The sequence below is a fragment of the Carettochelys insculpta genome, chromosome 18 (genome assembly GCF_033958435.1).
Source record: "Carettochelys insculpta isolate YL-2023 chromosome 18, ASM3395843v1, whole genome shotgun sequence".
NCBI lineage: Eukaryota > Metazoa > Chordata > Testudines > Carettochelyidae > Carettochelys > Carettochelys insculpta.
Genome location: NC_134154.1, coordinates 3,662,597 through 3,881,457, shown reverse-complemented (window position 1 = coordinate 3,881,457; position 218,861 = coordinate 3,662,597). Strand labels below are relative to the sequence as shown.

At 43.7% G+C, this 218,861-nt stretch overlaps 4 protein-coding genes across 14 annotated transcripts; 3 read left to right on the top strand and 1 right to left on the bottom strand.

Moving 5' to 3' along the window:
• The first annotated feature begins 723 nt into the window (after nucleotides 1-723).
• SLC5A1 (solute carrier family 5 member 1) lies at nucleotides 724-38,414 on the top strand. 3 transcript variants are annotated; one of them, XM_075012274.1, is made up of 15 exons: nucleotides 728-1,021; nucleotides 3,077-3,148; nucleotides 12,261-12,365; nucleotides 13,845-13,904; nucleotides 14,442-14,546; nucleotides 24,074-24,179; nucleotides 24,392-24,472; nucleotides 26,235-26,455; nucleotides 27,906-28,041; nucleotides 28,821-28,928; nucleotides 29,733-29,883; nucleotides 30,825-30,993; nucleotides 34,032-34,247; nucleotides 35,562-35,664; nucleotides 36,394-38,414. In XM_075012274.1, exons 1-15 carry the CDS (start codon nucleotides 935-937, stop codon nucleotides 36,609-36,611), a joined length of 1,938 nt encoding a protein of 645 aa, XP_074868375.1. In that variant the 5' UTR covers nucleotides 728-934; the 3' UTR covers nucleotides 36,612-38,414. The 3 variants fall into 3 exon arrangements, with proteins under 3 accessions (XP_074868377.1, XP_074868375.1, XP_074868376.1); XM_075012275.1 differs by lacking the exon at nucleotides 728-1,021 and adding an exon at nucleotides 2,404-2,453; XM_075012276.1 differs by lacking the exons at nucleotides 34,032-34,247; nucleotides 35,562-35,664; nucleotides 36,394-38,414 and adding an exon at nucleotides 33,603-33,732 and having other exon boundaries at nucleotides 724-1,021.
• A 6,540-nt stretch (nucleotides 38,415-44,954) lies between these two features.
• On the top strand, nucleotides 44,955-80,867 carry LOC142022479 (sodium/glucose cotransporter 1-like). Of its 7 annotated transcripts, XM_075012344.1 has the most exons (16): nucleotides 44,973-45,041; nucleotides 47,198-47,269; nucleotides 53,204-53,308; nucleotides 56,279-56,338; nucleotides 56,676-56,780; nucleotides 61,883-61,988; nucleotides 62,495-62,575; nucleotides 64,676-64,896; nucleotides 67,973-68,108; nucleotides 68,857-68,964; nucleotides 71,278-71,428; nucleotides 72,043-72,211; nucleotides 76,628-76,843; nucleotides 78,189-78,286; nucleotides 80,595-80,617; nucleotides 80,659-80,867. In XM_075012344.1, the coding sequence occupies exons 2-16, from the start codon at nucleotides 47,201-47,203 to the stop codon at nucleotides 80,865-80,867; spliced, it is 1,857 nt and encodes a 618-aa protein (XP_074868445.1). In that variant the 5' UTR covers nucleotides 44,973-45,041; nucleotides 47,198-47,200. The 7 variants fall into 7 exon arrangements, with proteins under 7 accessions (XP_074868443.1, XP_074868442.1, XP_074868441.1 ...); XM_075012342.1 differs by lacking the exon at nucleotides 80,595-80,617 and having other exon boundaries at nucleotides 44,955-45,041; nucleotides 78,189-78,291; XM_075012341.1 differs by lacking the exon at nucleotides 80,595-80,617 and having other exon boundaries at nucleotides 44,955-45,041; nucleotides 78,189-78,291; nucleotides 80,656-80,867.
• An 8,943-nt stretch (nucleotides 80,868-89,810) lies between these two features.
• On the top strand, nucleotides 89,811-201,288 carry GNAZ (G protein subunit alpha z). Of its 3 annotated transcripts, none has more exons than XM_075012721.1 (3): nucleotides 89,811-89,851; nucleotides 134,188-135,475; nucleotides 199,303-201,288. In XM_075012721.1, the coding sequence occupies exons 2-3, from the start codon at nucleotides 134,753-134,755 to the stop codon at nucleotides 199,645-199,647; spliced, it is 1,068 nt and encodes a 355-aa protein (XP_074868822.1). In that variant the 5' UTR covers nucleotides 89,811-89,851; nucleotides 134,188-134,752; the 3' UTR covers nucleotides 199,648-201,288. The 3 variants fall into 3 exon arrangements, with proteins under 3 accessions (XP_074868822.1, XP_074868824.1, XP_074868821.1); XM_075012723.1 differs by lacking the exons at nucleotides 89,811-89,851; nucleotides 199,303-201,288 and adding exons at nucleotides 107,400-107,675; nucleotides 178,195-178,744; XM_075012720.1 differs by lacking the exon at nucleotides 89,811-89,851 and adding an exon at nucleotides 107,406-107,675.
• On the bottom strand, nucleotides 92,066-218,476 carry RSPH14 (radial spoke head 14 homolog). The gene is made up of 6 exons (XM_075012724.1): nucleotides 218,278-218,476; nucleotides 215,452-215,554; nucleotides 215,111-215,229; nucleotides 95,352-95,577; nucleotides 94,446-94,582; nucleotides 92,066-92,304 (listed from the first exon to the last, which is right to left on the bottom strand). The coding sequence occupies exons 1-6, from the start codon at nucleotides 218,474-218,476 to the stop codon at nucleotides 92,066-92,068; spliced, it is 1,023 nt and encodes a 340-aa protein (XP_074868825.1).
• Nucleotides 218,477-218,861: the final 385 nt, after the last annotated feature.

Sequence of the window (218,861 nt, the reverse complement as noted above, 5' to 3'; positions counted from 1 at the left end):
CTGCTGCTCAATGAGAGGGGTTTCCTGAGGAAACTTCCCATTTCAGGTGCTGCTTTGGACTTAGAAGCTGTGTGCGGAATCGCAGCCTGCCCTGTTTCTTTCACATCTCTTTTGCAGCAGGTCATTTTGTTTAGTTTAAATGTTAAGTCTAAGAAAGAGTAAATAACTGTGGGTGGGATCAGACTGGAAGTGTCATCAGCATTTGGGGTTATTCGAATCTGGAATTTGAATGTTGTAGCTGGCCGTAGTGGGCAGAACAAGACCCCTGGCTCTGAACACTGGGGCTGGGGGGTGGCTGCAGGAACGGGCCCTTTCTGAATCTCAAATGTATGGCTGAGACATGTTGCTATGAAAGTCCAGATGAAGGAGAGACTTAGTGGCTTCCTATTGTCTTGTTTCCAAAATGCTGGGCTGTACCTCCATTGAATATTCCTTCTGGGATGAGGGATTGCTCATGCAACTGTGGGGTTTCCCCAGGTGTCAGTCACTCCTTCTTTGGGTGTGGTAAGTATCAGTTTCCCAAGGAAACAATTAATCCCATGACCAGATTTACAGGAACAACCTCTACCTAGTGAGGTGAAAAACAGTAGTTATATTATGTCCAAGCCACTCCTTCCACAGCTCACTCTTTGCCAGACACCTGCTCTACCGCTACAACAACTCTGAACACCTTCAGCAGGGGATGTGAATTCGGGCTGGTCTTTGGCTCTGAAAACAGCTACAGCTGTAATAGGGGAGCTGTTCTTTGGAGAGAAAAATCACAGCTCAAGAAAAAGCATCCACTTCAATTTTGTACCCATAAGAAAAAAGTGAATCTAAAGTTATCTGTTATACAAGACAGAGTGGGACGATAGGGGTTTATCATTAACCTGAAGTCTGCGAGAGTGGATATAAGGAGAGAAGAAGGAGAAAAAGAGCTGGAGAAGCAGGCAGGATGGACTCCTCTGACAAAATCAAGAACCCTGCTGACATCTCAGTCATAGTCATCTATTTTGTGGTGGTTCTGGCAGTGGGAGTATGGGTACGTCTGGATATTTCTTTCTGAATGTGGTATATTGTATGGCAGGATGAGGATTAACTTGGGTTCAATGAGGCAGTGGTGTGAGACCTGGACTGGGGGTAAAGAGGATGAGATGGGAGTAGAAGGGAGGAGAAAGGGGGCTGGAGTAAAAGAGGGGTGCGGCTGGGAACATGGCTACAGAAGTGGGCCACTGGGTGGAGATCAGGGTAATGGTGAGATGGACATTTTTAGCAGGTTAGAGTGCAGACCTGGTAAGGAATAGAGTGAGGGTGGAAGTGGGAATGGGATGGTAGAAAGGGGTAGCTGAGGATGGACCCTGGGGTGCTGGAGCAAAGGAGCCTGCAATGGGAATTCATGGCGGCATAGGAATTGGGGAGATGCGTGAGAGGAGCAATAAATGGGGGTTGCAGTGGGGTGAATTAGGGTGGGAAATGGGGTGAGCACTGGACTGAGTTGCAAATGGTGGGGATTGGAGTAGGGCTGTAGCTGGAGGAGAGTGGGTGATGGAGTGGCAGACGGGCATTGCTGCAGGATGGCCATGGAATGGATGGAACACAGACAAGGTCTGGGCACAAGAGAATGCCAGCTGTCCATCCATAGGACTTCACTGCAGAGCGTAGGCACATTTAGACTCTGAGACCAAATGTCAGTGGGGACAAATGGTGTTGGTGTTAGGGTCTCTTCTGCTCTAAGTCCTGATAGGATCGTGCCTCCTCTCAATGCCTGCTAATGATGCAGAGGGAAGTAGAGAGGCTGCAGCCTTAGGGAATTCTTTCACAGCCAGTGTGGGAGAAGGAGATGTTTTCCTACTAGAATAAATCTTGATTCTGAAGTGTTGAAAGGAAAGGGACAGATAGTGTTTGTATCGATGCTGCCATAGGAGAAAGCACGTGTGTGTCATGAGGTGACAGAGCTGATTTCCCTTTCAGGAGCGGTCTGTATTCAATCTGAGGTGAGATCGGTGACTGCTCTTGGGGAGAATTCTGCTAGTCCCTTGAGGAGAGAGCCAGCAGTTAGTTAAGAGTGAGCCAGGGAACGCTGCCTTTCAGTGGCTGCACACTCCCTTGAAATCACCCAAACATCCGTGTCCCAGAACAGAGCAGGCAGCTGCAGACAAAATCTTCTACAAATAGAGTAGCAGAAATGCTTCTTTTGCACACAGGGGGAGCTCTGGGAGGGAGCCAGGCCTGTGCGGTAAGGGTACAATGTGACCTGAAGCTGTGTAACAAGAAGTCTGGGGCACAAGGCGGCTGCCAGGTGGCAAGTCAGGCACCGGAACACTGAAGTTTCTAGTTCTGAATAGTTTCTAAGCCGCTTAATGACTCGCTCCATTCAGCTATTGTATGGAGTGAATCGTGCTCCTCTTTGTTTATTTTCTGGCTTCTCTGTGAGGATCAGTGATCTGGCTCACTTGCAAGCTTCGTGGAAAAATGTGAGCGAAGTGTCCCAAAAAGTCTGTCCGGATAGATATAAAATGAGAGCAAGGAAGGAGTTTTAACCGGCTTCTCGGCGGAGGTGAAGACAGGCTAACAAGTGGTGTGTGGGTACACTGGTGATCTTATCAGAACAGGAAAGGCTAAACTGCCAGACAGTACATTCCTGCTGGGTAAACTCCGGAGCCTTCAAGTATTGAGTAGGAAAGATGGAAATGTCCCCTCTAGTGCAAAAAACATGCAACTCTTGCTACTACATCAGTTTTGAGGCCTGCCCACCTGCAGATTGCAGGCCAGGCTCTTGGTTAGTGAGGAATTGCCTGTGTTTTATTTTTAGGGTGTAATATGCTGTATTTTAACACGTGATATTTAGAGTTAGGTTCTGCAGGCCTCCTGCAAGGAAAGTTGAAACAATATAGCTTAAAATGGTTAATTTAGCCATTGAGATAAGAATCAACTCATCAGTCACTGTCAGGTCATATTATTCCCTTCAAAAACATTCTTGACCCTTTCAGGGCATATCATTGTCTCCTCTTTCTCATCACTGCCCTGGTTGTTGATGCTATCAGGCTACAGGTGGGTTATTAGAGCTGAAAGTTTTAACCAGTCATTCTTCTTCCAGGCTATGTTCTCAACAAACCGAGGCACTGTGGGAGGATTCTTCCTAGCTGGACGGAGCATGGTGTGGTGGCCGGTGAGTCTACATCGTACACTCTGTGTGTGTGTGTGCGTGTGCCACGTGTGCATGTGTGCGTGTGCATGTGTGTGTGTGTGTGTATACACAGAAAGGAATTGTACTTTCACCTCTTAGATAATGTTTGACTGCTCATCACTTTATCACTCCAGCATTTAACTGGATGCTTGGTAGTACTGTTTTCTCTGGACCCACTAAAATTTTCCTGAGGCCTGGCTCATGTGAGGTGATCACTGTTGGGTATAAGGTGCAGGGAGGAATTGATTTTTGCATGTGGTTTCTGTGATAGTGGTGTTTTACCTTCATTGGGGCTATGCAAGTCTAGACCTTGGCTGTAACTGTAAGGAATGAACCCTGGAATGGTCATAATAAATTACTGATAACAAATCAGAGTGCACATTTATAATAACAGTACTTATCGCTGAAATTGCACATTTCACCAGCAGATCTAAAAATGCTTTACAGAGGAGGTAAGTATCATTAGCCCTATTTTAAGATGGGAAACAGAGTCACAGAAAAATCAAGTGACTTACTTAAAGTTACCCAGTAGCCCAGTGGCAGGGCTGAGAATGAGACCCAGGCACCTGAATTATTCCAGTGCTCTCTCCATTAGGTCACACACTCTAGTGAATGAAGCTTGACAAAGCAGAAAACATTCAACAAATGTGGTGCATTGTCCAGCTGTTGCTGATAGGGTACTTGCACGAGCATCTTTGCAGTTCAGCTTGGAAGGAAAACTTCAATGATTTGTTATAATAACTAGCCCTGATCCTGCAATTGGACCCATGCAAGAGGCCTTCTGCACTGGAATGGAATCTGATGCAAGGTTCTGTCTGTGTGAAGCTCATGACAGGATCGAGGCCTTAGAGAATTAAACAAATATTTCCTGATTGTGAGACTTTTCAAAACAGCTTTTCGAAATCTCTGCCCCGGTTCCAGCATCTCCTTTTGGTGTTGCCTGAACTGGGGAGGGGCAGGGGCTGCCATGTCAATGATACGAGCATTGTGTTGCCCAGCAGGAGTAGAATCGCATGAGTAGATTAGGACTGGGAAAATTCAGGACCATTGGGGAATAAGAATCTCAAGTTATTTGAAGTAAATTTGTTTAATCAATGGAGTGACACTGCCATGAAACTCAGGCCTGGCTGCTTTGTACCTTGTGTCATTCTTTATGCCTGTGAGTAGTGAGTGTTAAATGTTATCACCTTCTACAGGTGCAAATGATGGTGCAAGGCAGTGGGGAATGCAGACCAGTGTCTACAACACAAAACCACTATGGGGCAGATGCTCAGGCCTGAGTAAGCTGCTTGCACTGCTCTACAGCCAGGAAGGGGGCATCTGGGAATTCCCTTAATGCAGGGGAGTCCCGCAGGAACATGGAGCAATGTAGCCAGCTTTACATCACCTGAGCTCCTTGTCGGCGTAGGAGGCATATCAGATTTGTCTCTAAGGATTGACCTTTGTCTCCCTGCAACACTGTGAGTAGGGCAGCTGAGGATCCACATTCCTGTACTAGCCTTGTACCATCACATTAATCTCTCACTTTGGAACACCTTCCGACCACTCTGTGACCTAGCAAGAAATCTCTTCCCCTCCCTGCTCAGCAGCATCAGGTAACATAAAAGGAAGAGACACAGCAAGCACTCAGATCCCTAGCTAAACAGGTGTACAGTAAACTCATAGCAGGCATTCTATCATGCTGAGCTCTCTTCTAACTGGCATCTCAACCATAAGTCAATTTGAGTTACATTTTCCATATGTACTGTATAGTGAAAGGAAATACAAATAAATACAGCAAATACCGTATAAGTTTACAGTATACTATACTGTTGTTGTTGGTAAATAAATTACTCTGCATACATATTTCTTTGTTTCTTAATACCTGATCGTGGTTTTCTTTAGTGCTATGCATTGCTAGATATACCTCTTTGTTACCCAGAATAAGTGAATATCTGGCAAACTCCCAGTCCTGGGGCTGTTAGATATGAAAGAGGTTTACTGTTTTAACAATACTATTCTGGAGGACCTCTTGCACAAGGGAATGTGAGATTCTGAAAATTCCTTCCCCTGTTTTAATGCTCAAGCCTCCCCGTGCAAACAAGTGTAAAAAGTTACAACAAAGCAGGAAATACCAGCCTGATGATGTGACAGCTAATGCAATGTACAATATTTTAGAGAACTGCCACTTCCTGGATTCACCCTTGGGCAGTGGCATGTGTGATCATAACCACGTAAGAGTATTCCAGGGGAACCTGTGTGAGTTTTCCCAGTCTGTAGCTGTGGCTGTTGCTTTATAAGTGGAGCCTTCCCACCCTATATATTTGACTGTGGAATATTGCAACTTGCTTGCATGATTCAGTGCTTCCTGCAACAGAGCATAAAAGAAAATATGTCTCCAATAACCGCTTTTAGAGATTAAATTTCCACTGGATTAGTGTCATTCGTCAGTTGCCGTGCTCTTTCCTGCTATGCCAACCAGCTTCAGGCATAGGTGAGTATTAAGAAGAGAGAGAAGGATGGCGTTTTGCCCTCTGTTCTTCATTGATTCCACAAGTGTGGAAATTTCTTGTTGTGACTTCTCTGCAACTACACCCTGATACGAACAGTAATATGATTCTGTTAATTACAATGGCTCAGCAGCCATCTAATAGATTAGCTGAGGGGCTATATGGAAAGGGGTTGTAGCTGTGTCAGTCCCAGGATACTAGAAAGACAAGCTAAGCGAGGTAATAAGTTCAAAGGTGTGATCAATAAAACATATTACCTCATCCCCTGTCTCCCTCCAGCTGAGTGGCTGGCAGCCAGTCTGCAATCTGATACTGACTTGTTTGTGCGAGTGGACAAGTTGCTTTCTGTGTCTAGGTTCTTTAACTGGAAAGGGAAATGAAGCAGCTGAATTGGGCAAAATGTGCCCATTTTTGGCTCAAATGTTTGGCTCAAAAATTGACTTTAATGAGACCTAGGGATGGGTTGGCATTTACCAGGATGAAGCCCAGTGTTCCGTGTAGGCCGAGTGCTTGGGTGGCCGCAGTGGAGAAATCCAGGGGCCGCCCAGCTGATCAGCAGAGCGCCTACAGATACCCACAGGCAGCAGCCTGTTTTTCTATTGGTCATGCACAGATGCACATGTCTCGGTGGAGGGACCAGTGATGAGGCCCATGCTGTGTACTGGTTAGCTGTTCCTTCCACTCTGTGGTCCCAACTCATGCTTTAGAGTTGCACCTCTTAAGTCAGCACTGTTCTACTGGATTTGATTGTTTGTTGGCGGTAGAGCAGAGACTTCACTCACCCTAGCATGTGGTCTCAGTGCCTCTGGGGATTACATTCGTAACCCTTGACCACAGTGAGAAGTTCAGCCAGATAACCGACTGAAGGCAGTGCATTGTCCTACCAGCGTAGGGAAGGATTTCTTTGTCCCTGGACAAACAGAAATCTCGATATCCTGAGTTTGTGTCCAATCTGTCAGTATGGACAGGACCCTGGTAATAAACATACACAATGATACACATGTCGAGGCCGGGCCTTAAATACCACAGAGTCCTGGTTCACAAAGAAACGGGAGCACCTAATCCATTACTTAAGTAAATGTTAAAGGAGAAGAGAAGTCAAAGAACATAAATTCTCTGGGGATCAGAAGTCGTTAAACATGAAGAGTTTAGTTAATAGTAACTGGGATATAGATACAGAGAGGAAGCCGTGCTAGTTTATACACTATCAAAACAAAAAGCAGTCAAGTAGCACTTTAAAGACTAGCAAAATAGTTTATTAGGTGAGCTTTCGTGGGACAGACCGGTCTGAAGAAGTGGGTCTGTCCCACGAAAGCTCACCTAATAAATTATTGTGCTAGTCTTTAAAGTGCTACTTGACTGCTTTTTGTTTTGGGAAATAGATGTAGAGTTATATGTGTGTTGTCCTTAAAATACAAATTAAATTTGCTCTCCTGTTTGGGGTCAGTGACACATTAATCTCTGGGATGGGCAGGTCAACGCTTAGGGCAACAGTAATCGAGGAGTCGCATTCAGTGGTCAAAAAAGGGAGTGAACTGGGTTACTCAGCTAATTATCACTTCAGTTCAACGCAAGTGCTGCTTCTCTGTTGCCCACAGAATAAGTTTCTCTGCTCATTGTCTCCAGTGGATTATTGTATACTCAAAGTTCTGCCTATTTGTTGAATGCAGTAGTGGTGTAAGCAGATCTTGGGGCTATATCATTTCCTGTCTCCAGGTGCAGCGGACACTTTTAGTCTTGACCGAGAACAATGATGGTTGTTCAAGTTAAAAAGACTAGTAATAAATTCATTGAAAGCAAAACTTCGATAGGAAAGAAAAATGCAGTAAATCAAAGACCTGTAGATTTCTCCAGAGCCCTCCCATGGGCTGCCTCTTCCCAAGATGGAAGGCATTGGGTCTGGAGTCTGCATATCCGAGAGTGGAAGATCTACTTTATCAGAGCAGGTTTGCTAGCAAGTAGCAGCAACTGCGATTGATTTCACCCCGTCACGCTCATATAAAGGCTCTGTGAGATGCCAAAACAACTGTAGGTTGGAAGAGGTATATAATTACACTTCTGCCTGGGGGACAGAGAGATGGTTCCACAGTGCAAAAAAGCCTGTGATTCTTGAGAGTGGGGTACTTGGGTACCTACTTGGGTTATAATGAAAAATATAGAACATATGAAATCCTTAGGAGAGCAGCAGAACAGCAAATCTGCTTTCCTTTAGGAGCTGGCTCTCGGTAGATGTACAATGAGATTTTTTACAAAGGCACTAAGCAATATGTGTGTTTTCCAAGAGGTTGAGGGTGGGAAGGACTGTGGGGTTGCACTCAGGTATGCTTTTGTGGCCCAAAAGAATGGAGCAGATGAACCAGCTTCATTCCACAGTGCGAAAGTCACCACCCAAAGAGGCGCAGGATGAGGCCAGGCAGAGTCCCAGGATGAGGTTAGGAGAGCAGTGGTCTGCAAGGACTAGGGAGTTTTTCAGTTAGGCTGCAAGGTAGAGGGTAGGATTTCCAGAATCCTTTGAGGCCTGTAGTTCAGCACAGCACATGGACTTCTGGGTGTCAAAAAGTTAATGAAAATAGTAAGGTGACTAGATTAATGAATAACATGTAAAATAGTCAGTTATTTTCATCCAGCCGCAGCCTGATGGTGTTTTTCTGAATAGTGAGCCCTTGTCAAGAGATTTCCCACTAGTTAATGTTCCACATATCCTCCTCTTCTGTTTCCCCAGCTCACTTTTAGACTCTGTTTCCGAGCTGCTAGGCCTTACACACATCTCAGAGAGCTGGAAGGGACTTTAGGAGGTCATGGAGTCTAGTCCCCTGCCCTTTGGGAAGGACCAAGAAACATCCCTGAGGGTGGCGTGTGTGGTTTTTAACCCGATTTCTTCACCCTAGACAGCTTTCCCAAGGATTGGGCTCACAACTCCAGGCTTCACAGGCTAATCCACAAACCACCAAGCTCTCTTCTCCCTTTCCAATTTACCTTTCATCTAATCTTTTTCTGGCTGAACGCTTGCGCCTCCCCCTCCCCCCTAGCAAACCCTCTGCCCTCTCCTAGCTCCAGTCCATCCTTCCTGAGATCTAGTTGCTGAGCTAACTGGTGGAGGGAATCTCTCTCCTTGCAATTGCTTCAGCAGGGAAACAGGTAGTGCACGTGTACCCCTGCGGCTTTGCAGCCTGGGCCAGCTCTGTATCTCTCAGGTCAGTCCAGAGGGGAAAAAAGAGCAAATCGCAGGGTTATATCACAGTACTCACCTATTCTGACTGGTGAGGTTCAGTATCTAACCCTGCTGGGGACAATCCAACATTTAAGTTCCAAGTGCTTTGTGCCACTCAGGATGTCCATAATGTTTCTAGAGCAAAGCTGGACTTGACCAAGCAGCCTCAGGAAATTAAGCTCACTCCTTTAATGATCCCAGCTCAAAATATTAAGTGGAATCTCCCAGACCAGTGACAGGCAACCTGTGTCCCAGGGCACCTAAGCTACTGCTGGGCCACCGGACATATGCCTGTGGCTCCCATTGGCCATGGATTCCCATTCCCAGCCAGTGGATATTGTGAGTGGCCGTACCTGCAGTCAAAAGGTAAACAACCTCTCTGGCGGCTCCTTGGTGGCTTACCCTAATGTGCTGGTCCGTGGGGTGCCCATCATTGCCCTAGCTACCTGCTTTAAGTAAATGTTCTAGTTTAGCTAATCTTAGTTAATGCTGTAGATGCTGCTAGCCATCTGTTAACCTTGTGGTCATGATGTTTTCTTGCTACAGATTACAAAAGTATTGGAGCAAGCAATGGAAATCTATTTCCACAGTTCTGAATTCAAAGATCTGTCTGTATGGCTGACCAACCACATTTGTAACTAGTATACACCGATCTTATGATCCTCCAGCAGAGGGTCGTTCCTTTATTGGACAAACAAACAGAAGTACAAAGCAGTAGATTGTAAATTTGCATTGCTTTGTCCTGAAACCAGAAATAATCACAGAATACTAGAACTGGAAGGAATCTCCAGAGGTCATCAAGTCCAGTCTCCTGCATAATGACTGTTGTGTTAACCGGAATCTTTTGCTAATTGCAATAGTTCTTGTTTGGTTTTGAATTTTTCTTTAAAAATAAGCAAAGAAGATGCAGAATTGCTGGATGGAGGTGGGAATATTCTTAAGGGCGGGTGTTCTAATGTGCCCCACATTTACAGGTACACCAGCCATGCTAGCTGGAGCTGTCATTTCTTTGGGCTCTTCATAGGCTGCTGTTGTCACCTGAAGCTGTTGAAAGTGCAGCGTGACTGTTAAAAAAGGGCTATTTTGAGTGTTTAAAGCAGGAGCGAGGGTTGAAAGAACAGATTTAATGAGCATTAGAGGGTAATGTGATTAATCATTTCTGATGACTACGTTTGTAATAACTCGGAATGAGGTTTAATAATTTATCTACTGGGAAGTGAGTGGAGAACAGCAGTGGATGAATTAAAGGTCAAGAGGCACAATTTTCCCCAAATGGATCAGAAATGTTCCAGTTCCTGGGGTGAGGCTCAAATCTGTTCGAGCAGGGAAAGCCAGTTCCCTCCTACATTGTTCCCTCCTATAGAGTTTGCTGTTTTTCCTTTAAAGGCAGTGGTCACTGACTTCAGTGGAATCATGATCAAGCCTATTGGCCAAATCCTGAGAGGTACTGGCCCCCCCCCCCCAATTTCTATTGATCTCAGGGAGAGGCGTAGATGAGCTGAGCATCTCAGGACTAGGCACCGAATGTCATTGCTGAGCCATGACTTGAGTCCCCTGTGTTCTCTGGATGATTTTTTGGTATTGGAGAATTCTCTGCAAATGATTAGAGTTTTGCGTCCCCTAACTTTCAGACCCCTCTGACCCCCACTCCCACCAGCCCTCAGAACCTTTCGTTCAGTGAGTAGCTCTCTGTTACAACAGTTATTTAAACTCATTCCGAGTGACTGTATCAGTGGCTGAGGAAAGCTTGTTAATCACCGGAACTCTATGTAGGTGTTGTAAAGGCCTTTGGGATTCTTTGTCATGATGGTATATAGTAGATATGAGTGGTGATTATTAAATTTAATTATCAAAGAGCAGGAGACACTGGTCAGTTCTCAACACCCCTTCCCCCGTTATAAATGGTATTTTCCTTTACTTCGCTCCTCTTTTTACAGTTTTCTTTTCTCTCTCTGGCTCTCCTAGGTCTTGAAGAACAAATGGGATGGCAAAAACATGCCCCTGACTTACGTTTTTAATATCTAATCAGTGCCGCACACACATACCCTATGCTCTCAATAACCCAACCAGTATTTCTTTCCCCCACTCAAACATCTGGCCCCTACTACTTTAGTTCCTGGCCTTGTAACTCAGGTTTGCTTTGTTCTGCTGCCTCCAAAATCCTCAGTGCCTTGAAGTGATGTTCACAGCTTCTGTCTCCATCTTCTCCCATTGTCTCTTGGGGTTGTTTGATGAAGAACGAGACTTTACAGGTTTGATCTCCCTCTTGGGGCTCGTCTATTTTTTAGTACAGCACTAACTTCTTTCTCTTTCTTTGGCATCTCTCTAATCACAGTTGCTATAGTCTACCCATTACTCTCTTTGTGGGATCAATACGGAATGTTATAGGTCTTAGTTATCAATATTCCTCATTTGCCAATCCTTGATCAGCTGTCACTCACAGGTACTGCAGATGCCGGTGGGTGGCGTCATGTACCTAGGCTAGCAGCTGCCAGAATCTATTTCAGTTAACCTATTGTCCCCTTGATGGAAGCCAACCAAGTGCAAAAAGGGTGTATCCTGCTGAAGATACAAGCCAGCCTTAATGGCTTTTGCAGTCCAAAGAGCTATATCTGGTTTTCCTGTTGCGGGCAGGAATCAGCCACTTGGCCTTGAAGCAGATTAGACATATCACATCAGCATTCTGCTCTACCATTGACTGCTTGTTCTGGAATACATCACCTGTATGTTAGTTGGACACGTTCTCCAAAAAGTTGTAATTCTTGGGAGAAGGCCATGTGGTTACCTCCAGTGAGGGAGGGAGGGTTATCATTCCTTAGTTTCTCCTCTGGTTAAGTTAAGATGCAGCATCCTTGCTAAATCTTCTTCGCCTATAGGGATGATGGCTGCAATGTGGGGTATTAAGAGGAGAAACTATTGAGGATTCTTCAAGGAAGTCAAGTGTTCATCTCTCAGGAAATCTCAAAACACCACATACAGACCCGTGGATGTCGGGGCAGACAGCGAAGGGGATGATTACCCCTAGGCCTGGCGATTCAAAAAGGCCAGGGACTCCTGGCTGCTGCTGACACTACCACAGGAGCAGTGGTGACTGGTGCCTAGGCTCTTTGAATTGCTGCCGGAGGGCAGAACTGAGGTTGGGGTTGGGTGGGGGAGGTCACCGTGGTCCAGGTGGTGCTGAGTTCTGGCTCCTCCAGCCATGCCCCCTCTGGGTGGTGAGGTGCAGAGCAGAGCAGAGCTGCCCCCAATGCCTTGCCCAGGAGCCTGGTCAGGCTGTTGGCCCCGCTGACCACAGAAACACAGGTTTTTAAGATATTTGTGGCAAATGCTGTTGTTTTATCCAGGGCTCGAGCTCAGGATTTATGGTCCACATCTGTTCTGCTCTCTTTTCCAGATCGGTGCATCTCTGTTTGCCAGTAACATTGGCAGTGGGCACTTTGTGGGCTTGGCAGGAACAGGAGCGGCTACAGGAATCGCCATTGGAGGATTCGAATGGAATGTAAGTCATGCATGAATCCACAAAAATCGTAACCTCAGGGGCATCCAGAGAGATCAGGTGAGATCACATTGTCTAAAACTCCAGCTCAGTTCCTTGGCGTCAGAGCCTCACCCAGCAGCACCTGCCACCCCTGGGGCTCCTGACTCGCGAAAGCACCACCTGGAAGAACACTGTGTTATTTCCATTCTCCCAGCCTCTCTCCTAACTCACACCTGCAGCCCAGTCAGTAGGGGAAGAAAAGTCCATTCCGTTCTTAGGCAACCATGATCCCATTTGCTTAATTTTTGGGAGCTTGGTGTACAGGAGCTGGGGAGGTGTCTTCTGTCTTTGGTTTCTTCCCACCAGAGAGGAATTCTTCACCCTTTCTTAATCTCTTTTCTCCTTCTTTGTCGTCTTGTCCGCCTCCCACAACTGCAGAGGAGTGCAGAAGGTACTTGAAATCTGCCATCAGTGCTGTTTGGTTCTCAGTCTACCTGTCTATAACCAAACCCCTCATGTGATTAAAATGACCACAGCTACTGCCTGAAGGGTTGAAGAAGACAGTTCTGCTCTGCAGTAGACTTCCAAAGGAGGCTGTAGAATCCCCACCATTTCAGAAAAAAATTAACAAACATTTATCAGGAATGCTTCAGTGGAAGGAGGCTCAGCTGGCCTTGAGCTCCCTTCCAGGCCACCATTTCTATGATCCTATAACTAAATTTCACCACAGGAGACAGCCAATGTCACATATATTGTATCTGAACAAGTGGGCTAGGCTGGTGGATGAGGAGGGTATGGAAATAAGCTCCATGCTCCAATACCTTGGGCTAGTACAGACGAGATTTCACCGTGGCACACTTGGATTTGGGATGGAATGTTTCTTGTACTGGTGGCAGTTTAGAAATTGGACCAAAGGACTAGTAAAGGGAGATAGGGCAGCTTCTGTAAAACTTGCTGGTGGTAACACCATCTGTCACCATAGAAAGTCTCCTGTGGTTGCTGGTATGCTAACCACTGTGTTGTTTAGACCTGCTCTGGGCAAGGCTAGAGGTAACAGTGGTGCAATGCCTGCATCCAGACATGCTAATGCTCTACTGGTTTCTACAGTGATTAGAGCTGCCGTGGGTGCAACAGAGGTAAGTTTTTGGACTAGTGTTAGCAGAGACACGCAACAACTGCCAAAGTGATCTTCTTGTTGAAACTCCAGTAAGTCTGCTGGTGTGGTGAACTCTTTCTCTGGTGAATCACTCGGACAGCTGAGGGAAGCTCTAGCCCCATTCAACTGAATGGTAAGACAGCCAATGACTTCAATGAGGTCAGGATTTCACCCCTGGCATTCCAGCTGCTAGAGAAGTAGAAAGAATGAGGCTGAGGTGACTTCACTGGCCACCATTTTACTCATTGCAATATTTATTGCTGGCATTCAGCCTGGTACGTGGCCATGGGAAGTACTGGCAACAGGAGAAGAGGCTAATTCAGCTCTTCTTTCCTTGGTTACAGGCTCTGATATTTGTGGTTGTCCTTGGCTGGCTGTTTGTTCCCATCTATGTCAAGGCTGGGGTAAGTATGAACACCATTTTCATCTTTCTGTGTACATGGGTCTGTCACCACCACAGAACCATTCTCAATGGGAAGAGAGACCTGGCCGTGTCAGAAATTCTGTACAAGTTGCTTCCCTATGTATTTAAACAACAAGGTCTTTGAGATCCCAACATGAATCAAGTGCTGCTCTGCCTCACTGTGCTTCTTGGAGGCTCCTGCTCCTTGGCCTTCCTCATTTCTAGTCAGCAGGGAGGTCTGGCTCTGCACCCCAGAAGGGGCGAGGCCAAAGGCAAAAGGGGCAGGGCTTAGTGCATTCAGCCCATGGCACCTGCCAAACTGTGGTGCTGGGTTCCCCCTGACATTCTGTGCTTGGTAATTCGGGCCCCTTTGAAATGCCGGGCCTTGGAGCAATTGCCTGCTTCATCCCCACCCTGCTGGGGGGCCTGTTTCTAGTGCACATATCAGTGTGGTCTCTGGGCAGAAGAGCTTGCTGATGGATGATGGTAGTTGTGCCTGTCGCTGATTGTGTGAATTATTCTCCGTCTCCTTCTGCAGGTGGTGACGATGCCAGAGTATCTCAAGAAGAGGTTTGGCGGCCTTCGGATTCAGATGTATCTGTCAGTCCTTTCTCTGCTCCTCTATATTTTCACCAAGATCTCGGTGAGTTAAGTGTTTCCAGTTCCTCTGTTCCTAGTGATGTTCCCGTTCGTATTATCATTTTACACATGTATGAAATCTCTATACCCGTGTGGTTCACTTGTCTCTCTTTTGGTGCCTGGATGCTCGGTAGATTAAAAATGATTTCTGTGTTGTCACTTGTCCATCTAGCCATGCTGGCCATCCAAATTGTCTCGGCAGCTGCGAGTGTGGTTGTGATGGTTGGATTATGTGTGCTCTCCTTCTCCCAGCGGGACTGATGATTTAGCTTGCTTTTCCCAGGGTTTTGTTTCTACATGTGCTGTCCTCGGAAATAGATCAGGCTGGCAGGAGCCTTATATTACATACATTGTGCTCCATCTCAGGCATCAATGACAGAAACTGAAGAGATGGTCCCACGCTATTAGAGTTCTCTGCCTTTGTCCCCCAAGGGCCACTATTACTACTTCTCCAGAAACATTTGGCCAAACCCATGTTGGGTATTTAATTTTAAAGCTTTCTGTCTTAAGCCTCCTGTTGTGACTCCTAAGCTAGATTCTCCTGCTGCAGTGTATGAGGCCTTGTCTACACTTACCTTTACTATCAGTCTACTTCACTTACATACAGCTGAAGAGGGCGTACCTACCATGGTGTCTTCCTCATGATAAGATCAATGGTGGCTTCCTCTCCTGTCAACGCCATCTACTCTTCTCGTTTGTTAGCATACCGGTGTTGACGGGAGCACATTCAGAGATAGATCTGTTGTTGTCAATGATGCAATAAATCATGCCCGGTGGATCAATCCCTCCTGGGTCAATCCCCAGAGTAGGGAAGACGCACCTTGGGTAATTCCCATTGGCTGAGGTTTTGTCCCCACTTTCACATTCGTTCTTCCATTGGTCTCCTTAGCCGAACATGCCACTCGTGAGTACTATTGGAGCAAATGTGGAAAACAAGAGAGGAAGGCAGATAGGGAGAAGTCAGGGAGAGAAGGGGTTAGAAAATACAGGAGTGAGAAAAAGCACTGTGAGGAAGGGAGGGGGACTCTGGGTGTGGATCAGCTCAAGCTCTGAAGTGTGGCTAAGGGAGTATTGCAGTAGCAAAGGGGGAGCTGTGATTTTCCTCCCTTTTGAAGCCAGCAAGTCCATAGGTCAGGCAGGCCCGGGTCTTTTGTTTTCCTGCAGTTGCCATGGAGGATTATTCTTTGCCCTCTGCATAGGAGCGAAGTGATAATAGTACAATTTAACCTAAAAGAGCTGGCCTTTTGCTCCCTTTCTCATGCTCTTATGATAACTGATTCTTATCGGGTTTACAAATTAAACAGGCTGGGACTATTAAGAATCTGCCAGTTGGATTTGGGTTTCTGTTTACATTAACTGTTTCTCTATGCAGCTGTAATTGGAAATGCTGGTATTCCTGCAACTCTAGTAGATGTGGAGTGAATCCAGACAGATAAATGGCACGTGATTCTAATCCAAAACCCGTATCTACATTTCTGTGGAAGGCATGAGCCCATCACTTGCTATTTACAAGCCAGATTTAAAAAAAAAAAATCTTTTTGTGCATGTTTCCTCCCTAAGTTCAGCTTACGTAGGTGCATCACCCATAGGAGATTTGCGTCAGCTTTGGCGGAGGGACTGTCCTGCTTAGCAAGTGGGGGTGACTGTGGACATGCTCACTCCAAGTTGTCGTGGTGGACCTGAAAAAATGAAGTAGCCCTCAATCTTCATGTCCCCCTGCCCAAGCTTCAGGGCAATAGCTGGCAGATCTGTAATGCAACAGATCCGTTGGTCCCCATCTGGTTCCACACACTCGCCCCCATCTGGTTCCACACACTCACCCCACTTTGCCCACAAACAGCTGCACAGATGTTCTCCGGGAGCCACTGTGGGATCAGTTTCTGACACTCAGGGGATTGCCTCCTGCATAAGTTCTCCAAATTATGTCCCTCCTCCTGATACAGCGGAATTTCTCTTCCTCTGTCTGTCTGTCTGTCTGTCTATGGGGTAATTGTACAGCCTCTTATTATTGTAGTAGCCAAGTGCCCCACAGTCTTTTGCTGTATTGGATGCAGCTAAGGCTTTAGCTGCACTGGGGTCTTAGGTAGCTGCAGAAAAGGGGAAAGGACTTGCCTTAAAGAATGACCTGAAGGTTTGATTCACATGTTGTGTTTCATGGGGTGTATGCACAGTACTATCTGAACCTCTCTAGTCCAGCACTCTCTGATTCAGCAACATCTGTGGTCTGGTGTGGTTTGAGTTAGCCGGATGGTCACTTACACTGGGTGTGGCCAAGTTTCCCATGGTCCCTTAAAGTTTGTTCACAGTCACCAGTCCTGGCTGTCAGTGTTCTGTGCTGTTATTTAAACTCTGAATTATCCCTAAATGCCTTGTGAGAGCCCATTGAGCAGTGAAAGTGGTGATAATGCTGTTAAACATAAGCATGCCCTTTATGCTTTACCTATTACCTTGTGCCAATACAGTAAATTTGAGTAACAACACTAACACTTTTTGTTATGAAAAGAACTGATAAGCCTTGGCTTGACACAGGCTTCTATACGGTATAATAGTACAGTCGTATTTTATTAAGCAGCATTGCAAGCGTTGTTCTGTTTATTTATCTCAGTGAAATAAAAATAAAAAGACACTTGTCTTGATTGACTTAAACCCGTGTCCTCCGGGTGGAGCATAGGTCATCTACAAGTCTCCTCCGCTTCACTCTGTCTCAGGACAAAAACTTCTAGCTGACTCCAGGATCACTCCACTTGTTGTCCTTCAGTCTCAGTAGATCTTTCTCTGTGTTGGCCGAGGTCTTCCTATTTTGCATTATCCGTGTGGGTTCCATGTGAGAGCTTGATGGACTATGCTGGATGATGGTTTTCTGAGAGTGTGGCCCAGCCATCCCCACTTTCTCCTCTTGATTTCAATGTCTTTGGTTCTTGTCCTGCTCTGTTTCAAAGCTCCTCAGTTGTGACCAAGTCTTGCCATTTGATGTGAAGGATGGACCTGAGGCATTTATTATGAATGTCTGTAGCTCGTGATTTGAAGACTTTTTAGTACGCCAGGTCTTGCAGCCTTACAAGAGCAAACTCCCCACTCATTACAATAATGACTTCCCTTGGTTCATCAAATTCTCTGCTTCGGCACTGGACAGGTCCCAAGGGTGCCATGCTAGAGAGATTCAACCTGTATTCTGTTTGTTAGGACTCTGTCCCCATTCTTATTAGTTATGAAGCACTCTTAGGACACAGCACTATGTGAGACACTACCCTCTGCTTGCTGATGAACTAAACATGTGGCAGATACAATAGAGAACAAAAGAAAACAAACAAAGATCTGTGATGTTTCATGGGCTGAAGGGATGTGGTGGTGAGTATCTTTAGCATCTGCTTGAGAGAAGGGGAAGGGGAAGGGTGCAAATTAATGCTGTGCCAAGCATAGGATGTAGCAAAGTCTAGGCTGAGTGAAGGAGACAGGAAGTGGAATATTGGAGTTGGAGGAAATGACAGAAGGCAGAGAGCTTTGAAGGTATGAGATAACCCAGCATCTTAACCACTGACGAGCCTGATTCTGAGTGCTGTGAGTGGCCACCTGAGCTCCACTAGCCACTAACAAAGTCATGAACCCGGCTAATCCAAAAGACTGGCTCATATTCCCAGAATAAGAGGAGCAGCACAATCCAGCTGCTGCTCCAATGATAGCTTGGTGACCAATGTATTTGGTGAACGGCAGGGGGTCAGCTGATATGCTGGTGCAGGGCAAAGAGCTACCTGGCCAGGGCCCGTGCACCATGCTGTCTGGCCAGGTGTCCATCAGTGCAGCATGTCACAAGGAGCAGGGTGAATACAGGAAGCACAGTTCTGCTGCAGCCAGCTCTGTGGGAATCTTTCATTCCAGGTGCTGGAGGCAGACACAGTGCTGCCCAACAACATAAGCCAAGGCCTTCCAAGAGAACTGCTTCCCTGGCTGCTGCCTTTTGCTGACACTCGCTGCCTTGCACCTCCTAGGGCTTTTGTACTGCTCTACTCACTCTTTCTAGCAAGTCACACCTAACAACCTGAATCATAATAGTGATGCAATTGATAGTTGCCTCTCTGAAGGATCTTGCATGTATGGGTCCTGTTTTACATGCTGCTTCCTCACCTATGCCACTTGGGGCAAAACCTCAAACACCAGAGGTAGTGTCGTAGTAGCAATAAGCATCTTCCACCCCTACATCTTGAAGCATAGGCCATTGGCGATCATTCATCAGCATCCCATGTTCTGGGGAATCTTTTCCAGTTCTGACCAGGTGCATCCCGTCTTTTTCAGTGTCTGCCTTCTGGTCTCTACACCAGGTGTTTCTTGGGCTCCCTCTTTTCCTTTTCCCTTTGGGGTTCCAACTGAAGGCCTGCCTTGTGATGGTGGCGGTTGGGTTTCTGAGGGGCTGTCCAACCCATCACCATCTTCTCTTCCTGATTTCTTCTTCGGAAGGAAGTTAGTGAGGTAATGTGCCATATTGTATTTTGATCCAGGGCTGCTTTACGGTGTGAGCTGTTGCCATGGTAGCTTTTAGGGTAGGAGCTGCTTAATTACTAGCACTTCTATACTATTGTCACCAGCCAAGCTGTACCAGTGGCAAAGGTGGGCAGTTTCAAGAAGATTGTTCTGTAGCAAGGAATTAGTGACCAGTAACTGATTAAAGTAAGACTAAGCAGCTGGGGATGCAAGTAACGAGATGTTCCCCCATAGTCTGAAAGAGTTTAAACCCTGAGTCTATCTCTACAATGGCTGGTTTTTTTAGAAATAACTTATTTCAATGTTCCAGTGCCAAATAAGTTATTTCTGAAATGAGTGTCCATGCTGTAAGGGCATTTCAAAATTGAGGGTTCGGACCAGAGAGCCCAATTTCAAAAAAATAGCAATGATGGGATGCCACTCTGGAGCCCCATGACATTGTAATTACCTCTGCTTAGTATGCACTGAGTCAATTTCAAAACTGAACGGGGGAGAAGGTGGTGAAAGTGGTTAGTTTTGCTGGAGTTACTGTTTCAAGTTAAATGCCCAGTTATTCCAGAATAACAAGCTTTGTGATGTGGATGCAAATTATATTTTTTCCCTTTGAAAAAAGAGTTTGTTTTCACCAAAAACCTCCAAAACAAACAAACAAAAAATGTACGGACAAGCTCCGAGTCTGCGCCTGCATTGCAAGCCTTCCTTGGAATTCTTTAGCTGTAAGCGTAGTTACAAAAGTACGTTCATGTTATTCATAGTTTTGCCTCACGGTTCCCAAACAATGTGTCCATAGCTCTGGAGTGATTTTTGTTTTGTTTTTGCTTGGTGACGGTTTAGTACATTCAGTGATAGGATAAGGTTTTAATGGTAACCATAAAAGAGAGTTAATGGAGTAACAAGGAAATATCAGTAGTAAATTGATGTGACTGGGAGGTAGAAGAGGTGAACTTGGAAGGCAATTCAGTAAATCCAAGAGTATTTATATATTGCTCAGGATGTTAAATAATTAACTATATTTCCTTGCAGCATCAGTGTGTGACCATAATATCTGTAATCATGCAAACTAAGCTAATGATAAAAATAAATGAAACTCCAGCTTTGGGGCACAAGCTGATCAGCAGTGAGGCTAAGAAGGAATCGTCTCTCCTAGTGAGGGGCTGGTCTGGTGGTTAGCCTGTTGGATGACACCCTACATATGTGTTTTGACCCCCAGCCCTCACCTCCACGACTGCAGGCGGCAAAGGCGGAGGCAGAATTTATTGGTGGGATCATGCATGTGTCTCACACCCTGTGGGATGCACAAGACAGGTGGTGACTTTCAGAAGCACCAGGGGGAGGAGGGGCTCAGCCCAGGGCTCTGCCCCAAGCCCCAGCCGCACTCTACCCCACTGCTACCCAACCACACCCCACACGCCCCCTGCTCCACCCTCACCCCACCTCTTCCCCCCAGTTCCATTGCTGTGTCCCCGCGCTTCCCCCCCCCCCAGAGCCCCCAAACATGGCCAAGTAGCTGATGGTGGTGCCAGAGGCATGGGGGGGGGGTGAAGCCACAGTGAGTAAAAGGGCCTGGGAGGAAGGAGGAGCTTATGGGAGCTGCCGGGGGTGCTTTTTCCCAGGGCTGGAGCACCTACGGGGTCAGCACTAGCCTGCTCAGTTTCACAATGGCTCTGCATGGGGGCATGCATGTAGCTGGGGGTGTAGTAGGGTTGCCAGATGTCCTGGAATGTGTGGGACAGCCCCGAACTCCCATGAGGAGTCCTGCATCCTGCATTTGTGCAAAAATGTCCCACTGCAGGACTTGCCAGGGAAGTTCCTGGTCCCAGCCTCGTTTCCCGTGGCTCTGGCTGCTGGTGGGTCTCTGCGCCCCAGACGGTTTCCAGTCACGTGAACCCTGCCACAGGGGGAGAAGGGAGACGCTGGCAGCCCTGCAGCTGAAGTGCAGAGCCCTGACAGCATCCTGAGCTGTGGGAACCCCAGCCGTGAGAGTGGGGGAATCCTGACAGCCCTGCAGCTAGGAGCTGGCTGAGGTATGGGGTGCCCTGGCCCAGTGGTAGCCTCCCAGCCATGGCAGCCTCCCAGCTGTGGGGATGCTGGTTCCTCCCCTCCCCAGCCAGGGATGCTGGGGCTGCCTGTCCTGCAAACCCTTCCCAAAACTCTGGCAACCCTAAGCTGTAGCAGGGCTGGAGGATCTACAGCTGCCCCGGTCTCCTTGCCTTGGAGGCAGGAGGGGTGAGGAGGCACTGCAGTGGTGACATTCTCAGGAGAAGTTTCCTCAGTGGCTGGGGGGAGAGGCCTCTCCCTCCAGCATCTGCCCAGCCCCGCAGGTTGCGTGTGTGGAGTGGATTTGCCCCTTTCTATTGTCACTTTAGTTTCCCTGTCTGTAAAGTGAGGATGAGGGTTCTCTGCTGCCTGGCTGCCTGGGGAGTCCTGTGGATAGGTTACTTACCCATTGGAAAGAGCTGTAAAGGTAAAACGCACCAAGTGTGCAGCCTGGCACCAGTACCCAGAGGTGTGCCTTTGATTTTACTCCTCGTGGCTGGCACTCCTTGGCTACGTCTACACGTGAAGCCTACATCGAAGTAGCCTATTTCGATGTGGCGACATCGAAATAGGCTATTTCGATGAATAACGTCTACACGTCCTCCAGGGCTGGCAACGTCGATGTTCAACATCGACGTTGCGCAGCACCACATCGAAATAGGCGCTGCGAGGGAACGTCTACACGCCAAAGTAGCACACATCGAAATAAGGGTGCCAGGCACAGCTGCAGACAGGGTCACAGGGTGGACTCAACAGCAAGCCGCTCCCTTAAAGGGCCCCTCCCAGACACAGTTGCACTAAACAACACAAGATACATAGAGCTGACAACTGGTTGCAGACCCTGTGCCTGCAGCATAGATCCCCAGCTGCCGCAGAAGCAGCCAGAAGCCCTGGGCTAAGGGCTGCTGCCCACGGTGACCATAGAGCCCCGCAGGGGCTGGAGAGAGAGCATCTCTCAACCCCCCAGCTGATGGCCGCCATGGAGGACCCAGCAATTTCGACGTTGCGGGACGCGGATCGTCTACACGGTCCCTACTTCGACGTTGAACGTCGAAGTAGGGCGCTATTCCGATCCCCTCATGAGGTTAGTGACTTCGACGTCTCGCCGCCTAACGTCGAAGTTAACTTCGAAATAGCGCCCGACTCGTGTAGCCGCGATGGGCGCTATTTCGAAGTTGGTGCCGCTACTTCGAAGTAGCGTGCACGTGTAGACACAGCTCTTATGTTCCTGGAATAAATATTTGCCCTAACCCAGGTAGAGATGAGGACTAAACCTCCTTGTCGAGGAGACACAATCTCCTTCACTGGGATTTTGGGGGAAGTTTGCAAAATCACCAAAATGATTTAAGAGCACAAGTTCAGTGACATGTCCTTTAATGGCACATGGGCCCCTAAGGCAGGGAGCCACTTTGGAAACCTTCCTGCTGGGTGTGGGTCACCATCCCATGCAGCAGCACTTAGACCATTTACACAGTAACAGACTGAGTCTCCTCTGCAGCCTTAGCTGGGAGCCTGCTAGCTTTTAGCTCAAACTGTAGCAGATCCTGCACTAAGCTCCAGTGATCCCAGGTTCAAGTCCACTTGTAAGTGATTATACAAACCCTTAACAGAGATATGAATGGGATGGGAACTGGTTATTTTAATTTCGCATTATACTTACTTTAGGGATGTGCTTTAGGGCAGCTGAGTTGGTACAAAGACTTACTGACAAAGCTGCAAAATTCTTGTTATTACACAAGCACAAGAGCTAATTGTCTCTCTGAGGCTACGTCTACACGTGCACCCAACTTCGAAATAGCTTATTTCGATGTTGCGACATCGAAATAGGCTATTTCGATGAATAACGTCTACACGTCCTCCAGGGCTGGCAACGTCGATGTTCAACTTCGACGTTGCTCAGCCCAACATCGAAATAGGCACAGCGAGGGAACGTCTACACGCCAAAGTAGCACACATCAAAATAAGGGAGCCAGGCACAGCTGCAGACAGGGTCACGGGGCGGACTCAACAGCAAGTCGCTCCCTTAAAGGGCCCCTCCCAGACACACTTTCATTAAACAGTGCAAGATACACAGAGCCAACAACTAGTTGCAGACCCTGTATATGCAGCACGGACCCCCAGCTGCAGCAGCAGCAGCCAGAAGCCCTGGGCTAAGGGCTGCTGCCCACGGTGACCACAGAGCCCCGCAAGGGCTGGAGAGAGAGTATCTCTCAACCCCCCAGCTGATGGCCGCCATGGAGGACCCCGCTATTTCGATGTTGCGGGACGCGGATCGTCTACACGTCCCTACTTCGATGTTGAACGTCGAAGTAGGGCGCTATTCCCATCCGCTCATGGGGTTAGCGACTTCGACGTCTCGCTGCCTAACGTCGATTTCAACTTCGAAATAGCGCCCAACACGTGTAGACGTGACGGGCGCTATTTCGAAGTTACTGCCGCTACTTCGAAGTAGCGTGCACGTGTAGACGCAGCTTGACTGGCCAGTTTAATGCTAATTACTTTAACAGATATTCATGGAACTTGTGCCACTTTATTCTACACCTTTGATTCCTGTTTACCCTCAACTGGGTCAGTAATACCAGGTGTCTGTGTTGCACTGGGAAAAGGAGGGGGGAATAATAGCATTGAGCAAAGATGTAAGTCAAGACAAAAGAACCATTAACAGAACTCTTGATGGATATAATGGTGCAAAGTGACGTGCGCGATAGCATGCTCTGGGGTTTAAGAACTTTACTTAACTGTTTTCCCAATCATAAGCTCACAGGCCTGGAAAGGTGGGTAGCCAGATTTGGCTAGGTGGGATCACTGACAAATGTCTGGAAACTATTCTAAGTGCACAACTAAAAAGGAACTGGCAGTTAGAATAAAGCAGGTCCAGGTGACCAAGGAGCCACAATCTCTATTTTACGTGCTTATTTTTGTGCAGTGTTTTGGGGTGGGAAGGGTACGAACAGAGATTAATAGAAAAGTTATTTTTATCTTCAGCATTCCCTAAATTGTCTTCTTTCTTTTTGTTAGGCAGATATATTCTCTGGAGCTATATTTATCCAAATAGCCATGGGGTTGAACCTTTATTTGGCCATAATCATATTGCTGGCAATTACTGGTCTTTACACCATCACAGGTGAGTTTTGGGAACAGATGGATAAATTTAAAACAAGTTAACAGGGGATGCAAAAAGCTGAAAATGGAAACGGGGATAAGTGGGAAGAAAGGAGAGCACGAAAGGGGAGAGGTGTATGTGCGTATGAGAGAGAGGCTGGGAGGCCAAGGGGAGATTGAGCCCAGGAGCGCTGCAGCAGAGAGACTCTTGTGATGGTTTTTCTTTGCCTTTAGGTGGCCTTGCTGCTGTGATTTACACAGACACCTTACAGACCATCATCATGCTGGTGGGCTCCTTTATCCTCACAGGATTTGGTGCGTAAATCTGATGAACGAGAGCTGTAACGATCAGCCACAGGCACCAGTGTCCTGTGGAAATGGCCCAGCATTGCAGGGTCCTGACAGGTTAACAGTAGGGATGTTAAATCCCATTTAATTGGTTAACTGGTTAAACGCTGAGTTTAACCGGTTAACAGATTAAACAGGTGTGTTGGTGGGGGGCAGCTGAGGAGGCTGCTCCAGCCCAGCTGACCTGGAGTGGCCCCTCTGCCATGGATAGGGGCTGGCTGTGCTGGAGTTCCCATGCTTACGGCATGCCTGGGACCCAGGCTGCTCCAGCCCAGCTGGAGAGTCCCTGCCCAGGGTAGTGCTGCAGGTGAGGGTGCCCCAGCATGGCCAGAGCAGCCCCCATCCACATGGCATGCCATAGGGCGGGCATGATCTAGTTGGGCCAGAGCAGTTATGGTCCACAGCAGAGGGCTGCTCCAGTCGAGTGGGGCTGGAGCAGCCTCCTCAGCCACCCCTCCTCTTTTCTCAGCCTCCCCTCTCATGGCTGCCACGGACCCACGGATGGTGCTACACTGGCCCAGCCAGAGCATCCCCACCTGTGGTGGCCTTGCGGGGCTAGAACAACCCTCTGCCCACGGCTGGTGGGCTGCTCCAGCCCATACCAGTTAACTGTAACCGGTTATATTGTAGCACCCTTAGTTAACTGCTGAGGAACTCCTGAGTCCCATTGATGCATGTCTTTGCCAGGGAAGAAGAGCCACATTGCTAAGACCTCATGTCATCCTGACCATTGACTCTTCCGCACACCCATGAATGTGCACTATTACAACAGGACAAAGTTTCCGAGTCTGCTGTCAACAGCCGCTGGTGCTAAGTCGAGAGCTGCTTGGTCACAGGATGCTCTTTGTTTCCAGCTGCAAAATTGCATTAAGGAACCTCAAACATTTTAACTCCTTATGCGAGTTTTATAGTTGCCCTAGGGATGGAATTCCAATGACAATCGGAGATGAGATTTGTAGATTCCGAGGCCAGAAGGGACCATTGTGATCATCTCTGCTGGCCTGCTGTATAACGCAGCCTATAAAACTTCCCAGGAGCTGGGCTGTGTTATTGTCCACAAGCTTCTGCATGTCCTAAATTACAGTCCATCATGCTTAGGGTCAGCCTACTTAATTAATCAAGAGGAGGTAGTAAAAGCAGGGAGCCTTGAGGGAGTGTAATTTCCTCTCCTTTACTTTGTAGTTCCTCATCTGTTCAAGCTTTTCACTGAATGAATCTGTCCCGCTGCTTCAGGATAAAGTTTTCAGATTGATTTAATCAGGTGGACTCTGCCTCTGCTCCTCACCTTGGTCAGGGAGTCTGGTGATATTACACCCACATTATACTTTCTGGGAAAGTGGAAGTTTGCATCTGGGAGCATGGGATTCATAGAATCCTAGGGCTGGAAGAGACCCAAGGAGGTCATCAAGTCCAGTTCTCTGTCCAAAGCAGGATCAACACTTAGTAAATCATCCCAGCCAGGGCTTCGTCAAGCCAGAGCTTAAAAACCTCTAGAGATGGAGATTCCACCGCCTCTCTCGGTAAAGACTGGACTCTCAATGAATATCTTAGAGCTCCATAGCAACCTGAGAAGGAAAGCCACGTGGCTTCTTGATACCGAGAGTTTTCACAGCACATACTCTAGGGTTCTGACAGTGTTGATCTCTGCTGGACAGGCGTATTCCATTGGTAGCATGGAGTTTTCTCGCTTCAGTAGGAATTTCAAGCATTTTTGCATTCTCTTTTTCAGCATTTGCCCAAGTAGGCGGATATGAGGCTTTTATGGAGAAATATATGAACGCTATTCCAAACAACATCTCATATGGAAACATCACCATTGACCCAAAATGCTACACTCCACGGGCAGACTCTTTCCACATCTTCCGAGACCCTGTCACTGGAGATCTTCCATGGCCGGGCCTTATCTTTGGCTTAAGTATCCTCGCTGTGTGGTACTGGTGCACAGATCAGGTAATGTAAAGGCAACAGCTGAACAGTCAGAGCATTCTAAAATCTTCAGACTAGTTGGATTGATCTTTCTCCTGCCCCAGCTCTGTGCTATAAACAAGAAGTTGATTTTTTTTCTCTATAGGTCATTGTGGCTCAGCCTCTTCTGTGTTAAGCGAATCAGAGCTATGTCTCCTTTATTATTTTTTCATGCTGTTCTGGACATATGGGCCATGTCTACATGGAGCTGCGCTGCTGGCATCGTGATGCAAAGGAGGACTCTCGAAAATGCAAATTGCCATTTGTTTGCATACTTGCATGGCTAATTTTCATACTCCCATTGGATCGCCCTGCCGGCAGAGGCTGCTGTTGTCAGAAAGTGTGCCGTATAGAAGTGGTTCTGTTGGTGAAAACCCTCTTTCAGCTTTTGCTGAAAGAACCACGTCTACATGTGCATTTTCTGATGTCAGCAACCTCTGCCGGCAAGGCAATCCTGAGGGAGTATGCAAATTAGCTGCACAACTATGCAAATGATCATCTATTTGCATTTTCGAGAGCCCTTCTTTGCATCACGATGCCAGTAGCACAGCTTCGTGTAGACGTAGCCATACTATGTGTGATGCTTTCATCCCTTTCTTGGACACGATGAATGAACAGGAGGGCCAATTTAAATAAAAATGGGCATCTGACTAAGACAGCTCCATGCATATGACTTTGGGAATATCTACTCTGTCTGTGTGGGCTGCTCTGAGGGCAATGCAGTACTCACGAAGTGCCAGAATGCTCCTGGGAGAACCTCAAGATGCCATTCTGGCTCCCCCATAAAGTGCCACAACAATATGCTGGAGTGTTGCAGCCCCAACCGAGCACTGTTACTGCTGTAATCTCTTTCATAAACATGACTGGTCCGATGCTCTGTGTCATGCGTGTTACCTCATCGGATGCCATGTCCATGTATTTTCCTTTCCTTCTCCCTAGGTCAGTGATCAATCCAGTCTCCAAAAGTGATCAAATAGGGACAGAAGGAGAATGCAGAACTCTAACCATGCAGTATTAGAAACCATGTGTGAGTTAGAGGGAATTCTTCAAGCCACCAGCTGGTGATCAGCCTATGCTGTGGAGCACAAGGATTGAGAGCTTTTCCAGCCTGTTTCCTAGCTAGTGTCATAGTGTCTGCTGCTCTTATTCATGTAAATGTCTAGTCTTTTTTGATTCTTAATAAGCTATTTGGTTTAATAACATCGTGTGTCAGGGAAATTCGCAGGTTAAACATACATTAAACAATAGACTATACATTTTTAGCCTTTTAAATATGTTCTCAGGCTTTCCAATGCGCTTGTATTTTTCTAATTATGAGGAAGAGCAAAGAGTTCTCACTGGAATATGTTTCGAACAGTCATTTTGCCTGGGTGTGCCCAGGCTGGCGAGTGAGTGATGATGCTGGAGTCAGTCACATCTATTGTTTCTTTGATAGGTTATTGTTCAGCGATGCCTCTCAGCCAAGAACATGTCGCATGTGAAGGCCGGCTGTGTCTTGTGTGGCTACCTGAAGCTGCTGCCCATGTTTCTGATGGTGATGCCTGGGATGATCAGTCGGATTTTGTACACAGGTAATACATAGTCTTGTAGCCTCATTCTCTTCTTGCGCCTCTTCCAGCCCCTCACAGTTGTCTCTGCTGTTCCCTTGAGCTCCCTCCTCAGCTGCTCTCCTGACTCAGCCCATCAAAACATATATTCAGCCTTTCCCACAAAATAAAACTGTGCTCTTTCTCCTTCCCCTATTAAGCTCCAAGTGGGTGTGTTGCTGTGCCTCATAAGGAGAGGAATCCTAGCATGAGTGTGCTCCTTGCTGGCCTTCATTAAAACATTCCTGCTCTGACTGAGTGGCTGGGGAATACTCCTGTCTGTGCCTGATGTTTTGCCCAGGCAGTGGGCGTGATGACTGGGTCCCAGAAAGCAGCGTTCTCAGCCCATGGAAAGACCTGTAATTTGCATGCTGCCTGAGCTCACTCATGTGTATGTGTACAACAGTGGCCAGGAGAGGAGAGTAGGTGATACTGGGCAGGGAAGGGCCGTTCAGAGCACATGCTAACTTTGCTGAGGCTGGTCCCTGAGCCCTGAGTTTGCCATCCTCCCATGATTCAGTCCTAGCCTCCTGTGAAACCCAGCAGACGCAATTTTAGTGGTTTGACCTTTGCATCAGCACCATTCCCTGGCCAGGACGCAGGTGATGCAGGAATGGAATTCTTTCCCACAGCCGCAGAGCCCGGGGGGATAGCAGGCAAAAAGTCCAGCGCTTTTGCATGGAGATGGGCTTGGGAAGTTTGGGGTTTTTGAATAATTTGCTGCCATGACTTCACATGACCCTGTCTTCTTGTCTTTCCCACAGACACGGTGGCTTGTGTTGTGCCTGCCCTGTGCAAGATGTACTGTGGCACTGAAGTTGGTTGTACAAATATTGCTTATCCAAAAATGGTGGTGGACCTTATGCCGAATGGTAAGACAGTGGCCATGATAAAGGTTTTGTGGCAAAGACGTGGATTTCAGTTTAACAGGCAGAAGCTGAGTGTTATGAGGGAGAGATTTGCCAGGGCTGGAATTCAGGTTCCAGTGCTGGGGCATCCGCATTTCTATTCAGATGATTTTGACATCACAAACATTTTCTTGAGTTATCAGGGCTCAGCTGCTGTAGGCCCCAGATCATTCCAATACATACAGTATAGTCCTATTCATGCCATGAGCTATGATCCACTTGACCACAGATGCCAGATGGTTACAGATTAGCCGTGACAGACTTGTCTATTTGCAAAGATGACCCAATGAGCTGCTGCTGGTGTTAGCCTTGTGAGAAGAATAAATGTGGCCTATAGTTGCCATCGTTGAGAGGTTGCCTCTGCCGGGATCTCTGTGTTGAGGGATATACTTGCAGTTCCTCTGCTAAACTCACTGGGCTGGGAAAAGAAAGTGCAGCCCTTCTGGGGTTATTCCTGGGAAATGTTTCTTCTGTCTCACAGACCCAGAGTACAAGGGATTCCTACCTGAATAAACCCACACAGGCGTTGTCCATCTCCTAAGAACCCAGCCTGGGCATGATGTGCTGTTGTAAACGTTGCACATCCAGAAGGCACCATCCCGCTCACGTCCCAGTGGGGTACAGTGAAATGTCATCACCTGGGCATACGTCACTCACTAGCAGACAGCTGGCTTGAGGAGGTCAGCGCATGCACTCAGAGATGTCACTCACATGGCTTCCCTAGTGACTGACCTTCCCCAGCTCAGCGGTTGTCTCTCTGTGTTTCAGGTTTGCGAGGGCTGATGCTGTCAGTCATGTTGGCCTCTCTCATGAGCTCCCTGACTTCCATTTTCAACAGCGCTAGCACGCTATTCACCATGGACATCTACACCAAAATACGAACCCAGGCATCTGAGAGAGAGCTCATGGTGGCTGGGAGGTGAGTGGGACTGTGCTCCTTCCCAGTGCTGGGAAACCAACCACATCTTGGCGCCATCACAAGCTGCATCCTCCAAATGTCGTGATTAATGCCCTTTCCCGGAATGCACATGGTGCAGTAGTGACCTCTTGTGGCTTGAAAGATTAATCCCATGTGTGTCCTTCCGGATATTCTGGGCCATGTTTCTTATTTAAAGATGAGTCTGAGGTGTCTGCTCCCAACAGATATCCAAGGAGATCTATTTAAATATCTTATCAAGATGCTAGTTAGAGAAAACTATGCTATCAGTAATACTCACTAGCTATGCTTCAGGTTTCTCTCTTATTCTTCTCTCTCAGCTGTTTTATTGATTGCTGTGTTTATAGGTGATTTATTATGATACAGGTTGAACCTGTCTAATCTGGAACTCTCTCGTCTGGCAACATCCATAATCCAGCATGGTTTTTGTGTGGTGGATGAGCTCTTATCATGGGAGTGGCCAAGTTTCCCGTGGTTCCATAGAGTTGTTTCCAGCCACCAGTCCTGACTCTCAGTGTTCTGTGCTGTTATTTAGTGCTAATTTACCCCTAAATGTCTCCTAAGAGCCCAGTAAGCAGTGGAAGTGTTGGCAATGCTGCCAGGTAATATTGACCTTATGTGGTCTGGTAAATTCTCTTGGCAGCACGGTCAGGTCCTGAAGGTGCCAGATTAGAGAGGTTCAACTTGTAGGTGATTTTAAGAGCAGAATTCTCATTGTGGGTTGACTGAGAGCTGATGGCTCTGGCGAGGTCTTGTTGCTCTTTTCCTCAGTGCTGTTGGCTGATTACATTATTTTTGCTGAAGTTTTAATGACTGTTGACTAGTATGATGAACAATTTCTTGATTGATTGTGGTGTCTGTATTTCTGGTTGATGTTTCTAAACACGTGGCCAACAGATTATTTTTATTGGTTGCATTTACAGGCTATTTATGCTGATTTTAATTGGTGTCAGCATTGCCTGGGTTCCTGTGGTGCAGTCATCTCAGAGTGGGCAGCTCTTTGATTATATACAGTCTATCACCAGCTACCTGGGGCCGCCCATTGCTGCCGTCTTCCTACTTGGCATCTTTGTTAAGAGGGTCAATGAGCAGGTGAGTAGAGAGTCAGAGTAGAGCTCTGTGTGCAGAAGCTCACAAAGAATGTTCACCTGTGCACTGAGACAACTGCCCTTTCTTACTTTCAGAGCCTTCTATTCTCAGTGTCTTTGAGACTATTCCCGCTAGTGGCCAGTGCTTGGGGTTCCAAAGCAGAGTGCTTGAACGGCTCTTGGCTTTGTTGAGGAATCCTCATACTTCCCTTTCATCACATATGTGTAAATGTGTATGGACTTTCTTGGACTTTATTGGCTCCTTGAGAGATGGGAAGTTGGGGCCCCTCCTTTTGCTGAAGGGATGATTTCTGGGAAACAGTGTTTTAATGCAACCTTCTAGGTTCTCCGTGAGTTCTGTAGGCTTCCACAGGGAAGGGGAATTCCTTTGATTAAGATGCTGGACTGGCACTCATGAGATCAGGGTTCTGCTTCCAGTCGTGTCACAGACTCCCCATGAGAACTTACACATGGCCCTGATGACTTGAATTTCAGAGGTGCTGAAGTAGCGGATGCTTCCCAAGCAGGGATGTTCCATTTCCAGTCACTGTTTGGTTGACTCTCATGTAATCGATCAAATCCTGAGTAAAAATAGTTGAAGAGCTAGTAAGATCTCTCTTCATGGGGCTGTGTCTGGATCCCTCAGGTTTAAAAGTTGTCTCTCTTGTCATGAGGCCAGCTCAGTGAGCAGTCTACTAATATGCATGTGAGATGCATATCACAGAAGCCCACACAATAATTCAAACTGAAAACTTGGTCCAGAAAGGACAATGAATTTAGGCTAACATTTTAATAAGGGAGAGCTCACTGCAACCAGGCTCTGATCCTGGACCCAGCACCTCTCTTTTGTGGCAGTCACCATCAGCATACTCATCAGTTGACCCCAATTTACTGTGCACCACAAAAAACAGAAGAGATGCAATCCCAGCTCACCCACCAAGGAACCAAGCAGCTCCCGTGAGGTTGGTAGCCTGGACAGCTCCTATGGCTGTCCTGACACCTCCAGTCTCAGCACTGTTGAGAGGTCCAAGGACCCTAGAAGGGCAGGACCACTTATAGACAAATTCATTTGGGACCAGCTGGATAGATCAAAAATCTCAAAATGGGCATCAACCCTCTCAATGATGTTGAATCTATTGCCACCTAACCATGAAAACCTTTTCTCTGAGTGATCGCATCCACCCAACAGGTCAGAGAAATAGATGCCCTCATGGCATATCCTCTATACACAATCACATGAAGTCACATTATGACCTCACTAGGAGTTCTTATCTAATGTACCCTCCTCATTCCATCCAAACTAACCGATCCCCCTTCCCTGAGCCCCATAGCAACCAGCAGGCCTGCGTTTATTCTCTGCTGTGGCCAAAAGATCAAAAACTTCATTGGTAGTCAAACAGCTTTTGAAATGGATCTTGGAGTGCATCCACCTTTGCTACCAACATCACAGACGTCGTCCCCCCCATCTGGCACTCATGCACATGCCACTCAACTGCTCTTCACGGGAACAGCTTTTCTGAATAACGTGTTGATCACTGACATTTGTAAGGCAGCCACCTGAGCATCCTCAGAGGCCTTCACTTGTCATGACATGATCATCTACATTGTGGCATCAGATGCCCTATTCAGGCACACCGTCCTCTGCTCCTCAGAAGTGATCATTCCCAGCTTTAGGAGGGGAGCTGCTCTGCAGTCTAGAGCGGAGCACCCATAAGGACACCATTCAAAGAAAAAAAAGTTACTCACCCTGTGCAGTAACTGAGGTTCGTGAGTTACATGTTCCTACGGAGGCACCTCTATTCATTCTCCTCCCCTCTGCTTCAGCATTCAATCGTTAACCCTGCAGTAGAGCCGGTGCTTAGAGCGGTCGGACCACATGGGGCTATATAGATGCCGTCCTCACCATGAGGTGGGGAGGCGCACATGTACAGTTCAACAGGCACTGCTCCTGAAGATCCCCCGTCCCAGGCACAGGGACACTCCCGCACCCACAGTGATGCATTTGAAGGGAACCATCGCGGAAACCTCGGTTACTGCACAGCATGAGTAACCTGCTCTTCAGAGGTTTGGTTCAGATAAGGGCCCATAGTGCTAGTTCTGACATTCTTCAGCCTTCAGAACCAGCTTGACTGTGACCTGGGCTGCAGATGACTGTAAGGACTTAATAGATTTTTAGGGCCAGAGAGGAACTTGGTGAACATCTAGTCTGACCTCCTGTTTATCACAGGCCACAGACTCTCATGCAGAGCTGGGACAGGTAGTGGGGCTGACAGACATGCTGGGCCCCTGGGTAAGGTGTGTGTAGGGGGGATTCAGCTCTCCTGGAAGGGCCGGGGCTTCGGCCAGAATGAGTGTGTTTGGTTGCTGCCCAGAGCCTGCCATGCTGGCCTTGACTCCCTGTACCCAGCCCTGAGAGCCTGTGGAGCAAGCCGTGCAGTGCCGTGGTGGCAATTTAAAGGGCCTCTGGCAATTGCTGCCTTTGTCTCCCCCACGCCCCATTGGTGTGCCTGGAGACAGGACATTCCTAGCAGTTTTCATTGGGACAGGTCAGGGTTGCGGAGCCTTGTCTTCTAACGGCTTCATGGAATTCTTAAGAGATTTGTTTCTTTTCAGAACAAATACTGCAGTCTGCTCTCCTTTTAACAAACCCTTGCTGAGAACCCAGCACTCACGACCAGCCCTTTAGTAACATGTCCAGGCTATTACTCCCAAGACACCCTACATTGGGACCGGAAAGAGGCAGGGATCAAAGTTCCAAGGTGCAGTCCTACAAAGGAAAAAATTCTTTTTTAAGCCAGGAAATGTGTTTTGAGCTGTTCAAAGGGGTTTGGAGAGTCTCTTGATTTCCTAGCCCAATACGTGATGTGGGTTAATAAAATGACTCCAGTTCTCTCTATTCTCAACATCTCGGTGCTGTAGGTTGCTCTCCTGCCTATTGGCAGTAGTGCACATTGCATCGATGGTGGGAGGGTAAAGGAGTTGATGCCAGTTAAATATCTGCAACCACTGTCTGATCAGTCTGCCTGCCGCTTTCTTTTGCAGGGTGCCTTCTGGGGCTTGGTCATTGGGCTGGTCATTGGGCTGGCTCGAATGTTTACTGAGTTTGCCTATGGAACTGGCAGCTGTGTAAACCCCAGCAACTGTCCAAAGATCATTTGTGGAATTCACTACCTTTACTTTGCTTTAATCCTCTTTGGGATCTGCTGCATCATCATCCTGGGCGTTTCATTAATAACTAAACCCATTCCTGATGTACATGTGAGTATCACGGCCTCTCCTGCTCCGTAAGACTCAGGACGTCTAGGAAACCAACCACTTTAGTTCACACTGAATTTAACAACTATATTCTATGTCGGAATTTTAGATTATGCAAATATTATATGGTGTTCTCACTTAACTGGGTTCAGAGCATCTTCAAATTGTTAGGGGTGGGAATAGCTCAGTGGTTAGAGCATTGGCCTTGTAAATATAGTGTGGTGAGCTCATTCCTTCAGGGGGCCTTTCAAGAGCAGGATAGATTTAAAGAAAAAAATCTGTCAGGGATGGTGGTAGGTTCTGCTGTGAGAGCAGGGGGCTGGAGTCAATGACAAGTCGGTGATAATTTGTAGTTCAGATAACTCTGGAAGTGGAGCTCCCTCTGCTAGGCAAACAAATGTTCTATAACTAGTCACACCTCAAAGACGTTATATGCAGGAGGACTTCAATGTTATGAACATCATTTATGAATTGACCAGCCAACTATATACCTTAGTTGGAACTGGAAATACAGAATAAGGCAGCAGCAAAAGAAAAAAATATGGGGAGGGCCAATACAATAGAGTACTGTATTCACTGTAAACCAGTGAAAAAAGTTAAAAGCATTTGACAAAGTAAGGAAACTGTGTCTTCGCTTGTTTCATTTAAATTAAGATGGCCAAAAGCAGCACTTTTCTTCTGTAAACTTTCAAAGCTGTATTACATCAATATTCACTTGTAAACACTTCAAAGAGCACCATAATGGTTCAGGAGTGTGAACATTTCAGAGTTATGGATAACCTCCATTCTTGAATAGTCTCAGAGAAGTAGCTGTGTTAGATTGTACCTTCACAAAATAAAGAAAGCAGTCCTGTAGCACCTTAAAGACTAATGATATTATTTATTAGGTGATGAGCTTTTGTGGGAAAGACCCACTTCTTCAGATCTGCAGACTAGGGTCTATGAAAACTCAACACCTAATCAGTAATATTGTTCGTCTTTAAGATGCTACAGGACTGCTTTCTCCATTCTTGCTTTCCTGCTTTCTCCATAACTGAGGTTCTACTGGAGAGCAAAAATATGCAAGAAGGGAATTTGATTTCTGAGAGACACATACACAATAGGTGGTGCATTTTATGCATTGTAACAAAGACTTAAGGAATGCAGATGTTAAGAAAGGGAAAGTTGAATAATTACCTAGAGTATCCATCCTGAATCTTACAAGGTCTGTAACAATCCCTGTAATTGATGAGACTGTCCATCCTATGCTGATCTCAGTGTGCTGACATCAGCATTCTAAGGCTTGCCCCGTTGTGAATTCATTTTGTTTAATGGCAGCTTTACCGCTTGTGCTGGACTCTGAGGAACAGCAAGGAGGAACGTATTGACCTGGATGCACATGAGAAGACAGAGGAACCTGAGGCCAATGATGATATATCAGGTGATTTCCAAATACCATCCTCCTCTTGTAGCCATTCTCAGCTGTTTATTGGGTCCAGCTGTCCTGCTTATCCTGGCTCCCTTGAGTCTACCAGCCTCCCAACTGGCCCCAAGTGTTTTAAGTGGCTTAACTGCCTTCTAGCAGGGTCCTGCTGGTTCAAGGTCAGCCCTTGCTAGTTGATTCTAGGAACAGGGTCTTATCCAAGCTAAGGCTAATATATCTCCCCTCCACCACTCTTCCGTACTCTGCTGGGTGTCCCCTTCCGGCTCCCTTGTTTTGGCCTTATGCCCTCCACGCCTGTCCCTGTTTTTCTTTTTAGTTGTCCCCTGAATTTATTTGGGGTCTCAGGTTTAGTGGCTACCTGGCTGTAGGTGGATCTTGTAGCTGTGCATGGGCTTGTGACCGCCCACGTTCCCAATGGGACCACTCTTCTGTAACCCTCTGGCCTGGCCCTCTCATAGGTTCAAAATTATTAGCTACAGAGCCATCTGGTGGTGATAAATCACTCACTTTGCACATACGCTGTGGAGCCATAATCTTCATGTGATCCCACAGCTCCCATCTCTTCTAAGGCTTATGTTTCATCACTAAGAAAACAAATTAAGATTTGTTATTTCAATTGCAAGAGGCTCTAATGCTCTGTATCACTGAAACCTTGTTTTAATGCCAGTCTTATGAAGCAACGTATACCCATGTTATATGACCAGTGTGCTGTTTTTTCTATCACAGAACAAGGTGATGAAGAGCAAGGATGCTGGAAAAAGGCGTACAACTGGTTCTGTGGCTTAAATCAGAAAAAAGGTCCCAAGCTGAGCAAAGAGGAGCAGGAAGCAATGCAGAAGAAACTGACTGACACCTCTGAGACACCAATCTGGAGAAATGTTGTGAACATCAACGGCATCATTCTGCTGACTGTGGCTGTGTTCTGTCATGCCTTTTTTGCATAAATCTCATCTCATACTCCAGAATTTCCATGAAGGTCTAACTCTACTCCCTTTCCCTTTCGAAATTGCACTGTATTCTTCAAAAGAAATTATACTTTTTAAATTATACAGTTCTATGTACTTACTAGACTTGTACAATGAGTCTGTATGGAAAAGTTGACTTATTCATTAGTTTTATGGTGGTAATTAAACATCTATTGGCTAAAAAGCAGAGCACTGAAGTCTCAAGGGATAAAATTTGAATCCACTACCTCAGGGAGAATTTAGTAAATCTCTCTTCCTGGGAAATACATTTCACAGCTCAGTGAGAACCAGGGCTGGATGGGCTGCATGGAGTTCATGGTTTGATGAACTGTTTTGGGGGACTGATGAAAATTTTTGTCCTTTTCCCAAGGTGATTTTTTTTAAAGTGGAAATTCGGATAAATGAGTCCCCTGAAAATAGCAGATGCCTTAAGATTTCTCTATTGACGACGTTTTACTGATGTATGCCTTTGATACGCTATCTATTTTTAATAGCCCTTTTCTCTCTCCACTCTGTTCCTCTCATTATACACTGTTTTTAGTGGATTTTTCCCTCTGTCCTCTTTTGCCACCCCTCCTCGGGGGAATACAAACTCCAACACCACCTGAATTTAACTTCTGTATATGTGCTCTTTGAGTGGATTCAAAATTAGGCCAACTATATCTGACTAGCCCAAATAAGAGTCGTCGTTTTGCTTAACTCTTCAAGACTAGCTTTAAATGTTCCAATGCAGCCCAAGCATTTAGTTGACTATGAACCTCTGCTTGAATGTTGAAGGCCTTATTTATAAAAATATATTCTTGGTGGCACAGATTCCTAGCATATGTCAAAGTTAGATTCCATTTACATTTACTGTGGACCTCCATTTTTTAAGGAAGGCGTGATTGTTCTCTTAATTCTCCTTCTAACTTAGTGGATTTCCTACATGGTAATCTTTCATTAGAGATGAATGTTCTCAGCACCAAAGCATTACCTGGTGTCTTGCTTCCAAGTACACAAAGACAATACAGTATTTTTCCTGCAAAATTACGACTCTTCCTTCTCTGACCGTTTCACTATGAAACGTCACTCATGCCCTGTGAGTAAGACTGTTACACAACAATCTCCCTGAAGAAAACAGTCACTGCTCTGACATCATCTTAAATCACTCCAATTGGCTTCATTTTTTTCTGGGCATATAAATCCAGACAGTGATGAGGCAAATGCCCTTGGTTTGAGTCTCAAGAACTGGTGAGAAGCTGAAGAGAGGATAAGGAGAGAGAACTTCAGTTCCAGGCCACAAAGTGAAAACTAGCTCGTTTTATCGTCTAATTCAGCTTCCCAGGGGGCACATATATAGAGATATATATGGCACTGCACTGTGCTGTAATATGTAAGAAGCAATCCAGTGTAGTCTTTCTGTAGCATGCTGCATTGCTGCAGAGCCCTATTACTTTCATGATGCTCTGTCTGTTAGCATATTGCTATTTCAGACGAGTCCGTAGCAATATGTGCTGTCCTCTTCCTGCATGTAGTTGCACTAGAATCTTCAGTAATAATGTCATATCTCCCTGCAGTATCCTGACTCATATTGCATTGTGCCAGATCAAATCAATACAATCTCACAATGAATAGACCAGCAGGGAGCATCGTAACAGTCATCACTGTGTCGTGGCATGGAATTCTTAATATTTCATTCACTTTGTATTTATTAAAATGTTTCTCATGAGTTTGGGGGGCCAGAAAGTCAAGAGTCCTTTACAAAAGAAAATGTAAAGTACATTAAAAAATCTTGATTAAATGCTAAAATCAAATGTCTTCAGTTTTCATCATTCACACATACGGAAATGGCTGTTCTTGACTCTGGCTCTACTGCTGCCGCTTTTTTTTTTTTTTTCTTTGGCAACAGCATCACATTGATGACTCATGTTGAGGTTGTTATAGATTTGGCTGCAGTGGTGAATCCTGATTTGGTATTTGACTGGGAGTCGGAGAAGGAGCTCCTGGCCCTCAGAGACCAAACATGGGCTTTGGAGACTAGAGTGGCTGAACTGGAAGAGCTAACGGAGACAGCGAGGTACATAGATGAAGCTTTCTGGGACATGGTTGAATGATCCTGGCTCCAGTCTAGCAGCCTTTGTGCTGATGAGGAGGAAGAACGTCTCAGGAAAGGAGAACATCCAACTGGAGTAGAGGGAAACGGTCCTGGGCCCCTCCTTCCAGATGAGGCCTATGCAGGAAGGATGGACTCCACTTAAATCAAAATGGAACCAGATTGCGGGCACCTAAAATTAGAAAGATTGTAGACACTGGCCATGTGTGAGCCAGGGTTGAGGAGCCACATGTTCCCACAAATGCTGTGGGCTGACGGGGCAAGAGCCTCTGAGTGGCCCAGGAGACTCAGGGCAGAAGGGTGGAGGGGCTGACACTTGCAGCAGGGGTTGGGGCGCCTCACACTCCCTGGTAGGAGGGGCAAAGGGACAGTGGAGCAACGCAACTCCCGGCTGTGTCACTCAGGGGCTGGGCAGGACGATGCTCCCCGCCTTGATCACCAGCGGGAAGTGGAATGATGTGGCCAGCAGCTAGGGGATCTGGCTGGTGCCATGTTGCTCCACTGCTCCTCAGCACTGTTGGTGAATGCTGCCAGCATCAGATTCTCCCCCCAACCTCCTCTGTCCTGCTGTTCCCTGGGGCTGCATCACTTGGCGGAGGGTAAATCTGGAGGGAAGAAGTGAGGTGTTGAGGAGGCACAGAGAGGGGCATTGTAGTGGTCCTCCTCCAGAGCTGTGGGAAGGAGACATGGGGATGTCCCCCAGTGGTCTGTACTGGGACCAGTTCTATTTAACATACTCATAAACAAACTGTAAAAAGGGGTAAACAATGACCTGGCAAACTTTGTAGACGATGCAAAACTTCTTAAGATTAAGGCCCAGGCAGACCATGAAGAGTTACAAAAGGCGTGCTGAAAACTGGATGCCTGTGCAACAAAATGGCAGGTGAAATTCAATGCTGGTGAATGCAATTGGAAAACATAATCCCAACTATCCATATAAAATGATGGGGTCTTCTTTCCCTGCCACCACTCAGGAAACAGAGCTTGGAATCATTGTGGATAGTTCTCTGAAAACATCCACTGGATGTGCAGCGGCAGTCCAGAAAGCAAACGGAATGTTGGGAATCATTGAGAAAGGCAAAGATAACGAGACAGAAAATATCCTATTGCCCAGTCACGCAAGAGATATAGTGGAACTGGAAAAGATTCAAAAAAGGACTAAAATAATTTGCACCATGGAATGGCTTCTGTAGGAGGTGCAATGAATAAGACTGAGACTTTTCAGCTTGGAAAAGTGATGACTAAAGGGGAATATGATACAAAGTAGATAAGGAAGTGTTATCTATGCCTCAAAACAGGACAATGAGGGAGTCACCAAGTGAAATTAATTGGCAGCAGTTTCATTCTGTGGAACTCTTTGGCAGAGGACGTTGTGAAGGCAATGACTATAACAGGGTTCAAAAAAGAACTAGATAAAATCATGGTGGATAGGTCCATCAATGGCTATTAGGTGGGATGGTGTCCCTAGTCTGTTTGCCAGCACCTGGGAATGTGCAATCACCTAATGCTTACCTGTTCTGTTCATTCTGTCTGGGGCACCTGGAACTTGCCACTGTCGGAAGACAGGATACTGAGCTAGGGCAACCTTTGGCCTGATTCAGTATGACCATGCCTATGTTTTTATAGGTGCACAAACTACATTGCCGTCTGTAGATGAGAAAGATGGATTGCTTCTTCTACTTGGCAATTTCAGATTGACGGATCTTTGATGATCTTTGAGATTCAGACACTCTCTCCTTTTTAGCTGCTAATTGCACGAGAAAAAAGCTGACTGTCAAAGAACAATTATACCTTGGGAAGGTTTCCAAGCACTACTGGAAATCTGGAGTAATTCCTCTGATGTCAGTGATGTATAACTAGTATAAGATCACAATCAACCCTATTGTACTTGGTATGTAGTGTTCAAGGTAAATGCAATAAGGCAATCATTTTTGGCAGGCAGCCTACTGAACTGTAAATGAATTGCAATTGTGTGGGGGTAAATTAGCGGTAGAGACAGCACTTTCACATATCCCTAGAGCCCTGAAACTCTGACGCCTGTGCCTGTTGCCTACATTTCCTGCACTCTGATCATGGCTGATACCCACCTCCTGCTCATCAGAGAGGAGCACAGGAATCTCCAGGGGACACTTCCCTTTTGCAGGGTCTGTTTCTGACTGATCCTAGAACAGGAATGGGTTTCCAAGGCTAGTCCGTGGGCCTTTGTTTGCCTCAGTGGGCTGCAATACTGAAGGTCAGTGGTGGGTCACATGCCAGCCCATTGGAGTTCCACATGCAGCCTGTACGCTCCCTCACTGTCCTCTTCTCCCTACACCTCTCAGGCACTGGGGCACTGGAGCCACAGACCTCCTCGTCCCCTGCCCTTTTGGAGTGCCGCGCATCAGCTCGTTCTCAGCATTCACGTGCTGGGATGAAGCGGGAGGACTGTGCAGATTGTGCAAATTGCCTGAGTCATGGTGCTCCGAAAGTGCTGGGAAGGAATGGAAGGAGTAGGTAAGTGCAGCGCTCCAGTGTGCAAGAGGCACAGGGGAATGGGGCAGGGGCAGGTGGGGCAGATCACAGGTGGAACCCCAGCGGAGTGGGGCTGTAGGTTGCCCACCACTGCTCTAGGAAACTCTGCTGAGTCATGGCCTGCGCCCCCCCCCACCCCCATTGGAGCTCTGTTTCACATCAGGTCGTTCTGTTTGGTTTACTTTTGAAGCCCAAGAAAGAATAAATAACCGAAGAGGAGACCAGGCCTAAGCACCACGGAATTTTGGGCCGTTGGGGTCTGATGAGTCGGGACCCCCTTGGGACTGTCACCTGATGTGTTGAGACGCCACTGAACATGCTTCCCCGGACAGCCTGGGGCCCCCGAAAGCCTGTCTGGTTGAGCTGAGCACTGGACCATGCTCCAGCTGAGACACGGGGATGGGGCCACACCCCCAAGCGGCAGCCAGAGACTGAAAGCACCGCAGTGTGAGCCCTTTCTCCAGCACTCAAGTACACAGCCCCTCTGGGACTTCTAGCGTTTGTGTAGATGCGCTTTAGAAAATTGCCACCATTGGTATGTCTGCTTCCCTGATGTATTAGAGTCTTTTATGTTTCCTGTCTGATCTGGAACATATTATATCATCTCCCCTCCTCTCTTCCTGACGAAAACCTAGAGAATCTCTGTCAATGGACTATCTTCTAAGAGAAGTGTCCATCTGATCCATGTGCTCCTCTGCACCTATCGGCTTTCCCCCACCTCTGAGTTTAAACACTGCTCTATGTCCTTTTTTGATGTTTAGTGCCAGCAGTCTGGAGCCACCTTGGTTTAGGTGGAGCCCATCCTTCCTGTACAGGCTCTCCCCCTCCCCAAAGGGTCCCCAGTTCCTAATCAAACTAAACCCCTCCTCCCGACACCATCGTCTCATTCATGCGCTGAGACTCTGAAGTTCTGCCTGCCTACCTGGCCCCACACGTGGAACAGGAGGCATTTCTGAGAATGCCACCATAGAGGTCCTGGCTTTCACACTCTTTCCTAGCAGCCTAAATTTGGCCTCCAGGACATCTCTCTTACCCCTCCCTACATCACTGGTACCAACATGTACCACAACCACCAGCTCCTTGCCAGCACTACGTATAAGTCTGTCTAGATGCCTTGAGAGATCCACACTCTTCACACCGGGTGGGCAAGTCACCATACGGTTCTCCCAGTCATCACATACCCAACTATTTATGTTTCTAATGATCAAATCACCCACTACTAACACCTGCCTCTTCCTCACAGCTGGCGTTCCCTCCCCCAGAAAGGTATCCTCAGTGCGAGAGGAAATCACAACATCCTTTGGAAGGAGGGTCCCAATTATGGGATGATTTCCCTCTGCTTCCATTGACTGCTCTCTTCCCCTGCACCTTTCATCCTACTTAACAGCGCTGAGGCTGTCAGACTGGAGATGGGACGGTACTACAGTGCCCCAGAAAGCCTCATCAACAAATCTCTCTGCCTCCCTTAGCTGCTCCAGTTCAGCCAGCCTGGCCTACAAAAGCCTGAACTTGGTCTCTGAGTGTCAGGAGCTCCATGCACCGGGTGCACACATACACCACCCGCCCACAGGGCAGGTAGTCATACATGTTATGCTCGATGCAATAAACAGGATAGACCCCACTCTGCTGCTGGGTTTCCGCCTGCATTTCTGCCTAAGAATACATTTGATAATATCCAGGTCTTTTATTTAAATGTTCGAGATATAGTTTTATAAAGTTTTACACCTAAAGGTGGTCAGAAGTAACTAGCACCCTCTAAACTCCCCTCTCAAAACTTCCTATAGTTAGCAAACACCCTGTTCACAAGCTCACTGGTTGCTTACTAGCAGGGTTCATAAAGCTCTGGCCTTCCTGCCAGTCCCTCCCTTTGGCTACGGCTTGACCAATGAACAGAGAGTTTTTTATTTCAAATCCTAATTAAGGCTCACGCTTCCAACTGTTCCCCATGTATAAAGGGTAATCAAGTCACCACTTCATCTGCCCTTTACAGATTGATTTCCTTGACTCTACCACTTGAAAGTCTATTTGGTCCTTTAATTGTTGTCCTGGGTCTTCTCTGAACCCTCTCCAAATTCTGAACATCATTCGTCAGTTGCAGACCCAGAACTGGACGCGGTATTGCAGTTAAGGTCAGGTCACATCAGTGATCAATACAGAGATAAAAAACACTTTTCCCTATTCCTATTTGAGGTCTCCCTATTTATGCGTACAAGGGACATTAGCTTTTTTGGCCACATTTTCACACTGGATGGTCACACTCAGTTCATTAGCTATGCCCAATTCTTTTTCAGAGTCCCTGCTTCCCAGAACAGAGTCCCCCACCCTTTTAAGTATTTCCTGCATTCTTTGTTACTAGAGAGAGGATAGATTTACATTTAGCCATATTTAAATGCATATTGTTTGCTTTGTGGTCAGTTCACCAAGTTTTCAATGATAGTTTTGTATTTTCTTCTAGGTCACTGATAAAAAATGTTAAGTTGAAAAGGGCCAAAAATGGATCCTGCTGGAAACAGCTGCTTGATGACAATTCCACATTATAAGAACATTCTAAGTCTGCCCAGTTAGCCAGTTTCTAATACATGTAGTACGCACCATGTTAACTTTATGTTCTAGTTTTTAATACCAAGCCAGATGCCTACAGAAGACTAAATTAACTATATTAGTGGTTCTCAACCAAGGTAAACTGAGGTCTTCCAGGAGCACATCAACACATCTAGTTGCCAAGTTGTACAACAGACTACATAAAAATACTAGCAAAGTCAATACTAACCACAGTTTCATACAGAGAATGGCTTGGCTATACTGCTCTATATAGAATCAAGTTAATTTTAAAGGACCTGTTTTCTGCAAACACAAATTGATTGTCATGAGTTTTATTATCCACCTGCAATTCTTTATTAATTGAATACCATATCCGTCACTCATTATCTTGCTATTGATGTCAGCCTGACAGGTTCATAATTACTTGGGCCATCCAGTGTTCCCCTTTTAAATACTGGCACAGCTTTAGCTATCTACCAGCCTTCTGGAACTTCCACAGGGTTCCAAGACTTTTCAAAATCAACATTAACAGTCCAGCAAGTTCCTTGGCCAGCTCTTAATGGCTCAGACGTGTGTGATTATCTAGATATAAGCGTTCAAAGTGACATCCTCGTGTCTTGTTCGCACAAATCCTGGGCTGTACCTCCATTGTGTAAGCCTGCTGGGATGAGGGATGACACAGCAGGCGTGTCAGCTCGGAGAACTGTGGTCATCCCCTAACTGACAGGTCACCTTTTCTTTGGTCTTGGTAAAGCAACCTGTTCCTAAGGAAACAGTTTATGCTGTGACCAGATTTACATGAACCACCACTGCAGACAAGCACTCTACAGACAGTGAGGTATGTACACTGAGTATGTTATGACCAAGCCACTCCTTCTACAGCTCACTGCTTCCCGGGCACATGCACTTGGGCTACAACTGTGCTGAGCACCTTCTGTGGTGGGTGTGAACTGGGGACTTTCTTGGCCTATGAGAACTGCAACCAGGGAGCGTTTTTTGGATGGGACTCGCTCAAGAAAAAGCACCAGCCTCAACTGTCACCCCATAGGAAACGAGTGACTCCGAAGCTGAATATTATTCAAGACGGCAGGGAGATAACAGGTGTTCATCCGGATCTCAGCATCTGGAAGAGGTGATATAGGGGGAGGAGAAGGAAGAGACCTGAAGAAGTAGGCACGATGGAGTCCGCCACAAAAATTAATAACCCTGCAGACATCGTGGTCATAGTCGTCTATTTCTTGGTCACCCTGGCAGTGGGAGTATGGGTATGTCTGGATTTTTCTTTCTTAATGAAAATGTGGTGTATTGGGTCCTAGGAAAATGATGTTGTAAATGGAAATTGCAATTACATACATTGCCTACGGCTTAATCTGGTGGGGGGGTGGATTAAACAGTGGCTGGATGGAGAGTTTGTTGGGATGCCGTGGAGAAGCAGAACCTGGTGTGAGGACTGGACTGGGGTGAAGAGGATGGAGACTGGGGAGGGTGGGGATGGATTCTGGGTTGCTAGAGCAGAGGAGCCTGCAGTGAAGTTTGTGGTGGTGTAGGAATTGGGGTGAAGAGTGAGAGATAGAGGTTGCAGTGGGGTGAATTAGGATGGGAAGTGGGGTGAGCTCTGGACTGACTTGTAAATGGTGGGGATTGGAGTAGAGCTAAAGGTGGAGGAGAGATTATTTCGGAGTGGCAGATGGGCATTGCTGCAGGATGGCTATGAAATGGATGGGACCTCATGTGGTCTGGACACAGGAAAAGGACAGCTTTATGCCCACAGGCTTTCATTGAAGCTGGTCCTCAGAAGGTGGGATAGCATCACATCCCAGCTGGTGGCAAAGGAATTATTAGTGTAGACAAGCCTGAGAGGGAAAAAAAAAACCTCACTGCTTCTCACCTAGTGAGTAATGTAAACCTAGAGACAAACTGTTCAAAGGAAAGGGACAGATAGTGTTTGTAGCGATGCTGCCTTAGGGGACAGCACATGTGTGTCATGAGGTGACAGAGCTGATGTCCCTTTCAGGAACAGGCTGTATTCAATCTGAGGCGAGCTCAGTGACTGCTCTTGGGGAAAATTCTACTAGTCCCTTGAGGAGCGAGCCAGCAGCTAACAGAGTGACCCAGGGACCACTGCCTTTCAGTGGCTGTGGCTCTCGTGAAATCACCCAGGTGGCCACGTCCTAAACCAGAGCAGGCAGCTGCAGGCAAAAGCTTCTGCACCAGCAGCTGGCTGGAGTTTTGAAAAGCAAATTAAATTCTGAGGCCTAGGAAGTAGTTAGTGTTTGTTCAGCACTTGGAAGATGTGCAGTGCCTTTGGCTGAGTGCATTGGGCGCCAAGGGTTGGACTGTACCTGGGAGCCTGGCCATTTATTTCCCCTGACACACACACTGAGGCTAAACACAAGTGAGGTCCCAGACCTTTCATAAAACTGCTCTGGGTAGCAAACAACCTCAAAAGGAGCAGGGGAGAATGGGAAAGAGGCAGAATCACGAATCTGCCAATCAGCTCACACAAGCTAGCCGGGCTGTCCATCCACGGAGGAGGGTGTACGTAGCATGTGCTCCTCTAAGTAAAGGGGTAGCAGAAATGCTCCATTGCACCTTGAGGAGCTCTGGGAGGCAGCCAGGCTTGTGCATGAAAGGTATAATCTGACCCGAAGGCTGACTGTAATTCATCATTGGCTGCAAGTCTGTGTAACAAGAACTCGTGTGGCAGAAGAGGGCTGGCAGGTGGCGTGTCAGGCACTGGTGCGTTGGAAGTTTTACTTGTTTAGAGTAGTTACTGAGAAGCCTAGCGTTAAATGTCTCTCTCCGGCCACGTTCTCCTTCTCCAGCAGGCAACTATTGATTCAATTGCTCTATGCAGTGAAACATCCCTGTTTAGTTTCTTGCTTCTGCATTAGGATCAGTGATCTGGCTCACTTCTGCATGCACCTTCTCTGGGCTTGACCTTATCAGCCCAGGAAAGGTTTAATGCCCATCTGCAGGGGAGTGCTGCGGTGTGCTAGATTGAGTAAGGGCGCAAGCTAGGTGAGGCAGCTCTCAGGCAGGACCATAAAGGTCACTGCAGCCATAGGTTTGAGGCCTGTGCAGCTGCAGGTGTGCTCCCAGGAGTGACAGCTTGCAGGTCAGGCCTCTGGTGAGTGAGGCATTGCCTGCATTTTGTTTTTAGCATTGAGTTCGCTGTATTCTAACACGTGCAGTGTTTAGAGTTGGGCTCCTGTGGTGAAAGTTAAAGCCCTAAGACTTGAATGGGTCATTTATAGATGGATGGAAGAGTCATTGCTCAGTCATGGTCACATCCAAGTATTCCCTTCAAAATCTTTCCTTCTCAGTGGTCCTTCTGTCTCATCCCTGCCCTGGCTGTTGAGGCCATCTGCTCTGGCTTGCCTGTTTGGCTGAAAATTTTAACCCATTGTTCTTTTCCCAGGCCATGTTCTTGTCTAACCGAGGGACTGTGGGAGGCTTCTTCCTGGCTGGACGTAACATGGTGTGGTGGCCGGTGAGTTCTCATGATATGCCATGCGTGCCCTATTGCCCTTTCGGTCCACACACAGGATTTCAGTGCACATCTCTTTCAGCATTTAGTGAATGCTTTGCACTTACTGCCCTCTCTGGACCCATTTGCTTGAGGGCCTGGTTCGTGTGAGGCGAGCTCTGTCAGGTGCAAGGTACAAGGCGGAATGGATTTGTGGGTGTGGTTTCTGTGGGGCTACTGCTTTGCCTTCTCTGTGGCTCTGTAATCTACTCCTTGGCTGTAATATTGCAGGGAGTGAACCCAGGAATGTTCCTAATCAATTACTGATAACAAATCAGAGTCTACATTTATAGTAGTACCTAACGCTTACACAGCATATCTCAGCTGTAGCTCCAAAATAACTGTGCAGAAGAGGGGGAAAACGTCATTATCCCTGCTTTCAGATAGGGAAATTGAGTCACAGAGTGGTGAAGTGACTTGCCTTAGGTCACCCGGCAACTCAGTATCAGGGCTGAGTCTAGAACTCAAATCTCTTGCATTACTCCAGGGCTCTCCCCATGAGTCACCCTCTCTCTAGTGCATGAGACCATCTGCAAAGCAAAAAGCCTTCACGATCAGCAGTGTCCAACCTTTCTATGCCCACTATCACGTTCTGAATTTAAGGGCAAGCCAGGGTCTACCCTCCCCTTTCCCGTAAGGCTCCGTTCCTTTCCTGACGCCTCGCCCTGCTCACTCCTTCCCCCCTCCTCTCTCTGTCACTCCCCCACCCACACTCAGTCACTGTCACTGTGCTGTGGCTGGGTGCTGGGACTCAGGAGGGGGGTGGAGATCTGGGCTGAGGCTGAGGGGTTTACTTTGGGAAGGGGCACCAGGGTGAGACTGGGGCAGGATGACGGGGTGAGGGGGTTGCAATCTCTGTGAGGGATGTCGGGTGCACAAGGGCGCTGCAAGCTGGGGCAGAGAGTTGAGGTGCAGGAGGAGGGGCGAGTTGCTGGCTTTGAGTGTGGGGGTCAGGGGAGAGGTTGAGGTGTAGGGGGAAGAAGGGGGGTGCTGGCATTGGAGGGGCTCAAGGGGGATGTGCGGCGCTGGCCCTGGGAGGGGGTCCAGGACTGGGGGTTGGGATGCAGGAGGGAGTGTGGGGTGCAGGAGAAGGGAAGGGTTGAGGTGCATCTTCCATGGACTTGCCATGGACAGCTCCTGGTTGGTGGGCAGAAGGCTGTGGCAGGCCACCTGCCTGGGCTGTCCCTACACTGCTCCCAGAAGGGGCCAGTGCACCCAGTCAGCTCCCAGGGTGGGGGTCTGCAAGCTGCCCCTCTCAGCCGGTACTGCTGCCTCAGTTCCCTTAGGCCACAGGTCCCCCTCACTGGCCAATGGGAGCTGTTGGGGTGGTGCTTGCAGGGTGGAGCTGTGTGCTGTGACCTCTGCCTCCCACTTGTGCTCCCAGGGCCACGTTGGCTACTTCTGGGAGCACCTTGGGGGCAGGGCAGGTGGGGGTGAGAAGTGTTAGAGAAATGCCACATCTCACGTCCCCCGTGAGCATTGCCACCTGCGATAATAGCCTGGGAATAGTCCAGGTAGTCCTGGGTGCACGCCACAAGGCTGTAGATAGAGGGGTTGTTTCATCAATGGTCCCTTCCTATCACAGTCCATATGCTTCTCTTGGCTTTGGCTTATTGAGACTTGATTGCACAATTCATGGTGCTCCGCAATAGAGAATAAAAGAAAATATGGTTGCAAAAACCTGTGTTAGCAACTGAGTTCCATTCTTGGTTGTCATGTGGTTCTCTGCTGTACCAAGCAGCTAGGGGCATAGGGTGGGGATTAAGTAAAGAGGCTGGTGTGTGTTCCCTGTGCTTTGTTGAATGAAACTGAATGTTACCTTTTTTGCTAGTTGGAAGGGTCAGGAGTTCAGCCAGATAATTGGAGGCTGTGTATTTTCTTGGGGATGTATTTATCTGTTCCTGGACAAACAGCAATTTGATCTGCTCATTATGTGGCCAGTCTCTCACTGTTGACAAGGCACTGGAAGTGAACACACACAATAATTACCACCTCTTCTTACATTGTGTGCAAGAGAGTTTGCTTCACAAAGAACACCAGTGCCTAATCTGGGTTTTTAAGAAGGGAGTTTTAAAGGAACAGAAAAGCCAAAGACCATAAACTCTCTGGGCATGAAAAGTTTAACAACAACTTGAAGAGTTTAGTGATTACTTAGTGGGAAATAACTGGAGATTTGTAGGTGTGTTTCCCTTCACAGAGAAATTAAACCCCACGCTGACGTGGACAGAGAGAGAAACACTTTAGCTGCCGCGCTCTCAGCAGTCACTCAATAATGAGTAGGACGTCTTCACGGCACCTTTGTATTTATGAGTCCGTTGATGGCTGACCAGCCCGATTCTGGAGCTGCAGGTCTTACCACAGAAGGGGCAGGTGTTGGTAGCTGCTGGAGCAGCTTGGGGCAGTTTTTGCTTCTCCACCGCTCCTCATGTGCACTGCGGCAGGACCTCTTAAATCGTGCCACCCACCTCACAAATTACTGTCCTCCACTGGGGGTGGTCCTGGACAAGGCTCTCCCAAGTGTCGACACTGATGCTGCACTTTTCATATGTGCTTCAGCACATCCTTATTGTTTCCACTGGCCCACCATGCTCCTCTGGCCTTCCTCCAATCTGGAAAACAGAATCTGTTCTGGGAGGTGCTGATCGGACATCTGGACCAGGTGACCAGTCCAGTGAAGTTGTCAGTGAATGACAATGGCTTCAGTGCTGGTCATGTTTGACTCTTCCAGGTTGCTCGTGTTTGTGTGCCTGTCCTCCCAAGAGATATTTAGGATTCTTCTGAGGCAGTGTTGATGATCATGTTCAAGTGCCTTCAAATGACGCTCGTATGTTGTCCAGGTTTCACGTGTATACAGTAGCAGTGCAACAACCACTACATGGTACACAAGGAGCTTTGGTTTGCCATAGATATCTTGGTTCTCAAACAGCAACGAAGGGTCCTGTGGCACCTTATAGACTAACAGAAAAGTTTTGAGCATGAGCTTTCGTGAGCACAGACTCACTTCATCAGATGCTGGTCCTTCATCAGATGAAGTGAGTCTTTGCTCATGAAAGCTCATGCTCAAAACTTTTCTGTTAGTCTATAAGGTGCCACAGGACCCTTCGTTGCTCTTACAGACCCAGACTAACATGGCTACCCCTCTGATACTTGGTTCTCAAAGATGCTTTGTCTCAGGCGGGTGGAAACGTGGTGTGAAACCAACACTGCTCAAGGTAAAAAGACAAACCCAACACTCACCCAAAGTGAAGCTTTCGGAGGAAAGAAAGAGTGTAATAAATAACTTGCTGACTCCTTCATAAGCTTCTAATGGGACCAGTAGTGGGGTGCCTGTTTCCAAGGCTATAAGCGTTGGGTCTGGTGCATGTATATCTGATGATGCAGAGGCTAAAGTATAAGGCTGGCTGGCAAAGAAACAAACAGTAGCTGTGCCACTCTCCAAGCCAACGTGTATGAAGGCAAGATGCCTGAAAAATTGTTGGAGATGCACAGTTCAAGGAGGTAAGTAATTACACAGCACCAAGGGGCTGGGAGGATACAGGTGATTCCTCGCTCCAACAAAACCGATGCTGCTGGAGAGTTACATGCCTGTCTCTCTTGGCTGAAGAATTGTGTGGCATTTTAAAATCACTTGATGATCATGCAAAATGCAGACATCACAGAAAACGCAGGGCAGCGGAAAAACAAAGCTGCTGTGTTTATTCGAGGCAGCAGAACCCTGATAGATGCATGATGAGGTTTTACTGAGGCGCTAAACAATGTGCAGGTCCGAGTGGTTCTGAGTGGGGAGAGCTGTGGATTTGCACAAATGCCCTGTTGCATTCCAGGAGAACTGAGTTGAAAGCATCCTGTCATTCCACCAGGGTAAGGTCCATACCCACAGAAGTGGCTCCGTGGCATGGATAGTGCATGATAAGGCTGGAGATTGTTTCAGTGGGTGGCTAGTCCAAGGGTGGGTTTTCCACGTTCCTTAAGAGGTCTGTGGGCCGCAAGCACCTGCATTTCTGGACATCAAAAAGTCGATGAAAAGAGGAAGGCAAATAGATTAATGAATAATGTGTCAAATACACAGGCACTTTCATACAGCTGCAGCCAGGTGGTGCTTTCATGAATAGTGAGCCCTTGTTATCAACTGGCCTGACAGAGGATTTAAAGTAACTGTTTTCCTCCCCTTCCCCTCACCTCTCCTCTCCTCTCTTACACTGAATCTCAGTCACTCACTGAACACCTGACTCCCTCTCCTGAAAAAGCTCATGCCTCCTCTTCTAGTTCTACTATACCCTTTTTGCCCTACCATCAGCGCTAACTGCTGCAGGGAGCTGCTTTGCCCTTGAAATTCCCTCCTCAGAGGAGGAGGCTAAGCAAGTATAACCCCCGGGAGCCCACACCCTCTACACACTCTGTTCAGAGAAGAAAACCCCGTGCCACCCACAAGCCCTCTGGCAGCATGACCCTAAGGGGAGATCGTTGCTGGCCAGAACCCTGAAAGCTGTAACGCTGGCCTGGTCTTGAAGGGGGCAACCTTCCGGTAACATGGGGTAACTTGGAAAATGGGTCAGAATCCCTGAGTTTAACCACACCATTAAACCTACTGCAACCTGCTATTAGAGATTAAAAGAAGAAGAAGAACCATTAAAGCATTTTGAAATACAAAGTGCTAGAAGATTGGCTCAGCTTGTCTCAGGTCCTTAACTCAATTAATTTGTGTTTTTCTTCATTTACATCCTTGCTCTTGGGAGGAGCCCTCTCACTGCAGCAGCTTGGGGCCAGGTGAGAACCACCTCTCCACGGCTACTGCAGCTCCGGTAGGCACAGCCACGGGAGGGGAGCATGACGCCAGCTGGGGCAGGTCCAGATTCACCACAGCCTGCGCTTCCCAGTCAGAGTGAAGAAGGCAGCAAACTCGGAATTGCCCATCGCTCCCTGACACAAGAGAGCAGCCAGCAAGAGCCCCATATGAATTGGGGGATGAGGGGAGCTTCAGCCCCGCCCCCAAGGATGCCTATGGGGTAGGCGCCTGGGGCTGGGGCAGTCCCAGATGATGGGGGGGTGGGGAGCCCACCCGCCAGTCCCTTTCACCTGCCTGATGGTTCTGTCTCTTTTCTGTATGGTTTATGGGATGTGCCAATCCAGGCACATCCCATCTGCCTGGCATGGGCAGCCCCTGGCCTTGCTTTAAGCTATGATAAGAAGGAGCTGCATACTGACTTTGGTGGGCCGAGCTCTACCCGTTTAGGAGGAATTCTTGAACAAACAGCCAGACAAACTCTCTAAAATGTACAATAAATTAAGAAAGGTGGTTGTAAAAAAATCCTTTCAGCTAGACAGAACTTTTATAAAGATATGCCCCTTGGCTAACTCTCTGACTGCATTAAATGGAGTACCCACCATTCAGCTACCCCATTGTCCCCTTGATGGAGCCAAACCAAGTGCAAAAAGCACGCGCCTCCCGTTGCAGAGACAAGCCAGCCTTGCTGCTTGTGAAGCTTTAGTCCACTAATATTACTTTCCTGACAGGGTCATGAATCAGCCACTTGTCCTTGGAGCAGGTTAGCTGTGAGACATCAGCCTAGTTGGAAATGTGCTCCAAAGGCTTGCAATTCTGTATGGGCAGGAGACGTACTCATCACAGGTGGCAGAGGAATAGTATCACTCACTCGTGTTCCTCTGCCTGCATTAATAGGTAATGTTCTCATCTGCTCTCCTTGCCTGTAGTGGGGATGGCTGCAATGCTGGGGTATGAGAAGCGAACCCAGGCATTCAGGTCTCATGACAGCAGACAGAAAACCCCAAATAATGACCTAAGTACTTTCAACGGCTAGTTGTAACAAATACAGCTCTTCTCTTAGCCGGGGTCTGAGCCCAGGATCTGTGACCCAAGCCTGTTCTCTCTGGTTGCAGATCGGTGCATCTCTGTTTGCCAGTAACATTGGCAGTGGGCACTTTGTGGGCTTGGCAGGAACAGGAGCGGCTGCGGGAATCGCCATTGCTGGATTTGAATGGAACGTAAGTAGCGCACATTTAAACAAACAGTGTAACGCCGCGGTACCCAAAGAGCTCGGGCAAACACACCCTGCCCCCACACCTGCTTGGGTGATGCTCCTGGCAGCACTGCCTGCTACAAGAACCCCATGTCAATGTGCATCCCTACTGGCCTCTCTCACTGCTCCCACCTGCTGCCCAGTCAACGGGCTACAAGAAGAGCATTACAACATGGGGAACCGGCTCTCCACGGAGGCGTTTCTCCCGCCAAATATACTGATATTCCCCCCACCCTCAAACCTTGTTCTTTGATTGCTTTTCAAATTCTTATCACTGTCTGCCGCTGTCAGGGTGGCATGGACGGTGGCTCTGATCTCAGCAGCGCTGGTTTTGCTGAGCGTTTACTTTGCAGAGGTGGGGTTGGGAGGAGAGGAGCATTTTGCTGTCCTCCCGGCAGTGAGGTGTATAGGGTTGCCTGTGCTCCCTACTTGTCTTCTCCTTCCCCTCTCAAAAGGAGACAGCAGTGAGAAAAGGCAGAGGCCATCTCCTAATCCACTGTCTGTGCTGGTCTATTCTTCTCAGCCTGTTGGGCACAGAGCTCTTTCCTGTAACTAAACAGCGCATTTGATTGAAAAGTCCTACAGCTATGCCCAGAGAGTAGCACAAGGACCATAAAGATTTGGGAAAGGGTCTCAGGGAGAGAGCTGAGATGGGAGGCAATATCCCCCCTCCTTCCAGTCAATTTACTGGAAGTCCTCCTTGGATTCAGCAACAAAACTCCTGTACATGAGGTCAGGAGGAGATGCAGGGGTTGGGGAACAGCCTATTTCTGCTGTATTTTCCCTCTCAGCTCAGCCAATCAGAAGGTGCAGTTTGTGCATCACATGTTACCGCTATCCTGAACAGCGCCAACTTCTCCACGATCAGTACTCCTTGGAGCTGCTAGGAGGTCAACCCTGGCAGCCTGGAGGACAGTCTGCTGTTTACCTGGTGCTTCAGGATGATGTGGTCATGTGAGAATGGGAATGAATCATGATCCTTGAAATCTAGTTCTTTCCCTTGGATCCTCAGCCTCTGTACAAATCATGGCCATGCCTCTGACTGTTGCCCTTCATAGAGGAATTTTTTTCTGCAGTGCCACAAGAACTTGGCGCTGCACAGTTGGGTGCTTCCCTGGAATCAGACTTAATGTAGCAGTGGGAGCATATGACCCTTAGGGGTGTTTTTAAAATAGAAGCGTGCTGGGTATAAAATGAACCCTGTGTAGACTACAGGTTTCTTGTGCCAGGGGAAGGGAGTAGAAGCTCATTGGAGAGAGATTCACACTTTGGAATCAACAAGAAGTCCTGTGGCATCTTATAGACTAACAGATACTTTGAAGCAAAGACCCACGAGAGCTCACACTCCAAACTATCTGTTAGTCTATAAGGTGCCACAGGACTTCTTGTTGTTCTCAGAGATACAGACTAACACAGCTCCCGCTGTGGTACATTGGAATCAGTTAGCTTAAATCACCACTTTTTATTATTTTCTGTTGCTGCTGAAACAAATCCAGACTCCATATTAATGTTACTTGGAACTTCATGACCTCTGAAGGGACAGAATCCCCTTCTGCCATGTGAGCTAACGGGCTGCCCATTACCTGACAGCAGTGTGCAGCCTAAGACACGCAGTTGAGAGGTTTTGGTTCTGTCCAGTAGACAATAGTGATGGATATTTATATGTACACTAGTTAGCTTGTTACAATACCAACAACAGATTGGAGCAATAAACATGCTCATATCTATGGGGAAAAATGCTGCTTTTGGATTCACGCTGATTCTCTTAACAAAAGAGCTAACTGGGCCTGATTCTGCTCTCCCTTACATTAGCTTTGTGTTGGTGTAATTACATTGACTTATGGAGTGGAGTTACTCTTGGTTTAATGAGTGTAAATAGGAGTGAATGGTGCCCAGTATCTCTGATGTAGCCTCTGCTTAACCTATGAGCAGAACTTCAGAGAGGCAATAAAAAAACGTGTGCACGGATAAGAGATCTAGAGTGCAGTCAGAGACCATTTCAATGTGCATAATTCTGCCTAAAAACATCACTAACATGTAAGTAAACCTCGTTGCATAGAATTTACAGTATGTCGCAGAGCAATGCTACCATACTTCACAGTATATAGTCCCAAATATGGGAGTAAGGGATGCCGTATGCTGAATAAGGACACTTCATAACGAATTCCACTGCAGAAGGTAGGGCAGTGGGCTAGTCTATGGGGTGACACAGGTGTGGAAGTAGGCTCTACTCTCCAGCAGCTTGGAGCTGGTCACAAGTGAGTGTTGCTCATAACACACTTGGATTTGCCCCTGGGCTGTCTCCTGTACGGGTGGCTGCCTGGAGACTGGATTGAGGAGCTAGTAATGGGGGCTGGCATAGCATCCCTGGACTTTCTTAACCTTTCCCAGTGATTACAATGGTGAATCCACCAACCTAGAGATGTTTCTGGGGGTTTCAGGTGTTTAAACCAACATGTTCTGTAGACCTTCTCTGGGCAAGACTAATGAAGTAGTGGTTTAAGCACCTGTGCCCAGGGTCATCTATAACTGGAGCTGCACTGAGGTAGTGCAACAGAAGGAAATTTTGAGACCATTCCTAGACACACTACAAATGTATTTCCCCCTGGCCAGGCATGGGGTAAATGCTGCTGTAATCTTCTTTTTTTAATACTCATCAGTCTGCTACAGGGGTGGCATCTCCTGCAGGTGCTTCTCTTGGACACCTGGGGTGACATTCTAGCCCCTTTCAAATCAAAGCTGAAACTTCCGTTGACTTCAGGAGGCTGGGATTTCATGCCCGAGTTCTAATTGTAAAATGCCAGACAAGCAGAAAGAATGCGGCCGGGGTGCCTGCAATGACTGTGGTTTTCCTCACTGCAGCCTCACACGAGGCCTTGGAAAGTGCTGGTGAAAGACCAAGAAGCTAATTCAGCTGTTCTTTCCTTGGCTACAGGCCCTGATAATTCTGTTAGCTCTTGGCTGGTTGTTCGTACCCATCTACATCAGGGCTGGGGTAAGTACAAACACGAAGCTATGACTCTCATTTTCCCAGTTGTAATCTTTCTGTTTCATCCTGCTCTGAGTGTGGAACTAACGCCATCACAAAACCATTTTCAGTGAGAGGGCAGACCTGAATGTGACAGGGACTTTGTGTGTTTTTCACTGTGTCTTTGAGATCTTAACATGAGCGTTTGACAGACTGTCTTTTTGTGATTCTTGGAGGCCCCTGTCCCTGGACATCTGCTTTTCTAGTGTACAAGTCATTGTAGTCTCTGGAAGAGAAACCCTATGCCCCCTATGGTCGTAATTGGTTGCTTATAGTATGAATTATTCTCCCTCTGCCTCTGCAGGTGGTGACGATGCCAGAGTATCTCAAGAAGAGGTTTGGTGGCCATCGGATTCAGATGTATCTGTCAGTCCTTTCTCTGCTCCTCTATATTTTTACCAAGATCTCTGTGAGTTAAGCTTTTCCAGTTCCTCTCTTCCAAGTGCAGTTCTTGTCCATACAGTATTATTATTTTACACATGTATGAAATCTCTCTACATGTGTGGTTCACTTGTCTCTCTTTTGGTGTCTGGGTGTTTGGTAGATTTAAAACTATTTCCATGTTGTTACTCATCCTTCTAGCAGTGCTGGCCATCCAAATTGGCTTGGCAGCTCTAAGTGTGCCTGTGCCTGTTGGATTATACCAGGGGAATCTTTCTGTCAGTGGTGAGTATGATTGAGCTTTCTTTTCCCAGGGTTTTGTTTCCACACATGCTCCCCTCAGAAACAGGTCAGGATGGCCTGAGCCTTGTACTACCGACACTGTTCTCCATCTCAGGCATCAGTGACAGAAACTCAGGAGAGGGTCCCAAACTACTAGAATTTTAGTCCCTAGTTCTTTGCCTTTGTCCTACAAGGGTAACTGTTACTGCTTCTTACCCAGGAACATTCATTTGACCTCATTTTGGGCACTTAGTTTTGGAGCTTTCTGTCTAAGATCTCTCTTGCTGCCTCCTGGGTGAAGTTCTCCTGATGCTGCAGGGTCTGAGTAACTCTCTTTGGCTCTCATGTGAGAAAAGAGGCCTTCAGCTTTCAAGGAATGGGTTTTTGTCCCCACTTTCTCCCATGACCTTCTGTCGGTATCCTCAGCTGAACATGCAACCTGTTACAAGTCATGAAGCAAAAGTGAGACAAGAGAGAGGAGGGCAGAAGGGGAGACGAGACAGGGATGGTGTGAACAAAAAATGGTGTGGGAAAAGCCAAGGGTGATGGGAGGAGGAGGAAAGAGCCTGTCTGTGGAGTTGTTTGAGCTCTGAAGTGTGGCTAATACTGACATTGCGGGAGCAAAGTGTTTTGATTTTCTGCCCCCTTTGGAAATCAGCACATTTTCATCCAGATCCACAGGTCAGGCAGACCTGGGTCTGTTGTTCTGCTGTACTTTCCATGGACGGTTACTCTTTGCTAACTGCATAGGAGCTGAGTGATAACAGCCCAGAGTAACTTAAAGGGCTGGCCTTTTGCTTCCATGCTCATGTTCTTATAATAAATGATTTTTACCAACATGACAAATTAAACCAGCTGGGTCTCTCTAGAAACCTCAAGATGGAGACTTTGTTTCTGTCTTCATTTCTGTAGCAGTTATTTCTGCAAGGCGCTGCCAACATCACTTTTTATATGCAGCTGTAATTGGAAATGTTGCATCCATTTCCCTGGCCATGGGATCGTTAGCACATAGGTCTACGACTCCCAGTATCTCATATATATGTAACAGGTAGCGTTACTTTGCAAAGCATCATGGGACTTGGGCTAAAAAAGAATAATAAAATTACTAGTATGTAGATTTTTATATTGCAAAAATATGTTTGTGTCCCAATTACATAACCTATTTTAAGGCTGTTTGTTATGACTGTGATTTGCTAGTGAAGTTGTAACTGAAATGCAAACAAGGGGCTTGTGCAATGGAAATCCATGAGGAGATATGAGTCACCTGGCAGCTGCCTCACCACAGTGTGATATTAACATATGCTTGGACAATGAATAAGACACTCCAAACCCACAATGGACAAAATAACATGATTGGCTATAAACATGCTAAGCACGTGAGAACTGACATGTGCAGTATACCGGAATAGGGCATTTATCTTCAACTGGAAACTCATAGATACAAAACTAAACACTAAGCAAAAAGAAACAAGAAGCAGTAATGGTAGAACTGTAAAATAAGTTGGACCAGAGGAGCTGACAAAACACTGGACTCTGTATTAGAGGGTTTCCTGTTTGTATGGCTCTGATTAATCCCAGCTGTCTAATTTTTGATTAATAAACCAAGTGAGCTGATTATTTGATGCTTTGTTTGTGTTACTATCAAACAGAAGCCATTATAACTTGGCAGTAGTGCTATGTCTGGACCAATTAAGGCTGGGTTGTGGCCTAATTATCAGTAAAGTAGTGGCAGTGCAGAAATTTTAACCTTTAACTGCTCACAGGCCTAAGTGTGTCTTGAAACAGAACTAGCCTGCCTGTCACCAGGGGCAGGAAATTAATTAATACGATGTAATACATGATTGCTAACAAAGCAATAACACATCAGAACACTGGACTGTTGTATCAGAGACAGTATGGAGTCATTAGTTCTTTATGAAGGACTCCATATTTCAGAACATAGGGCTGGTTCACCTGTATTTGATGTGATTTAAATAGCTGACCCCTGGATTTATGTGTGCGAGGTATTTTCAGACTGAAGTAGACTGGAAAGGTAAAGATTAAGACAGAAGAGCCATGGAATGTTGGCTGATGGGATAAAGTTTAGAAGATGGTGGAAGAGAAACATCAGATGAAAAAACAACCATAATAGATCCCTTGGAAAAGCCAAAAAGAGAAACGCAGACATGCCTGGGAGGAGATGAGGGAGAGAAAAAAAATACAAGCTGTGGTTACTGTTGCAGGCAGATGACCATAAAAGTGCCTGCAGAGTGATTGACGAATAGCTCACCACCGCATATCAAGGCACTCAGGTATAGCCTAACGTGTGTAGATAGGAGCAAGAGGGTCCACAAGAACAGCTTTGGGTGTTAAGAGGGCATCTGGCAGCAGCTGGTCATGGGGCTTGTCCATCTGCACCTCTGTTTCTGAGCCTGCTGGAGGAGAAGGACTGAGGCGGTTATTACCAGGAATGTGATTTGGAATATGTTGATCCGGGATTAGACAGGAGAAGCCCTAAGTGAGCAGTGTGTGTGGCAGCTGGTGGAGTTAAGAAAAAGAAGGCAGACAAAAGAGGTTCTCAGTGAGGAAGAATGAGAGCTGCTGCCTGATACCACCAGGAGCCCTGAACGTGCAGGGTCTTGTCAGTGGAATTTGGGTAACACTTCTTTATCCTCCTTAGAGGAAGATAAAGTTCAGGTGGAGAAAGAAATCCATCTAATGTGGCCTGACCCAGCACAGGAACATGAATCTTTGTAGGCCAGCCTATTAAAAAATGCACACAGGTGACTTCATCATTATGCTTGCTAGGAGGGTTAACATAGCAGGCTGGGCTGTATCCTCTTAATCAGAGAGATTGTGATTAGTGTGTAACAAATGATTGTTGAAAACGCTGCCTAAAATGCTCTCTCCCAAGGCTATTATTTAGCAAAGATGGTTAACAACACTGTTTTAGAAGAGTCTGTATCCAGGACAAACCAGAATAACAACTGTAACAAATATTAAATGGTCTCTGGTGGAAAATCCTGTGAACTACCATGAGTGTTTATTCTCTGCAGGGAAATTCAGTAGTTTGAGTCATACATGGCAGACCAACACCCCTGTATGCAAATTGCTAAATTAATCAGTCTGTCTGGGAAATTAAGAATATGGTGCAGTTGGTACCCTGACAGTCCCAGTTTAACGATCAAAGTACATCGGGGCCTTATGGCTGCCAAGGCTGAAGCTGAAATAAAGAGTAAAGTCACAACACCACCCAGTGCAGTGCATATTTGTGTCTCAGTAAGCTCTAACCTCTGGGGTGTGTGTTCTACATGCTGATTCTCCATTTGCACAGCTTGTCCATGGGATTGTTGGGGTTTTGCCAATGCGCAATAGTCTATGGTCCGTGCAGCATTCCCGCTAACTGCTTCTATCTATGGACGGAATAAATCTTGTTATGTGCACCAACGCATGTGCAGATGTGCACCACCAACGGAAACATGTTGCCAGCTGTGGTTGGCTGTGGGGTTTCTCCTAATCAGCTGGGGGGACACCTGAGTCTCTCTTGGGCAGCTGCCCAAGTGCTTAGCTTACAGGGAACACTGACTCCATTGTTCCTCTACTTCAGAGGTTCCCTTCCATCTGTGGGCAGAGTTTCTCCCACGTGTGTTTCGCTGGCGGTTTGCTCTGCTTTGGCCATGGTCCCTTGTAGAGCTGCTGCCAGATCTCCTTTCCCCAGCCCCTCTTCTGCCCGTTTTCTCTTTTGCTTCCTTTCAGTGTATATTTTTGTCCCCTCCCCACTCCCTGGCCCCAGTCTTGTCTCATAGCTTCCTAGGAAACTTCATGCTGTCTGGGTCGGGTCTAGCGCCTAGAATCAAGATGAGCTCTGCAGAAGCAGAGCAGTGCAGCTTCAGTCAGTGAGCCTGCAGCAGTGTGTGAGCTGTTGCCATGGTAGCGTTCGGGGCAAAACCACTAGTGCTGCTTCCATCACTGTCCTGAGTGGAGCGGCAGCGGGAGTAGAACAGGTGGGCAATTTTAAGAAAATCATCAAGCGCAGGCAAGGCATTGGTGGCCGGTAACCGATTAAATGAAGATTTGCCAGCTGGGAAACCAAGTGAATGGATGCTCCCATGCAATCTGCAGGAGCTGAAAACCCAGAATGTATGCAAGAGACCCTTGGGATTCTTTAGCTGTAAAGGTAGCTGTAAAAGGACACTTGTGTCATTTCTAGAGCTACCTGGTGCTTCTTGGCTGATGTGGGCACGGCTCGGGAGAGGTTTTGTTCTCAAGGTGATACCTTATTTTACACAAGTTCCACGAATATCTGTCAAAGTAACTACAGGTTGAACCTCTCGCTCTCCCTGGCCACGGTTAGTGAAGGCCTCAGATTCCTGCTTGTCCTCAACTACCAGTCACACCAAACATTGTGCTCCACTGCAAAGGTTTGAAGAATAGCAGTGAGCAAAGACAAATAAATACAAAAGAGTCATTAAACAAAACTCTTCCCGGCTATAATGCAAAGATAGTCAAAAGACTTGGGTGGTCTGGGATTTAAGATCTGTGTTGAGCTGTTTTCCAACACATGAATTTGCAGGCACGGAGTGCTGGGTCTCCAGGCTTGGCTAGCAGGGATCATGGACAGATTTCTGGAAACCATTGTAAAAAGTGCAGCGATACAGAAGTGAACTTCAAAAATCCACTGGCATTTAAAAAGAAAATAAAATAAAGCAGGTCATGGAACCAAGGAGACAGGGCTTTATTTTATTTTATTTTATTTTTGTATGTGCTTTTATTCTTTCGTGAAGTTCTGGAGGGGATGGGGAGATCATATCAATAGAGATGATATCTTAATCATTCCCTCAACTGTCATTTTTTTTTCCCATTTATTAGGCAGATATGTTCTCTGGGGCTATATTTATCCAAATGGCCATGGGCCTAAATCTTTATTTGGCCATAATCATACTGCTGGCTGTGACTGGTCTTTACACTATCACAGGTGAGTTTATGGAACAAACTGATACATTAAAAACATATCAAAAGGGGATCCAGAAAGACATAAAGAGAAGAGAGAAGAAATGAGAGTACGAGAGGGGAGAGCTGTATGTGCGGGAGAGAGAGAAATAAAAGGGGGCAAAGCAAGATGATTCCGCCTAAGGTAGTGGTTCCCAATCTGGGACCTGCAAAGGTATTGCAAGGGAATCATAAAACTAAAAGATCAATAAAAATGATCATGGAAAACAAGATTTCAAGAAATTGCAAAGTTACAATCAATTATTTTTACCTTCCAATAACGTTAGTAATAGCTGTCCAAAAATCTATGTTGCAGTTTCCTTTTTCATTTAAAGTGTATATAGCAGCTAGAATTGGCTTTGATGGGGGTCCGTGAAAGGTTTGGGGGAGGTGATCAGGGTGAAAAGGCTGGGAACTTGTGAAAAGGCTGGAAACCACTGCCCTAAGGCATTAGCAGAGCGGCTCACACATTTCTTCTTGGCCCTTCTTTAGGTGGCCTTGCAGCTGTGATTTACACTGATACCTTACAGACCTTCATCATGATGGTGGGATCTCTTATTCTCACAGGATTTGGTAAGTAAATCTGATAACTAAGAGTCTGAATGATCAGCTATATAGACCTTTGTGTCCTGTGGAAATGCATTGAGCATTGTGGAGTGCTAGCAGGTGAACAGCTGAGGCACTCCAATTATTTCATGTATTTGTGGGGGGGAGCTCTGCATTGTAAGGCTTCCTTTTGTCCTGACCACTGCATTTTTAACACATCCACAACTGCATAACATTAAAGTAGGACCAAGGTTCTGAGGGCATGGTCCATGCACCAGTCATGCTAAGTGGGGAGCTGGTTGTTCATGGGCTGTGCCTGGTTTCCAGCTGCGAAATCCCAGTAAGAAAGCTCAAATACTTTAAATATTTGCACAAGTTCTGTAGTTACCATAGAGATGACATTGACATTAACAGTGGCAGAGAAGGTGGGTCATGCGATTATGACTAGGCAACCAGGTGCCTACAAGATCACCTAGGTCCTAAGCTGCAGTCCATCTGTGAAACCAAACCCTAGTTTTTTTCAGAGGGTCTCAGAGGGGTAGCTGTGCTAGTCTGTATCTTCACAAATGATAAGCAGTCCTGCACTGGCTTGGAGACTAACAAGTTTATTAGATCATGGGTCTTTCATGGGGAAGACCCACTTCTTTGTATGATTGGGGTAGAAAAAACAAACAAACAAAGAACTCAGAATCCAGGGTTGATATAGCTGGGGTGGAAGGGGAAGGAAGTGGAAAAAAGTTACCTGTCACTAGTAGGACCCGTTGGTGAAGCAAATTATCATTCCTATGAATATCAAAAGGTGGAAAAATTGCCCTTGTAATGCTAAAGATAGTTGAGATCTCTAAGGCCAAGGTTAAATGTGTCAAATTTGCAAATGAGTCCCTGATGGTGTATTTTAATTACCCACCTTGGGAAGTAAAGAAACTGTTTGACAGAGTCAGACCAGTACCAAAAATCACCTACTTCAGGAGAGGCCTAACAAGGAAAACAACCACCCCATTTGTCATCACCTCTAGTCCCCAGCTTAAATCCCTCCAGCGCATCATTGACAATCTACAACCTGTAGTGGAACACGATCCCTCACTCTCACAGGCCTTGGGTGGCAGGCCAGTCCTCCCTATAAGCAAGCCACCCAACCTCAAGCATGTACTCCCCAGCAGCCACAGACCACTCCACAGAAACATGCCTGAACCCATTCCTGCCACAAACCCCACTGCCATCTCTGTCCACAAGCAGCACCATCACAGGACCTAACCACATCAGCCACACCACCAGGGGCTCAGCCACCCACATAACCACTAGTGTGCCGTGTGCCATCATGTGCCAGCAATCCCCACTTCTGCCATATGCGTTGGCCAAACCAGACAGTCTCTGCGCCAAAGGATGAATGGACATAAATCCGATGTCACTCATGGGAACACAGACCTGTAGGGAAACACTTGAATGGCCCTGGACATTCAGTAATGGCTTCAAAAGTCGCCATTCTTCTCCAAAGAATTTTGCCACAAGATTACAGAGGGAGACCTCCGAACTGGAGTGCATGTGAAAATGTGACTCATTGAACCTAGGCCTTAGCAGAGAGCTCAACTATTGATGCATTAAAAGGACAATTTCCCCACCTTTGTGATTGGTATTTAGGGGGTTAGCCTACATATTTAATCAAGAAGTGGTAAAGACAGGGAGCCTTGTGAGGCTGTATTTCCTACATTACCTTGTAGCTTCTTACCACTTGGCCTTCTTCTTTGTAAACTTTATACTGAAATGAAGCTGTCCCCATTATTCACAATAATCTATATTTCAGACTGACTTCATCTGGTGGACTCTGCCTCTGGTCCTCACCTGGGCTGGGCAGCCTGGAGATAATTACACCAACATGATAGTCTCTGGCAAAGTGTAAGCTCGTCTTTGTTGCATGAGAAAGACAGTGCAGCATGAAGGAATCGTTAGATGGAAAGCTGTGTGGCGCCTGGCTTATGAGCATGCTCACAGCGCATGCTTTGTTGTCTTCTGATAATGCTGACCTCTTTTGGGCATGGTCCAGATATGTCACGCTGGTAACATGAGATTTCTTGCTGGACTCTTCCATTCCATCAGGAATTTAAAATGTCTTCACATTCTGTTTTTCAGCATTTGCCAAAATAGGTGGCTATCAGGCCTTTGTGGAGAAATATATGAAAGCTATTCCAAGCAACACTTCGTATGGAAACATTAACATTGACCCAAAATGCTACACCCCACGGGAAGATTCTTTCCACATCTTCCGACACCCAGTCACTGGAGATCTGCCATGGCCTGGCCTTACCATTGGCTTGAGCATCCTTGCTTTGTGGTACTGGTGCACAGATCAGGTAGTGTAAAGGCAACAGCTGGAAATTCAGAGTATTCTAAAATCTGCAGTCTACTTGGACTGATCTCTTTCCTACCTGAACCCTCTCCATCCCTTTATCTCCTTAGGGGAAGGTGATTTTTCTCTATAGCTTTAAGTTGCTCCGCCTTCCCTATGTTAAGTAATGAGGTATGTTCCTTTACTACCCTTCTCATGATGTGCTGGGTATATCCTCTGTGCGTGATGCTGGTTTCCCCCTTTCTTTTGACCCGTTCAATGAACTTTAAGGATCTAGCCTTCAAATGTGGGCATTATGACAAAGCTCCCATTTTCACCCAGCAGATCCTGCACTTCTAGATAGCAGTAGGTTGAGTTTTATCTCTTCCCATCCGGAGGAAATGACAATTCCCTGTTCAGTTGCTCAATGGTTCGCTGACCCAGTGGTTCCCAAACTTTTGAGAAACCCTCATGCCCTCCCACCTCTTCTTTACCATCTTCCAACCCCTTTTAGCCCTTTCAACAAAAAATTCAATTTGTACCCAATATGTCAAAAGGAAAAAAAATTGCATTTTGTAGTATGGAATTTGAAATTTAAAACATTTTTATGGCAGTGGTCTGCAATCCTTTTACACCCAAGAGCACTTTTTAAATGTCAGGGCAAGCCCCAAGACCCCACCATTTTCTTGAGGTCCCACCCTCTCTGTTCCTCGTCTCTCCATCATTTGCTGTCCCCAGTCCTTACTCTCACCAGGTTGAGATAGGAGGTCTGGGCTCTGGCAATGGGAATGAGGGATTTGGGTGTGGGAAGGGGTGAAAGGTGGAATCACTGTGAGGGAATTTTGGGTGCAGGAAGAGGTGGAGAAGGGGCTGCTGGGTCAGGGAGGTGGATCCAGGAAGGAGAGTGTTGGGGTGCTGAGCAAACCAGAGGCTTGTGGATGTGAGGGTGCAGGGGTTCAAGTTGGGATGTGTAGGGGGCTTAGGTGTACGATGGGCTCAGGACACAGATTTGCAGGGTGTGGATTGTGCAGCAGTGTTGTGGCAGACGACTGGGGATGTGAGAGGACAGGGGGTTCCAGTGTACGATAGGCGCAGGGCTGAGGTGTGGGGGGGATGCAGGGGTGTTATGATGCTGTGGCCAAATGGGGGCTTGGCCCCAACTGGGGACTTGCTGGCCAGGCGTCATTTTTAAATACCATCCGTCCAGCACAAAAGTTTCAGTGTTGGCTCTACTTATGGGAGGGGTGGGGAACCTGTTTTGGTCAGGGGTCACTGACTCACAGAAAAATAAGTCAGGGCTCACACAAGTGAGATGCCAAAAAACCCCAAACAAACAAACCCTTCAAGCTCCCCCACACCCCACTGATGTGGTCCCAATTGAGCAGTTGGAGCTGGCGCGGCCCTGGGACCCCGACTCCCCCCCCCCGCCCAGGAAAGAAGCAGTAGAAGGAAGTTGCTGGCAAGCTACAGACCCGGCTTTTCAGGAACCGCACCGGCTGTGTGGGGAGGGGAAGCAGCGCGCACAGTTCCTGAGACACCGGCTCTGGCGTGCAGCTGCGGGACTCCCCCCCCACCCCACCCCTGCACTACAGAAAGCCGGAGCTACCTCCAGTGGTGCAGGAGGTAACACCAGGGCAGGCACTTTCTTGGGGTGGGGGGACTGATGGGTGGGGGGCTTGGGTTGCCTCGTGCACCCCCCCTGGAATCTCTTCACACCTCCCCGGGGCACATGCCCCCCCCAGGTTGGGAACCTATGGTCTAACCCCTTTGCTTCTGAGACAACCTATAGTCAGACATTACCACTCTCATAACTGGCATGCCAAGGGGAGAAGGGAGCAGAAAAATCTAGTCTTCAGTAGCCGCTCCAGACATGGAGGCGATAGGTGATGTCTTATCTCAGGCTCTCCCCCTCTAGTAGGGGTTTACCTCCCTCTGACTTCTGGGGCCCAAAGGGGCTGTTGCCCATGCAGAGCTCTCCCTGCCCTTCACCTCTGTATCTGTAGAGTTCCCCACTGGTACCTGACAGTGTCGCTACCATTCCTGTTTTCCAGCAGCACGTCCTGCTCCCACCGTTCCTGGCACATGCACCTGACCTGACTGAAAGGGAGACTTTTAACCCATTTCAGCCAGTCCTTGACTGGCGCCAGGTGTCCCAGTCAAACCTAACTGTCTCAATGGGTTCTAGCAGGTTCTAGACTGCCTGCAAGTGCCTTAAATAACCTCACTGCCTCAACTGAGTTTGAAGAGGTTCTTCCTTGACCCCAGGTGTCTGGATTAATCCAAAGTAGCTGCTGTTTGGCTGCCATAGCAACAGTTATTTGTTCAGCATAGGGCTAATATACCTCTTTTTTATTACTTTCTGGTACCCATCTGGCTTCTCCCCATCACAGCATCTTAATAGGACATGGACATAAATATAATGACCTTCATCAGTCTGGGTGTACACCTCACTACCCTTTCAGTGATATTAGGCATATCTTGTATGTGTGCTGCTTTAATCTCCCTGTATAAACAATTCTGGGCAGATGGTCTGTGTATGTCAGGCTGCCCCATGTCATGCTGGGAGACAGACCATCCATTTCCTTTCCTTCTTTCTTCTCCTTAAGTCAGTGATCCATCCTGTCTCCAAAAATGACCAAAGTTAGAAGTTTCAGAAGGAGAATGCACTACTATAATTGTGTGATATTATATGCAGGGTTTTGGTTTTTGGGGGGTGGGGGGGTGGGTGTCAGTTCTTTCAGTCCCCAACCTATAATCTGATTGAAAACATTTTTAATTTGTATCTTAGCTAGAATAACTATCTGTTGTTCTTATTCATTTAAACGTCTCATCCCTTTTGGATCTTCCTAATTACTAGGTACAATAATATCCTGTGGCAGGGAGTCTCACAGGCTAAACATACGCTGGACAAAAGTATTTCTTTTTATCCAGTTCAATTTGTTCTAAGGCCTTCAAGTGCCCTTTAGTTTTTCTAATTATGGGAAAGGGCAAATAGTTTTCATTGGAAGGCAGTTTAATGCATCTCATTTGTGCTTAGTGTGCCTGGCATCATGTGTGAGAAACAAAGCTGGAGCCACTCATATCTACTGTTTCTTTGACAGGTTATTGTTCAACGATGTCTCTCAGCCAAGAACATGTCCCATGTGAAGGCCGGCTGTGTCATGTGTGGCTACCTGAAGCTGTTGCCCATGTTTGTGATGGTGATGCCTGGGATGATCAGTCGCATTCTGTACCCAGGTAAGACCAGACACTCTAGCCCACTCAGTTTTTTCTCCTTTCTCTTTCATCACCCCACAGTTTTCTCTTCATTGTTCCCTTTAGCTCCTTCAGCTCTTCTCCTCATTCATACCCACCCCAGCTGTTCCCACAACATAAATAGCTACTGCTCTTACTACTTGTCTTGTTCAGGGCTCTGCTGTCTCTTGTGGGGATGGGATTCCTTCCTCTTTGTTGGCATTTGTTACAGCATTCCTGCTTTGGAGTGGGTGGGAAATATTCCTGTCTGGGACTGAGATTTTGCCCAGGCAGAGGGAGTGAGGCCTGGACCCCAGAAAGGAGTGTTCCCAACCTGTGGAAATGCCTGTAATTTGCATGCTGCCTGAGCAGAGTGTGAGTCCAAAGCCAGCTATTTTTTCCCCTGCACTGAAGTATGTGTACAACAACAGGCAAGAGAACAGGTGACTGGGCAGGAGATGGCTTTTCACATGCTAACTTTGCCTGGCCTTGTAGCCCTGATTTTGCAGTCCTTGCACACTTCAGTCCTGACCACCTGTGCAGCTCTGGAGATGGAATTTTAGTGGGTTGACCTTAGCATCATCACTGTTCCCCAGCTAGGTGATGCAGGAATTAAATCCATTTCTACACCTAATATCAGGCAAAAAATCCCAGTGGTTTAGCGTGGAGGAGGGTTTGGGAAGTTTACTGGATTTTGGAGTAAGTTGTTGCTATGACCTCATGTAACCCTGTCTTGTTATCTTTTTCTCAGATATGGTGGCTTGTGCTGTGCCTTCAATATGTGAGAACTACTGTGGCACCAAAGTTGGCTGTTCAAACACTGCTTATCCCAAACTGGTAGTGGACCTTATGCCAAATGGTAAGACTGCCTGTGGTGGGGAAGATGTGGATGGCATTGGCAGATAACTAGAAGCTGGTTGTTGTGGGAGAGAGAAGCTACCAGAAGTTAGGGAGCTGCATTCTCACTGAGCCATGATGGGACATCGCTAAAGTTCTACAGCACTTTCTTGAGTTACCAAGGCTCAGCTATTGTAGCTGCTAGATCACTCCAATATACACAATACAGTCCTATACACTCCATACATTATGATTATGATCATGCCAGAGGGTTATAGACTAGCCACGACAATCTTGTTTATTTGCAAACACAAGCCAATGAGATGCTGCTGGCATTAGCCTTGTGAAAAGAATAAATCTGGCCTGGAGTTGCCAGCTACTAAGAAGCTGCCTCTGCCAGGATCTCTGTGTTGAGGGATATATGTGCAGTTACTCTGTCAAACTCACTGGGCAGGGAGGAGAAAGTGCGGTCTCCATGGTGTGCAAGTGGATGTGTTGTACGGCCCAGTACGTTGTGCAGAACAGTGTACCTCTGGAGGGGGCTAGCCACATGTACAAGTTAAAATTAGAAACTTTTGCAGACAAGTACAGGCTTTCATGTTATGCCAGGAGGTTTCTGAGGAGGAATGAGTTTGTGGAGACTTAGTCCACAACCAGAAAGGCTGCTTCTGAGCCGTCTGCATGAAGATAAGCTACTTGAGGGAGATTGGCTATGCAGAACACAGCCAGAGATTGGTTTCCCTCTCTTCTCACTGGCAACAGTCGCTCACTGTGGAAAAGGAGCATCAGGGTGATCTGAGCCTCACCCATACACATGGGACCTCTGCTCGACTCTGGCCTAAGAGCTTGGCAGATTTTAGAAGGACACAGCAGGGAAGGTTTGAGAACTTGGTGCATGCTGAGAAGATGGTGGCCCTTCCTTGGGAAGAGACTGCTGGACAACGATGCTGGCAGATTTGGCCTGAGCCTTGAAGGAGGAAGGGCTGTGAGAGAAGTGAGCTGAAGAAGCAGCCAGCTAGGACCAGGGACACGAGCACAGAAGGGAAAGGGAAAGGAAAAGATGACCAGGGAAACTAATTTTATGTTGCCCTTGAGAGTATAAAGGTCAGTGCAAAGAAGGAACAGAGAGTTCCCCAGACACAACACAGCACCTAGAGTTAAATTCAATGAAAGGAAGCAGCGCTTTGTGGACTGTGCAGGATATGTAATGCCAAGGGGCAATTATTTTAAGCCAAGATAAAAAGCTCGGCTGTCATTAAGGTCCAAAACAGTCTACACTTACAATTTGAAGGAGCAGCTGCCACCTATCAGTGACACCGCAGGAGCCTGCTCTTTCTCTCAGGCCAGGTCTACACTAGACCTTAAAGTCAATCATAGATACCCAATTCCAGCTACAGCAATTGTGTAGCTGGAATTGATTTATCTACAACTGACTTGCCTGGCTGTCCTCCCTTAGTCCTCATGAGACTGAGGAGTACAGGGGCCAACTGTAGACCCCAGATGGTTCGATTTTGTACATCCCCACTGGGCACGCAAAATCAAACCCTGGAAGGTCGACTCTGACCAGGTCAATCTTCTAGGCAGTGAAGACACATACTTAGCGATGTGAAGTGATCTTCCATTGTATCCTAGCCTAATTTGTGAGTTAAGGGAGAAAAGATGTGGTGGCCATAAAGGATTTATTCAGGTCAGAGCCCCTTGTATATAACATCAGGGGTCAAAAGCACCTCCACAAACACATACTCTTACTGTTTATACCACCTGATTGGACTCTGGGTCTTTGGGAGAGAAAGGAATAACTCCCAGAGGGGCACATGATTAAATGGTGTTATGATACTCAAGGGAAGACACCAGAATTACACACATCTTGCAAGATATGACTCCACACTAAGCATAAGAAACCAAATATACACGCAAGGGATGTGATAGGAAAGCCAAACATTGATAATCAGAGGTCTACCCAATAAGAAACATTAGTTATCTCAATTCTCAGTCCCTGATCCAAATTCAGCTTGAACTTACACCATGACAAACTTTGAACATTTATACTGTCACTGACCCAGAGTCCAAGGGAGTAAACCCACACAGGCGTTGTCCATCTCCTAAGAACCCAGCCTGGGCATGATGTGCTGTTGTAAACATTGCACATCCAGAAGGCACCATCCTGCTCACATCCCAGTGGGGTACAGTGAAATGTCATCACCTGGGCATACTTCACTCACTAGCAGACAGCTAGCTTGGGGAGGTCAGCGCACGCACTCAAAGAGATGTCACTCACATGGCTTCCCTAGTGACTGACCTTCCCCAGCTCAGCGGGTGTCTCTCTGTGTTTCAGGTTTGCGAGGGCTGATGCTGTCAGTCATGTTGGCCTCTCTCATGAGCTCCCTGACTTCCATTTTCAACAGCGCTAGCACGCTATTCACCATGGACATCTACACCAAAATACGAACCCAGGCATCTGAGAGAGAGCTCATGCTGGCTGGGAGGTGAGTGGGACTGTGCCCCTTCCCAGTGCTGGGAAACCAACCACATCTTGGAGCCATCACAAGCTGCATCCTCCAAATGTCGTGATTAATGCCCTTTCCCGGAAAGCATGTGGTGCAGCAGTGACCTCTTGTGGCTGGAAAGATTAATCCCATGTGTGTCCTTCCGGATATTCTGGGCCATATTTCTTATTTAAAGATGAGTCTGAGGTGTCTGTTCCCGACTATCCCAAGAGAGCTATTTAAATGTCATTCCAAGAGGCCGGTTAGACAAAGCTACAGCATTAGCAATATTCCCTAACTATGCTGCTGCTTCCTCCTTTATTTGTCTCTCTTAGCTGTTCTAGTGGTTGCTGTGTGTATAGGTGGCATTATTTCTTGTTCTGAGAACATTGTGCTCATTTTGGGTTGACTGAGAGCTGATGGCTCTGGTGAGGTCCCTGGCTGCTCTTTTCCCCAGGGTTGGTGGCTGATAATGATATTTTTGCTGATGTATTAATGCTGGTTGACTAGCACGATGCATTGTGTTGTTGATTGATTCACTGTCATTTCTGAATTCCTGGTTGATGTTTCTAAACAGGTGGCCAACAGATTATTTTTATTGGTTGTATTTACAGGCTATTTATGTTGGTTTTAATTGGTGTCAGCATTGCCTGGATTCCTGTGGTGCAGTCAGCTCAGAGCGGGCAGCTCTTTGATTATATACAGTCTATCACCAGCTACCTGGGGCCACCCATTGCTGCTGTCTTCCTGCTTGGCATCTTCGTTAAGAGGGTCAATGAGCAGGTGAGTAGAGGGTCAGAGTAGGGCTCTGTGTGCAGAAGCTCACAAGGAACATTCGCCTGTGCACTGAGACAACTGCCCTTTCTTACTTTCAGAGCCTTCTATTCTCAGTGCCTTCAAGACTATTCCCGCTAGTGGCCAGTGGCTGGGGTTCCAAAGCAGAGTGCTTGAGAGGCTCTCGGCTACGCTGAGGAACCCTCACACGTCCCTTCCACCACCTACACCTAAACTGGCAGATGTGCCCAGCTTTGCTCGGGTTCTTAACCGAAGGGTTTTTTAATTTCTACTCCTGACCCCACCTCACCTGTCCTGGGGGGAGTGGGAGGTAGAGGGAGGTAAGGCTGCAGCAGCCCCAGCATGAGCTCAGGGGGCTGGACTCCATGGGCACGGGGGGCTGGGCCCAGGCACTGGGCCCTGAGGGGGTGGGCAGTAGGACTATGGTGGTGGGGGCCCTGAGCTGTGGGGCGATCTAGAGGGTGCCAAGCTGGGTTGTGGCCTGAGCTCCGGGGTGAGCCACCAGCTGGGGCTGAGCCGTAGGGGCCAGGCCAGCTCGGTGCGGGGAACTGGCCTTGGTGTGAGCCCCAGCTCTGAGAGGGTTTGGAGAGTTATTGGGGACCATGGCCCTGCGCCTGGGCCTGGCCTGAGCTCTGTCATGAGCCGGGGAGCTGGTCTGCAGCTCTTCAACATCAGGGGACAGGTGGGGCTGCACCTGCAGCTCCTGGTCTTGTGCCTGGTCTTGGCCGGAGGGACGGGATAGCTGGGGCCAGGGCTCTCTCCTCTGGACTTGGCCAGAGTGGCAGCAGGAGGCTGAGCTCAGGGTTGCTGCTGCAGCTCTTTCTCCCGGCCCCAGCCAGGGTGTCAGCGAGGGGGAGGCCAGAGTGGTAGGTGCTGGGTGAGCCAGGGGTTGTGCCACTTTCCCCAGCCCCAGTGTGAGCATAGGGGCCAGGATGGGGTTTCCTGGCCCTAGCATGTGGTGGGGGCTAACTATGGGGCTGTTGCAGGGGAGCAGCAGGGCTCCACTTGTGGAGTGCAGAGTGGGTCAGCTACCCATCCAAAGCAAGGAGGGTCAAGAGCCCCATCCCCACATGGCCACTGTGTTTCTGCTGCCGATGCCTCCAGTGGGCTCTCTGCAGTATGGCTGGTCCCTGCACTCACTGTCTGCAGTGGTGAGTCTGATGTACATTGTCCTTACTGTCAGTGCCCCTCCCTCCCACCTTCTGGGAATTCCTGGGATTTCAGGCATTTCCCACTGTCCAGGCATAACCTGACCTTGGTTTAAGTTAGGGTAAGAGGAAGTTGCACATCAAATTTCATGGGTTGTAGCTCTTTTGGTTTAAGAGGAATAACTGAACAAAAGTTGCACTCAGACAGACAGACTCTAAACTATACAGTAGACGTGCACTGACTGTATTGGCTCCTAGATGGATGGGAAGTTGGGGCTACCCCTTGTTTCACTGACTCGTGCTGGAGGGATGATTTCTGGGAAATAATGCTTTAATGCAACCTTCTAGGTTCAGTGGGTTTCTGTGGGCTTCAAAAAGGGGAAAGTTCTGTTGTTAAACAGCTGGGCTGGAACTCAGGAAATCTGGGTTCTGTTCCCAGCTGTTCCCCAGGCTTCCTATGAGAACTTAAGCAGGTCACTGACAGCTTGAATTTCAAAGGCACTGAAAACAACTCCCTCAGAAGTCACTGGGAACTGTGTGGCCAGCACCTGTGAAAATCACTCCAACAATATTTCGATGGCTCAATTTCTGCCCTTTTAATACTGAGGATACTTCCCTGTAGCCCCTATGAAGATAAATTCATTAATGTTTGTGAGGCGCACAGATGCTACAGTGAGAATAGCCAGCGATAACTAATTTACCACTGTTTCCAGGTTGGGTCAGAACTGTCTAGTTCCTTTGACTCCTTTCTGACCCTACACTTCTTCTGGAGATTGGTGAATGTACCACTAGTGCTCGGCTACTTTCTAAGCAGGGATGTTCCACTTCTTGTCACTGCTTGGCTGAACCTCATGGTTCATGGATCATATCCTGAGGTCCTTATTCAGGGAAGTTTTCCATTGACTTCAGTTGGAGTTTTGCACGAGTAAGAATGGATTAAGAGCTGTTAAGATTCTCAGCATTTGTTTAGAAGCCTAACCTTAATGAGAATAAATACTTGGAACAAATAAAAGTGACAGTGACTTGAAGCAGTGCCTGGATCAAAGACCAGTTTTTATGTAGTATCCAAGTGGAAACTTTTCAGAAAAGTTCTTATTATGATAAACTGAGGTTCTGATCTTGTCCATTCCAATATTTTTTTGTAATTTTTTTCCCCAACAGTTTAATAATTGTCTCAAATTTTTGCTCAAACTGGAAAATTTCCAGCAGAGTTTATAATTCTGTACTGCTGTCATTAACTGTCTCTTTTTTAGCCTATGGGCCAAATTGCAACTGCACTAAAGTCAATGGGGCTTCACCTGTTTACTTCAGAAAGGAATTTGGCTCTGTCTATATGAGATTTATGTGGTGTATGAAATTCAGAACAGAGCGTTCTGGACAGAGTAAACACACAGCTAAGGTGGGATAGTGCTCTAAAGGTTCAAAGATTTTGGTTCAGATAAAGCTAGATGCTAATCTGAGATTTTGCGAAGTTCAAAAACAACGTGAATGTGGGCTGTGCTGTAGAACCAGGGGATTTTACCCTTTCCCCAGTTAAAGTCAGAAAGGACCTTTATGATCGTCTGCTCTGCCTAACAAAGGCCAAAATCCATCACCCCAAACTGGGGCAGAGCACATGTACCAGTTTTCTTGGCATGTTTTAAGGTGGGAGATGTTTGTTTACCTGTATTGCAACTGTTGCTCTTCAAGATGTGGGGGTTTATATATCGCACTCACGTGTGAAAATGCCCTACAGCTGGAGAACTTTGTCTAGCAGTGCCCCTGGGGTGGAGCTGCCCCAATTCCCCCACAGTTTCTTCACACTGCGTATCAGGAGTAGAGTCTTTGAGGTAGATGGGACAGGAGATGGTTCATGCAATATATATTTCCCGCCCTCCAACTTGAGGGACAAGGTACAGTACATGTAAGCAACTATATATTCATCTTTGAGTGGTTGTAGACACGTATTTCACTTAGGTGACACCCACACAGTACTCAGAGGAGACTGAATTTGGAATATCCTTAAAGAATAATCCTGAAGTTTGCATCTGACATAGATGCAATGTTGATTGCATAATGCTCGGTAACAGTATGTATAGAAGACCTGGTAGCAGTGATGAAAATGCTCAAGGTTGAAAATATCCCTGATCAATGCTATTGACATCACCTGGGCCCTCATCAAATGAGCCCACGGTCATTGTGATGGGTTGGTCTCGGCTATTTCATATGCAGATGGAATGCAAGAAGTTATTCACGGAAACCATTTGCACAGAAATGGCCCGCCCCTTCATTCAGTCTGCACAGGAGGCAAACAGACAGAGCAATGACTGAAGAGGCTTAACAAAGTCTAGGTAGAATATCAGTCATGGCCTTGTATCCAACATCTGGGGTCACTCTTAATATGGGTTGGAGTGTTATTTAGAAAAACATCATTAAATAAGTTGTTTGGTTGATGTCAAACTATGAAAAAGTTTCTAGAAAAAGTTTGAATGTGTCCATAAAGCCACTTTGTCATTGAAAAAGTGTTTGTACAGGTCTCTGCTATTAAGTTCTGCAGCCTGCATACTCTTGCAGATCTCATAGCTGCTGGGAAGGCTGTCTCCTTGTATAGGAGGGAGAGAGAATATAGGTTTCAGTCAACACAACACCTATAAGGGCAAGCTGGGACACTATTAAGGTCCCACAAGGTAACTGGCTCTTTCACAGGCCAGATTTGCATGGCCATTTCAAAGACGTGGGCTAGTGTAGACACAGCCTAGTAATCCTACCTACTTTAGATAAACCTAAGGACACTACTTGACTACACTCAGAAAGGGCTATATACAACAAGTTCCCAGAGAACCTGAAATAAGTCGTGTGAAAGAAATCACCACACAAAATGGTCCAACTCCACCTGTGGGCAATCAGAAGACACTGAGAAGGGTAGGAGCAGGGCTGTCCTTAAATGGATGGAGAAGGAACTGAGCCCTGTGGCCTGAGTGCCCCTCTGGTACTGCCAGGCAAAGTTTCCAAGCTTCACCCTGGTGGTGCTCACACACCCCTGCAGCTCCCTTTTGAGTCAAGACTCCCAATTTGAGAACCATTGGTTCCCCCCCACACGTCCTCTGTGAAATCTGTATGGAATAGGGTAAAAGCATATAAAAGACCGGATTGCACAGTCTGTGACATGTTTTTCACAGCCATGAATTTGGTAGGGCCCTACACATTGCACTGATATCACGAGACTGAATGAGGCAACGTATTTCTTTATCCTCAACAGCCTGTCACTCTTTTGCAGGGCGCTTTCTGGGGCTTGTTCGTTGGGCTGGTCGTTGGGCTGACTCGAATGATTACTGAGTTTGCCTATGGTTCTGGCAGCTGTGTAAACCCCACCAGCTGTCCAAAGATCATTTGCGGAGTGCATTACCTGTACTTTGCTATAATCCTCTTTGGAATCTCGGCCATCGTCATCCTGGGCGTCTCACTGATAACCAGACCCATTCCTGATGTACACGTGAGTGTCATGGCCTCTCCTGCTCTTTTATTCCCACTCCTACTTCTTGAAACAGTGGAGAGCTGTGAAACCCATCACTTTAATTTACTCTTTAAAAGTATTAATAAGTATATTCAGTGCTAGAATTTAAAGTGTCTGTATTGGGCCCTCCCAGCTGACTGGGTTCAGAGAGACAGGGCTGCCCTTTCCATAGGATGATTTGGAGCAGGTGTCCCAGGCCCTGTGCTTTGTGGGCTCTGTGGGGCCCAGGGCAGCCTGAAGATTATGTGGGGGGGGCTGGAGCTGGCAGCAGGGGTTGGGTGCCAGAGGTGGAAAAAGTACTCCAAAAATTACTTGAGTAAAAGTGCAGATGCTTTTAGGGTGGAGGGACAAGTTACTGGTGGCTTACTGGAAAACAACTTGAGTAAAAGCACGCGCACGCGCACGCGCACGCGCACACGCACACGCACACGCACACGCACACGCACACACACACACACACACACACAGAGTTTGTTTTCAAGTATCCATTAGTGAAAGCAGCTGCACTTTTACTCATGTAACTTGTTGGGTACTTTCCCCACCTCTGTTGGGCCCACCCCTGCACTCACCAGTGGTGATAGGAGCCATGGGAAGTGGTGTGGGCTAGTCCCAGGCTGTGCCACTTCCCCAAGCAGTGCAGCCAGGATTTGGGCTCAGGACAGCCAAGCTGACTGGGGTGGGTCATTCTGCGTCTCACTGCTACGGTGAGTATGGAGGGGGGGATGACACCTGCTGCCAGCCCCAGGCCCTTCCACTCAGGAAGGGTCTTGGGAGAAGGAGTGCAATGGGGGCAGGAGGGATGGAGGGTGGGCATGGCTTAGCTGAAGGGGTGGATGGAGCAGGGCTGGGAAGAGGTGGGGGGAGCCTGAGGCAGATGTGGGAGTTGTCAGGGGCCCTGCATCCCTGCAGACAGAGGGACAGTCCTGCAGAGAGAAGTCTTATGTCTTCCCCAAACTATTCCTTGGTCCAAATAGCTCTGGAAATGCAGCACTCTGCTAAAGAAACGATGCAACTGAGACTATTTTGTAATCAGAAACACCAGGAAGGCATTTTATGGTGGGAGGATCTGGAAACGGGCTAGAATTTGACCCACACACAGCATGGAGTACATTTTCCGTGGCAGAGCAGATTTCAGGAATGACCTTGTTAGGAAAGAAACCAGGAATACTTGCCGACAGTAACCCCCTACTCTTGTCAGATCCTTAACAATCCCCACAGACTACTTAACAAATATTCCTGACGCTCCAAACCTGTACCACTCTCCAGGGGCTGGTCTCAGCATCCTAACGCGGCAGCTTGATAACCGTGTTTTGTTTAATGGCAGCTCTATGGCTTGTGCTGGACTCTGAGGAACAGCAAGGAGCAGCGGCTCGATCTGGATGCAGATAGGAGGATTGAGGAACTGGAGAGTAAAGATGACGAGTCAGGTGATTTCTGAATAAAGTCCTGTTGGGTTACGTAGCAGCCGTCAATCGATGGATTTGAAGTCCCTAACATCACTCCTGACGAACCAATGAAGTGCCTTGTGTTCCTTTGAAAACAGATGCTAATACGCAGAGTCAGTGCCCTGGTTTTTCACCACTGTCGGTCGCGGGGGCCCGGCGTCGACTGGGAGTGAAATGAACGATGCGATGGCACGCCAGTTCCCTGTTGATTTTTGAGCATAGCAAAGAAAGCCTTTGTGTCAGTAGGGGAGCGGGTCAGAACTAGAACAAAGGGAGCGGTGTTGGTCCCAGGTGATGTGTGGGGATCTTACCCTTAAAAGCGCAGCAAGAGGACACATTTGGACGTGGGTGGGCAGGGGGTCTGGACTGGAACCGTAAAGGTGGTGTGCAACCGGGGAAGACGTCTTTGGGGACACTTGCACAAACCTCTGCTGGCTCCAGGTTCTGACACCAGGCGTCACTGAGTTCAGCCGTTGGATAAAAAGAAAAAATACAAACCAGTTTGACTTAGTAGAGCCAAACCTGCACTGTGGCCCTGCTTCTCCCACCCTGGGCTGGAGTCTTGAGCCTATGAAGGTTTCTGTGCACCAGGCAAGCAGAGTAATGTTGCCTTAAATCAGCCAGAAAGACCCGTTAGAGACTCCCTCCTTGAAAGCCATCACTCTGCCAGCAGAGAACGGACGCTGCCCCTGCTGCAGGGCTTGCTCTACCCTTACTCTGTGTAAGAGGCAGTGGGAGCTAGCCATGTTGAGGAAGGAAAGTGGGTGCAGCTGCCCCTGCTGCCTGGCCAGCCGACAGGGAGGGGGCAAAGGGGACAGTTGCCCCTGCCACCGGCATTTCAAAGGGGCCCAGAGCTCCGGATCCCTTTGAAGTGCTGCTGCTGCATATAGCTGTCAGGGAGTGGTGGGGGCAGTGTTGCCATCTGGGCAGTGCTGAAGGCCGAATGTCCCTAGGCCCCACTCCTTCTGCCCCTGGCCCTGCCCCTTCTGGGTGCAGCGCCAGGCCCCTGCTCCCACCTAGCCCTGGGGTCTGCGGCAGCTCTATCCCTCTCAGTAAGTGTGAATTTGTTCTACAAGGGCACAAGCAATAGCCGTAGCGTTCCTCCATGTTATTTCCACGTTGGACGTATGTAGGGCTGCCAGGCAGTCCTAGGTCCTGATGTTCATGACCCCCCAATGCCATGACTGCATCTCCAAGGGTGGCTGCAAGCTCTGGTAAAGCGGTTCCACAGGCCTTGGTTCAGTAGACTCTGAGCCCTGTTTCTTGCAGGATTATTGCTTGTGAGTCACCTAAATGGTGCCTCCATCTGCATTGGAAATGGTTACTTACGTCTGTGAGATGTGATGCAGACGTGTGTTCCAGCCGCTGTCACTTCTACATTGGAATCTCCTTTTCAGGCACATGGCATGAGGGAAGTTGGGGAGGCTTTGGGTGGCACTGCCTCAGGTAGCTGAGGAGTGGCTATGGCCAGGGGAGCCAACAGCCACACCAGCCCCCCCTTAGCAAGGTGGGAGGGGCCAGTTCTCCTCCTGGAAGGGGCAGGACCAAAGGCAGATGGTGAAGGGCCAGATTGCAGCACCTTCCCTGGCCCAGCATGGAGCACCAGCCAGTCCTACGGCTGTGCAGCACTGGGTGATTTAAAGGGCTTGGGATCCCAGGCACCAGCATTGCTACAGCAATGACCGGAGACCCATGCCCCCTTAAATTACCAGGCCCTGGTGCAATAGACCTCTTTGGCTCCCTCCTTCTCCCAGTTGGCTGGCCTGGCCAGGGGTCAGAGCACGAGGAGGGGAATTTCTCCTACTCTGTGGGCTGGGCCCTGTGTACAGCGAGGTGGATGCATTTTTGCACCCTGAGCCAGATTTGTGCCCAAGATAAGTAAACTACAGCTGGGGGCCTCAGATTCTGAGGGGCCTCTAAACACAAGGACATCACTAACATTACACTTTCTTGGTAACACTCTTGGCCCTTTTAAACTTTAAGTAGCTTAGGGCCTCAGCAAGTCTTTATCCAGCCCTGTCTGCAGCACACCTTGAAGAACCCCAGGTGCAGTAAATAACCATTTCTTAGGGAACGGGAACGCACAGGGGGCTGCAGGGTACAGAAGAACCAACTGCAACGCTAATTTGGTGATTATGAATCACTTACTTCAAGGCTTGCTGTGGAATTACAACATTCATCCTCAAGAGCTTTTGACTCAGTGAGATCACAAATTCAGGGCTGTTATCAATTACAAGAGTCTCTAACAAATGGGTCATATTACTGATAATTTGTTTTAATGCCAGTCTTATTGAGCCACACATACCATGTTTTTTGCCCCTTGTGCTGTTCTCTCCATCACAGAAGGAGACAAAGAGCAAGGATGCTGGAAGAAGGCCTATAACTGGTTCTGTGGCTTTGAACAGAGAAAAGGTCCCAAGCTGAGCAAAGAGGAGCAGGAGGAAATGCAGAAGAAACTGACTGACACTTCTGAGTTGCCATTCTGGAGAAAGATTGTGAACATCAATGGTGTCATTCTGTTGGCTGTGGCAGTGTTTTGTCACGTCGTCTTTGCATAAATCTGACCGGCTGCTCCTGAGCTTTTATGAAGCTCCAGTTCTCACTCAGTTGTCTTTTGAATTTGTATTGTATTCTTCAACAGATAATGCTACAGCAGAGACACGTATCAGACTCGTAAGCTGAGACTGAATTAATTAAATCTATTTATTCATTGTTGTTTTAGAAGTTGGCAAAACTAGGTCCCTTAAGTGATTCCCCCCCACTTTTCTTTGTTCATCTATATGAAGGACTATGCTATAGGTTCAGGATAAATGAATCCTTTCAAAAGATAGGCTGCCTTCTATAAGTTCCCTATATGTAGCATTTTATCGATGCATTCCTTTAATACTGTATCTATTTTTAATAGACGTTTTCTGTCTCTAGTCTCAGTTGCATGTTACACTATTTTTTTATGTGGGCATGTTCCTCTCTACTCTTTATTCACTCTTTCTCCTGAGTGGAATATGAACCCCAATAGCATCAGACTTTAACTTTTGTATTTGTGCTACTTGAGTCAGTTTGAAATCAGGCAAAACAAGTCTGGCCAGCCCTAATGAGCTGTCTTTTTTTCCTGACTCTTCAAGCTTTAAAAGTGCCAACACACCCTGTGCATTTGGTTTTAATATGAATTTATTCGTGAATCTGAAACTCTATTTATAAAAAATATTATTCTAGTTGGTTTTCATTCCTCAGAATGATTTGACAAAGTTAGTGTCCATTTACATTTAATGTAAATTACCATTAGATAAGGAGGGATCTAAAGTGCTCTTAATTCCCCTTCTTCATTAGTGGAGTTACCACCTGGTAATTCTTTATCATGGGTGAATGTTCTAATCATCAGAACCCTGGCCTTGCGTCTTACTTCCAAGCACACAACGACTTTACAATGCTTTTCCTGCCAAATTATGAATCTTCCTTCTCTGACAGTTTTGCTAAGAAATTTTGTTCATGCCATGAGTAAGACTGTTTCCCCAAGGAAAGTAGTCGCTGTTCTGACACCACCTGCACCATTCCAGTTGTCTTTACCTTCTTTGGGAATATGAGACCGGAGTGAGACAGTGGTGAACCAATGGCCCCGGTTTCAGCCTCAGAGAGCAATTTGGCGAGATGATGTGTGATTATTTAAATCCAGGTTGAAATGTGGAAAGAGAAAAAACTTCTTACCTTCTAACTCATTTTCTGCAAAAGGCTTAGATACAGAGAAGGCAATTCCCAGTTGGCATAGCTAATCTGTATCACAAGCCTTTGTTGCCTTGTTCTGTATTATCGCTTCCTACACAGCTAAGCGAACAAGCATTTTGTCTACCTGCAGCATTCCACAGCATGGTGAACTCTGCTGCAGCACATAACTCACAAGCCAACATAGTCGTTTGTAAATTCCTTTGACTTTCATCACACTGTGCTGTTGTTTCACAGTCTGTTGCTACTTCAGAGGAGTGAATAACAGAATATCCTGTCCTCTTGCAACTGCAGTATGAATGTCAGTATAATTCTGTCTCCCTGCAGTATCCTGCCATGTTCTGCCTAGTGTCAAATCAAATCAGTATACTCTAAATCCTAATGGAAACTGTCTTCTTGTAACGACTCCTGGAGCAGGGAGCATCGTATGCCATCACTCTGTTGTGCTATGGAATTCATTATATTTCACTAAATATGAATGTTTGTATGTATTAATTTTTTTCTAATGTGCCTGTGGTCCATGATTCAGGCATTCTTTGTATAAAACGATGGAAAACATAAACAAAAATAAAAAGTTGGCTTTGATCAGAATGCTGAAATCAAATCTCTTCAGTTCCTGCTCACTTGCATGTCTGGGAATCAGATGCCCATGTCTAGGGTTCTAAGCTTTTCATAAGGCAGCTCTAGGTTGCTATAGCAAATGCCAAACTGTTGAATAAGCCCTTCTGTGGCTCATGCAGCTCCCACTTAGCTGCAGTTTGTAACTAACCTGAAAATACTTAGCTGAGACCACTTGAATGAAGGTAGCAATAATACAGTTGGATCTCCCAGGCAAGCCGAGCACCTTGTACATTGACATCCTTCTTGGACAATCCTGATAGTCAGGGTCTGGCCTGCTTGTATGTTTCAGTTCTCCACCCAGGCTGACTGATGACGCTTTATGAGAGGTGCAGGGACAAACATTTAAAACTCATGTGACATGACCTGCCTTGGCTCAGGTTTGACAACTAGAGTTGGCAAAATCCAGGGTTCCCAAACATAAACACAGCTGACTGCCCCTTAGGGCGATTTGTCTTGCCCTGTAGGATTTCCTCTAAAAGCTGCCTGTTAAATTGTGGTACTGTCGGCAACAGCGAATTGGTGATGGGACCAGGAGCCTTGCAACTCTAGGTCACCAGTTCAACTCTGTCTTCAGTGGATAAGTGCTGCTGTGTGATATCAGTTTCATGGGGTTTATGAATTGAGATGCTGGTTTCAGTTCAAGTTCTAGTACATTAGTGTCTGCATCACATAAGTGCTGTTAAAGTGGTGCATATCAGTAGACAATGCAAAAGACTAATGTGCACAAGCATTGAACACTGTACTGTAGAGGTGGGAGTGGCAGATTCTTGTCTCCACAGCATCATAAATCTGGAGTTACTGATGGGCTGGCAAAATTTTTAGACCCGGGTGCTGAGAGCTATCAAACTCAACTGGAAACCCTGTATCTCATGGAAGCCACTTCAAGACAGAACCCTCCGCATCCCTACTTCCAGCGCCTAGGATTACTGAGGACAGAGACATTACTTCAAAAAAAAACAACAATGGGGTACACAGGAGATGATATAATTAAATAGCAAGAGACTTTTGGGGACAGTTTAGCATAGCCTGTTATGTTTTCACAGCCAGATGTATACACTTCACATAAAATTCTGCAAATCTACCTTAATTTCTAGTACTATAAAGAAAGAACCAAGAAGAGACAAATTGGTACATATCTGGGCTAACAGCACTCTGAGCCATAAGCATTATTGATTTAGAAAGAACAAATGCTGTTAGGCACATCTGATCTTTCATTAGTAGAATGACTAGATTAGAGCCAAATCCTGAGAGGTGCTGATTACCCAACCCTCATTTTATTTTCTGTGTCCGTGTAATTGAAGCATCTGAGCATTTTTCAGACATGAATGAAGATGCTTGAGGATGTGCCCTGACCTAGGGAGTATTAGATGATTCCCATTTTACTGAGGCACGGAGAAGCAAAATCACGTAGGAGATCAGGGTCCTACCTCTAACTAAGCCTCATATTCCTCAAGTTCCAGTCCTGTACCTCAGCCCCCAGGCTCAGAGGGAGTACAGGGCACTCAGCACCGCACAGGATTAGGGTTTTAAGGCACAAAATGAATGCAGCAGCTGTAACATATTTGGATTTAATAAAGCATTTAATCGTTCTCAGGCTGACACAAAATTCATCCAAACATTAGGAAGTCATCCACATGTCAAACTGACTGGAGGTCCATGCACAAGGGCAATGAAATTGCAATGTGTTGTTTTGTGGGTGCTGTTTGTGCAAGGTGTGTCTCACTGCTAGTGGTTGAGAGAAGGGATAAATGGTTTTGCATTGGGGTACAACAAACATGCTCTTCTTCAGAGATATTATAATAATTAACAGTGAACCCAAACTGAAGGTCCTCTCTTTTTTTTCCTCTGTCTTAAGGGAACATGCCAGCTGATGGCTTCTCCTTTTGACACAAGTCAGATCCTACAACTCTGCACAGAGAAAGATAGGAAGAAACATTTCCTTTGGAGCATGAAAAAAATGGAATTAAAAGATGCCATTTCCCAAAGCTTCTAAAATTTACATCAGCACTAAATGGCTTTCAATTCCTGCTCCTAGATCAGTGTATTTTAACAGTGATTGGAAACACGACACCAGAATGTAAAAACATGGGATGAGGCATAGTTATGAGCAGACATGGCTGGAGTTGGGGGATTCTTAATTGTCCAGAAAAGAAGACTGAGAAAAACACTAGTAAACCTTGGTGCCTCGAGGATGAGATTCACCCACATGGAAAGGGTCAACACAAGACCTATCCATAGGGGTGAATTTTATTTCCAGAGAGACTCTTTACCCTCCCCCTCTTCATCTGTGATTGTCATAATCAGAAAACCTCCTTTATTAACTGACAATCAGGTCTGGCTAAGCTAACAATGTGATCTCTGCATGTGTATCTCATTATCGATCTGTGACCATATTAATTATAGCTCGGTCTTAATTACTGTTGGCGTCAAGCTAAAAAGACCAATTATTATTGATGTACAAGTTTGTCTATATGCTGATGGCGTCACAATGTAGAACAACACTGTTCAGAGAACATAGAAACATCGAGCTAAAAACAAGGACTTGCTGTATCCAACACATTTCCTCAGAAACACCAGGCTTAATTACAGGGTATGATGATGCCAGCTCTTGACATGTTAATTTAAGTATTTATAATATGCATGAGGCAATTCAAAGGGATTTTTTAGCATTTGTGAGTGACTAAGTCTTTTGCAGTTACATCACTTGGTATAGTCAGTTGAGAAACGGCAGCATCAAATGAAAAGAAAAAGGAGTCCAAGGCTTACAGTAACTAAATGTGGGGACTATTAAGTGGCTTTTAATTAGCCAGTGAAAATACAGATGGTCACGTAGCCACATGTTGCTGAGGCAGCTGGTTTACCACTAACCCCCAGACTTCTTTTATGTATGTCAAGCTTAGAAGTCAGGGGCTGTTAACTCAGATATAGATGTGCTTTAAAGACAGTTCAGAATACCTTATAAGATACTGTTCTGGGACTCAGTCTACCGCCCATTGAAATCAGTGCCTGCCTTTCTGTTCGCATCAATGAAATCTGCACATTCCAATATACATTACTTTGCATTTATCAGCTCTCAGTTTTACCTGCCATTTTGTTGCCCAGTCACCCAGCTCTGTAAAATCCCTTAGAAGCTCTTCACACTCCGCTGCTGTGTGTTATCTTGAGCAGTTCTGTACATCTGCAAATTTTTCCACCTCACTGATTTCCAGGTCATTTGTGAATATGTTAAATAGGAAAAGTCCCAACACAGACCCCACCTTTTAACCAGTTTCCAATCCAGTAAGGGGACTTTCCCACATATCCCATGACAGCTTACTTTACTTAAGCGTTTTGGTGAGGGATGGCATCAAAGAATTTCTGGAAATCTAAGTACACTACAGCCACTGGCTTTGCCTTGTACACATGCTTGTTGATACTGTCAAAGAATAGACTGGAGCGGGATGATTTCCCTATTCAAAAACCATGTTGCCTCTTCCCCAACAAGTCAAGTTATCTATAAGTCTGACAGTTTTGTTCTTTCCTATAGTTTCAATCAGTTTGTCCAGTGCTGAAGTTAGATTTACACCAGTAATTGCCAGGATCAACTCTGGAGTCCTTTTTAAAAATTGGCATCACATGAGCTAGCCTCCAGTCATTTTGTACAGAAGCTAATTTAAAGGATAGGTTACAAACCACAGTTAGTAGTTCTGCAGTTTCATATTTGAGTTCCTTCAAAACTCTTGTGTGAATGCCACCTGGTCCTGGTTGTGAAGGATTGGATCACAGAGGTCCCCTTGTAGCTATTATTCAGTGTGCTGATCATATCACTGTGCCTGTCTTCCTTCACTCTGTGCCACCCCATCACCCTGTCCTGCCAGATCAAAAGCTCTGGTCTCCACTAGCAAAGACACAGAGTAGGAGTACAGCCTCCCAAGCTGAGTAACACAGGTGTTGAACTGCAGTGGGGCAGAGTGGATGCCCACTAACCCAGAAGAGGAGGAATCCCTCTGGGAACCATTTTGTGATTGAGCGTGGCCCCTCCCAGTCACCTGACCAGAAGTCAGGAGGCAGGGCCAGGACTATAAAGGCTGGCCTGAGGGCTCAGTAAGGGACTGGTCTCCAGGGGAACCTGAGGTCTGTTCCAGGCTCCTGGATCAGGAAGCTCAGAACTGGTAAGCAGCCACAGACTGGTGTGGACCTCCCAGACTAGCCAACTCTGGAAACCTGGAGAGACCACCTGGGTATGTGCAGAGGGGGAGACTGGGTGTGGCCCAGGGGAAACAGAGGACCATTAAAGGTGCATGGGGCAGTGTGTTGCAGTCTGGATTCCCCACTGACCTGTGCAGCAGACTGAGCTGCTGTGACCAAGGGCCAGGACATGGTGGAGTGGGGTGGGCCTGTGCCTTCCCCACTGCCACCCACTTGCCAGGTGGCTGTCTCCCACCTCTCCACCAGCACAGGTGAAGTCTGTGCCCATCTTGAAACCCAGGGACTATTTGTGCTGTTGCCCTACCCTGGGCTAGGGCCCTTCGTTGAGATGGTGGGTTTGCTGCTCCACCTTAAGCTATGGCCTGTGCCACTGGTGAACTGTGGTGTTCACTGCCCCACCCTGCACCAGGGCTTGGTCTCTCCTAGAACTGTGTTGTTGGCCTGGCATGAGCTAGGGCCTGGGTTCTCTGAAACTGCATGAATTGTGTGTTGGCGACCGTGCCCTGAGCTAGGGCCTGGGTTCTCTGAGACTGCTTGTTTGTTGCCTGGCCCTGAGCTAGGGCCTGGGCACGTTGAGAGCATATGGACACTGTCCTGACCTAGGGCTAGGCCCTGACTTGGGTTGATTTCCCTAGGGCCCACCTGAGGTAAGGCCGGATCTTGAACTGTCACCCAACTGAGGCAAGATGGGACTCAAGAACTATTGATTTGGGGGTTGTCATGGTACCTGTGGCAGTGGGGAAGGGGGCCACCCACTGACCTGGAAGTGGGGTAACTCCTCCAGGAGCCCTGAACTGGCTACATGAACCAACTCTGTTCTGGGAAGGGTCAGCTATAGGAACTTGATAACACCCAAATACACAACCTTCAAAAGGGACCCAAACCCCCACATAAATCTGTCTTACTCTATATAGAAGTTTCACACAGAGAAAGCTCATAAAGATGTATTTCCCCTTTATCACTGAAAGACAGGCACAGCTGTCCCCGTCCCCGGTAATAGTTACGCTGCATTTGGTAATTAACAAAAGTTATTTTATTAAGTATAAAAGGTAGAATTTAAGTAATTGCAAGTGATAATGACAGATCAAAGCAAGTCACTAAACAAAATAAATACATTAATAAATGAAACAAAACACATCAGCTAACCCTAATACAATAGGGAAGTTATTCCATTAAAATTCTTACCCCCAACAGTAGTTCTGATCATCTTTCTCACAAGGCAGGCACCTTCTAGCTTGTTCCTGACCCTTCCCTCTGTTCAGTCTTGGATATTTCCACCATGCATCTTGGGTAGTAAGTGGGGGTACCTTTTGATATCTGGCCATTCTCCTATAGTTCAGTTTCCCACCTTTATATCTCCTTTGCCCATGGTGGGAATTCTTTGTGTTCAGTTCATACCTGTCTCACCTGGCAGGACCAATCACAATCCAGGCTTACAGGCAAAAACAAGACTGCATACATGTCATTGGTTTGAGCACTAAGCCATGTTTCTGGAATATCACAAATGGTGCTCATTAGCACATCTTGATTTATAAACAGATTTACACTTCATATTCCTAATTTCACATACAAGCATGTTATGCAAACAGAAGTAGAATATAAACATTCTGAAGATTGTAACTTTAAAAATGATATGTCACAAGGTGCATTTTGTTTTTGCATGTTCAAGTTATGCATATTCATACCCATAACCCAATTTTCCTAAAGCATGGGGTGACTTAACACAGTTTAATCAGTCAATTTGTTCCAAAACCTTCTCTATTGAAGCCTCAGTCTAGGATAGCTCCTCAGATTTGTCGCCTAAAAAGAATGGCTCACGTTTGGCAATCTCCCTCCCATCTTCAGCCATGAAGGCTAATGCAAGGAACGCTGCTTACAGAGCGGGGGTGCTAGGAAGTATGCTGTACTATAGAACGAGGGATCATTGGGCAAAAAGAGGTATCTGTGGCCAAAGCTTGGACCAGAACATCATTCCTGGTGTATGTGTAGGAAGCTCCAAGTGACTGCTCTGGATGTCTTTGAGAGGGGAATTCCCAGGAAGGAAGCTACTGTTACAGCTTAAGTTTTCCTCCAATGAGCCAGGGCCATTTGAGGGTAGAAAGTACAAGGCTGAGGTCTCCAGAAGAAACTAGTTTCAAAACTGGAGAAAGGGTCCCTACAATGCCCCTTAGGAACTCATCCCATAATGGAATGAGTAAAAACAAAGCAGCCTCTCACTGGGTTGGAAAGTGCCAATAGCTGCCAAATGTCCCTTAGGGAGCTAATCAACAAGCCAGACATTCTTAGCGAGAAATGAAATGGTATTACGGGAGTGATATCTGATGCCTCTGCACATAAGCAATCCTACAGACACCAACAAGGGAATCATTTCCATTTCCCGGAGTAGCATTTTTGTGAAATGGCTTGCCTGCTGTTCTGGAGAATGGTTTGAACTCCCTCTGAGCAGGCTTGTACGAGGCTCTATCCATTGAAAAGTCATACTGTCAAAAGGAGGGATGCTGAATTAGGTGGGCTCACCCTGCCCTCTCTCTGGGGCAGTGTCCCCTGGTATGGAGTCCAAAATGGGATGTCCTCTTGCTGGGCGAAGTTCCCACTTGTGGTTCATGTGGAAATGCCTGCTGAGGATCTATTCAAAGCCTAAGAAGACTGACGTGTAGTTTGGATTCCTGTGGGGACCAGGAGCCATGGACTGTCTGGCCATTGAGATGCCTCCCTACTAGCATGGGGTTATAAGAATCTTTGTTGGTGGTACAGGAACAAAAGGTGCCCTCAAACAGTGTCTCTTTTCCCACCATGTGAACAATGTCAGCATGTCCTGACGAAGAGCAAGCTTCTTGTCTTGAGTTGCTGCTTGAGGCACACACTGTCAAAGACCACATCTGAAGACCTCACAGGAGCAGGAGCGACACAGGAGAACATAATTATGTGGCCTATTAGAATTAAGCAGATCAGGCCATAAGAGAAACGCTGAGGTGAAGCTGGCTGAGATCCTTCATAGGCAGGAATCAATACAGAGGTAAGTAGGTCCATGCTGGGATTAGAGGTCAGATCTATTCTAACACACTGTCTGGTTTCAAGGATGTTAATATGGGTTTGTCTAAATTGACTTGAAATCCTAAGGAAAGAAAAAAATTTAAGTGTGGTGGTGGGAATTGCCTGTACCTCCTTGTAGGCCCAAGCCATGATCAGCCAAATGTCCAGGTAAGGAAATCTCAGTCTCCCCTTATCTGCAGCCACCACCACAAGAACTTCTATAAATACATCCATGACATGGTGAATCACAGAAATCCTCGTGGAGTTGTCCCCCCAGTGTGCTGATCATTCTATTGATGCTTGCTCTCTGGGGCGCCCCCCAACAATGTCCTGCTGGGTCAGACCTTCTGCTATCACCTAGACAAGGCACAGAGCTGGGGTTACTGCCCCTCTGCAGCGCATCACAGACACTGAACAGGCTCAGCTCTGGGAGGGCTCACACCCAAGAAACCAACCTCCAAAAGAGATCAAATCCCCAAGTCCATTTTACCCTGTGTAAAAGTTTTGCAAAGGGAAAGCTTATAAGCATGTGAGGTATTCACAGTAGTTGCTGCCACCACCAGGTAACAATATTTTACATTGGGTTTGGTAATAAAGAAAAATGTTTTTATTAACTATACAAAGTAGGATTTAGGTGATTACAAGTGAAAACAGTCAGATTAAAGGAAGCTGCTAAATTAAAATGAACAAAAATGCCTAGCTAGTTCTAATCCACTAAAACTTGTCACATACAAATTCTTACCCTACACAGTTGTTCTAAACATCACTTTCACAAGCTAAGCAGCCTCCTAGCTTGGGCTCAATCCTTTCCCCTGTTCAGTCTTGGCTATTTCCAGCACATGTCGTAGGTGGTAAGGGAGGGTGTCTCCTGGCAACTCTCCTGATTCTTTGCCCCACCCCCCATAGCCCCTTTGCTCAAGACAAGAATTCTTTGTACTTAATTCAACCTTTTTTCACCTTGAGTGGAAAACTACCAGATCCAAAATGGGTTTCAGCTTTAGGTAGCCTGGCCACATGTCTTTCTAGGACCCACCACAGTAAGGGTTTATAGGAAAACAAAGCTATTCACAGGTGGTTGACATCCAGATTCCGAGGCATCAGTGTTAGCCCTCATTCAGAATGATAAACACGCCAAAGGAATTTTGTGTTGCAGGGCTCAGAGGATTATTATAGGTGAGCTTAAGCCATGAAGTTCAATTTTAAATTTAAATACCGCTCCACCAAAAATCAAGATGATTTGAATCTGGGAGTTTTTTTTGGCCCTTAAAAGGAGGGGGCTAGCTGCAAAATTTGATTTGGGCCTGGATTCTGATGCTCTTCCCTCCCAAAGTTTGAGGCAAGTTTGGCTCTGCAGGGTTGGTTCTGGACCATTTGTAATGCTTATGCTGAAAAGTCAGTATACAGTGTCCCTGTGTGGGCCCCCTCCCTATCCCCTACCACTTCAGAAAATGAAATGAACCATCTAGAAATGGTTAGGTTCATCAAAGAACATCATGGAGATCCTGGAACACAGGTAGCCTTCAGAAAACACAGTGACCTCGGGGAGGTAGTCCCCATTCAAGACATGTCACAGCAAAAAACACTTGGAGACGGTGAGCTGCCTCTGCAGAAGTATATGTAATCAAAGAGCTCCAGGGTTGGGAAGTGCCTGCAGAAGATGTTAGAGGGCTCTGAAGGTATGTCATCTCTTTCAAGGAATGTTAAGCTGCTCCAAGATAGGTTGATTCCCTTTGGTTGATGCCAAGGAGCTCTTTTGGAGTTCATTACGGGTTGGTCTCTACAAAATGCTACTGTGCTGTCAGGGGAAAGGAACCCCTGAGAAGGTTTCAAAGTTCTAGAATGCTTGTGCCCAATTCGATGGATGGCAACATTGCATACTACTTGGTTTGATGGCTGGTAGAAGGATAGAGAAGATACATGGTGGGATCTGACCCTCTGCCCACAGGTAAAAGAGTTGCACAGAATGACCATACTGGAGTAATAAAGTGTTTCAGGGACACCCAGTTGTCTAGTCTGCCTCCAAGACCATACTGTTCCCTATAGATTTCTACATGCAGAAATAGTGAGGAGATGTAGGTGAAACAAAACTCTTCATATGCTAAAATGCGTGTGGATTTAATATACAAAGTTTGAGGAAAAAATCTGAGTCATGCTGTGCTGGGGTATTGCTGTTTTATTCCTTCATGATATCTTTGGTTTAAGGTTTCCATTCAATGACTTTCATGGCAATTTTTGCTGCTCTGCTTACAGCCTCGCTAGTGTCATTCAGCTGCCCTCGAAACAGGTCAACATGGTTCAGCAGTGTTTTGCGACCCTCAGGTGTCTCAGACAGCATGGTCAGGGCTTTGATTGCATTCAGACGTACTTTGCTCATTTCATCATTGACCAGCTTCAGTAAAGGCGGAACAGCATCTGCATTAAAGGCTGCATACTTCCCTGAGAAAGAAATTACTGGACTTTAACTTTGTTATTCAACATAAAAAATTTCAAGCAACCTCTTAACAGGGTCAGGCTAGTTTAATGAACAACCAGGATCACACAATAGAAAGGTCTAACTTTATCTCCAGCTCTGGTTTTAGACTTTGAATACTTCTGAGTTGGGTAGTGCTTGACAGCTGTGGGCTTTGGTTCAGCCTATCTCTATCAGACCATGATTAATCTCCATTTTTATTCTTAAGAGGGCACTCCCGTTACTTTAGTTAACTTCCTACATTTTCCACATTTAAACTCTGAAAAGAATCACTCAGATCTCAAGAGACACCAAATGATACAAAAAAACTGAGGGAAGATGTCCTCAGGAACGCCTTACATTCTTTTCCTTTCTAGGACATTCTAAGTAAATACTTTACAGCCACCCCTGTGTCATCTTCTGGAGCAAGCGGGGCATTTGCAGTGCTGTGCAGAGGAGGATTGGAATACAATTACTGTTATTAAGGATTCTTGTCTGGCCAATTACACATTCAGCACACCAAAGAGTTACCGGCTAGGGTTTTCAAAGTCACGTATTTGACTCTGAGAACTTCTGCATTTCCCCAGCTCCCACTCCCCCATGATCGTTAGGGGAAAACTGTCCTGTAGTCTTGTGTCTGTTTAAAAGGTAAAGTAATGGAAAACTTAGACTCTCCAGTGCTCAGCTAAGAAGCTCAGGTTCAAAGCATCCCTGATGCAATCTTTAGTTTGGGACTCTGACCTGAACTTAAAGCTTCTTTTCCCAGTAGCAACCTTGAGGAAGGATGGCACTATAACGAGGGTGGGCAAGATATGGGTCATGGACTGGATGCGACCCACTAAGCCTTTGAAACCAAGCCCACTGCCAGCCCATAAGGCTGCAAGGAGGTAGAACTGAGGATTGCCCTCATCCCCAGCAAAATCTCAGTTCCCATTGGCCAGTTTACCATGCTGCTCCCAGCAAAGTTTCTTAGCTCCTATTGGCTGGAAACCAGTCAATGGGAGCAAAGTGATATTGCAGGGAGTGGGGACAGTGAAGTACAATTTCTCAACGCCCATTGGCCAGTTTCAAGCAAATAGGAGCTGAGAGATTTTGGTGGGGGGGTGCTAGTCAGCACCCGAAGCCCTCCCCCCCCCCCCCCCCCCCCCCCCACTTCAGAGAACTACAGGGGACAGCCAGTGGGCTGGAGATGCTGGCAGGTAGGGAAGCTTGCTTCTGAGTGCTGACGGCCAGGAGCTGTGTAAATAAGCACATCCCGGCTAAAGCCTGCCTCTAACTCCGCAGCCCAGTGCCCTCCCAGGTCCTGCTCCTACACCCCTCCCCCAGACCAGAATCCTCTCCTGCACCCTTACCCACTCCTGGACCCTGCATCCCAATCCTCTGCCCCAGGTAGCCACCCAAACTTTCTGCATCCTCCTCCCCTGAGCTCAGGTCATGACTCCCTCTCAGACCCTGCACCAGCTCCTACATCCCTCCTCCCAGGTCAGAATCATCCCCTGCACTCATGCCCCCTCCTGGACCTTGCACCCCAATACCCCACCCCTCCTTCAACCAAACTCCCTCTCACACTTGCAGTATAACATTTTGTGTGTGAGACAATGTAAAGCCAAAGTCCTGATACTCTGTTTTGCTCGTGCATCCCAGTGCCTGTACCCCAAGCTCCCTTCTGGACCCAAACTCCATCCCAGACCCTGCACCTCCTCCAGGGACAAGTGTGGCCCTTGACCACTTACAAAATCTTGGAGTGGCCTCCCATCAAAAATTATTGCCTAACGCTGTGCAAAAGCCATTACTTCCTCTCTGCCAGGGTGAATGTCTCAAGCCCAGATACTTGCAGTATCGCAGGTAGATCTGAGGTACATTTCCCTAGCCAGTTGAGGTGATTTAAACCAACTGTACCACACAACTATGGGCGAACACAGTAGCTGAAGGACAGAGCTAATGGAATGTCCTGTTTTTGCTAGTTTCTGCAAGAACCTCAGCATTATCTCAGCCTCAATTTTTCTTAAATTTATCTTAGAACGTCATGAAATACAACTGTCAGCTGACCAAATGGCACTATTCTGATAGGGGAATTAGGTTTGCTCTGCTTTACAGGAAGTATCCTAGCAGGAGCTGCTTCTCTCACCTTGGGTCGTAATAGTGGCATACATCAGCGCTCCTGCTGCATTGGCTCGGACCTCTGCATCTGAATCTTCCAACAGGCTGACCAGGATTGGGATAACTTCTTCATCCCACACAATATTTTTTCCTTCCAGAGGGACACTGAGGAAGAGAGGAAGCTAATGTGCTTTCTTGAACCTATCTCAATCAGTGCAAGTGACTAAAGCCACCTACCATTGCCCCCCTTCATTTCATGACAAGAATGCCAATGCAGAATTCTTTTCTGTTTTGCTTGGAGGCACATTATTCTGAATGTTAGGGGGCACTTCACACACACCTGCCAGAGTTACACACTGGACTGGGGAGAGGTCAATTTGTGGTAGAGTAATTATTGTTGAAACGACACACTCAGTTGCATAGTAAAGACAGAACTCATGGTGAGTGAACACCCTGGCTTAACCAAGAAATCACCAATGATCTGAAACTCGAAGTCCTACATAAAGTGAAAACAGAGCATCTAAATGTTCCATCTGTGCATAATGCTACTTTGCATGTGAGATGTGACAAGTGGAAGTTGTAACAACTACAAACTAGCGCATGGGACTTTGTAAGTAGACAGACACAGATACGCCCTTGGGACCTGACTAGTGCCAGAACAAATTTGACAGACCATAGAAGGCCAACATTGTCTAGCAGCATCAGCAACACTTTCACTGCTTACTGGGCTTCTTAGAAGACATGTGGGGTAAATTAGAGCTAAGACCCTGAGAGCCAGGGCTGGTGGCTGTAAAAAAACTTTATGGGATCCTGGGAAACTTGGCCACACTTGTGATAAGTGGACATCTAGCCAACTAAAATCATGCCAGACTAGAGAGGTTCATCTTGTATTGTCTTGGAACAGGCCACGTGCATAGTTCTTTCTTTTCCTTACCTAATTCCCAACAGGGCACGGGCAGCTTTGCTTCTGATGGCCACTGATGGATGAGTGAGCTTTTCCTTCAGAATGGGAACAGCACCTGTTGCTAGAGCTTCAAAAGCCTCTACACATAGGCAGCCAGAGAGTGTGTCCAGTATCAGCTCTTGGATTTCATCCAGCTCAGTTTTCAGTTTCAGAACAAGTGGTGAAATCAAACCGCTTTCCACTATGCCAACAGCACCTGCAGGAGGAGATAGAAGGAAACATCGACTGAAAGTGCTTAGGCATTTAATACTTCAATCAACAGTTTGAAATTTGCTACCAAGATTAAAACATAGCCAGCTATTTCTATCCCTACAATAGAATAGTACTGAGAGAGATGGAGGCTGTTGTGACAGTGGGCACCTTGCCAGCATGCTTTCAACATTTCCCTAGCATTTGTCCTGTTTCACCTCTGTTTGCAAATTGTGAGCCAGTTACAGTTTTAACATCAAATGTATTCATAACCACCCACAAGTGGGCTTGAACCTGGGACCTGAGGAATGTTGTGCAGGAGCCTCTATAGCTGGGGTCTGCAAGCTTTCTGAGCTAGAATGCCAGAACTTGATCTTTTGACCACTATGTATGGTGAGTGCCGGCCTGAATGCCAGTGATACTTCTGAAACTCACTAATAGTCCTACGTACAACAGCTTCATTCATAAACAAATTAAGCTGCAGAGCTTTACCCTTTGTGTGGTGGCTGGTAGCATCAGCTGGTCTCTTGTTAATCCACAGGAGGGCTGGCTGTGAGCAAGCTGCCGGCAGCACTGTGGGAGGAGAGGGGTGGGTCTGAGCGCTCACCATGTGTGCTGATGAAAATCAGCTCACATGGCACTCTTGGCACCTGTGGGTCACTTACCCCTGCTCTACAGTTTGAGCTAAAAGCCATGTGGCTCGCAGCAAAGGCTGTAGAGGAGACTCAGTATTTCTCTGTAAGTGGTCTAGGTGCCACTACATGGGACAGTGACCCACACCTAGGTGTTTGGGTTACATATTCTCTTGCAGTTGTTTCTTTTGTTCTCTCCACACTCATTTTCTGAGAGAGACAACTCACTGTCTACTGCCACAGCTCATACCTGGCTCTACAATGATTTCAACCCAAGTGCTGCTCAAGCAACAGTTGCTCTGATGTTTCCAATCTCTACAACTGCATTATTTGTCCCTATAATAATACCTGCTGGGAGATTAGAGGAGTGGAATAGCTTTGAGCTCTCTCATGCTATTCCTTCCAATAACTTATAGCGGATGAATGTGAGGGCTCTGAGCTGCCCAGCAGTCAGCACTTCACTATTTCCTAGAAAAAATAATCTAGAGTACAGCAGAGTTGTGATCTGCCCAGCAAGCTATTTCTCAGCACAGGCTGAGTGGCTGACGTTTAAGTGTTTCGTTTCTTAGACAATACTATGCCAACATTGGAACAGTATTGCCATGGAAAAATAGTAAGTAGAAAACACATTGTCCACAAGTAACTATGTGGAAACAAAATCCTCAGCATCTGGTTGCTAAGACAATTCTTTGGTTGCTAAGAGAAGTGATTCATATGTAGTTGGACAAGAAGTTCAGTGTATGAGAAGGAACAAGGCTACTTAAAAACAATCTCCTTATTCAGGGATAAAGGGATCTTTCCCCTAAGGATTGCAATGACCTTTTGATAACCCCTGGGAAAAATGTCCTGAGCTCACAAGCCAAGTCTAAGAATATGTTGATGTCTAGGACTGCATCCCCCTCACTCTACTTCTGAGGTTTTTGCGAAGATTGAGAAGTAGTTGGGGGGAGTATAAAACCCATTAAACTTGGAAAAAGGAAAACAAGAATCATAAATTTTAGTTGAAGTCAACAAATAAGTGGTGTTTGAAGCTGAGAACTGTGTAGTGTGACAGAACAGTGCTGTGGGGACAGCATTTCTGTGCTGTCTCTAATGCACTGGGAAGTCATGTTGCCATGGCATGTTCTTGTAAAACATGCTTTCCATTTTCCTTCCTTTAATGTTTTTCTTTTTCAGGCAGGAGGAGGAAGAAAACACTTACAGCCCAGATTCTCTTCATGTTCCATCCCATTTGTCTTGTTTTGATGGAACACAGGGGATGATTAGTTTCTCTAATGGGCTAGCTAGGGATATTCCTCAGGAAGGAATAAACCTGCGTCACTGACTCTTTCTGACTTTCGGCTCCTTAGCCAAAGAGCTTTATTGGGAATGGGCTAGACAACAGTGGGGATATAGAGTGCTTTGTGTGCCAAGAACACCTGGATAGAGAACTGATCCTGAAGGAGTAATGGACAGCAGTGTAAATTATGACCCGGGGCTGACTTACCCATATTCCCTGCTTCCCCCGTTCTCATCCCAAGAATCTACCTCCATATGATTTGAAGGTCTTTCAAAGTAAGTCATGTCAGATGATATTTTCAAGACAAACTTTGATAAACAAGCATTTAAATTTGCTTCCATAGTTGTTCAGGAGAAAAATCTCTCCATGAACCCTCTGGCACACCAGATTAGGCTAGCCGAAAGCTTCCTAGTAAACTATTTGCAAACATCGGTCTGCCATGCAAATAATGGTATGTGCAAAATTGGGAGGGTTCAATGTTAGAGGAGAATTTGACCTGCAAGCAGAGGATTCCTGCAGCATCCCTCCATTGCCTGTAGAGATGTTGATTTGCTTGCATTTTTTTCCTCTTTATGGTTTACTATTAATGAAGGCCCTGACTATTGTGTCCCACTCAGACATCTTGCCTCCTTCCATTACAATGAGTTGGTCAGGGTTGTACAGAGATTCTTATACAGTGCCAATAGTGGACTTGATGCTTAAAGTAGGTGCACTGAGTCTCTCCCTGAAAGACTTTACAATCTACAGAAAGAGGGAGCTGGCCAGGATGTAACAAGAAACAGTGACTGAGTTGAGGAACCGCAGCATATTCCATGATTTCTGTTTAGAGTTTTTTTTAAAATAACTATTTCATTTCATCTCTTTAGATGCCCCTAGTTTTGTGCAGGCATTTTGGCTCTTAACTTCTAACATTCCTCTGCTGTGTTAGGTGTTTGGGGATGGCGGAGCTCAGTCTTTGCTCCAAGACAGAGCAGCTTGGACTGCTGCTATGATAGGTAGGTACTAAAGGCTCCTGCACAATTGATATGATCCAGGAAGATGGACTGCTTTACCATCTCAAAGCATGTGGTGAGATTGTGACAGAAGTGTTACAAAATGCAAGATGCTGTCATTGTGACTGCATATGTAACTGCAGTACTGAGCTGTTTTCTCCCAAGAACTTGCATTTTGCTTATGTGCCAGATTTTCCTCTTATTTCCGTACTCACTTTCTTCCTCTCACAGCCCTCTGTCTTGTCCCATCCTCTCCTTTCTTGCCAGTTTTTTAAAAAATAGACTCAAAGTGGAATTGCCATTTTATCATCTTCTAGTTTGGCTGTCTGTGTGTGCATGTGTGTGTCTGATCTCTTCTCCTAAGATCTCAGCTTCAGTAGTATATATTTGATTATCATAAATTTAGGAAAAATCTTTTAGTGTATGCAAACTAATTTATTTTGTTCAGAAGAAAATGTTGTTTAGCCTAAAGGTTCTTTTCTGTATCTGGGCTAATTCACTTACTAATTGCAATGTGATCCTCACATGTTTATGAACTTCTTCCACTGTGAAGATCTTTCCAAAAAAAACCACAACAACATGAAGTCAGGAAAAAGATCTGACATTTATATTTCTTGTTCTGAAGATCTGAGTTCAGATGATATACAATGAATTAAAATATTCAGATAATTAGTCCTCAGGATTTTTTCCCAGCCAGGTGATAGAATCAAGTTTCAGATGTGGCAGATTATAAATCCCTTGTGGCACCTCTGAATAGGAGAGACATATGGATATAGGGTAAAAGCAAAGTGATTCACAAAACACTTTTACATGAAAGGCACTGACTTCACTGCTTCCATAAACACATGGTATAACTTATTTTAGTTATTTACAGAAAGGAAAGATAATTCAGTACATGTAACAAAGTGAACATGTTCATAAGAGAATTTGTATTGATTCAGGTCTCTGCAGTTAATATTGGGTTTTATACCTGCGTAAATACTTGCGCAGGTAAATCAAGGGCCCAGACAATCATTAACCGTTACTACAATAAACGTCTACCAGATCCAATCATTTATCAAACTGCAGCTCTAAGTTTTCCATTGACTGGCTGAGTCACATGCTGTCCACAATCTAGCTAGCTGAGTTTTGCTGCACTGTTTTTTCATTATTTGTTCTATTGCCTGTGTTCCTGTTTTAAACAGGCTATGATATGATATTCTAATTTAAACAGTTTACCTCATATTTCTGAAAAGCTCTAAAAGTGACTCCTGCACATAGAAGTTGACTTTTCACTTCTGACAGTCAGGCTCAGAAGCTAGAGCCTGCCTGGGCACTCTTAACTATTATTTTAGGCTCTGATTTAAGGACAGACAGCCCAATGTTTAAAAAAGAAGAAAAATTAATTCAATTGCCGCCAAGGGATACACTAAAACAAAGCAATAAAACATATTTATGATGGGCTCTATAACTTATTGTTTACTGTAATGTAGCTTAAAGTAATGTTTTTGTTAATTCTTTGATTTCTGTAAAGTGTATTAATTTTGCAATATAAACATGTTTTCTTAAATCCTGCCCTAACACTATATTTGTCAGAGAAAAGAGCTTGTGCTGTTGACAGCACAGATGGGGGATATGCAGAAGGACATGTGCTGCCAGACTCATACCCGTTTAGCACTACTTTATTCCATGAGTGCTCCCACGCCATGTCTACGCTAGAGTTTTGTCAAAGAACCCAGTTTTGTCGACAAAACTTGCAGCGCATCTACACACTGTGTGTTGAGTCTGACAAAACTTGGCACTTCCACTGACAGCCTTCTGCCTCTCCATGATGAGGAATAACACCTTTGACAGTTTCTGTCGACAATAAAGCCATGTAGATGCTCCAGGGGCCCCTCTGTTGATGGACAGGGCTTCTGGTTCACCAGGTTGCCTGGCTTGCTGAGCTTCTGGTTGGCCATTCTGTCAGGAGAGCAGCTGGGCAGTCCAGCTGCTCTCTGTCGACAGAGGATGGTTCTTTCAATCTGCCTGTGGGTGCGGATGTGGTCTGTCAACAGAAGTTTTTCTGGAACATCTCTTCTGACAGTAACTTCTGTAGACAGATGCTTCTATTGTAGACTTAGTCCTTGATTGATAAGAAACCATTTAGCAAGAATGAACTAATTAAAATGCCATCGAGAGGCTGTTTTACAAGTGAACTTGTCTTTGACACAGGAGAAAATACAAACTATTTAAGGCAAGTGTGCCCGTTTTCTTTATGCTCCATTTTGAATTCCACAAAAGCAGAGGCATAGGAATAACCTTCGAGGATAACACTAACTTTCTGAGTGGATTGTGAGATCTTCTGGGGAACCTGAGGATTATCTTATGGACGTCTGAAATGTCTGACTTTTCTACTACAAAGTTTCAGACATGATTCCATGCGATGGGGGTGCACTTGCCTGACATTAGAGACAAAGTGTTTAAGGCAACACTCTTGGATGTGGAAGCCATGCAACCTCATCCCTGCTGGGCACGCTCCAGCTGATGACAGTCTAAAAGGGAGGAGCCCAGCTCAGTCAGTGCTGACTGCCAAAGAGGGAGGACACACCTTGTGAGCCCCAGCCAAAGAGCAGGAGACACCAAGACCCAGAATGGTGCCCAGATAACTGCAGATGCCCTAAGGAGATTGTGGTAACTGGGAACATTACTGCTTGAGGAGCCCAGGAACCCCAAAGATGCCTAGACTTCAGTTACAGGAGTCACAGTAGGAAATAGCCCATGAAGGGTCTAGCCAGTGTCCATGCAATATCAGTTTCTAGCCAATACAAGCTGAGAGATTTTGCTGGGGGTGGAGAAAATGCAGCACAATTTCTCAGCTCCCATGGACCAGTTTTCAACCCACAGTGAGTTAGCAGCACCTGAATCCCTTTAAGGATCAGGACCAGCAGCCTGTTGGGTAGCCCACTATGCTGCAACTCAAGAGACACGGGGTTTATTCACACTGCAGATTTGCTGGGGGACCATGGGCAAGTCACTTCACTGGCCCTTGTCTGTTTCCCCGTTTAAAAAAGGGGGATGATGATACTGAGCTCTGTAAAGTAATTAGAGAGCTACTAATGAAAAGTGCTGTGCAAGAGCAACTTATTATTATTATTAAAATCTTGTTTGAATAAATGGGAATATATACAGTTTAGAAAATTCTCTAAGCATATTCTGAACTCCCTATCAGCATTGCATTGTCACCATTTAGGGAAAAGTTGTTGTTTCTGTCATGCAGCCTTAATGATCCTCTGCTGTGAGGGCTCAGTTGGATGATGCAGGAGGGACCAGATTCCTCCCACTAAATTCAGTAGAAGCAGGTTTGTGTTCAAAAGCTGAAAAAATTAGTTTTCCAGCTGAAAAAATTATAAAATCAAAAAATGATAAAATTGCTCTAAGATACAGTTCTTGAGCCTTAAAATACCACCTCTGGGGAGGGGATTGCTACTGGAATTCAGTGCTTTTACAATAGCATTCACCCTGCAAGGAAGAAAGGGTTTTAAAGCCACAACAGTAAGTTGTATCTTTGAAAGTTAAGTATTGTTGGGTTATTTTTACAGTTGGTTTTACAACAATTAAATTTATCACCCCCTACACAACAAAAATTTCGATGCTTAGGAAAAGTAGGTACTCCATATGAAGAGAACAATTCTCCAAGCATCTAAAGCAGCAATCCTCAAATTCACCCATCATGGCCACAGTGGCCACCAAGTGCCTTTTGTGTGGTCACAGCCTTGTGAGTGTGAGGGGGGTAGAGAGAACAGTGTTAATAAACATACAAATATCACTTTTCACAGGAACAGACTTACTAGCCAGTCATGAGGCAAAACCAACAAAAGACAAGAACAAAGCACTTTGTTTCTGTTATGTTTAGGCTGAGCAGAGAGACATCTGTACATTATTTTTATAACTGAGTGCAATAAAAACCTACATAAATTGCAATGAATTGGACAAATATACATGCATATTCATTTATTTTTCCTAAAGTTAATTAAATACTTTAGGAAAAATTGTCAGACCAGCCACCTCCAAGCATTGGTGGCCACCCTCTGTGGCCACTACAAAATTTCTTGTGAGAACCTTTTACTTAGAATAGTGGTGGGCAACCTGCAGACCACAGGCTACACACTGTTTGCCAGGGTACACCACTGGAGGGGCATCAGGCAGGCTGTTTACATTGTGTCTGCAGGTACAGACTCCTGCAGCTCTCATTGGCCATGATCCACCATTCTCGGCCAATGGGAACTGTGGGAAGCAGCAGCCAGAACATCCCTGCAGCCTGTGCCGCTTCCAGCAGCTCCCGTTGGCCAGGAATGGTGAACTGCTGCAAATGGAGCTCTGGGCAGCTATATCTGAAAATGCAAGATGAACAACCTGTCTGGTGGCCCACCGGATGCTTACCCTGATGAGCCACAGGTTGTCAGCCACTGATCTAGAGGATAACTGAATCAGGTGCTCCAGAAATGTGGATTTAGGGCTTGAACATGGACAAGGCTCCTATTATCAGAAGCTACTGAATCCTTTACTACACAACAGCTCCCACTGGTGCCAACACCAGGACAACTGAACAATGAAAATAGAGGGTTTTAGTAATTGTAGTAAAGAGTACAAAGTTACAGCATTCCCATTACCATTTTTCATCCTTTCCAGATGAAAAATAAAAGAACCACCTATTGAACCTGCCTTAAAGCATTAGACTCAGAATCTGTAAACACCCATTAGCAACTTAACAGCACAAGAAATCCCATTGAACTCATTAGGACTACTCATATGTCTAAAGTTAAGTACATATAAAGGTCTTTGCAGAATTGGACTGAAATGGGAAGGAAAAACAAACAATAACTTAATTATAAAAGATTCCAGAAATGGTGTCCTCAGTTACAAGGAGGCTCTTAAATGGACACAATCAACTCAAACCACGTTTTACTTCACCTTTTTAAATAACTATTGTTATGAGCAGAATTACATTAGCAGAAAGATTAGAAGAAAAATATTTTTCTTTTGCAATCAGTTTGAGTACACTTGGCAGCAGGTGTGTATCATCTGTTTTATTAGTTTCCCTGTCTAGTCAGTTCCCCTGTGGTTTGCCTGGGTCTCTTAAAAGCGTTTGCTCTCCTTTCTTGCTATGTTAAAGTCAATATTGTCAAATCACAAATATTGAACTGGAATGACTCTTGAAACATATTCATGTTTTGAAACTGACATGTTTGAGTTGATTGTTCCCATTGCATTTTATGTAGTAATAACATTATGTAATAATACCTAGCAATTATATAGTGGCTTTCACCTGCAAGTCATAAAGCACTTTAAGTTGCAAAGAATCTTTGTTTGTGGAAAGTTCGTGGAAAGTTCTACCAAGTCAGATCTCCTCACATGTATTTGTGATAATGTACACCCACTTTGCAATTAGTTTGCAGATGTGTAATAACTGCTGTACAATGTGCAGAGTAGTGGAGAATCATGTGCTGAGACTCTATAATGAAATATATAACAGGTGTAGTTTAGGAGTTGCTCTGTACATGTGCTTGCAACAGCTGCTTATTCAGGTCCCCTTTGTGTGTGGGTTTTTTTTTTTTTTTTTTAAAATAAAAGATGTGATTTGTTTGAAAACCAGACTATATTGTACAGTTTTGATGGTATCAATTGTTACTATGTTGTGAGAAGTGCCAGAGGGGTAGTCGTGTTTGTCTGTATCTGCCAAAAAAAAGAGGAGTCATGACAACTTAAAGACTAACAGATTTATCTGGGCATCAGCTTTTGTGGACAAAAACTCGCCCATGAAAGCTGATGCCCAAATAAGTCTTTAAGGTTTCACAGAACTCCTCATCATCACTGTACAAAATGGCTGTAGTTTTCTTTTGTTTTAGTCTTTATGCATTTGTCCTTATTAGTCAAAAATGAGGGAAAAAACAAATAAGATGTTTTTACACTGTTTTTTACATATTTCCATAAAATGGGTGCAACATCTCCATAGTCCTGCTGTAATTTGAAGGCTGGATGATTTACAAAGAATTATATTTTTGCCTTATTTTATACAATCTCTGTTCTGTTGGTTTTTTTTCTGAGTCTCTGAAAGAGTTAGGGCCCACCTTTCCATTCCGAAGTATAAGATAAGTGAAAACTGCTACGTAATAAGTGCACAGACAAAGTTAGCACACCTTCCAGGGCAGCCATTAGACAGCTGTCCACTAGCCACTGGATTCAGTGCTTGTTACTGTAGGCTTGGCTTCTGTGGTAACTGCTGATTCAGTATGTGACTCAATGACTGGGAGCTACAGGTACAATAGGAATATAACAAAAATATGAAGAACATACTCTTGAGATTCTCAATTCAGAGGAATAACTTTCTGGGGGAAAAAAACATTTTATTTATGGGACACCTGATCCTTAGATTTTTTTTCTAGTCTTAAAACATACACAGATAGAAAGGATATTCTATTTACCATACTGGTAATATTAGAAGTATCAAATTGGACATCTAGATTTAAATCCTTGGTGTCTTCAATTATCAAGCCTGTCAGGAGACTAGGTGAACAGTAGGAGTTACAAGTGTGATTTCCCTGCTTGCGTACACATACTGTATGCAGTTAAGCTCTCATCAAGCTAGTGAGTATAAATAGCAGTGAAGCCACAGTCACACGGGTATTTTCAGTGCAAATATGTGTGCAGGGGCAGGGGACTCACACCTAGCTCATAGTACAGTCATACCTGAAGGGCCTGATATTCTGCAAAACTTCCACTTACTTTAATGATGCATGATTAGGGCCTAAATGTGAAATCCTGACTGGAGCCAGCATTTGCTGAGATGCACTGGGATTCCAGTTTTTGAGCCATTCAGTAAAGTGTATTCCTGATTTCGTTCTTCACCTTGAATCTGCTGGTATCAAGCAATATCTTTGAAAGTTATAAATATCAGATCAGTCATCTGTATCTGATGCTACCTCAAATAGCTCCATGTGAGAAAAATGAAAAGTAAGAATACAGCTACTTGTAATCTTTAAATATTCTCTTCAATTCTTCATGTGCTAAAAGGTGAATCACGGACATTTCTATATTTAATTAACCCAGATCTAAAATTACTTCTTAAAAAGAGGGTGCTAGGTAGAGAGTTGAATGAACCTCTCTCATCCAGCCCCCTCAGGAACTGACCACTGCCAGATGAAAGAATTCTTTGGACAATGGGAGGACAATATTTCTGAGCACAGTACCAACTCTTCCACTACTAACCTGGCTCTGAGAAGATATTTAGGGGTAAAGTACTGCTAAATAACAGCACAGACCTCTGAGAGCCAGGACTGGTGGCTGTAAACAAACTTTATGAGACCATGGGAAAGTTGGCCACACCCATGATAAGTGGTCTTCTGGCTAACTAAAATCATGCCATATTATGGAGTTTGCCAGATGAGAGAGTTCTGGATTAGAGGTTCAACCTGTATTATAACTAAATTTTGTAATATGAAGAGGGGAAATTCAGGAGATGCCTCTGGTCCAGTGTTTCTCAACATTTTTTCAAGTACCCCTTTTATTTATTTATTTATTTTTATATATATATATATATATATATAGCCAGCAATTATACTGGCAAAGCAGATTTTTGGCTAAAATAAGATGTCTATCCCAGAAGGCTTTGCTATAACAGTTGTATGGGTAAATCTTTTTCTAATATTAGCAGTGCCTAAGAAGAAAATGAGTACAGGTGTCTAGGTGTGGGGAGAGAGGGGAGGAATCTCCCTTCTATTCTGAGATTCAATGCTAGGTTTTTATTTATGTGAAGGGTGGAAGAGCAGGCTTCTAGGCTGTATGTGCATTTGAAAACTCCATCAACACTGCAGCCCATCCAGCAGTATCAACAGTGGAGGTGGTAATATAGACAGGCTTTGCAGTCTAGCTCTACTGGATGGCAACAAGCACAACGCCAATCTACACTATAGCTTCCACTATTGCTACCGCCAGTAGAGGTGTCCAGTGATGAAACAAGGCTAAGAAAAAGTCTTAAGGAATCAGGACAGAGGGCTCAGATAGTCTCAGGGATTCCTGATGTACAGTTTGAGACGTACCTGACCTTTGCCAGCGAGACACCAGTTTAATAATCCTGTGTCGGGACCCATAAATTCCAAGGATGTCGCTGAATACAATGCTTTATTAAACAAGTAAATTGAAGCTGGTAAGATGTTGGTACTGGACACTTACTGTACACATGGTCAGCCAATTCCACAGCTGTAAAAGGGGGAAAGAGTGAGCAAACGCCGAAGGTAAAAGGAAAAGCGCAGAAGAAAATGTGTGCAAAGGTGAGAGAGCAGGAAAAACCGCCCCAGGAATACAAACATGCACACAGCCTCTGCAAAACTGACTTGCTCTTCCCGCCAGGCGGACGGCTGCTCTCACACAGCAGCACCACTGCCTGGGAAAGGGAACAGACCCCGCACAACCGCTTTCCAAAATCACCCAGCGCGTCTCGACGCCGACCTGCGGGAAATGCGTCCGGCTGCGGGAAAAATGGGACGCGCCCAGTCGACACAAGCCACACGCAATCCGCGTGTGTGTACACAGAGCTGTGTTACGTAATGCGCGTGTAGCGCCGCTCCCCGCACACCGACCCCGACCCAGGGCCAGGCACAGAGCAGGGGAGAGGAGAGCGCCGAAGCGCCGCAGTGAGCGTGCTTCCAACCCGGCCTGGCCCCGCCCTGAGCAGCCCTACGTTCCCTGCGATGCCATTGGAGGAGACGTGTGACAATCCAGGCTCTGCCTTCCCCGCTGGCCAATCCCGAAGGAGCGTGCCTCTGCAAGTTGGCGAGCGCCGCGCTCGCCGTGTGGTCCTCCGTGCATTGCCCAGCCAGCCGGACCCCACCTTGGGTTGGCCTGGCAACCAGCGCTGCGCCTCTGACTCCTCCCACCACAGCCGAGCCCGAACTCCCGCTGCGCGCGCTTCGGGGTGGGAGCACCCAGCACCTCCCTGTCTCGCGCCCGGGTGCCACGGGACAGACAAGTGCTGCGGGCGGAGGGGTTTTTACGGGAGACAATGGGGGAAGAGCTCATCCCCCCCCTCGCATGGGCTGTCGGGCTACCGCCTCTGCAGCCGCTGCCCAGCCTCCCCTCCCTGTGATGTTGCGGGCAAGGGCTCAGGAAAGACGCCCTGCTGGATGTGCACGTTGGTGCTGGTGAACTGAAGGTGGAGGCTGCCTGCTCGCCTGGCCGCGAGGCGGTAAGTGCAATGCTCGGCGTTTCCCTCGGGCGCTCGCCAGTCAGAGTCGGGATGAGCCCAGCTCTCCCCACTCTGCCCTGGAGAGGGAGGAAGGCGAGCTGAGATGTTGAAACAATAGAGGAAGGTTGTGCTGGCCGAAGGCGCCGCTGAATGTCACCGCCTGAGCTAGAAATGCTTTGCTGTGTGGAGAAGAACATTAGGGGAGGAAGGCTGCTGGTACAGTGGAAATGACCTTCCCGAGGGATACTGGCCTTGTGTCAGCTCCTGCTTCAGCCTGCTCTCTTTTGCACAGAATAAAGTCATCTCCCTTACTCTTCCGGAGTCTAATCCACTAACATGCAATACCTGAGCCATACTAAGGTCCATTGTGCTTAGCTACGTTTCGGAAAGAGAATTAGTCAGATTGTGCCTGCTGGCAGCCATCCTTCCTCCCTTCATCCCTGCAGATTACCCTGTACAAGACCACTTCCTCCAAGGGGAGGGTGGGGGCTGCAGGTAGCATAATGTTAATTAAAAAAGGCACCTAGCTGTTGGATTCTTATGATAGCTTCTCCCTCTAAATGGCACATCTTGCTAAATCCTTAGCATGTCTGGCTCTGAAGAGCAGCTCTGTGGAGCTAGGGCGCATTATCTCATTGTGTGTTCATGCATGTGAAGGCGTGGAGAGGTTTTAGTATATTAAACTGTACATGTGCATGGTTCCCATTTGCAGTTCTGCACCACGAGTTTTTAAATGCGTGTATATCTACCATTTAAGTTATTTAAACATGGAAAGATACCCCGGGAAACTACATCCCTGCAGGGAAATATATGCTAGTTTTCTTTCTAGTAATAGAATTCTTCTGTTGGTGGCCATTGTTTTAAACAAACTGTATGATATGTGCTTCCATGCTATTTATTCTAGGGGCTACTGACGTATCTTCATTACATTTTGCCTCTGCAAGATTTATGAAAAAGATGGTGCTTTTCATGCAGCATTCATTGATATGCTGTTATTGACATTCCTGTCCCCACAATCTGTTCTTAACATTGACTCCATAATTCGCGCCATTGTGGGTCACACCCTGAGAGTAACAGAAAAAAACAAAACAAAACAATTTCACTGTAGAGGGTCCAGCAGTAGGTCAGTTAGGAACCCCTGCCAGTGTGAATACTTATATGTGTCAACAAGAAGCAAAAACTAGTTTGTCTTTTGTTTTTTTTCCTTATGAATTCATGTATTTCATACCCAACTGATAGCTAAAATCCTCTGTTTCATGCCAGTATATTGACTTTTCCTTAGTAGTGCATATATCTGGTAATGGAAGGTATGCTTTCAGCTTTGTGCAGGAGACAATGCTTCATGCCATTAACATGGCTCTCACTGCTGACTGATTTGGTTGGGAATCTGTCACCTAAAAGGCATTGATCTCTGCCCTTGGATGGAGGACACTGTCTCAGGATGGGCCCACATACATGGAAGGATGCTTTCTACAAGAGAGCAGGTGATGTGTACAATCCAGTAGAGGAGCTTTTGGGTATGCAGCATATTTAATATTAAAGCTTTTGCAATCCCCCAGTGCAAATACATTGGATCTTGTTTTTGTGGAAGAGTCCCTATTCTGTGGGTAGGCTCAGGGTATGGAGGGGAAACCAAACAACTTCTGTGAAAGGCCAGGGAGACCTCTCACATATCTAAGAGGTAGACCCAAAAAGGTGAATCAAATCACATAAATTACCCAAAGAATGCCTGCCATCATCCCAGTTTGTAGAAAGTGTTCTTGCTTCAGTGATCCATGATGAAGTGAACTGAGATTCCTCTGAAGTAATTAATACAGAGTTAGAGACAACAAGCTTCCAGTATACTATAGATTTCATCTACATGAGTTTTGTTTAAATTTAGCCAAGATTAAAAATTACTTGCAGGTGGTTCTGAAAGTCTGAAGTGAAAGTGTTTGCATTGTTTCAGGCCAGTTTACATGGGAAAAATATTTTCTGCTATTAACAATAAAAAGTTAATTTTTATAAGTAGAACTAGAAGATGGAACCTGGCCCTCCATCTTAGGGAGTGTGTGTTGTGGGGAGGGTAACAGGCTCCTACCCTCCCTTCCTTTCTCTTGCCACAGCAGGGAGTGAGGGCCAGTGCCCTGCCAGTGCATTTCAGCTGCCTTCCGGCACAAATGGGGTACTGAGGAGTTGCCATTTCCCCTCATGGTGGCTCTGCAAAGAGACACCATGTGGGGGGCAGGAGGAGAATTGACCGAATTTCATGACACACTTGGACAGTTCTCATGTCACACCAGGGTGCATACTGGTTGAAAATCACTCGTCTAGGCTAGCATATGATACAAGAGGACCAAAGTCTACTCTCGTTGACTCTGGTGTACATCTAGAATAACTCCAATTATTTATATGAATAGTAACAGAGAGGGAGCCGTGACAGTCTATACAGTATCAAAACAAAAAGCAGTCAAGTAGCACTTTAAAGACCTAGCAAAATAGTTTATTAGGTGAGCTTATAATAAAAGCTCACCTAATAAACTATTTTGCTAGTCTTTAAAGTGCTACTTGACTGCTTTTTTTTTTATTTATATGAGTCACACTAACATTACACCAGTGTAACTGAAAGCAGAATTTAGCTCCCAAAATAAAAGAAAAATCAGTGAAAGAACTCGGCTTTCTCAGTTGTCACTGCAGGCAACAACCATGATCGGGGTCTGCAACCTGTGGCTCTGGAGCCGCATGTGCCTCTTTTAAGAACTTCTTTGTGGCTCCCAAGGCTATAATCACAAAGTGAAAAAATCCCCTTCTGATTATTTGATAAACGGTGAATGTCTAAAAGCCCAAAAAGGAGCAACTCATATCTAAATAGCAAACAATATGTGATCTCGAAACATTGGATAATTCCCCCTTTAATATGTGCAGTGCATTGTGGGATATGATACTGTATGTGAGTTTTGATTGTGTTACTAATAAAGTCTTGATTTGGAAAAGGAAAAGGAAGCTTGCAGGATTCCTGCTGTGAAGGGCAACGTGTTTTAAGAAAGAAAACTGAAATTAAACGTGAAGTAAACTTGACATCATTAAAATAAATTCGGGAACGAAAGTCAGGAAGACAGCAGTACAAACACACATGTAAATTGTGAGGAAATAGAATATGTAAAAGTTTTTTAACATCCTGCAGTAAACATGTTGCATTACAAATCATTAGGTGCGCTGTTCTTAAAATAGGGGTTGCAGAAAGTGTGATTTGACATCATTTATTAAGGACTGTCTCATATTCACATGCATTGCATCTCTTAAATTATTGAGTTTTTTTGCCAAATTTAAAATAATGGCTCTTCTTGCTACTTTGGTTGCCAACCCTGGCCATGATGGAGGTTGCTGGACATGATTATGTTGTGACAGTCAAATGACAATACTTGTCATCAAATTGAATAGCTCTTTCTTACATCACTACACAGATCTGGCCCATGTCCACATGCCAGGCACCCTCAACTATCTAATATGCATGGGAGGTTGCATGGCATCCATAGAACAGGAAGATTTGTTGTTCAGCCCTATCTGAGTTCAAGCTCATTTATACATTGTAACTCATTAGTAATACAGTTGTTCCTCCACATGATTTTTGTATACACATGCAGTTAATGCATGGTTACTAGCATATCAGCTAGTCATGTTCTTGTTAGTAGATTAGGCTGGCACATTTTTTTCTTGTGATCATATCCTAATAATTATTGTGCTCTGTAGGTGGGATTCTGTGACCAGCCCTGACTAAACAAGTTAGGCTCTCTTTTTATGTCATTCTCTGAGCCATGTTCTAGAACTGTGTTTCTGAACCATTTTAAAAATGTACTTGCTTTAAAAAAAAAATACCAGACGTGCAGTTGGGGTTCCTTCGAAAGGAAGCCCCCCCTTTCAAAAGCACCCTTCTTCCCACTTTTTTTCAGGAAGAAGGGTGGTTTTGAAAGCGGGGCTTCCTTTTGAAGGAACCCTGTCTACATGGCTGTTCTGGCTTTCGAAAACAGCACTTCTGGAATGGCAAGTGTCTGCTATTATGCAAATGAAGCGTGGAATATGGAATAAATCAGCACCTCATTTTCATTTTTGATCAGTCATTTTTGCATCCCCTTTCAAAAGGGAGAGGGCAGTGTGGACCTAGCCCTCGTATCTTGCTTGCAACACTCCTGCTAATTCATCCCAGAATGCTGTTAACTTGTGGTCCATTATGATCCTGACATCCCTTTTTGTGGTACGCCTTTCTAGGCAGTCATTTTCCATTTTGCATGTGTGCAACTGGTGGTTTTCTCTTCAGTGAGTACTTTGCATATCCTCTTATTGAATTTCATCCTGTTTACCTCAGACCATTTCTTCAGTTAGTCCAGATCATTTTAATTTATCATCCTGTCCTCCAAAGCACTTGTAGCTGCTCCCAGTTTAATATCTTCCACTGATAACTACTCTCTGGGAAGCGTTATTCAACCAGTTACGTATATACCTGATAGTAGCTGCATCTACATAGCATTTCCCTAGTTTGTTAATGAGAAAGTCATGCAAGACTGTATCAAAAGCTTTGCTGAAGCCTCGATATATCACATCTGCTGCTTTTGTCCTGTCCAGGAGGATTGTAACCCTGTAAAAAAGCTATCAAGATTGTTTGACAAGATTTGTTCTTGCCAAATTCATGCTTACCGTTACTTATCACCTTATTACCTTCTAGATGTTTGCAAATGGATTCCTCAATTATTTGTTCCTTTATCTTTCCTGGTACAGAAGTGAAGATGGCTGGTCTTTAATTCCTCTGGCTGTCCTTATTTCCGTTTTTTTTTAAGATGGGCATTATACGTGCCTTTTTGTAGGCTTTTGGAATCTCTCCTACCTTCCATCATTTTTCAAAGATAATAGCTAATGACTCAGATATCTCCTGAGTCAGCTCCTTAAGTATTCTAGGGTGCATTTAATCAAGCCTCGGTGACTCGAAGACCTTGAACTTGTCTAAGTAATTTTTAAATTGTTCTATTTTAGCTTCTAAACCTAGCCCATTTTCACTGGCATTCACTATATTAGGCACCCAATCACCACCAATCTTCTTGGTGAAAATGGAAATAAGGATGTAATTAAACACCTCTACCATTTCCTCTTTACCTGTTGTTGTTTCTCCCTCTTCACTGAGTAATGGAGGCATCCTACTCTGTCCTGGGTCTTACATTAGAAACAAAAGGATTTGTAAAATGAATTTTTGTTACCCTTTATGTCACTAGCTAGATTGAACTCATTTTGTGCCTTCACATTTCTGATTTTTCCACTACATACTTGTGTTATTTATTTATATTCATCCAGTCAAATTGACCTAGTTTCTAGTTTTTGTGGGACTCTTTTTTTTTACTTTTAAGTTATTGAAGATCTCCTGGTTAAGCCAGTGTGGACTCTTGACATACTTCCTATCTTTCCCACACCGTAGAATAGATTGCTCTTGTGCCCTTAATAATGGCTCTTTGAAAAACTGCCAACTGTCTCCAATTTTTTTCCTTTCAGACTTGCTTCCCATGGGATCTTACCTACCAGCTCCCTGAGTCTGCTAAAGTCTTCCTTCTTGAAATCCATTGTCTTTATTTTGCTGTTTTCCCTCCTGTCATTTCTTAGATTCATGAACTCTATCATTCATGATCACTTTCACCCAAGCTGCATTACACTTTCAAATTATCAACCAGTTCCTCCCTGTTTGTCAAAATCAAATCTAGAAGACCCTCTCCCCTTTAGCATTCTCCACCTTCTGGAATAAAAAAAAATGCCTGTAGTACGTGCCAAGGACTTGTTGGATAATCTTTGACCTGCTGTTTTATTTTCCCAACAGATTTCTGAGTAGTTGAAGTCCCTCCGTCACCATCAAATCCTGTGCTTTTGATGATGTTGTTATTTGTTAAGGAAAATCTCATCTATCTCTTCTTTCTGGTTAGGTGGTCTGTAGTGAATCCCTACTAGGATATCACTCTTTTTTTAACCCCTTTTTCCTGACCTAGAGATTTTCAAAAAGTCTGTCTTCCATTTCCAACTCAACCTCAGAGTAAGTGTAAGCCGTTTTTCCCATCTTGTCCTGAGCAATCTGTACTCTTTATACTAATATTCCCAATCCACGTATTATCCCACCAAGTCTCCATCATGCCAATTGTGTAACAGATGTGTTAATTTATGAGCATTAAGAGTTCTTCCTGCTTACTTCCCATACATCTCATATTTGTATACAGACATTTAGGATACTGATTTAATTTCCACCCCAGTTGTTTTATCTCTCCTTGATCCCAGCTATTACAGCATATGGTGCTCCCAGTTTGTGATCCTTTTCGTGGGTCTCCATGTTTTTAACTTACCTGTGGTCTTTGGTCACCTGCCCCATTTGAACCTAGTTTAAAGTTCTCACAGGCTTAGTCAGTCTGTGCCCAAATACTCTCTTCCCTGTCCTTGATATGTAGACTCCATCTCTGCTTAGAAGTCCTTCTGCCAGCATCCTGTTGCCAAAGAAGCCAAAGCCCTCCTGATGACACCATCATCACAGCCAGGCATTCACCTCCAGGATGCAGCTGTCTCTGCTTGGGCTGCAACCTTCAACTGGAAGGATCAAAGAGACCACCACCTGCACACTGAACTCCCTCACCCATACTCTCAGGGCTCTGTATTCTCTTCTGATCTGCTGAAGGTCACATCTCACAGTATCTTTGGTGCCCACGTGGATGAGCAGAATGGGGTAGTAGTCAGAGGGATAGAAGATCCTCAACAGTCCCCTCTGTAATGTTTCAGATGTGGGCCCCTGGCAGGCAGCATACCTCCTGGATGCCATGTCAGGGCATGAGATGGGTGCCTCCATCTGCCTCAGAAGAGAGTCTCCAACTGCCAGTATTCTCTCTTTCCTCCTGGGAGTGGTGACTGCAGACCTCCCAGCCTTGGGGGTACACAGCTTCTCATCATCCACCTAAGAGGCTCATTTCTCGTCTCTTATTGCCAAAGCAGCATAATGGTTCTCCATCAGCATGGGGTGTGGATTGGCTGTAGATGTGGAGCACTGTCTGCTGCTCGATCCCTACACTCAAACCATCCTCCATGGGTATAAGGGTGGAGCAGCAGGCAGGGCTCTTTTCTTTTTTTGGAACTAGCCCTAAGAAACAGAGAGAGAGGAGGAACTCATGAGAAATCCTAGTAGCAGCCTAGCTGAGGGAGAAAAATGAAGCCATCTGGCAGTGGTGGTTTTGAGTTATCATTATTGCCAAAACCATTGAAGTGCGTGAATCTGGAGACTAACTGAGGATATGTGAGCTCTGCTGTGGACGGAGTAGGGATTCAGCATATTGACATGGGTTCACAGTGCAGCAACATTTCTTTAGGTCAAGCTATTTTAGGTCAACGTTTCTTCAGGTCAAGCAAAGGTTAAAGGGATATCATTGGTAAAGATGGAAATTCATAGCAACATCATCTCCATTCCCATGTATGCTAACTCAAAAGGAGAACCACACGTTTAAAGAAATCTGATCTCATTAAAGCAATGATCAGAAAGTTGCTTACATTTTATTGCTAAGGAAGCATCTTGAACAAACAACTTGCAGTACAGGGCGAGTGATGTAGAGAGGACAAAGGATTTAAAAGTATGGCAACAATAAGTGCAAATACATTTGCCTTTATCTAGTTTCTTGAAAGATGATAAAGCTTTGCAGTACAAGACTGAAATACTAAAAGAAGAATGCAGAGTATATAACATTAGACCATTGAGGCTTGCCACAGAAAAGGGGGATTTTGTATTATTGTCTTAATTATCATAATCTTCTAAAGGTTTCACTTCCTGAGAAGGATAACGGCCAACTGAGCCCATAGCGTTCATTTAAAAATGAACAAAAGTAAAGGTGTTAGCAGATCTTCAAAGTATTTGATCTTAAAAACAAAAAGAATGTCCAATAAGATGCAAAACAAACAGAGGCGATTACAGTATTTCTTAAGATCCAAGAATTCTCTTGTTCGTGAGCTGAGCCAAACCACACAAGTGAAGTACCTGCTTTTATTTCTACTTAAGATACTTTCCTGAGAAATGAAATGGAGACAATGATTGTTTTTTTTCCAGTCAACCAGGAGCAATGGGACAATTGTTAGGATCAAGAAAGCAGGAAGGTCGACATCTGGGACTGAATCTAATTCAGAAGAGCACTGAATGGTGATCCTTTATGATCCTAGGACTAAACTCATTTGTAGTAATCTCTCATATGAAATGTGCACTAAGCTTAAAGTATTATTTCTCATTATTGTAGCTACTGATCTGTGTGACAGAGCAAATGCCTACCATAACAATGTTAATGAAGCTATATTAATTATACCATCAAATATTTAAATTTTAACATGTAATGCAGGTGAGATTGATGGTCTGTTAGGCTATGTCTGCGCAGCAACCTTATTTCAAAATAAGCTATTTTGAAATAGCTACACTAAATTCTTTCATATCTGGCATTCTATTATCCAGAACTCTCAAATAACTGGCATTTTTACCATTAGTATATTTTAGTTATGTTTTCCATAAGTACAGTATAGTGAGAGTGAAGACAAATACAGCAAATATAGTATAAGTTTATAGTATACAATACTGTTGCTGGTAAATAAAGTACTCTTCATATATTTTTGTCTCTTAATAGCTAATCTTGTTCATTAATGTTATGCACTGCTAGGTATACCTCTCTATTATCCAGAATATGTGAATATCCAGCAACCTCCCAGTCCCAGGGCTGCTGGATTTGAAAGAGTTTACTGTATTTTGAAGAAGGGGTGCTGCACACAAAAATATATTTCAAAATAGCACTTAGCTGTTTTGAAATAGTGGGCACAGTATCTCACATCTTAGCATACCTATTTTGAAACAGTTATTTCAAAGTAGGCACTACTCCTCCTGCAAAGAGATTTACTGATTTCGAAATAATGCACCTGCTATTTCAAATTTATGTCAAAATAGCATATGTGTAGTGTTGATGACGGCAAAGTTATTTCAAAATAACGTCTGTTATCTCAAAATAACTTGCCTGTGTGGCCATTAATTAAGAAGGTATGCATGCTTGTAACATTTAAAAGCTCATTTTGCAAGATCCTAAGTTTATCTAGCAGCTGGTTTATTTGCCATATAAGTAATAATTGAAATTTAGAAAAGCTGCAACCATCAAACATTTCCCCTTGGTGAAATGCAGTCTCAGACCATTTTACTCCTTAAATTAACTTTTTCTATTAATCTAGTATTTGAAAAAGTTGATCGTCTGACAGCCCCCTGAAATGAAGTTCTCTGCTTTGCACAGAACAGATATCATACAGGCAGCAGCAGGACATATTTACCTACACTGCCCCATCAGTGGTGGTTGTGGGGGGAGAACAACAGCTTCCGTGGGCCCTAGGAAAGGTGTTGGGGGAGGGCCTGAGGGTAAGAGGCAGCCAGCTCTCAGAGCCATGTGAAGCACATGGCACTGCACTCCAGTGGCAATTTAAAGGGGTCTGGGGCTCTAGCTGCTGCTGCAGTAGCAATGGCGGTGGCTGGAAGCCCTGGGTCCCTTTGAATCACCAGGCCACAGGGCAATTGCCCCCTCCTTGCCAGCCCCATTGGCTGGCCTAAGCATCAGCATCATGTGCCTCTGCCTTTGAGAAACCAGCATTAGAGATGAGATGGTAGATCAGCGGCCTTGCCCCGCCAATCCCTGATTTCTCTGCTTTGACTGCTAATCAGGATGCCAGTTAGGACGAAGTGTGATGATAGTTTCTGTGACATGTAGACATTTTTCCCATAGGAAGTGGATGGAGGGTCCCTGTCTGAGTATGCTTGCTGAAGTAACATCATGGTATCAAAAGAGGTTGATAGCATTTGTAAACAGACTGTACCTCAAAATACTTTTCATGACTTGTTTTATATTTTTATGCACCTGAGACTTGAAAAGCTTTGTTCCATGGATCAAGCATTGCAATTTGCTGAACTTGTTCTTACAAAGTTGAAATGAGATGTGTGTGTTTAAAATAAGGTAATTTCAAGGCAACCAATAAAAACTGGACAGTTTCCTGAGTATTAAGGTTGGAAAGTAGCCTGGGGCTCTTCAAGAGAGCAGAGGAGCAGGGAGAAGGATAGACATAGTAATTGTTTGGCTGCCTGAAATATATACCTGTTGATGTTACAGCATGTTGTATGGCTTTACGGTTGTCAGAGCTTCAGGATCCCAGAGGAGAAGCAGAAAATTAGACAAGGGACTGGCTGCAGCTATAAGCTACTCTGCTTCATACCAGGCCTGGCCTCTCCCAGGAGTCATGGTTTAGAGTGAATTCAGAATTCTGGTTAGCCTCTTGGGTTTTTGCTCTGGGCTGCAGCATACTGCTACTTCCTCTTTCTTCTTTTCCCGCAGTGAGTGTAAAATCATTGCCTACTTTGAATTGTTAAGGCAGAACTTAAGAGATCCATAGCTCCTTTCTCAGAGAGCATTCAGATGATCTTTTTTTTTTTTTTTTTTTATCTCTATGGAGAGTAGGGACACATTTCGCTCTTATTAAATACTAACTTCAATTTGGTCCTAGGAATTCATCATGATAGTAATGAGTCAAGATTGATAACTGCTATTACATTAAGCAGGTTTTTATAAGAGTAGTTGCAAGCGCCATTTTTGTAATTTAAAAAAAAAAAAAAAAAGAGCCAGTCCGCAGTTGGCTCTCCACCCCCACACTCCCAGCCAATCCCATGGCTGGGCCTGCTGAGGTGCTGGTACTCAGTACTGGCAAAAAAAAAGCACTGGTACTTAGCTTAGTAGGTTGTGGCTGGGAGCCACCACAGCCACTAATTTGGAGCCCCGGATCCCAGGCTCACTCCCCTCACCTTTCCAGACAGCAGAGATTCAGCATTGGAGCCAGGAGCATACTTTCAGATCTTCTGTGGTAGAATTCTTTGTGTAGCAATCTTGTCCAGCTTCCCCATGGATCTTACCATACCCCTCTTCTGCATTACAACAGCTCTCTTCCTTCTCCCTTCCTGGTTACCCCTTACCCCATAGTTCCCACCAGCTTTACCTGCTTTCCACCCCAAGGGCCTCCTCTTCTGGCAATGGATATCTAGCATCCACTTCCAAATCATCTTCCTAATCTCTGGTGATATTTACCTTAAACTTCGACTTCCCTTTAGCTCCATCCTCATCACCTCTTCCACCCCTCTTGTGCCACTGTTCCTAACCTCACACCCATCCCTATATCTTCCCCACCCTTCTCTTGCTGTGTGTGGAATGCCACTCCATCTGTAAAAAGATCACAGCCATCCACAGCCTGTTCACATATTATTATTTCCAGATCCTGTAACCAGAAACAAAGTCCTTTCATCTGACACTGCCTCTGCAGTTGCCCTGTCTTATGGAGTTCTTTCTCACACACACACATTGTGCCCTGGGTCAGATAACCACTGCCTGTCTCTTTGCACATTTTCTCCTCTTTTGAACAAATTGCATCCCACTCTTCTCTCCTCCCCATCTCCAGGTTGCTTATGTGGTCCTCTCTGTCATTTTGGATCTCTCTTCCTCATCACACAGTCTCTCACACTCATGCTTGATGACTTCATCTTCCACACTCATGACCCATTCAACCCCTTTGTTGCACATTTCCTTGCTGTCACCTCTTAATTTAACTTGTGGGCCTGGTTCAATTTTCCCACCAATTAAAAGGTCATCCATTGAAGTTGATCTTCACCAGGCAGTCCTCTCTAGATGATCCTTCTGACACTAAATTCCCTTTCCTTAAGCCTCTAATCTTTCTGCAACATGTTTTAATATACACACCAGTGCTAAGTCACTTGGCCTTTCTGTGACTATCACTCCATCAGCATTGGTGACTTCTTGTCTGCTCTGAGCTCTCTTACACTGGTTAAGTGGTTGATTCTCTCCATGCTTCACTTTTCTCCATCCTTAACTGTTCTCCTCTCCCACTGCAAGGTCCATCTGTCAACTTCCAGCTCTGGCTCACTCCCAACATCTACCTCCTCCACTCCTGCTGTCATGCATCTCTAACAGACCCATGACCAGACTGGTTCCTCCATTACAAATTTGTTCTCTCTTCCTTTGATTCTGCCATCGTCCTGGCTAAATAACTCTACATCTTCAACTCAGCTAAATCCTATTCCTGCAATCCTGGCTGCCACTTCATCACTTTTGACTCATTCCTCACACCCTTCCTTCTCCTGCCTCCATTGTTTTCTCTGCTCAAGATCTTGTAAATTTCATAACTGACAAAATTTTGTGACTTTTGTCCATCCGTTGACTTGCCTTCCCATCCTATAATTCTCTATTTCGTTATGGCAGGTGCAGAAGTTTCTCCATTGCTATCCTCCTCTAACTCGTTTCACTTTTCCCTGAGACACCCTTTCAATGCTCTAATATCCCTCGTGTCCATTCTCACCCCCTCCCTTGCTTTTCTTCACCTCTCTTTCTCCTCAAAGTTCTTAGTCTCTCATATCTTAAAAGTCCATTCTTTACTCCACTTGTGTCTCAAAATACAGCTTCATCAACCCTTCATCTTTAAGGTTTTTGAATATGCTGTCTACAATTGGTGTCTGGAGTTCCCCTGCTCTAATTCCATCCTAGATGTTTTCCAGCCTGGCTTGCTTCAACTCCTTGAATTCCTCTGACAACATGCTCAGTATGCTATACTCCTGGTCTCTACACTCTTCCTAGCTAGAGCTCAGAACCAGTACTTCTTCCTCATTCTCTTAGCTCAGTCAGCCACCTTTTCACACAGCTGATCTTGCTCTTCTTGAAATCTTGTCCTCTTTTGGCTTCTATGACTCTGTCTGCTCTTGGATCTCATCTTCCTTCTCTAATTGCTCCTTCAGCATGTCTTTCAGGGTTCCTCCTCATCCTTTCTCCAACTTTCTGTAGTGGTTCCAAAGAACTCTGTCCTTAGTTACCATTTTTTCCCGTTAATACCTTATTTCTGGGTAATCTCATTCTCTAACATAAATTCAACACATATCTCAATGCTCTTGACTCAGATATACTCTACTTCAGGCCTGCCACCTTCAGTCTAAACTAAAACATCTGCCTGTGCCCAACATCATCTCTTGGATGTCCAGCTGTCAGATCAAATTCCTTGGGAGCTCTTAAACTTTCATCTCAAATCCTCATTTCCTTTCTCAATCACTGTGTATAGCATCTACATCCTGCCTGTCATTCATACCCATAAACTGGATTTTACGTTCAACTCAGTTCTTGCTTGGTCCTCACATTTAGGTGATGTCTAAATCTTTGATTCTTTTTGCATTTAAGAAGAGATAAGATACAGCCATTTGTATTCATCCATACAACTAAAACCTCACTCTGTCTCTTATCATTTTGCATCTTGGTTCCTGGAACATCCTCTTCTTTGGCCTTGAAAAATGCAGTCTTGCCCCAGTCATATCCATTGAGTGTGCTGCTGCAAAGATCACTCTCCCAGCCAGTCGATTTGACCATGCTATTCCTCTATTCCCTCTATTTTCTCCTCCTTATCCATTGCATCCAACATAAGTGCTTGGTTTCCCCTTAAGGTCTCTTTGGTTACAGCCTAGCCGAACCAACCTGTCATCTCTCAGGCAGTATCGAAGTCTCACTTTTTTCTTTAATTGGTCACTGATACAAGTCTCCATCTTGCATTTGTTAATTTTTCAAACACTCTTTTCTTTCTCCTACGCAGCCTCACATGCTTGGGAAGAGCTCCCACTAAATACCCACAAAGCTACTTCATGATCCTCCCAGCCCCTTCTCAAAAATCTCATTTGATGTCTACAAAAAACTTGCTAATGTTACTTACACTGGTGCTGTGCCGAAACCACTGCCTGTCATACTGACCAATATCATAGTGCTGGTTCCTTGTACTCCCCTATCTGTTTTGATCTTTTTTTCTTTTGTCTTATACTTAGATTTGTGGGGCAAGGCCCATCTTCTTCTGTTCTCGTATTGTGCGTACCACAGTGGGGTGCTGGTCCATGCCAAGAAGTCATCACTTTTGCAGCAGGGTGAAACTTATATTGCTGTAATCCTCTGAGGTTGACTGAGTGCTGCTTTTTTCATTGTTTTGCTCCATCTTTCTCTGAATATGTTTGTACATTCTAAAGGGAGCTGTTATGTGTGTAGTTTGCATGATTGCTTGTCTATCACCCAGGCCTCTCTGCACACCTGTTAGATATCAATTGTGAAATTCTTTTCTCTTTTCGTCCTCTTTGAAAGGATAAAGGCCATATTCAGAGCAATGGTGATGGATTTTGGTCTAAGTAGTAACATTATGAAGCAAATAACTCCATCCAAAGTCAATGGTGTATCTGGATTTATGTCAATACACCTGAAAGCCCAATTTGGCCTGTTTTGTTGCAGTTCAGGAGACAGATGGCATTATATGCAGGTTCTGTTGATTGTGTTGACACTATTTTGATTGTGTGGAAATGTGTTAGTGTTTGTCTAGAGTTACTATAAAGGACAACAATTACAAACAAACTACATTAAAATAACATTATTAAAGTTTCAAAATCCCACATCCCAAAGTTAGGAAACTACAGAATTAAGGTTGCCTTTTCAACCTTAATTTGACCCTATTTATAAGCATTATCACAGTCTTTAATGACATGTTACTATTTTTTCCACCAAATTCCTGTCTTCTTCAATGAAGAGGATGGCCAGCAGCCAGTTGCTAAGCAGCTCTATAATACTTTGGCTGCTTTTATCCTTTGCCTTCCAACCAGTCCCTTTTCCAGGCCTGTCTTTTTTGCCACGCTGTCCTTATTGCCCCATCCCAGTCTTCACACCTCAGGCTTCTCATCCCAATCTCCTTGTTCAGCCAGTCCTAGTCTCGCTGTCTGACCCACCGGTCTCCTTGCCTGGCGGACCCTGTTCCCTTTTCCTTGCTTCTCGGCTCTCTATCCTCCACCTCAGCAGCTCCCAATTCCAGTCTCCTTTGTCGGGCTTCTCATGAAATCTTAGTTCCCTAGCCATTCTCTTACTCTGTAATTCAGTCTCTTTGCCCAGACGGACAGCCCCAGTCTCCCCTTTGCTTCAGTTCCCCAACTAATGATATATTTATCCCTCCACTGCCAATTGGCTCCATCACCGTCTTTCCCTCACCATCTGTCCCAGCCTCCTTACTCAAGACAGTTTCAGTTTCTCTTCTCCCCTGCAACTCTGTCTCACTGAACTCCTTGTTCCAATCTACCCCTTTCCTCCTCCCTGGATAGCATTTGTACCTTCTGCATTTAAAATCAGATGTTTTCCTCTTCTGTGCTGCAAGTGCGTCACTGACAGCACGGGAGAGAACAGGTCCTTGGGCTCACTTTTAGTACCTGGCTCCTCCAGAGCAGCAATTACAATAATCCACTGAGAGACACGTATTCAACACAGATGTATCTCGCGTTTACACGAGTGGGATGGGGGGGCAGTGCCATGAGGGGGGCAGGGAGACCTGCAGCCCTGCGGCTGGAGCCTTCTCTGTCCCCTGACAGCCGTGTGGGTGGGGGGAGGGAGGGAGGGACAAGGCTCTTAGCCTGATTCCTGGCTCTCCACTTTGGAACTGGGCAGCTGACCAGCCATGAGTCACAACTACACAAGAAAGCTACCTCTACACTACAGCAATCTTTCAAAAGAAGTTCTCCCGGAAGATCTCTTCTGAAAAAAACTTCTTTCGAACGAGCACGTCCACATACAAAAAAAGTGGATTGAAAGATTGATCTGCTCTTTTTCAATAAAAAATGTCCACACAGCCTTCGCTCTTTCGAAAGAATGGGCCAGGAATAAAAAATCCAGTGCCAGGAGGACTGCTCTTTCAAAAAGAAGGGCCTGCGGAGTGTCTACACACACTTTTTCAAAAGAAGCTTTTGAAAGGAGACACTTCCTGATCCAGGAGCAGAAGACGGCTTCCAGAAGAAGAGATGCGTTCTTTGGATTTTGGATCGAAAGTGTGCATTTTGTGTGTGGATGCTCCACATGTTCTTTTGAAAAAGGGTCAGATTTTCCAAAAGAACTTACTAGTGTGGACACAGCCAAAGTATATTTCGAAATAGCACGCAGCTATTTCGAAACCGCATTTTGGGACACACAGCACTATTTCAAAATACTGCCATTGGAGCCCATTATGGCTTATATTGAAATAGGCACTATTGAGACAGGGAATAGTGCAATTTTGAAAAAGCAGTTTCAAAATCGGCATTATTTCTCCTTCATTGAGGGTTATCAATTTCAAAATATCACACCCGCTATTTTGATTTTTATTTTGAAATAGTGTGTATGTAGTCAACACACTAGCAAAGTTATCTCTGTAGTGCAGACATAGCCTTGGACAGGTATTATTCTCAACGAGGGCATTAGCATGGCAAAGTGATACTATTTGTTCAGTTCCTGTTGAAGGAATGAATTGTTTTAAAATAGTCAATTCAGAGCAGGGTGTGTGGAGTAGACAGACAAGGAAAGGAGGGAGGCCGTAGCTTCTGATTTTCACAGTAGACAGTCAGAGACAGGATGCCATTGCTAGACATGATAGCAGTAGTAACAACTGCTCTGATAACTGGCTGAAGGAGCATGAACATCAGGCTAATATTAGATACCGCCATTCTCTTAAGTGGGGTTTGATAAATTATAATGAAAGTGAATGCAGAATGTGGTCTAACATCTGAATAGTAAAATAATAATTTTATTTACTTGTACTATGCACTTGCCATCCCAGCTAATGAGCTCTTATGGTGTTAATTCTGTTAAGTGGGTCCTTGTCTCAGAACCCAGGGACATGGTAATCTCATTTTGTGATAAAAGAGCTGGTTCTTTTAATCATGCTAAAATGATTAATGCAACGTCAGATTTTTGTACAGTCCAAAAAGCCTCAACTGTCAGTGGAAGGCAAAGAAATTATCTTAGAAATCAATTAGTGTAATATTCTTTTGGCTCATATATATTAAAGTCTTGACATGGTCTAGGGAGGTGACAATTCTTTATATGGGCCCTATCCAACTTCCATGCAAGTAAATGAAAATACTTCCATTAGATAGCATTGGAAGTCAGCTCCGGCACTTTGTGAGTATAAAAAAAAATTAGCTCTTATTGTAAAACCCCAAGTGCTGTACATTTTTCAATAAAAGCCAGACTAATTTTTTTTCCAGTAGAAAACTGCTGAGAGTGTTCATCTCTGCAGGATGGGAGAGTGTGCTTGATCAACAGATGTACTTCTGAGCCTAGCTAGTTCAGTGCCTTTGAACTTAAATGCATGACTCTCATTGGGCAACAATTGTTGGGTTCTTTAATAAAATTAGAATGTACAACTAAGGAACTTGCAAGGCACCAAGGCTCTCTGTGAAAGACCCAGATCAGCTGGCTGCAGTAGTCTGGTAGGAGGTAAATATACTGATGATTGGATGAATAGTTTTCTGTTCCTAGGGTGCCCAGGGCAGGGAGTACTCCAGAGCAATTAGGAATGCACTAGAACCAATTAAGTCAGGTGGATATAAGACACCTGGAGCCAATTAAAAACTGGCTAGATGCAATTAAGAGAGACAGGCTAATCAGAACACTTGCAGACCACTATGAACCTGCTGGAACTAGTTTAAAAGACTCCACTTCAGGGAGGGAGATGTGCTAGGAGCTGGGAGAATGAGCATGATTGGGTTCCTTGAGGAAGGTGCTGGGAAGGGCTATAGGTCTGTAATGGAGGGAAAACTACCTGTTGTTGCTGCTAGTAGGGTCACTGGGCTGAAACCTGGAGTAGAAGGCAGGCCTGGGTTTCTCCCAACCTTCCCCCATACCACTACAGAAACTCTCTCCTGACGGGCAAGGCTGAGACTAAGGAGGGTTCTCAGACTGGCCTGTGATTAAGGTGGCTCAGTAGGGTGTGACTCTGGCCTCCAGAAAGGGAGAAGGGCTATACTGAGAGTTCCTGTGAGCCTCTGAGGCAAGCCCTAACTGCCAAAAAGCACAGGACCCCTGAGGCAAAGCCAGAGCTCTGCAGTTTGTTTGATATACTACTGGGTGAAGGTGGTATATACTATAGCATTTGGCTAGACATCCATTTTTGCCTTAAACAAGTTCAGCTTTATGCTTGCAACTGTAACTCTACAGAGGCGGCATTTTTCTATATTGTAAAGATACCAGTTATCAATTATTTATTACTGGAGAAATGCACATATGTAGATTTGTTTCACTTCAGCTGATTTACAGGATGTGCATCTTCAGGGCACCAAACTAATACTATTTTCAACATAAATTGTATTGTCATCTTTGTTTTCCTAGGCTCTGATTGGATTTCCTTATTGTAATAAACTCTACTTAGCATTTATCTTAGTGCATAGTACAACAAGAAATCAGTGATATCACTTCATTTTATTTCTATTATTTAATACACAAGTGGTTAGCGATTATGATAATGGACTCATTTAAAATTAGATACAAATAACATTTAAAAGCTAATAATTTACATAAAAATCCATCACTGTCAAATTTGTTTTCACAAACACAAGATGTTTTATGTATTGAAGCGCTTTCCTATAATTATGAAGAAACGCCTTCTCTTCAGTGCTAAACATCCTAATAGACGAGCATGCTCTGTATTTGCTTGCAGCATATGCAAGCCCAGGGTATGAGTGAATAATTGATGGTTCATTTGGTGAGAATACAAGGAAAAATGCTTTAAAGAATCTGTAAACTGTTGTAAAACAATTATTTTCCTAAAAGTGACTCTTTGTCACGCCTCCATTCACCAAGTAGATTTGCTGACAAAGTGTCCAGACATTGCCATTTGCCACTAGTGCTAGCAGCAGTCATATTGATTGACCTGAGGACTTCTAGTGGCATGGTGTTACTGAACTAGGTGATGATGTAGTCTGATCTCAATTATATTGTCCTTTCTTGTGTTGGTTTCTCTGACCATAAATCACTCATCCTCATAACTCCCATAAATCACTACTCCTGGGCTAATTTGAAAGGAAACTGCTATTTCAAAATAAGGAATAAATTTACCCCAGCCATTGGACTGTATGTAGGTGATATAGTAGATTGCTGCAGAGCTAGTCACAGAAACTAAGCCACTCTGCACTGGACAGGGAAAGATGGAAGGAAATAGTGAGAGAGGCATCAGACACCAATGGGCGCTGAGCCCATGGTTGTTGATGGTAATGATGATTGGACTGTATATGTCGTTTTGTATGTATATAAAACCATTATATTTAAATTTATTATTGGGAAAGATATGTACTTCCACATTTTTACAATATTTTAATAAGTTTGAAATACATTTTTGCCATATGGTGTTGATACTTGTATTTCAAATGGAAGATTTACATAGTTGCAAATACATGGCTGGTAATCTTTGCAGTACAGTACTTTCAAAATCTGAGCATTAACCTGTGTTTCAAAGATATGATCTACAGAGGCCTATTATAGAAAGTGCTCTTTGTTCTGCGAGTCAGGTGATTCCGCCACACCTGCAGCAGTAAATTGTTACTTGCGTTTACTAGCACAGGGAGGGCACAAGCGCATTGATCAGGGAGTTCCCCTAAATCAGGAGAAACATCTGAATGTTGCAAATGCCTGAATTTGAATCTGGCTCTCTCAGTTCTTGTGAAGTAGAATGGGATGGCATATGCTATTCAGTATATGCCTAGAATATTTCCCAGACAGGTTTACAATACACACTTTCACTTCAGTGAATATATGATAGTTCCAAATTATCTCATTTTTAATTCAGACTGAGCATCCCTATCACAATTGCTGTATCATGGAGTCTAATGGAAAAAAAAGCTATTAGTAGGATGATGCAAAACTCACAAGTTGTATAATTCCATTTTTATGAATATGAATTTGCAAGGTTTAGTCTATGGGGATTCACAGCCCTTTTAATTTCACTTGAAGAAGGCAGGGGACTGGACTCAATGACCTCCTGAAGTCTCTTCCAGTTTTATGAGGTGTGTATTTGTATGTGTACTTCAGTGACCCTGGCTTTTGTAACAACTGTTTAACACAGCTTTAGTTACTGTGCTAGATGACAATAATCTGAATTAGAAGCAGAACATATGTGAAAAAGCAGAAAAGAAGAGGGTAAAGCCACTGGAAAAATGTATTGCAAATTAATCATCAGTGGTCAGATAATTCACATGGTAGATGGATAACGAAAGGGCTTTTGTTACAAAGAGTGGCTTGTAGAAAGCTGATTCATTTCTGCAATAGTCAGGCCATGCCTGTGACTTTAAAATTAACTGTCCCTGAACATTCAGGCCAGCAAAACTTGAGCTCTCAAATGCTGACAAAAAAGCAAACAATGAGGACATAAACAGCGTAAAAGGAAATATTCACAGAAAATCATTTGTCCAGCTTGAATTATGTTAATTTTTAATGTTTTAGATATGTCCATGCTCTCAAAATCTTGTAGAACAAAACAAACAGAAAGGAAAAAAACTGCTCAAATATGAGTGTTGGGGCAAAGGAGGAGAACTTTTCACTGTGGCTTGCTATAAGGAGGAAAATAAATGTAAATGAAGCACCTCCTAATATGCTGCTCATCTCTGCTACACAGAGAAATAGGTGTAGCCAAGACAGAACAAGGAAACAGTCAATGAAGTTAAAAGATGGGAAATTCAAAACTGATAAAATATAATATTTTATACAACATGTAAACTGTGGAACTCACTGTCACAGGAAGTTGAAGTAAATAATTTAAGAGTCCAAAAGGGATTGTATATAGATAGATAGATTCCCTGGTAGCAAATTTGGAAAGGATATAAAGCCATCTAGATGGTAGTACTTGTCCAGTCCCTAAGTACTTGTGATCAGTATGAGAGACTTACTTAATGTGTGCCTACTGCAGCATACTTCGTCTTCCTGTGAAAACATCTGGTACTGGCCACTGCTGGATGCCAGTATGGCAATTCTGTGGTGTTACAGCAGGCATAGATGGGGGCATGGGAGAAGGAATCTGTGCAAATAATATCTGAAGCAGCAATACTATTAGCAGGGAACATGGAAAGAAAAATACCTTTATGTTAAGGCACTATGGCTAATAAATAAAGGAAACCTCTGTTAATGGGACTCTACAGGAAAAAAATGGAACAAATCCTGCCTCCAGGTATGCTGGAGTGTTTATGTTCAAAGCCAGTTTACTGAAGGTAAATACAGATATAAACCAATCTAACAGATCAGAATTTGACCCTATTTTTAAAGATGTTATATAGTAACAGAGAGAGCCGTTTTTAAAGATGTTATGTCAGTCTTCCATTCTGGCTAGAAGGTCACTGAGTCACATGGGCAAACAGAAATCTAGATTTCATACCTCAAGCTTCTCTCAAATGCAACACTAGGACAAAGCTATTTCTATGAAGAAAGTACAGTTCCACATTTTAATGGAGGGTTTTCTGCCATCCTGCTATCCTGAATAAGGTTATGGTAATTACCACTCTAGCATATTTACTTCTGTAAAATGTAAATATGTAAAATGTAATATTGTATTATATTTTCATTTTATGCTGATACCTTACTTGTACTTCATAACATGCTAAGTGAATACTCAAGAGGCAATGGAGATAGTAAAGAAAACAAGATAAATAGCAACTGATATTGTCACTTGTTAGCAAGCTTGATAGCACAGTTAGTGATGCAGAGTGTAATTTGTTCTTCTGCTAGTGTCTTTTTTTGCAATATGTATTTTAATTACTATACACACAATTAAGATGCCCTGAAATGAATTTTCTGGTGTCATTTCACCTTTATTGGATTCAGCCAAATAAAACTTTTGCTAGTTTAAAACATGCAATATACATTTGAAATATTTCAACTAGTGAAGTCTCTTTAATTTTGTATCTTATACAGGATTCCTAAAGTAGAGTTCTGAAATGCATTTAAGATTTACATGATGTGCCTATATATTCTGTTTGTGCTCCCATTTTTAAAATCCATTAAAAGGTGCCATGTGGAGACAAAAGAAAGAGTGTACTACAAGAAGGGCATCTTGATTATGAAACTGGTTAATGAAGAGACCAGCAGTAGTAAAATTATCTACTAATAAAGGTGGGAATTGGTGGGCTCTAGAACACTTACATTGGATGAAAGGAGGCAAGAGGTCATGGATTTAAGTAGCAAATAGGAAGAAAAGGTGAATTGGTAATATGAAAAGGTGTAGACAATGTTATGAAACCCATCAGAGCAGATGCATAAGCAGCTGTTTAAAAAATGTACATGAAAACCATAGCAGTTGGGAACCTGAACCAGCGACAGTCAGGAGTGAATGGGATCCTAAAGCACAGTCTGTTCATCCCAGTTCTACCAACTTTTCTATGTGACTTTTCTATCATCAGAACTCCAGTTTTGGCAATAGAAGGGTAGATTCTTTTTATTTGCAGAGCATATTGTTAAAGGCAATATGCTGAAGCTCTCCTCAGTACAGCGCTGCTATTAATGCCAATGCTGATCTGTCAGTGTCTCTCTGATGCTTTCTGGGAGCCTTGTCTTTGTCAGTGTCTACACTGGTTCAGTCTTAAGTCTCCTTAACTCAGGAGTGGTGATGTACCATTTAAAGTGAGGGAGATCAATTGCTGCCCCCACTTCTGCTTGGCCCTCTTCTTTCTTTCTCTGGCTGGCACCCTCATGAATAACCTGAGCCAGGAGCACCTACTGTCACTCCTCACAAGAGCCTGAGCCCTGGAGGGAATCTCCTGTCCCATCCACTCCCAGGAGTCCTGCCTCCCCATGCTGCTCCTTACCTCTCCCTACTGTCACTGGCAAACCTTGCCCTCAGGTGACAGGTGAGTCCTGCTTTCCAACTGTTCTGTAGTGCTGGGAGGGGGTGTCCCCTAGTCATAATGTGTGTGACCACGCATGCATGGGGGGAAAAAAAAGAGTCAAGAGGCAACCCTAGTTTCCATGTACCTACTTAAGTGTGTGTGCGCCATGTCCAGGGAGGCCCCTGCAGCTCTGCAGTTTAAACTCATACCTGACTCATACTATGCTTAAGGATGAAGACACAGTGAGCCGATAAACTTGGGAAACAAGCAGTAGAAGCCTCAACTATCCCTCAAAGTGTACACACCAGGATAAGAGCATGGAAAGGCTCAGCAAAGACAGGGCAGAGTTGGTATTTGTGGACCTTGGACACACCTAAGTATATCCTTTGACTACACAATGGAGAAATTAATGATTTTTGCTGCAACTGTGTTTGCACTTCCATATGCATACACTTTGGTCCTTTTCAGATGAGTTCATACAGATGTCATATAACCTGTGCTGTGAATCAGGATTTTGCAGAATATGCCAGTCCTAGTATTCTATGAATCAGTGTAATGTCAAGGCACTGTTGCATAATTTCAGGCTCCAGTGATTGAGAACAGTGGCAGCTCATGCCCCCAGTGGAGGCACGTTCTCCAGCTATATCCCTATGGGCTTAGCACAGAACAAGAGATATCTGCAACATGCTTCACGTTTGACAAGTGATGACAAGAGCTTGACAGAAGCTAAAATTAAAATACACATGTTGCTCAGAGTCCATTGTTATAAAGGGTTAAAGTATGTATAGCACTAAAATAGCAGTGTGTGCCACTAAGCAGAGGAGGTGAGATCACCAAACTTGTTTCACCACCTGACTGAGGGATGAAATGCTAGAATAGCAGTTTCATCCTCCCACCATTTAGGGATGAATGTTCCAAGGAAAGGAAAGGGATTCTCTCCCATTTACACACAAAATACTATGTAATAAAATCTGGACTCCACTGCCTCCATTTGATACCTATGCAGTCTCTGGCAACTGGAAGCTGAATTCATTGGCTAGTTGCTTAGGTATGAATAAGGGCACTGTTTGCCCTCTGATTCCTTTTCTCAGTTTAGATTGTTTTGGTACTAGCCAAAATTATCCTTTGCTATAGTTACCCATTGCTGCAGTGACACATGCTTGGGAAGCAGGGGGATAGTCAGTGTCATTAAATCCCTTGCTGATGTTCTGTCAACAAAACTAAACAGTGCAGATTGCAAATTTCACACAACCATTCAAAGAAATTCTGTAGCATACCCTAAAAGAAGAACTGCTGCACTGATCAAAAAAAAATTTTTAAATGAAAATTTACCTTTAAAAAGTGAAAAATGTCGATCAACCTGTGCCCCAATTAAAGTGGTCATTTGACAATGAGACAAAACTCTGTTGCATAGCTGTGCAGTCGATCCCCACATCGTGGCTTCAGTGTGGCAGAGGGAGAATAGATACTGTCAGTGTGGCACTTCCCTCCCAAGCCAGTGGATGAAGAGTAGACAGAGCTTTGGCTGTATCCTCACGGTTCTAAGTGCTAGCCAGCTGAACTGGCAAGAGTACAGAAAAGGTAATCTTCATGTTATAAAGGACTGAACTGAATTATCTCCATCCAGGACCATGGGAATGCTGAGAAGGAACAGTCAGTTTTCAGGGCTCACTAAAGGCTGAATCTAGCTCATAGGAGCTTGAAATGGCAAAGCCCTGTTGTGCCATCTAGTTTACCATCTCAGCTCCCCGGCAAGTAGAATGGTTCCCTTTAAAGAATCCTCTCCTGCCTTGTCCAGCCTAGATTGAAAGGCAAGTAGATTCATTCAGGATAATATTTTCAAAAACACCTCGGTTTTATTTTCAAGAGGCCCTCAGACTCTTAGGAGTCTGCTTCATTGAAAAGCAATGAGTCACTTTTGAAAATGGGGCATAGGTATTTTTGAAAAATGTCCCCTCAGTATGCTTTCCAGAATATCACAATCACCAGCCTATGAACACCAGTAGGAACTCCATCAACTGTCATACTTTTCTCTTCCTCACAGAAGGATCTTTCAGAGATGTTTTCTACATGTTCAAAGTACAAAACATCCACCTTGTACATTACTAGCACCCCACTTTTACTGTGGCAGAACTGGAAACGGGAGTTAAAAATAGAATGTGCTAGTTATGGAAAGCCAACCTTTCAAAAATACTTGAAGGGTCTGTTTGACTAGTATATCACTGCATCAGTTAAGCTGGGCACAGACATCATTCAGTCTACATTATACTGTTTTCAAAGGGGAAGAAAGACTGTTAGTTCCTATATCAGGGGACACACCTCTTGAATTCCTCCCACTGCAGCATATGAGATGGCAGACCTTTTCCTGCTGCTGGTACCCTATAGGTTGTCAGTCTCACTTAGAAGGTCTTCAGAGGTTCATCTGTTACACTGTGTGTCACAGTCAAAACTGAACGCCTTCCAGGGGAGCAATATGTCTGCCTGCCCTCGCCAGGATCAGCATTCCCTGTAAGCTGCGCAGCCACTCGGGAGAGACAAATGCCACCCACATAATCAGCAGAGCACCCACAGCTAGGTTTTGTTTCCACTAGTGGTGCACCTCCGCACGTGCCTCAGTGAACATAAAAAATTATTCCGTATGTGGATGGAAAAAATCTGGATATGGATGAAAAAAGGTTAGAGGGAACATTGCTCTTCAACCCTGATTTTGGGCCCTTTAAATTCATTCCTGCACTCAAGTTTCTAAACAAGCCTTCTGAAAGTTTAGGTCACTTCATCAGTGACTGGTGGGGAAACCCAGGCCTGCAGACCACTCCAGTTTCCAACCTAGGGACCGTATAAAGACAAGCTACGTTCTGGTCTCTTCATTTAGTCACAGTCATTTCACCAAATCTTTTTCTACCAGTTCCCTTTATCTTCACACCTTGCCTTAGGTTTAAAGTTTTCATGTCCTCTCTCTTTCCCAGTTTGAGCAAATGCACCTAGTCAAGCTCTCCTGTGGCCAAAGAGCCAAACCCTCCCTGGCTCCTCTAATCCTAGCCAGGACCTGACTTGCTAAGCACCCTTAGCTCCTTTTATTTGAGGTTGCTAGGCTTTGATTGGTTTCTTCTGTTGCGCTTCTCTAGACAGACTGGGAGGGGCCCATCTTTGCAGCTCTTCCCAAAGATGGGGCATAGCAGGACTGCGAGGCTGGTGTACTGCTTGTCGCAGTTTCCTGCAAAGATCAATAATTGTGCCTCTTTGGATAAACCCTTTCACAAAACCCTCACACAAACCTAATTCCACCTTCCATTTATTTACAAAAATGTTCAATGCAAATCAAATGAATAGAGAGATGAAAGAAGAGTCTGGAGTACATGTATACACACAGTTATGTGTCAGACAGCAATATAAATGCAGCAAGGGGGAAGGTAGCTGTGAATTGCATGTCCTCTGCTTTGGGAAAAACTGGTCAGAACAGGGTTGTACAGGAAAAGAGCTGCCATCAGCTCTTCCTGAGATGGAATTGGGAAAGAGCTCAGCACTGTTTGTTTTCACGTGGATATGGGTAGTAAAAACACAGAAGGCAGGAGGGGAAAAGGGGATTTGATTCAGAGTACACATTTTTCTGGGGACTGCAGGTTCAAGCTGTCCCTAAATTTCTGCAGCATGTCAAGGTTTTTATTGCTTTTCTTTACACATTTTCTCTCAGGGTTGTATTAGGAGGAATACAGTTTAAAAAGTGTGAATGTTCTGCAAAGGGGAAACAAAGTCCCATAATTCTATTGATTTCTCTTTTCTCATGTTTGACAGGTGGAGAGTGCAGATTCACAGCTCTGAACTAGATCAGCCTACAGAAGGTGGGGGGAAAGAAACAAAACAAATACAACAGAACCATACCAGACCTTCAGCTGTGACTAGCAGCATCACCACAGCAACCAGAAAATACAATTAAAAGACAACGGGGCTAACACGGAGCATATGAAGGTGCAGCTCCTTACCTTTGGACAGAAGAGAGCAAAATAATTATGCAGAAGATAAAAGAATATTTGATGGATCCAGCCACACTATGGAATAGGGAAGTGTCCTTTCATTAACAGGAATGTGCCACTGTTCAGTCACAGGAAGGGGGAGTGCCATGCAAGCTACTGAGGAGACTGTCTGTGGTTGAATTTTTACATTTGTTTGCACCCCTGCTGGGACTGAACTAGTTGGTACAGGCCTATTGGCCCATCAGGTATTGGCTAGTGATTTTTTTTTCCCACAGGGTGCACCTGTCTTGAGAATTAAAAGATATTGCAGATATCACTCAGAGCCAGAGAACAAGAGAGAGAGAGAGACTCTCCAGTTCTCCTCTTCTGCTACTGTCTGCTGTACCATGGGATGTAGGCAAAGCTCTGAGGAAAAAGAGGCAGCGCGGCGGTCCCGGAGGATTGACCGCCACCTGCGCTCTGAGAGTCAGCGACAACGACGCGAGATCAAGCTCCTGCTCCTGGGTACAAGTAACTCTGGCAAGAGTACTATCGTCAAGCAAATGAAAATCATTCACAGTGGTGGCTTTAACTTGGAGGCTTGCAAGGAATACAAACCTCTGATTATCTACAATGCCATTGACTCCCTCACACGCATCATTCGTGCTCTCGCCACCCTTAAGATAGAGTTCCACAATCCTGACAGAGCCTATGATGCTGTGCAGCTTTTTGCCCTGACAGGCCCAGCTGAAAGCAAAGGAGAGATTACTCCAGAGCTGCTAGGAGTCATGAAGCGGCTCTGGGCAGACCCAGGTGTGCAGGAGTGCTTTTGTCGATCGAATGAGTACCATCTAGAGGATAATGCTGCATACTATTTGAATGACCTAGAAAGGATTGCGGCACTGGACTACATCCCTACAGTAGAAGATATTCTGCGTTCTCGGGACATGACCACAGGGATTGTGGAAAACAAATTTACCTTCAAAGAGCTGACTTTCAAAATGGTGGATGTGGGTGGACAGAGGTCTGAGCGCAAAAAATGGATCCACTGCTTTGAGGGGGTGACAGCAATAATTTTCTGCGTGGAGCTGAGTGGATATGACTTGAAGCTGTATGAGGATAACCAAACGGTGAGTGCTCCTGGGTTTCGTCTTTATTTTGGCTTATTATTATTATTTGAAGTTCAGTAGTGCCTCTGGGACCAAGGCCCACTGTTTTATGCAGGTAACAAAAATACACCTGCCCAAAAGAGCGCACATGGAGCTAGTAGTATTTTTTTCTGCATTCATAAGGTGGTTGCATGCAGCCTTTCTCCATTGGCTTTGTCTCTTTAGTGTTATCAATAGAAGATGATAGGACTTCCTTGTGAGAAACAATAGTGCAAAATGTGTTTGTGTCTAAGACAAGCTTCAAACTCATTGGTCTGAGAGGTTTATTCCAAAAGTCAGTAAAAATCTGGGCGAGGTCTTGGTGGGGACGGGGTGGGGAAGGTGTTATGGCTTCATTTCATAAAGGGATTGAGTCAGCTAGAAAACTGTGTTTCATCTGAGAAATTCTGTACCTGCTACAGTGACAAATAACACTTAAAATTATCATAAATGAAAAGACAGCAAACTAATTTTTTCCATTTGTCTATTTTATGCATTTGACAGCAGTCTGTGTACAGCCAGTTTTGATTTCCACATAGTCTGTTTTGTTCTTGCTTATTCACATCTGCCTGAGCCGAAAAAGCCTTAAAGATGTTTAAAAGTAATGACCGATATTCCAGTTTAAAAGCAGCTGACCATCAGGAGGAACTAAAATCAACCTCCAGAAAAATCACTAATTTATTGTTTACCCAAAGGTGCACCAATGACCTATCATCTCCTTCAGGTATCTTCAATTGTTAAACCTTGGTGGGACTTTCTGAAGGCAAGGCAGCTTCTGGAGCACCCAGAATGCTGTAGGCTTTGTTCTTTCATAGTAGAAAACAGTATTTCAGTGAAGAGGGATCCCCAACAGTGTGTTTTGTGTACAATATTTAGACTCTAGTTGCAATGGCTATGTGCATTCTCAGTGCTTGTGTTACAGTAAGATGCTTAAGAAATCCTTTCTACCACTCTGATATGTTTTTGACAGACTGTTATGGAATCAAGTATCAGAGGGGTAGCCGTGTTAGTCTGGATCTGTAGCAGCAACGAAGGGTCCTGTGGCACCTTATAGACTAACAGAAAAGTTTAGAGCATGAGCTTTCGTGAGTTAACTCACTTCTTCAGATGCTGGTCCTGGAAATCTGCAAGGCCAGGTATAAATAGGCCAGAGCAAGGCTGGGGATAACGAGGTTAGCTCAGTCAGGCAGGCTGAGTTGTATTGTCATCAATACAACTGATGACAATACAACTCAGCCTGCCTGACTGAGCTAACCTCGTTATCCCCAGCCTTGCTCTGGCCTATTTATACCTGGCCTTGCAGATTTCCAGGACCAGCATCTGAAGAAGTGAGTTAACTCACGAAAGCTCATGCTCTAAACTTGTCTGTTAGTCTATAAGGTGCCACAGGACCCTTCGTTGCTGTTATGGAATCTGCTCCTTATTGAAATATTCAACTAACCACATTGTGTCATAGCCAGTTCAGTCATTTTATTTGTTTCTTCTGTATGTAGTGTGCTTGTTATGTCTGAGCTTTGCTAGAGAATACCCTGGATAGAATTCATAATGTGCATTCCTGTGTATGTGCTTGTGTGTGTGTGTGTGTGTGTATATGTATATATATATATATATATATATAAAAATACATAAATGGGATCAAATCCAGGCCCAACTGAATTCATGATGTGATGCTGCTAACAGCTGTGTGATGCTGCTGGGCTTCCTGGATGCCTAAATGAAGCTTGAGTGGTGGGGCACCGTGATGAAGTGGCATGTAGCATGTACCTTACCCATCCCCTTCCCATACCAGGAACCTATGATTCAATCCCATTGGGCTGTGATACATAGCAGCCAACTGGTGGAAAATAAAATTGAAAGGGGAAGTGCTTCCTTAACATGCTAGCAAGGTCTGAGGGCTGAATTTTTTCTTAAATACGTAACACTCTCAGTGAAAGTACGAACCATGTGGTCTGCTCTGAGGGACTACTAACTCAGAAATTGAACTTTAAACTTGGGAGTCCATGTATTCTTCTGGTTGAAGATGCCTTTCCTTCTAAATTAACTTGGATGGGCTCTGATTTAGCTTTGATGTGTTAGGAGCCACACAGGATTTCTTGCTGAGAATGGAACTACTTCTCATGTGCTTCCCACTGCCCAGAGGAGCTCCATACCCCTTGCCTGGAGAGTGGAACCCCTATGACCTTCTCTGCCCCACCACTTTGCAGTGGGCCCAGTCATCCTCAGCATTGATCAGTTAGGTCATCTGCTAAGAGTTGTGACAGCCAGGGGCTATCATGCTTAATGATTCGTAACACATGGTCAAGATCAGTCATTTTTTTGTTTAAAAAAAAAAAAAGAGGAGCCACTATTCAGCCAGCCCCCTGCAACCCTCCTTCCAGCCAATCCTATGGCTGGAACTGCTGAGGTGCCAGTACTGGCACAAAAAAGCACTGGTTAAGACCTTTCTGGTTAGGAATTCCTGGAATTACTTCAGCAAAGTTTTAAAGATCTGCAACATCATGGCTACCTTTATACTACAGCAATCTTTCAACAGAAGTCACTGTCAGAAGAGATCTACTGGTAAAACTTCTGTTGACATGTTGCATCTACACATAAAAGCAGATTGGAAGGGCAATCCACTCTATCAACAGAGAGCAGCCAGACTGCCTGGCCCTCTCTCAACAGAATGACTGACCGGAAGCTCTGCAAATGGGGCTGCCTGGTGAACTGGGAGCCCTGTCTGTTGACAAGAGGGTCCTGGAGCATCTACACTGGACTTTTGTTGGCAGAACTCTGTTGATAGAAGCATTATTTCCCACCGCAGAGAGGGAAAACACTGCCAGGGAACGTGCTCTACTTTGTTGAGACTCGGACAAAACACCTTTTGTGTATAGATGCTCCCTGGGTTTTGTTGACAAAAGCCCAGTTTTATTGACAAAACTCAGTAGTGTAGACATGGCCCATATTTTTAGGCCACTGAATGAAGGCAAATTGATACAGTACTGCAAACTCTTTAAGACTTGTCTCTCTATTCTATTTCTGTTGTCGCTCCAGGCAACATATTTATTTAACAAAAACACAAGCAAAACTTGTGCTGCAGAACTTTCCAAGAAATTTATTTAAATTTTTTGGGGAAGACCCACTTTACTAAGCAGACAAAATTCTAATGGAATGTCTGCAAGTAGGATAACACTATCCTCTTTATGGATGTGGTCTACTTGTTAAATTAAAGGGCTGTAAAGCCACTCCCTCTGTTCCGCATATGACAGGTTAAAGGAGGTCAGTTAAATATCATGACGTGAAACCTATTATAATTATTGGTACATTAAAGAAACTGCTAAAATTACTTCTTTTATAAATACATTAACAATTTTCTATGAGGTATGTGGAGGGGTTTTTATGTTTGTTTTGCTTAATTGCAAATCTTACAGATGTTCCTCCCATTAAATATAATTAAAGGAAAAATGAAAGTACAGCAAAACTGCCTAGGAACAGTGACGCTTAGGTGTGAGCGAAGACTCTAATTTTTTCCCATAAACACTTATTTACTATTTTTAAAGTATTGCGTTGGGTACTTAAACCTCTTTTGTACTCTCTCTTCATAAGTCTCAAGACAATAATTTTACTGTCAGGAAAGTTCACTTAAACTGAAATTTGAAATACTATTCCAGAATATTCCCATAATCCAAACATTAAATATTCTAAATGAGCTATCAGCTGACATTCTGAAAATTTAAGACGATCAGTTTATGGATAATTTATAGACAGAAAGTGACAAAAATTAACTCAGTACAGTAGAAAGAAATTATGTAATTCGAGGATTTTAGACTATTTTGTGCAAAAATGTTTTATCCTCCATGGAATATCCTCTCACTGAACTCCCCAAATTATGCTATTAGAAATGCAGGGATGGCCCAAAGTGACTCACTGGTAAATTGTCTTCCTATGACTCCATCTCAGATAAGCTCAACGAAAACTCTTGTGCAAGTTGAACCAGCTGCTGCTTTCTGTTTCTTTAAAGTGTCCAAAAGATTTCCAAGGTTTATTCATGCTGTTAAGAATCAGGAGGGATCTTGTGTTCATTTTTGCTGTAACGTGAAATTTCCATATTTACGTTTGTTTGTATTGCAGATTTTCTCCAGGTTGCCATAGTACTTCTGGTATTGATGAAAAGTCATATGTAGGCAGCTATTGAATGTACCATAATTCCACTGATAAATGGTAGCAACTGTGGACCCAAACCCTTTAATACCATGTCCATTTAGTAGCAGAAATCAAGTCACCTTCCTCTGTTCACCATCATTCTGTTTCACTACTGTCATATGGTTTCTGGGCTAGTAATACTTGTAATACTTGCCAAGCTTTTTTGGTTTTTGGGTGGGGCTGTTCATCGTAATTAAGTGTTCCTACTGGGAAGTGTTAGAGTAGTTTGGGTCTATGATCTACTTCTTCCCTCCTTAACAATCCCATATAATCATTGTTCAAGATAAATGCTTATGGCATTGCCTTGCTAAATATCTATTCTGATTGCTTAGCCTTATCAAGTCTTGACTTGCAGACATGCTGCTGCAAGCATGCTAACAGTAAATTCCACTGACCCATACTGTAATCCTCTTGTGTCCTTGAGGACAGTAATTTTAGAGAAGCCTAGATGCTGCAGAAAAGTTACCAAATATACCAGACAAAAAATATAAAAATATCTTCAGACTTCTTCCTATGTCATTGGCTAATATCAAAGTTTATGTGTTGAAGTAGAGGAACCCTTCCTCACTGCCAATTTTCTCTTCCTTTTTGACCCTGAAGCCCTCATGCTGAATTTGTTACATCACAATAACTCTATGCTAGCAGCTTGTAATGTCATAGGACGTTCTACTTTACTACAGCATGATGCAGGAGGAGAAGCTGAGATGTGAAGAAAAAATTCCTAATGAACACATCAGGCCAGATTCTGCAGTTGAATTAGTGATGGTGTACATTAAATGTCAGATGTAAGTTGGTTAGAAAGCTATAAGTAAACTAGAACAGCTTGCATCAATGGGACATACAGTGGATGTGAAAAAGGGATGTAACTTACATGAATTTTGCCACCCGTACCTCAAAAGGATGCAGTTAGAAGAGCTACAAACCAGTTGAAGTAAAATAAAGCTAGCTCTCCATTTTATCATCTCCGACTTTTAATCACTGGCTTCCATGTAGTTTTATCATTTGCAAACGGAAAGTCTAATCCTTATTTCACACTGAAATAATTTAGGAGTAACCAGAATGAATCAGAACATGGAGGTGAAAGTGAAAAAACAGTCCCAAAGTCCAAAACTGGCCCATATTCAGCATTGTTATTGCTAAAGGTCAAATTCTAAGGCCTTTTTGCAGGCTATAGACATCAGTGAGGAATTTGGCTGAATAAGACCTGGGTAGGAACTGAATAAGGAGCTTTAGATTTGACCTTTAAAAGAACACACGAAAATATCAAGCGAGTACATTCATTTTTATTTGAATGTTTCTTTTTCCTAACATTACTTCTGTTTAAAATTCTCCAATGTGTTAAGTTTCAAGACACTTTGCTACATCTAAAGTGAAGTTAATTGAGGTGGCGTCAGCTGGTGAGGGTCCAGCTGCTGCATTTTTGCAATATGGAAATGCATAGCTAGCGTTAGTGCCATCCAAAAGCTCAGACCCATCAAGCTTAAAACCCATTCAAGATCCAGCAATGGTTTAAAGCAGTCTAGTAGTTTCACTTATAGTAATAGTGTGTTTGGCTTTCGTTGGAACTTTCCCTTCTACTGTCACTATTATGCTTCTCTGTCATGGCCTGCAGTGATCCCAGATTATTATATAAAAAAAAAGTTTCTCTCTTAAATATCTACATAACAGTCAGGACCACATGCTCTTTCCGTAGAGAGACTCTCTTTGTAAATACCGGTTCTAGTCCATGTCAGAATTATTCCTTCTTGTTCTAACCCAAACTGACCTGTCCAATCCCCTCATATTTTATAGACTGTTTACTTCTTTTTCATATGTTCTGTGGTGCTCTTGCAGTCTATTCACCTCAGTTGCATTGTATGCTATCTCATCAACTGATCAGCTGATCAGTGCCTTACATATATTCCTCTTGTTCCATTCCTTTCAGACCCTCCTCTGATACCAGCCAGTATTCTTCCTACAGTAGCAGATATCTCTGTCTGATAGACAGTGATATGTTCTTGAAATGAGATAAATATTATCCTTAATTCTTTTTATTTTTATTTCCATGGCCATTGGGAAAGGTATCTATTAATAAGAATCAAGAAGTTCAATGGCTTCTCAGAATTCTCCAGACACTTCATGCTTTACTAGTAAGATTTTAATATTCAAAACAAATAGCTAGTGAAAGAAGGTGATATATTATAAGACGTTGTAGATTGTGTATTGGATTCCAGAGCTTAAAAACACATGCAATAAAAATGTCTAGGACATGAGAGTGGAGTTCAAGTCCACTTGATTTTTTAGAGAATTTCAGCAGGAAGAATAATCTCCTTCTATGATCCTTCTTAATTCTCTTCTACCAGCTGATGTTTCTAGGCAGTATTATACAGAAATGGGCTCAAATCACACAGCACACATTCAAAGCTAGATTTCCATCACCACTAAGTTCCTGGATGTTTAGGTGATGAAGAATTGGTTTGGCTTATGACGAAAAGACATAGAAAAATCATATCCATTGTGAGACCAAAAGAGCATTACAGTCTCCTTACCATCTTATGCAACCCCCACAAGGTGGTGTGGTTGTGACAGAGGTGCTGTTACTGCTGGAGAATCACCTAGTATGACAAAACCCAGTCAACAATAAATCCCACCAGGGAAGAGCTAAATCCATCTTAGATGAAGTTCGGGAGAGTACTGGCACTTTGTTTCCCCCAATTTGAGCTCTGTGTAATTGGGAACAGAATTAGGTTCTGATAAATTTAGGGATTACCTGTGTCTTGCAGCAGTGCAAATAGGCCTTTTTAGCAAGCTTGTTATAACTGGTACAGCATATTGGAAAGACACACTATCAGCTCTGCCGGAGGAGAGGCCTGGGAGGTGGGGCTGATGGTTCCATGCCTCTCCCCACTGGGAGAGAAAGTCGGATGGAAAAGAGCAGAATGCAGCAGCTCCTCCAGCACCTCTAATGCCCCCGCCTTGCTTCCCCCAGTCCGGTCTCTGGTGGGGCTGCTGCTTAGGGCAGGGAAGGATGGAGATGCAGCTCCATGGAAGGGCAGTGGGTGAGACATGGAGCTCTGATCCTTTCCCTGTTGCCTCTCCAAACAGGAGAAAGAGCAGAACTTTCAGCCCCACTGCCTCCCTTCAACAGAACTGCATCTCTGTGTACCACAGCAGCCTACCAGATGAGAGGGCTGAGGGTTCTGGGAGGGGCAGCAGCAGGTAAAGGAGCAGAATGCTGGTAGCTCTTCTGATGGATGTATGCCAACCCCCAACAATGCCCCTCTCCCAGCCCTGTCTCTGGTGCAACAAGAAGAGGACACACAAGGTAACATGGGATGGATGTGGGAAGGGGACAGGGAGTTCTGGAGGCCCAAGCTGAGGGCAGCATGTTGAGGAGTCACATGGAAGGTCAAATGTCATGGTCATGTGCCACCCCTGCCCTGTACCAGTAGGACATGTATTTTACTTGCATCATTTCCAACTTTAACGTCAACTGAATATTGGTTTAGACCAGAGTCTCATTTAAAAGCAACAGTGTGAACATTTTTAGTGCTAGAAATTGCCAGTTTTGGGTGGGGGGAAGGATAGCTCTGTGGTTTGAGCATTGGCCTGCTAAACCCTGGGTTGTCAGTTCAGCCCATAAGAGGAGCCATTTAGGAATCTGGGGCAAATAAAATTAAAAAAAAACTGTCAGGGATGGTGATAGGTCCTGCTGTGAGGGCAGGTGATGGGACTTGATGACTTCTGAAGGTCCCTTCCAGTTCTATGAGATAGGTATGTCTATCTGTTTTATTGTGGCCCTTCCCCCTGACATATGGCCTTCTATTTTATTGAACCCTTCAGACATATTTTTTAATTTGCCCTTCAATGGAAAAGACAGTTTGTACTTTGTCCCTTATTTTGGTGTACATTTGCTAAGAAGTCTAAACAGTGAGACAAAAGGGGAAGATACTGCTATATGGCTCAAAGATATGGACTGCATGCTGAGACAGAAGGACATATTTTGAACAATTCTTTTATCCATCTTGCTTTTTCATTTGGACGTAATCATAGAATCACAGGACTGGATGAGATCTGGAGAGGTTATATAGTCTAGTTGCCTGTACTTATAGGCTGTGTCTACACTAGCCCCCCCACACTTCCGGAAGGGGCATGGTAAGGAGTGCAGCGGAAAATGCAAATGAAGTGTGGAGTACAATATCTCATGCCTCATTTGCATATTCCCATGAGATCTCGTTTGTGGAATAAGAGGTCTTCCGCAAGGGAGGTTTGCTTGGGAAGGACCCCTGTTTTCTTCTGAAGGATCCCCATCTACACAGCAACTTTTGCTTCCATAAGAGGATATTCTAGAAGCGAGATCTTGCAGTATATGCAAATGAGGCATGAGATAGTGTAATCTGTGCCTTATTTGCATCTTCCGCTGTGCTCATTACCATGCCTCTTCTGAAAGTGGGGGCCATTGTAGAGACAGCCATGGTTGAACTATTTTTATCTAAATCATTCCTGACAGATGTTTGTGTAACCTGTTCTTTAAAATCTCAAGAGATAGAGATTTTGCACCCTCCTTAGGCTGTTTATCCCAATGCTTAACCACCTTGACAGTGGGAGACTTTTTCCTAACATCCTACCTAAACTTCCCTTGCTGCAGTTTAAATCCATTGATTCTTGTCCTCTCCTCAGAGGTTAAGAAAAATATTTTTCTCCCTTGTCCTTGTAGCAACTTTTCATATATTTGAAAGCTGTTATCATGTCCCCTCTCAGTCTCTTCCTTTCCACACTAAACAAACCCAATTATTTTTAAATCTTGCCTCTTAGGTTATGTTTTCTAGATCTTTAATAATTTTTGTTATTCACCTCTGGGCTTTTTCCAGTTTGTCCACATCTCTCCTGAAATGTGGTACCCAGAACTGGACATACTACTTCAGTTGAGGCCTAATCAAGACAGAGTAGAGCAGAATAGTAACAGAGAGTAAGCCGTGCTAGTCTATACACTATCAAAACAAAAAGCAGTCAAGTAGCACTTTAAAGACTAGCAAAATAGTTTATTAGGTGAGCTTTAGTGGGACAGACCCACTTCTTCAGACCATATCCAGACCAGAACAGACTCAATATTTAAGACACAGAGAACCAAAAACAGTAAGCAAGGAGGACAAATCAGAAAAAGATAATCAAGGTGAGCAAATCAGAGAGTGGAGGGGTGGGGGGGAAGATCAAGAATTAGACTGAGTTAAGTATGCAGACGAGCCCCTATAGTGACTCAGAAAGTTCCCATCACGATTTAAACCATGTGTTAATGTTCCGAATTTGAATATAAATGTCAGTTTGTCCACTTCTCTTTCTAAAACGGAGGGATAATTTCTCTTCAGTAACACACATATGTGTTATGAAGTGGACGAACTGACATTTATATTCAAATTCGGAACATTAACACATGGTTTAAATCGTGATGGGAACTTTCTGAGTCACTATAGGGGCTCGTCTGCATACTTAACTCAGTCTAATTCTTGATCTTCCCCCCCACCCCTCCACTCTCTGATTTGCTCACCTTGATTATCTTTTTCTGATTTGTCCTCCTTGCTTACTGTTTTTAGTTCTTGATTTTTGGTTTTTGATTCCCATAAGGGGACTTCGAAGTAGGCAGGGTCCTTTCAAAAAGGAGCCCCGTCGGGACGAGCCGCGTGGCGGCAAGCTGCGTCAATTTGGAAGCGCTGCAGCCGCCCACATGCTAATGAAGCGCTGATTATGCATTTCAGTGCTTCATTAGTAAACTTCTAAATGGCCATTTGCGTGGCCATTTCAAAGTTCAGGGGTAGTGTAGACGTAGCCATGGAATTTCATCCTGTTTACTTCAGACCATTTCTCCAGTTTGTCCAGTTCATTTTGAATTTTCATCCTATCCTCTGAAACACTTGCAACACCTCCCAGCTTGGTATTATCTGCAAACTTTATAGATGCACTCTCTGCACCATTATCTAAATCACTGATGAAGATACTGAACAGAACCAGATTCAGAACTATCTCTTTGTACGTTCCATGAGGGTGAATGTTAATCATTGATAATTGCTTTCCAAGAATGGTATTCCAACCAGTTATACACCCATCTTATAGTAGTGCCATCTAGTTTGTATTTCGGTGGTTTGTTTACAAAAAGATCATATCAGACAGTATCAGAAGACTTACCAAAGTCAAGTTATGCCACATCTAATGCTTCCACCTAATCCACAACACTGGTTACCCAGTCAAAGAAAGCTATCAGGTTGGTTTGACACAATTTGTTCTTGACAAATCCCTGCTGACTGTTCCTTATCAGCTTATTATCTTCCATATATTTGCAAATTGATTCCTTAATTATTTGCTTCATTATCTTTCCATTATAACATAATTGTATTTTTCCCCCAAAACGTGCTCTGATTGCAGGATTTTAAAAGGGTGTTACAAAATCAGTGGGCTGTCTGAGATACATTGATGTCTTAATTCTATGTCTGGAGAACTGGACTGTACTGCTTCATGTACACACAGGCTATTTTTTTTTCTGGACTTCTGAGCAAATTTGGAAAACAATATTAAATAGGGCTGGCTGGAAAATAAGAATTCTGTTTTGTGAAAAAAAATGTGATGTGCTGAACCTTGTTTTATTTCTGTTTTCTGGGAAAATCTGAGAATTCTGAAATGCTTCTTTAAAAAAAGTGTCACCATATCTACTAAGCCAGTAAGCCTGTCAAAAAATCAGAGGGGTAGCCACGCTAGTTTGTATCTTCAAAACCAACAAGAAGTCCTGTGGCACCTTACAGACTAACAGATATTTTGAAGCATAAGCTTTCATGGGCAAAGACCTGCTTTGTCAGATGCATCTGGAGAAGTGGGTTTTGCCCACAAAACTTATACTCCAAAATATCTGTTAGTTTGTAAGGTGCCACAAGACTTCTTGCTCCTGTCAAAAAAGGAAATTTGGATAGCTTGGCATGATTTGTTTTTGAAAAATCCATGCTGTCCATTCTTTATAATTATTAAGATTAAAATACTGTGATGATTATTTTTAGTAAAGGTCAAGGACAGGTCATGACCAACAAACAAAAAGTCACTGAAGCCTAAGAAGCCTGCTGCAGGAGTAATTGACAGGGTCCAGCCCCCACTGCAGCCACGAACACCTGCAGAGCCCCTGCCACCCTGGGTTAAACAACTGAAGCCGAAGCTGGAAAAAAAAAGTCATCTCTTATAGTCACAGAATCCATTATCACTGTGACAAAATTTATCTAAAACTATTCATCATCCTCTAGGTGCCTACAAAGTGATTAATGCTTTTTCCATTATCTTTCCTGGTATCAAAGTTGTGCTGACTGGACTATAAATCCCCAAGTCCTCTTTGTTCCCTTTTTTAAAGCTAGATACTATATTTGTCCTTCTCCAGTGCTCTGGGACCTCTCCCATGCTCCCTTAGTTCTCACAGGTAATGACTAACAATTAGAAGATTGTTTCAGCTAGTTGCTTAGGTACCTTAGGATGAATTTCATCAGGCCCTGCTGACTTGAATACATCTAACGTATCTAAATAATCTTTAACCTGTTCTTTTCTATTTTGGCTTGCATTCTTTCCCTTGATAATATTAATTTTGTTGAATATATAGTCACAATTAATCTTTTTAATGAAGACTAAAGCAAAATAGGCATTAAACACCTCTGCTTTCTTCAGGATACCAGTTATTAGCTCATTTCCCACTGGAATAGTGATCTACAGTTAAAAGATATACAGATCTTTTAGCTTTTTATGTTCCCGTAGCCAATTCACAAAGGTCCAAGAGCAAGATGGTAGTAATCCATGTGCTTACACCAGTGTAGTGTAACCCTTTTCATATCTTGACCTTTCTGATTTGGCCCTATATGCTTGTATTGCTAATGAGGAATAAAAAGAATAGTACAAGTTTCATTTTGTATGATTCACTTTTTTACTTTTAGGTCAGTAATAAGCTCCTGATTGTGGCTATATTGGCCTCTTAGTATCCTCCCTATCTTTCCTTTGGATTGTGATAATTTGCAGTTGTGGTTTTAATATAGCTTTTTTGAGAAATTGACAGCTTTCTTGAACTCCTTTATCCCTTACGTTTTCTTCCTGTGGGCCCTTACCTATCAGTTCTCTGTTTGGACTTCCAAAAACTGGACATTAAAACTGTCCTTATTATGCTGCTTTCATGCCTTCCTCACCTTAAAATTATGAGATGTATCATCTCCTCTAAAATTGCTTTTCTTCATCAAATTGGCAACCAGTTCCTCTACCTGGTCAGAGTCACATCTCAAGTGGCAGTCCACTTATTACTACTTCTACTTTCTGAAACAAAAAATTGTACCCCATATAGTCAATAACATCTTGGAAAAATTGTGTTTCGCTATAATATTTTCCCAACAGATCTTTGGGTAGTTACATTCTTCCAGTACTGTTGGGTTTTCTGTTTTGGATATTTCCAGAATCCAGCAGTAAAAACACAGACTGCAGTTGGTCTTGTGCAGAAAAAAAAGTCTTTTGACACATGATACTGTAAAATTGTCTACTTCCCAGTAACGATTACCTCTGAAAACTTTCTGTGCCATCCAATACAAGATACAGTTTGAACAGGAAGCCCATTTGTTTTCTTCCAGGAATATTTTTATTGATTTTGCAGGGAATTTTTAAAATTATTTTTTAAAAGGGAGTATTTGTTTTTTCTGACACTTCAGCTTTTGAGAGTACAGGGTAGTAAAAAGCCTTTCAAACACACATTTCTTTTCCCACAATACTAATAATAGTTCTCAAGACTAAAGGGAAATTGTGAGTGCACACAATATGTAGAAACTTCTTAGAATTCCTGCTGATAAAAGTCCATATTGCCAAATACTTTTTCAGAAGAAACACCCTTCTGTCAAAGTTTGTATCCCTGGACTAGCAGGAAAGTAGCAATTAAAACTGTTCAGATTCTCAATTTTATGTAGTATTTCAGGACATTTGTTGTGAACTTTGAGTGGCATAGCACAAATATCTTCAGTGTTTCATGTGAATAGTGTCTAGACACTACCTGGGGTTCTGTTTTTAATTTTTTATTTTCAATTTTTCCTTATAAAGGATTAAATGTGTAGCTGGTTTGATTAAAAAAAAAACTATGGACAACTAATAAATATATCAGATGTACAACTGTATTAACATAACTTCTGAAAGTATGTAAGCATCACAAATTGAATTCTACAAATCTTGCTGCAAACTAGAATTACCAGCTGAAACTTTCCACCTGCGGAATTTGCATCATTCCTTCTAGTGGGCAACATTAGTTACACTTGCTACCTTTTAATCGTGTGTACTGTACATGGAGGTGAGTCCCGAGAAAATTGTTTTCGTTGTGGTCTAAAGAATGTTCTCAGGGCCCAGAAACGATCTGAATTTTACAATAAATAACTGCAGTTACCATGGAGAACAACACTATGTATGGTCACATTAAACATGCAGCAAGAAGAACTTATTTCCTTTTAACTGCACAAAACCAAGGTGATAACTCCAGTTATGCAGCTGACGATAGAAAACTAACAATCGTTTGTTTATACAAACAAATCATATCACTAGAAATCAAACCAGTGCTTTTATTGTGCTGGTACTTGCCGGTACTGAGTAGCCTTGGCTGCTCCAGCCATGGGACTGGCTCGGGGTAGGGAGCGGGGAGTCAGCTGAGTACGGCTCTTTTTTTTTTTTTTTTTCTTAAACAAAAAAGACGCTGCTAGTAACTATTTTCCTTTGAGACTGTCAAAGCCTGAGATGTTTATGATTATAAGATGCAATCACTTAATCTGCACAGAATTAGTCTAAAAGCAATTCAACACTGAATCCTGGAATTAAGTTAACAACTTTATATTGCTAGGGAATTATGCTTAAACACTAATTTGAGGCAAAATATAGTCTTATTTACATTATAGAAATTTTGCATGACCACTGTATTTCTTTTTAGCAGCAACGAAGGGTCCTGTGGCACCTTATAGACTAACAGAAAAGTTTAGAGCATGAGCTTTCCCTGATCTACAACCCATCCTGGACAATGATCCCACACTTTCACAGGCCTTGGGAGGCAGACCTATCATTGCTCACAGACAACCTGCCAACCTAAAACAAATCCTAACAAGCAACTATACACAGCACCACAGTCACTCTATCTCAGGGACCCATCCATGCAACAAACCTCATTGCCAGCTCTGCCCACATATACACACCAGCAACATCATTACAGGACCTAACCGGATCAGCCACACCATCGTGGGCTCATTCAGCTGCACATCTACCAATGTAATTTATGCCATCATGTGCCAGCAATGCCCCTCTGCCATATACATCGGACAAACTGGACAGTCTCTACGTAAAAGAATAAATGCACACAAATCAGACATCAGAAATGGCAATATACAAAAACCCATAGGAGAGCACTTCAATCTCCCAGGACACACAGTAGCAGATTTAAAAGTAGCTATCCTGCAGCAAAGAAATTTCAAGAACAGACTCCAAAGAGAAATTGCTGAGCTACAATTCATCTGCAAATTCAATACCCTCAGCTCAGGATTAAACAAAGACTGTGAATGGCTGGCTAAATACAAAAGCAGCTTCCCCTCTCTTGGAGTTCACACCTCCAGATCTACTTATGACAATACAACTCAGCCTGACTGACTGAGCTAACCTGGTTATCCCCAGCCTTGCTCTGGCCTATTTATACCTGGCCTTGCAGATTTCCAGGACCAGCATCTGAAGAAGTGAGTTAACTCACGAAAGCTCATGCTCTAAACTTTTCTTAGTCTATAAGGTGACACAGGACCCTTCGTTGCTGCTACAGATCCAGACTAACACGGCTACCCGTCTGATACTTGTATTTCTTTTCAGTACTCCTACAATACATTTCATGTCCATATAGTTTCAATAGAACTTAAAATTCCTAGAACCAATAAAATGTCATTTAATCTCATATAGGGATTGCTACTTTTTATAATAATAGCCCTGGATTCATATCTCCATGAATATCTTGCACAACAGTTAATTTATATGTGACTTTTCAAAGTACAGATTAAGAACTGTACAGGTGAACCTTCTAAGTTGCTTTTTAAAATTCAACATACTGCTTGAATCATACAGGTAAACGTTTCTCTCATACATGAGGCAACTGTACTCCTGTGAGTCACTTTGCCCTTGTGATATTTTTCCTTGTAAGGTATTTTCCTTGTAAGGTATTCCCTCAAGGTATTTTAGAACTAAGAGGTGAGTCGAGTAATTCTAGCTGTTAAATTGAGCCAACTGAATTTATGTTTCATTCATCTAAAGTTGCTCAACCGCAGTGACATTTGCAGATGTATGCCTAGAATTCCAGCTTCACCCCTTTTAAGAAGTGTTAAATTAAAGTAACTATGATTCTAAGTAGGTTTGCTCCATCTTTGTGGATCTATTTATTTATTTATGAAAATAACCTTGTGTGCTTATCCTGGTTTTGGCCACATGATAGGTTCAAAATGGTTTGAACCTATCATGTATCCTTAGAACAAGAATGGTGGCTCAACATGCATTATCTGTGAATTTGTAGTGTAATTTACACGTCAGTAAATGAATAAGAACATATTCAACAGCAAACAGCAGGGCAACGTGGTAGATGGAAATATAATTGACTCTGTTTTGGGAGGTATGAGAGAAAGCAGCCCTTCCTGCAGTATTTTACATCTGCCTTAATTCCCTTGTTGCATTCTTTTCTGTTCCAACTTCATTTTTCCTCTCCTTGGTGTGAAAATTACATTTATACATACCCACTGACTGATGAGATTTTTACATCACTTGCAGTTATGGGCTAAATTAATCCCTTGTATAATTCCAACCTTGACTGTTTTTATTCAGTCTAAATTTCTGTTTAGATGATCAGGTTAAAAGAAAATACACAAATACACAAATTAGTCTTAATTGATCACTAATTCTGATTTATAAATGAGAAAATAATAATTAAATAACTTTCTACTCCAATTCATAATAAAAACCCACAATGAAATATTAACAGTCAGAAATAGATGCCATATACAAATAACACGGAACTACTTTAGACGTCTACTAATGGTGTATTCTTTCCCTTCACATGAAATCCTGTATTTTCAAGTTTCAGAGGGGCACCTGTGTTAATCTGTAACTTCACAAAAAAACAAGCAGTCCTGTAGCACCTTAATATAGTTAGTCCTTAAGGTGCTATAGGACTGCTTGGTTTTGTTTTTTTGTATTTTCAAGGTTTGAGAAGATAAAAATGACTTGATTTTTATTGCTTTCCATTGTGAAATGACAGTATTATGTGCCCCCTCTGCATGGTTAAAGCATGAACAGTGAGAGTGGATTTTTTCCATGTGGGTGTTTTTCCTCCCTCAGATTTATGGGGTTATATGTTTGTTTGCTTTACCCCCATCTCATTGAAATCCCTATTAACTCCATGTAACAAGATCCACCACTGAAAGGTAGAGCTGAGACACCTTTGACCATTCATTTCTGGATAACTTTTCAGTTAGAAACATGATTAAGTTAGTTCAGCTGCTGATGGAAAAAGAAGGTCATGTCACTTTCAAAATAATTCCTCCGGCTGATACTTGCAATGACCCTAATGGGGTCTGGAGGGTGCTATTCAGGTCAAGGAGGAATGGGCTTGAGAATCATTAGGATGGAGAAGGCAGATAAAAAAGGAAACAGCTTGAATCCAAAGATTTTCTTCCTCCCTCAAACCCTATAAAATATATTCTTAAATACTGGCCAAGTATTTTTCTTGTTACAGAAAATATTTTTTTCAAGTTTGCTCTGAACTTAATTTTTTTCTTTTTTGTTTTTATGTATCTAATTGTGCATTGGCTCTTGCACGTCAGCAGCTGTACATTCAGGAAAAATCAAGAGACAAAGTCTTACGTTGCAGACATTGAATGTCCAGAATTTGGGGAGTATGAAAACAGCAAGCACAGTCAAGAGCCAGGTTTCTAGAGTCTCTCTTACAACAGTTGCAACATTTGTTGGAATACAATGTAGACTATTACCAGAATCCTATGTACCAGTTCCAAACATACAGGAAAGCTTGAAAATGTACAAAAGTAAATACCAAATACTCAAAAAGAATAAAGCTAAAAGAGTGTATTAGGTAATTTATGGTGACACCGTTATTTTATGTACCAGTAAAACTACCACGTTCCATCCAATAGTATTAAGTATGTTAGCAGGTGATACTATACTTAACTTTGCAAACCAAAGAACTGACTAATAAATTCACTCTATAAGGGCTTCAAAAACATGCCCAGAAAATTAAGAGCTTTCTCCCATTTATAGTATATGCAAGAACACAAACTTATACCCATAAACACCTATGCCTGTAAATGAATAACTGCCATGAATGTGCTGATTCACATACATTTATGCAAGAGTTTGCACCCACATACAGATGTGCTGTCAAATTGTTCGGGATATTTTTATATTTCCTTTGACCATAAAATTTATACTGTCTGGATAAAACACTATGGCTGCATCTACACTAGCAAGTTTTTTTTTTTTAAACCTGGCTCTTTTTGAAACAACCCATGGAGCATCTACACACAAAATGTGCTCTTTCAATCTGAAATTGAAAGAACACAGCCCTTTTTCCTGCAGCCCTCTTCCTCTCCCAGATGAGGAAAAGCATCTTTTAGGAAAAAAACATGTGTAGATGCTCTATGGGCCCTTCCTTTGAAAGAGCAGTCCTCATGGCATTGGATTTTTCGATCCCTTGCCTGTTCCTTCAAAAGACAAGGGGCTGTGTGGACACTCTCTATCGAAAGAGCAGATCAATTTTTCAATCTGCTTTTTTGTGTGTGGATGTGATCTTTCACAAGAAGTTTTTTTGGAAGATCTCTTCTGGAAGAACTTCTTTTGAAGGATTGCTGTAGTGTAGACGCAGCCAAAATCAATAGCACAGTCCCAAAAACATCCTATAACTCCCGCCCTTCCTTCACTATCCCCTCCCTCCCCCAGCTTCAGGCATTCTTGCCTCCTAACAAGAATACCAATCTGAACACAGATTCAGCAACATTAAGGCAATGTCTACACTAGAGCATAAAGTCGATTTTAAAGGAGTTAGATCAATTTTGTAATGTACCTTTCTTCAGTACAAATATCGTTAGGTCAATTTTAAGGAGTCTTAAGGTCAATTTTTTTACTCCAGTTTTTTCAGAAGAGTAATGCCAAATTCAAATTTACAAGGTCAATTTAATGCTAATATAGACACAGCATTATTTAATTCAATTTTGTTGGCCTCCAGAAGTATCTCACAAAACCCCCAATGTGTCTGTTCTGATCATCGTTTTCACCTCTGCCTCTGCTGGTGAGCGGAAAGTAGGAAACACAGAGCAATATTTAGCCCTGACTCTCTGGCTGCCCTCCTCACTACATGCTGACAGGTCAAAATAAAATGAGTCAAAATAACACTGTCAAAATAAAGCATTTCAACAATACCAAAAAACAACTTTTCAATAACTCCAAATTGAAACTTTACAGATTTTTATTTCTGCATTTTACATTTCTCGGGACTGGCCTGCTAGCCTCATAACAGCATATGCTGGGGCAGTCTGTTAAAAAGTGGCATGAAAATGCATTTGGCAGTTTTTCAATGGGAGCAGGGAGTGAGGGCAATGCACTCTGGGATGATGATATCAGACGCCCACAACCACTTGTGGTGCATTTTTTTTCCCCGTACGCACTGGCACAGAAGCTCAGAATGCAATGGAGATGCAGGAACTGTCGGTTAGATACCCACAGTGCACTGCTGACACAGTTGAACTTAGCAAAGGTAATGAGGACACACTATGTCGACTTTCTAAACATGTGGCTTTATAAAATCTAGTGGTATAAAGTCAACTTTAATAAATTTTACTTTATTTTCTAGTGTACACATAGCCAAAAACAGTGTCACTGTCCATCTACTCTTGAGCTAATTCAACCAAGAATTCATCCATAATTCAGTTACGGACAGAGGTGATCTTATTGATCATGTGTCCCAGTAGAACAGGCAGTATGTATTGGATGGGAAATCACGCCATTAAGGAGCCAACCAAGACCTCATTCCAACTCAACACAATTGACTTTCCATACAAAGACCAACTCCCACATGTCTCCTGACACAAGAGGTTAAAGTGAGATCATCATGTGGCAAATCAAGAATGCTGGACATGACACCAAAGAGAGGCAGGCTAGCAATAAAACAATACCAAACTGATGTTATGTGCAAGGAAGCCCCACTAGGTGACTCCCTATTATGAAGCAGGAGTAGAAAGTGAAAAAGTCTCCAGTTGTTCCTTTAGTCATTGGGTATCAACCAATGAAAACCTATCCAGGAAGCCCCATAAATTGTTGGAAATGGGAATAAGGGAGAAACACTTCAACTGTGGCTTAGTCCTTCAGGCAACACGCTGACATTCTCTCTGGGGATCTTCTACAGACATTTGGAGTGTAGAGCATCAGGAAAACAACTTTCAGCAAGCACAGTCCATCACACAATATGCAGAGCTGAAAGTAACTTTTTAAAACCCACATGGCTCATGTGAATCATTACTGACCAAATATGGATAGTATTCTCAGTGCATTAGCTCTTTCAGTAGTCAGAATCAATACACATTCATTTAAAAAAAATCTATAGTCCAAACACAAAAATATTTCCAATACTTAGGGAAACCAGAAATTGTGATTTTTTGGCTCAAAGATCATATTAATGTTATAAAGTTAGATTTTTTTTCAATTGTAGTTTGCCTAAACTTAATTTGGTTAAATAGATCTTCAAATATATACTATAGTTAACTTTCATCCAGGGAATAGTCTGTATTTTGTTGAAAATGACAGTAATTTGTTGAGTACAAAATATACACGTCTCTGAGGTGCTACTGCCTTGCACATTTGTAATTTACAGTTTACAAAAAAATATTTTTCTTGTGGAAGAATTCACTGAGGCACGACTTAATTAGGGTTTAAAAAAGAGCTTGATAAATTTTTGCAGGTTAGGTCCATAAATGGCTATTAGCCAGGGATAAAGTATGGTGCCCTGGCCTTCAGAACAAGGGCAGGAGATGGATGGCAGGAGATAAATCACTTGATCATTGTTTTCTGTTCTCCTTCTCTGGGGCACCTGGCATTGGCCACCGTCGGCAGATGGGATGCTGGGCTGGATGGACCTTTGGTCTGACCCAGTATGGCCATTCTTATGTTCTTATGTTCTTAATCAGAAAAAATGGAGAAGAATGATAACTAACTGCTAAATATTAGTATTTTGTAGGTAGATGTGTTTTATAAAAATGTAAAAACTGGAAAAAAGAAATGGAACATTTAATAAGAATATATTTTTTTTTCAATTTAAATAGTAAAATTTGGACAGATTTCAGCGGAACAGCTGTTCACAGCCGTTGGCTAATCAGATCTAGATCTAGAGTTAAAAAATTCATAAATATTTTTGAAGAACACAACTATTTTAAAGTTTCTCTGTTTCTTACTGAAACGCTTTCCTAGTACCATATGTATGCACTGCCTCACAAACCGTTGCATACAACAGTTTAACATTTTATCCAGCAACTTTCATCTCTGTTTCTATCTTTAGATAAAGTGTAGATATCTTTCTTATGTAAAGGTACCAATATTACCTCCTTTCTATTGATAACATCTTATTATCTCTCTTCATTCTCCTTAAACTTTGACATTGTACATGGAGACACCGTGGCCCTCAGGCCAGATCCGATCCTCTGCTTGCCTTGATCCAGCCTGTGGTGAGGCTTGGGGCTTCCCTCACACGCTGGGATGAGCTGGCGCTGCTGGTGCTCCAGCTCTGCAGTGAGTCTGTGTGCCTCAGCCACCCTCATGGGGCTGGAGCACAAGTGCCAGCTCCCCTCAGTGGGATGAACTGCAGGATACTAGCACTTAAGTCCCTGCATGGCTGACTCTGCCAGGAATGGGGAGCAAGCAGCTTCACGTGATGCCCTTTCCCCTCCACCCTGGCTGGGTGAACAGTAGCATAGGCAAGTTCTGTTTATGTGCTTGCCAGCAGGCTCCATCCCAGTCAATCCAAATGGCTCCCCACCCCACTCCTGCACTATACCTCCCACCCAGACCCTGCACCCCCTTCCTCAACCTGCTTCTGCATCCCACCTGCTGCCCAGACCCTGCCTCCCCACCCTGAGGCTGCTCTCTGGCAGCCCCCTCCCACACATTGAACCACCCATTTTTGGTCTTACCCCAGAGACTAGGGCAGCCCCATAAAATCTACTAGCTCTGGGCCCTTGAGAAAAGTTAATCTGGTGCTTGGCAAGCCCTGAGCCTCAATGCTCCCCATGGGGCTGGAGCGCAAAAGGAACCTTGACGCCCTGAATTGTTTGAGTGAAGTGAGGGTCTCCCTTTTTCCTTGCTTTTCACTTAGGGGCCAGGTCAGTGAGGAGTGTGAGTTTTTTATTTCTCAGTTGTGTGTCGCCCCAACTGAATTTTCTCTGAGTCAGTGGCAGCCAACCCCCAGAAAAGTTCCTCGCCTGTGTTGTAGACCATCTAGTCAACCATCTTAGCTACACATGTCAGTTTTCTTCTGGTCATGGTCCCACTTCTACAAAGTGCGACTTGGATCAATTCTTGGCTCTCTACTCCTTGCTACATATCTTCTTCCTCTTGGTTTTATTCTTAACCCTATCTGTGACCTTTTACACAATAATATTCAACTACTTACTTTACACAAGGCCCGTTTCTACACAGGCCACTTTCTTCAAAAGTGGCATGGTAATACACGGCCCGAAATATGCTAATGAGGTGCAGATGCAAATTCCCCACGTCTCTTTAGCATACGGTCACGTGATTTGGAGTCCAGAAGACCGTTCTTCTGGACTCCAAAACGCCGTGTAGAAGCGCAGCCCCGGGAGAGCTTCTGGAAGGAAGTCCTTCTTCCGGAGGCCCCTTCTTCCTGAAAATTTTTGGGAAGAAGGGGCCTCCGGAAGAAGAACTTCCTTCCAGAAGACCCCCCCGGGGGCCAAGCTTCTAAACGGTGTTTTGGAGTCCGGAAGAACGGTCTTCCAGACTCCAAATCACATGACCTTATGCTAATGAGGCATTGGGAATTTGCATCCATGCTTCATTAGCATATTTTGGGCCATGTATTACCATGCCACTTTCAAAGAAAGTGGCCTGTGTAGAAACAGCCAAGAAGTTTAAGGATTAGAAGTTAGGAAGCGTCAGAAATAAGTGTGACAATGGAAGGTAAAATTTGATCTTGATAAGTTAAAGATTAGCTCTATGAGGAAAAAGTACAAAATGACACTTGGAGAAAATCTCAGGCCATTGATTTGTGATAATAAAGAAATCTTACTATAGAGTAAATAGGAAGTTTTCAAGCATGACGTACAAAATGCAGAATATGAAGTCAATGGAAAGTTTAAGGAAACACAAAAAGCTTGGACAAGCAAGGAAACAAAACATTGCAGGAAAAATGTAAACAAGCATGACTACTGGGAAAGTAGAAGTACAAGCATTGTGCACAGCAGCAAGAAATCTCAAAGCAAGCAAAAGTTCTGGAAAGAAGAAGCTCAAAAATTAGAGCAGGCATCAAGAAAACAAGTTGTATAAAAACACAAAGTGGCCAATGATGTAAGTCATAAGATACGTTACAGGTGAACTGGCAACAAATGCCACAGAGGTGCTGGAAATAAGAAGGGAGCATTTTGTCAAAGTGACTGAAAACAGGTGCAAGTATTCTAAACATGATAGATGCACAGGACAGCTTGCAAGGCAGAATGGATATCAACACTGAATCACCATCAAAAGAAAAAGTAGAGCAGTAGTTAAAATGGGAAGCTGCAGGAAGAGATAGTGAAACAGCTGGGCTGCTGACAGCTGGTGGGAAAAGTGCTATGAAATCACTAGGCAAAAATATAAGGTATGTGATGTACTGGATGAATGGAGACAGGCAATACAGGTTGAACCTCTCTAGTCTGCCACACTCTCTTCCAGCAACATTTGTAATCCAACATGATTTTACTCAGCTGGATGACCAATTATCGTGGCTGTGGCCAAGTTTCCCATGGTCCCATAATGTTTGTTTACAGCCATCAGTCTTGGCTCTCAGTGTTCTGTGCTGTTATTTAACTGTAATTTACCACTAAATGTCTTCTAAGAGTCCAGTAAGCAGTGGAAGTGTTGGTAATGCTGCTAGACAACACTGACTTCCCATGGTCTGGTAAATTCTCTCATTTGGCACTGGTCAGGTCCGAGGGTGCTGGACTACAGAGGTTCAACCTGTAGGAGAACGGAAGAAACTGCCAATGATAGTCAAGGAATCTCCTTCACTGAAGGCTTTCAAAGCATCTGGATAGCCACCTGTCTTGGCTGATTTAGACATAACAAATTCTGTATCTTGGCCAGGGGTTAGCCTAGATGACCGCTGTGGTTCCTGGTAACTGTATAGTTTTATGATTCTTTGTGCTATTCCAGCTTCATCTTTCTGCTGTCTAAGATTCCATCTTTCTGTTCTTGATGGCTTAACTATCTTATTCCCCTTGCCCTGGTGTCAGGCCCACTGACGGGGGGAGAGAGGCAAAGGGAGCAGTTGCCCCTGGGCCCAGCATTTCACAGCGGCCCAGAGCTCTGGCCATCACTACTGCTACTTTGTCAGTGGTAGTGGCCAGAGCTCTGGCCTCCTTTGAAATGCTATGGCAGCACTGCTCTGGCTGCATGTGAGTGTGAGGCAGTGAGTGGGGGGAAACATTAGCCGTGTCTACACGTGCACGCTACTTCGAAGTAGTGGCACTAACTTCGAAATAGCGCCCGTCACGGCTACACGTTTTGGGCGCTATTTTGACGTTAACATCGACGTTAGGCGGCGAGACGTCGAAGCCACTAACCCCATGAGGGGATGGGAATAGCGCCCTACTTTGAAGTTGAACGTCGAAGTAGGGCACGTGTAGACGATCCGCATCCCGCAACATCAAAATAGTGGGGTCTGCCATGGTGGCCATCAGCTGAGGGGTTGAGAGACGCTCTCTCTCCAGCCCCGGCGGGGCTCTATGGTCACCGTGTGCAGCAGCCCTTAGCCCAGGGCTTCTGGCTGCTGCTGCTGCAGCTGGGGATCCATGCTGCATGCACAGGGTCTGCAACCAGTTGTCGGCTCTGTGGATCTTGTGTTGTTTAGTGCAACTGTGTCTGGGAGGGGCCCTTTAAGGGAGCGGCTTGCTGTTGAGTCCGCCCTGTGACCCTGTCTGCAGCTGTGCCTGGCACCCTTATTTCGATGTGTGCTACTTTGGCGTGTAGACGTTCCCTCACAGCGCCTATTTCGATGTGGTGCTGCGCAACGTTGATGTTGAACGTCGACGTTGCCAGCCCTGGAGGACGTGTAGACGTTATTCATCGAAATAGCCTATTTCGATGTCTCCACATCGAAATAGGCTACTTCGAAGTAGGCTTCACATGTAGACGTAGCTATTGAGAGCTGACTGCCCTTTCCCCAGTCCCTTCTGGGATGCGGAACTGGGTCCCTCTTCCACCTTGCCCTGATTGGTGGGATCAGTCAGTCAGATACTCGCTCAAGTGACTTACTCCACACTCTGTTCTGGGTTTCAGCTCTCTCAGTCCTGCAAGCTTGAATCTAGTAACGTGTACCTTATTGAAAGAAATCTTTACTGAAACTTTGTTTTGTTTCTCAAGCAAATTTTCAGTGCTCTTTACTTGTAGTATGAAGATAATGGCTATGTCTACACTATCCAAAAGCTTCGAAATGGCCATGCAAATGGCCATTTCGAAGTTTACTAATGAAGTGCTGAAATGCATATTCAGCGCTTCATTAGCATATGGGTGGCCGCGGCACTTCGAAATTGATGTGGCTTGTCCAGACGGGGCTCCTTTTCGAAGGGACCCTGGCTACTTTGAAGTCCCCTTATTCCCATCTGCTCATAGGAATAAGGGGACTTCGAAGGATCTGGGGTGCTTTCGAAAAGGAGCCCCGTCTGGACAAGCCACGTGGCGGTGAGCCGTGTCAATTTCGAAGTGCCACGGCCGCCCGTATGCTAATGAGGCGCTGAATATGTATTTCAGCGCTTCATTAGTAAACTTCAAAATGGCCATTTGCATGGCCATTTCGAAGTTTTCAGAAAGTGTAGACAAGGCCAATGTGATTTATAGTATTTACTTCTGTTGATGAATTTTTTTAAGAAAAGTTTTGGGTTTGGTTTCAAAAGACAATTACCAGTAAAAGTACGGCCAAAGATCCCTGCTGATTTATATGTAAAGAGTGACATACATTTTGACACCTGCCACTCTGCATACACTGGTCATTTTGTTCATGAGACCAACTTCAGTCCGACAGCAAGGGTGCTATAAATCAGTATTTCTCAACAACCATTTGGTGTACCAGTGCTAGTCCCTGAGTGTTTCCTGGTACAGTTCGGGAAAACAGTTGGACAGCCTTTGGTGTCTAAAAGGCTGAGAAACAGTGCTATAAATTAAGAGGGCAATTATATATGACCAGCACCACCCCCTAACCCAGCATCCTGAAACCCATTTTTGTGTTGAGTTTTATAGTCCATTTTAATGGATTTACATTTTAAGGACAGGATAGTGTAATTCATTTGACAATTCTGACTTTTCACTGTGTGTCAGAAAGTGACAACTCTATCATTTTGATGTGTCCCATGTGCTATGCTTTCATACTCAAACATTTTAACGGTTTTTAAAAATTATCTTAGTCTCTTGGAAAATGTAAGACAAATGAAAATTCTTCATTGTAAGTATTTTAACAGATTACCCTTTAATCTTTCTAATTTTTTAATGTGAGATGCTTCACAAAATCTAGATAGTACACCTACTGTGTTGCCTTCTTCCACAAAGGCCCTGATGCTGCCTGTGCAGTGTTCCCTACAGGGATGGGACCTAATTTTGTAATTAACAAACTTGTCCTCTAAGTTACATGCTCATTTATTGTATTAGAGGTTGATGTTCAGGATTCAGTTCTCTGAAAACTCAATGTATTACTTATTTCAAATTGCATCAGGTTAAAGTTGTGTTTAAGGCTTTGTGGCTGATGCAGACACCTTGTAAATTCAATTTAGCAAATCCCTTCAAGCGTGCTAAATCATACTCCAGAAGATCAGCTGTTGCAGAGTTGATCTTCCCTTTAATGAAGATGTACCTGATAAGTTCTAGTAATTCTGGATGTCCGCAATAGGATACTATACTGTATAAATAAAGGTGCAATTTACTACTGCTCTAAAAACATGAAATGTGCACCTCTCAGCATGTTCTGATAATCCCAGTATCTACGATAGCAGGGCAGGAAGATGGACATATCCCTTGTTTGACATACCATACCTTCTTGGAGCTGTGGAGGGTTGACCTGGAGGCTGTTTTCCCACCTGCTGTTATTTTGATTGATTTTTTGTGTTTGGATGTAAGAGAAGGGAAGAGATCCCTATGGAGTTCTTTGTTAACTGTTTGCTTCTGTGCTCAGCTCATTCCCCAACTGTATGAGCACAGCACTAGGTAGAATATAATTCTGTATAAGAATTTTATTATATGCTATGTAATAATATAACTACTGTGTGTACTACACGTTACAATGTTACTGTTTTTAAGCAGACACCAACTGATGGAGAATGAATGCATGATCACAGTATTACTCTAACACTGTCAAAAGTGGAAAGTCATTCTATCTAGCATTAAAACCTAGGTGTTAATCTAGCATAGTTTTAAGGGCAGGTGCTCTAAAAGGATTTGGCTGTCGTTGTGGCTGGAGGACTTCTGCAGTCTTTGTGGTAGGGTGTTTTATATATTTGGCAGTGGGATGTTATATATTACAAGAATGGATTTTACTTTCAAAAGGTTATGGTGCAATAAGAAATCAAAAAAGCAACCCCTCTCACTTAAAAAAACACATCAAACATACGTGCTGCTGATTACTTCAATGGCAAATTTTATACTGGTTTCTGAATGAAACAACAAAATAAGGGAATTATGTTTATTTCCAGCTTATTTGGAAATAGAATAATGGATAAGTGTACCTCTGCACAATATTAAAAGGGAAAATATTGCAAAGTAATGGGAAAATGACATAAATTGTAGAGCAGAGAGTGAGATAATTATCTAGACTTTTTCTTTCAGGTTTAAAAATTCACTTTTGCTTAAACTGTATTTTCACCTTTAGCTTGTTACATTGTTTAAACAGTGCTTGCTGTTTTAAACTGCAGCTACCATTGGAGGTATTACTACCCGGAGTGTAATTAGACCTTGTGTATGCTAGCAGAGGAAGGAGAGAAACTGTAGGCGACTGAATACTCACACTTCCAAACTGTGTGGTCACAACACAAGCTGTATTCTTCAACAACTACTTTGTAGCAACCCACACCTGTCATAGTTCATTCAGAAGGCAGGCCAGTTATTTCTTTAAAAAGCAAAACAAAGCCTCTGAAATTTCCAGAGTAGGACATGGAACTCATTGCAGTATCCTCCTGAAATTATCAGATATGTTGGTTAATAATCAGCGTTCAATGGCAGAAGTGGGTCAGCCATCCTTCCAGAGTTTCAGCTTATTTAGAGATTTCAACTGCAGCTTGATTCACAGTCATTGTAGAAGTGGTTCTTTGGAAAAAAAAATAGATGGAATTATTAGGTGAGTGGTGGGAGGAAAAGAGGGGTGATCGAGATGATGGAGCTCACAAACAGGTTATTCAGCAGTAACTGTTTTTGTGAGAACATCACGTGTGCTGCTGTGCTCTTGGAACCTTAGAAAAGCAGTGCCAAAAAGATAATGTGAATGTTCTCTTGCAGCATCAAGAAACTGGGGTTGAGGTTGTAACAGGTCATACTCCAGCTAGCTAACTCAACTCCTTCATTACTCAACAGTGTTTACGATAGTACAGCTCCAAGAAAGCAGTGCCGGTGGGCACATAGTGTGATGAGGCAGAGGAAGCTTTCAAGGAATCGGTCCCTGGTAAGCAAGCTGTGCTTCCTCTTTGAGATAGCTTCTGCATACTCCTGCCCTTCAGAGCTTAAAAAGCAGTGCAGTCCCTAGGAAGAACAGGCTTAGTTCTGATTAAACAGACTGTAGAACACCCTTCACAAAATAAGCTTCAGATGTAGATGGCAAGCAAGGGAGCAGAATTTGTATGTAGTTATGTGAATCCAACTCTGTATGGCAAACTTACGGATGTCTATACTGGAAACATTATTGAAATTGCCCATCAATGCCATTTTATCACTAATTTAGTCTGCCTGTCCTTTAGGCCCTGAAGTGTAAATGCTTACACATGGTGAAGAACAATCAAATAGCCTTCCTCAAGGGACATTAGGGAGTAAGTATTTTCATCCAACTTCAGGAAGGCTAAAGGGGCAAGAAACACACATCTTAAACCTTGTTTTTCTCCTAGCCTTCTGGATTAGACATCTCTGGACCAAGATGGAGATAGTCTGAGAATTTAGATTATGAAGTGCTGCAGAAACCACTTTAAATTACTTAATCAAATTGCTTAAAGTGTCTGAAGTAGAAAAACAGATTCATAGGGCATTTTTGCTTAAAAACCAAGAAGAATCTCCTTGAACTTGGAGTGAAGGTCCTTACAGCAGCTGCCAGTTGTGGAAAGGAAGGAAATGACTCTAAGGCTTCTCATAAACTTCCTCTCTGAATCAAGTGCCACAAGGGTACATTCATACAATGTCAGATTGCTTTTCTAGAAGTTTACTAAAATTCAGCAACACCAGAGGGCACATCTCTGGGAGGAAGTGATGATGATCTGATAGAATTCAAGATCCCATGGAAAGCAGAACAGTATAGCAAAACAAGGGCTAGACTTCAGAAACGTGAAGGAATTCAACAAACTCAGAGACATGGTAGGCAAATTCCCAATTAGGATAAAAAGAGGTCAAAGGGGGCTGGCAGTTCTTGAAAGGTGCAATACTAGAGAGTCAACATCAAGCGATTTCTGATACATAGGTAAAATAAAAAGAGCCAGAGGAGGAGGCCAGTGTGACACCAGCAGCTGCTTTTTAGCTATCTAAAAAAACAAAATGTATACATACAGGAACTGAAAGAAGGTGAGTGTGTAGAATAATGAATAATGTGAGTGTGTAGAAAAAAAAATGAAGGTCAAGGCAAATAATGTTACACCTGTCAGACAAACAAGAAAGATCAAGGATGATGTGGATTTGTTGCCCAATGGAGAAGTTGATGTGGTAATGGAAGATAGTAGGAAGGCAGAACTGAAGCAAAAAGATTAGTGAAGTTACCAAAGAAGACAAAGAGGAAAGGAATGAAGATCAGGATACATTAAAAAACATCAGAGATTTTCTGACTAATGTGAATGCATTTGAATCAGTAGCATGGCATGCTGTTCACCTGAGGATACTTAGAGGAGAAAATCTGGAGCCACTGGCAGTAATGTTTACAAAATCATAAGAGCTAACAAAATGCCCACGTTTAAAAGGAGGAGCTGGGAAACTATAAACCAGTCAGTGTGATGACTTTGGGTGAATCTACACTAGAGAAGAAAGTTGATTTCAAATACACAAATCTAGCTTCACCATTAGCATAGCTAGAATTGACTTATCAGAATCAACTTTCTTCCCTAGTGTAGTCTGGGTCTCATAAGTCTTCCATTGACATCCCCTACTCCATGCAATAGCGTGGAGTACAGGGGTTGACGGCCAAGTCCAGAGAGGTTGATTTTCCCACATCAATCTTCTGATAAGTATAGATTAGCCCTTGGATACTTGGGAAGCTACTAGAACAGGGATTCCCAACCTATGGGTCAGGACCCAAATATGGGTTGTGATTAGATCTGTGAAGGGTTGACAGCAGCTCAGAGCTGCATGTGACTCTTAAAGGAGCCATTTGCAGCTCCTCAGCGCTGCCACATCCAGCAGCTGTCTCTATCAATACAGAAGCAATAATGCATTACAAAAACAGCTTCTCCATCTTTGATATTCGTAGTCACCCCAGGCAAGCAACTTAATAGACTCTTGCAGTAAGTAACTTTTGCTCCCAGTTTTCCCCCTTTTGCCCCCACTTCAGTTCTATGTAGCTGATATGTCAGTTTTCATTTTTGTTTGTATCTTCCCCCAGCCCCTGAGTGTCACCCCCTGCAGCCCCGAGTGTGACTCCTCCAGGCTCCCAACCTACCAACCAGTGTGACCCCCCCCAGCCCCTGAGTGTGACTCCCCCCAGCCCCTCCAGCCTCTGAGTGTGGGGTTTAAGCTGGGGGAGTGGTTTGGGGATGAGGATCTTTCCCCCACCACAACTCAGATCAACTATAATAAGATAATAATTAACAATCATAAACCTAATACTACTATTTTATTATTATTATTAATGCATATACCTTTTTTCTATGAAATAACTACTATGAATATATAAACATAAGGGGGTGCAATTTTATATTCTTGCCTTGGGAGCAAAGTTAGCTAGCTACAGCACAGCTCCTTGCCCCCCACACCTCCAGTTTTGAATTGCCTGGGGTCACCAAGTCTTCCTGAATTGTCAAAATGGGTCCCCTTATGGAAAAGGTTGGGAACTGCTGCAGAACAGTGTATAAGAAATTTGATTTGCAAATGGCTGGAAAATGAAGAGGTAATCACTGGCAGTCCAGATTGATTTACCAAGAACAAAGCATGCCAAACAAGTTTCATGTCCTTTATTTAACAGGGTAGCTGATTTGGTGGATAGAGGAAATGTGATGGATAAAATATACCTGGACATCTGCAAGGATTTTGATACAGTCCAACCCTCCATTCTGATAAGTAAGCTAAAGAAATATGGGCCTAACAGAGCCACCATTGAGTGGATACATCATTGGTTAAACATCTGCAAATAAAGACTATTAATAGAATGATGTCGGACTGGAGGGAGATCTCAAGTGTGGTTCCACAGGGATCTATTCTAGACCAGATGTTGTTTAACATCTTTCTTAATGACTTGGATTTAGATACAGGGAGCCCAATGATCACGTATGAAGATCACATGGAGTGGCGGGTTGCAACACTTTTAAAGACAGAGCTAAAATTCAGAGGGGTCTTGATAAATTGGAAATCTGGGCAATAGAAAACAGAATTAACTTCAACAAAGACAAATGCAAAGTGCTACTGTTGGGGACAAAAACCCCAAACACACAAATATAAAATGAGAAAAAAATTGGCTTGGCAGCAGCTCTACTGTGAAGGATCTGCGAGCTGGTAGTGGATCACAACCTCAACGAGTCAGCAGTGCGATGCAGTTGCAAAAAAAAATCAATTTTAGGTTGTATTAACAGAGGCACAATATGGAAGTCACTGGAGGTTATGGTGCTACTATAATTAGTGCTGCTTAGGCCCCTGTTAGAGTATTGTGTTCAAGTTTGGTCAGCAGTGTAGAGAAACGATGAAAAGATACTAGAAAGGATCAAGAGATGAGTGTCAAAGGTGATCAAAGGGATGGAATGCAAGCCATATGAGCAAAGGCTGGAGGAACTATGTATGTTTAGTTTGGAAAAGAGGAGATTGAGGAGGAATACAATAGTAGGTCTTTATATACTTGAAGGGCTGCCATAAAAAAGATGGAGAAAAGTTGTTCTCTTTTGCCATAGAGGTCAGGACAAGAGGCAGTTAGTTAAAACTTCAGCATAGCACTGGAAGTTTTCAAAAGAAGGCCAGACAACCATCTGTCTTGAATGATTTAGACAACATAAATCTGGTATCTTGGCCAGACATTGGACTTGAAGATGATCTTTGTGTTCCTCCTAACTATGATTTTATGATCTCACAAATCTGAATAAAGCAGAGGCCCCCTGGAAGAAGGGCTAAAATACTAGCTATGCCCAAAATCTTCTCTTTAGGAGTACATGGAATGAGGCTTTGTTCTTCAATAACAAATTACCATGAAAACATACTGAAGTTCTTGGTTTCCAAAATCTGTGGTTATTGTAAAACCATGATAACACCCGTTCACTTAAATATTCTATATTTACTCACTTCTGCAGAAATTGACACATTCTGTTTATCAACTGTGAGATTTAAATTTTTTATTCCACCATGCATTCATAGAATCATTGAATTCTAGGGATGGAAGGGACCTCAGAAGGTCATCTAGTCCAGCCCGCTGCCTAACACAGGATCAACCCCATCTAAATTATCCCAGCCATGCCTATGTCAAGCTGGGACTCAGAAACCTTTAGGGATGGAGATTCCACCACCTCTCTTGGTAACACATTCCAGTCCTTCACCACCCAGCTCATGAAATAGTTTTTCCTAATATCCAACCTACACCTCTCCCTCTGTAACTGCAGACCATTGCTCCTTGTTCTGTCATCTGTCACTATTGAGAACAGTCTCTCCCCACCCTCTTTAAAGTCCCCTTTCAGAAAGTTGAAGACTGCTATCAAATCACTCCTCAGTCTTCTATTCTGCAAACTAAATAAGCCCAAATCTCTCAGCTTTTCCTCATGGGTCTTGTGCTGAACCCTCTCCAATGTGTCCATGTCCTTTCTGTACTGGGGGACCCAGAACTGGATGCAATATTCCGGATGCATTAAATATAACTGAAGTAAACACTTTAGAGTGAAGAAGTTAGAGATGTGGGGAAGCTATGTTTCCAGATATTTTGTGCAACTCTTGGTGTTGAATAATGAATCAGCTTTTTATAAAACACAAAGAAACAAAAAAGCTCCATAACACTCTGTTGTGTAAAATACCTATAATTTTGATTATATTTAGGGTCCTATGGACCTTGACTTCATGGTCCTCATCAATACAGTCCTCAAAATATACTTTATGTGGTGAGTTATATTCCAGGTTCTTGAACACTACTATAGGTTGCACCTCTCATAGCCATTACTCTCTCGTACAACAGCCTCTGTGGTCCAGCTGGGACTGGGATCAATGCAGGAGCAGTGAGGCTGGGAACAGTTTCATGGCAGTGCAGGGGATGATGCTGGTGCCCCGCCTGACCCACAGCAGTGGCTCAGAGCTCCCATCTGTCTCACAGCAGGAGGCAAGGGTCAGTTAAGTGCTTTGCTTTAGTTCAAGTAAAAAAGAAATGAAGCTGAAATTTTCCATCACTGTCAGGATAATCCATAGTGAACAGTGATATACTCAATATGTTTTCCCACATGCAGGCACAAGGTGCTCTCTTAAGCTGTTTTTTTGGGGGTGTTTTTTGTTTTTTTTTTAAGGGATCCTATGTGGCTTAAAGAGGGAAAAAACAGAAGTGAGAAGTAGGTTTAGTGTCCAAGTAGGTTTACCTAACAGATAAAATAGCACTCAGTGACTGTGCATGTCTGTTATTAAAAAAAAAAAAACAACCCCAAAGGGCCTTCTGTCTTTTTTTCCCCAGAAGTCCTCAGTAACGAGATAAAGAAATGGAACTGCTGATTGTTATAAGCTGTGGGAGGACACGTTTCATGCTACCGTATATCATGAAGCCTTTTTCATTCCCCCTCTCTAATTTCATATACACTTTCCTGGTAAAAGCGGGAAGTTCCATCATCTTCCTGGAGGCAGAGTGGTGGGATTTGAATTTTGAGTTTGCTGAGAGATGTTTCTGCAGTTCTTGCCTAGGTTTACTCTTTTTGACAAAAATACCAGCAACCTTTGTCATACAATGTGATAGGAGCAAATTTTGTGCATTTAGAAGGAAAATAAAGAAGTTTAAATACTTAATGGTTTTTGTCATTGGACTGCTATTTACAGCAATCACTCAGATACTTTCTAAACTTCTAAATTAGAGCGTGAAGAGATTCAAAACAGTTTAGGAACCATCAGAGGAGAATAAGTATAAACTGGAGATGGGCGTGTCTGTTGACCCATCACTTTTAGGCCAGAGGGAAGTCAAAGGTCTGTTTTTCATTCTAGGACATCTAATTTTGATGTTGACTTTCCTAAGTTAGTCAACAAAAATATCTTTTTTTATATACTGATATTTTCCTAAATACTGTGTTGGTAGCAGTAGAGTGGCAATCAGTGATCAGAAAAAAATCTTTACTGAAAGATTTTTTACTGTCTAAACTTTCAGAATAGTTGTATATGCAACGTTTATTGAGACAATTTTGTGCTGGAAACACCCCTGACTGAGGCTGCTGAAGAAATACTGAAACCCTACTGGTTCCAGTTGAGTTAGGGATTTGCAAAGTTGGAAGTATCAACAGGTGGGTAAATATCCCTTAAGGATTACACCCCCACCCCACGCTACCCCAATATTTCATTGATTTCATGACCTAGCCTTGTACAGTTTTTACATTATACTCTAAGGCAGTCTTGGCAACTATTGTGATTAAGATTTGACTGCATTTTATGTATTACACACACAACCCTACACCAGAGTCTTTGTAAGCTGAGTGCTTGGGTGGCCACCAGCAGAAATTCAGGTGCCACCCAGCTGATTAGCAGAGCACCCAGAGCTAGCGACCTGTGTTTCTCTTGGTGGTGTACATCCACACATGCCTTGGTGCACATAACAAAATTTATTCATCCCATGGATGGAAAAAATTAGAGGGAACGTCTGAAGAAGTGGGTCTATCCCACAAAAGCTCACCACCTAATACATTATTTTGTTAGTCTCTAAAGTGCTACTGGACTGCTTTTTTGTTTTGATATGCACCAACGTACATAATAAAGGAAAGACTCATCAATGATGTAAAAGAAGAAGAAATATGGATCACTACTGTGAAAAATGTTAGTGAGGGGCCACAGTTTTCTCTGAATTAATGAAACAGGTCTCTTTAGTTGGTCGTGTGACTGTTTACACACAGCTTTAACCGTTACTTTAGGTTTTGGAGTATATGAATCCTAAGTTAGTCCTAGTGTCCGACAAAGAATAATTCTTGTGTTTCTTTACTGATGTTTAATCTTCTTTGACTCTGGCTAGAATCATCTGATGATCTCTGGGGAAAGGAGAGAGTAGGTGGGTTTTGATATTGGAAATAACGAGAAGACCACAGTGAACAGGTGTCCTATATTAGTTTTAGACTTCTTTGATCTTGGGATAACTGCTCAAATTCTGAACCTTCTTAAGTGTGTGTGCAGGAAATGACTTGAATAAAATGTGTTTATTCCTGCTGAGGAACAAAAATTATTTTTATTAGTACATAATGTAGACAGAAAAACCTAGAATATTGATAATGTGGTTTTAAATGTAACCACTGTCCACAATTAAGCACAAGACACAAGCCTTAGTAAGTCTTTAAATGACTCTGTATAGATTTCAGTATGAAAAGGGAAACAAGTCAGTGCAGTCAGATACTATTAAGGGAGAGGTTTTTCCCATAAATAGGGCAGCTTTTATTTTGTTTTACAACTCTGGCATATAGTGTACTAAGAGAACCTATGAATTTCTGACTCTAGAAATGTAATAGTAGGAAAGTTTTAGCTATTGAGGTAAAATTTTGTGATTATTAGTGACTATTTGCTGCATGTCTATGATCATGCCCCACTCCCTTCAGAGACTTTAGTAATTTTAATGGGAGAAACTTAGTGGTGATTTTTTATTGTATTAGGATGTCTCATATTTCAGGCATTACAGATCTCATTTGCAGAGTAACCAGGCATTTTCTCTCTGTGAAATTCCTTCTCTTTTTTTCCACAGAGTAAGTTAAAATGTGAGCATTAACATATAGCAAGCAGCTTTATTCCAGTGTGTGTCTGCCTCAGCAATACAGCATCTGCCATATAAATCATCTTTTTATCTCTTTCTCCCTCTCTGTGAATATTTTAACACCAAGAATATACGCACACTTCTCTGCTATTTCCATGGAAACCTGATGAACAAGTCAGTCAGAATGACTACATTTGAATGCACAGGATAGAGAAGAAAGCATCTTGCTCTCTCTCCCCACACTGATAAAATCAGGAACCAGTGGGTCAAATTAGTCCCAGGCATCACTCTATGAACTTCAGTTTAGTGACACCAGAAATGAATTTGGCGCACGGAAGGAAATGAATGCTTTGAACATTTGACAACATCTGTAACCACATAGATGAAAAAAGAAAAGCAGAAAAAAACAACAGGCCTGTTCTAGTAATTTTGTAGATATCTATTCTGTTTTTAGAAGACAGTGACAAATAGCCAGGCAAATTGCTAAATTCACTTCAAGACCCCAGTAGCTAGCGATCTGGTTAGTACTACCCTTTTTGCATGTGATATGACTCTTTAGCTGAATGTCTCTTTCTTGATACAGTCCGTGAGGCATTAATTAAGAACTCCTTCACCAGAATCGCAAAAGGTTTGGAATGGGAAAGGATCTCTCCCATATCTGTGGCATTCACCCAAACTACTGTACTGCACTCACCACTTCAAAATTCTCTCCCTCCTTCTCTATGACCAATATTTACCTCATTATTTTACCTTTTAATTTTGTTAGGGTGAGTTTAAAAAGAATCCCAAGATGCTCTTAGTTTTAATACCTCAAGGCATTTAAAGTGACCCATTGTCTTCTCTCAACCCCAAGGTGGCAGCAGCAGTATGGGTCAGTTAGAATGGTGGAGTCCAGCAGCCTTGTTGGACTCTTGTTTATATCTTCGTACAGATATATCGAAATGTTGTATGATCTAGGACTACTGCTAAGGCATATTCTAAGACAAAATATAATAATGCAGTTTTAATGATTTGGATAATGGCATTTAGAGTACACTTATAAAGTCTGCAAATGACACCACGCTGGGAGGAGTTGCAAGTTTTGGAGGATAGGATTATAACTCAAAATGATCTGGACAAATTGAAGAAATAGTCCGAGATAAATAGGATGAAGATCAACAAGAACAAATGCAAAGTACTCCACTTAGGAAGGGACAATCAGTTGCACGCATACAAAATGGGGAGTGACTTAGCAAGAAGTACTGCAGAAAAGGATCACAAGCTAAATACAAGTTAACAGTGTAACACTGTTGCAAAAAATTTTTTTTGAGATGCATTAAAAGGAGTGTTGTAAGCAAGACACAAGAAGTAATTCTTCTACCCTCCTCCACTCTGAATGTGCCTCAGCTGAAGTATTGTGTCCAATTCTGGGCACCATGTTTCGGGAAAGATGTGGACAAATTGGAGAAGGTCCAGAGAAGAGCAACAAAAATGGTTAAAGGTCTAGAAAACATGATCTCTTAGGGAAGATTGAAAGAAATGGTTTTTTTTTAGTCTGGAAAAGAGAAAACTGTGTACAAACATGATCAGTGCCTAAAAGGATGTTACAAGGAGGAGGAGAGGAAAATTATTCTCCTTAACCTCTCATGATATGACAAGAAACAATGGGCTTAAATTGCAGCATGGGAGGTCTAGGTTGAGCATTACAGAAAACTTCCTAACTGGCAGGGTAGTTAACTACTGGAATAAATTGCCAAGGGAGGCTGTGGAATTTCCATCATTAGATGTTTGCCAACCCTGCTCTTAAAAAGCTCCGTCAGGAATGATCTAGATGGTGCTTGGTCCTGCCATAAGTGCAGGGGACTGGACTTGATGATTTCTTGAGGTCCCTTCCAGTTCTAGTAGTCTAGTATTCTATGATTCTATGTGATCCAGATACAGTATATCCAGAAGTCCTCAGAATCCTATATATTCCAGTAGTTTAGGGAAAAAAATTCAGAATATCATACTCAAGAGTTTGAGTTTCCAGCTCAAAGAAAAAAAACAACGTGAGGCCAAAAGGTATGGAGAGACATATTTACAATTTGAGGCAGGAAAACTCTCATTTTCCCAGTGAGGGACAGACAGCATTTTCTGAGGAAAGGTCCTGAAATAGGTCCCCGACCTTTCAGAGATGAACAGAACAAATTTTAGAGATTAGAAATAGTATAAAAGTCTGAGAGGGGGAACTCCTGAAGGTTCAAAGAATGGTGTAAAAACTGTCCATTCTCAATGTGAGGATTAGAGTTTTGAAGCCAAAATAACATCTCTATCTCTCTCTCTCTCTAACACTCACCACCACACCACACCACAGCATATTCCCTGGAATCACAAGTATGAAAACAACCTCTTACCAGTTTGAAATAAAAGGAAATATAAGAGCAGTGATACTGATTGTGGCATTGATGTAATCTATATATTCAGTACTGTTTCTACTTTCATAAGGGTGCTAGTGCTCCTGGGAATTCAGGGAGACAGAGTTTATCCCTTTGAAAGAGATCCTTCATGCAGTCATGCCTAACTAAATTTAGCCATGTGTCAAAGCTGCCCTACCTGAAGCATCATTTCCAACATCTGTTCAGTGGAGATGAGGCAGTGATGCTGCAAAAACAGACTAAGGACACTTCCTGAAGAATAGTAACAGAGGTAGCCATGTTAGTCTGTACTCCAACAAAACAAAGCAGCAGCAATGTAGCACTTTAAAGACTAACAAAATTATTTATTTGGTAATGAGCTTTCGTTGGACAGACCCACTTCATCAGATCAATCTCATTTCCAATACAGACTGACATATATAAGTACAGAGGACCAAAAAGGAAAAGAGGAGAGGAGTCAGCTGTGGCCGTACACGGAGCCGCAAGTGGCTCCTTGAAGAGCCACAGGTTGCCAACCTCTGTTCTAGGGCCTGATCCACGTTAGAAAGCTTTATGTGCAAAGTTATCTCAGTTAGTAGTGTGGAAAAGTCCACACCCATAACTAATATACATATATTGGCAACAGCCAATAGCTTCAGTTGTACTGACAAAAAAATTGCGTATCTTAATCTGGTCAGAGGAATGGTTTAAGCTATGCTGGTAAAATAATTTTTGCTAGCATAAACTGTGTCTCCAGTAGAAGGGGTTTACCATCTAGATCTATTAAGATATCTATGCCCATAATTCTTTTTAAGTGTAGATGCTTGGTAAAAATCTGCTTGGTAATCTTAAAAAATGATTGCAGGCAGATACCCTAGGAGTAGTGAGAGATAAAAAGGAAAATTAAATACAGCATGTACCAGTAACATGAGAGTTAATATTAACAATGCAGCTCATTCCAGAGGGAAACAAATCAGTCTTTTGTACAGCAGTTCACAACTTTTTATTACTCAAGGTGGCTTCAAATACACTGCAGGTGGGATGTATTATAACCTCTTGACAAAACTCATACAACTGAGGTGAAGATACGGTTATTTAATAAATATCAAGCCTTATGCCTATGGAAAGGCCCTGATTCTGCAAACACTTATTCACATCTGTAACTGTACCTATGAAAATAGTTTTGTTGAGCTCGGCTGGAATTTTAGGTGCACAATATTATGCATGTATATCAGTGTTTGCAGTATCATGACTTTATCCTGCACTTACACAGTCTAGAGCTAGAAGATCAGCCATGTTAACCTGTGTTGTTTGAGACTGCCCTAGTTTGAGGGGAAAGCTAATCTTTTAAAGAAAAGCAAAGCTACCTAGAAAAGTAAGTCTGGAGGGTTTTTTTCTTTGGAATGGTTTCATAAATTGCAGCATCATTTTTAAAGTGTTCTACTTAGAAAACAAATTACCATATAAATATAAAAACATTAAAAATCTTATAAACTCCATTCAACATCAGCCATCTTCATTCCACAGCTTGTGCAAAAGCTTGCACATTCCATTGACCTAAATGTGACATAATTTGACTCAGTATCAAAAACCAAAAGCTGCAGTACAACAGTATTTCATCCTCATTAAAAAATATGCTTCTTTGACTCATTGGGGCCAGTAATTTTAGATATGTCAGGGACCTGTGTTGAGATAGATTGTTAAGAAACCCTGAGGGCCATTGGGGGTGGGAGGGAGGCAGAAATCATGCATGACTCAGTAATACAAAATCTGTCTTTGCTCTCTCCTTTTCACCAGCTAGGCAAATTAAGAGCTCTAGTGAGAGAGACAAAAAAAAAAAAAAAAAAAAGGAATACTCCACCAGTCGGAATAATCATAGAAAAATTAAGCACAAGTAACATAAACGTTGTACATCTAGAAAATTACATGAATGTCACAGAAAGCATACAAATAAAAATATATATACGCAGAAGAAACAGAAGATTTCAGTTATTCTCCCTCTCTAATAAAACTTGCTGATCTGTTGAATTTCTTAAAAACTTACAAAGATTTACTATATTCGGTAAAGTAAATACATAAATAACTTTGCACCAGCAATGCAGACAGTAACTCTTGATGTTGGTGTTTAAATTCTTGTTGCCATTGCGGGCAGGCTGAGATGTCGTCTGAGACTGGTGTGAGCAGTTAGTGGTTGTCATGAACAAATGCCTGTAAAGGGTTAAACCCAGAGATGGTAGGTTCTGTGTTTTGCAGGCAGCCAGGCGAGCCAATGGTACGAGATGGGGATTTTTGAACTGAAGCAGTTTCCTGCTGAGAGACTCCTTTGTGTGGCCAGAGGAGCCACACAGAAATGGATTAAGTCTCAATCAGGTTTGGATGTTTTTAAAAATATCCAGGCCTCGCAAGCAACCTTGGAATAAGAGATATGTGACTAGAAAGGAAATGTTTAGTCAGATGTAATCAGGTCACTTTTTTTTATTCCAGGTTTGGTGTGGGACTTCTCAGGCTGCTGGTGTTCCCCCTTGTACACCATAACTTTAAACTGAATCCCAGAGAAGTAATTCTTTGTATCTACCTTTTTTAGTTGATCTGTAACACCTTGCAACCAAGTGTGCTTTATGAGGTATATCTTTTTGTTTTGTTAATAAATCACCTTCTGAAGGCAATTAAATGATTCCCGTGTTCTAGAGAAGGTTCTGTGTGTACACATGCTGAAGACTCAAAGGTCAGCTACCCCGAAGATTTAAAACTAGGGCTACCAGTTGTGAGTTAATTAATATTGATTTTGTAACTCTGGATTTTATAAATTCAAATTTGACTATCCTCACCTCTCCATGTGTTCCTCACAAAGTTGACTTATTGCTGCCACACTAAATTGACAGACATCAACTGTGGCAGCAGTGCATTGTGGGAACCTATCCCACAGTTCCCTCATCCCCATAGCATTGTGGGTATTTTTCACTGGTGCAGCATGGGAAAAAAATGCCCCACAAGTGGTTGTTGGTATTTGACATCATCTTCCCACATTGCATTGCCCTCATTCCCCTCCTATGGTAAGCAAACACCTATTTTTCCAGGTGGAAGGAAGGAAAACTAGTGCATCAACAAAGATTGCAAAATTCACAGAAATCTCTTCTATAATGTAATTGCTTTTTAAAACTGTAACTGAATTATCAAAGATTTTATAAAAAGGAGCAGGTGTGTGTCTTCTCAAATGACCTTCCTCCCGCTATCTCTCCTCCCTTGAGTACGTCTGATCCTTGCAAATAATACAGGGACAATGCGAAGCATGAAGGAAGAGTAGATAGTAAAGATTTTGAAAAAAGAGATTTGGTGAGGGAGGGGTTTTGGGGTCCCAGTTCATTATACAGCTTCTGTGCACAGTCTGTATTCTGAGCTAGCCCTCCACCCACTCTTCCCTGCATGATGGGGTCCAAAGTTAGAAAAAAGATGACAGAAAAGGCTAGGAAAAAAAGATTTTTGGCTTCTCTTCACTATACAGACATTGCCAACACAGGGGATGGGGGATGGAGCTCTCCAGATTTCATTGCCATTGTGGGGAGGGGGTTTGGTATGTGGGAGGTTGAATGGCCAGTTGACATGGTCCCCAAAAATCTTTTTTGGCAGTGGGGTATGGGGTCTGTGGCTCGAGGGCCACTTGAACCGCTCCCCTGGGCAGCAGCCAGGCCACGCAATTTGTGGCCGCTGGGGAGACTTCCCCCCAGGTGTCTGCAAGCCCTCAAAAATCTTGGCTGCTGGGGGAAGATTCCCCTCAGCAGCAGAAAGGCCCCAAAAATCCTTCCTGCTCTTGGAGCCCTAACTGTACACAAGCCAGGACATGGTGCTGCTTGGCAGCATGGTCAGCACCCAACGGCAGGCACATCCTTTTATTGGGTTGGGGCTAGCCACGTGGTATGGATGGGCGTGGGAAAGACCCAAACTGCGTGGCACCTATGGGGGAGGGAAGAGGGAGCCTGCACAAATGTAAACCACTGAGAAGAACTTTCTCAGCCTCTCATACAAGCACAACTCCCACAACAGCCTAGCTGCCACGTGGTGTGCTGGCGCAGTGGCTGGCACCAGGCAGCGCAGAAAAAAATACCAAGTGTTCAGCTTGCTGAGGTAGAGACAGAACCCCAAACTCCATGCTGGGGCTATTTGTAATGGGTAGATGCGCTCACAGCACTAATAGCAAAGAAAGAAAGACATTTCTCAGCCTCTCATACAAACATGACCACACAGTCACAAGCTTCCTGGTCCCAAACTGAAATTCATGGTCTTCCTGTTATCTAATTCCTGTGCATCTGGAGATCAGTGGAGATGGAAGTGGCCAGCATGGAGCACAGTGGGGCATTGTGATGTAGACACGGGACACCTCTGGAGGCTAATAAATTTGATTTTAAGACATGGCGCTTCCATACTGGCCTTCATTTGAACTTTTAAATTCAAACTTGACGCTACACCCAGCTGGTTTCAACGATGTTATGATATCAATATTAGTGCTCCCTAAATCGAGCTAATGGTATTTACTGTGAAGACAGTCACGTTGTAATATCGAGCTAACTGCCTTATATCTCATAGTATAGATGCAGCTGGGGACAGACAGCAAGAGCATAGCTGATGATTGCACTGCTACAAGAAGCCTGGGAGAAGAGAAGCAGTTTTCCAGGATCTACCACCCCAACTCCCTTTTTACTCTTCTCCCCACACCCTCAAAGAAGATACCATAGTAATCCTCCCTTAAGCTGAAAAGGAATGGATGTGATCTCTTTTAAAAACCAATAATGCTACTGGAAACTCAGGGGTGGGCAGGTCACAAGCTAAAGGGGAGGACAGGTAACTACCCACACCCATTCCCAATTACCTGTGGAGGGCACTCTCTGTTCGTCTTTTCCTGTGCCTCCCCCTTGTACGTATGCCCAGCAAGAGCAGCAGGATGTGCTACAGGAGAGGCAAAAAGGACAGAGCCACTCTCCCTCCTACTCCTAGTTGGCCAATCTGGGTGTGCCCAGGCTCTCCTACATGCTCTGCCTATGCATTGCCTCCGTTTGAGAGTGAAGCAAAGTGATGTCTCTCTCCAGTGGTCAAAATCTCTGCAGTCTAAAAGCAAAGGATCAAACTCAAACCCAGACTCATGACTCCGTACTGTGCTGCAGATATCAGGTCATCACCCTGTGGGAAATTTGCCCATTAGAAAAAGTCCTTCAACAGCTCTTTGTGAAATCTTCTTGCTCTGTTTCTGTTTCAGTGACTTAATCACTGACCTATATGTCCTGTAGTCTCCATATTCCTTCTAGTTAACAGGAAGAAACTTCAAGATCAGCATGATGGCAAGAGATCCCTAAGAATGAGAGACCAGGCAGCTAAAAGATCTGAAATTACTGCTCTTCGTCCTCAAATGTAGTACTTTTACCATGTATCATTGATGAGATCAATGGAGAAGATAGCCATTGTTCATGTAAGAACTTAAGCTGAATGAAGCTTTGCAAGCATTCTGCTTAAAATATCATCAAAGATGTGATAAAAGAAAGCAGCCAGTCCTCCCACAAAAACTGCAGCTGCATAAAGCTCTGAGAACTCTCTTATCATGATGTCACACAACAACAAAAATAGCCTCCGCATTTTTTCCACAGAGAATGTATGCTGTAAAAGAGCAAAGTAACAGCTTAATCATTTACCTTTCCTTTTTCCTAGAATAGGCCCTTTCACTGTAGTTTACTGTGATACTAGTGAAGAGAAGGAACAGTGGTAACCTTTGTTCCAGTTACAACTGGTTCAGCCTCAATGATCCAAATGAAGCTTTCCTTCAGGGTCTCCAAATCCCAGCAAGAGACAACTCTTCTCTCAACATCCCCCTTTGGCTGGAGTTCAGAGATTTGGATGAGTGGCAAAAGCTGGAAGATCAGCACAGGAATTCCAAGGTCTGATGCTCTGCTTCCTGGGGAGCACACCTAACCATTTCAAATTATTTGGAAGATTTGAAAACAAATGAACTGTGGAATTTTTTAGATAAATGGAAACGTGTCCACAGTAAAGTTTAGAATATTACAACATGTAACAACATACAGTGACTCTGTTTTATCCGGTATTCAGACAACCAGGATTCTCAATCAATCAGCATTCCGTCCCACCCCAGCCATCCCCTTCTTACTCTGGCAGCCCCTGAGTGTGTGCGTGGCCAGTAGCTCCTCTGCTCTCCTGCCCAGTGCCCGTCACCCAGAGCAGCATGGTAGCCACCCCCAGAGCGGCTCCCCACCTTGTGCCTGTCACTGGCAGTGGCTCCCTGAGCAGCTGCACACCAGCAGCTCGCTGAGTAGCCACGTGGCAGCCAACCCCATCAGTGGCTCCCCGCCCACTGCTTGTCACCAGCAGTGGCTCCCCAAGCAGCGCTGCAACAGTGGCTCCCCGATCGTGGGGAGGGTCACAAAGCTGTTTTAGGGGGACCACTGGGGTTGCCACTCTCAATGCTGTGCTGCCTATTTTGTTCCTGCAAAATAACGTACAGTGCTTGGCAGAAGCAACATTAATGCCCCTATTTTAAAACTACGCACACAAAAAGCATGCTGCTGATTTATGCCTTGAAATGTAAATTAGGAATTAACTTAGTTGTTGGTAAAATCAGCTTCTTGGCGTGTACTAATAATAAACTCTGTTGTGTCTGGCACAGTACAAGACCCAAAATATTTGTCCCACTGTTCCTGTTAGAGTATGTTTAGTCTCCTAGATTCATATGACTCCAAGTTGCAATATATGCAGATAGCCAATATGAAGTTCATACGTTGCTGTTACGACATGAAGGCTTAAGTACTGCTCAGCCCTTATCTTGATATTTTGCACCGGAGTTAATTTCCGTCCCAGAAAGAAGAGACATTATGACAAAAAGAAAGCTAGCAAAACCTTTCATTGCACAGGTTACTAATACAAATTCCCTCAACGGGAAAAGCAATATGGTAAGACAGCCAAACCAATGACTTCAGGACAAGGCCAGCATACTACTGAAATGCAGGCTGTCGTCAGGAGCCATGTGAAAAGGGACAGCTACCATGATGCTATTAGCTGTGTCATTCATACACAGAAGCCTTCAAGAAACAGAATAATTAACATCACATTAACTTGCTGTAAGAAACAATAACTTCCAGTAGTCTCCGAAACAGAGACAGTCCTGGGGAAAGAGTTGGAGAAGATATGGACTGAGAGTCCACAGTGTGCCTTCAGCAGGTGTTTCTCTGTATACACAAACATACATGGTGCTGCAATCTTTTCATGAGCTGTTTAATCTTCCGTAGTTTATATAGCTCCATTCTTCACGTTATTTTAATTTGTATTAAGGTATGGCCTTGGGCCCACCAAAAATGGCTTACATTGTTCTAGGTACTGTATAAACATAGCATAATTGCCCTTTCTTGGAGAGTTTACAATCAAAATAGATGAGACAGACACACATAGTTGGAGGAAAAGGGTGTACAATATACAAGCAGAATGACAATCTGCTGACATGATTTTCCATAATTTTCTTTTCATGTTTCTGTGGGTGGCACCTTGTTTGGAGAACAGCACAAAGGAAAGACAAAGAAGGAAGAGGGGACACACTTAGAAGGGAGATAGAATATTCAGAGTGAAAACTACAGAAAGGAGAGTGATAACAGTAGTGTTTGACAGTGTGCTGCATTAGTTGCTAAGACTGCGCCTTACATTTTCATCTTCTGGCATGTTTTCCTTCTCCAAGCCCATATAGCTGGGGCAGAGAAGATTCTATATGGGTACTAATGACATCAGAGAAAAAGGAATTGTCATGTGTAGCATTTTCATCTATACTTGCTATTATAGCCTGAGAATTATTCGGTTCTCGTTCAGCATAATTCTGGTGCATTAGGGTTAACAAGACAAGGGAGAGAGGAAATAATGTACAGGTGAACCAGAAATGTCTGTAACATTCATGTAAATAAAGTTCCAGTATCTCCAGAAATAAATAAATTCAGCTGATGACTACAAGCAAAGAGATGATGAATACAAGACTGAAGTACAAGTGAAGTGTAAGGAAGAAGAGCACTAACATTCTGTGATCATAAATACACTAAAAAAGCTAAAAGATATTTCCATACAATTTATTTTAATATTTTTAGCTTATAATGGTGCTCTTCTTGCCTTTGCCACAGCCAATGAATCAATGTAATTGAAGCTGATCAATCTTGACAGATTACTTCCAATTGCTGCCATGCTCAGATTGCAGAGCTTAGAGTCTGTAAGCAGGGAGAGCGAGCCAGGCTCTTGGTGGGGGGATCTGTGCCCAGTGCAGCTGCCCTGTTCATTAGGGGAGCTGAGAAGCATGGTGAGAGTGTCTTGTTTCCAGTGGGGAACAGAGATACCCATTGAGGCTGCCCTATTCCTGGCTGGGAGAGGAGAGCCAAGAAGCCCAGTGCAGTTGCCATGTTCCCGACTGGGAACCGAGAAGCCTGGTACTGCTGCCTCTTTCCTGGCCCCCGCACACTGCCCCTCTCAAGTCAGTGGGAGCACTTCTGGTGAGGACACACCAGTGACAGAAGAAAGGGTGTGTTATGGGCATAGGTTGACTTAAGTTTATAATGCAGAGAGACCCAAAGAAAGCGGAGTAAAGTTCTGCTTACATCATGAGAGAATGATTTTTGTCAGGTTTAAAGACAACTGAATAAATTCTTCTTGTTCTTCATATACCTTCCGCGTAGGAAAACATTTCACTATTTGATTTTTCTCTGTGATGATAAAATAACAGATACCAGCATTGTATTTTGCCCTTTACACGACAGTAATAATATAAAAAGGCCACAGGAGAACTGTGGGATTCCAAGTAACTGTGTTCATTATGTATTAGCAGATGTACCCAGAACGATGAATGAAAAATCAAGACTCTGGTATTCAGCATAATGGATGGCTTGAAAAGGAGAGGGAGAACCCACAGAGAATGGGTAGATGATATAGTAGATTGGTGCGGAGCCAGTCTACAGAAACTAAGCCACTCTGCACTGGACAGGGAAAGATGGAAGAATAGAGTAAGGGAGGCATTGGACATGAAGGGGCGCTGAGCCCATGGTTGTTGATTCTGCTGCTGATGAGGCGTACCCGGCATTGTTCAGGTTTTGGGATTTTATAGTGTTTTTTTTTTTAATTAAATGGAAAATGAACATGTTTTACTTAAATAGTGGCCTCATGCTTTTTTTAAATAGCAAGGTTCAGAATAGGGAGTGATGGGTGCATGAGACTGGTCTGCAGAGTGCTCAGGTTGGGGGGTTAGGTGTAGTGGCGGCTGTGGCTGGGGGTTGCTGGAGTCAGGGCAGTGGCTGGGAAAGTTGTGAGGGGCAGAGGTCAAGGGATGGAGGGTGCAAGATTGAGGTTGGGGGTGAGGAGAGACTGTAGGGGTGGAGGGTGTCAGGTTGGTTATATGGTAGGACTTAGGGCAGGGGTGCGGGGGAGGAGGGGCCTCAGGACATGGGGCTGGGAGGTACTGGGGACTCCTGTGGTGACCTGGGGGGCAGTTGAGGCTGCATCTCCCAGTCCCCCCAACTGTCCTGGAAGAGTAGTTCGGGCCAGGCTACTGGGGGGGAGGACTGGGGACAGCGGGAGGAACCAGACCAGGGCACTGGTTCTGGCCCCAGGGTGAGCTGGGGTGTTGGCTCTGAGGCTAGGGTCATGGCAGGGCAATATGTCCGGTGTTTGAAGTTGGGGGGCAGGGTTCCTGACACCAATATGGGGGAGGGGTGGAAATACTCTTGGAGGTCAGGGCAGGTGGGGGCATGCTGGAGTTCCTGGCTCCAGTGTCTGGAGGGGGGAAAATAGTCCCGTGGTAGGTCAGTGGGGTGTAGGGGTATAACACCGGGATCGAGGGCCAGGGGGGCACTTAGCTGTCCTGAGTCTGCCCCGAGTGGTCACTGTGTGGAGTCACTGATGTCGTCCCTCTTCTTGGTGTCCCTCCCTTTCCATGTTCTGGAAAACTGGGATATCAAGCACATCCCACTTTCCAGGTACAACCAAACACTGACCTTGGTTAAGTTGTTTATTGCACAAATATCTACACAGAGGCTTGCAGGGGTCTGTTTTCCCTTCTCTTCAGTTAATAGCTAGTTTCTTGTTCATTGTTAAAGGAAAGCAATTATTTTTGTGACTCATTATCTCTGACACTTGCCAGTCATATCCGTTTTCGAAAGAGGGTGTTTCTCAGAGGAAGAAATGTGCCAAGCTAATATGTAGCACTAGCAGTCAGTCTGCATCTGTTCTTGACATTACAGAGCTGTCTGTGCATCCATAGGACTTTGGATATTGAGTGCTTGGGCCAGTGCTAGGACAATGGCATGAGATGTCCCCTAGCTCTACCTCATTACGTCCAACTGGAGTTAATTTTGTGGCACTGCTAGGCATAGCCCAAACTGCAAACAAGTATTTTTAAAAGAAACACTGATTACACAGTAAGAAACACATCTCCCCTTTCCCAATTTCTGGTTATTAGGATGTGAAAAGAGAATAACAGCAGATTTGTTTTCTAGGGACATTGTTCAACAGTTGCTATTGTATGTCTTTTGAAAATTATTTGAAACTGTTTGGCTGAGCGGCCCTCACATTCAACTTGCTGTAATCAATGTTGCTGTAGAGCTGTTGGTCCCAGTATGTTAGAGAGGCAAAGTGGGTGAAGTAATATCTGTTATTGGATCAGCTTATGATGGTGAGAAAGAGAAGCTATGCTTGTCTTTCTCACCAACAGAAACTGGTCCAATAAAAGGTATTGCCTCACCCACTCAACCAGATGACATTTCTCTGGCTGTAAAGTGAGAAATTTTGAACATTGCTTCTGATTAACTGCAAAATTTCAGGACATGTTCCAGGTATCACTGAGCATTTTTTCCTTGATTTTGCGGAAACTGACAAACCAGAAGTAGGGACATGGGGAACACCCCAAACCTTTCAGTTTAGCAGTCACAGCTTCAAGCACCTCTTCAGTTGTCTGTAGATCCGAAACTGATTGATAATATTATTTAACATCTTCCAGCATAACAGTGCATCTGCCCATTCTTCCAATAGAGTTTAACATGCTGACACCTTGAATGACTGATCTCCCAGACACAAAGAAAAATAATGGTGTTGTGGAAAGTGTAGAAACACAGAGGCTCTGGCTAGGAGAGGTGGGGATCAGCAGACCCCACAGGTGCCATGCAGCTGGGGTCTTTCCCACACCCAACCACATCACTTTCAGTCTCCTCCTCAAGGGACAGGTAAAATGCCACTGAAGAGCAGCTGTACCTTCATTTCTCTAAGCATCTTCCCAAGACTCGTGTAGTCTTCCTTGCTGATTCTCATGACAGATGCACACACAGAAAATTGATTAGTAGTCCAATGCAAAGTCCATATGCAGGAATAGCAACATTGAAGCCTGCACACAGAGCTGAAAGTAGTGGTGTTTGAATTGAGAGCTGTTGGAGGAGTGGGAGGAAAGCCCATGTTCCTCAGGGGGACTCCCCGCTAAAAATGACAGGCCTGTCACCAGAGATGTTCTAGAGAACTGAAGCATGTGTGATCTGTTGGGGGCTAAGATGCAGGAGGTGGATTTGAGGTTGAAGAGCGTCCTAAGGGGAGCTTCTCTGCCCTGGGTGTTCAGATCTCCCCATTAGACTCTGACAATGGCTCATATCCTCCGTCTGATCCGACTTGTTTTTTCCTCTTTTGATACCTACTATTTATAATGGGCCATTTCCACCTTGCTGAATAGACCTTGTCAGCTCTGGCCCTCCCATTTTCTGGGCCCCCCATTCTTTAAATACCCCTCTGAAGCCACGCCCCCACCCATGCATCTGATCAAGCTGGTCTTTGCCTACGAAAGCTTATGCTCCAAAATATCTGTTAGTCTATAAAGTGCCACAAGACTTCTTGTTGTTCTCGAAGCTACAGACTAACATGGCTGCCTCTCTGATATATGTTTCTATGATTTCTGTCCTCCTAGACAGCACTAGTAATAGCGCTTTACATCTTGCAGCAAAAGAAACACAAAAGAAACTTCATCCCTGAGTAACACTGCATGTTGTAAAGGAAGAGGTAAAACAATTTAGACTCTGAGGAGTCATTTAAAACACATCTGATGAAAAAATAAACTTCATGAATGTGCATTAGTTAATTAGCTCTTTAGTCTTTTCACCTACTAGATGATGAGAAAAACGATGAGGGTAACACATATTGTCATCAGCAGGGAAATCAAGAGGTTCAGAAGAAACCATAATGCTACTGACTGTGGAAGAACTTTTAGTTCTTGGACGTGAGTCTAGGTTCTCTCTTCTGTGTGACTGATTTGAGAAAATCCAGTTGTAAACACAGATAGGTTTACTGTGCCATTTGCAACAACTGGGAAATGCTAGTAGCAGAAGCCTAGCTCAGACTCCATGCCAGATCTTTCCAATAATTGGTTTTTTTTTAATTTGAAGAAAATAAATCTGAGTTAAGACAAAATATTAAATCAACTGCCTCTAGTCTTAATTAGTAAGCCAGTCACAATGTGCAAACCTGCTTACCATCTAGCTGACATACCCTTCTTCTCTTCATAAATTAGCAACTTCATGGTGAAAGAATGTCAGCACAAATTATTAAATTATCCAGGATCTGAGAATAATATAGAATGAGAGCAAGGGCAGTAGTGAAGGAGAATTTGTAATGGTACTTTGACACTACCACAATGTTAATCATGTTTTTTTTTACTCACCCTGTACCCTTAAGTTGTATCATGCCCAGTGCAGATCATTCTGCTTAATTTTAATTAAATTCAGTATGTGAATTAAAGAAATTACCTCAAAGTATGTGCAATTTCTTGAGCTGAAAATACTGATTTGGAAAAAAAATTAAAAAGTACTCATAATGGGACATGATTGCTTTTCTTAATTTAACATGCCAATATTACAAATCCATTCTTGTGGGAAGGAAAAGTGAATATGTCACAAACTATATTGAGTTGTACAAATAGATTACAAAAAAACAGTGAACTGAAAAAGTCATTAATATTCAGGATCAGAGAGACATATCAATGAAGCTTAAGTACAGCCTTTTGCGTATCTGCACCTCTATACATTGCAGTTTTCATACTTGTTTCACTAACTTTTATTTGTTATTAAAGTTTGCTTCTATCAGTGTACTAGGGGCTTACACAAGGCCTTCCACATCGCTGAAGCCTCTGGTGTGATGGCCTGCCAGGGATACAAGAACACAGAGATCCTCTCCACTCCATGGCTGTGTCTACACTAGCCCCAAACTTCGAAATGGCCACGCAAATGGCCGTTTCAAAGTTTACTAATGAAGCGCTGAAATGCATATTCAGTGCTTCATTAGCATGCGGGTGGCCGCGGCGCTTCGAAATTGACGCGGCTCGCTGCCGCGTGGCTCATCCTGACAGGGCTCCTTTTCGAAAGGACCCCGCCTACTTCGAAGTCCCCTTATTCCATGGAATAAAGAAGTCCATGGAATAAGGGGACTTCAAAGTAGGCGGGGTCCTTTCGAAAAGGAACCCTGTCGGTACGAGCCGCATCAATTTCGAAGCGCTGCGGCCGCCCGCATGCTAATGAAGCACTGAATATGCATTTCAGCACTTCATTAGTAAACTTCGAAATCACCATTTGCATGGCCATTTCGAAGTTTGGGGCTAGTGTAGACGTAGCCGATGAGTACTGCATAGGGAGTCTCTGTAACACCTCAGATTGGGCAAATAAGTAAAGGGAATGTTGAAGGTAAATCAGTGGAAGAGATTCCCGGATCATCATGCTCATAATTACAGTCATAAAACACATAAAGGGTGTGGTCTGTATTTTAACAGTAGGTTGGCAGATTAGTAGCTGCTCTGTGACTTTTCATGGATTGAGTTCTTTCAGAAGTGTTTGCACAAAATCCCGTGTCTTTGGTATTGCATTTGGAGGAATGAATTTCATACTATGTGATTATCTAACATAATATTGGTGAAGATATTTGAAATTTATTCTCAGATCTATTCACAAGATTAGTCCACAGGAGACATACCAAAGTTTCCCTTTAAGATGTACCACAGATGTTTGAACAATCACTATGTGATTGTTTCAGGACATTTGGGAAATGTTTTACGGGGGAGTGTGATGAAAAATACAACTCATGATTTGGCACAGGACAGGCAAGAGCAAAATAAGACAAAAATAAATAGCAAAACTGGTATATAAAAAAAATTGGATTTAAAATCAATGACATCATGAGAGCATTGCAAGTTATCAGTTTACATTTTATGGTTCTCCTGGAGATAAATTCTCCAAATCATATAAAATCTTGACAACACATTTTATGTTTTAAATTAAAAAATTTAATTTAGTATACTAAGCAGAGATTTATCAAGAATGGACTCAGGTTATTAGTTCCAAACAAAAATGAACATCAGAAATCCAATAATCATCACGAAAGAATTTTAAAGATATATTTGCTATTTTGTTGCTCTAGTTTTATACCAGTAGAACTCCAATAAATCAAGTGAGGTGCACCATCGTACTATTCAGTAATACTGTGGTGAATCAGGTCCATAATATTCAACTTCACAGAGAATGTTCAAGGCCAGATTCAAAGTTAAACTCCAAAGTAACAAGATTTTATTTCTCAAAGATAATCTAATCAAGCTGTCATGACAATACTGAGGTTATACTTCAGTTCTATTCCTGGCTTTACCACAGAAGTGTTTAACTGTGGGCAAGTCATTTCACCTCTGAATTTCATTTCACATGCCTGTAATGTGCGGCTAATTCCTAACAATTTCCCTAAGTTTTTTTGAGGCTTACCAAGTTAATGCTTTCAAAAATCATAGATAGAATGTAATTTAAGTGTAAAAATTTATTTTATAAAATCTAGACTTTTCATTCAGGGTGTATTTGTTTTTTGTCTGCAGATGTGGAGGTCTAATTCTACAGCAGGGCTCAACTTATTTCCTTTAGGTTTTGCTTCAACGTGAAACAAATCAGTCTCCTGTAAGAAAATCATAGAGGTGTATAGCCTGGCTTCTGGTAGGAGCTGGGGTTCGTTAATCAAGGAGGTCACACACTGACACACTTTAGAAATCTACTTATGGAAATAATTTGCTTGCAGGAGACTGAAATTTTTCAGGTTGCACCAAAACCTAAAGGAATTAAATTTACAAAGTTGTGGTGGCCAAATTCACCTCTGACAAATACGCTATGGTGATTTATTTAGTAAGGCATTAACTTTTGTTTTTGTGCAAGAGTTCATGGATCAGAGGGATGATATTTGTTGGCCCAGGAGATGACTTTTAGGCAGATATTAATAAATTAATGAATGAATATCTAGACCCTTGTGAAAGATCCTACTAAGGATTTTAACACATATGTATATTATTTCCACTGTACTTAGTCCCTGGTTGGTATAGGAAAACTACAATTGTACTTTGAATCCTTTTCTAGACAAACTACCCTCATTAGCGAGTCCTCTTTCCAAATGTGCTAACACAAAAGATGTTGTGTAAAGACCTTGATTTTATTGACTTTTGGTTATGTCAGAACCCAAGAGAGCTTTTATATTTAGTTCTGCAGTTCATTGTTTAATCTAATTCCTCTGGACATGGAGTGGATGTGTGAGATAAAGCAGATGGGATTAAAAGATTATAGATCTTAATTCTTTTCTATGAATTTTGCATTGTTTCCCTCATGAGAACCCAGGTGGTGCTTAACTTTCCACTCCCCACTGCTTTTTACTTAGTTTTGTTTATTTCACCAAACATATCCCACAACTGAGAGATTAACTAATTCTCAGAAATGACCACATTGTCTTGCTAACATATGATGAAAGTGCACCAACACAGTCCGATAACTACTTTTGCAGCTGTTTAGAAACTTATAAGAGACTTTATTTATTGGCAATATGAGCTCTATAGGCTAAAGGATGTGCATGGATGCAACACAGCACAGCTACCAATCAGACCAGGATTTTTTTTTCCCCACAACTCGAAGTTATTACTGAAAATATTGGGTTAAAAATACAAAAATTTAGGATGAAGTTCTTATGATCATAAATTGCTCCAGGGGCTCCTACTGATTCACAAATCAGGGGAGCACAAAGATGACAAAATCCACTTGATCTGAAGATCAGAATCATCATATCTAGCCATGCCATCTTTTATGTTTAATATGGGTTACCATCATGCCATATAGCTTCACTCCTATTCTGCAACTATTTTCCATAATAAATTATCACTTTTATGTTTCCCGCTGAGACACACGCCACACAAATATATTTGTAGTGTCAGGATCTCAGCTGCAAATATGATTAACTTAATTTGTGTCTGTGTTTCAGTGGATTTAAGAATGTGATTTAAGCAGGCTCAAACTCTTTCCCTCTTCTATAGCTTAAAACTATCACATAAACAATAAGCACTGAGCTGCAAAATGTGCAAAAGGCTTTACTGACTTAGAGTATTAGCTGATATTAATCACGCAGGGCCATCACAGTGTACATTTCTGATAATATATAAGGTTAGGGCAGACTAACCATTTTTGTAAAACGTGTCTGCTTTCCTTATGAAAAAAATTGATTTAATTTAAAAATTGAATTTTCAAGTTTTCACTGAAAAATCAAAAACTTTTTCTGCAGGGGGAGCAGCATTTTATGACCAGCTCCACACATGATATATTTGTATCATTTGTATCATTATGGATATAAAGCCTTTTTAAATCCTATCTATCCATATTGCAAATGTGCAAGAAACAAAATTAGCCACCTTGTATCCAAGACTACATCAAACTACAGGTTGAACCTCTCCAATCTGGAACACTCTCATCCAGCAAACTCCATAATCCAGCATGATATTAGTTAGCCAGATGACCACTTATCATGGGGGTGGCCAAGTTTCCCAGGGTCCCACAAAGGTTATTTTTAGCCACCTGGCTCTCAGTGTTCTCTACTGTTGTTTAGCTGTGATTTACCCCTAAATGTTTTCTAAGAGACCAATGAGCTGTGTAAGTGTTGGTAATGTGCTAGACAATATTGACCTCCCATTGTCCAGCAAATTCTCTCATCTGGCACTGGTCAGATCCTGAAGGTGCCGGATGAGAGAGGTTAAATCTGTAGCAGCTTGCCTATACTCACCCACTATAGATCTAGACCTCAGGCACTGACAAATAAGTATGCACTTAGGTGTTCTTTGCACCTTTTCAATAAGCCAAGTGGGGCTCTGTGTGTGTGTGTGTGTGTGTGTAAATGACTCCAGCTCCACATGCTGGAGAGGGATTATATGAAAAATGATGATATTTTAGAGTGGCTGTGTGGCTTTTTTCTTCATCTCAGAAAAATAACAAGAGAAAAAATAAATTCTTTCAAATGGACCATCAAATATTTTTCTGTTTCTCTCCTTTTCTGATTTTCTTTTTCTTCCACATTTGTGACTCCTTTCCTGCCCACAACTTTTCAGTTTCTTCAGCCTTCATCAGTTCTTTTTACTTCAATCCTTTTTCTAGCTGCTTTTTTGTGACTGTTTTGCTGCCAGTTTTTCATTTCTTTTATTTGCAATAGCCATTTTTAGATAAAAAAGGAAAAAGGGAATCCTAAGAGACTATTTTTCAGTCTTTCCTCCAGTGCAATTTTTTTCTCTTTTTATCATTTTATTTGCTGATCAGCTGCACTCAACAACCCTAATCTCAATGAGAGCACTACGACAGAGGCAAGCCTAAAAATGAAAAAATTCAAAACACAATCTGTGATCTCAAAAGCAGTTCTTAGGAGTTCTTGGAAACACAGACCCTTTGCCACTTTCAAGGCACTTCAGCTGTAATATAGAAATAATTGGGATCCAGAGGCCTCATGCTCTGGATGAAGAGCACATAATTAATGGTGAGGGATCTTTATTTGCCCCCTAAGCATCCAAAGATGTGTGCATTATACCTAATGTAGACAAATATTTTTTTCTAGATTGCTTATCAGCCCTGTGCCTCACCAGGAAGATGAAAGAAGTCCTTAATGTAATGCTAGGTATAGAAACATTTAAAAGGAACAACAGGGACACACTTTCAATGCCTAGTAAACTGAACTGCAGTAAATAGGTATTAGATAGTACAGACTTTAAATAAGTTGGTAAGAAACAGAGACAATTTTTAGAGTCATATAGCAATGCTGCAACAATATTGGCTTTAGTGGCGTTGTACGAGGGTAAATAAAGCAGAAGCCCTAATTTAAGACAAGAGGATACATATGGCGGGCATTATCCCCATCCTGGAATAATTCTCCCACCAAGCTAGCCAATGGAGCATAGTAGAACACTGACTCTCATCTTTGAGAAAGAAGCTCCCAGCTGCCTCCTGGTCACCAGCAGAGTTGCTCTGCACAACACAAGTCTCTCTTCTGTGGAAGAAACTCTCAGACTTGCTCTGCTGTTACTGCCAGTGACCTCCTGTTACAACTCACTGACTCTGAGCTTGCGTATGTCACCACTAGAGACTAAAACCCTGGTAGCCAATGACAACACTTGAGGCATCCTCCCCTCTCACACACGCATATAAGCCGTGTCTACACGTGCACGCTACTTCGAAGTAGCGGCACTAACTTCGAAATAGCGCCCGTCACGGCTACACGTGCCGGGCGCTATTTTGAAGTTAACTTCGACGTTAGGCGGCGAGTCGTCAAAGTCGCTAACCCCATGAGGGGATAGGAATAGCACCCTACTTCGACGTTCAACGTCGAAGTAGGGACCGTGTAGTCGTTGCGCGTCCCGCAACTTCGAAATAGCGGGGTCCGCCATGGCGACCATCAGCTGAGGGGTTGAGAGACGCTCTCGCTCCAGCCCCTGCGGGGCTCTATGGTCACCGTGGGCAGCAGCCCTTAGCCCAGGGCTTCTGGCTGCTGCTGCGGCAGCTGGGGATGCATGCTGCAGGCACAGGGTCTGCAACCAGTTGTCAGCTCTGTGTATTTTGTGTTGTTTAGTGCAACTGTGTCTGGGAGGGGCCCTTTAAGGGAGCGGCTTGCTGTTGAGTCCGCCCTGTGACCCTGTCTGCGGCTGTGCCTGGCACCCTTATTTCGATGTGTGCTACTTTGGCATGTAGACGTTCCCTCGCAGCGCCTATTTCGATGTGGTGCCGCGCAACATTGAAGTTGAACATCGACGTTGCCAGCCCTGGAGGACGTGTAGACGTTATTCATCGAAATAGCCTATTTCGATGTCGCTACATCGAAATAAGCTACTTCGATGTAGGCTTCACGTGTAGACATAGCCATACAGTGATTGCCAATAAGCATACCCAATGGCTACGTCTACACTACCACACTATGTCGAAGTAGCCTATTTCGAAGTAAGAACATCGAAATAGGCTACTTTGATGCGTATCATCTACACGTTGTCCAGGGCTGGTGCCGTCGACGTTCAACGTCAAAGTAGCAACGGGGAATGTCGAAAAGAGCCGCCCTGGAAGGAAATGTGGAGCGTCCACATGCACAAGCGCTCTCCATCAAAATAAGGGGCCAGCAAAGCCTGCGGATAGGGTCACAGGCTGGACTAGCCCTTCTGGGGCAACAGCAAGCCGCTCCCTTAAAGGGCCCCTCCCAGACACACTCGGCCTGCACAGCACGAGGTCCACAGAGCCGACAACTGGTCGCAGACCCCGTGCACACAGCATGGACCCCCAGCTGCAGCAGCAGCAGCAGCCAGAAGCCCTAGGCTAAGGGCTGTTGCATGTGGCAACCAAAGAGCCCTGCAGGGGCTGGACAGAGCATCTCTCAACTCCTCAGGTGATGGCTGCCATGGAGGACCCCACTATTTTGATGTAGCAGGATGCAGATTGTCTACACACACCCTACTTCGAAGTTGAATGTTGAAGTAGGGCACTGTTCCCATCTTCGGATAGGAATAGCAATTTCAACATCGAAATAGTGCACAGCGTGTGTAGATGCGACACGTGCTATTTCAATGTTGTGCCAGCTACGTCAAAGTAGCTGGCTAGTGTAGACGCACCTAATATGTCCTGTCTTCCTCCATCCACTCTAGCATAGTTTTACATCAGATCCACCTTTACAAGGACTGCCAAGTAAATGTTCTGGACAAAAGTACAGTATGGCATTGTCTGAGTCTTGCAATTTGACTATCTAGGGGCCCAGTTCTTTAAGGGATCTAGGACAAAAATATCCCCAACCTGCCAACCCAAAGCTATCCCTGGGAATAGATGATGTTACCTAGATGAGTCTCCCTTTCTAATTTGCTGAGCATCCATCCTACTTATTCACTACATGAAATAGGAATAACAAAATGGGATCATGTGAATTAGAGATATTTAATTGTATGGAATGCACTACATCATTGTACTGGAATGAGTAGAATTAAAGTTGCACATGCAATCTTAACTTTGACATTTCCTGATTTTTTTTTTTTTTTAGTATGTGAATTTGCAAATTTAACATACTTTTACTGCAGGATTTTGCATGGATCTACTTATCTTAATTGACTTCAAGGTTTTCCATATCTCTTCTATCCATATATCTCTTCTATATATCACTGCATAATGTAGTATACTATAAGTATGGCATCTTGTTATTGTATAGTGTCTTTTTCCTTCTTCAAAGCCAAACAATGTGTTAATCACATCTTGACACAAAGGTGTGGGCATAAATTGGGCATAAGATTTAGACAGGAACACATAGCTGCATAAACAAATAGAACTCTTACTGATACTGACTTCAAGTCTTTTTACACATCATGGTACCTACATAGTGAATTGTTCCAAAAGATGGTACTTAACACCTTTCCAGTTTTTCAGAATGAAATCATGCATTGTGGTATTGTTCATACTTTCCGAAACTCTTCACAACAGTCATAAGTCTAAGAAGACACACAATACTGAGGATTTTGGGGTGCTTGCAAGGCTTAACTCTCTTTCTTACCAAAGCTGCGTCTACACGTGCACGCTACTTCGAAGTAGTGGCACCAACTTCGAAATAGCGCCCATCGCGTCTACACGCGTCGGGCGCTATTTCGAAGTTAACTTTGACGTTAGGCGGCGAGACGTCGAAGTCGCTAACCTCATGAGGAGATAGGAATAGCGCCCTACTTCGACGTTCAACGTCGAAGTAGGGACTGTGTAGACGATCCGCGTCCCGCAACGTCGAAATTGCCGGGTCCTCCATGGCGGCCATCAGCTGGGAGGTTGAGAGATGCTCTCTCTCCAGCCCCTGCGGGGCTCTATGGTCACCGTGGGCAGCAGCCCTTAGCGCAGGGCTTCTGGCTGCTTCTGCGGCAGCTGGGGATCTATGCTGCAGGCACAGGGTCTGCAACCAGTTGTCAGCTCTGTGTATCTTGTGTTGTTTAGTGCAACTGTGTCTGGGAGGGGCCCTTTAAGGGAGCGGCTTGCTGTTGAGTCCGCCCTGTGACCCTGTCTGCAGCTGTGCCTGGCATCCCTATTTCGATGTGTGCTACTTTGACGTGTAGACGTTCCCTCGTTGCGCCTATTTCGATGTTGGGCTGAGCAATGTCGAAGTTGAACATCGACGTTGCCGGCCCTGGAGGACGTGTAGACGTTATTCATCGAAATAGACTATTTCGATGTTGCAACATCGAAATAAGCTATTTCGATGTTGGCTGCACGTGTAGACGTAGCCCAAGAGTCCAATAATTTGAGATCTTGTAAAATGAAGTTAAAATTCATCAACACACATAAAAAGAACAGGAATGTACACTTCAAGTATTTTATAAATTAATTTTCTGATCTCATGATTTTGAAATCACAGCAAGCAGTTTTAGACAACATTTTCATTGAGAATCTCACTTTGTGAAAAAAGCAGTTATGTAGCACTTTAAGTAGTAACAAACTGACTGCTTTTTTGTTTTGATAGAATACAGACTAACACGCTATCTCTCTGTTGCATTGTGAAAGTTAACGGTGACACACCATCAAGTGTGGCAGTGGTACAGAAATGCTGGTTCAAGTCCGAAGGCTTTTAATGTTGAATAAAAAACAATGAACTTCTAAGGTGAAAAGAGCAAAAGACCTGACAACAGTTTTCATTCTGGAATGCCAATAAAACTTTTTACAGGAACTAGAATGTAATTTGCAAAGTGTTGGATAGGAATCTCTGTTAGTGTAAACATCTGTAATCAAGAGACTTCCTTCTGTATCTTCTTTGGACAATATTTATTTGAAATATTGACAGCAGCTTGAGCAATTTCCTTCGTTGCTCAAAAAATCATAAATTACAAAGGAGAAGGTGGCATTCCTCCTTCCAATAGCAGCAATGGGGACCATGGACAGCTCCATCCACTGCTTGTCTCCACGGGGACATTCACATGTAGATTAGTTAAACCCTAGATTATGCTAAATCAGTTTAAGGACACATTAATTCTGAATGCTGGTTTTCACACAGCACTTTAAAGATGTTTAAGTAATGCAGTTTAAGTAATCCACTTAAAATGCACACCTTTAGTTAATTCATTTTCTATGATGGCCTCATGTAGACAGCCTTTATTTTTCACAGCAATGATAAAGTGGAAAAATGAAGAAATTCAGCATCAAATCCCTTGAAGATCTAGTGACTTGGGACAAATGTTAGCAGTGTCTCCAAGACTATGTCTACACGGTGGGCACTTTCTTGAGATATGGCAATATCCCGAAATAGCTGCCCACATCTAAGAAACATGCCTGTGGTCTTGAAAACAGCTTTTGAGATAATGGGCATGGTATTCCAGCATCCCAATAAACCTCATCACAGGAGGAATACAATGATGCCTTAAAATACTGCTTTATTTGAGCACTTGGCACCCTTAGAAAGCACCACAAACTGAAATAGCCTAATTCAAAATCTACTGGAAATAAGCTATGCAATTAATTATGCATTATGCAAATAAGCTATTTTGAGGTTAGGGCACTATGTAGACATAGCCCAAGATATGTTTGCTGCTATGCCTACAGCTGATGATCATAATGAAAATTTCTGGAAGGGATTAAAGACTTGCCATTCTCTTGGCATGTGCTGAGTCCACTAGCTATATCACTCGCCATCACCAAGAGTGGTTTGATGGGAATGATCCTGAAATTCAGGGACTTCTCAGCCGGGAAAAAGGTTCAATGAATATGTGAGAATGACATCTTGCACCAGCAGAAGAAAGAGGCATACAAGCAACTCAAGGCTGAAGCCCCATGGAAAATCCATGACATCAAAAATGAGTGGTAGTGAGAAAAGGCCAAGGAGTTTGAAGTTTATGCTGATAAACCTACCATGAGGACCTTTAGTTAGTTTTGGCTAACCTCCAAAATTTATTAAGGTCCTAACACTTCCCCAGGATTAGATGTCTGTCACTGTTCTCTGTAATGGTCTTGCCACAGACTGTTTCACCATTAAACCTGGGGTTAAGCAAGGATGCATTCATTATTGCTCCAACACTGTTCTCCATGTGTTTAGCAGTAATTTTGGTCCGTGCTAAAGATCCCCACGCTTGTGAAGCTGACATTCAATACAGACTAGATGGGCAGCTTTTTAATCTCAGACTTCACGGAAATTAAAATCCTCATGGTGTCTATCACTGATCTTGAGTCTGCTGTTGACTGTGTCATCCTCAAGGACACTGAAAATGACCTTCAATCCTCAGTGGATTTTTTGCACAAGCTTACTGAAGCCTTGAACTCTCAGCATTAAATAAAAGAGCTCTATCAGCCTGCTTCAGGCCTTGGACATGACCCACCACAAATAACCATCAAAGGACAGACTTTGGAGACAGTCAAGCACTTTGGCTATCTTGATAGCCAACTTTCTCAAAATGCAAAAATCAATAGTGAGAGCCAGCACAAGGCCTAGTGCACAAGTGCACTGTGCTGACACTTTTTCATGGAACATGACCTGTGGCAGGATACCAAGATCTAGGTCTATAAGACAATTATTTTTCCTACACTGCTTTCTGGTTGGGAAACATGGGTGACATATCAACAGCATCTCAAGAGTCTGGAGAGGTACCACCAATGATGCCTCTGGAAGATCCTGCACATCATGCAGGAAGATCACTGCACTAATGCCAGCATTCTTGCTAAAGCAGCACTGAAGTAATGATCATTATGCACCAACTCTGCTGACTTAAACATTGTGTGCATAAGCCAGTCTCTCCCCTCCCAATACAAGCCCTCTAATTTCAGCTCACACATAGTCAGAGATCCTATGGTGGTCACATGAAAGGCTACAAAGACACACTGAACATGTATCTCAGGAGTATGGATGTAGGTGTAACAAGCTGCGGGGAGCAAGCCATCAACAGACCCCAGTGGTGATACATCCTTCATCAGGCTATCGCATGCTTTGAGGAGAAGCACTTTGCCCTCAAAGCTGAAAAGAGAGAAGGGTGAAAGGAAAACAAAAAATATTTTGTTCCCCCAACAGGCAGCTGGCCTGCCAGGAAAGTCGGTACTTATTGTGGGCAAATCTCTGATTCCAGGATCAGATTTCTGAGACATCTCAGGGCCCATGTGTAAATCCATGGTAGAAATCATCCTCGAATCAAGAGGATCACTGCTGCTGCTAACTAAATTGGTTTTACACACACACACTCACTCATCCAAAATCATCTCTCTCTCTCTCTCTGGCTATATTGAGACTGCAGGCAATATTGAACTACAGAGCTGATGTCCAGACTGCAGACCTCTCAGATGAGTTCTCCTGGTTGGGAGTGTTCTGTTGACATCCCTGTACACCTCATTCCACAAGGAAGAAGGGATATCTCATCAGAGGTTTTTTTTTTCTGATATTTGGCCTCATGTGGACGGGCCAAATGTCAGAAAAGCGTCTCCCAACACAACTGATGGCAAAAGATACACAAATGCATTGCACGATTTGCATATCTTTTGCTGACAGTTCTCAGCAATTTAGACATAGCCTCTTTCTCCATCCAACGTTAACATTACACAAGGGAAAAGGAAATATAGGAGCAAAAGTGATGAATTCAAAAATGAAGTAAAATTGCATAATTTATATATACAACTTGTCAAAGCTTCAAGACCAGATGATGCCACATTGACATAACATGTTAGGTTGGGGATAGCTGTAATAAAATAGGTGAAGAAATGCTTAAATAGGAAGAGGAAAGGAGAAATGGAGCAGGGGGAAAGAGGACAGAGAAAGGTTAGGTGGAATGCAGGTCTGGCATTCTCTGAGTCATCTTGGTCTTTTTTATTCACATATGTTTAGAAGGAGGGTCCAGATTTCTTTGTAGACATATAATTGATCTTTATGAGAATAAGCTATTCTTTCTTTGACTGCTAATTCAGACAGGTGTGAATTTCATCACTTTATTCTGGGCATAAGCCTATTCTTCTATTTTTATAAAAGTATATGCTTACTGATCACGGAAGCCCCCAAAAATGTGTTTGTAATGCCAGCCTGATTGTGGGAAAAAAGAAGAATTACAGCAGGTGTTCTTGGAAACATCAAGCTCTGACTTTGCCTCAATCACCAAAGATTAAAGACAAATAAAATCAAACCAAGTGAATCTGGAATCTATAGTGAACAGCAATATGTACACAAAAATGAATTAGGGTTTCTGAAAATCCATCCAAAGGTAAGATGTACAATCAGCAAGGGATCTGGAATGAGAAACTGATAAGAACTTTCCAAACAAAAAGGATTTTGATCACTAACAGCTGTGATTATGTAGTTCTAGGTTTTTTTCTATAGTTGTGTTCAAATATTGTTGGTGATATTTGTTGTTTCCTCCCTTACAGAGTCGAATGGCAGAGAGTCTGCGTCTCTTTGACTCAATTTGCAACAACAACTGGTTTATCAACACTTCCCTCATCCTCTTTCTGAATAAGAAAGATCTACTGGCAGAAAAAATCCGGCGCATCCCGCTAACAGTCTGCTTTCCTGAGTACAAAGGCCAAAACACTTACGAAGAGGCAGCAGTCTACATCCAACGCCAATTTGAGGACTTGAATCGCAACAAGGAGACCAAGGAGATTTATTCACACTTCACCTGCGCCACTGATACCAGTAATATTCAGTTTGTTTTTGATGCCGTGACAGATGTCATCATTCAGAACAATCTCAAATATATTGGCCTTTGCTAAAAATCCATGGGCCTCAATTTGTTTTCCTGAGGTGACACAAAAGGAGCTTATCACCTCCATTTGTGGTGGAAAAAGTGGGGCAATACTTGGAAGCCCAACAAGAGGAAGGGGGAAAGCTGAATTATGTTCACAGCCCCCATCCCTCTTCTCCTCACCACATATATTTTTTTCAAAAATCCATGTTTTGGATGGTGCAGAACCTCCAAAAAACACAGAAGTGTAACAGTGTGGAAATGTTTTCACCACAATCATTGTTGGCTCATGCTGTTTGTTTCATTTCATTTTTCTAAGTTGGCAGAGCTACCAAATTCTATGTAAGAACAATAATTCATCCAGCTGTCCTAAAAACCATTTGACTGACAGGAAGATGCAGAGCTGCTGAACAGTAGATGGGCCTGCCTTGCAGGTTTTTTTTCCCTAGGAGAAAAGTTAGTTCCAATCTAAAGGCAACAAACAAGAGAATTTCAGCAAAGCCTTCCTTACAGCTGTACAGAAGGAACACATATTCACCATTCTGGCACACAAACAAATAGAATATATACATCGACATCATGTATAGAGTTGCACACAAGGCACAGCATATACTATATACACATTTCTGCTTGCTTCATTGTGTATCATGGACACCCTTCCTGTTAAAGGAACTGTTGATACAAAACTGTTCTATGATTTCTAGCCTGACCTTTAGCCCTTTCTTCAAAACTTCAAAATATGCAGAAAAAGTACATAAATGAATGAAATAACTAATTAAAAGTAGGACAAATCAAGGTCAGTGTTTCTTCTACTGGTGAGGAATTTTATATATCAAGAGTCTTCTTTACATCTTTTTTTGCCAAACCTTGTGGTGTTTGACAACAACAGAAGAAAAAGAAAACCCTAAAAGTCAAAAATCTGTGTTCTTTTTTAACACAGACGCATACACAAATTAAAAACCACAAGGTAACTTTTAAACTATTGTTTTAGTGTCTGGATTGCTGAGTGTGAAAGTTGCCAATGGACAATTCTGCTCCATCATTCCAAAGAAATTATGGGAAATATGGACATTGTAACAGCCTTCCCAGGGAAATGGAGCCAATTAAACTATGTATTATATAGCTTCTACAGTCTTTTTGTTGTTTTTTTTAATTTAAAAATGTGATGTATTATTAGAAGGTTAACAGATGAGCGATATGAACAATAACTAAATGTCTTGATATTGAATTTAATAATTTAAATTATTTGCAGTTTAGTGAAATTAAGAAGAGATGCATTCCTCAGTTCCAGGTTTCATCTCATACAGAAATACTACTGGAAATTGCACCGTTCCAGTGAAATTATGGCAAATTTGAATGCCTGGTGAGCTCTATGGGACTATAGTGGAAAATCTCACATTAATCAAATGGGCCTAAATCTGTCGTCATTCAATATTTTTCCCCTTCACAGAAAAGACTTCTCACAGACTACAGTGAAAGTCAGTATGTAAATATGTGTTCACGAATTGTAAAGCACATTCACACACACTCTGGAAAATCTCTTTCCTTCTTTCGGTCCCCACATATACACCAAAATTAGTGTGAGAATTCTCAGCCAAGGGCTCTAAAAATTAAAAAAAAAAAAAAAAAAGTTAATTATAACATCAAAATTAAAGGTTGTCCACGTTAAGAAAATAAATAATCTGAATGATACTGAACTGGTCCGCAGTGTCTTCATTTATTGGTGTACAATTTGCACACAAGTGATATTTCTGTATCTTTTTACCAAATTGCAGAATTTTGTTCATTTGCTACAAACCTTTTTTTCACAGCGCTTCCATCAAGATTAAGGATAATCTTAGTACACAGAAAACATTATATCTAAAGCCCCAAATGAGGTCAGAGAGGATGTTTCTCCTGCTGACAAAGCCACCACAAAATTCACTATGATTCCTCAGAACAGGGCCAGCAGTAACGCTAGGAGGAGTATTGCAGTTCAAGATTGAGAAGGTAGCCTATGAAGAAAACTTCCATAACACCTACCTGCATTGCCTGGTTGTAGGTGGTGATTTCACAAGTCACATGTTCAGCAACATGTCTATATATAGCTATGTATGTAACCAAGGTTTTAAAAAATTCATACCTAAAGTTATACTTACCTAAAGAAGTGGCCTTTTTTTTTAAGCACTGAACTCTCAGCAATTCTCACTAATATCAACAGGAGCTGCTGGTTGCCCAATACATTTGATCATGAGGCCATTTATTTAGGGATCTCAGAATGGACTTAAGAGCATCCATTTTTCAAAATGCTTGCCCTGTCTGGATTTAGAGGCCAGCATATGTCGTACAGGGGGCACCTCCTTAACAGCAACAGACATGGCTGTCTTGTTGCTGTCTCATCATTCATGAAGCTGTTTTTCAAAGCCTCTCTGATTAGCTCTCACTGTGCTCTCCTTATTGTTCTGGTGTCTGGCAGCTCATAAGTAGCGGCCAGGTGATCCGCCTTTGCCTGACAGCCTGGCATGAAAATCCTCCTCCCACCTCCTGTTCTCACATAAATTATGAGCACACAGCAGGCTGCCACCACAAAGGGAATGTTTCTTTTGCTGAGGTGAAACAGACTCAGTATGCTCCTAAACCTGGCCTTTAAACAGCCAAAAGCACATTGTACTGCCTTTCTGGTCTGATGCCAAGATAGGGATGTGATCCATCTATCACCGCACTGCAGTTAGGGAACCATCAAAGCAAAACCGTTCACTATGTCCTGCACATTTCCCAGAGTCACTGTCCTTTATAACAGAAGGATATTGACTGCTTGGCTACTTGGATCACAGCAACCCCCACTGTAGATTTACCCACTCTGAAGTGATTGCCCACTGACTGGTATCTGTCTGGCATTGCAAGCTTCCACAGACCTATTGCCAATTGCTTCTGAACTGTCACAGCAGGTCTCATTCTGGAATTGCTGTGCTTCAGGGCAGGGAAAAACAATTCGCAAAGTTCCAAGAAAGTCGCCTTACACATGCTAAAGTTTTGTAGCCCCTGTTGATCGTCTCATACCTGTCTAACAATGCACTCCTACCTGTCTGAGTTTGTTTCTCAGCACCAGAAGCAGCATTTCAATGGCAAAATGCTATTACAAAATAATTTTCAGATGTGGATGTGTTATTCTGAAACAGCCATTTCAAAATAACTTTTTCAGGAATAAGGCTAAAGTGTAAATGTAGCCTAAGATGAGTGCTTCCTGCTTCAACATCAAGACTACAGATGACTTAACAAGCAGTGGTGATTTGGTTCTTGGTGCTGGTTTTGATTTAACTGATGTTGGATAAGACCTGTATTCCCAGCATAAGGCCTGTGATATTAAGTCTTCAATCCATGATAGAAGGTGGCTCTGAAGCAGAGAAGCAAAGTAAGCTTGGGGGTACATGTAAGAGGACCTCAACATAGAGTCTGTCTTTACTTCCCAGAATGGGCCTATCAGAGGATCAGGATACTGGCATCAAAAAGCTATATGAGCCTGGAGTTCCAAGTGCTTCTTCATTCCAGCATGAGGAGTTAAGGCATAGCAAAACACTCACTGCTTTATTGAGAGGGTCCTGCCCAGTCATAGAAGACATCTGAGTTACATGTTGATCCCCAGTACAATTGATGTGTAAAGGACACATCTTCTGAAACACTTATGCATATCTGGATCTGACATGGTCCTAGTTAGGGGGACAAAGATTCCAAGAGAAGGAAAAGGATGGGCTCACAAAACTATCTTAAATGATAAACTATTTATAAGAAAATCTTAAACTAGGATATAGGAAAGTTTTGTCTGTGGACATGAAGAAAGTCACTTTTTCTTGAGATGTCTGTCATCCTCAATAGGCAGCTTTTCACAGTAGTTCTGCAATTTGGTAATGGTAGTGCATGGAGGCCTTTGAAGAAGAATATATTTAATCCCAAATTATTGATATGTACTCTCAACATTACAATCATCTTAACTAAATTTCTGTCTGGGGTATACATTAAAGGGAAGATGTTCTAAGGCAGAAAGAGCAATTAGATTCGCCATTTCCAACAAAGGTCAGTGAGCATGGATTACCGAATATATGTTTGACAATCTACCCCTAAATATTGTGTCCAGTTCTGGGCACCGCAGTTCAGGAAGGATGTGGAGAAATTGGAGAGGGTCCAGAGGAGAACAACGAGAATGATCGGAGGTCTGGAGAACATGACCTATGGGGAGGGGCTGAAAGAATTGGGCTTGTTTAGTTTGGAAAAGAGAAGATTGAGGGGGGACATGATAGCAGTTTTCGGGTATCTAAAGGGGTGTCAAAAGGCAGAGGGAGGGAACTTGTTCTTCCTTGCCTCTGAGGATAGAACAGGAGGCAATGGACTTGGATTGCAGCAGGGCGGTTCAGGTTGGACATTGGGAAAGGGTTCCTAACTGTCAGGGTGATCGAACACTGGAACGAATTGCCAAGGGAGGTGGTAGAATCTCCACCACTGGAGATATTTAAGAAGAGGTTAGATAGATGGGTTTCAGGGATGGTCTGGAGAGTGCTTGGTCCTGCCGTGAGGGCAGGGGGCTGGACTCGATGGCCTTTCGAGGTCCCTTCCAGTCCTACTCTTCTATGATTCTATATGTATTAGTAAGTATAAAAAAACCTCATAAATTCCTATATATTTTTCAGTATAATTGTATGCAAATTCCAAACAAGATGTGGCATCTATACCCTATTAATGTTCTGTAACATAGTTCTGTTACATCATTTAGGATCCAGTCTTACTATCCTGAATAAAGTAAAGGGCTGATTATTGAATAAAAAATGTAAATACATTAATATTATGTTCAGCAGAAAAAGAGGAATTATTTAACATTCACCAACACCTTAAAGATTAATCGCATACTGCCACTTACTGGTAAGAAATTGAGATCTCACAACAAGGTGCCAGACTATTCTAAAAGCAGACTGTCTCTGTAACTTAGAGATAAAAAGAAAGCTTAAGATTGATAGGTCAAGCGAATGTCAAATGTGATGAGTTGAGATGAAGGAGAAGAGATGAGGGTAACACTGGAAAAGCAGATAAGTCAGCAGGGGAGTGAGTGGCTTTCAGATCACAGAAACTGGGTGGAAAGAGTTCACACAGAGTTTTGAAAACCAGCAGGTCATTTTTAATTGGATTCAGATATGGATAGAAGGCCAGTGAAAGTGAGAAATGATAGAGTTGATATAGTCTTATTTCCTGAAGGAAGGAGTAAAGGAAGCAGCAATGGTATGGCATTCTGGACTTCCTGAAGTTTATATGGAAAACTATGAAAGACAGACATGCAATAATCAAGATGTGAAGGGATAAAAGCATGAATGAGGATTTCAGCCGTGGGCAGGGTCAAAATAAGGACAGATTCTTGCAATGCTTCAAAAGAGATGATAGTTGGTTATTTATAGATAAGGAAGCTATGGGAGACAAAAGTAAGTTCAGGGTTGAAGCTGATGTAAGGTAAGAAGTAGAACATCTGAGTTAACCCTATTGAGACAGTGGGTCTGTACACATAACTGTCTAAAGATTTATTTGGCTCACCAAATGGAAAATACCAGTGTTTTAAAAGTTATTGAGAATGATAGCAGAGTTGTAGACATGGGACATCCAGTTGTTTGCAGGAATGTACTCCTTATACTTTAATAGGTCAAGGGAGGTTTAAATTTCAAGGGTCCATGGAGGTGTTGTTACTGTACCCTCAAGAGTTCTTCTACAGAAAGGCAGCTTCAAATTGCGCTCAGGGCTGTGCCACTTGAGGCTTGTCAAGTAACACGCCATTTCACTGCATTCCATAGCCACCCTGGCCAGTCACCATTCCTGGAGATTACTATCCATTTTTGGATTCCAGTAGCCCCCAAAGTCCTTCTGAGAAACAAAAGTTGCAGCTAGGGTTGCCAAATTTCTCAGCCGGACAGGCTGGACACCATTGCAGCAAATGACCTCTGGTTGTGAAAGTCAGCAGCCACTTTCAAACACCACCACCTCCTCACAGAAAACTTTCTGTAACTGTAACATGTAAGTCTCATCTGTTTATAGGGTGAGGCTAACCAGTTAACCATTAACGTCCTTAGTTCAAAATACTAACAACATATAACAGTATCAAATACTGTTTTAAAAAAATAGAAGACCTCCAGGATTTGGTCCCTGATAAGGCAGTTCTGCCTACTCCTTTCAACTAAATTTGCAATGAGGGCACATGACAATTGTATGCAAGGATGTTTACTACATAACCAAGTAATTTTACAATTACATAAATCTTTTGTTTTGTGAATATTAACAGTTGTGTCTTTCAGTGTAAAAATGTAATCAATTTTCAAAGAATTCATTTATATAATGAGGAACGATTTCACAGTTCAGTTAATGTGACAGGAGAGACTAGTGCCTGAGGCTCCCTGCTACAGGTTGAACCTGTCTAATCTGGCACCCGCAGGACCTGACCAGTGCCAAACAAAAGAACTTGCCAGACCATGGGAGATCAATATTCTCTAGCAGCAAAACCAACACTTCAAGTGCTTACTGGGCTCTTAGAAGATATTTAGGGGTAAATTAGAGCTAAATAACAGCACAGGACACTGAGAGCCAGGATTTGTGGCTGTAAACAAACTTTATGGGACCACAGGAAACTTGGCCATATGATAAGTGGTCATCTGGCTAACTAAAATCATGCTGTATTACAGATGTTGCCAGATGAGAGAGTGTCAGACTAGAGAGATTCAACCTGTAGAATCTTTGCAACTCTGCTACACTCTGCACTGGGACTGCTTCGCGGGAGCTCTGGTCAGTGAACTGAGCCCAAGAAGGGTGGCTTAGGGGGAAGGCTCGGGTCCATGAGACCTCAAGCAGAGGCAAGGGGTCCCCAGGGAAGAAGCCTTCCAGGTGTTACTCAGTACCAGAGTAAGAACCTTGCAAACTAGCTGGACCAACCAAGGGTGCCATAATGGGTCCTGCTAGACTGGTTAAAGACTGATTTTGGGAAGGGCTATACTTGGCTATACCACTTGGGAAGTGGTACTATATGTGAAGGATAATATAGAATCAAATGAAGTAAAAATCCTAAAGGAATCAAAATGTTCCATAGAATCATTATGGATAACAATTCATTTCTCTAATATGAATATGGCATTAGGAATATATTACCGACCACCTAACCAGGACAGTGATAGTGATGCTGAAATGTTAAGGGAGATTAGAGAGGCTATCAAAATAAAAAACACAGTAATAATAGGAGATTTCAATTATCCCCATATTGATTGGGTGCATGTCACCTCAGGACGGGATTCAGAGATTAAATTTCTTGATGCCTTAAATGACTGCTTCTTGGAGCAGCTAGTACAGGAACCCACAAGGGGAGAGTCGGTTCTCGATCTAGTCTTGACTGGAACGCAGGATCTGGTCCAAGAGGTAACTGTTACTGGACCGCTTGGAAATAGTGACCACAATATAATAACTTTTAATATTCCTGTGTTGGGAAGAACACCGCAGCGGTCAAACACTCTGGCATTTAATTTCAAAAAGGGGAATTACACTAAAATGAGGAAGCTAGTTAAACAGAAACTAAAAGGTAGAGTAATTAAACTAAAATCCCTGGAAGCTGCATGGAAACTGTTTAAAGACACCATACTAGAGGCCCAACTTAAATGTATACCCCAAATAAAAAAACACAGTAAGAGACCTAACAAAGAACCACCATGGCTAAACAGCCATGTTAAAAAGGCAGTGAGAGAGAAAAGGGCAGCTTTTAAAAAGTGGAAGTCAAATCCTAGTGAGGAAAATAGAAAGGAACATAAACACTCCCAAATTAACTGTCATAATGTAGTAAGAAAAGCCAAAAAAGAGTTTGAGGAACAGCTAGCCAAAAATTCAAAAAACAATAGTAAATGTTTTTTAAATACATTAGAAGCAGGAAGCCTGCTAAAAAAGCAGTGGGGCCCTTGGATGATAAAGATATAAAAGGAGCGATCAAGGAAGACAGTGCAATTGCGGAGCGATTAAATGATTTCTTTGCTTCAGTCTTCACGGCTGAAGATGTTACAGAGGTTCCTAAATCTGAGCCAGCCTTTTTAGGCGACAAATCTGAGGAACTCACTCAGATTGAAGTGACATTAGAGGAGGTTTTGGAATTAATTGATAAGCTGAATAGTAACAAGTCTCCAGGACCAGATGGCATTCACCCAAGGGTTCTGAAAGAACTCAAATGTGAAATTGCGGAGTTATTAACAGTGGTTTGTAACCTATCCTTTAAATCCACTTTGGTACCAAATGACTGGAAGACGGCCAATATAACACCAATATTTAAAAAAGGCTCTAGAGGAGATCCTGGCAATTATAGACCGATAAGTTTAACATCAGTACCAGGTAAATTAGTAGAAACACTAGTAAAGAGTAAAATTGCAAGGCACATAGAAGAGCACGAATTGTTGGGCAAAAGTCAGCATGGTTTCTGCAGAGGGAAGTCGTGTCTGTCTAATCTATTAGAATTCTTTGAAGGGGTTAATAAACATGCGGACAAGGGGCACCCAGTGGACATAATATACCTAGATTTCCAGAAAGCCTTTGACACGGTCCCACACCAAAGGCTTTTATGTAAATTAGGTGGTCATGGGATAGGAGGAAAGGTCCTTTCATGGATCGGAAATTGGTTAAAAGACAGAAAACAAAGGGTTGGAATAAATGGTAAATTTTCACAATGGAGGGGGGTAACTAGTGGTGTTCCCCAGGGCTCAGTCCTGGGACCGATCCTGTTCAACTTGTTCATCAATGATCTAGAAAATGAGGTAAGCAGTGAGGTGGCAAAGTTTGCAGATGACACCAAGTTGTTCAGGACAGTCAAAAGCAAAAGGGATTGTGAAGAACTACAAGGAGATCTCAGCAAACTGAGTGATTGGGCAGCAAAATGGCAAATGAAATTTAATGTGGGTAAGTGTAAGGTAATGCATGTTGGAAAAAATAACCCAAATTACACGTACTACATGATGGGGTCAAATTTAGCTACGACAGATCAGGAAAGGGATCTTGGAGTTATAGTGGATAGTTCTCTGAAGACATCCACGCAGTGTGCAGCGGCAGTTAGTAAGGCAAATAGGATGTTAGGAATTATTAAAAAAGGGATCGATAATAAGACAAAAGATATCATACTTCCCCTATATAAAACTATGGTACGCCCACATCTCGAGTACTGCGTGCAGATGTGGTCTCCTCACCTCAAAAAAGATATATTGGCATTAGAAAAGGTTCAGAAAAGGGCGACTAAGATGATTAGGGGCTTGGAAAGGGTCCCATATGGGGAGAGGCTAGAGAGACTGGGACTTTTCAGTTTGGAAAAGAGGCGATTGAGGGGCGATATGATAGAGGTATATAAAATCATGAATGGTGTGGAGAAAGTGAATATAGAAAAATTATTTACCTTTTCCCATAATACAAGAACTAGGGGACACCAAATGAAATTGATGGGTAGTAGGTTCAAAACTAATAAAAGGAAATTTTTCTTCACACAGCGCACAGTCAACCTGTGGAACTCCTTGCCCGAGGAGGCTGTGAAGGCCAGGACTCTCTTAGGGTTTAAAAAAGAGCTTGATAAATTTTTGCAGGTCAGGTCCATAAATGGCTATTAGCCAGGGATAAAGTATGGTGCCCTAGCCTTCATAACAAGGGCAGGAGATGGATGGCAGGAGATAAATCACTTGTCTTCTGTTCTCCTTCTCTGGGGCACCTGGCATTGGCCACCGTCGGCAGATGGGATGCTGGGCTTGATGGACCTTTGGTCTGACCCAGTATGGCCATTCTTATGTTCTTATGTTCTTATGTTCTTAAGGGCTACAGGAAGATGCATCACCTGAAGGGGTACTGCAATATGCCTTTATTGAACTATTTAAGGACCTCAGCCTAGGGAGGTCTACAGGGTGATGCCAATGGATAGAATACTGTGACAAGCCCTGTTGGGACTGTCAGAAGACTGATTCCAAGGAGAGCTGCAGGACATTTTGAACTGTATTGTTTCACCCATTTACTGTTTTTGTCTTGGCTAGAGAGCTGAGTCACTGAAGACCTGCCTGACAAGCTCAGCAGCTGATGGGAGGACCACAAGAGAAGAAAAAAAACTGTAGGCATACACTCTCTTTACCAAGAGGCCCTTGCATGGTGTGAGCTATTTTTCCCCCATACAAAATATCTATAGCTCCTCTACCTTATTTTCATACATGCTAATTGCTTCCTCCGCTCTTTCCCTTCTCCTTTGAGAACTCCCTATTTTTTGCTCTAACTAGTCAAAAATGTCCTGTGGCACCTTATAGACTAACAGATATTTTGGAGCATAAGCTTTCATGGGCAAAGACAAAGCAGGTCTTTGCCCATGAAAGCTTATGCTCCAAAAGATCTGTTAATCTGTAAAGTGCCACTGGACTTCTTATTGTTTTGGACTTATTGTTTTTGTAGAAGCAGTTCCTTATTTTAGAAATACAATGTTGGTAACCCTAGCGTGTACTAATAAAATAACTACTTGGCATGCAACATATGTATCACAGTTTGATAGCTAAATGATTAGAAGAGTTTGTCCAAATGTTTGATAATAAAAAATACACCGAGAGCATGCAGTAGATGGATTTTCAAAAGTGACTAGTGATTTTGGATGATTCAGTTTTTCAAGGTGCTGCTTGAGACACACTGAAAGTCCCAAATTTTCAGAAAACACTGAATGGCAAGTGCATTATTTTACAAAAATGGAAATGTAGGCTTATGTCCAGAATGGATAAGTGATATTCAGACGTGTCTGAGTTAACAGGCAAAAAAAAGAATAGTCTGTTGGTGAAGAGATCTATTGCATGGATTCAAAGAAATGTGAACTGTAATTCTGAATACATTTAGCTTAAAAATATTTAGACTGCTCAAAGAAATAGATACTTCCATTCTTCCTATCCCATCCTTCCCTGGTCTTATTTATACACCTATCCCTCAATTTACAAACTTCTGATTTATAAATTTTCAGTATAACAAATTATGTGAATTTATACCTATTTTTCAATTTAGGAACATATTTTCACTACAAAGAAGAACCAACATTCATCCAAGCATTTGCTTCTTAAGTAATGAAGCCTGACTCATTTCCCTCAGCCACCCAGCTCTCCACAGTTGGTTCACGCATTTCATTGTGTTCGTGTCATCTTGACTGTGAGTGATATTAATCTTCTAATATCTTTATTATTTATGATCATCATGGATCCTAGACATGAAAAAGTTTCTTCAGGAGCTGTCACTGAGGTCAAGAAACCAAGGAACGCAATATCTGTGGCTACCAAACTAGAAATTATTAAAAGAATTGAAGAAGGCCAACAATCTAAAGACACGTTTGGCAATGAACGTGGTAGCATCAACAGTGCATATGATCTTTGTGTAGAAAGAAAAAATAAAATAAATGGCAGAAACATAGGTTGATGGTGCTAAAAGTTGCATGCAATAACAAAAGCCAGGGATGCAATAATGGGTAAACTTGAAAGACTTTTAATACTTTGGACTGACAATCATAATGAATCCAACATTCTTTTGAGCTTCATCATCATAAGGGAGAAAGCCCTGTCTTTGTTTGAGGACCTGAAGAAGAAAGCTGAGGAACAGAGGCAAGTTGGGGCTGCCAAATTAAAGTTCAAAGCAAGTCATGGCTGGTTTGAGTGTTTTAAAGTGTGCTCACATTATCATAATCTGCGTGTTACAGGTGAAGCAGCATCTGATTTCTCCAGTTTCACTCCTGAAATTTGTGTCATGCAAAATCACATTCTCATTCCAGGAACAGGATTTTAAAAGTAACCAAGGCTGCATCTAGACTACAAACTAAAACTGAATTTATTAAAATCACTTCATTAATGCTGGGTTTTATCAATTTGATTTTCAGCATCCTCACATTCCCACATGCTCCCCACAAAATCAACTCACTGCTGCCACACACAAGTAGCTTAAATCAACGACTGCAGCAGTGTATTGTGGGAACCTATTCCACAGTTCCCTGAGCCCAGTAGCATTCTGGCTATTTTCACTGGTGCAGCAAGGGAAAAAATGTCCTGCAAGTGGATGTGGGTATCTGATGACATCTTCTCACATTTCATTTCCCTCATTCCCACCACCTGCCCCTCTGCCCAGCATGCCTAGAGGAAAGTCTCGGATCTGTATTTAGACCTCCTGGCAGAGAAGATCCTCAGAGCAATTACTACTGCCCTGCACCCAATCCATAAGCTACAAATGTACATCTAAGGACCCACAGGCATGACGCTGAATGTATGCCCAATCAACTTTTGATGACACTTTCTGTGCCTATGGATAATGGGGAACTAGAGGTTAATTATGGAGAGGGAGATTGAGAAATGGCTGCCACATTGGAATGAGTACAGTTTAAATCCTTTAACTGTGATCCATTGGAGGGCAAATCAGGTCTCAGCCCCTGCCTCTGGGTGCTTGATCCTCCACTGCCCTGACCCCCGACTGTATCAGCTGTCAGAGACTTTCTCTGGGCAGTTGCCAGCCCCTGAAAATCATGGCCACTGATGGAGACTTCCTGTGGACGGCTAAAAGACTCCCGACTACAGCCAGCCCCAAAAATCATAACCACCCATGGAGACCCACCACCTGCCTCTATTACCAGAGTGCCCAAGCTTGCATCTAGGTTTGGACCCGCCAAAGAAGACCCTCAGAACAAGAATTTTCATTGCTGCAAGCCTTACTTTGAAAACTGTGGTAACTGAGCTATTACAGTGCCTTCAATGACCTTTGTACAAAGACTGTGACTACAGCCAGTCCTGAAAATCATGTCCACTGAGGATGACTTCCCCCGGGTGGCTAAATGACCCCCAGTGACAGCCAGGCCAGTTGTGCCAGTGTGGCTCCCTGTTCCCTGTGGCTCAGGGAGCCGGGAATCAGGTGCCAGCCATGCCTGTGTGGCTCCCAGACTTGAGAGCTGGGAACCTGGCTTCTCCTGGCTCCCTCAAAGTGTTGGGAGCCAGGAACCAGAGGGTAGCTGCACCTGTGTGGCTCCCAGCTCCCCCCGGCTGGGGGAACTGGGAGTCAAGCACAAATACGGGGCAATTAGCCCCTTTTTAAAACTAAATTGGGATGCCTCTCTGGTGCCTGAAATACGGGGCTGTCCTGGCCAATACGGGATGGATGGTAACCATAACTAAAGCCCCTTTATATTGCTGTGTTTATATGAGTGTAAGATAATTTACTTGATGTTAAGATTCATTTACATTATTTGTATGTTAAACTGTTCTGCTCTGAAAAGGACGTATAATGAATCCTGCTTGCCTTTAACATTTCCATACACTGTCAGTTCTGAAGAAGAGTCAGTCACTGGAAGAGCAAAAGAACGTGTCTGAAAATACACAAGTAATATGTCTAATTTTAGCCCTGCTAGCCTTGACAGCAACTCTTTAAACATATAATTCTGATGTGAACCTATTGGCATAATTTCTTCCTGTGTCATTTTGTTTTCTCATAAATGCTTCAAAATGCTATTTATCATCCTTATTACAAAGCTAAATTAATGAGTATCCTACCAGATCAAGACATACTAAAAAATCACAATGCAAGTCATCTCATTAGATTTGAAAGTCTACTGGATGACTAACAGAACAAAATAATGCAGAAAAAACTGTTAAATTACTGTTATACTTCAAAATTCTTTGATCTGATAGATATGTGATCTATTATACCTTTATAGTGATCACATAAACATGGTTTATTTTCATTTTTCCCCCCACTAGATTTGTCTGCTACGTACTGATTTATTTACCTCTGTCTTCACAATGGGCTGCACTTATGTAAAAGCTTTTTTCTTTTTTTTTTTTTTAATATTTGAAACATGCCCTCTCAGTAATTTTTTAAACATTCCTTTTAAGTACCACTAACATGATGGAAGTCTTCCACTTGAAATTTGGTATGTTTTCCCTTGTGTCATAGTATAATAGTTTTAAATGGATATTTTCTGTAGATTCTGTTGTACAACTGAACTGACACAGAAATCAGTATTTTTAGAAACTGAGGACAAAAAAGACCAAAAATCAGCACCAAATCCTTAAGGCAACAAGACAGAAAACTAAAAATGTATGTAGTTACACTAAAGAAAACATCTTAAAATTACAATTAATTATCCCATTAATAATTCAAGTCAGACAAATTCTTCTACTGAACTGCTAAGACTAAATGGCATATTCTACTTCCTGAAAGATGTAGCCCAAAAAGGTTGGTGACTGAGCATAAGGTGCAGTTTTGTTATAATTGCACCCTAGGGATTCCAAGTTGCTACAGGACTGAAACAGCAGCTCAAGACCTAGGCACTGTAGCCCAGAACCCTGATGTAATGGACATGCACCTTCTGCCACTGACATGCTCTCTGACCAGGACTGGAGAGTGGGGTGAGGTGATGGATATTTACATAGGACCTGCACTCCCCTTGCACTGGAGAAATTTGCCCCATGTTTCTTGCAATTTCTGTGTAGCCATATAAGATGACAAAATAGAATAAGAATATGGGAGCTGGAATGGTAAACAAAGTCAGCCTCTAGTATTAAGAGAGAGGTCTCACCAGACAGTAACCAGGAGAAGGAGCCTTTTTAATGCAACATCATTCATGGCAATTACTGAAATCCAAATTCAAGGGCTGAATCTGAAAATGCTTATTCAAGGGAGTAGCCTTACTCATACAAGCACTCTCATTAAGTCAATGGAATATGCCTTATGAGTAAGAGTTTGCAAGATCAGCTCAAAAATAAAACTCCATATGGTGCTATTCTTTGACATTACAACAGAACATTATGTTTCAACATAAACTGTGAACCAAGTGAGTCTGTATCATTTAAAAGTAAGAATCCACTCTCTTAGAAAACCTGCAAGCAAATTTAAAAGTGAGAACAGCATCATCATGCAATATAACTGCCCCTCATTTGAAAGCAGCAAAACATTCTTTAAAAGCCTTCGGATGAAACAATGGGTGTGTCTACACTAGGAACTAACGTTGTAGTTAACTTTGAAGTTAGGCACTACATTGAAGTAACCAGCAGAGAGCCTACACACATTTTCCCTTACTTCGAAGTTAACGTCAAAGTAGAGAGCCCAAGTTCAAAGTCCTTACTCCATTCCTGGGAAAGGAGTAGTGCCCTACTTCGAAGTTTAACTTCGAAGTAGGGTGTGTACTGAAGCAGCTTCAAAGTTATTTTCGTAGGGTAGACACAGCCAATGACTAATTACAAAAATGAAGATGCTATGCTAGCTTAAAAAAATAAGATCAGTAAGAATCCACAAAAGTACTTCTCATTAACGGAATTTTAAGGCACTTGAAAAATTTAAAGCTGTAAATGATTTTGGGAATAAGGCACATTGGGTCTCCATATGCATTTAATCATTTGAAATTAACACTTAAATTGACCTCAAAAGATTAAGATACTAGAGCACTTTATGTTTCCTTCTGAAAAAAATACTTTGAATTTAAAAAAAAAAAATCCTACCTGCTGGCAATTCTGCCATCATTTCAAATGTTCGGTACATGTTTCTCCGGCAGATATCCTCTGGATCATTCAAAAGCTGTGACAGGGCAGGAATGACTCCGTTTTCTATAAAGCCATTCCTACAAACAGAAAGCTGGGTTTATGGAAGATTCAATTAAGCATAACAAGACTCATAAATCCAAACAATGAACAATTATCTCAGTCGCCTTCTAGTCTAGATCTTAAAACACTCAAGCAATTTTGCTGCAACTTGGAAACTGCTGCTGAATATTCTTCACTGAAACTTCAGCTACCATCTCCATTTCTCAGTACCATCCTATAAGCTCTGGGAATGTACTTACCTGCCAACAGTATGAGTAGCCATTATGTAAAGAACTTCAGTGGTTTTTTGTCGAACAGTGCTATCTTCATCTAGAAGCAAACATTTCAGGTTATCCAGGAATCCTGAGAAGCAGAAGAGATAATTTTTAACATCTTCTTTGTTTCAGAGTTCATTTATTAAAATAGCAATGATTGGGTCAAACTCTGGCTCTGACACATCAAGAAAGAAAGTGATTTCCAGAGTTGAATATTTACCACCAAAAATGCTGTCTCACAAATCGCCCAATGTTGAAATGTCAAAACTGTACTTTATGAGTTACAGCTGTAATATTTGTAACACAGCTAACATCACTAGTGACATGATTCAAAACCCAATGAACACAATGACAATTTTTTTTTGGATCAGGGAATAAGCATTTGCTTAACTCCAAGCTTGTAAGTAGTGCCACTAAAGGAGGAGTTCTCAAACTTTTTTGCTAGACGCTCTGAAAATATTTCAGGCTGTGATGACCAAATTCCTGTAGGGTGTACACCCCTGTCTCCCACCATACCATTCCACCAATGGACAATGGTTGAGGAGACTGTGCCTCTCCAAACAGCCAGGCCTGGCCCCACCCTTGCTTTGCCTCCAAACCTCTTCTGTGGGTCCTCCTGTACAGTGGCCCTGGGGCTTGGACTACATCACCCATGGCTCTTGGCGCCAATGGGGGTTGCTAAAGGAGCAGATCCTCTGGCAGAAGGGGTAGAGCTGGGAACCAGCTTTTCCCAGCCAGCTGTTCACGCACCAAACCTGATGCCACCGTTACTTCTGTGTTGGAGTTAGCAGTGGCACTGCCTTCAGAGTTGGGGGACAACAAGAAGTCTTGTGGCATCTTATAGACTAACAGATATTTTGGAGCATAAGCTTTCATGGGCAAAGACCTGCTTCATCAGATGCATGAGTCGGCAGGGTGGTTTCATATGGATATTTAAAGAGTGGGGTCCCAGTGGTAATGTACAGAAGCCTGTGGGTGAACACTTCAATCTCCCTGGACACTCACTAGCAGATTTAAGGGTGACAGTCCTGAAACAAAGAAATTTAAAAAAATCAAATGGAGAGAGAAATCTCTGAGCTGCAATTTATTTGCAATTTTGACTCCATTAACCAAGGATTAAACAGAGACTGGGAGTGGCTCACACCTTACAAAGGCAGCTTCTCTGCCCTGGGTGTTAATAGCTCCCCATTAGACTCTGACAAAGGCTCACATCCCCCTGTCTGATCTGACATGTTTTTTCCTCTTTTGATACCTACTATTGATAATGGGCCATTTCCACCTTGCTGAATAGACCTTGTCAGCTCTGGCCCTCCCTTTTACTGGGATCCCACTCTTTAAATATCCATATGAAACCACCCCCACCCCCACTCATGCATCTGATGAAGTGGGTCTTTGCCCACGAAAGCTTATGCTCCCAAATATCTGTTCGTCTATAAGGTGCCACAAGACTTCTTGTTGTTCTTGAAGCTACAGACTAACATGGCTGTCTCTCTGATACCTTCAGAGTTGGGTGCTCAAACAGCAGCCACCACTCTTGGGGCATGAGTCTGAGAAATGCAGCACTAAAGTTAATGGAGTTACTTATGTGATTAAAACTAAGAATATGTGTTTGCAGCATTGGAGCCTAAAATTTCTTGACTTTCTTGAAGGGTACTTCCAAGCAGAAGATATGTGAGGAAGAAATAAACTTGATTTCCTTCCTGATGATACATTTACTAGGTCATTAGTGGCTGGGAGTGGAGGAACACAGTACATCTGGTAGCAAGGGCAGAATATAAGTCTTATATTACCTTTGCCATTTTGGTAGATTAATAAAATAGACTGACAGGTTTCAAAAGTGACCAATACACTTGGCTCAGGAAATATCAGAAGGGGAAGGGCCTTCAAGGATCGCAATGAGAAATGGAGATGAGAAATGATATCAGGACTGAAGAAAATTTCTTCTTTAGTTTAAGCATTGAAGTTACACTAAGTATAGGTATGCAGAAACCAGAGTGTCAAAAAATGCATAGTAGACTGAGTTCACTGGAGTCGTGCCAGAGCTGAATGGGGTTTTGTTTGTGATTGGTTTTTTTTAACTACCATTTGCAGTAGATGCTCATTTAGCCAGACCATACTGGAGGAAAATATTGATCCAAATCTTGGGAAAACAGAGGTGCTAAGGTACAATTCACATGATGTTTCTCCATTTTTTTCCATTCATGTATGGAATTAATGTTGTTATATGCACCAAATTATCACGGTAATGTGTGGATGTGCACTACCAATGAAAACCAAAAACCTATATCATAGGGATAATTATGTCCACCAAGTCAGGTTTAACATTTTACTATTTATTAATCAAAAATGTACATAAAGTATAAAAGAGAAATAAAAATTATGAAATACAAAGAAGTCAAAAATGCAAATAAAATTACTTTGAATATATGTGTATTTCAGGAAGTATCAAGAAGTAACAACAACAATAATATAAGCACATGTTGGGAGGTGAGTAGGAAAGACAATGTGTGTGACTGAGACTAAGTAGTGTGTCTATACTGCAAGAAAGCTGAGATAGTAAAGATCCATGATCCTACTCAAATAAAGTCAAAGTAATGAACAGGGAGTCTTTTTCAATGGACTAGATACAACCTTTTAAAACATACTGAACCAGGAAATCTGAGGCACCATGTCCCTTTTATTTCTAAGGTTAAAAACAATCAAGAAAAAAATACACATAGGGCCCTTGTGTATTACAAAGAATTAAACAGCACTTTCCCTCTTTCCCAGGGATGGGTATTTTGGGACTCTCTGTTATCAGAGACCACTTACCAAGTTGTATTGCTTGATAGACATTCTCTGGGTCATGCACCAGGTCACACAGGGCCATCAATGCTCTCTGCCGGGTCAGCAACTCTGGGGACTGCAACTCCTCATTCAGTTTAGGAAGGGCCCTCTCCCCAAAAGCAATGGGGGCTTTCGTGGGGTCAATGTCAGGGGGCAGCTTAGCGGAGATACGAGCATGTGCCATGCCCAGCTAGTAGGGGATGGCTTCCCTCTGGTCTCTAAGGGCACTGCAAAACCCGCTCTCCCTGAGCAGGCGGCTGAAGTACTCGAGGAGGGAGCAGGACCTGCCTCCAGGCTGCCCTGAGCCCCCAGCCCCAACCGCAACGGCTTTGGGACGGAGTCAAACGACGATGACAGAGGACGGCGGGGGAGGGGGGATCCCCCTTATTTCTGTCTCTGGCGGCTTCGGTGGCGCTGTCACGGCTGGGCTCCGTCTGTGGACAGCCGGAAATCGGAAGGAAGATCCCCGCGGGCAGGTGTACGGGGGAAGGAGATGGAGGGGTAAGGCCGCCCACCCCCCGAAAGGGTTAAAACGGCTGCTCTGACCGAACCGCGGGGGCGGGGCGCTT

Coding starts and splice junctions, on each gene's coding strand:
- SLC5A1 (XM_075012274.1), top strand. CDS start 935: ATGGACTCCTCTGACAAAATCAAGAACCCTGCTGACATCTCAGTCATA. Junction 14,547..24,073: donor ATATTTTCACCAAGATCTCG/GTGAGTTAAGTG, acceptor TCTTTTTGTTAG/GCAGATATATTCTCTGGAGC. Junction 29,884..30,824: donor GAGCTCATGGTGGCTGGGAG/GTGAGTGGGACT, acceptor TTGCATTTACAG/GCTATTTATGCTGATTTTAA.
- LOC142022479 (XM_075012340.1), top strand. CDS start 44,955: ATGGAGTCCGCCACAAAAATTAATAACCCTGCAGACATCGTGGTCATA. Junction 53,309..56,278: donor TTGCTGGATTTGAATGGAAC/GTAAGTAGCGCA, acceptor CCTTGGCTACAG/GCCCTGATAATTCTGTTAGC. Junction 68,965..71,277: donor AGTGGACCTTATGCCAAATG/GTAAGACTGCCT, acceptor TCTGTGTTTCAG/GTTTGCGAGGGCTGATGCTG.
- GNAZ (XM_075012721.1), top strand. CDS start 134,753: ATGGGATGTAGGCAAAGCTCTGAGGAAAAAGAGGCAGCGCGGCGGTCC. Junction 135,476..199,302: donor TGTATGAGGATAACCAAACG/GTGAGTGCTCCT, acceptor CCTCCCTTACAG/AGTCGAATGGCAGAGAGTCT.
- RSPH14 (XM_075012724.1), bottom strand. CDS start 218,476: ATGGCACATGCTCGTATCTCCGCTAAGCTGCCCCCTGACATTGACCCC. Junction 215,230..215,451: donor GCTACTCATACTGTTGGCAG/GTAAGTACATTC, acceptor TTCTGTTTGTAG/GAATGGCTTTATAGAAAACG. Junction 94,583..95,351: donor CGTGCCCTGTTGGGAATTAG/GTAAGGAAAAGA, acceptor TCTCTTCCTCAG/TGTCCCTCTGGAAGGAAAAA.